We start from the raw sequence: 256,294 nt of genomic DNA, 5'->3' as shown, positions 1-256,294 counted from the left end.
TTAAATATATATATATGGAGATTGATCGATTGCTTTGCAACTCAAAAAAGCAGCAAATAATATTTTAAAAAACATTTATTTTCTTTTTTAAAGAAAACCTACAGAGCATTTATATAGCTTCTGGGAGGGTATCCCAGGAACTATGTATTCAATTACAGTCCTATCCAGAGAAGACCCACTGAAATTAATGAATATGGCCTAGGTGCATTAATTTCAAGGGGTTAACTGTGGGTAAAATTCAGTTGAATACAACCAATAGGTTATGTGGTCTCTCCTTCTTTTGACACCAGAGGCAGAGCTCTGATGTCAGAGATCTTAAGCCAGGTCCCCATTCCCCAGGGCTCTGATGTCAGTAGATCCAAAAAGGATCTACTGGGGGCATGCTGGAGAAGGACCAAGAAATGGTATGGATCCTAAGGATCTAAAGCCGTCCTGGTCCCCTGACGTGTCTCCAGACTGGGGGGAGATTTAAACCAGCTCAGCAGAACTGAACTGGTCACCTGCAAAAGGTGCTTGAAGTTAGGCTGAGAGTAGCATTAATTTTGGCAGCCCAGAAACAAATGGATGACTTCAGCCTGAAGGTGAGAGGGTTGTGGGAACAATGAGTTGCTCGTCTACAAGAGGCCACCCTCAAGTGTATGAAGATCAAGAACTTGAAAAGGTACACTGTCAACAAGAAGGGCAGGACGTGAAGTCATGCCACGTGCTGTGGCTTGTTCGCACATGCAAGCATCTTGCGAATGACAGCCACACACAGCAAGGGCTGGCATGTGCGAATGAGCTGCTGTAGGTCAACCACACCAGGCAGAACTTTCGTATCGCTGCAAACCTAAGACATTTCAATGGAGCTGCTTTGCATGTTCAGTACATGTCTTGTAGCTGGGGATGCTCAAGTGATGGGCACCACTGTCAGCTGCCCAGTTTTGATATTACTGAAAGATGATGTCGACATCAGCCTTCAACTCCCTCAAAAAAACTTGGCTTCACATTCAGGAATGCCAAGCCTTCTACAAGCCAAGCCTTATGAGGAAAAGTTGAAGGAGATGGGTATGTTTGGCCTGGAAAAGAGGAGACTGAGAGGAGATACAGTAGCCGTATTCCAAATATCTCAAGGGCTGTCACATGGAAGAGGGAACAAGCTTGGTTTCTCCCGCTCTGGAGGGGAGGACTCGAACCAATGGCTTCAAGCTACAAGAAAGCAGATTCCGACTAAACATCAGGAAAAACTTTCTGACAGTAAGAGCTGTTCAACAGTGGAACAGACTCCTTCGGAAGGAGTTGGACTCTCCTTCCTTGGAGGTTGGGTGGCCATCAGTCATGGATGCTTTAGTTGGGATTTCTGCATTGCATTGTGGGTCCCTTCCAACTCTACAACTCCATGATTCTACGAATGCCCCTGTTTTCACTGAGAAATAGAAACAGGTTCATGCCTTGTTATGTCACGAGCGGAGCATTTATGGCTACCCAGTGTGGTGAGCTATCAGAACTACAGCTTGGAGCATCTTCCAGGTAACTGGCCTCTCCACACAGGTGGAATTCAGGGTGTTTGGAGGGTAGTTTTAAAGTGAACCCAGACCATAAAATCATTATACTGATGTCTCAGTATTTATCTTTTACTTCTTAGCATTTGGTCTTTTCCTTGTGTTAGCAGGAAACAACTGAAATCTTTAGGCATTTATTAACTTTCAGTTAATTTATTTAAAATCAAATTATTGTGTGTGTGTGTATACTTTACACACACAAGCTAGCCATGATGTCTATGCTCTGCCTCTGTGGTCAGAGGCAGCGATATTCCTGAATATCAGGATGCCGCAGGTGGGGAAGTGCTGTTGTGTTCGAATCCTGCTCATTGGCTTGCCAGTGAGAACAGAATGCTGGACTAGATGGGCTGCTGGTTTGATCCAGCGGGGGCTCATCTTGTGTTCTTGCTTGTCCAGCTTGTCAAGCAGGAGGACAGGCTACAAACAACCCTTGTTTTCAACAGACAGTGTGATTTTTATATGGGAAAGCATTCAGATATTTGTGCGTCCCGTCCTGTCCTGTCCCCCTTCCAGTACAGTCTGAAAGCTGGAACTTAATAATTACAGCATTTTACGCTCCATAAGACGCACTTTTTTCTTCCTAAAAAGTAAGGGGAAATGTCTGTGCGTCTTATGGAGCGAATGTGTGGTTCCTGGAGCCGAATTGCCCAGGGGAGAAAAGCAGATCATGCTTTTTTTTTTTTTTTGAAAAGGGAAGTGGGTGTTTAAACAAAGCTGCTGATCGTTTGCTGATCGGGGAGAGAGATAAGGGATGCTAGAGATAAAGGAGGCTGCCTGGGAGGGGGGAGGTAAAGACAGCGAACTTTGAAGGAGAGGAGACAGGAAGACTAAGGCAATGATGAGAGAAATTAGAAGAAAAGGAGGAGCAAAAAACTGCTCCAGCTAAGGAAGAGACACTAAGGCAAACAAGAGGGAAGGGAGTGTTGAAAGGAAACAGCTGATCGGTAAGCAATCGGGGAGAGAGATAAGGGAGGCTAGCGATAAAGGAGGCTGCCTGGGAGGGGGGAGGCCCATGGATCCTCAGGATTTTTGCATTGGGTCACCCCAAATTCACCATCAGATCACATAGCATGTCCATGGCTACAGCCTGCACCAAAAAAATCACTCACCCACTGTTTTGTTCAGAATATTTTTTTCCTTGTTTTCCTCCTCTAAAAACTAGGTGCGTGTTATGGTCAGGTGCGTCTTATGGAGTGAAAAATACAGTATCTTCCAGTCCTTTTTGCTCTGAGACCTGTTTTTTTCCAGCAGGGCTGGAAGCAGCGTCAATTTGTAATGTAGATATGTCTTTAAAGAAGAATGCAGGGCCAAAACTAGTCAGAAAAAAGGAAAACAAAGTAATGGGCATATGAATGCTCAGATCAGGAGGGAGGGAGGGTGGGCAGGTGATGAAGTCATTTGGCTTTCTTTTCTTTTCTGTTCTTTTTTTTTTGGCTACGTGCAGAAACCCCAGAAACACACCAGAATACCCTCAGAAAGCTCGATGGAGCGACAAAGCCCTTGGACTCAAACATACATCATTGGGAAAAATAACACATCTTCGTCATCAATACAACAAGATTCTTGCCCCCGCCCCCACTTCAAAACCATTTCAAATCCACACTCGACCTGCAAAAGGTGATGCCTTATTTAGATATATTGGTTTCCACATTTCAATACCACCCTGAAGGGGGAAAAAATTAGACATAGCTAAGAATAGACCATAATAATGAATCAAGCCAGAATTGCAGAGACACCAGTTCAGATCCTGAAGAAAAGGATCTTTCTTTGTTGAACCGTTGCATAAGTCGCAAAAGAACTGTTCTTGGGTTGTAAAGCCACTTTGGGGACTAAACCAGCTTTTATTTCATGACGCCCCCGCCCCTACCAAAGCTTGTGAAACACTTCACGCACCACGGCTGCGATCCTGTGCGGTTCGACTGCTGAAATCCAGCTGAAGTCAGCGAGGTTTAAGCGGCCTTAAAAGCTCCCAGGATTGCAACCAATATAAATGCGGTAATTATAATAATGTTGAGGCAGACGCCTCATGAAATCGAGTCTAAGATGATGCAGCCCTGACAGCCATTTCAACCAATGCTTTATATCATTGTTGCGGCTCTTTTACCCAAATCCCACAGTGTTCTTGTTCTGGACTCCTAAATTTCTTCCCCATTCAGGGGAAGCGAGATGCACCTTAGAAGACCCACATCTGCCGGAGCAAGTCACTGCCTTCCAAGCCTCAATAATAGCAACTTCTCTCGCAATGTTCTAAAGCCCTTTGTAGATTCAAAGATGTACATATAAGTGGTCAGTAGTCCTAGCGATTCATGTCCCACTTCACCAAGGTCTCAAGGAGTAGATTTCTGAGCTAATTGTTATCCATTTTCTCTCTCACCCGCCCTCACTTTGCTATTATTTGTAAAATGGGAACAATCATAGCCTTCTTCCAACGTTCCTTGAGAAAAACGATGGACTCCCTGGGAGAGAACTTGAACCCAAGACCCACTCCCTGCATCCTCAACCCTCCACCTGCGGCAGTCTCTAAGTCAGAAGTCAGTGGTACAAATAACATACAGCAACCACACCATAGCTTCCTCTTCAGCATAACTGTTTGGTACCTTTCAAGTGCTCTAACTATGGCATTCACTTATTAGGACCGACCGAAACGTCGCGAAACCGCATCAAACTTCTGAGTCCACCCAAAACCCTTCAGCAGGAAAGATGTCGCATGAAACAGGGGGCAGGTGAGGTGGGTGGGGAATGAGGGGGGGAAAACCCAGAACAAAGTACAGAGATTATGCTGGACACTATAACTGCCAAAATAAAAATATACAAAATAAAAAATTGTCCAGTAGCACCTTATAGACCAACTAAGTTTGTTCTGGTATAAGCTTTCGTGTGCGTGCGCTTATACCAGAACAAACTTAGTTGGTCTATAAGGTGCTACTGGACAATTTTAAACTTTGTATATTTTTATTTTGACTGCGTCAGACCAACACGGCTACCTACCTGAAACTCTAACTGTCAGGTCAACTTATAGGCCAGGGGTCAGCAACCTTTTTCAGCAGGGGGCCGGTCCACCGTCCCTCAGACCATGTGGTGGGCCGGACTATATTTTTAAAGGAAAAATAATGAATGAGTTCCTATGCCCCACAAATAACCCAGAGATGCATTTTAAATAAAAGGACACATTCTACTCATGTAAAAACATGCTGATTCCCGGGCCGTCCTTGGGCCGGATTGAGAAGGCGATTGGGCCGCATCTGGCCCCTGGGCCTTAGGTTGCCTACCCTTGTTATAGGCAGTCCCGAGATGGAGACGACTAGCTGAACATATCCCTTCCGGGTGCCCTAGACATCAGGCCACACACCTAGCATTCTGGGATCAAGAAGCACTGGCTGCTCTCCGTTTTTAGAAATCATAACGCCCTGCCTGTAACCTAAATCTGCCCCCTGCCTTAAACAAATGTCTTTAACTAACATTCACGATAACGCCAACCTAGCACCCAATGGAAGCTGCTTCCAATTGTGTTAGGAACCATCTGCACAGACAGGCTTTGGGGGACTGTGCCATTTCAGGATGAAGGCAAAAACTCCCTGTGTGAAGGAAGTGCACAACTCAGGGAGAAGGTTTCCATTCTAATATTCTCCCGGACCTGATCTCCCTCCCCCCAACACCTTTAAAAAACGTGAGGAAGACTTGAATTGTTCCACATTCTTTTGAGGTACAGTCATACCTCGGGTTACAGCCACTCCAGGTTGCGTTTTTTCGGGTTACGCACCCGCCGAAACCCGGAAGTACCGGAACGGGTTACTTGCGGGTTTTGGCGGTCGTGCATGCGCAGAAGTGCTAAACTGAGCTTTGCGCATGCGCAGAAGTGCCGAATTGTGAATCGGGTTGCGAACGCTGCGGGTTGTGAACGTGCATCCCACACGGATCGCATTTGCAACCCGAGCGTCCACTGTATTCACCCAGAAGAGCTACCCCACTTGATTTTCTGGATCTGTCGCTGGCTTATTCCTGCAGACCTAAGCATGTTTCCTTGGAAGCAAGTCCCACTGATAACGTTCCAAAGATGTACAGTGGTACCTCGGGTTACGGATGCTTCGGGTTACAGACGCTTTGGGATACAAACTCCACTAAGCAGGAAGTGGTTGCTCCAGGTTAAGAACTTTGCCCCAGGATAAGAACAGAAATCGCATGCCAGTGGCGCAGCGGCAGCAGGAGGCCCCATTAGCTAAAGTGGTACCTTAGGTTAAGAACCGTTTCAGGTTAAGAATGGACTTCTGGAACGAATTAAGTTCTTAACTTGAGGTAACACTGTATTTAGATTAGCAGCACAAAGCTCCCCCGCCTTCCAAAGTTAATGAAAACAAAGTTGGGTTTTAAAATTAAATCCTTTTAAGCTTGGAACGCCCATGGGTTTCAACGGGGGCTGCTTATTGTGTCTAAGATGTTCTCTGGTTGACCAACACTGGAAAATCAAGTCCTTTCCATTACAAAACGTCACAAAGGGAAGCACCTTTTGGAATTCAACCTTGTACTCTGATCTGAAAACTCTGGTATCTAGTCAACATCCCTAAAATACAATATCATTTTGACAAAGGAATGATACTGACAAGTGAAGAAATAGCAAGAATATTGACTCTGGAGTATAGGAAAGGCGGGAGAGGGGGGGACACAGGGTTCAGATACTTTTTTTACAACAATAAAGGTCACCACGACGATAAAGGTTATGACATCTGGTGGATATTTCTGTGTTATAGCTTTGAGTTTTATTGCAAAGCAAAAAATATATATTTGTGTATATATATATATTTTATATATATATATACATTATCTACAGGTCACCTCCAACACAACCAAAAGCACAGGAAAGAAAATAAATCATAGTGAGGTAGCTACAAAACACTGGGGTGATGGGAAACTCCTGGAGCAAAAATTGGCTTAACCGGGGTAGGTGAGGGGGAAGAGAGAGATGGAGAGAAGCAGAAAAGAATCAGAGCCTACCTCAGCAGATTTCAAGCTATCCCCTTTCTTTTTCTTTTTGAGATGCTTTCTGCATCAGCGTGTCTGCTGAAGACCACCAGTAACCTCCTGTGCACTTGAGGTATCTTTTTGTTGTGCCTTTATAATTATTTGTGCTCATTGTGGTATTGGGGCAGTTATATGCAGTTCTGCATTCAGTACTCTTTGTGCTGTTTCAGCGATGGACACACTGCTTCACTTCCAGTCTGTGCACGTCCTGTTACTTCCTTCTGAAATCCTGCATCTTTTTCACGTCACAAATTTCTGCTTTATTGTTTCTTAAAAATTTTTTGCTCGCCTTCTGTTGAGCTATGGTGCAAAAGTGCCCCTCCAGATGACAATAATACAGCAACCTTGGGGAAGTGATGTGTGGAAATCCCACGATTAATAACAACAATAATAATACAGTGGTACCTTGGTTGTCTTAAAAGGCAGAGACATCACCTTGCCGACAAAGGCCCCTTATAGTTAAAGCTATGGTTTTCCCAGTAGTGATGAACAGAAGTGAGAGATGGACCATAAAGAAGGCTGATCGCCAAAGAATTGATGCTTTTGAATTCTGGTGCTGGAGGAGACTCTTGAGAGTCCCATGGACTGCAAGAAGATCAAACCTCTCCATTCTGAAGGAAATCAGCCCTGAGTGCTCCCTGGAAGGACAGATCCTGAAGCTGAGGCTCCAATACTCTGGCCACCTCATGAGAAGAGAAGGCTCCCTGGAAAAGACCCTGATGTTGGGAAAGATGGAGGGCACAAGGGGAAGGGGACGACAGAGGACGAGATGGTTGGACAGTGTTCTTGAAGCTACCAGCATGAGTTTGACCCAACTGCGGGAGGCAGTGGAAGACAGAAGTGCCTGGCGTGCTCTGGTCCATGGGGTCACGAAGAGTCGGACACGACTAAACGACTAAACAACAACAACCTTGGTTGTGGAACTTAATCCGTTCTGGGAGTCTGTATAACTCCTGAAACCATTCGAAAACAAAGGCTCAGCTTCTGATTGGCTGCAGGAGCTTCCTGCGTCGGACGTTCGGCTTCCGAAAAACGTTCGCAAACTGGAACACTTACTTCCGGGTTTGCAGTGTCTGGGAGCTGATTTGTTCGGGAGCCAAGCCATCCGAGTACCAAGGTACCACTGCAATAATAATAATAATAATAATAATAATAATAATACTTTTTAGCTCGCCCATCTGACTGGGTTGCCCCAATCCATCACTAATGTGCTATTATTGCATCAATGACACACTGCAGATTATGTCAGTCTGGAATGGCCCATGGCTGACCTGGAAGGCCAGAAAGTCTCTCTTTTCTAGAACGAACTGAGAGTAAGTCCTGAAACACAGTCACCTCTCCTGTTCCAGTCCAGGGATGGAAGGTGAACAGTGCTGGGTCACTGTTTGTTCAGGAGAGCATGTCTCCCACTATTCCCCTCCTCAGTGGGGAACTCCTGATCATCTCCACCCGAGGAACCGCAGAACCCTTTTGAATTTAGTTTGGAAATGGCCAACCAACCCTAAGTGAAATCGGTGAGAAACAGCACCAGAGTGATTTTTCCAAAAAAAGAAAGATCCGCTTAATCAGGGTGTCCAAACGTTTTTCAGATTTGATGAAGTGACGGCCGACCACAGTTGTTGTCCTTTTTTTGGGATTGAAGTTGTTCAGCTTTTCTTTTTTTTTACGATTTTGCCCCAAAGTTATTGAGCTTTTTTTGCATTCCCCCCCCAATGTTGTTGACCTTTTTTTTTTTAGGTTTGAAGTTGCTGACCTTCTTATTTTACCCACAGAAATACACTGACACAGGGGCCAGATTAGATGGCAACTTTCTCTACTGCCCAATACACATTGCTGTACTCCAACAGGCGTTCTAGAGAATGGTGAGCGTCTTGTAACAATCATAAGAGGAAGGATCCAGCTATCTAGTCCAGCAGCCACATTGGCCAACCAGATGCCTTTCTTTATAAACTGAGCAAATCGTAGTGTCCCAAGCCAAAGAAAAAAGGTACGAATTCAGAAATGGAAAAAGAGAAAAGTTGTTTGATTAATTAGAGGGTTAAAAGGTTGAGGCTTCCTTCACTCAAGCTGCAAGGAGCTATTAAAATAAAATGAAGGTTCTGAGTGTTCCTTAAGGCTTCAGTGGAAAAATTGCCAACTGAAGCACAGGAAATTTCAGAGGGATGATCATCCCAAGCCTCCTGCAATGGGGTGGAAAGGGGCGAGGTGGATCGGGAGCGCTGGACGTACAGAGCCCAGCCTCACCAAGGCGAGATGAGTGAGCACAGAGACATCATGCATCGTGGCGTGGCGTGACCCTTAAAGTAACGCTCTGTGAGCAATGCCCTGGCCTTGACAGAGGGAAGTGGCTCGTGATTTGGGATGCCTCATCATTCTGACAGCCCCAGCCGAAGCGACGCAGGGGATCTAACGCGGACGCTCAAGGAAATCAGCATCTTTCGAAGGTTGGAATGCCCAGGGCGCTGAGCATCCTTGAGATGCTTTGCAATGCCTTTGTCAAGTCCCGGGTTCAAAGTCTTCCTTCTCCAGCTTCAAGGCTCTCAAGCAGCATGGGTAGGTGAGAACTCAAGAGAGACCCCAGCCAGGCAGAGATGATAAACCTCAGCTGGGTGGAATAGTGGCCTGACTAGTCCTCCCTAGTGGCCTGCGAATGCTCCAGCTGGAGAACAGCCTTTACCAAAGGTGTCATGGGCTTTGAAGACACTTGAACTCAGGACGGAAGGGAGAAACGTGCTAAGAGGAAGGCATGCTTGGCAAATCCACACTATGATCAGCTCCTGCCCGGAAATCAATGTCCCCACTGTGGAAGGACGTGTGGATCCAGAATTGGCCTCCACAGTCACTTACAGACTCATTGTCAAAACCGTATTTATGGAAGACAATCTTACTCGGCTACGAGGGATCGCCAAAGAAGAAGAAAGAAGTGGCCTGACTCAATATTAGAAGCGTGTTGTGGAGGAGCATGTATTCTGAATGCACAGGTTCCCAGGTCCAGACTAGAAATCTGCCAGTTTCACTTCCTCACCTTTTTAAGTTTGGTTCTCCACATTTTCACATCACTTTTCTAAACTCTTACATTATTATTTTTCTCAGCGATAACTTTATCTTTTTTGTGTCAACTAGCTTTGAGGGTTTTTACCATTAGGTGGTATGTAAATTTTATGAAACAAACAAATAAAATTCGCAGAAACTTTGCACATGCTGGTTTATTTACATGTAGATGCAAATCTGGGGAGGGGGAATACTATAATTTAAACAAAAATAAAAATACATCTTGCCTGGGGGGTAGGGGTGGGCAAGACTGAGGCCAGGTGACCCGTTCACCTGTTCAGTCCAGCTGCGAACTGTTTATAGGCTATTTTGTGGTCCCCTCTGCTCTCCCTTCTGATGGTTGTTTATTTTTAGCCATGCAGTCATACCTTGGTTTTTGAACCGCTTAGTTCACGAACAACTTGGAACTCGAATGTCGCAAACCTGGGAGGAGGTGTTCTGGTTTGCAAATTGTGCCTTGGAAGCCGAACGTCCGACACGGCTTCCGATTGGCTGCAGGATGTTCCTGCAGCCAATCGGAAGCTGCGCCTTGTTTTCTGAACGTTTCGGAAGTCGAAAACCAAGGTAGGACTGTAGTTGTTCAGCACTACATGAAATGCCTGGGAGCGCCCGAGAAATAAGGCACCTCCTTCTGCTCCATTTTTAGCTGTGTATATTTCAGATTCATTCATCTTAGTTGCTGCACTAAAAAGCCAGAAGCCTGAAAAGGGCAGCCACCAATTCCCCCTTGGATGGCAGAGATGTGGCAATGAAGAGTCTGTGATCCACACTGGACCTGCCTGCGGCTGGGTCTGACAGCTGTGTGGAAGCCTGAGAGATCATCAGGGTGGGCATCAACCCTTGGCATCCTCACACAGCTGCAGGGCCCACCAGCACAAAGGCGGGTGGATTTACGGTACTTGAATTCCCTACAATGCTCCAATGGAACATTGCTCTGGGGCATTGTGGGAAATTAAAATGGCAGGCCTCAGTGGGAGTGGCCATTTTAATTCACCACAATGCCCCAGAGTGATGATTTGTTGGGGGCATTGTGGGAAACTGTCTGGTGTGGTGAAATTACTTTTAATAATAATAATAATAATAATAATAATAATAATATAACAATTTATTCAAAAGTTACAATACAGCTTTGTCCACTGCCATAATATCGCAGAATGATCACTCCAATTCTTAATTCCACATCACTGCCATGTTGGACCACTGTCAATGAAACAACTATCTGACTATCTGACTAAACTATCCTTTAGAAGACATCTGAAGGCAGCCCTGTTTAGGGAAGCTTTTAATATTTGACAAATTATTGTATTTTAATATTTTGCTGGAAGCTGCCCAGAGTGGGTGGGGTATAAATATATTATTATTATTATTATTATTATTATTATTATTATTAACTTGCCAAATATCCTCAGTAGGGTTTCTGTTGGTGAAATTGCTTAAGTTATGTAATTAATTATGTAAGTTACATTGCCATTACCCCATTTATTTCAGTGCGAAGGAAGCCCAGCGCACATGCACACTGGCCGAAAGTGACAACAGCACGTTCACTGGAATGATGAAGCAGTGGACATTGGAGATTCCCACTCCCATTTCTGTTCCCGTCTGAATTCTCTGACGACTCTATGAGGTGCATGAAGATGCCTCAAATCTAAAGAACACGGGGGATGACAATCTTTTGAGGCAGACCCACCGCTAGCTATGGAGGGAGCAGTGCCAGATTTACGTATAAGCTAAACAAGCTATAGCTTAGGGCCCCACTCTCTTGGGGCTCCCAAAAAAATTTAAAGGAAAGAAAACACTGGATGCACATTTCCAAAATATAAGATAAAAAACAATTAAAATAAAACCTACATACAGCAAAGGTGTTTTCTTTTTGTGTAGGCTCCTATGATGTAAGTCATGGGCCCCGCCTGCTAGCCTGCTCCCTATAATATCACTGGTTTGCTCTTTTCTATATATAGGGTGCCTACATTCTGAATGGACTGTTTGCATGGCAACATGTAGCACACAGCTGTAGACTGCAGCACACTTGAATGTAGGTCAAGCTGTTGTACCTGTTATCTAATATTAAAATACATATTTTGTTATGTGCAAATGGCTTGAGATACCTATTAGGTCCATGATTCACCATACAGCATATATTCAATACAAAAAACAGTGACAATTTGTTGTTGACAAAGGACAGCTGGACATATAAAGGGCCCCATGACCTTCAGTAGCTGAGGGCCTCATCAAACCTAAATCCGGCCCTGGAGGGGAGAGATATCTGTCACTGGTCTTTTGAGCCGAGAGGGCTCAAAATCGAGATCTATAATCGAGTAGATTTGTGGTGAGGGGGGCCACCAAATTTTGGGCTCACTCAGGACACTATACTACCAAAAATTACCAAAGTCTACCCTTGACCCTCACTAGCCTGAGAACTCCTGCTCAACTTCTGGAGCGCACTGAATGGCTCTGTCCATTGGAGCGGATGGGGAACCTTAAATGCACAGGAGATCCCTGTCTATGCATGGTAGCAGATGAGAGGTTATGTAGAGCCAGAAACTAAATTAAATTTATCTAAATTAATTTATCACGCACAAAGGTAGATACAGCCTGGGTCTGAGGTCCGTGTAACAGAAAACCTTAAACGAAGGCCAGTTAATATATCTAAATGGAGGCATATTGTATATAGACATTGTTTTCAGAAATGTGAACTGTAAAGTGCATCTTAAACGGCGTGAAACATCTTAATATATTTAAGAAAACATACACGTGACACAGGATTTGAAGTAAAGCCAAATTTTGCCCAAGTTTTCACATCCCTAATACCTACAAGTACAAAATGAGATTTGTTTTTTTTTTTGGAGGGAGGGGGGTATAAAAAAAAAATCTAAGCCAGAAGAAGGAAAGAAAGAAAAAGAATGGTACAAAATAATATTTATATATATATATCTCTATATATTTTTAAAAAACCCATTCAACAGAAACTCGAAGAAGACATCAAGTAGAACATATAGAGAAGTACTTAAAATCTCCTTTTTCCTCCCTCCTCTTAAAAATATGCAACAGGAAAAAAAATCCCTTTTGTTTCGTCTCTTTATTTGTTAGCTCTTATAATTTTGAGAAAAGTCACTGTAGTAGTCTCACCTTGAACCAGGGTTTGGAACTTTGTGTGTGTGTGTGTTTTGTTTGTACGAAAAGGAAAACAAACAAACACGTGTGTGTGTGTGTGTGTGTGTGTGTGTGTGTGTGTGCCTCCATATGAAAAAAAATGGATTGAGGTTGGAGAGGGGAGAGAGACAGAGAGAGAGCGAGACGGAAAGATTGCATAGTTGTGAACAGTGGCTTTTCATCAAGGTGAAAAAGTGCAACTTCTGATAAAATAGCATTGGGATCTCCTTGTGTCATTGTTCAATTACACACACACACACACACACACACACACACACACGTCACTCACACAGCTATATATTTGTGCCCTTCATCAACTGCTACACGTCACACATGAAAATATATTTACAGCCACATATCCACAGTCACACAACCACACAAGCTTGGTAGTTAACACATGACATTAATTCCATATCCATTCTTTCTTGTATGTTCCGCCTCGGGGTTTTCTCCCCCATGCAAATCGGTATTCTTTTAAATACTTTTTTTTTTTGCTACTTCCTAAGACCTTAAAAAGAAAAGAAAACCCTCATCTTATGCAATTTAGTTTTCAGAGCAACATAAAAAACCAATAATAATAATAATAAATTTTTATTTATATCCCGCCCTCCCCAGCCGAAGCCGGGCTCAGGGCGGCTAACAACAATAAAATAAGACAACAAGGGGAAAACATATTATAGGGAAGAGTGGAACAGGGGCGAACGAAGGCGTCGTGACACCCGAGGCGCGGCGTAGCTGTGTGGGATGCATGTGCAGCATCGCTACGTACGACGCATGCGCCATACGTAGTGATGCCGCACATGCGCTGTACATAGTGGTTTGGCGGCGCCTCCGCTCCAGCGCCGTACAGACGCGAACGGAGGATCCTCTACATGCGGCTGTAGTGGCGACGGAGGGATCCCACCGCTGTCCATACCGCGCTCAAGCAGCGCCGACGTCAAATTGCTATGTACAGTGCATGTGCGGTGGCATTATGTACAGCACATGTGTGTGACGCCGCACATGTGCTGTACATAGCGGTTTGCTGCCGGCGCCGGGATCCTCTGCGAATGGAGGATCCTCCACATATGGCTGCTCCTGCCACCGCGAGCCACCGCGGAGTACCTTCTTGTCACGCCCCCCATTGTGACACCACTAGTGTGGAGAAAGATAAGCACCAGAAATGGTTGGGTGTCAGCACCAAACTTTGAATTATCCCCTATCAGGAAGAATGGACAAAATTTAATGATTATTTACTTAAATATGTTAAGTTAAATTAATTGGAAACAGCTTGCAGATACTTAATTGGCTTAGGATTTTATATAAGTTAAGTGATGAATTAATATATTTAATTTCAAAATGAAAAGATTTAAGGATGTTAATCTTCAAGTGAAATTTTATAAGAAATGTGATTTGGAAAACCGTTAAAAGGATATACACTGAAATTCAACCGAGGCGAAGCGAGGAAGTCACTTAACAATGTTAATAAGTGTAATTTTTAATAAGGTTATGATTGATGTTTGTTTGCGGTTTTTGTGCTTGTTTGTTTATAATTATGGGAAAATTAATAAATTTTTTTGGGGAAAACCAAAAAACTTTGAATTATCCCCACCCCCTTTGCTCATTCATGGTTTTGTTTCTTTAAAAATAAAAAATGGGGGGAGAGAACACAAAAAACTATTTTTCTCCCCCTTTTCTTTTAAAAGCTACCTTGAGGTAAGAATTCTATGTGAAACAGCCAGGTTTTGTTTTTTTAAGCAATTGAGAAATTAAAGCATAAATATTTATCACCAATAAGTCCTCATAAATATAAAAACTTTTCAGAAACAAACTTTCTCTTCCCCCCAAGTAGCTTGTTAGCTGAGCACTGCTGTTATTTCCTGTCAGAATGGAATAATGAACGTTTCTCATATATATATATATATATTTATATTTATATACCCCTCTATCCTTTGCCCAATTGAAAGGCAGTTCTTTAAAAATATATATCTATTTCAGAATCTTCTTGTGCTTTGCTCTCCGCCTCAAGTTCTGTTAATATAAGTCCAACCGTTTATATTTAAGAGCATGAGGAGGGAACCATCCTTTCTGGTTACATAAGTTGCAGGAGCTGTGCATTTTTTAAAAATACTTTTTAAAAGCTCGTCACAAGAAATAAAATAAAATAAAAAAATGTTTGTTTTCGAACCAACACAGGGTTTTAGCAACCAACAGAAAAGGATGAACACCGAGAATTCTGCGTAACTCATGTACACGAGCGCACACACAAACACACTCATCGGCCCCACAAACCAAAGCCTATAAAATGAAATTGGATTCTAGCACCTTTTGTACATAATAATTACCGGCGTTCCTACTTTTCGTATAAAATGACATTATTCAGGGCCATTCTCTCCCCCCCGCCTCCTGCCGCCACCCCACCCGGCCTCAAATTTGCCAGAAATTTTAGCACAGGGTACAGCAACTCTTTAAACTGGTCTTAACCAACCTGGTGCCCTTCAGGGGCATCAAACCACAACTGCCACCTCCAGGATGGCACCAGTTGGGCAAAGGTGGGGCAATCACTTGGGGCAACATGGGGGCACAGAGACAAATTAAAAAGGGCTGCGGGGAGGTTATAGCTGATCGAAGAATACTGCCCTCGCTATTCCAATCAGGACTTTCCCCCACTTTTCAGCCGGAACTCACCAGGACTCAGTTCCATAGCTGTCAACTTTTCCCTTTTCTTGTGAGGAATCCTATTCAGAATAAGGGAATTTCCCTTTAAAAAAGGGAACAGTTGACAGCTATGCTCAGTTCTGGCACCTCTCAGGTGGGTGCCATTGCCATTATAAGAGAAGAAAGAGAGGCGTTCGTGGTGAGTTCTGGCACCTCTTTTTCTAGAAAAATACTATTGTGATAATAGTATTATTATAAGACGGGCTGGACTCTCCCTCTGAGGAGGACCAACCCAGAGCTGCCTTTCTTTACTACAGAAAGACAACATGGGAATCACATGTCAGAGAGCTATGGCTGCCATGTTGGGTTCAAGACAGGTGTCGGATGAACTAGTTCCACAGAGCAGACGAAAGCAGGGAGCCAACAAGACCCAAACGTTCTCTCCAAACACTCCCGTATGATGAAATATATTACATTATTTGGGTCACTAAGAGTTCATAATCCATAGAAAGGGCCAGGATCTTTGGGGGTGGGGTGTCAAATGCCAGATCATCCCCCTTGGCCGACGAAGCAGCCCTGAGGCAAGTCGCAGTCGCCTGCCACGGTCCTCGTAGCAATCCACCTCAACGAGTTCAATCATGTGAAGGACTCTAATGCACTTTTGGAATAGAAAAGTGCATTTATTATTATTATTATTATTATTATTATTATTATCATAGCATAGATCCAACTAGCCCCCGCTGAGCTCACTTTAAAATAAGTGAAACTTATGTAACAGCACCATTTGGGGGGGGGGGCTCTGTCTTTTGTCAGCCTTTTCAGAACATGGCAAGAGAAAGCACCCCCAATTCGCCTAGACCAGAGGTTCCCAAACTTTTTTTGGCCAAGCTCCACCTAAACATCTCTAAAATCCTGATGACCCCCCCCCCCCCGGTGACATATAATTCTTATTATTCAAAAAAGTGAACTCCTGTTCACATGGAGGAAGCCTAAAAGGCCGTTAACTGTTAATAACTCAATTCTCGAATCGCCCCCCTTAAAAATCAAATTGCGCCCCATGTTGGGAACCACAGACCTAAACTGTCATGGCTTCTCCTCGCTGCAGTTCACAGGAGCAGACTGAAGAAGTGAGGGTCTTCATTTCCCCCTCACCAGAATTAGCTTCTGGCACCTCTTGAAAAGAAGCCATTCACTTATCTATTTCTAGTATTTCATACCTGCCGTTCCCCCCAAAGGTCCCGGGGAGAGTTACATAAGCTAAAAACACAATGGCAGAATAACACATTCTCAGAATAATGCATAAAGCAAAAGTGATAAGAAGCACAGAAGAGATACGATGAATAATTCCATTTACAGGGAGGATGGCCAAAAGACACATTTCACTTCCAAAGGCCAGAGTAAACTGTCTTAAGTAGCCAATGGAAGATTTAAATTGTCGGCGTGAGATGGATGTGGCCGTTCCAGTTTTTGGGACTGCAGTGGAGAAGATCCTGTCTCCACCATGACAATTAAGACTCACACTGGGGACTTATCTTACTAAAAATAAAATGTTGGCGTCAGTATGTAAATAAAGAGGCCTCTCTGAAACTTCTCCATTTTCTCAAAGATGTATCTCCAATGTCCTCCCTCTTCATTGCCACCCTGGGCCTCTTTGGGAGGAAAGGTGGAATATAAGTTTAATAAATAAAATAATCTGGCCATTGTAGTTTTGCATCAGTTCACGCCTCCTGCTTTCCAAGGAGGCATCTTGCCAGGCTTTGGAAAAAGGAGAGTGTTCTGTTTGGCAAGAATGGCAACTGACATCTCCTTCAAAGTTGTGTTTGAGTTTATTGTGTGCAGAGATAGACGCACACCTACTTTCTAATTGGATGTACTTATAGCTATATCTATCTATCTATGTTTATGCACGGAAGTCTTATATTGCACTGGCATATGATAAAAGAGAGGAAATACTGGCATTCTCTGTGGCCACAGCAAGCATTTGCCTTGGGTTATGTGAAATAGGGAGCACCACTGGAAAAGGCACCATGGGATTTGGAGAAGCGAAGTTTCGTTGGCATCTTCCCTCTCATCCTGCCCTCACAGGCTGGAAGAAATGGACCAAAGGCGTTGAAGACTCCATGGGGATGTCTTGGAGGCAGTTCAAATTCTGGTCATATCAAGGCCGGCATCAAGCAGGCTCTTCAGTCATATCTATATCACAAATATTGGTGTCATTCCTGCTATGGTTTCCTCCACAGGATTCTGGGAACTGGAGTTTGGTTGAGGGCGAAGAGAATTCTGTGCTAGACTTCCCATGTCCTCCTCAAAGAACCACAGTTCCCAGGCTTCCCTGTGCTTCAGATGTTACAGTGAACGTCCAAAATTCATGGAAGGTTGACATCTTCATGTGAATGTTGGAAGTTCCAGGTGAATTCTCTGAATGCCAGAATATATCCATGTTCTGCTTTCTAGACATATACAAGTGAATTTGGGTCACTAATTGTGTATCCTTGAGCTTCTGGACATTCCCAAAACAATTATGGGATTGTCAGCCATCTTCAAATTTTGGACATTCAGTATGACATAGATAAGCCGTTCAACTTTGGTGGCAGTTCATTGAGGCTGACCCCCAGAGAGTAGAATTTGGCACTACCAGGAAAAGAAATCTTAGCACTGTTGTAGAAAATGGGGGAAGCACAACGTTCACTGGGGATGGGGAGAAAAAGCAGCATGCATTGCAGTGGTCATGCAATGACTTAAAAATAATAATATTATTATTTAAAAGAAGGAAATATCATCTAAGGGGATAATCCACTTTGTTCTTCTGTGTTTGCTCATAAATATGGAATAATTGACTGAGCAACCTCCAAATTGTTATGGAATAATTGCCTGAGGGTGCTTTATCTGAGCTCCTACTAGGGTGTTAAGGCAAAGATCTGTGGATTGTACCCAGCTCAGTTCTGCTCAGAGGAAACCCATTGAAATCAATGAACGTATCTATTAATTTCAATGGGTCTGCTCTGAATATGACTGATGTTGGATACAGCCCTGTGTCTCCACTTTGAAGTCTGGTCTGCCCTTCCATATCTGACAGCTCCTCTAAGGTCATTCCCACTGAATGTCAGCTTTGCTCTGCCATATAACCCATGGGACACCTTCCCTGTTGTCCCCATCCCTGCCCTCAGTTTCGTCCAAGTTGCCCTTCTCTTGGCTGCCGGGACACCATAGCGGGATACCCGGAAGATGGACCGGCTATGGCTTCTCAGCATGCGCAACCTAAACCACAGCTCTGATCACATGACTGAATATTGGAATACTGAACACATGGAGAGGAAGACATCAGAGTGGTGGCCTTTGATTGCTCCCACCCAGACCTACGTCCCTCTGTGAAGAGGCAATGCCTGCATCTATTTGTCTGTCTGTCTATAGACTGTATTGAGTCTGTACAGAAGATGTATACTATGGAAGCTGGGGTTGGGGGCAGAGCATGCCATTTCAACCCAACCCAACCCCCTGTCACCTAAGTTCTATACCTATTATCTGGTCTTGCAAGCACAGCTACCATTTCAACATTATGCGCAACTACTGTATTTTCTGGTGTATAAGACTACTTTTTAACCCAGGAAAATCTTCTCAAAAGTCGGGGGTCATCTTATACGTTGGCTACAGCAGCAGCTCCTGCAGCAACTCCCTACCAATGGACAAAACAACAGCAAATTAAATCAGAGGACACCAAGCTCTCTAGATGAAGCAGAAATATGCTTGAAAATTGGCCCCAGAAGCCCCCCCCCCAATCACCAGCAACAGAATGACCCTAACCGCTCCCGGTAGTAGACCACGTGGCCTCACATTGCCCCAGCAACTAGACACGGAGCGGATTTCCAAGCCGGACTGGAGACTGGTTTTTTTAATTTTTATTTGGTGTGCGTTGGAAGAGGGGTAGCCTTATACGGCGAGTATATCCCAAACTTTGTATTTTAACTGGAAAAGTTGGGGGTCGTCTTATACAACCAGTCGTCTTATACGCCGGAAAATATGGTACTCTCAACTTAAATGAAAAGGGCTAAAACCAACAGAGGAATATTGTTCTAATTTTACCTTACCATACCCTCAGTCATTTTCTATCAGACACCAGATCCAGCTGTCTCTTCGTCTCCTATATTTCAAGTCAGGGCAACAAAGGTTCAGCAAGTCCAGGCAGTAATGAGGTCTGGAACCTTGTCACCCTCTATATAGACCGGTAGTCCGTAAAACATGGAATGGCATTCTGGGTTTGGATCACAGGTCACAGAGGTACCTATTAATGTAGGGCTGGCCCACCCATGAGGCGACTGCCTCAGGCGGCAGGATCTGAAGATCCAGCCTCCAAGGAATGCATGGCCCACTGCTGACGCTGGCACTTGGTAATAGTAAGGGCTGTGGCATGCTCCTTGGAGGCCGGATCTGCTACCTGCTCAGCAGTTTCCACACACTGCCTCTACAGTGATCTCTTGGTGAATAGGATGTGCTGCTGGTGTCCTCCCACCCTGGGAAGAAAATGGGAGGGCTGCCCTTTGGGGGTCTCCTGGGCTCTGTACTTGCCTGGCGTGATCCAAAGCGAGCCCCTTCCCCCCATGACAGCCTTTGATTCCCACTTCAACCCTGTCGGGGAATCTTGATTTAATTCCCCGCCTCGTTCCTGATGTTGACCTTCACTGGGCAGGAGGGCACCACTATGTGGTTTGCCTCAGGTGTCAAAACGTTCTGGGTCGGCCCCGTATTCATGTCTATCATTCAGGAACTTTGCAGAGATCATGCAACTAAAACGAACCAACTGAACAGGTCCTTCAGAAAACAACGACTTTCACATTTATATATTGCAACACTAAATCTCTTCTAAATCGTTAGTATGTGCTTCCGCTGGAACCAAGACTAAGCTTTTGCAACCAAACTCATGTCCTAGAGTGGGGGACGAGGAAGCCAAGTTAAGGCCTGCAATCCTGTGCACGGTTACTTGGGAGTAAGCCCTGCTGAACTCAGTGGGACTTATTTATCAATACATCTGCACAGGAGGAGAAGCATGTCAGCCAGGCTAAGATCACGAGAAACACACTCAACGCCGTGCTATGGAAACGAGGGAGTCCAACACGCCACAACATATGCACCATAGTTATTTATGCAAAAAAGTGTATAAATAGCTGCTTTCTTCTGTGCAAGGCAACTGCACTGCAATTTAAAAGTAAAAAATAAAATAAAATAAGAAAGTTACAGGCACCATTTTGGCCAAATATATATATATAGCACCAATTGTTTGTTGGCATTGGTGTTGTTTTTTGCCCAGTCCATCCAAACAACTTAAGACCTTTGAAATTTTGGCTCAGATTAAAGACACATTCCTTTCCAAACTCAGCTTCCTTCTTCTCTCAAGCAAGTCACTAGCAGAACTGTCCTGAAATCAGCATACAGCATGCTGGTTGGCTGGAGACTGGAATGTTCTCTTGGCTACCTCAAAAACCATATGGAATTTGTTTCTGGCAAAATCTCCACCTAGCACCAAAAATTTATCCATGAAAGAGAGAGGCTTTTTTGTTTTTCAAATGTGAAAACAGACCCAATGAGGTCTATGTTAGAGTGGCCAAGTTGGGCGTTTACATTGCTATATAATCAGAAGTGGTGTTGACTTTGCGTCAATCAAAGTCAATACGGTTACTAATCTGTTGAGATTTAAACAGCGATCTTTTCATTGGCTTCAAAGAGTTTTGGAGCAATCTTTCGTTTCCACCCAGGATTTCATGTTTCCTAACCCAGTGCAGTAAAATATAATGGGAGAATGGGAATGATTTAATTGGGAGAAAAGCTGGAAAGATGATGACACCCCAATCCGCCATAGTGTCTCTCAATCAATGTTAGCAAAGACTGCTTATTCCCAAGGGCTTCTTCACACATGATGAATTTTCTACATGGGTACCACTTCTGTGTTGAAAATTGTATGTATCCTACGTGTAGATGACTACATATGTTTCTAACACCTACTAAAACCTTCACACACACCCCCCAAGCCTAACCAGGCATGTAATCTTATTTTGTCTACTTGTTTCTAAATTTTATTTTGTGGCTTTCTATATAAATTATATAAATAATATTATGTAAACTGCTTACAGTTTTTATTTATGAAGTAGCCTATACATTTTGTTAAATAAATAAAAATAAATGATGACATCTGCATGTGGAACACTTTCTTCCTAATGAGCCTGCCCACCCCACATACCTGAGTTCTTCTGATGAAGCCCTGCTCCAAATTCTATACTATAAGGCTATGTAAGCCTCCATTAGCAGCAGAGTCTCCTTGGTGGTGGCCTCAATGTTATGGAACTCTCTACCCATTTGGCCTCCTGCTTGCTAACTTTTTGGAAACTTTTCTGCTTTGGTTGCCCTTTGAAAAGAAACCTGCTCCTCACTTTTATAGCCCTCATTCAGCTCTTTCTCATATATATATATATACACACACACACACACACACGTACGTAATACAGGTATTGCGGGAATACTCCACCAACTGAGGCTTCACACACACACATTGTGCATGATTGTGTGCATGCAGTTTCCCCTGCAGAGGTGATATCCGTGTAGGAAATTTGCCATGTGGGTATGTAAACATGACTGAAATGACTCTTTGTTTTCCTACTGCCTTTGCATTACACCAATGGCGGTCCGTTGGGTACCAGTATGAAACAACTTCACAGTTTCTGCCTACATTGTTCTGTTATGAATGCCGAGACTGAGGGCTGAATGTGGCCCTCCAAACTCTTCTATCAGGCCCTTGGGGCTTTCCCTGCCCCCTCCCCACAGCCCTCAGTAGACATGATCTGTGAATCCTCACCATCTCCATAATATTTGTTAACACCAAGCTTCACCATGGTCTCCTCTGTGTTTAACACTTCAGTCTCAAAACGTTCATGTCCAGCATTTCCCAAACTTGGGTCTCCAGCTGTTTTTGGACTACAACTCCCATCATCCCTAGCTAGCAGGACCAGTGGCTTGGGGTGATGGTAACTGTAGTCCAAAAACAGCTGGAGACCTGAGTTTGGGAAATACTGATGTAGATAAAGAAAGATCCACCATGAAGTCTAACTCAGGCATAGGCAAACTCGGCCCTCCAGATGTTTTGGGGCTAGAACTCCCATCATCCCTAGCTAACAGGACCAGTGGTCAGGATGATGGGAGTTGTAGTCCCAAAACATCTGGAGGCCTGAGTTTGCCTATGCCTGGTCTAGCTGCTGAACTCTCAACATAGATCCAGTGTTCATTTCAATGGAGCTCACCATGGAAGAACTTTGTGGTGGGTTATGCCTTGAATATAGAAAGCAATCCCTGCCAGGGCTGGTTCCAGCCTTGCAGGGACTGTTGGCACTATTGAAACCTCCTATCCACAGGATAACCTAGAGATGTTAGCAAGGGAAAAAATATAAAAGGACCCAGGGCAGGTATCAGTAGTGGCCCTGCTGGCATGATGGAAGCCTGGCAGATGCCCTAGAATGTGAAACATTGACACCAGACCAGTCTCTACTTTCCTTCCTTTCACGTTTAACATCCCCCCTCCTCCCAGTTGTTTAGAAGACGGAGGAACGGCAAAGGTTGATGGAAACATAATAGAACCCTAAGACAGTTTTTCTGTGATTGCTATTTCTATTGCACACCCCGTCTTCAGCTGCAGTATGGGGACAGTGGTGTTTCAGTGGTCCCAAGGGAAAAATAAAAGCGGAAAATACTGAAGAGGTTTTTTTGATGTTTCCACCACAGGCTGAAGAGGCAAGCCTACTTTTCCGTTTACCTTTTTTTCTCCCAAAGAGGGGCTTGCCTCTTCAGCAATGCAAGGAGCCACCATGGAATCTTGGGCTGTGTGCATGGTTGTCCGCTGCCCATGCACATGACTTCACTGTGCCAATGCTGAAGGTTAATTCTGAAGCCTTCTAACCATCCTCCCACGTGGGAGCCATAAGTTAAGAAGATGTGCTGGTGAAAAGCAAGCAAACCAGTGCCCACATCCATGCTACATGCTTTAAGGACAACTGTCCCTCAGATCCCCAGTGTGGAGCTGGCCACAGGTATTTTGGAACATGATCACATCTGAAATTCTCTTTTTCTCACTTGTCAACTGTGCCATTACCTTTCCCCCTCATTTGGAACCCCCACACCCCACTCCCTCTCTTCTCTAGGTCACAACACCCGTAGCATACTGAGAGCCAGTATGGTGTAGTGGTTAAGAGCGGTAGTCACGTAATCTGGGGAACCGGGTTCGCGTCTCCGCTTCTCCACATGCAGCTGCTGGGTGACCTTGGGCCAGTCACACTTCTTTGAAGTCTCGCAGCCCCACTCACCTCACAGAGTGTTTGTTGTGGGGGAGGAAGGGAAAGGAGAATGTTAGCTGCTTTGAGATTCCTTAAAGGGAGTGAAAGGCGGGATATCAAATCCAAACTCTTCTTCTTCTTCTAGCATCCATAAGAAGCATCCAGACTGGGTCAGAGGAACAGAACCATCCTCTGTTTAGAAAAGATCAAGAATATGGGTTTTAGCCTAGCAATCTCCCTGACATGCTAGCGTTCTATGGGCAAGGAACCACTGAATCATGTTAGTCCATCTGCAGTCCAAAGTGGTGCAGTCCTTGCAGATGACTCCTCTGAAAAGGATGTTTGCAAGTAGACTTGAGAAGCAGGTAGCATTTACCATCTATCTGCAAAAGCTCGCCATTTTAGCGCCTCATGCACTGCACCTCAAAACAGCCCAGCCGAGGCCACGCCTTTTAAAGGCACAGGTGTTTAATAAGAGCAGTGCGACAGAGAAGGACTAGCATGGGGGGGAAAGGACGGGTGTCCCACCAGGCTCTTGTCGCTCTTGGGGGCCCAGTGTTTTGAGCTGTGTCTGCACTGGCACGAACAGGCAAGCTAGCTGCACATAAAATATGCGTACCACGCCATGGGCTGGTGATGCGTTGAGATGTACAGCACTGCAGACGGATGCAGTTCTTGCAGTCGTTGAAGCATTAGTGCCTGCGTGCCGTCAGCTGTGCTGAGAAAAGCATGATTTTCTCTACCACTTTGTTGCTCTTTCAACAGAGACCAGCAGGGTCCATTCTACGCTGTCAGGCACCAGTGTAGACACAGCTTTGTGTGGCACGGAAACAGATTCCTCACAATTTGTAATTTTGGCATCATACGCAAGCCTTGACAAGATCCTAATGCAACAGGGAAATCAGAAAGTAGGGAAGGGTGGTCAGTCATATGGTATTCACAAACTAAAATGTTTCGGCCATTCTCTGTTTCCAGAGAAAGTTATTTTTCTGGCACCAATTTTTTCCCTGGGGGAGCGGGACGGGTGGTTGCCACAAGGGGATCATGATGATAAACTCAAGCAAAAACCTAGCATCAAAGAAGGTTTCCCTAGACAACCTCATTTGGACCACGGTAACAATGCCACCAAATTTCTGCTTAAACAAAGACAGAGGTTATCATCACCACTCCTCCCCCATCAAAAAAAGAAAAAAGGATGAGAATTTTGTTAGTTTTTGGTAAGCCTTGTTTGGGTGACCCAGGAATAAGACCATTGCCTGCATTTCAGTTAATGACGCCTCTATGTTTCAATAGGAAGACCGGATGGCAACGAGAGTTGACCTGTTGCTGGAACAATCCCTGTTCTCTCCACCATACCTCATTCACTTGGTGGCAAAGGCCCAGATCCAATGATCCACTTTGGGCATGCCTGGTGGGCACTCTGACTTTTCTTTTTTTTTGAAGAGCAAATCCCTTTGAACGTTAAATCCATGCTATGTTGTAGGTTGCTTCCCCCAGTTTCGAATGCAATTTGCCATGCAACGTTTTTTTCTGGGGGGGGGGGACCCATGCCTAAAGCCCACTGAGTTCACAGAACTAGTCCCATGGTTTGTTGCATCATAGCCAATGTCTTGGGAGGAATTAGATAGGAAACGTTGAACAAGATTTTATGTTGCTTTCACTCGTTCGTTGCCATTGCCACCGCTCTTTCGCGTAAGGTAATGCAATTGAAAGATTAACAAGAACAAGTAACATTTTTATATATAAAAAAATTATAGCTCCCGTATAATGAATTCAACAAAGGTTCATATGCTAGGCAATGAGGAATCACAAAGGCAATCAAATAAACCTATCTGAGTCAAGCAAAGAGGGGTTTCTCCATTGCCTGCAGCTATAGGCTGGTTTCCCCCCATATTGAATCAAGGCTAGTCCCCAAAGTATGAGCAAGCATTTCACTGTGTTTCAACAGGAAGATGGCGAGCCTAAGACTAACACAACTGCCGTGGAGTATTGGCTAGGAAGCTGGTCAGGTCAGGAAGAGAATCACTTATTAAACATTTAGAAAATGGCATGCGTCGTACACTGAAAGGCATTAACAGGGGGAAGGTGGAAGCAGGAGGTTCGATATGGGATCTGTTCGCCTACACATCTCCACCGTGACGAGTGCACCATCAAGCGACGGTACCTGTGAACGTGCTGTCCCAGATCATACACAGTAGTCAGAACGTTTGTATCATGCCAGACCCAAAGCTTTTCAACAGAGGCCTCTTCACACATTCAAGCTGGGACTCATCAGGTAAACAAGTGATCACATGCAGGCGTGAACCAGCCTCATGAAAACCTTTTGCCTTGACTTTACGCAAAGGGAAATACCGTTTTGCAGAAACGTACATGGGGTAGGTGGGACCCTCCGATGCTAGCGGAGACCTTGTTGTTGTTCTTTCCAGTTCCTGGTTCACAAAGCACTCCTGCGGCATGCGGTAGTATAAAATTAACAACAAACGACAAAGGCAAAGAACGTCTCAATACTGTTTAGCACCTTTCACCCACGTGCTTGGCAGGTGGTCAACTGGGCCTCACAACACCCCTGTGAGGTAGGTCAAGGTGATAACACATCATTTACAGATAGGTATATTGAAGACACAGAAAGGTTAGAGGGCAGACGCCACATCGTGCAAAGACCTCCAGAGCATAGTTGGGGACAGAGAACTTGCCATTTCCCATTCGTTAAATGTCAGAGTGGTTTCCCTCACAACCTCAACATTGTCTTATCATGGAAGCAAACACAGCCTCAAATCCTATATATATATATATCATTCCCCGTGATACAGGCTGTGGAGCCCTCAGAAGGTCCGTGTGTGTTCCAAAAGGATCCAACCATACAATTAAAAAAATTCACACGTTCAGCTTCAGTTAGGGAGAAGCCTTTAATAATTGTTTAGATGAGGGAATTTCTGCAAGGGCAGCTACACGTTAAAGGTGCAGGAGCCATTTCAAATTTCCCACCTGCCCATTGTAGTTCCAGGTCACCCAATTTAATTAAGTGCAGAGCCCATTAAGTGATGCACAATGCCGAATGAACCAGCCCACAGTTCAAAGAGGATCCAGTGGGAAAACACACAGTGGTCATTCCCTTCTTGGAGAGCTCTTGTTGGATTCCACAGACTGTCCTTGTGCAAAGTACCTTGATACTGGATTAGCATTTAGCAATGACTCTGCAGGAAAGTCTCTCCCCCCCCCCCATTCTGTGCTAAGATACCAGCAAAGGGAAGAGAAAGAATACCGAAAGTGTCTGTGACAGAATGGACCAATGAAACATTTGCCCATGTTTCTTTGGGGTTAGCCTTGACATGCTCTCACCATCAGCTGAGGTTCTCTGCACCAGAATATACCTGAGACGTGAAGAGGAACGCTGACCCCTGTCAACCCCCCCAACCCCCCCTACCCCCCCCAAATAGAACAGTCATAGGCCATTCTTTCAAGGAGTCCTGGAGCAACAGGCAACTGTGGAAGCACCATCACACAGCCTTCGGGAACAGAAGCGCTTTCCCTGTGTGAAACGGAAGTATTCCAAATAGGCCACCCGCGGTTCAATTTTGCGAAATTTGGGGGGGTTGTTGCCCGGGGGTGGGGGGTGGGGGGAGGAACCACCAGCAATTTCCCACTGACCCGCTGATAGGGCCTCCTGACCAAAAAAATAAATAAAAACATAAACCGGAAAACAGAATCTTCTGCCCAAAAGTGGCACGGCAGAATAGGCACGAGAAAGTTTTTGCAGTAGAATAAGTTGCAAGCCAGGCCAAACCACTGACTCCAAAGCGAGTGTGTTGTGCCAGGAGTACTAAGAGTCGCACGTGTGCTTTGGCAGTTTGCAGTATTAAGACTTCCTCCCTGCTACCCCAGTGCACCTCTGGGCTTCTGCTGAAATGTGCCAGGGCAGGGGCGGGCGGGAACGTTAGCTTAGCACCAGACTTTCAAGCCTATCAAGCATGCCAGGGGGGAATGTTGACTTAGCACCAAACTTTCAGGCATGCAGTGGGGTGGGTGGGTGTCGACTTGGCATGGGGTGGAGAACCTCAGGTTTCACGGTCAAATGTGGCCCTCTAGCCCTCTCTGCCTGGCCCCTGGGACTCTTCCCATGTTGACATACCCCTTCTTGGTCCATACCCCCCTACCCCTAGGCAACACCCAGCTTCAACCACCCAGATCAAGTGCACATTTTCCCTGGGAGAGAATGTGTCCTTGAACTGTGATAATTCTTCTTCGTTTGCCTGGGTAGAGGACCAGGAGATGAGCTTGGAGTGTATCTCTATTCAGAAACCCTTGGCTTTCACCGTTCAAAGGGAAGAGTTGCACATCTATTGCACCACCCGCTTCTCTTTATCTTTCCACTGTTCCTCAAAGACCTCCAGGCAGCACTCCCAGCTCTCCCTCACAATACTCCTATAAATAAAGCTGAGAAGTAGTGGCTGAGTTTTTGAAATTCTACCCCCAATATGCAGACCAGCTCTGCTTATGCTCAGACTTTGGTATGTTTCCAGAAGGAAGAAACCCCCATAACTGGAACCGGCTCTTGTGTTATTTATTTCTTAAATTTCTATTCCAAATTTCCTGCATGGAGCTCCGGGCAGTATGCATAGGTGCTGTGCAAGAGCCCTCTCTCTCTCTCTCTTTCCTTCCATTTCAGCCTCACAACAATCCTGGGAGGTAGGTTAGGTTAAGAGACGGTGACTGTCTCAAGGTCACATGCTAAGCTCAATAGGGAAGCAGGGATTCATAACCAGGCGTGGATCTACACACAGGGGGGGAAAGCCGCTATGAATAACTCAGAAATTCAATCGTTATAACAAAAGGAAAAAAATGCTATGGAAAACCATTTAGAATTTTTTTCTTTGCTCTCCAGCACCATCTGGTGTTGCATGTTTATAATGCATTCAAAACACTGTTTTTTGACTAATGTGGCAGAGTCCCAGGTCTCTCAGGTCTGGCTCTGACACTCTAAGCCCTGCTTCATCCCAGAAGAAGTCAAAGGGATGTTTCCGGACAATTTTAAGGATGGACTGTGCATGATATTTGCTGCCCAGGTGCTACTGGAAACAGCGAATGAACGCCACCTTGGCTCCTGTTTCGAGAACGCCTTACCGCATGCCATCATCTAATGTTGGCAAGCTGGTGAAAACATGAGGACTTGCAATTTGATGGGAGCAATGAGTGTGGCTGAACCGGTTTGAATCCATACGAATGTAATGTGGCCTTCAGCCCAAACGTGACTTTTATTTACATGAAAATGCCAGGTGCTCTGGGGCACTAAGGGAATAGGGTGTCCCTGTTTTCATCAGAGAAATGTTGGAGGGCATGATTTCAAAGGGTAACTTGAAGGGTGTGTGTGGGACCAGAACGACCTTCCTACCTACGAATCGACCCAACAAAGACTATTTATCCAAATATGCTAAGATAAAATAAATAGAAATACTTGCAAAATAACAGATAGGCTAAGGATTTAAATATGTGAAATTATAAAACAGCATGTTTAAGTGAAGATGAAAAGAGATAAAGATGTTAAGAGGATTAAGTAAATTGTATGAGATATTAACTTGGAAAACCGTTACAATGATATATAATGAAATTCAGTCAAGGGAATTTGAGGAAGTCATTTAAGAATGGTATGAAGATTGGACCAAGTTCAGTTATGATTTATGTTTGTTTGTTTGTTTGTTTGTTTAAAAATTTGGAAAATTAATAAAATTTTTGAAAAAACTTGTCTTCTGGGGCCCCTTGCGCCATTTGAAATAGAGTGGGCAGGTACTCCAGACAGGTCCTTTTCGGGTGTGGCACCCAAGATTTGGAACAGCTTCCCAAGGGAGGTCCGCTTGGGCCCATTCCTGATTTAAGATAGGCAACAAAGACACCACTTGAATATTGAATAGAAAGGAGGGGTCACCACCACCATCATCACCAGAGCCTTGAGTTTGCCAATTTCCATCCCTTCTTGCCTGGAACATTTGGGCCGCAATCCTATATACCCTTACTTGGGAATAAGACCCATTGAATGCAATGGGGCTTACTTTTGAGTAGACCCAGTTAGGGTGGTTGCTCTAAGCAAGCCTGGCGTCTCCCACAGAAACACCCCTACAATGAGACCTGCTCCTTTTGCATTTAAATTGTTTCGATGTTTGCATTTAAACTTTTCGATGAAGAAGGTACAGGATACCAGCTATTTAGGAAGCATATATTTTATAAAGCTTCTACAGAGGAACCGCCTGAATAAACCCATGGGGCTCGCTGAATAGAATTTGACAGTAGAATTTGGGACTGCTGGATATAAGGCCAACAAGAGGGAAGGGTGAGCTCTGACAGAAAATTTTGGGGGGAAAGAAAAAATGTGACGGGGGAAAAATCTGAGGGGAAAGAAACATGATGGCTTTAGGTTCAAAAAGTGTGACCCCCAGCACCTCAAAACCGAAATTTTCACCTCAAAATCTAAACACGGATGTTTGTTAAGGGGACATCAGTGACTGACCAGCCACAGTCAAAATATCAAATTACTCCTGTAAGCAAGTTGTGAAATAAGCTGAAATATATTGTACCTGAAAAAAATAATATTGTACGTTTAGAGCCCTCACCAGATCCTGGTTTTTTTCTGAGGAGAACATTCGGTGGCATTTCTGAGGGAAACTCCACCCCCCCCCCCAATTGCTGGGCAATCTGAGAAGGAAATAGTTTTTATGATGGCGATTTTGGGAGTACTTCGTATTTTTGAAATAGTGTTTTCTGTGCCTTGTTAGCTTCCTGGAGAACAGGCAGGATGGAAGTTTGAATATAAATATATAAGTATATTTGTGGTGTGAGGAAGAAGTTTGAGTTGAGGGAAAGTCAAAGAGGGGAGAACTAAGACGAAGGCAAAAACGAAGGAAAGCTGACTGGCTTCTTCTGCCCTATGTTGTTGTTTTTAAATTGTAAATTGTATTTTTTAAAAATTGTAAATCGTGGCTGGGGAAACCCAACCAGATGGGTGGGGTATAAATACTAAAATTACCATTATTACTACCATTATTTAAATGGTTTTATTCTTTCATTTTGTTGCCTACCCCGGGATGTTATGGAGTGTGTTTGTGTAAGAAATCCAAATAACAACAACAGCAACCCTGGTTGAAAACCTCCACACAGCAAAGTGAATGGAAACGATTTGGGAAGCCTCGCAACGGTTCCTCGAAGCCTTCATTTTAAACGGGAACCCTTAATGGCTTAAAATATGGACTCCAAACCAGTCTCCCCCAACTTTCTTTCCTTTGAAACATTCTGGACAACAAGTTCCCTCAACCCCAGCCGGCTGCCTTGTATCCATCTTGCTAACTTTTGGTTCTCCAGTCACACTAATTTCCCTGACATGCTAGATTTCATGATGCGGGGCTTCTCAATCAGGGCTATTTTCTCCCCACACACTCCATGTGGTTTTCAAACCAGTGTTGAAAGAAGAATCCAGTTAGTGTCTAGGCTGAATTCAAAGCGCTGGTGTCGACGCTCACATGCAAAACTGGGGTAATTTAAACAGCACCTTCCGCATGAGCCTTCTGGCATTTTATATTTTTTCTAACAGGGTCCTGTGCCTGATGCCTCCCTTACCAGAAGCCGGGCTGATGCTCCCCACAAATACAGCCCTTTCTTCTGCGGGAATTCTCCCTTCTAACCCATTTTGAAAACAAAGAAGCATTCACCTTGCAAGTAGAAGACAAGCATATCAGGGAGAAAGATTCCGGTCCAACCTCTTCACTGCTAGTATTCTACTTATGGGACGCTTTTCCCATTGCAGAACATTCAAGAGAAAGAGAGAGATACAATCAAGAGACAGAGAAACAGAGAGACCTGAAGTCTTACAGATTGGCAGCTGCCAAGATAGAGAGCCCTTGGTTCATTCAGTTGTCTCCAGCAGGGTGATGACTGAGGTGGAATTTTATCCCTGATGTGCTAGCTTTTGTTTGCAGGGATTTTTTTCTCTTTTTTTCTATAAACTACTTCAGGACAGAATAAAAATAGATTAAAAAGAGGTCCCCTGCTTCTCCTCAACTGCATTATTCTGCAACTCCAGACAGTCAGGTTTGGTTTTTTTTGTGTGGGAGGAATTCAACTGCATACCAGAAACTCAGGTTCCCAGATTTAAAATGGATTAAAGTGCCCTAGCGTGTTAAAGAAAACCAAAACTCAGACTTTTTGTGGTTTGGAAAGGGACAGAGAAGAGTATTGAAAAGTCTGGGATGAATGAATGACTAACAGGAAGACATGTAAACACCCTGCAAGGGAATCAGGATGAATGCTCATTATCGTATAACTTCCCCATAAACAAACCATAACAAATGCTCAACGAATACTGTGTTTAATCTAACCTCCGTGTAAGCTTTGTGCAAGCAAACCGGGATGAACGCTCAACAAACAGGTCATCTTGGCTCTTAAAGAGAGAACACGAGTGAGAATCTAGGAAATGCAAAATTAATGTACATTAAAGCACTCAGTTGCCCTGGAACAAACCAACGCACTTCAAAAGAAAGAAAGAAAATGGACTTTTTGTGGGTAGGAAATTGACAGGGGGAAATGCATTAACAACACCCCTGCCCCACAAACAAACCAGAACGAATGCTCAATAAAGAATGGATATAATCAAACAAGTTTGGTGTAGTGGTTAGTTTTGCACCAAGGCCCGAGAGACCTGTGTTGGAATCCCCACTGGGATGACCGTGGGCCAGTCATTCCCTCTCAGCCTAGCCTCCCTTGCAGGGTTGTTTTGCAGAAAATAATGGGGAGGAGAAGAATTATTTGCCCTGGAGCTCCTTTTGGAGGAAAGGTGGAATAGCTTAAGCTTTGTACAAGCAAATCAGGATGGATGATCAATAAAGAGGCAGACTGGAGCAGCCTAGGTTTTAAGAAACCTAAAAAACTCTAGGCAGATGGGCGTAATTTAATAATATTTTAGGAAGCTGCACCTTACATCCCCCCATGGGCGAAACAGGGAGAAAATCAAGGCAATGTTTTATCTGGGGCATAAAATGAAGAGACTGTCCCTGGCAACTGGAGTAGATGGCAGTGGGAGAGAATAAAATGTAAAACAAGGATAGGAAATACAGGCACCACTTTTCTTATAAAAATATCATCACAGGACGAACAGCAACATGAAGCCCAGAGGTGCAAGATGCAAAATAATTATTAATTGTCCTGAGACCAGTAAAAATGTGGCTCTTTTTTAAAAAAAAGAAAAGAAAAGAAAATGTGTCTGTTTTTGACAATAACACCCTTGAACCTCTTCAGACATTACACTGAGAAATGTTTAACAATTGAAATAATTAATCATGAGGATGATGATAATAATAGTAGTAATATTGCCCAGACCACAGCAGTGCACATCTCCTTTGTAAAAGTTATTTCTCTGCTCAGGTATATTCAGGTGGGAAAAAACTTTCAGCTTTAAAAACATAAGAATACAAAGTTGGGATGATTGCTTTCAAAACCCTTTCACAAATTATATTTTAAAAAGTGGTTACACATATTTCGCCACAGTTCACGCCCAGGTGCCCCCATTTTGATCTTCTCTTTTGAACGCAATCAATTTTGTGGGTTCTTTGTTGCTGCTGCTGCAATTTCAAACATGTAACAGTATTTCTGAATTATTGTTTTGTTTTTTTAATTTGCACAGATACACGGAAAATGCAGTCATATCCACTGAACTGAAACGAGCTTCTGGTGGGTTGCTTGTGTGCCCCCCACCTTTTCCCCTTGGGGGGCCGGAGAGAGATTGCCCTAGATGAGAGAAGAATTCATTTATAGAAGCAACATTCTTTCAGTGGAAGGTTCGTACGCACTGCCTGCCATTGCAACTCAAATTCAGAGGAGAAAGGAACCAAATGTAAACCTCCTGACATCATCAAACATGTTAAAACGAAGAGTCTAGCTTTTCAGTTTTCCTGCAAGCCGAGGTCAAAACGTTGAGGTTGGTGGAACTCTACGCTAAGCTGTTATGTTGCTGGATGCTGTCTTCCTTCTACGGACATACAGGAAAGAGCACCAGGGAAAGAAAACCAGTTTGTTTCTGCAGCTCCCCCAGAAAGCACTATGAGCGAAGCCAAGCAATTCTTGGCTAAACCATCACAACGATTAAACAACAGAAATGTTAAGCACCAATTTTTTGCCGGAAACACGCCAGTGATGAGCTATCCCCATCCTTCGTTTTTCATTTTTGTTTTCCTTCTTCAGAAAATAGAAAAACACAAACAAATCACAGAATACCGTTTTAAGATCACTTTAAGGCTGACACGAAACGAGACGCACCGTTACAACGTTCAGTTGACGTGTCCCTCTTTAAAGCCTTAAAATGATGCCTGCAGATCAAAGCCCAATTACCAGCCAAAGCTCCAGAACTGTGCCTTTAAATTGACTTTCTTTTTGCTACTATGCTGAGTTTTATTAAGACTGAGAATGATTGGGGGAGGGGAAGGGGAAAGCCATGATGGAACTTAAAAAATAAATAAATACTTCTTAAGTTCTGTTATCGTAATCCTCACCGTGATCATCATTAATATTTGGTACTCAGTTTAAGAGTTAAAGGCCATCTTTTTTAAAAAAAATTGCTTCCAGAAACAAATCAGAGAAGTTTTTGTTTTGTTTTGTATTGATCCCAATATCAATTGCAATGAAAATCAATGAAATAACTTGTTTTGTGGGTGGGGTGGGACTGATTCCCCCCTCCAGCTTTTTTCTGCAGGCAGGTGAGCTGCAGTCTACTGATGCAATGGGTTTCCCATTCAGTTCAATGGAAGAAACTGATGTGCACATGGATTTTTTTGGGGGGTCCATGAGCCAGCTTCCACCATTTGAGTGAACTGGGTGCCCGGTCCGCAAGAGAGACTGGCTGAAGACTGCCTGGCTGCCCAAAGACGTATCAAATGGTGAGTCGCGGCACAGCGGGTGCAAGTCAAAAACTGGATTTTCATTGGCTTGGAAAGAAATAGGATTACACCCTGAGATACAAGCTCAGTATGGCGAAACATAAAGTATCACCCCCTTCCTCTTCCCCTTCCCCTTCCCCACCCATTAACCCCCCACCCCCCATTAGGAATGCAGTTATAACATTACAAACAGACTGGCCTGCATAAAAGGAACCGAAATACGTTCAATTAAAACAACTCCCATGCCAAATCATAAAACGAACATGAACCCTCTTCAAGTTTAAGCGTGGGCATTTTCACTTTTTTCTTTTTGTGCCAATCTAATAAGAGCAATTATATTTCCTCTTCATCTGATTTTACTTTTAAAAAATCTAGTTTCATATATATATATTTATATACATATATAGACATAACTGTATATGCGCACACCTGTCTTGTACATGTGCACATATATAGATATATATATATAATTTCTGTCATTAAAACCGTCAAAGAGTTTTGCATGAGGGAGGTGACAGTACATAATGAAACTCAGCACCTAAGGGCATAAGGCAGTTGTAGGTTTTTTTGTTTGTTTGTTATATATATTTTTTATTATTAGTATTATTATTATTATTTTCAATCAGCACCAATCCCTATGATAATGTCCTACACTTGGTGTAAGGTATAAAACTCAGAGGCGGAGCTTGTTTGCTTTACTCCGACCTCTGAAAGCGTGGAAGTTTGAAAATACTGGTTGGTTTTGCGTTGTTGGTTTTTTTGTTTTTTTCTTCTTCTTCTCCTGCGCGTAAAAAACAAAAGGAAAGTTTTTCTTTTTGTTTTTACTTACAAAACATTGAGGATCTCTCATTCTCATATATATATATATATATATATATATATATATATATATATATATATAAAAAATTAGTTAAATACATACAGCAACCAGAAAGAAAACTTATTGGAAGGTTAGTTTCATGAGCTGTGTTCATGACCGTAAACATTTAACCAGCCTTTCCCCGCCCCCAATTTCCCTCTTTTAATTCTTTTGTTGTTTGTCTGTGACAGTGTGTGTGTCGTGTGTGTCGTGTGTGTGTGTGTGTGTGTGTGTGTGTGTCTGCATGTTTGTATGTGTGCTTGTGTTTAAAGGAGCTTTTAAAGTGAAGATTCGTACTGTAGCAATTCATACAAGAGAGGTCCGTCTCGATATCTAATCCCTACGGCGGTCGGGGTGACGTACTGTAGAATGTTTATAGTCCTTCTTAATCTCCTGTCTACAAAATGGGCGTCCCAAGCTGGGTACCTCTTCCTTGGGATGTCTATCTTAATGAGAGGGCCTTCTGGGTGGTAGGGCCTCCCGGACGGAGTCGAGGGTACCATCGCTCTCACTTGGAAAACTGGCAAGCAAGTCTCAGCCGTGAGTTCCTCCTGTTGCTCCGTGGCCGCTCTGGTGGGCGTTGCCTGGGCCGCCCTGTACCCTGGGGTCTGGGGAGCCATGGGTTCAACGTCAGGGGGCAAAGGAATGCCCCAGAGCAGTTCGGCGCAACAGGAGCTGGCAAAGATCTTAGCTCTTGGCCCCATGGGATGCAGGATGCCGTAGTACAAGAGCATCAGTGCTACCCCGGCGGCAAAGCTAAGAAAGACGCAACAGAGTGCTGGCACAGCGTACGAGTCAGTGGTGTCGGGGTCTCTGTAATAATACCAAAGGAGCGTCAAGGCAGCATTCTCTGTCAAGACTACAGTGTAATAGGCAAACATTCGGTATCGGGTCCGCCCTTCCTTGACATTAAACCAGCAAAAAATGTACACAATTCCTACCACCATGTTGAAGAGAATCTCCTCCCATTTAGACATGCAGAAGTCTGTCCCGCCATGGATGATCCAGAAAGCCATGGCGCACCAGTGGACCACCAGAAAGATCCCAAAATAGAGCTGGAAGATGGAAGCAAAGAGGGCAAAAGAGATCACTCTGGATGAGATGGTGAAGAGACGCCAGAAGAGATGGATAAGGGCCCCTCGGTAGCTCATGCTCTTCTTGTCATCCCTAGAGTCCCGGAGAAGCTTATGATACGAGGCTAGCACCCAAGCCAGGGACATCAGGGAGGCGACAGAGGACACACCTGCCGGGAGAACACACACACACAAACCCACAGAGTTAAACGGGGCAAAAGGGACGCAGTGGCCCACATCATCGTCCCCCCGGGGGGCAGGTGTGGAGCATGTTTACAATGCGGGTCGGGGTAGCGAGAAAGATCTAGAGGAGGAAGAGAAGAGAGAGTAAAATAAGCAGGACTTCCTACGGGAGCATGCCTGCGCTGCAATACGTCCAGGCCACCATCTGCATGGATGTGCATGGCGAAGGCTCACTGTCCACCAACAATTCCCTGGTGGGAGGCTTCTGTGTATAGTGGTACCTTGGTTCTCAAACTTAATCTGTTCTGGGAGTCTGTTCGACTCCCAGAACTGTTCAAAAACTGAGGTGCGGCTTCCGATTGGCTGCCGGAGCTTCCTGCACTCAATTGGAAGCCATGGAAGCCATGTTGGACATTCGGCTTCTGAAAAATGTTCACAAACCAGAATACTCACTTCCGTGTTTGCGGAGTTTGGGAGCCGATTTGTTCAGGAGCCAAGCTGTTCGAGTACCAAGGTACCACTGTGCTCTGTTGTGAACTGGTTTAAGAAAGCCTTATTTATAGCCACCTTGGAGAAACTAACCCACTAACTCCGGGTTCTAAAGAGGGGACGTGGACCCATTGGACTGTTATTGTTGTTTAGTATAATGGGTATGGGGTTGCTCGAGCGTAAGTTGCCGCCTCTCCTGGCTATGTTGCCTTGTTAAACCTTTCTGTCTGGACAGCCCTTCAATTCGTGGCTGCCTCAGTCGCGCGCAGAATCCGTCAGTGGGCGTTTCTTAAACCTCTTCCAACATAAAAGTTGTTTGACGCCCAGTCTCCCCCTACTCTCCCTGCGTGGAAGTCTTCTGCGCAGGGAGGGCGTGGGTAGCGGAGGACCCGTGCTCTCCCCGCTGGTGTCCAGTGAAGAGTCCTGGAGCCCTCTCGCCGATTCCCCCATCTGCCCCCCTTTATCCCTGGTGTAACGTTGATTTGCTTCCCCCTCTGCTGAACTGCCTCTCTCCCTGCTTGGCCCTTCTCCAGCATCATTTGAGAGCCTTCCCTCTGCCTCAGGCTCCGATGTCAGTTCCCTGACATTTAGCTTATTTAACAACTCAGTCACATGGGTGGCAAATTCCATCGGAATATGATTTCATCTGCCACTATATGATTATATGAGTTTTTGATGAGCTGTTTATGTCTTATCTTAGAAGACTGCCATATTGCCTCTTTTGTGCAAGTTTCTTTTAATACTTATTTATATATATCTTTTGTCTCCTTATTTTACACCTGACCATGCTCAATTGCTCTTGGCTATCTTTGAATTGTTGGGAAACTGTGCTAGTTTTGTTTGCTAATGAAATAATAGCAATGATTTTAAAAACTGATCATGGTACTGTGAAATCAGAAGGGACCAAGTTAATTAAAACTGCCCATGAACAGGTGAAGCCTATGAGCTGCATCTCGCTTGCCAGACTCGTCGACATGACAGCTCACCTTCTAGGAGTTCATGTGTAAAAAGCTTGGCTGGGATATAAGAACTGGTGGTCTGAATATGGCTCATTGGACTTCTATAGGTAAAGGTAAAGGACCCCGGACGGTTAAGTCCAGTCAAAGGCGACTATGGGGTTGTGGCACTCATCTCGCTTTCAGGCTGAGGGAGCCGGCGTTTGTCCACAGACAGCTTTCTGGGTCATGTGGCCAGCAGGACTAAACTGCTTCTGGCACAACAGGACACTGACGGAAACCAGAGCACACAGAAACGCCGTTTACCTTCCCACCACAGCGGTACCTATTTATCTACTTGCACTGGTGTGCTTTCAAACTGCCAAGTTGGCAGGAGCTGGGACAGAGCAATGGGAGCTCACCCTGTCGCGGGGATTCAAACCGCTGACCTTCTGACTGGCAAGCCCAAGAGGCTCAGTGGTTTAGACCACAGCGCCACTCACTGGACTTCTATAACCCTTCCCTAATCTAGGCTGATAGCTCAGCCTGAAGCATCCATTGTCAGAAGCTCCCAATATTTGAAGCATCCGTTGTCAGAAGACCTAGGAAGGTGGGGATTGTGCAACATTTGACATGACTGATGATGTCTGGAAGGCCACCTTAAATTGGCTTTTCTACTCTGGTGTTCTGATTATTCCCACAAAGCTCTAAGACAGGGGTTGCTAATGTTGTGCCCAGGGTGTTCATTCTGTTGCAGTCCAAAGCTCCTGGTAACTATATTCATATTCCTCCGAAATGGCCTTTGCAAGGTGTGGCCCATTTGCTCATGCAGAACACCCCACAAGTACACAGAGAAGCTGTAGTCAAGCAATTGCTCTGTCAAGTCTAGCATGGCTGTTGTCTATTTGGGAACTTTCTAAATCACCTGTTAAAGGTAAAGGGACCCTTGACCATTAGGTCCAGTCGTGGCTGACTCTGGGGTTGTGGCGCTCATCTCGCTTTATTGGCCGAGGGAGCCGGCGTACAGCTTCCGGGTCATGTGGCCAGCATGACTAAGCCGCTTCTGGCGAACCAGAGCAGCGCACGGAAACGCCGTTTACCTTCCCGCCGGAGCGGTACCTATTTATCTACTTGCACTTTGATGTGCTTTCAAACTGCTAGGTTGGCATGAGCAGGGACTGAGCAACGGGAGCTCACTCCGTCGCAGGGATTCGAACCGCTGACCTTCTGATCGGCAAGAACTTCCTGACAGTAAGAGCTGTTCGACAGTGGAATTTGCTGCCAAGGAGTGTGGTGGAGTCTCCTTCTTTGGAGGTCTTTAAGCAGAGGCTTGACAACCATATGTCAGGAGTGCTCTGATGGTGTTTCCTGCTTGGCAGGGGGTTGGACTCGATGGCCCTTGTGGTCTATTCCAACTCTATGATTCTATGATTCTAAGTCCTAGGCCTTGTGGTTTAACCCACAGTGCCACCCGTGTCCCTTTAAATCACCTGTTACCTGACCCTTTTAAACTGGACATGTCCAGGATTGAACCTGGGACCTTCTGCAAGCAAAGATAGGCCCTCTAGCATTGAATGGTGGAAGAACAGGTTCCCACTAGACCCCCCGGCAGACTCACGAGGGACTGCCCCTAAAGAGCATTGCTCCTTCAATCTTCATCAGTAAAAATTTCTGGAGGAATCACAGAAGGGACCACAAGGATCACCTAGTCAGACCCCCTGCAATGCAGGAATCTTTCGCCCAACATGAGGCTCCAACCCATGACCCTGAGATTAAGAGACTCATCCTGTACTGACTGAGCTACGGAGGAACACAATCTCTGACTTCGCACAGATGTTATTGTGATTTATGGCTTGCGTGTGAAAGAGTGGTGTATGTGTGCATGCACACAAATTTTGGTCTGTTGCTGGCTAGCACCAACAAAATTAAAAGGGTAATTTGATAATGATACTAGTGCAAAATGTGAAGGGAGTAATGCTCAGATTGGAAGGCAGCAAGTGGAGGCAGAGGGCCAAAGACAGGCATCCTCATCCTTCTTCCTGCTGATTTCTACAACGGCAGCATTGAGACTATGCCAGCGGGCAGTGCCAACCCCTGGAATAGTTGTAAGAAGGCAGGCAGGTGGGAGCTAGCTGAGGACAGATGGAAGTTGGTGGGGCAGTGTCCCATTCACTCTAATGGTCCATCATCCACTGAACTCCATCAGATTTAGCTACAGTACAATCTCCTCCCTTCTGTAATGGTATCATTGCCGTCGGTTACATTGACTGTGGTTTTCCAAGTCTTGAGTACGCTTCTGAGCCATGGTTCCCAAAGCCATGGCACTAGGATCACCTGCTGGGTGGTGGTGGCAGTGCTTAGGGGCAAGGGGGCGGCTGTGGGGTGGCGGCGGCACTGGACTTGCCAATGAATATCAGACTTTGAACAACTGGTATCACTGGATCAAGTCAATCAATCTCATTGAAGTACCGTATTTTTCGCTCTATAAGACACACTTTTTCCCCTTCAAAAATTAAGGGGAAATGTGTGTGCGTCATATGGAGCAAATGCAGGCTACTTGGCTTCAGGGATAGCCACCTGAAGCCTCTGGAGCGCAGCAGGAGCTCCCGCTGCGCTCCGGAGGCTTCGGGTTGCCTTCACTGAAGCCTGGAGAGTGAAAGGGGTCAGTGTGCACCAATCCCTCTTGCTCTCCTGGCTTCGCTTCGCTGGAGAGGCGCTGCACAGCTTTCCCTCTCTGTGCAGCGCCGCTTCAGTGAAGTGGGAGGAGAAATGGAAGGGGCAGAGAGGGGGAGAATTTTTTTTTCTTGTTCTCCCCCTCTAAAACAAGGTGCGTCCTATGGTCGGGTGCATCCTATAGAGCAAAAAATACCGTAATTAAACAAAACAAGTTTCAACTGGGTTTTGCACCAACGTGCAATTAATTGTCGCTGTTTTGAATTTTATTGTGTTATCAGTGGGTTGTGAAAACCGCTCATCTGAATAATGCTTTCTGTAGGGCAGGGTAAGGGGCAATGGGGAGGAGTTTATGGAACCGAGGGGACAGTGGCTTCGAAAGGTTTGGTAACTGGAGCCCAAAGCCACACTGAAAGCGGGCAATGGGCACGGCATTTGTGCCTCAATTGGCCCCTCAATTGGCCCATCTCCCACAGGAAACACAGCGAGCGGAAATGGGCAGAGGCTTTGCCACAAAGAAGGCAGGGCTTTGTTTGCTACCTGGCGATGGATCAAGGGGAGCAGTCACTGCCGACATGGTGATGGATCAAGGGCCTGGCGATGGATCAAGGGGAGCAGTCACTGCCGACATGGAGGTATATCCCCCCTCCCCATACACAGTGTCTCTCCCCACCCAGGTGGGGCAACTTACATGGTAAGGTTTCTGCACGGTTCTTTTGGATCATTATGCAGAGCTGTAGCACCAATTGTGGGGCGCTCTCGAGGAAAGTCTCCAAGAGGCGCAACATGTTGACGTCTGCATACTCGTACATCATAGCCCAGTAAAAGCGCCGCTGGTGTTCCTTTTGCCTCTGGCTTTGGATCCCCAGGTACATGGTTCGGATATACCTGGAGACAAGGGGAGAAAGAAGGGAGGGAGAAGGTGAGCTCGTGACCAAAGGACATCATCATCATCATCATTTATTATTTAGACCCGGCTGATTTGGCTGGGTCTCCCGTAGCCACTCTGGATGGCTTCCAACAAAATATTAAAATACAATAGTCCTTCAGATATTAAAAGCTTCCCTAAACAGGGCTGCCTTCAGATGTCTCCTAAAAGTCTGGTAGTTGGTTTTTCCTTTGACATCTGGTGGGAGGGTGTTCCACAGGGCGGGCGCCAACACCGAGAAGGCCCTCTGCCTGGTTCCCTGTCACCTCACTTCTCACAGGGAGGGAACTGCTAGAAGGCCCTCGGAAGAGCATGTTCATAGCCTGGGAGTGCTTCTGGACCCATCTTTGCCACTCGAAGCCCAGGTGACCTGTATGCATGCTCTCATTTGCTTAAAACATTGCTAAGTGTCCTGGAGTTTCAAAGAAGGAAGCGGTAAATAAAATGAATGGATGAATAAAAATAGAGGGCCTCTGATCAGTGGTGGAGCATCTGCTGTGCATATAGAAATTCCCAGGCTCAATCCAGCAGAATCTGCCACTAGACCTAGAAATAGCCAGCCCAATTTGAAACTGGAGAGCCTCATGGCAGATGAAACTTATGGACTATATGGAATTGGCGGAAATGACTGGTAGAATCCGTGACCAGGGAGAAGAGTCGATGGAGGAAGACTGGAAGAAATTCAAAGACTATCTTCGGAAACATTGCAAAATTAAGGAATGTTAAAGGGATGTTGGACTGAAAGTAAGTGGTTTCCAGCTGCACAGGTTAAAGTTAATGATAGATCAAGATTAAAGATCAAGATTAAAGATGTTTAAAGAAATGGAAATTTGATATTAAAAGGGAAAATTTTAAAGTTATATGACATTAAGATCAAGGATTAGGTTTAAAAAAGTTGAAGGTATATATTTTAACATTTTATTAAGTTAAAGATTGGGATTAAAAAAGTGGAAAAGAAACTGCTGGACAAATAATGTAGATTGGAATACAAAAGAGGGAGGTATGAGGAAGTCTAGAAAATAAGTATTTTAAATTTGGAAATGGAAAAGAGAGTTTGTTTTTAATTGTTAAGCTTTGTGTTTTTTATTGTTGAGTTTTGTACTGTTTTTTGTGTGTGTTGTTTTCTTTTTCTTTTGTTGTTCAAAACTTTAATAAAAAATTATAAAAAAAAAAAAAGGAAACTGGAGAGCCTCTGCCAGACAGTAGATAACAATGTGTTGGACTGACCAAGGGTCTGCCCTCGCTATGGGGCGACTTCTTATGTTCCTAACCCACTTGCATGCTTGCTAAATTTCGTTAGGGCCAGTGGAAACTGTGCAAAAACTCATCCCAGTGCTATTCCTTATTACCATCGCAATGATCCCATATGTGAGATTGCGGGGAAGTAATCACAGTGCCTCTAAGATGGGACTGATACGGGGAAGACATGAGCAGGCAGGAGCTATCAAATTGGCTGCCCTTAAGAAAGGTTCCGAAAAGCGCACAGAATTTTTTTAATAGCTGGGTTCCTGCAATTCCCTGCGTTAGACAAATGTTTGGGCTTAAAGTTCAGAAGTAGAATCTTTGTTATTATGAAATACTAAGAGGAATAGTACGTATGTATGGTATACATTGTCCACCCCTCCTCGTTCAATTTCTACAACAACCCTGTGGGGTAGGTTAGGCTGAGAGGCTATGACTGGCACAAGGTCACCTAGTGAGTAAAGATTTGAACCCAGATCTCTCCCAGGTCCTAGCCTGATACTCTAAGCACTATACAGCACCAGCCTAATTCCATGTTTTCCTGATAAATGAATAACTGTTCACCTTATATGCTAGGAGGAGTCAGGGCAAAATGAGATGGAAAAGGGAGAAACTAGGTGTTGGAGGCGGGGAAAAAGATTTTCTGAATTTTACGTCTGCTGTTTCCAAAATTGCATTTAATTCCAGTGTATATCCGTGCCAATTTAATGGAGTTTCCTTCCCTCTCACTCATTTTGGATCTACACCTTAAGTTAAGGGATGGGCAAGTTTCAGTTTCTCATTTTTCCGAGCTTCAATTCACATCAGTTTGAGAATCCTGCATTTATTTTTTTAAGTCCTCATGGAAATTCAGCAAAAGATTGGTTTATTTTAATGCAAATCTGTCCTAATATACAAACGTTTGTATGTGTTTCTGCCCGATATATACACATTTTTTGCAAACTGATTTCCCCTAATATTGCATGCAGACTACAATGACCAGGATCTTTTTTGGGGGGAAGGTTTGACTGTTTAAAATGATATGTAAAAGGTAAAGGTAAAGGGACCCCTGACCATTAGGTCCGGTTGTGGCCGACTCTGGGGTTGCGGCGCTCATCTCGCTTTATTGGCCGAGGGAGCCGGCATACAGCTTCCGGGTCATGTGGCCAGCATGACTAAGCCACTTCTGGCGAACCAGTGCAGCGCACGAAAACGCCATTTACCTTCCCACTGGAGCGGTACCTATTTATCTACTTGCGCTGGTATGCTTTGGAACTGCTAGGTTGGCAGGAGCAGGGACTGAGCAATGGGAGCTCACCCCGTCGCGGGGATTTGAACCACCGACCTCCTGATCGGCAAGTCCTAGGCTCTGTGGTTTAACCCACAGTGCCACTCGCGTCCCCATAAATGATATGAGACTGCTTCAAATGCACAGAGTGGATGTAGTCTATTTTATGTGGGCATTCAAGGGAGTACAGCTGAGCCAGAAGACTAGAGGAAGCTTTGGGCTCTTGCAAGCAGACATGATGTCTTTTTTTAAAAAAGAAAGTTTTAAAAACAAGTGGTGGAAGAAGTATCTTTCAAAGTTAAAGCAAACAGGAAACCCTACACATCCTGAAAATTTCAGGGAAATCTCATCTGACCTCATAAGAATCACTGCCCTTTCACAGGGCACACAAAAAAATCAAGGTGGTTTTCAACCTCCATTTAATATGGGGCAGCGTCTTACGGTACTATTTTTTCATCAGTGAAATGCTGCAGAACATGCAAAGCACGCCCCATATTTCTCTGCCTTGATACTGAATATTCGGTATTGTGTCCAAATGGAATCATCCCTGATGTTTTGAAAACAGCTGCAATAGAGCAGCAGCAAAACAAAGCCTACTTTGGAGGAGGCTGAAGTGGGAGAGAGGAGGAGCTGGTTTGTGGAGCGTTCCCTCACAAACAGGAAATGACTCAGATTTTCCGCAAGGTGGCGATCTGATCTAATCAAAGAGGGCATTCAGAAATGTAGATGGAGAGAGAGAGAGAGAGAGACGGTGGCTTGGGTGAAAACTCATTTTCTTAAATTCCGCTTTCACGCTGCACTGAATTTTCATGAGGTTTGATTTTCGCTGTGGAAGTTGCCGCGATGGAGTAGTGGCTGTGCTGGTGGGGGGAAAGGAAGGAATGATTGCAAATTGCCACCCCCAAACCTTTCTTTCCACTCCTGCATTCATTTCATGTATTTGTTTGCAGCCAATGACCCTCCACCATCCCCCACATCTGCCGCTGTTCGGGTTCCACGCTTCAGAAAACACAACCCAAACCTGAAAAGGGCATTTTAAACGGCTCTATCCCTGTTAATCGGGGAACGTACACGGGGACCGTGATGACATCATTGTGCCACACAGGCAATCAGTTTTGGTTCTGTGACATCACTGAGAGCAAACCAAGAGGAGAAGAGGGAGAGGGGACATTATGTTGCAGTGCTGTTTTCGCGGTTTCATGGTTTCATATCCATACACAAGAGAAGAGCCTGCTGGATGAGGCCAATGGCCCGTGTAGTCCAGCATCCTGTTCTCGCAGTTGACAACCAGATCCCTGTGGGAAACCTGTAATCAGGATTTGAGCACAAGAGAAACTCGCCCCTCCTGTGGTTTCCAGCAACTGGTTTTCAGAAGCATTGCTGCAGCTATAATAATAATAATAATAATAAGAAGAAGAAGAAGAAGAAGAAGAAGAAGAACTTATGATTTATACCCCAACAAAGTATTAAAATACAGTGGTCTGTTAAACATTAAAAGCTCCCCTAAACAAGGCTGCCATCAGATGTCTTCTAAAAGTCTGGTAGTTGTTCTTCTCTTTGACATCTGATAGGAGGGCATTCCACAGGGCGGGTGCCACTACCAAGAAGGCCCTCTGCCTGGTTCCCTGTAACCTCACTTCTCACAGGGAGGGAACCACCAGAAGGCCCTCGGAGCTGGACCTCAGTGTCTGGGCAGAACGATGGGGGTAGAGAAGCTACTTCAGGTATACTGGACCGAGGCCATTTAGGGCTTTAAAGGTCAGCACTAACACTTTGAATTGTGCTCGGAAACATACTGGGAGCCAATGGTGGAGGCAGAGGACAGCCACAGTGGCTAGTAGCCATTGCCAAGCCATGAATTTGCCAGTCCTCTTAGAATCCTAGAATCATAGAGTTGGAAGAGACCACAAGGGCCATCGAGTCCAACCCCCTGCCAAGCAGGAAACACCATCAGAGCACTCCTGACATATGGTTGTCAAGCCTCTGCTTAAAGACCTCCAAAGAAGGAGACTCCACCACATACCTTGGCAGCAAATTCCACTGTCGAACAGCTCTTACTGTCAGGAAGTTCTTCCTAATGTTTAGGTGGAATCTTCTTTCTTTCTTTTAAAGCCATCTAAGCTGGTGGCCACAGGATGCCGGTGGCGCTGTGGGTTAAACCACAGAGCCTAGGACTTGCCAATCAGAAGGTCTGTGGTTCGAATCCCCGCAATGGGGTGAGCTCCCATTGCTCGGTCCCAGCTCCTGCCAACCTAGCAGTTCGAGAGCACGTCAAAGTGCAAGTAGATAAATAGGTACCGCTCCGGCGGGAAGGTAAACGGCATTTCCGTGCGCTGCTCTGGTTCGCCAGAAGCAGCTTAGTCATGCTGGCCACATGACCCGGAAGCTGTACGCCGGCTTCCTCCGCCAATAAAGCGAGATGAGCGCCACAACCCCAGAGTCGGCCACGACTGGACCTAATGGTCAGGGGTCCCTTTATCTTTACCTTTTTAAGCTGGTGGCTACCACCACCTCTTGTGGAAGCTAGCGGTTTGCTAGCTGCTTGGGTGCCCAGTGCGCACCCTGCAGCTGGCAGGTGGGCGAGCTGCCCATGGGGGTGGGATGTGCTGTGTGGAGCCTCTCCGCTGCCCCCTCTCAGCTGTAGGGTGGCTGAGGAAGAGGCGGAGGGCGGACGCAAGTCCCACACTGCCATTTCAGGCAGACCAGAGCCTTCATGCACCCAAGCCACTACGTCATTCTCAGGCGAGATGTGTGGCTTGGGTACATGGAAATCCCATGGTAAGTGCTGGCCCCTATGGTGTGGTGCCCAGTGCCAGCCGCATTTGTTACATTTGTTGACTGAACTAAAAAGTTTCATGAGCCCAATTTTGTTTTTTTAAACTCATATTTTTGTCATTTTGTCACCCACCTCAGTGATGACACCCACAGCAGCACGCACCCCCCGCACCCCCCTTCCTCTGCCACTGGTGGAAGCATGTTCCATAGTTTTAACTATGTGGTGCGTGAAATGCGTCTTGTGGGAGAGAGTTCCACAGATCTGAACCCACACCATGGAAGGCATGATTGCTCATGGACAGGAGTCGTGCTTCTGGCTCATAGGGAAACACGAATACAGTGGTACCTCGGGTTAAGTACTTAATTCGTTCCGGAGGTCCGTTCTTAACCTGAAACTGTTCTTAACCTGAAGCACCACTTTAGCTAATGGGGCCTCCTGCTGCCGCCGTGCTGCCACCGCGCAATTTCTGTTCTCATCCTGAAGCAAAGTTCTTAAACCAAGGTACTATTTCTGGGTTAGCAGAGTCTGTAACCTGAAGCGTCTGTAACCTGAAACGTCTGTAACCCGAGGTACCACTGTAGTGCTTCCCTGGACAATCTTAGGAATGGACTTGGGATGCACCGGGTAAGGTACTCCTTAAGGTATCCTGTGCCTGAGTTATTCAGCACTTTGCACACACTTGTGCAAGAACCACGAACTTGTCCTGGCAAAAGACAGGAAGCTGGTGCGAGCCCCTTTAACACCAACATCATGTATGGACGGCACGCTATTCCTGCCGGTGTTTCAGAAACGCTTGCACCACCTTTTGCAAAGCGCCGCAAACCCCTGCTAAAAGCGGAAGTGCACCCCCACCCCCCCGTTCAATAACCCTGCTCCAGTTTGGGCTCAGCGTTTGGTAGTGCAAAGGCCCTGCAGCCACAAGCTTGCTACATTATAATAACCAGGCAATGAACGCCAGATTGATGACCTCCGAGCAAATTCGCATAGGCCTCTCGTTGCACAGTTGAACTATAAATCAAATTGGATAAAGATAATGATATTTGCAGAGCCTCTGGCCAGCTCTGATGGCGCTGGCTATCAGAGCACCATGGTTGCTTGAGCAGCAACGGACTTGGAGTGGGGCGAGGAGCTGATCTTAAGCTTCTCTCTGAGAAGTCTTTCTCAGCATGCAGTGAGTCGCTGGAGAACTTTGGGGGCTAGCATTTATTAGCATGTTGGAAGATGGAGGACAAAGAAAAGGAAGGCCTTCTCCATGCAGCAAATCTTGTTAAACTACGGAACTCACTCCGGCAGAAAGCAGCGATGGAAACCAATGTGGATGATGGAAAAGCTGAGCGAAACCAAAAGAGACAGCCGATCAGAAGGTCGGCAGTTTGAATCCCCGTGACGGGGTGAGCTCCCGTTGCTGGGTCCTTCTCCTGCCAACCTAGCAGTTCGAAAGCACATCAAAGTGCAAGTAGATAAATAGGTACCACTCCGGCGGGAAGGTAAACGGTGTTTCCGTGTGCTGCTCTGGTTCGCCAGAAGTGGCTTAGTCAGGCTGACCACACGACCCGGAAGCTGAATGCTGGCTCCCTCAGCCAATAAAGCAAGATGAGCGCTGCAACCCCAGAGTCGGTCATGACTGGACCTAATGGTCAGGGGTCCCTTTACCTTTACCTTTATGAACTGCCTGCCATCCTAGCAGGTCGAAAGCACAAAGTGCAAGTAGATAAATAGGTACCGCACCAGCAGGAAGGTAAACAGCATTTCTGTGCGCTGCTCTGGTTCTCCAGAAGCGGCTTAGTCATGCTGGCCACATGACCCGGAAGCTGTACGCCGGCTCCCTCAGCCAGTAAAGTGAGATGAGCGCTGCATTCCCAGAGTTGTCTGAGACTGGACCTAGTGGTCAGGGGGTCCCTTTACCTTTTTATGCACAGGAACTGGACCTTCTGGTGCCTTTTGGGTCACTGAAATGGGCTACACTTCTGTCCCAGTTTCAATGCTGAAACCTACAAGGTCTTTATCGTTACCAGCCAACCCGTTTTGTAGCCCCCTTCCTGAAAGTACATTTGGCTAGGAAATCGGATGGGCAGGAGACACACAGCAGTTTCCCCAGCCTCAATCCTTCTGAGCTTTTTTCCCAGAGAAGTTTCTCTGGGAGTTCTCCACGAAAGCTCGGGAAAACTGAGCTAATTACAAGGCGAGCCGTGGGGAACTTGTACATGATCAGTCTCTTAGCAACTACGTTACAGAAGCTCTCGAACAAAGCCAGGGACATGGGTTTTCGGAAGGTAGGGGAGGCTTGCAGAAGAGGCAGAGCAAAAGAGAAAAGGACACCAGAATTCTGAAGAACATAATGTAAGAACACAAGAAGAAACTGCTGGATGAGGCCAATGGTCCTTCTGGTCCAGCATCCTATTGTCACAGTGGCTGGCAAGAGGCCCAACGCTGTAACAGGACACAAATGCAACAGCACTGTCCCCTTTAGCTGTTTCTAGCAACTGGTATTCAATAGTGCCACTGTATTCTGCTCTGGTCAGACCTCACCTGGAGTAGTACTGTGTCCAGTTCTGGGCACCACACTTCAAGAAGGACACTGACAAACTGGAACGTGTCCAAAGGAGGGCAACCAAAATGGTCAAAGGCCTGGAAACGATGCCTTATGAGGAACAGCTAAGGGAGCTGGGCATGTTTAGCCTGGAGAAGAGGAGGTTAAGGGGTGATATGATAGCCATGTTCAAATATATAAAAGGATGTCACATAGAGGAGGGAGAAAGGTTGTTTTCTGCTGCTCCAGAGAAGCAGACACAGAGCAATGGATCCAAACTACAAGAAAGAAGATTCCACCTAAACATTAGGAAGAACTTCCTGACAGTAAGAGCTGTTCGACAGTGGAATTTGCTGCCAAGGAGTGTGGTGGAGTCTCCTTCTTTGGAGGTCTTTAAGCAGAGGCTTGACAACCATATGTCAGGAGTGCTCTGATGGTGTTTCCTGCTTGGCAGGGGGTTGGACTCGATGGCCCTTGTGGTCTCTTCCAACTCTATGATTCTATGATTCTATGAAAAGCATTACTGTCTTTGACCATGGAGGCATAGGCATTGTGGCTAGTAGTAGTAGTGATGATAATGATAATAATAATAATAATGATGATAATAATGATAATGCTAATAAGTGAGAGCTGGACCATAAAGAAGGCTGATTGCCGAAGAATTGATGCTTTTGAATTATGGTGCTGGAGGAGACTCTTGAGAGTCCCATGGACTGCAAGAAGATCAAACCTCTCCATTCTGAAGGAACTCAGCCCTGAGTGTTCACTGGAAGGACAGATCCTGAAGCTGAGGCTCCAAGACTTTGGCCTCCTCATGAGAAGAGAAGACTCCCTGGAAAAGACCCTGATGTCGGGAAAGATGGAGGGCACAAGGAGAAGGGGACGGCAGAGGACGAGATGGTGGGGCAGTGTTCTTGAAGCTACCAGCATGAGTTTGACCAAACTGCGGGAGGCAGTGGAAGACAGGAGTGCCTGGTGTACTCTGGTCCACGGGGTCACGAAGAGCTGGACATGACTAAATGACTAAACATTTTGTACCCTGCCCATCTGACTGGGTTACCCGTGTCATTCCGGGCAGCTTCCCCCCAAAAATAAAAGCATCATGAAACACCAAACATTAAAAACTTATCTACACAGGGAAGCAGGCAGAGGGCCTTCTCGGTGGTGGCACCTGCCCTGTGGAACGCCCTCCCACCAGATGTCAAAGAGAAAAACAACTACCAGACTTTTAGAAGACATCTGAAGGCAGCCCTGTTTAGGGATGCTTTTAATGTGTAATAGACTATTGTATTTTAATATTCTGTTGGAAGCTGCCCAGAGTGACTGGGGACACCCAGCCAGATGGGCGGGGTATAAATAATAAAAAATTATTATTATTATTATTAAGCTTTCAAAATTTTGATTTCCCCTCCCCAGCCACAAACACTTGCAGTCTGAAGTGGTACGGTCCCTCTCACCTGCCTCCAGACCGTACCACTTCACTCTGCTACTTGCGTAGGTCCAGCTTTTCAGGAGGACATTTTTTGCATTATGATTCCTGCTTCCGTTTGCACTTGGGTTAATTAATGGCTGATTAACTCGAGTTAGTGGACGCGCTTCTAAATGTGAGCTAACCTTGTTCCTCAGCAGTTTGCAGGGAATGGCAAATGTCCGTGTCCCGGAACAAATGTTTGCGGAATGTCTAGACTTGGCTTGACAAATGTGCAGGTAAACTTGAGTGGATTGGTTAGCAATCAATGAGAGAGGAAAAACTGGAGGGGAGCTCAGAGCCAGGACTGAAGGGGAAGAAAACCCAGAAAGCCATCTCCAATTCTGGCACATCCGTTGTGAGATACAATACGATACAATATTGTCATTGTCCCATACAAAACAACAAAATTGAAATATCTACATAAGACATTCAAAAACCAACAAGCCTGCTATCTTACCTATCCCAACCTGGTTAGCCCCCTAAAAACTCTGATACCCCATTTTTAAATACAATATACTTCCATAGAGACTCCTTAAAGGTAAAGGTAAAGGGACCCCTGACCATTAGGTCCAGCCATGGCCAATTCTGGGGTTGCGGCGCTCATCTCTCTTTACTGGCCAAGGGAGCCGGCGTACAGCTTCCAGGTCATGTGGCCAGCATGACTAAGCCACTTCTGGCGAACCAGAGCAGCGCATGGAAATGCTGTTTATCTTCCCACCGGAGCGGTACCTATTTATCTACTTGCACTTTGACGTGCTTTCGAACTGCTAGGTTGGCAGGAGCAAGGACCGAGCAACGGGAGCTCACCCCGTCGCAGGGATTTGAACCGCCAACTTTCTGATCGGCAAGTCCTAGGCTCTGTGGTTTAACCCACAGCGCCACCCACGTCCCAAAAACTCTGATACCCCACAATTAAATACAATATACTCCCATAGAGACTACTTTACACTCAGTTGAAAACCCAAATCGCATTTGGGTAGAAACGGTTTCTCAGGTGGCTAGTCCTAGTCTTTATAACCCTGTACCTTCTTCCAGAAGGCAGAAGCTTAAAGAGATCATTTCCAGGGTGCGCACTATCCTGCGCTATCTCTGCAGCTTTCTTATGGCACCTGGAAGCATAGATTTGATCCAAGGTCTGCAAATAAAAACATCTCGGAGGTCCCGGGCCACAGGGAGGTTAGGCTGGCCTCAACCAGAGCCAGGGCTTTTTCGGCTGTGGCTCCGATCTGGTGGAACGCTCTGTCACAAGAGACCAGGGCTCTGCGGGACTTGACATCTTTCCACAGGGCTTGCAAGACAGAGCTGTTCCACCAGGCCTTTGGCCAAGGCACAGCCTGACCCCCTCCTTCGGTAATCCTCACAGAACTCTAGCCCAATAGTTGCCATTAATTTGATTTAAACTGATTTTATAATGAATTGATTTTAGAATGCTGTATTATTTTACTGTTGTTATCCGCTCCGAGCCCGGCTTCGGCTGGGGAGGGCGGGATATAAATAAATTGATGATGATGATGATGATGATTTTCTTCTCCTGAATGCAAATAAAATAAAATATGGGGAATTTTAATACATATTTATCCAAGCCATCCTCCCCAAAACTGATGCTGTCCAGTTGTTTGGGACTACAACTCCCATCAGAGTCATATGCCTGTGCTGGGGGCGATGGAAGTTGTAGTGCAAAATGGTTGGAGGAGGAAACCAGGTGGAGGAAGGGCTGGAGAAACCAGATCAGCTGCTATCCTATCCAAAAAGGAAGAAAGGGTGAGGGGGGAAAGAGAAGGGAATCGACTGAGTTTGTGAGCCAAGTGTCTTGTTCTGGAGAGTCCACTAGAGGGCGGAGGAGAACATGCTTGTCCATCATATTTCTTCTCCTGCTGAGGTTGAGAGTCCTGTTGGGGAAGCATGACCCCAGAGTTCAAAGAAAACCCACAAGAGTTGCGCTGTGCATTCGCTGACAGCTGTGTCAGGCCGCAGATACTGATCGGGCCGGACAACCTGCCCACTTACGTAGCCCTAGGTGGCTGCCTTAGGAGGAAAGACGTACTGCAGCAGCAGCGTTTTGTAGGAGGGAAATTAGCACACTTATTTTAGCGTAAGCCGTCAAGGGATTCAGCACTAGGAGGCCCAGGGAAGGGACGGAGCAGTCTCGATCCAACCCTCCAGTCTTAGCCCATGAGTAGACCAGCAAGCAGGGGAGAAGCAAGTAAGCCAGCAAGAAATGGGAGCTGAAATCGCAATCTTTGCTTGCTCACCCCCATGCTTGTCCACCAGTCCTGCGAAAACTATTTATTACTTATTGCATTTATATCCAGGGAGCTCAAGGTAGCTACCCACAACAACCCTGTGAGGTAGGCTAGGCTAAAGGTAAAGGTAAAGGGACCCCTGACCATCAGGTCCAGTCGTGACCGACTCTGGGGTTGCGGCGCTCATCTCGCTTTACTGGCCGAGGGAGCTGGCCTACAGCTTCTGGGTCATGTGGCCAGCATGACTAAGCCGCTTCTGGTGAACCAGAGCAGTGCACGGAAACGCTGTTTACCTTCCTGCCGGAGTGGTACCTATTTATCTACTTGCACTTTGATGTGCTTTTGAACTGCTAGGTTGGCAGGAGCAGAGACCGAGCAACGGGAGCTCACCCCATTGCAGGGTAGGCTAAGGCCCGAGGGCCGGATCTGGCCCAATTGCCTTCTCAATCCAGCCCATGGAGGGTCCGGGAATCAGCATGTTTTTACATGAGTAAAATGTTTCCTTTTATGTAACATGCATCTCTGGGTTATTTGTGGGGCATAGGAATTTGTTCATGTTATTTTTCCAAAATATAGTCCAGCCCCCAACAAGGTCTGAGGGACAGTGGACTGGCCCACTGCTGAAACAGTTTGCTGACCCCTGCTCTAGCTGCTGCAAGGAAGCCCTTGACCTACCCTGTTTGTTTTTGTTTTTTTAAAGAAAGTAAAAGTAGAATGTGGAGCGAACCATGTTCAGGACAGGCGATCTAATCCACAGGATGGTCCTGCAGTCTGAGCATGGTCTGCTGAATGAAGACCAGGAAGCCTTAGGACCTAATCCCTGGGTTTGCCAGGTTTCTGGGCACCATGCAGAGCAGCCTAACAACATATGAAGGAATACGGTAAGAGGCCATAACATCAGAACTCAAAGGCACAGAATCCTAGAATTGTAGAATATGAAAAGGACCTTGATGGTCTTCCAGTGAAGTGGAAGGTTGGAAGATTCAGGACAGAGTTAAAAAAACAGCAAACACTTCTACATGCAATGCATAATTGAACTATGGAACTCCCTGCCACAAGAGGCAGTTGTTAAAACCAGGAATTGTGGGGGGGGGGGGCAGTTAAACGACTCCCAAAATCCCAAGTCCCCACCACATTCTCTAACTAAGGCCAGGACAATGACCGTCGACACAGACACCATACATACACAACAGCAAAGAGGCTCAGAAAAGCAGTCTATAAAATTGTAACAAGTGCTGGAGGAGACTCTTGAGAGTCCCATGGACTGCAAGAAGATCAAACCTCTCCATTCCAAAGGAAATAAGCCCTGAGTGCTCACTGGAAGGACAGTGGGCAGTGGAGCAAATCTGCACCCCAGGATTTTTCCTTATTGCAGTGATGGCCACCAACCTAGATGGCCTTAAAAAGAGGATTAGACAAATTCGTGGAGGGCCGTCAATGGCTATGTTCTTCCTCCATAGTTTTGAGAGGCCCAACGCCAAGGTGTTCTCAGGAGACATCTTAATCTCTGAGTAGACCCTCGGATGCAGCTCATCAGGCCCTGGAGATCTGAATTTGTTTAAAGTAGCTAGATGTTCACTTACCACTTCTTCTCCTGTACTAGGCTGAAGCATTGGGCTCAGTATTGTAAAGGTAAAGGATCCCTGGACGGTTAAGTCCTTCAGAGGCGACTATGGGGTTGTGGCGCTCATCTCGCTTTCAGGCCGAGGGAGCCGGCGTTTGTCCACAGACAGTTTTCCGGGTCATGTGGCCAGCATGAGTAAACCACTTCTGGTGCAATGGGACACCGTGACGGAAACCAGAGCGCATGGAAACACCGTTTACGTTCCTGCCACAGTGGTACCTATTTATCTACTTGCACTGGTGTGCTTTCGAACTGCTAGGTTGACAGGAGCTGGGACAGAGCAACAGGAGCTCACTCCGTTGCGGGGATTCGAACCGCTGACTTTCTGATTGGCAAGCTCAAGAGGCACAGTGGTTTAGACCACAGCGCCACCAGTGCCCCTTCGGTATTGTCCACACTGACTAGCCTCAGCCTGTCCTCTGTCCCATGTCCTGTCCCAGCAGGGCTCTTTACAGAACCACAGAATTGTAGTGTTGGAAGGGACCCCGAGGGTCATCCAGTCCAACCCCCTGCAATGCAGGAATCCTTCTGCTCTCATGATCCTGCGAAGCCGGAGCATCGTGGAGAATAATAATAATAATAATAATAATAATAATAATCATCATCATCTTTTATTATTTATACCCCGTCCAGAATATTAAAATACAGTAATGCATCAAACATTAAAAGCTTCCCTAAACAGGGCTGCCTTCAGATGTCTTCTAAAAGTCTGGTAGTTGTTGTTCTTTTAGACATCTGATGGGAGGGCATTCCACAGGCGGGTGCCACCACTGAGAAGGCCCTTTGCCTGGTTCCCTGTAACTTGGCTTCTTGCAGTGAGGGAACTGCCAGAAGGCCCTCGGCGCTGGACCTCAGCATCCGGGCAGAACAATGGGGGTGGACACGCTCCTTCAGGTATACTGGGCCGAGGCCGTTTAGGGCCTGAAAGGTCAGCACCAACACTTTGAATTGTGCTCGGAAACGTACTTTCTCTCCGATATGCTGCCTTTCCACGCACTAGTCTCTCTCTCTCTCTCTGTGTGTGTTGGACACGGGGAGCATTCAGCCAGGCAGCTGTCCACATTCCAAAGACACATGATTTCAGGAAGACCCATGCTTTTGGTTTGGAGGGTGCTGGTGATCCAGCCTCGCAGGGTTGTCGTGATGGGGAAGTACAGCCATGCCGTGACCCTCTTTTGACCTCAGAGCAGATGGCAAGCCAAAGGGTGGGCGTTAAGCGATGAAGCCCCCTTCCTTTGGTCCCTCGCACCACTAAAATCAATGTTGCGGTAGGTACAGGAATAACCAGCGGGGAGGTGGCTGCGAGGGATCTGGACACCGCAGCCTCTGATCGCTGCTATTTTTAGCTCCTCAGGAGCACTGCCTCGATAAGCGAAGGGGCCGCCTCCCCTTCTGGATCCACAGAGAGCAGAGCACATTTGCATCAAGCACCATCACTGCCAGGGAACCAGAGAGGACGTGCGGCTATGCCTCTCCTGCTCAGCCTTCCTGGCTACTCCTCAGAAAATGGCTGCAAAGGCAGAAACAGGGTTGGGAGGGTGGGGGGAAAGGACGCCTGCGTTTTCGGGCGAGGATCTCTCCCCCCCTTTCTGCACCTCCTGGATCTCAGTGAAATGCCAGCTCACACTCCAGCCACCAGTGTCTGAATTGTGGGCGCTGTGCCCTCTTGACGTGGAAGTTTTCAAAATAAAGGCCCGGTTGCATTTTCTCCCTGGCGAAGGGTTTGCGCCCTGCCCACGCCCAGAGGCACTTTTCACCCGGCTGTTGCACGCGATATGCGCAGAATGTATCTGTTTCCCTTACTGCGTAAAAGAATGAAGTCAGCACCTCACTCGCCGTTGATATGTGGGCTTAGGAAGCCAATAAGTTTACACACACACACACACACTAGATTAGCTCCCTCCATGCTGTCCTTCCCCTGTTAACTGAAAACCAACAGGACTTTGGAAACAGATTGCGGTTTGGGGGGAGTATGGAAAAGGAAAGGGACGCGGGTGGCAGTGTGGGCTAAACCACAGAGCCTAGGACTTGCCGATCAGAAGGTCAGTGGTTCGAATCCTTGCGATGGGGTGAGCTCCTGTTGTTCGGTCCCTGCTCCTGCCAACCTAGCAGTTCGAAAGCACGTCAAAGTGCAAGTAGATAAATAGGTACCGCTCTGGCGGGAAGGTAAACGGCGTTTCCGTGCGCTGCTCTGGTTCACCAGAAGCGGCTTAGTCATGCTGGCCACATGACCCGGAAGCTGAACGCTGGCTCCCTCGGCCAATAAAGCGAGATGAGCGCCGCAACCCCAGAGTCGGCCACGACTGGACCTAATGGTCAGGGGTCCTTTTACCTTTACCTTTAATGAACATGTGAGACATTCAAAACACACAACACAGAATAAAGCATAAGAATAATAGATGATAAAAGTGGTCCTCCATTAGCAAGAATAAAAAAATACAAATCCCACCCTATTACAAATGTCTGTTTCTTGACTTTTCCTTGGTTATAAAAGATGTTGCTTGTGGTCCTCACTCTGGCTGTCATTCTGAATCTCTCTCTCATTCTCTCTCTCTCTCTCTCTCTCTCTCTCTCTCTCTCACACACACACACACACACAAACACATACACACACAAACAAACACACAATCTCAGAGCATGTCAGCTCCATTTCACATGCAACTCCTGACGTTTTTACAACTCTTCAATATTTATTGCTCTGTATTACTCACCCACTATCCCTGCCCAGAGAAAAGATCATGTAGGATCTGGAACCATTTGTAAACAAATACACACTCGCACGCCTTGCCCTTTGAGGGGATTACAAGCCAAACATGGAGCCAGGGGGAGAGAAAGCCAGGATTCCTCCCTGCCCCAACCGCTGGATTTGAAGAGCAGAGACCCCCATTCCAAACATGAAACGACTCAACCGCTTGTGGCTTCCCCTTAATCACGCAAACAAGTCTTCTCCATCTGTGCCGACCCTGACTCTGCATTTTGCAAACTGATTTTGTATGCAAAACGAGATCCTGGGAGTTGAGCTTGATTTCTGGGCAGGACAAATTCTGCCAGATAGCCGTGTAAGATACTAGGAGGCAGCGTAAACTATAAAGAGCCGGCTGGATGAGGCCAATGGCCCATCTAGTCCAGGATCATGTTCTCACAGTGGCTGACCAGATGCCCACCATGGGAACCCAGTAAGCAGGATTCGAACACAGGAGCGGTCTCCCTTCCTGTGCTTTCCAGCAACTGGTATTCAGAAGTGTTGCTGTCTTTGACCGAGGAGGCAGAGTAGTCAACCTATAGCCCTCTCCTCCATAAATTTAAGTTACTGGCCCTCACTGCTTCCTGTGGAAGTGAGTTCCACAGTCAAACTACGCACTGGATGAAGGAGTCTATCCTTTTGTCGACCCTGAGCCTTCCAACCTGCAGCTTCGCTGGTCCAGTGTTAGGAGAGAGGGACTTGCAGGGCTGGAGCTGCAAGCGGCGTTCGGAATGCCATGTAAATAACTGCAGCTGAGGAAGGAACATTTTATCACATGTGGTGGGAATGTAAAAAAGTGAAAAACTTCTGGGAAATGATATATAATGAGATGAAAAAGATGTTGAAATATACATTTATTAAGAAACCAGAAGCATTTTTACTTGACATTGCAGGTGATAATATAAACAGAAAGGATTGTAAGTTATTTTCATACGTGACGACGGCAGCAAGAATACTATTGGCACAAAATTGGAAGCAAGAAGTATTACCGATGAAAGAAGAATGGAGGATGAAACTGCTGGACTATGCAGAATTAGATAAACTAACAGGAAGGATTCGAAACCTGCGGGACCAGAGATTCCGCCAGTGAGAGCCAGTGTGGTGTAGTGGTTAAGAGCGGTAGTCTCGTAATCTGGGGACCCGGGTTCGCTTCCCCGCTCCTACACATGCAGCTGCTGGGTGACCTTGGGCCAGTCACACTTCTTTGAAGTCTCTCAGCCCCACTCACCTCACAGAGTGTTTGTTGTGGGGGAGGAAGGGAAAGGAGAATGTTAGCCGCTTTGAGACTCCTGAAGGGGAGTGAAAGGCGGGATATCAAATCCAAACTCTTCTTCTTCTTCTCAGAAGACTGGAGTAAATTTACGGATTATTTGAAAAGTAATTGTGATGAACAGATTGCGCTAGTAGGTTTGCAAGAAGTTTTGTAAGGTGAATTATTTGAAATATTGCAAAAAAGACAATGAGAATTATTAGTTAAAGATAATTAAAGGTAATATGAAATTAAGAAATGCATAATAAATGATAAGAACGGAAAATCGTCAGAGGTTCTGACGGAAGTCCAAAAAAAATTGTATGAGAGGTTCTGTTGTATGAATGTTAATTAATATGTTAAAAATCAATAAAAATGTATATATATAAAAAGAAATAAATAACTGTAGCTGATTTCCCACGTTTTCTCACACATGCAATTGTCGCCTGGCTCAGAACAGCCGAGCGATGTGAAAGGCCTGAAAAAAATATATTAAAGAAATAAAGAAATAAGCGGCTGAGTGAACATTGCACGAAACTGAGAAGTGGATTCTGCCTCCTGGAATTCCTCCTGATCCCCCAAGGGGCCCAATCCTCATGCACAGCTGGGTGCAGAAAGACAGGGGCACAGAGGTTAAGTGACTTGCCCAGAGCCATCCAACCGATCTGCGTCCAGCAGTACCGCTCAGACTTCCCTTCCCCTTAGAATGCCAGAGGGCAGGTGGAGCGATTCTGTCACGGTTGAAACAAGTGCAGGCTTTGAAACTTGGGGTGGAAATGGGTGGCATAAAGCAGGAAAACAACCCTTTCTTGCTAGGAGGGCGAGTTGATTTTGCACCCAAGGACCATGGCTCATTGGTACGGCACCAGAACGTCCTACGTTCAACCCCCTGGCATGACCAGGTAGGGCTGGAAAAGACCCATTTCTGGAAAAAAAACTATTATTACTAATGCATTTATTTATATCCTGCCTTTTCTCCCCAGAAGGAAACTGAAGGAGACCCACACAAATTAAAGCAACACAGACAAAACACAAAAAGCTAAAGGCGTATTAAAAAAAGAGTCATTAAAGAGTGACTGAACTCTGATAGAATTTAAACAATATGAAACCCAAAGCGATTCATAAAAGCAGCGCAGCATGATTAAAAGTCCTTTTTCATAGGTAAAGGTAAAGGGACCCCTGACCATTAGGTCCAGTCGTGACCGACTCTGGGGTTGCGGCGCTCATCTCGCTTTATTGGCTGAGGGAGCCAGCATACAGCTTCCAGGTCATGTAGCCAGCATGACTAAGCCGCTTCTGGTGAACCAGAGCAGTGCACGGAAACGCCGTTTACCTTCCCGCAGGAGTGGAACCTATTTATCTACTTGCACTTTGACGTGCTTTCGAACTGCTAGGTTGGCAGGAGCAGGGACTGAGCAACGGGAGCTCACCCCGTCGCAAGGATTCGAACCGCTAAACTTCTAGTCCTAGGCTCTGTGGTTTAACCCACAGTGCCACCTGCATCCCTTTCCTTTTCCATACCCCCCCAAACCCCAATCTGTTTCCAAAGTCCTGTTGGTTTTCAATTAACAGGGGAAGGACAGCATGGAGGGAGCTAATCTAGTTTCTTTAGGGCAGGAGTTCCGAAGTTCTGGAGCAACCACTGAGAAGGCCCTCTCCTGCGTCCATACCAAGCGTGTCTGTGAAGGTGATGGGACCAAGAGAAGGGCGAAAATCTCAGAGCCCGGACAGATCTCTATGGGGAGAATATGGTCTGGAGAGCCTCTGCTGGTTTGTGTTGACAAAACTGAGCTAGTTGGATTGGATTCATACGAGGTAGCTTCCTCTGGTCTATGTGACTCTGCTGTTTGCTGTGGCTCTGGGGCGAATGGTTAGACCAGTGTTTCCCAAATGTGGGTCTCCAGCTGTTTTTGGAATACATCATAACTAGCTAGTAGGACCAGTGGTCAGGAAGGATGGGAACTGTAATCCAAAAGCAGCTGGAGACTCAAGTTTAGGAGACACTGGTATAGAGCAGGGGTCAGAAACCTTTTTCAGCAGGGGGCCGGTCCACTGTCCCTCAGACTATGTGGTGGGCTGGACTATATTTTTTGGGGGGAAGGAAATGAACGAATTCCTATGCCCCACAAATAACCCAGCAATGCATTTTAAATAAAAGCACACATTCTACTCACGTAAAAACACCAGGAAGACCCCACCAATAACCCAGAGATGCATTTTAAATAAAAGGACACATTCTACTCATGTAAAAACACACTGATTCCCAGACCATCCGTGGGCCGGATTGAGAAGGCGATTGAGCCGCATCCGGCCCCCGGGCCTTAGGTTGCCTACCCCTGGTATAGAGGTTTCTCAGCGGACATGTTGGGCATTGGAACCATTCCCTCACAGAAGAGTGAATGGAGACCACCGCAGCCCAGTATGATTGCTGTTATGTACTGAGTTGAATAGGATCCAAAATGCAGCAGTCTGATTGGTCCTAGAACAATAGGATTCAGAATGCAGCAGTCTGATTGGTCCTAGAACAATAGGACCCAGAATGCAGCAGTCTGATTGGTCTGCAGGAGCCACCCAATCCAGCTCCAGGTGGAAGTGAATCCGCAACCTGATTGGCCTACAGGAGAATCTCGGAATTAGCCAATCACGAGGGGCCCATTGTGTAAATAATGGATATAAAGCAGGCATTCTGGGGGAACTTCCATTCCTCCTCACCACTATGAGCTGAATAAAGAGCGTGAAATCCACTCTCAACTCCGAGTATATTTCAACTGCCCAGTTAGAAATACACTGGGCATTTGTGGCTTGATCTGAACGAAAACAAAACCCAACTCCTTTTCCTGGCTTAGCCTCTTCTTGTTCCCTCAAACGAAAGTTCTGCTTTTCAGATTCTATTCCCTTTCCATCTCTTCACCCGAAGCCCTCGGCCATCACGTGCCATTTTCAAAGCGCCATTCCTGAACTTATTCCTATCCCTGCAGGGACCTGATCCAAGAGGCCACGTCCCCAGGATGCAGCATGATCTGAGGCCATTTGTCAGAGCCAGAGGCAGGATCACAGATCCCCTTGCCTTAGGAACAATCTTTCCTGTGTTGGAGTCTCTCCCAAGGTGACATGGCAGAATCTCCCGAGATGAGTCAGCACAGAGTGAAGAATGTGCACAGAAAGATCAGTTGGTCAGTTATGGGCGACATTCTGCATGGACAATAATGACGGGCGAATCTGTCCATTCCTGCACTTCTCCATCATCCATTTTCCACATTCCCACATTCACTAGAGAATTGTTATGTGAAAAGTCCTTCTGAAAGTTCATCAGCGTATCTCCTAATAAGTTTTTATGCAATTTTGCCCAACATTCCCCTAAAATGCAGTCATTTCAGGCATGCATCAGTTTAGTAAAATGGATTTGCACCAGGTGAAAACATTTCTCTTTTTTTGGCCCTTAATTTGCAGGGTTTAAAATAGTTGCAGGGTTTAAAATACCGTATTTTTCGCTCTATAGGAAGCACCTTTTTCCCCTGCAAAAATTAAGGGGAAATGTGTGTGCGTCCTATGGAGCAAATGCAGGCTCCTTGGGTTCAGCGATAGCAATGCGAAGCCTCTGAAGCGCAGAGGGAGCGCTTCCTCCGCGCTCCAGAGGCTTTGCGTTGCTTTCGCTGAAGCCTGGAGAGCGAGAGGGGTCGGTGCGCACCGACCCCTCTCACTCTCCAGGCTTCAGGGATAGCTGCCTGAAGCCCTTCTGAGCACAGCGGGACCTCGCGCTGCACTCCAAAGGCTTTGGGTTCCTTTTGCTGAAGCCAGGAGAGCAAGACTCTCCTGGCTTCAGCAGAGAGGGAGAGCTGCGCAGCGCCCCTTCAGCGAAGCGGGAGGAGAAATGGAAGGGGCTCCGTTTCTCCTGCCGCTTCGCTTAAGGGGTGCTGAGCAGAGAGGGGGAGAATTTTTTTTCTTGTTCTCCCCCTCTAAAACAAGGTGCGTCCTATGGTCGGGTGTGTCCTACAGAGCAAAAAATATGGTAGTCTTCCCATGTGGGGGAAGGGTTAAATCTGCCTTTATCTGCATGAATCTGTTTTTAGGTTTTATACTGGTGTTAATCTTCAGTCTGCTTTGTAAGTCACTTTGGGTTATGTTTTGCAAAGAAAAGCAGCTCATAAGTGCAAATTATTAATAATAATATAATGTATTTTTGTATATTGTTTTCAGTAATCTGCGTACTTCTGCAATTTTTGCAGTGCAGTTCTCTAGCAGAGTAACACTTACCAAAAGGGATGTAGGAGGCTAAATCGTGCAGATAAATGCTTGCATGAGTAAAAACAACTTGAAAAAAACTAAAAAGCATCACGTTATGGGAAATTGCTTTGCAAAAAAATGTAGCCTGCTTTTGCGAGATGCTTAAGCAATCTTCTTTTTTAAAAAAACAGCAACACAACAACTCCTAATTAAGTACGCAAAAAATAACAATACTGCAACACTACAAAGAGCACTATCAGTGCCAGAACTAACACATAATAATCTACACAGCAATAAAAATCAAAACTTGCTAGAAGAAGAAGAAGAAGAAGAAGAAGAAGAAGAAGAAGAAGAAGAAGAAGAAGAAGGGTCTTCAGAGGCAAAAAGAGGGATCTTCTCACCTCCAGTGGAAGGGAGGTCCATACTTGAGGCACCACAGCAGACAAGGCCCTCTCACCTGCCATCACCAAACAAGCCTCATAGAGTCATAGATTTTGAAGGGAACTGGGAAGTCCATCCCAGCCACACTCAATACATGTTGTGCAAATAAAGCAAATTATGGGGAACCTTTGGCCCTCCATGTTGCTGAACTACAACTCCCACCATCCTTGGCCATTGGTCATGCTTGCTGGGGCTGATGGGAGTTGTAGTCCTCAATAAACACACGAGACGTGAGATCATGATATTGTATTTATTTGCATTACTTAGTGCTTTAACTACTGATGAAGCCCAAGACGGCAAAACAAGGTCAATATTCCAGAAATCCTTGTCTAGACTCTGTGAAAGGATTTTGTGGAACTGTAACAACCTTTCATGCGGATTGTTTGGACTTTATGAACAGACAGGTGGAATAGACACCATTACACGGATGGACCTTATGCATGAACTGACTAGAGAATGATCTGATCCACTGGGTCTTCTGCTTTGTTCGTTTGTTGAACTTTATGAGTTGTTGTTGTTGTTGTTTAGTCGTTTAGTCGTGTCCGACTCTTCGTGACCCCACGGACCAGAGCACACCAGGCACTCCTGTCTTCCACTGCCTCCCGCAGTTTGGTCAAACTCATGCTGATAGCTTTGAGAACACTATCCAACCATCTCGTCCTCTGTCGTCCCCTTCTCCTTGTGCCCTCCATCTTTTCCAACATCAGGGTCTTTTCCAGGGAGTCTTATCTTCTCATGAGGGGGCCAAAGTATTGGAGTCTCAGCTTCAGGATCTGTCCTTCCAGTGAACACTCAGGGCTGATTTTCTTCAGAATGGATAAGTTTGATCTTCTTGCAGTCCATGGGACTCTCAAGAGTCTCTTCCAGCACCGTAATTCAAAAGCATCAATTCTTTGGCGATCAGCCTTCTTTATGATCCAGCTCTCACTTCCATACATCACTACTGGGAAAACCATAGCTTTAACTATACGGACCTTTGTCGGCAAGGTGATGTCTCTGCTTTTTAAGATGCTGTCTAGGTTTGTCATTGCTTTTCTCCCAAGGAGCAGGCGTCTTTTAATTTCGTGACTGCTGTTACCATCTGCAGTGATCATGGAGCTCAAGAAAGTAAAATCTCTCACTGTAATGAGTTACTTCTGCTGAAATTTGATACAATGAATGGTATACCTTATTTATCTAAGAACACAGCTGGTTACGTCTCGTGTGTTTATTGAGGATGCTTTACGTGACCATAGGTTTGTTTGTTGCTGTTTTGGGAGTTGTAGTCCAGCAACTTCCGGTGAGCCAAAGGCTCCCCAACCCTGAACTCCCCAGCTCATCCTTACCAAATTTCTTAAGAACCTAAGAAGAGTTTGCTGGTTCATCCCAATGCCCCATCTAGTCCGGCGACTTGTTCTCATGGTGGCCACAAAGATGCCTTTAGGACAGTGATGGCCAAACCTGTGCCCTCCAGCTGTTTGGGGACTACAGTTCCCATCATCCCTGACCACTGGCCTGTTAGCTAAGGATGATGGGAGTTGTAGTCCCAAAACAGCTGGAGGGCCAAGTTTGGCCATCACCGCTGTAGGAAATCTGCAGGCAGGACCCATGTACAAGAGTCCTCTCCCCTCTTGTGGCTTCCAGCGACTGGTATTCAGAAACAATGCTGTCTCCAGATGTGGAGGCAGAGATTAGTCACCATAGCTAGTAGCCGTCAATAGCATTGTCCTCCAGGACTGTATCTGTCCAGATCTTCCAATGTCCAGCTTCACTTCCTCTGAGGTCTCAAATTATGAGAGCAGGAGAAGAACCTCCTGCTTTCTGCTTTCCACCACAGAATGCACAAGTACACCTCTACCAAGCCTGCTCTCACAAGCCTTCTCTATAGACTAGTATACCTTCCCGCCGGAGTGGTATCTATTTATCTACTTGCACTTTGCAGGAGCAGGGACCGAGCAATGGGAGCTCACCCCGTCATGGGGATTCAAACCGCCGACCTTCTGATTGGCAAGTTCTAGGCTCTGTGGTTTAACCCACAGCACCACCCGCGTCCCTCTCTATAGACTAAAGAGACCCCAAAGTCGCAACCCTCCCACAGAAGGGACCTGCTCCTAAGAACGCAAGAACAACCTGCTTGATCAGCCTGATGGCCCACTTAGTCCAGCATCCTTTGCTCACAGTGGCTGACCAGATGGCCCTGGAGAAACCTGGAAGCAGGATTCGAGTGCAAGAGCTCCTGTGGTTTAAAGCAACTGGTATTTAGAAGTGCTTGCTGTCTCCAACTGTAGAGGCAGAACACAACCATCGTGTCTAATCGCCATTGATAGCCCTCTTCTCCACGAATTGGTCCAATCCTCTTTTTAAACCGTCTGAGTTTTTAAACCATCATGAGCCAACAGTGTGACGCGGCAGCTAAAAAAGCCAATGCAATTCTGGGCTGCATCAATAGGAGTATAGCATCTAGATCAAGGGAAGTAATAGTGCCACTGTATTCTGCTCTGGTCAGACCTCACCTGGAGTACTGTGTCCAGTTCTGGGCACCACAGTTCAAGAAGGACATTGACAAACTGGAACGTGTCCAGAGGAGGGCAACCAAAATGGTCAAAGGCCTGGAAACGATGCCTTATGAGGAACGGCTAAGAGAGCTGGGCATGTTTAGCCTGGAGAAGAGGAGGTTAAGGGGTGATATGATAGCCATGTTCAAATATATAAAAGGATGTCACATAGAGGAGGGAGAAAGGTTGTTTTCTGCTGCTCCAGAGAAGCGGACACGGAGCAATGGATCCAAACTACAAGAAAGAAGATTCCACCTAAACATTAGGAAGAACTTCCTGACAGTAAGAGCTGTTCGACAGTGGAATTTGCTGCCAAGGAGTGTGGTGGAGTCTCCTTCTTTGGAGGTCTTTAAGCAGAGGCTTGACAACCATATGTCAGGAGTGCTCTGATGGTGTTCCTGCTTGGCAGGGGGTTGGACTCGATGGCCCTTGTGGTCTCTTCCAACTCTATGATTCTATGATTCTATGATTCTATGATTCTATGATTCTATGAGTTGTGGTCACCACAGCATCGTCGGAGAGTGCATATCATATACACTGCGATAAAAAAGATTTCCTTCTATCGGTCCTGCATCTTACAACCTTCAGAGTTCTCTAGCCACTTTCCCCAATGCCATGCATACTTTTAATGAACCTGTACCCCCTCAATTGAGGGACGTGGGTGGCGCTGTGGGTTAAATCACAGAGCCTAGAACTTGCCGATCAGAAGGTCGGCGGTTCGAATCCCCATGACGGGGTGAGCTCCCGTTGCTCGGTCCCTGCTCCTGTCCACCTAGCAGTTTGAAAGCACGTCAAAGTGCAAGTAGATAAATAGCTACCGCTCTGGCGGGAATGTAAACGGCATTTCCGTGCGCTGCTCTGGTTCGCCAGAAGCGGCTTAGTCATGCTGGGCACATGACCCGGAAGCTGTACGCCGGCTCCCTCAGCCAATAAAGCGAGATGGGCGCAGCAACCCCAGAGTCGGCCACGACTGGACCTAATGGTCAGGGGTCCCTTTACCTTACCCTCTCAATTGATTTGGCTGACATTTTCCACTTTTGCAAAACACAGTCATACCTCAGGTTACAGACACTTCAGGTTGTGCGTTTTCGGGTTGCGCACTGCGCCGAACCCAGAAGTACCAGAACGGGTTACTTCCGGATTTCGGCACTTTGCGCATGAACAGAAGCACTGAATCGCAACCTGCGCGTGCACAGATGTGGCGCTGCGGGTTGAGAACGCTGCGGGTTGTGAACGTGCCTCCTGCACGGATCACGTTTGCAACCCGAGCATCCACTGTATACTTTCCGAGCTGTGGCAACCTGGTATTCAAGATGTGGCCAGTCATAGATCCATGCAAAGGTGCTGTCTTGCAACTAAGATTGGGGGGGGGGGAGAGAGAATGCACGCTGTGCGTGGGTGATGTCAAGCACATGATGTGCGCCGTGAGTGTGACATGCCCCCGACAATCACATGTGACATCAAGTGCGATGCACGAAGTGTGAGATGTCTCATCATCACAAGGAGGTGAGCATGGAGCCCAGGCATGGCATAGCTCCCTCTCTTGTGCTCAGGAGGAGTCAGCTACCGAACCGTGCCATGCTCAACCTCCTCCAACCCCCACAACATCAAGGGTGCCCAGCCTCTTGCCAGCAAATATTGAGGGGGCCGAAGACCCTTCCTCCCAGAGGCATTGGCATGCCTGGATCTATGTAAAAACACGGGCAGTTTAAATTCCTAGTGGCTTCCCCCTATTTTTTTGCTGTTGCACACTCCCTCCAACTCTGGGAATGGCCGCCAGGACCACATAACACCGGTCCTGAGAGATCTGCATTGGCTCCCAGCACATTGCCAAGCACAATTCAAAGTGTTGGTGTTGACCTTTAAAGCCCTAAACGGTCTCGGCCCAGTATATCTGAAGGAGCATCTCCACCCCCATCGTTCTGCCCGGACGCTGAGGTCCAGCTCTGAGGGCCTTCTGGCGGTTCCCTCATTGCGAGAAGTCAGATTACAGGGAACCAGGCAGAGGGCCTTCTCGGTGGTGGCACCTGCCCTGTGGAACACCCTCCCATCAAATGCCAAGGAAAAAGGCAGCTATCCTATTTTTAAAAGACATCTGAAGGCAGCCCTGTTTAGGGAAGCTTTTAATATTTAATGCTGTATTGTTTTTAACACTCGATTGGGAGCCTGCCAGAGTGGCTGGGGAAACTTAGCCAGATGGGTGGGGTATAAATAATAAATTATTATTATTGTTATTATTTAACCCGTTGCATCATTGTTATGTACTGAGTTGAATAGGATCCAAACTGTAGCAGTCTGATTGGTCCTAGAACAATAGGATCCAAAAGGCAGCAGTCTGATTGGTCCTAGAACAATAGGATTCAGAATGCAGCAGTCTGATTGGTCCTAGAACAATGCAGCAGTATGATTGGTTGGCAGGAACCACCCAATCCTGCTCCAGATAGAAGTGAATCCACAACCTGATTGGCTTACAGTAGAATTCCAGAATTAGCCAATCATGTGCAGCCCATTGTGTAAATAATGTATATAAAGCAGATACTGTGAGGGGACAATTATTCATTCCTCCTCACCACTATGAGCTGAATAAAGAGCATGAAATCACTTTGCGACTCTGAGTATATTTCACTGGCGACGAAGGTGGGATCCCGCTGAGCTGACTGCCACACACAGCACCGCAGCACCGCCAACTGCCGCACCGCTGCCTCGCACCGTGTATCCAGGCTTCAGCTCCGGGGCACAAGGAACTCAGAATGGCAGCCAACAGCAGCTTCTCGCCATTCAACCCAGCATCTGGAGACTGGGAAGCGTACGCCTCCCGTTTCACCTTCCTCCTAGAAGCCAAAGGGGTCACCGACGAAGAAGACGCCAAGAAGAGGGCGATATTCTTCAGCGTCTGCGGAGAGGAGACGTTTGAAATCGCCCGGGCTCTCCTTGCGCCTGAAGACGTCGCTACTGTTCCATACAAAACAATAATGGAACAGCTGAAGGGGCACTTTTCGCCGCAGCCCTCAGTGGTGGCTCGTCGAAATGCCTTCTACGCAAAGCGGCAAGCCCCTGGGGAAACCATAACTGGGTTTGTGACCTCTCTCCGCCAAGCCGCCCGGTTCTGCAACTTCTCAGAGCTGGAGAACATGCTTCGTGACCGCCTCGTCGGTGGCCTGAAGGATGAGAAGCTGCAACGACGCCTCTACGCTAAGAAGGACCTAACGTTCCAGGTCGCTCTGGAGGAGGCCCTGGCAACAGAAGCTGCCGAGAGGTCGACCCAAGAGGCACGGCCGAGCCTGCCATCCCAACCGAGGGTCCACCATGAAGACCTCACCGACGACTCAGGATCCGACAGGGAGGAGGTGCACCGAGTACAGCAGCGCACTCAAGCAGCGCACAGACCACAGCTGCCTCGACGAGAAGGAGGGAACTGCGCAAGCTGCGGGGAGAGTCACGAGAGGAGGACCTGCCGTTTCCGCAACGCAGAGTGCAGGCAGTGCAGAAAATCGGGACACATCGCCCGGGTGTGTCGGGCTCGGCCCACCCGACACCAGGCATCAGATGACCAATCCAAGAGCCCCAGGTCCCGGGGCCCAACGCACCAAGGCAACTCGACGGAGCTCACGGACTTCCAGGTATACCAGTTGCCCCACCCCAACGTAGAGAAAATTTATGTAGAGGTACAGATAGAGGGGGCCCCATGCCGCATGGAGCTTGACACGGGTTCAACTCTATCCATAATCTCGGCAAGGACCTTAAGGAAACTGTGTCCCACTGGGGGTCCCAAACTCAGGCCGGCCCCATTCACCCTCCGGGACTTCCAGAAACGTAAGGTCCCCACAATGGGGGTGGGGACCTTCAGGGTGCAATACCGAGGGCGGACGCGGCAACTGGACTTGCTTGTGGTCAAGGGCCCCTACATTAGCTTACTGGGATTGGCATGGTTTGGACCACTGGGGCTAGCTGTCACCGGGGTGAACCACACTAGCTTACAAGTGGACGTGGACGCCCTCAGCAGGCTACCACTACCGGAAACAGGCCCTGACCCAGCACCTGCACAAGAGGTTATGAGCCTGGAGCTGCTTCCCGACCGCCCCATTCAGGCACAAGAAGTTGCACACCATTCCAAGAAAGATAGGGTCATCTCCCGGGTCCTGGACTGGGTGTGGAGGGGATGGCCCAGCAGCAGCCCCGGGCCAGAATTTGCCGGCTACACAACCCGCAAACATGAACTGTCGGCCCACAAGGGGTGCCTGTTATGGGGAAGCAGAGTCGTTGTTCCCCAGCCCCTCTGCAAAAGGGTCCTCACAGCCCTACACGAGACACATCCAGGGGTAGTAAGAATGAAGGCCCTTGCCAGGAGTTATGTGTGGTGGCCGGGGATCGATGGAGAGATAGAGGCCTGGGTCAAACACTGCCAGGCCTGCCAAGAATCCCGCCCAGACCCCCCAAGGGCCCCAGTCCAGTCCTGGGAGTCCGCCCGAGCACCATGGTCACGCCTGCATGTGGATTTCGCTGGCCCCTTTCAGGGGAAAACATTCTTCATAGTGGTGGACTCCTACACCAAATGGCTGGAAGTCGCACTGGTACCGTCCACTTCCACGTCCGCAGCCATCCGGGTACTACGCAGGCTGTTTGCAACCCACGGGCTCCCTGACACTCTCGTCTCAGACAACGGGACTGCATTTACGTCAGGAGAATTCCAAACCTTCACAGCGCAGAACGCCATCCGCCACATCCGTTCGGCGCCGTTCCACCCTGCCACCAATGGCCAAGCAGAACGCATGGTGCGGACCACCAAGGACACCCTTCGCCGCATGACGCAAGGGGACTGGGAGTACCGCCTTGCCACATTCCTTCTAGCACAGCACAGCACCCCCAGCTCAACGACTGGCCGGAGCCCCGCTGAACTACTAATGGGTCGGCGCCTTGCAATCAGATTGGACCGCCTTCACCCCGATAGAGCTCAGGATGAGGTAGTGGTGGGGGAAGGCAGGAACCCCCGGACCTTCGAGGCCCAGGACCCAGTGTACGCAAAGAATTTTGGGGCAGGCCCAGCATGGGTACCCGCCACAATCACCAGGGTCACTGGCCCCGTGTCGTACGAGGTGCTAACGGATGGGGGGCAATGCTGGCGCCGCCACTGTGACCAGATACGGCGACGATTCCCGGGAGAAAACCAGGAGGAGGACAGGTCAGAGGAGTCCCAAGGGAACAGCGGGGCAGTGAGGCCCATAGAGCAGGAGGGGCCAGCAGGAGAGGCAGAATCAGTAAATACAGAGAGGACCCGTGAGGCCGAAAGGACACCGGAACCAGAACCACGACTGAGCGAGCCGGTTGCACCAGACCAAACAGCCGCATCACAGCCAGCATCCTTGGAACACGAGCCAGAACCCGGAGCCCGGACCAGGGAACACCCCAGGCCACAACGCACACGTAGGCCGCCGGCATACCTTGAGGACTATGAATGCGACCTCCCGGGCAGGACTGGAACTTAGAGGGGAGGGGTGTTATGTACTGAGTTGAATAGGATCCAAACTGTAGCAGTCTGATTGGTCCTAGAACAATAGGATCCAAAAGGCAGCAGTCTGATTGGTCCTAGAACAATAGGATTCAGAATGCAGCAGTCTGATTGGTCCTAGAACAATGCAGCAGTATGATTGGTTGGCAGGAACCACCCAATCCTGCTCCAGATAGAAGTGAATCCACAACCTGATTGGCTTACAGTAGAATTCCAGAATTAGCCAATCATGTGCAGCCCATTGTGTAAATAATGTATATAAAGCAGATACTGTGAGGGGACAATTATTCATTCCTCCTCACCACTATGAGCTGAATAAAGAGCATGAAATCACTTTGCGACTCTGAGTATATTTCAATCATGCTTTGATTTGAAGCAAAAGGAAAGACGTTCAGGGGCTCCAGTGCAGTCAGCTGAGAGCAGGCCCTGCAAATACTTGCTCAGACCTAGTTTCACTTAAAGGACTGGAGGAACAAAGTCCGCTGCCAGCGCTCCTCTTCCTGGCATTCACTTCCCTGTCTCCCCGCCATTCACCTCAGCTCTGATCTCACTCTTTGCCACGAGACTCTTTCCTCACACCCTGCCTGAAGAATCAAAGGTGTACTACCCGTTCCCCCGCCCTGCGCGACGAGAAAAACACAAAAGCGCCAAGTTCCAGCACTCCGGAGCTGGGAGTCATTAGGAAGTTCCAGCTTCCAGTCTCTGCTTTAATGAGCGGCTCGTGGAATTTATTTTAGGCTCAGGAGAGTGAGATGAAACCCTCCCATTCATCGTGGGGGGAACTCTCCCTCTCCCTCTCCCAGAACTCCCTGCCGCCTTGATCAAAACGCTCCGGCAGCCGAGCTGACCCAAATAGAATGACAAGGTGAGGCGCACGCAGGCTCGTGGCCACTTCATGCGGCGCTGGAGGGATGTGAGTGCGCAGCTTAAGAACATCAAGACCTTGCATGTGTGTGTGTGTGTTCATGTTTCATCTGCCTAGCCTTGTTGCCGCGGAAGCACAAGGCAGGAGAGCGTCAGGATATCAAGAAATTTGTTGCCGGCACTGTCCTGAGCCAATGGGAGAAGATAATAATAATAATAATAATAATAATAATAATAATAATAATATATTCGTTATACCCCACCCATCTGGCTGGGCTTCCTCAGCCACTCTTGGCGGCTTCCAACAAAATATTAAAATACAGTAATGCATCAAACATTTAAAGCTTCCCTAAACAGGGCTGCCTTCAGATGTCTGAAGGAAATCAGCCCTGAGTGCTCACTGGAAGGACAGAACCTGAAGCTGAGGCTCCAATACTTTGGCCACCTCATGAGAAGAGAAGACTCCCTGGAAAAGACCCTGATGTTGGGAAAGATGGAGGGCACAAGGAGAAGGGGACGACAGAGGACGAGATTGTGGGACAGTCTTCTTGAAGCTACCAGCATGAGTTTGACCAAACTGCGGGAGGCAGTGGAAGACAGGAGTGCCTGGGGTCACGAAGAGTCGGACACGACTAAACAACAACAATTTGCTGGCCATTATTGTCTCCTGTGATCTTTCCCAGTGAGCAATGAAGCCGCTGCACTTTGCATCTTTTGGACCGAGTTCAGGGGAAGCCCCAGGTAGGACAGATTGCAGTAGTCCAGCCTGGAGGTTTACTAACACATGGATGACAGTAGTCGGGCAATCCCAGTCCTGTAGATGCAAGAGGGCAGTGCTTTGTTGGGTGTGGAAGGGCGCATGTTGCAAGTAACAGTTGTTTCTTCAAACAGCAACCTCTTGAAAAATGGCTTTTATTTTGAGTAATTTGCGGGATGAGCTGTGTTCTTCGTTTGCTGCAAGCAGATGCCAGCTGAAGCTGATGTCAGGAGCTTGTCCTACACTTGAGTAGGAGCCTGGCAGAGACACATGTCCGACTGGCATATTCTCTCCCTCCTGGTCGATCGTTCGGGAGCTGCAAAAGCTTTCTTCAGCCCGGACATCACAGCGACTGATGCCAACAGACACCAGCACACTTAGGGATCCGCAGAGTCTGCGCAGTTCGCATGACAGACCTCAGCAACTCAGCATTTTGGCTAATCTACTTTATTTACATATAAACACACACGGAGCACTGCAACATGGCTCCCTCTCTCTCTAGCATCAGACAGCAAAGAGAAAAATGACAATAGTCCCACTTCACGGAACACAGCAACACAAACATCCTGTCTCCGTCACTTCCCACTCTGTGGAGTCAAAACATACACCGTCATGTGATAGACAAAAATCCCATGACTGCAGTCACGGAGCAGGAATTCTAACAGCTGAAGCTGTCAAAGGCGAACAGGAGACCAAAACTTGGGGGGGGGGGGGGTTTGCAGGACCGTTCAAAAAATGGTCTAAATGCCCCCCCTTTCCACCCCCTGTAACTGGATAGAGGCGTTATTGTTCACCCCACTAAGCTGATCGGTCCAAATGCTTGCTGTGTGACAACCTGGTGTTTAGGGCTACAATTCGCCTGGGGCAGATGGGAGTTGTAGTCCAAATCATCCAGAAGGGCGGCGGGTTGGTGATCGATCTTCTACCCCCAAGGCTGGCCCCCCTTCAAACTGACTGCTTGCAAATGTGAAATGTCTTCCTTGCTCGGCGTCTAGCGCAAGACTGCCGTGGGTGACTTTCGCACTCGGCACTCCCACTTAGCACTTGACACTCTCCTGTAAGGATGAGGTTCACAGCGTTCTCTCTGTTTGCCGACTGCTGGATGGCGCCAACTCTGGGTGTTTCTTCCCCTTCCCAGCTCCCCCTTCTCGGAAAACAATTGGGTTCGCAACCTGCGTGACTGTAAAGAAAACATCTGCCTCCTTGAGCCTCTCGCTATTTCACGTGATTAGCCAGTGAGAGGGGAAGTAGCTACATTGGAACGCAAGAGCCTAAGAAAGAAAAGAGCCTGGCTGATGGATCAGTCCAATGTCCTATCAAACTCCCAAATATCTGAAACACCACCTGCTCTCCACAGAGCCTCTTGCGTGCTGAGCGTGGCAGAGGGCTTCATGACTTCAAGACAGATCTCCCAGCCCTAAGTCCAGCGCTATAACCACTACACCACACTACACCTGCCAAGCATCCTCTGGACACTTGCGTGCCAAAAGTACATGTCAATATCCAAAAAGCTAGAAAAATGCAACCTGTGCTGCGGATAGAAGTAGTGCAACTCATGCAACACGTTGGCGATTAATGTACACGGAACAATAATTATACCGCCGACCTTCTGATTGGCAAGTCCTAGGCTCTGTGGTTTAACCCACAGCGCCACCTGTGTCCCACAGTAGAGTTGTAGATAGATCTTAATAAAGTTGTACACAATGAAGTTGTAAACGACAGGGTGCCTGCGTTTTACACCTGTTTCGCCCTGGCAGTCCAAGTGGTCAAAAGGCTGCTGTTCGCCCCTGATGGGGCCCTTTAACCGGGCTTGCAGGTAGCACACTCCCACACTTCATTGTCTACAACTTCATTAACATCTGTCTACAATTCTACTACTAGCATCTCTCAGCATTGTGAATATCCAAAAGGCAGCAGCAAAGGTCCGTTGCTGTTAAGGGCAAGGGCTTGGGGAGGAAGCGTTGGTGTGTTGGAATATGACCTGGGAGGCTCGAGTTTGAATCCCCAGCCATGAAGTTCACTGGGTGACCTTGGACCAGGAAACGTCTCTCAGCCTAACCTACCTCACAGGGTTGTCGTGAGGATGGCCTTGGGAGGAAGGGAACCGTGCGCACACCCCTTGAGATCCTTAGGAGGAAAGGTGGGAGAGAAATGTAATATACCGTAAGTGGCCCTGGAGAGGCAACGGGATGCTCTCTCGCAGTTGGCCACACCACAGTTTTCTCAGGACAAAAACAGCAGCTCCTCCTCCTCTTCCCTGAGCTCAGCTGCAGCAGCGCTGGCGGAAGAAATGGAGACATTTAGGGATCAAATTGGAAGCCAGGATGGCTTTTGTAATTCGAGGACTGTCCCTGGAAAATCTGGACTCTTCGAGGGTCTTAGACTATAACCCTCGGTACGTGCATCTTCTAGGGACACGGGTGGCGCTGTGGGTTAAACCACAGAGCCTAGGACTTGCTGATCAGAAAGCAGGTCGAATCCCCATGACGGGGTGAGCGCCCGTTGCTCGGTCCCTGCTCCTGCCAACCTAGCAGTTCAAAAACACATCAAAGTGCAAGTAGATAAATAGGTACTGCTTTGGCGGGAAGGTAAACGGCGTTTCCGTGTGCTGCTCTGGTTCACCAGAAGCGGCTTAGTCATGCTGGCCACATGACCCGGAAGCTGTATGCCGGCTCCCTTGGCCAATAAAGCGAGATGAGTGCCGCAACCCCAGAGTTGGCCACGACTGGACCTAATGGTCAGGGGTCCCTTTACCTTTACTACGTGCATCTTCAGTTAAAATTGTAAGATACTCCTCCAGATATCTTCTTTTATTATGTCTAAGGAAGGAAGGAATTGGGGGCGTGTGGCTCAAAGGCACCTGCCTTTGCATACAGAGAATCAGGTTTGATTTCTGGTGTCTCCAGGTAGGAGTGGAAAGCAGACCCCTGGCTGAGATCCTGAAATGTGCCTCCTGGTCAGGGTGGACAATATTGGGCTAGATGGGCCAGTCTAAGACAGCCTCCCCTGTTAGGGAAGGATCGCAGTTCAGTAGAAGGACATCTGCTTTGCCTGCAGAAGGTCCCAGGCTCAGTCTTCATAATCTCTAAGATGGGTTGGGGAGCAGCTGCCAGTCAGTGTAGACAATATTAAGCTCAGTGGGCCAATGGTCCCACTCAATATAACGAAGCTTATTCTGTTCCCATATAAAGACATGGAATCTTCTTCTTCTTTGGCGATCATTCGTAGCTGAGTAAGATTGTCTTCCATAAACACGGTTTTAACAATGAGTCTGTAAGTGACTGTGGAGGCCAATTATGGACCCACACATCCTTCCACAGTGGGGACATTGGTTTCCGGGCAGGAGCTGATCATGGTGTGGATTTGCCAAGCGTGCCTTCCTCTTAGCACGTTTCTCCCTTGCGTCCTGAGTTTGAGTGTCTTCAAAGCCCTTGACACCTTTGGGAAAGGCTGTTCTCCAACTGGAGCACTCGCAGGCCAGTGTTTCCCAGTTGTCAGTGTTTATACTACATTTTTTTAGATTTGCCTTGAGACAGTCTTTCAACCTCTTTTGTTGACCACCAGCATTACACTTTCCATTTTTAAGTTCGGAAGAGAGTAGTTGCTTTGGAAGCCGATCCTCAGGCATCCGCACAACATGACCAGTCCAACAAAGATGATGTTGAAGAATCATTGCTTCGACACTGGCGATCTTTGCTTCTTCCAGTACACTGGCATTAGTTCGCCTGTCTTCCCAAGTGATGTGTATTTTTTTCTGGAGACACCATTGATGGAATCTTTCGAGGAGTTGGAGATGGCATTTATAAGTGGTCCATGTTTCACAAGAACCAGCATTAAGAGGGAACAGATTAGAAGAAGCCTAGGCCATCCCAACCAAACAGGTCTGGTCTTCCTCTTCCCTCTGCCCCTTGGCTCCCTTATTCAATGGTTGACTTACACGTGAGCAAGCAAGAGTGGCAGATTTGATTCGAAGTGTTCCAATTCTTTGCATTTCTCCATCCGCAGCCTACCATCCCCCCCACATACACAAACACAAACTTCCTACTGTCTGTTCTCTTCATATAGTCTCACTTGTCAAAGCAAATCCTTCTGTCAGCCCAGTGCTACAGGCAAGCTGGGGCAGGGAAGGGAGAGAGAGTTATAACTCCTGTTACAACTAGCCGGATAAAACCCAACACCCAACATTCCGTCACACAGGAACAGGAAAGTCCTCAGGCCAGGGTTTACAGGGAGATCTAGGCTGTTGGCATTTGTCTGTCTCGAGAGCCAATGGAGTGCACCTCCAGGGGTGAAGTCAAACTACTCTGTTGGCAGCACCGAAGGGACCACCTCCCTCAGGCAATAAGCCTGGGACTGCCTCTCCCGGTATGCCCCGCGGAGGACCTTAAGGTTAAGGTCCACAAATGACAACATTTTGGAGGTCCCAAGTCGCAAGGTGGTTAGATTGGTCTCAGCTAGGGCCAGGGCTAAACAGGGCTGCCTTCAGATGTCTTCTAAAAGTCTGGTAGTTGTTCTCTTTGACATCTGGTGGGGAGGGCGTTCCACAGGGAGGGCGCCACCACAAAGAAGGCCCTCTGCCTGGTTCCCTGTAACTTGGCTTCACGCAATGAGGGAACCGCCAGAAGGCCCTCAGCACTGGACCTCAGTGTCCCGGCAGAACAATGGGGGTGGAGATGCTCCTTCAGGTATACTGGACCGAGGCCATTTAGGGCTTTAAAGGTCAGCACCAACACTTTGAATTGTGCTCGGAAATGTACTGGAAGCCAATGTAGGTCTTCCATACCTCTCAACCGCCTCGATTCAAGTGGGACATCCCAAAATTACAGAAAACACCCCAGATTCTGATTGGATCCTGGAATGTCCCACTTTTTGAACTCACACTCTGGAACAAGTCAGCTGGCTTTCATGAGAGCTCAGGAACGGAAAACAAGTGTCCTGATTTTGCTCAGTGGGGTGTTGGAGGGTCTGCGTTATGCCACTGCCGAAAGAATTTCGCTGGCTACCAATTGGCTCCCGGGCTACGTTTAAGGTGCTGGCACTGGTGCACAAAGTCCTGCACAGCTTGGGATCAGGGTACATAGAAGATCAACTCACTCCTTACATACCCAATCAATCACTGCAGGAGAGGGTTTCTCGCAGATGCCACCTCATAAGGAGGCCTTTTCTGTATGATACAGAAATTAGATCTTTCATGTGGCGACGTCAGGGACCGTGCTGAGGTGGAATGGTGGGAGCCACCCCCCTCCCCCAGATCCTGAATCTTCCCAGGAGCAGGAGGGCAGTGTAGATTTGGAACAGTGGTTTGCAGAGGGGCATAGTTCAGAAGGCAAAAGCGGGGAAATACTGGATGGGGAACAGCTAGGAGAAGAAGAAGCACTGGGAGAGAGAGGGTTAACAGATTCACAGTTGTTGGACAGCATTCCTCCACCGACCCTGGGGAGGTCGAGAAGAGCTCAGAACAGAAAGTGCAGAGGGTCCAAGCTCAGATTACAAGACGTAGGAGTGATGTAGATTAATAGGGGCAGAGGGGGTGTAAGCCTTAATTGGGAGCACCGCCATTTCTAGAAAGATGTGTTCTTTTGGCTCTCACTGTGATTATTAAAGAATCTTACTGGTAAGACGTTCCTTTCATTTGATCTTCTTATTTACTACCACGGGTAAAGTAAAGGGTAAAGGGACCCCTGACCATTAGGTCCAGTCGTGGACGACTCTGGGGTTGCGGCGCTCATCTCGCTTTATTGGCCGAGGGAGCTGGCGTACAGCTTCCGGGTCATGTGGCCAGCATGACTAAGCTGCTTCTGGCGAACCAGAGCAGCGCACGGAAACGCCGTTTACCTTCCTGCCGGAGCAGTACCTATTTATCTACTTGCACTTTGACGTGCTTTCGAACTGCTAGGTTGGCAGGAGCTGGGACCGAGCAACGGGAGTTAACCCCGTCACAGGGATTCGAACCGCCAACCTTCTGATCAGTAAGTCCTAGGCTCTGTGGTTCAAAGGCAGGTGGCAGCTACCCACTGGAACTCCCTCCCAGGACTGGCCCCAGATTTCTGGGGACCCTTGGATGCAAGGCACAAGTGGGGCCTTGTCCCTCCCATTCCTCCTCAAGCCACACGCCTTCTCTGTTCTTGGCCCCACCCCTCACCTTTCCATCTTCTTCTTCTTCATCTTTTCCCTCTCCCCCACCCCTGTCGCCTTCTTTTACTTCCTTCCACCTGCTGCCATTGCCTTTCTCTCTCCCGCTCACCTTCCTTTTCACTTTGCTCATTTTTTATTCCACCTGCTGTCACCTTCTCTGCCACCTTTAATTCCCCTCTCTGTGGCTCCTGCCTCTTCCTAACGTCAGCTTGCCTGAAATCAAAATGGACAGGAAAGCTGGGGAAGGTTCATCACCCTCAGAACCTAACAGAGCTGGCAGTTCTTCTTTGTTGTTCTTCTGTTGGGTGAAGTTTGAATAAACTCTCTAGATTCTCCCACGACGAGGCAACATTAAATACAGTGGTACCTCAGGTTAAATACGCTTCAGGTTACATACGCTTCAGGTTACAGACTCTACTAACCCAGAAGTAGTACCTCGGGTTAAGAACTTTGCTTCAGGATGAGAACAGAAATCGTGCAGCAGCAGGAGGCCCCATTAGCTAAAGTGGTGCTTCAGGTTAAGAACAGTTTCAGGTTAAGAACGGACCTCCGGAACGAATTAAGTACTTAACCTGAGGTACCACTGTACTGTAAAAAAATTTTTTCCCGTAGTCTACAAAGTCACACACACACACACACACACACACACACGTCATTAAGCCATTTTCATACCAGTTCAATGTCAAAATGTTAAAGTTACAGTCCTGTGCACATTTAGAACCATAGGATAATAATAATAATAATAATAATAATAATAATAATAATAATAATAATATATTATACCCCACACATTTGGCTGGGTTCCCAGCCACGCTGGGTGGCTTCCAACAAAATATTAAAATACCATAATACATCAAACATTAAAAGCTTCCCTAAACAGGATCATAAAAGCGTAGAGTTGGAAGGGACCCGAGGGTCATCTAGTCCAACCCCCTGCAATGCAGGAACCTCAGCTAAAGCGTCCACGACAGATGGCCATCCAACCTCTGCTTAAAAACTTGCAAGGAAGGAGAGTCCACAACCTCCCAAAGGAGACTGTTCTACTGTCAAACAGCTCTTACCCTCAGAAAGTTCTTCCTGAAGTTTAGTCGCAATATCCCTTCTTGTAATTTCAATCCATTGGTTCAGGTTCTACACTCCAGAGCAGGAGAAAGCAAACTTGATCCATCCTCCATGTGAAAGCCGTTGAGATATTTGAAGATGGCTCTCATATCTCCTCTGAGTCTCCTCTTTACCAGGCTAAACATACCCAGCTCCTTCAACCATTCCTCATAAGGCTGCAGGATTTAACTTCCTTCTGCAGGGCCTGTAAGACAGAGCTATTCCGCCTGGCTTTCAATTTGAACTTAGCCTGATCTTTTATTCCCCTTCCTTCCCTCCCCCTCCCCTTTTTATGAAGATTACCCGCTCTGGGATCCCACAGCTAATTCTCCCCTGGTCTCCTCGCTGGCCCAAATAGGACTAATTTAGCCAGCTAGCCCTGGGGATCATCTAATGTTTATTGGATGGATTCCCCCCCCCTCCCAAATTGATTTTTGAATTCTGAATTTATTGTTATTCACATTTTATACTGTATTTTATGCTGCATCAATTAAGTGTTTTAAATTTGCTGTTAGCCGCCCTGAGCCCGGTTTTCTGAACATGGAAGGGCGGGATATAAATAAAAATTATTATTATTATTATTATTATTATTATTATTAGTTTCCAGACCCTTTATCATCTTGGTTGCCCTCCTCTGCCCATGTTCCAGCTTGTCAATATTCTTCTCGGACAAGAGTAAGTTCAAATCAAATATTCCTGTGTTTTGGGTTTGCACCGCAGATGGTGATGATCACTGCAGATGGTGACAGCAGCCATGAAATTAAAAGACGCCTGCTTCTTGGGAGAAAAGCAATGACAAGCCTAGACAGCATCTTAAAAAGTAGAGACATCACCTTGCCGACAAAGGTCCGTATAGTTAAAGATATGGTTTTCCTAGTAGTGATGTATGGAAGTGAGAGCTGGACCCTGAAGAAGGCTGATCGCCGAAGAATTGATGCTTTTGAATTATGGTGCTGGAGGAGACTCTTGAGAGTCCCATGGACTGCAAGAAGATCAAACGTATCCATTCTGAAGGAAATCAGCCCTGAGTGCTCACTGGAAGGATAGATCGTGAAGCTGAGGCTCCAATACTTTGGCCACCTCATGAGAAGAGAAGACGCCCTGGAAAAGACCCTGATGTTGGGAAAGATGGAGGGCACAAGGAGAAGGGGACGACAGAGGACGAAATGGTTGGACAGTGTTCTCGAAGCTACGAACATGAGTTTGACCAAGCTGCGGGAGGCAGTGGAAGACAGGAGTGCCTGGCGTGCTCTGGTCCAGGGGGTCACGAAGAGTCAGACACAACTAAACGACTAAACAACAAAGTACTTTTTAACCCCAAAGTATGGGAATCACTTGCAGACAGTGCCTGGAGACAAGACAATCAGGTTAGGGTCCAATCCATAGCAGTGACCAGAGGAGGAATGACCACTGAGAGGAGCACAGAGAGAAGAAACTCCATGGTGCTTCTGTCACAGTGAAACTGGACCCCTTTACCTGACCCAGCTGCAACAAAACATGTCTCTCCCCTATCAGTCTCTACAGCCACAGCAGGTGCTGTAAACTTCCAACGTATGGAGGAGGGAACGTATGGGAGGGAAAAGGGAAAAAAACAAACCAGTTTTCTGCATGCACCAAAAGAAGCAATTCCCCTCTGAAGAAAGGCTGCAGCTTTTGGGACTTTTCAGGTTAGAGAAAATGTGAGAAAGGGGCCACATGCTTGCAGTGTATAAAATTAAGCATTTCTCTCATCACGCTAGAACCCCTGGACATTCAAGGAAGCTGAACGTTGGAAGTTTCAGGTCAGACAAAAAGAAGTAAACGGTATCGGTCCAGTATACCTGAAGGAGCGTCTCCACCCCCATCGTTCTGCCCGGACACTGAGGTCCAGCTCCGAGGGCCTTCTGGCGGTTCCCTCACTGTGAGAAGCCAAGTTACAGGGAACCAGGCAGAGGGCCTTCTTGGTGGTGGCGCCCACCCTGTGGAACGCCCTCCCACCAGATGTCAAAGAGTAAAACAATGACCAGACTTTTAGAAGACATCTGAAGGCAGCCCTGTTTAGGGAAGCTTTTAATGTTTAATAGACTATTGTATTTTAATATTCTGTTGAAGGCCACCCAGAGTGGCTGCGGAAACCCAGCCAGATGGGCGGAGTATAAATAATAAATTATTATTATTATTATTATTATTATTATTATTATTATTATTATCATTAATGTTTAATAGACTTGTATTTTAATATTCTGTTGAAGGCCGCCCAGAGTGGCTGGGGAAACCCAGCCAGATGGGCGGGGTATAAATAATAAATTATTATTATTTTAAGTACCGTATTGTTTGCTCTATAAGACTCACTTTTTCCCTCCTAAAAAGTAAGGGGAAATGTGTGTGCGTCTTATGGAGCGAATGCAGGCTGCACAGCTATCCCAGAAGCCAGAACAGCAAGAGGGATTGCTGCTTTCACTGCGCAGCGATCCCTCTTGCTGTTCTGGCTTCTGAGATACAGAATATTTTTTTTCTTGTTTTCCTCCTCCAAAAACTAGGTGCGTCTTGTGGTCTGGTGCGTCTTATAGAGCGAAAAATAGAGTACTTCTCTGTGCTGTGCATAGTTAAACTACGGAACTCCCTGCCACAGGAAGTACTGATTTCCACCAACTAGGATGGTGTTAAAAAGAGGATTGGACAAACCCATGGAGGAGAGCTATGGATGGCTGCTAGCCATGATGGCTGTGCTCTGTCCACACTGTTAAGAGGCAGCAATGCTTCTGAAAACTGCAGAAGGGGAGAGTTCCTCTTGTGCTCAGATCCTGCTTGTGGGTTTCCCAGAAGTGGCATCTGGTGGGCCACTGTGAGAAGAGGATGCTGGACTGGACGGACCATTGGCCTGATCCAGTATGGCTCTTCTTCTCCTGTCCTTAAAAGCCAACGATGGAATCTTGTCTCGGGGAAGGACGGCTCTGCTGAGCACTCTTGTCATCTCTGGGCCCAAGACAGCCACTTCCTCGCATGTGGCAGGCTCACTTTCCAGCCAATTAATTCATTTAATGCTCGGCTTAACGCTACCGAATGGGATTTGCTGGGGAGTTTGATGGGATCATCTCCTCGGCGGTCGGCAACGCAGCGACAACAGTCTCCCTCCTGCCTCGCCAGCCTCCTGTAATATCAGAGGCAGAGGGAAAGCGTTCCATTGACCCACTCAATGGCAGCGTTAAAAGGAGGAAAATATCTCAGTGGGAGCACTGGGAGCCGTGTGTGTGTGTGTGTGTGTGTGTGTGTGTGTGGCAATTCAGCTCCGTTCACTTTTAAAGGCGGACCTACCCAATCCACTGGAAGGACAGATCCTGAAGCTGAGGCTCCAAGACTTTGGCCACCTCATGAGAAGAGAAGACTCCCTGGAAAAGACCCCGATGTTGGGAAAGATAGAGGGCACAAGGAGAAGGGGACGACAGAGGACGAGATGGCTGGACAGTGTTCTCGAAGCTACAAACATGAGTCTGACCAAACTGCGGGAGGCAGTGGAAGACAGGAGTGCCTGGCGTGCTCTGGTCTGTGGGGTCACGAAGAGTCGGACACGACTAAACGACTAAACAACAACAACCCAATCCACACTTTCTGAAATAATGCAAGGACCGAAATGCAACCACCTTTTGGAACTCCCAGTCCTCTGGAATTTTGCAATGATTGTCTCCATCCAACTAACACAGGGGTCAGCAAACTTTTTCGGCAGGGGGCCAGTCCACTGTCCCTCAGACCTTGTGGGGGGCTGGACTATATTTTGGGGAGGAAAATAAAAATGAACGAATTCCTATGCCCCACAAATAACCCAGAGATGCATTTTAAATAAAAGGGCACATTCTACCCATGTAGAAACACCAGGCAGGACCCACAAATAACCCAGAGATGCATTTTAAATAAAAGGGCACATTCTACCCATGTAGAAACACACTGATTCCCGGGCCGTCCGCGGGCCAGATTTAGAAGGCGATTGGGCCGGATTCGGCCCCCAGGCCTTAGCTTGCCTACCCATGAACTGACATGTACAAAAATGCATAGAATTAATAGATTCGTGGAAATGATACATTGCATTAGAGAGCATCACAGTGAAAACATGCGCAGATAAGGCAAAACGGCAGGCAAAAAATGGTGCCTTTGGAGAAATCGACACTGAAATGCTGACGAGTTTGAACGTCAGGTTGCTGGCCTGATCCGGCGGGTCATTCGTATGTTTTTAATGTTCTCTGTGCACTGAGGCAATGGAAAGGATGCTTCTTAGTTCAGCTGCAGAAGTCCTGTGGAATCTGTTCTTCTCTACACCCAAACCCATGCAGCCTGCTTTAACTCTCTTGCTGCACAAGAGCCTATACTTCACCTGGGAACTGTGTATGCGTGTGTCTTCTACCTCCCCCCCCCACCCAGTCGCTGCCCCTAAGAACACAAGAAGAGTCCGGCTGGATCAGGCCAATGGTCCTTCTAGTCCAGCATCGTGTTCTCACAGTGGCCAACCAGGTGCCCAGATTCAGGATCCGATCACGTCAGCCCTCTCCTCTCCTGCAGTTTTCCACCTCAGTTTTATCTGATTGTATCCTTATTCATTTCCGTTTTTTATTGTTTTTAAAAGGTAAAGGGACCCCTGACCATTAGGTCCAGTCGTGCCTGACTCTGGGGTTGCGGTGCTCATCTCGCTTTATTGGCCGAGGGAGCCGGCGTACAGCTTCCGGGTCATGCGGCCAGCATGACTAAGCCACTTCTGGCGAACCAGAGCAGTGCACGGAAACGCCGTATACCTTCCCACCAGAGCGGTACCTGTTTATCTACTTGCACTTTGACGTGCTTTTGAGCTGCTAGGTGGGCAGGAGCAGGGACTGAGCAATGGGAGCTCACCCCGTCGCGGGGATTCGAACCGCCGACTTTCTGGGGCAAGTCCTAGGCTCTGTGGTTTAACCCACAGCGCCACCCGTGTTTATTGTTTTACTTTATTATTATTATTTTATTTATTATTTTATTTATTTCTTTTTTAAATCTTTATTATGGTCCACAGAGCCAACAAATCGTTACAAAGCAATACACAATTCAGACAGCCTACCTCCAGGTTAAACAAGCATTTTGTTCAGACTTAAAGATAGGGATCATTGGTTCTTGCAACCATCGATAAAAACTTCGCTACTGCCAATGTTCTAGCGTTTGTCCGGTCTTCCAATAGGAACCTGACATAGTGAGCCTCTGATTTTCCCGGGAAAGGTACCAGCAGAGGTAATATCAGTTCAGCCCTGGCTTGCTCATATTATTATTATCATTATTATTTTTTTAAAGTCCCATTTATTTTCCACTTTTCCTCCAAGGAGCTAAAGTTGACATACACGGTTCCGCTCCTCCCCGTTCGCCGTTCACAACATCCCTGCGAGGCTGAGGAGTTTCTCCAAGTTCCCCTTGTGGGTTTCATGTCCGAGTGGGAATTTGAACCCAGAATCCCCAGTCCTAAGTCCTGGCAACCTAATCATCATGCCCTACACTGCTTCCCTTGACTTGAGCCCTGGTATCACACCGTGCGCAGGGGAAAAGCACTCTGCACATGATTAAAGCCTTATTTTCCTCTTTTTCTACATCAGACTTTCTGCACACCGCTTATAACCTGTCCCGTTTGATTTTTCCTTGATGATGTACAGATAGTACACAACACCAGTGCAGTTCGGGAAAATGTACAAAACTAGTTCAAATATATGTTGGAAGTGTAAGGAAAAGGAGGGGACATTTTATCATATGTGGTGGGATTGTAAGAAAATGTTCCATTTAACATTTGTTTAAAAACCCGAGGCATTTTTGTTGGGGACTGTAGGGAAAGACCTGCCAAAAAAGTTGAAAAACATCTTCATCTATGCAACAACGGCCGCGAGAGTTCTGGTAGCACAAGGATGGAAGACTGAAGAAACCCCAACTAAAGAATCATGGCAACAAAAATTGATGGACTATGCAGAATTGGCAAAATTGACATATAAGCTACGGGACAAGGATAACGGTGACTTTAAGGCTGAATGGGAACCCTTTACAAAGTATTTGAAGACGCAACAAAGCGAACTGGACTCCTTGGCAGGTTTTGAATAAACATTCACAAACCTTTTATTGATAATAATCATCTAAATAGTTTGAGGATATATACAGCTTTGCAACATGCAGAAAACAGCATTCTTGGAGAAACCAAAGACTGGAACTGAGGGAAGTCGGGGGTGGGGTGGGGGTGGGGTTTGTGTGGGAGGGGGGAGGGAGGAAAAATGGGGGGGGAAACAAGGATGAATTGTTTTTGGATAATATGTCTTGTTATAATTTTGAATAAAAAAAAATTAAAAAAGAAAAGAAAAGTAAAAAAAGATTTTCCTCACCGGACTAGACATTGCCGAGAGCTCTGTGGAACTCAAAAAATCGTGAGCATGGGCTGTTCCTCATGATATGACTGGTCCCATTAATTTTCTGCTAATGCGGCTACCTGTTCTTCTCAATACGCAAGGGGGACCTCTCAGATGGGCACGAGAATGTCTACTTGTCTTTCTTCCTTTTTAAAAAGAGCCCTGCGATCCACATCCCCCTACCTCGAGGCCCACCAAGGCAGGAGAACTAATGCGAAGCGAAGGGTCCTTACTCTGCAAGTGACAGCATCATTGGACATCCTAATATCTTGAGGACAGGAGTCCCGCAGCTGAAATCCAGGTACACAGAAGGCCTGACCTCTCGTGTACTTGAAGATCTCACTCAGGGCAAAGAGACACTCGACTCCCCTGAGGAATGCAGCTGCCGCGGTAAATAACCGTTAGCAGAGATGCAACCGCGCGATCCGGCAGAGCTGAAACGTTTTGACGTCTGCGGCGGCGCTGCAGAATCGCAGTTAACGCTGCACAATGCTCAGCCATCATGCTGTAGCTCAGCAGTAGGCCGTGTGCGGTGCATGCAAAAGGTCCAATCTCTGGCAACTCCAGGTAGGACAGGCAGTGGCGTCACAATGGGGGGGTGGGGTGGCAGTGCGCCCCGGTGCCATGTCTGGGGTGTGTGTGTGACAAGAAGACACCCCGCGGGGGCTCACGGTGACGCAAGCAGCCATTGTGCCGCCGCGGCCGCATGTGGAGGATCCTCCGATCGCGGCTCCAGCCACGAGCAGAGGATCCCGACGCCGGCGGCAAACCGCTATGTACAGCGCATGTGCAGCAGTGGCACATGCATGCGCTATACGTAAAGATGCCGTACATGCGCTGTACATAGTGGTTTGGCACTGCTCGAGCGCCGTACAGACAGTGGTGGGATCACGGCACTGTCCATATGGCACTGGAGCGGCGCCGCAGGCAAACCGCTATGTACAGTGCATGTGCGGTGGCGCTATGCGTCGTACGTAGCGATGCCACACATGCGCCCTACGTAGCGACGCCACACCCCGGGTCAGTTCCAAATGGTTGTAGCACCCCCTTTAGATCTCTTGGTGATGGATTGGTCATAAATTTAATTCATCGTCATCTTCATTGTGGGCTCTCCCTCACTGGAGGGATTTATGCAGAGGTTGGGTGCAGTCCTGGATAATAATAATAATAATAATAATAATAATAATAATAGTTTATTTATACGCTGCACTTCCCGGTTCAGAAAACCGGGCTAAGGGCAGCTAACAACAAGTTTAAAACACTTAATTGATGCAACAAAAAAACAGCGTAAAATACTGTATAAAACGTGAATAACAATACATTCAGAATTCAAAAATCAATTTAGGGGGAAAACCCATCCAATAAACATTAGATGATCACCAGGGCTAGCTGGCTAAATTAGTCCTATTTGGGCCAGCGAGGAGGCCAGGGGAGAATTAGCTGGGGATCCCAGAGCGGGTAATCTTCATATAAAGGGGAGGGGGAGGGAAGGAAGGGGAATAAAAGATCAGGCTAAGTTCAAATTGAAAGCCAGGCGGATGCTTTAGCTGAGATTCCTGCAAGACAGGGAGGTTGGAGTGGGGCCCCTTCCGATTCTATGATTCTGCAATCACCATGAGAAGAAAATTGCATTAAGACGCTGACAAATTTTCTCTTCTAAAAAAACTCCCGAAACAACACACCCTGCAGAAATACGGAAAGCTGAGCACAAATATGGGGAAAAAGCAGAAAAGGAGTGGAACCAAAATGGACAGAGATCTGTCTACCCCTCGTAGGCAAGAAACGAAAAGCAAGAGGCGCTTCTGTGTGCAAACAAATGAGCATCTGTAGGGAAGTCCCCCAAGCCAGGATAGCGACGCCAGAGGCAAAAATGCACTTAGGGAAAATTAGAAAAAAACCCTGTTGGGAGGTTAACAAGGCTGACGATAAGCCTAACAAACAAGATTATCTATTGCACAATTAGCTGCCCGGTGCCACGCTGGGAAGATTCAGTAAATGGCTGATGGGGGAATGATGGGAGGGGGTCAGGGAGTGGAACGAAAATTTGGGATTTCTGCTCCCAGGTCAGGATGCTTCTCTGGGCGGGATGGGACTTCCGCCAGCAGACTCGGGTCGCTCCAAATGCAAAGCAGAAGAATGAAGAGGCCATTCTTTGTAGAGAAATAGGGGTGGTGGTGGTGAGGTGCTTAACCCTTCCCCACCAGTCATATCCCTCCATGTGACCCCTTCCACCTGGCTGCTTCCTTTACTAGAGGCGGCACCCCTGAACCCCAAATCTTTGTTGAGGAGAAGGCGGCAGCTGTGGGGGGGGGATTTACTTGGTGGTGGGGAGAGGGTGAGGGACGGCGTGGGAAATTATAAGCCCTCTCCTTTTGCCTGTGACCTCCCCTCAAGGCACTCTTAGTTAAAATTATTGACCCCTTACTCCTGGTGCCAAAGTCGAGGGAGAGATGAAGGGGACAGAACCGTTTCCAGCAACTAGTATCCATTCTTTTTTTTAATTTGAGGATTTCCCAAAGTTATAAAACATATGGATTTAAATTGCCTTAATCTGTCTAAAAATCTGAACTCCCCCTCCCCCCATGGTCCCCAAATTCCTCCTTGTCCTACCGCATTTTCCCTCTTAACCACCCTCTTTCACTCTGCTTAGTATCCTGTTTATTACAGCTTCTCACAGTTCAGAACCTACTTTATCTGTTAAAAAGGTAAAGGGTAAAGGGACCCCTGACCATTAGGTCCAGTTGTGACCAACTCTGGGGTTGCGGCGCTCATCTCGCTTTATTGGCCGAGGGAGCTGGCATACAGCTTCCGGGTCATGTGGCCAGCATGACTAAGATGCTTCTGGCGAACCAGAGCAGCACACGGAAATGCCCTTTACCTTCCCGTCAGAGTGGTACCTATTTACCTACTTGCACTTTGACGTGCTTTCGAACTGCTAGGTTGGCAGGAACAGGGACCGAGCAACGGGAGCTCACCCCGCCATGGGGATTCGAACCGCCGACCTTCTGATCGGCAAGTCCTAGGCTCTGTGGTTTAACCCACAGCGCCACGCGTGTCCCTTATACTTTATCTGTTATATACCTTCTCAAATACCCTACAAAGCGGTTTCCACTCCTTCCTTCACAGCTCGTCCTCTTCATCCTTAAATTTTGTTGTCACGCTCTCCAGCTCCACATGTTCTATCTGTTTATTCTGCCGTTCCTCTTTAGATGGAATTTCTTGGTCTTTCCACTTTTGTGCATAAGTTACTCTTGCTTCCAGCAAGTCCGCTCACCCCTATTGGGGCAGTGGCGTTGTGGGACGGCAGAGGTTTCACAGGGGCCACCGATGTGATAACTGGAACTGCCATGCCACCACCGCCCATCAGGAACTGGATCCTAGCCTGCACCCTGCTTTGGCAAATGGGGATGCAGGTTGGGACTTGAGCTGTGCCAGGGTGTGGAGCCAACGGAGCAGGTAGGCTTCCCTTGGACCCTCCCCTTGCCCATTTAAGCAGCCCGCACCTAAGGTACTACCTGTTGGTTCCCTCACTGCTTTCCCCCACCTGCCCACCCTCAGTTTAAGCTGATAGTCAATGGCTTTGCTGTTGCTACAGTGGTCACCGTTCTTGATGGGGCTGGCTAGGAATTTGCCCACTGGGCTAATTGGCACTGACTCGGTGGTTTTGCCTACCTCATAGCAATCGTCACAACTGGTTGGGCATTGGGGCAATCCTTTGTTTTGGAAGGAGGGGAGGTTGTAGACCATGGGTAGGCAAACTAAGGCCCGGGGGCCGGATCCGACCCAATCGCCTTCTAAATCCGGCTCACGGACGGTCCAGGAATCAGCGTGTTTTTACATGACCAGAATGCGCCCTTTTATTTAAAATGCATCTCTGAGTTATTTGTGGGGCCTGCCTGGTGTTTTTACACGAGTAGAATGCGTGCTTTTATTTAGAATGCATCTCTGGGTTATTTGTGGGGCATAGGAATTCGTTCATTTTTATTTTTCAAAATACAGTGGTACCTCGGATTAAATTCCCCTCAGGTTACATACGCTTCAGGTTACAGACTCTGCTAACCCAGAAATAGTACCTCGGGTTAAGAACTTTGCTTCAGGATGAGAACAGAAATCGCGCGGCGGCAGCGGGAGGCCCCATTAGCTAAAGTGGTGTCTCAGGTCAAGAACAGTTTCAGGTTAAGAATGGACCGCCAGAACAAATTAAATACGTAACTAGAGGTATCACTGTATAGTCTGGCCCCCCACAGGGTCTGAGGGACAGTGGACTGGCCCTCTGCTGAAAATGTTTGCTGACCCTTGTTGTAGACTCTGCCTGCCCCTCCAAATACTTGGTTATCCCATTAAAGGGATTTGGGGGAGTGGCTATGTCCATGTGGCCCGGGGGCCAGGGCTGGAGGCACCCCCCAACATGGCAGTCTCTGCAATGGTCACCCTATTTGATGCAAGTCTTAGGAACCCCAGCCTGGATTGACCTATGCATCACTTCTGGTGGGCGGGCCAAAAGTATTTTGATTGCCCCTTGCCCAAGCCAAACCTCTTTCATGTGTGTTCAATAAAGTTGCAGCCTGTTTTGATCCCAAACCAGACTTGGTGGTCTCTTATTTAAATGGGTTGGAGTACAGAGGGCCCCATGCCTGGTTCTGCAACTAGCGTTCGCACGCATTGCCACACCTGAGGAAGAGCATAGCAGTTGCAGCTGGGAGCCATTGACGGGTCCCTCCCCTCCACAAATTTGTCCGATCCCCTTTCCAACTTTAGACCTGGCCCCATATCTGCACAGACTTATTATCCCAAAATGCAGATGTGCTTTTACACTTGCGAGACTGGATGTTTTGCCATCTGCGGTACTCGAGGGTCGATTCCAAAAGATCCTTCCTGAGAAACGTCTTTGCCCCTGTGGAGACGGTAGCACCGAAACAGCGGCACATGTCCTCCTGTCTTGCGCTCTCTACAAAGACCTGAGGAACGAGATCATCACCCCACTCGTACTAACCATCCCAGGGCGCTCAACCACTGCCACAATGTCCTTTGTTCTATCAGATCAAAATGAGCAGATAACAGCAAAGGTTGCTAGGTTCATAGCAGGGGCATTCAGAACAAGGGCCACTAACTGACTGCTGATTCAGGACTTTAAATTGTGCTTTTATATCAAATTTCCATTTCTGCGTACAGTGGTACCTCGGGTTAAGTACTTAATTCGTTCCGGAGGTCTGTTCTTAACCTGAAACTGTTCTTAACCTGAAGCACCACTTTAGCTAAGGGGGCCTCCTGCCACACCGCCGGAGCACGATTTCTGTTCTCATCCTGAAGCAAAGTTCTTAACCTGAAGCACTATTTCTGGGTTAGCAGAGTCTGTAACCTGAAGCGTATGTAACCTGAAACGTATGTAACCCGAGGTACCACTGTATACTGTAATGTTTTACTGTTGCTATGGCCATTGGCTAATGCAAATCAAGTTTTATCTCTCTCTCCCCTTTCCCAAAATCAAGCTTTCAGTTTACACTTCAAAGGCACCCCCTCCGTGCTCTTTGACAGGGACTCTGCTTTCTCTTCCTGCGATTCTACCCCGAACGTGCCCAACGCCTGGGCCTCTCAGATCTCGCAACGCATCTGAAGTATACCAGGGATGGAGCAGGCTGGCAATCGAAGGCGAGGGGTGAAACGATCCATTTCTAAGTGGCAATTCTGCAGCTGGCTGCAAATGCCACTGCACACGGAAGGAGCCATGTGCTTTTCCACGCCTGCCTTCGGTGTGTGCGTGCGCACACACATTCCTCGTCCAATTTCCTTACTCGGCCACGAGCATTTCGGAAGCAGATGAAGTGTGTGTGTGTGCAGACCGCCCTCTACCAAGCGTCTCCTCGGCAATGGGCCACTGTCTGAACGGGCAGGTTTGCAGAGGGCTTCCTGCCAAGGTAGAAGCCGCCTGAGCACAGCAGAGAGCCAAGACTCGAGTGCCGCTTCCTTGCTGAAGCTCCCTTCCCGACAGAGTGTCACTGCACATTACGGAACAAGGAACAAGCCCTCGCGGTCAGGTTCTGCTCAGGCCTGTTGACTCGCTCAGGGCTACAGGGATAGGGAAAGGGGGTGCCTGTCAATTCCTTCTCCCTTTCTCATTTCTCCCCATCCTACCTCATCCCATGTCCACGATTCCATCAGTGGCATCTCTGAAATTTTTTACACATCACTTGGGAAGACAGGCGAGCTAATGGAAGAAGCAAAGATCACCAGTGTCGAAGCAATGATTCTTCAACATCAACTTCGATGGACTGGTCATGTTGTGCGGATGCCTGATGATTGTCTTCCAAAGCAACTACAGTGGTACCTCAGGTTTTGAACTTAATTCTTTCTGGAGGTCCGTTCTTAACCTGAAACTGTTCTTAACCTGAGGTACCACTTTAGCTAATAGGGCCTCCCTCTGCCACCGTGCCACTGGAGCACGATTTCTGTTCTCATCCTGAAGCAAAGTTCTTAACCCAAGGTACTATTTCTGGATTAGCAGAGTCTGTAACCTGACGTGTCTGTAACCTGAAGCATCTCTAACCCAAGGTACCACTGTACTCTATTCTGAACTTAAAATTGGGAAGGGTAATGGTGGTGGTCAATAAAAGGGGTTCGAAGACTCTCTCAAGGCAAATGTTTAAAAATGTAGTATAAACACTGACAACTGGGAAACACTGGCCTGCGAATGCTCCAGTTGGAGAACAGCCTTTCCCAAAGGTGTCATGGGCTTTGAAGACACTCAAACTCAGGACGCAAGGGAGAAACGTGCTAAGAGGAAGGCATGCTTGGCAAATCCACACCGTGATCAGCTCCTGCCCGGAAACCAATGTCTCCACTGAGGAAGGAATGTGTGGATGCAGAATTGGCCTCCACAGTCACTTACGGACTCATTGTTAAAACCGTGTTTATGGAAGACAATCTTATGAGGGATCGCAGGAGAAGAAGAAGAAGAATAAGAAGAAGAAGAAGAAGAAGAAGAAGAAGAAGCATTTAAAAAAACAAAACAAAAAAATTGCACAAAATCTGGCTCAGAGCTGGAAAGGAGATAAAATCCATACTAGAGAAGAATGACAGATTAAGTTGATGGGATTATGTCAAAATGGCAAAAACGACCGGAAGAATCAGAAATCGGGAAGACCCAAATTTTAATAAGGAATGGGGGAAATTCATAATTTGTGTTAAAAATCATTGTGAGTAGTTAAAATCGTTAGTGACACTTGCAAGTTCAATGGTGAATTTATGGATATAATGGAGATGTAAAAGATTTGGATTATTGGAAAAGATGCAGGAGGAAATGGCTAACAACAGGACCCACAAAGGGGAGGAGGGAAGTCCAGGAGATTCTTTGGAATCTTGATTTTATGATGTGTGTTGGATATGTGATTTAATTTGAAAAAACTGATAAATACTAATTATTATTATTATTATTATTTTAAATTGGGACATAGAAAGCTGCCTGATACGGAGTCAATCTAGTTCAATAATCTTTACACTGACTGGCAGTGTCTCTCCAGGGCTATTTATCCTAATATACTCATTTTTGTTTACATCTTTGCCTGCACGTTTCTGCAAGCCATCTCCCTGAATGTAATGCATTTTTTGCATGTTGCTTTCACTAATATATACATTTGTGTGTGTGTGTGTGTGTGTGTGTGTGTGTGTGTGTGCACCTTTCTCTAATAGACACTTCTTCATATACTGTTTTTGGCTTGCAAACTGCACCGATAAACCTCTTTGAAGGATAGAACCACAGGAATTTTTATTTGGAAGGGGCCCAGTGGCTCACCAAGTCCCCCACTGCAAAGTAGGATAGCTGTGTTTCTGTTTCCTTTTCGGTTCAGGGAGCACAGATTAGGAAATGTGGACCAGAATGAATGCATTCCCTCAACCGTAGCTCAGGGTTACACAAAGAGCCCTGCTAGATTAGGACAGTGGCCAATGCAGTCCAACATCCTGTTCTCACCATTGCCCATGGGAAACCCACAAGCAGGACGTGACCTCAGGTTAGCTCATGGGTATATTCCAAGCTTCCTTATAATGACAGGGTCTAGTCTCATCTGGAGCTGGGAAGATACCTGGAAACCTAATGGAGAGTGGGCAAGATCTGCTGCGAGCCCCTCCAGCTTATGCCCAGGTTGTATGTTGTTGTTTAGTCGTTTAGTCGTGTCCAACTCTTCATGACCCCATGGACCAGAGCACGCCAGGCCCTCCTGTCTTCCACTGCCTCCCACAGTTTGGTCAAACTCATGCTGGTAGCTTCGAGGACACTGTCCCACCATCTTGTCCTCTGTCATCCCCTTCTCCTTGTGCCCTCCATCTTTCCCAACATCAGGGTCTTTTCCAGGGAGTCTTCTCTCCTCATGAGGTGGCCAAAGTATTGGAGCCTCAGCTTCAGGATCTGTCCTTCCAGTGAGCAGGTTGTATATATAAGCAAATAAAATCATTTATCAAAAAGACATCACGGTCTTCTTCAGTGACCTTCGTTCTAAGGAACCGGAATCTGAGGTCAGCGTTGATACCCTCAAGTCTCTTGGTGCTTGGCGATTGGGGCGACTGGGTAACATTTTAATTTCTTAATTTTTTATAACCGAAGTCTGAAACAGCATGCTTGAAAAAACCATATGTATTCAGCCCAGAAATCTGGATACAAGGCCATCTGCTCCAGGAGACACTAACCTCAGAGAACATGGTTTACAGATTCCTGTTGTTCCATCATGCTCTCCTTGGGGAGAAGATCTCGTGCCAAACAGGCAATGCAGACCACTCACTACGTTGTGCCTCTGAGGAAATATGGTTACAAATAGCTTATTCTGCAAAGCCCTTCCTGAACCGTGCCGGGCTCACCTCATACGAACTCTCCACGCGGCCCCCACTCATCTCTACACCATTGAATGAACGCGCATGCCGTTAAGGAAGTTGAGTAAACGTCTGGGCTAGAAGTCCCTAATTCGAATCCTGCCTCGTGCTGTTTTTATTGTAAGTATCTCATAGAATCATGGGATTGTAGAGTCACCAAGTCCAACCCCCTGCAATGCAGGAAACTCAGCGAAATCTGTATGTTTTCAATGGATTAGATAGCTATGTAGGTAGCTAGTTTTAACTCTTTCAATGTTGAATTTTTTTAAAAAAATATTATTTCATCTCTGCCCCCAAGTTTTCAGTGGTTCTCATTTTTATCTGGAAGCCACCTTCAGTCCCTGTCCCAGAAAAAGGTGGGGCCAAAAGTAAATATATAATACTAAAAATAAATATAAAATAAGGTCCACGGAGGACCTTAAGGTCCACAAATGACCACACTTTGGAGGTCCCAAGTCGCAAGGTGGTTAGATTGGTCTCAACTAGGGCCAGGGCCTTTTCAGTACTGGCCCCGACTTGGTGGAACGCTCTGTCACAAGACACCAGGGCCTAGTGGGACTTGACATCTTTCCGCAGGGCCTGCAAGACAGAGCTGTTCTGCCTGGCCTTTGGTTTGGACTCGGTCTGACCCTTATGTTTCCCTCCCCTTATGGTTTTGATCTATGGGCTACTTTTAAAATGAGGCTGCATTTTAAATTGTATTTTAACTCGTATTTTAATTTGTTTTTTTCTTCTCTCTCCCCCCCCATTATGTTTTTATTGTAATTTTACTGGTGTTAGATGCCCTGAGCCCGGCTCTGGCTGGGGAGGGCAGGGTATAAATAAAAATTTATTATTGTTATTATTAATTACAGTGGTACCTCTGGTTGCGAATGCGATCCGTTCTGGAGCCCCGTTCGCAACCTGAGTGGAACGCAACCCGTGGGTCACGATTTGCTGCTTCTGCGCATGCGTGTGACGTCATTTTGAGTGTCTGCGCATGCGCAAGTGGCGAAACCCGGAAGTAACCCTTTCTGGTACTTCCGGGTCACTGCAGGACGCAAGCTAAAAACGCTCAACCTGAAGCAAACACAACACGAGGTATGACTGTAGTGCCTTTTGCAACTGGAAGGATATTATGGGTCATCTGACTGCAGCAGATGGTTCTCCTTCTTGGTCAGGGTAGTCCCAAAAGGTGGGGGGCTGGCCGATGGCAGATCTGCCTCGAGACTCTTCCTTACAGATGATTTCCACCAGACTCAGTGGGATCTATCCGCTCTCGCAAGGAATGTCTTTGGCACGGGGATGCCAAAAGATTTGCAAGAGGCTAATTACACTGTGTGCCTGTTTAATGAACCTCAGAGATAGCTTAATAAATACATGAACATTAGCGGCGTTTAACGTTTCGCATTAATGATTAATAATCCCCTTCGCGAAGTCAGACATCGGGAGATCCAGGAAGCAAAGGAACATCCCGTGCAGGTTTGCAGAGATGTAAAATCCTTGTGGCCACAGGTGTGATCATTTTGAACAAATAATCTATGCACAGCTCAGTTCCCCTTTTCTGGCAGTGGTGGGGGTGAGGAAAAAAGAAACAGAGTATTTATTAAGTTTTGATTGAATGGGAAATAGGTGTGTTAAATCACTTGGGGAGCTCATGACATTATGTGAAAGATTCTCTTGCCTGTCGCTCTTCCAAGTCGCCAGTTTATTACGCCGCAGGGCTGAATATTACAAACAGGTGCGATCCTGCATACAGGAGTATTTACAGCAATAGGGCAGGCGTAGGGGGGCCTGTTGCAAGCCAAGGGCAGAATTCCCTCCTGGACAACTTTCCAGGGGCAGGATGTTGATGGCAGGCAGGTCTAGTGGGTGGAGCAAGAATGAAATTCTTTTCTTTACACTGTAGGCTCCCCAGCCCCTCTCTGTTTTGCATCTATGCAAGCAAGAGGCATTGTCACAGTTCAGGGTCAGATTCTGGCCAGGCAAAAGCACTCAAGAGGGTGCAAAGCAGGGTCACCTTCAAAGGTAACCCAACTTGGGGTGCATTGCAGTAGTCCAAGTGGGAGATAACCAGAGCATGCACCACTCTGGCGAGACAGTCTGTGGGCAGGTAGGGTCTCAGCCTGAGTACCAGATGGAGCTGGTAGACAGCCGCCCTGGACACAGAATTGACCTGCGCCTCCATGGACGGCTGTGAGTCCAGAATGACTCCCAGGCTGCACACCTGGTCCTTCAGGGGCACGGTTACCCCATTCAGGACTAGGGAGTCCTCCACACCAGCCCGCCCCCTGTCCCCCAAGAAAAGTACTTCTGTCATGTCAGGATTCAACCTCAATCTGTTAGCTGCCATCCATCCTCCAATCGCCTCCAGGCACTCACATAGGACCTTCACTGCCTTCACTGGTTCTGATTTGAAAGAGAAGTAGAGCTGGGTATCATCCGCATATTGATGAACACCTAGCCCAAACCCCCTGATGATCTCTCCCAGCGTCTGCATGTAGATGTTGAAAAGCATGGGGGAGAGGACAGAACCCTGAGGCACCCCACAAGTGAGAGCCCAGGGGTCTGAACACTCATCCCCCCCACCACTTTCTGGACACGGCCCAGGAGGAAGGAGCAGACCAACCCCCTGCAAAGCAGGAATCTCAACTTAAGCACCCAGGACAAATGGCCACCTAAGCTCTCCTTTAAAAACCTCAGATGAAGAAGAGCCCACAGCCTCCCGAGGGAAACTGTCTCCCTTCCTGATGTTTTGTTGGAATCTCCTTTATTGTAACTTTAATCTATTGCTTTGGGTCCTATGGAGCAGGAGAAAACTAGCTCCATGCACCTTCTATATCAGGGGTAGGCAACCTAAGGCCTGGGGGCCAAATGCAGACCAATCGCCTTCTCAACCCGCCCGCGGACGGTCCGGGAATCAGTGTGTTTTTACATGAGTAGAATGTGTCCTTTTATTTAAAATGCATTTCTGGGTTATTTGTGGGGCATAGGAATTCATTCATATTTTTTTTTTTCAAAATACAGTCTGGCCCACCACATGGTCTGAGGGACAGTGGACCAGCCCACAGCTGAAAAAGGTTGCTGACCCCTGCTCTATATGATAAGACCTTTAGATATCTGAATGTGGCTTTTCTCTCTCCTTAGTTGGTCTCTAAGGTGCTACTGGAAGGAATTTTTGTATTTTGTTTCGACTACAGCAGATCAACACGGCTACCTACCTGTAACTCTCCTCTCTCCTCTCAGTCTCCTCTTTTCCAGGCTAAACAGCTCCTTCAACCGTTCCTCATAAGGCTTCATTTCCATTATCATTATGGTTGCTCTTGCTACAGCTTCCAGCTTGTCAACATCCTTCTTAAATTGTGGTGTCCAGAGCTGGACACAGTATTCCAGGTGTGGCCTGACCAAGGCAGAATAGAGCAGGACTATGACATCCCTTGGATGCGGGTGGTGCAGTGGGTTAAACCACAGAGCCTAGGACTTGCCGATCAGAAGGTCGGCGGTTCGAATCCCTACGACGGGATGAGCTCCTGTTGCTCGGTCCCTCGGTCCCAGCTCCTGCCCACCTAGCAGTTCGAAACACATCAAAGTGCAAGTAGATAAATAGGTACCGCTCTGGCGGGAAGGTAAAGGGCATTTCCGTGCGCTGCTCTGGTTCGCCAGAAGCAGCTTAGTCATGCTGGCCACATGACCCGGAAGCTGTATGCTGGCTCCCTCAGCCAATAAAGCGAGATGAGTGCCGCAACCCGAGTCGGCCACGACTGGACCTAATGGTCAGGGGTCCCTTTAACTTTACCTATGACTTCCTTTGCTCTGGACACTAGACTTCTCTTGAGGCAGCTTGGAATTGCCTCAATCCTATCCTACTATTTGGTTGCTGTTGTACTCCTCACATCAGCCCTGTAAAGTTCCCATCCCCATCTTGCAGAGTGAGCAAGCAAGCAAGCAAGCAAGCAAGCAAGCAAGCAAGCGACGAAGCAACATTTCCGCTGTTGTTTGCTTTGACCATGATCTTTCTGCCCCCCTCTTCTCCCCGATCTAAAGAAAAGTCCCTGGAATGAATGAGTAGCTCATAGGCATTGCGGTACAATAATTGTTTCTGACATGATGTCTGCTTCTTTTGATCCTGGAAACTCTTTAACATCTGCTCCCAAGGGAAATGCAACAAGTGTCACCGGCTCTTTAAAGGAAACACACTGCAGGATTCTAATGGGGGGAGAGGGAGAGAGAGGGGGGTGGACTTTGGGTGGGCTCAGTAACTACCTCACCAAAAAGACAAGGGAGGGGATGAATGTATTCCCCCCCCCCCAGCCCGCTTCCTGTTGCATCAGACTAGGAAGTGTGTGTGTGTCTGGGAGGAGGAATGGCTGCAGCCAGGAGGTTGGCACCACCAGACACATCTCAAAGCCTGTCCCTACATTGGAGGTCCGCTGCTAACCCCCAGGGTCTCCTGTCCCTGCTGTCAACCTGCCCTACGAGTGAACGAGCAGCGGTGGGAGCAAGCAGGCCACCTCTGCTCAACTCTGTGCAGATCAGACCCAGCAGAAGAGGGAAAATGAGTAGGCAGTCAGCACTTCTGAGCCATTACGTAACTTCATTATGTAAGAGTGGGGAAGGCTCAGTACCTGTGAGTGTGCCTTGCCTCTCCCCCTCTCTCCCCCTTCATCTCATTTTGCCATTTCTTACCCTCTTAGAGAAGGGATGCGGGTGGTCCTGTGGGTTAAACCACAGAGCCTAGGACTTGCCGATCAGAAGGTCGGCGGTTCGAATCCCCACGACGGGGTGAGCTCCCGTTGCTCAGTCCCTGCTCCTGCCAACCTAGCAGTTCGAAAGCACGTCAAAGTGCAAGTAGATAAATAGGTACCGCTCCAGCGGGAAGGTAAACGGCGTTTCCGTGCGCTGCTCTGGTTCGCCAGAAGCGGCTTAGTCATGCTGGCCACATGACCCGGAAGCTGTCTGCGGACAAACGCTGGCTCCCTCGGCCTATAGAGCGAGATGAGCGCTGCAACCCCAGAGTCGGGAGATTTGGCAGGAACATGGCATCTAAACACAAACAAATTGCTCTCCCTCCCTAATTACTGTATTTTCCCGTCTATAAGACGCCCCCATGTATAAGGCTCCCCCTTCCCAATTATGTTACACACCAGACACCCAATTCCCCTGCGTGCGAAGACAGGCTCTGTTGGATGAGGGGGTCCAACGGTGAAGAAGGCGGTCTCTGCATGTGCCATAGAGGGAAGTGAGGGACAGACGGGGTTTGTTGACCTGGGGAGGGAGCAGACGATACCAGGCTCGGTGGGCAGTGTTAGACAATAGCTGGTCACACAGCAGTGGCGTAGCGTGGGCGGTGCAGGGGGGCCGGCCGCACCGGGCGCAACATCTGGGGGTTAGGGTTAGGGGACGCAAATCCACTGGTTATGGGGCGCAAATCCATGGGTTAGGGGGCGCAAATTACTTGCCTTGCCCCGGGTGCTGACAACCCACGCTACGCCACTGTCACACAGACAGCCCTACCAAGAGGAAAGCTTGCTTTGCCACCAACTCAGCTTGTGCTGAGGTCATACATAAGCAGCAGAAGGTGTCATGGGCTTTGAAGACACTCGAACTCAGAACGCAAGGGAGGAACGTGCGACGAGGAAGGCACGCTTGGCAAATCAACACTGATCAACTCCCGCCCGGGAACCAATGTCCCCACCATGGAAGGACGTGTGGGTCCGGAATTGGCCTCCACAGTCACTTATGGACTCATTGTTAAAACCATGTTTATGGAAGACAATCTTACTCGGCTACGACTGATCGCCAAAGAGAAAGAGAAGAGAGCAATCCTACAGGAAGCCCATCTCCTTGAAGCAGAGGACTTATTTCTGAGTAAGGCTGGACAGAACTGGACTGTATAAGTGATGGAAGAGAGGGGAGAGGAAGAAGAAGAGGAAAGATGCTATTTTAAGGACAAGCTGCACTCGTATGGAAATCATCTTCCGAGCAAAGCTATTTTCTGGCTTTCTGCCCCCCAAGCCAGCCAGGAGCTGCTGTGTTTTCTATTCCGGTCACACTGGATGCTTCTTACCAATCTATCCATCTTAATCAGACAGTACCATTTCTCGGAGAACCATCACAGCCTTGGAAGCAGGATCCATGGAGGAAAGGGGAAGATATGGGGTTGAGGACGGGGTCTTGGGGTCTTGGGAGCCTTCCAATCAGAAAAGGAGGACACACACACACATACTAGATGCTGCTTTTAAGATCAGAAAGGGGTTCACGCACACACACACACACACACACACACACACCTAGCATGAAATTATGAGTAAAAGTGTGGAAAGTGTACGGTTATCACAAAATTTGGGGGAACAGGGGTGCACTCCTAGAAGCAACACGTTGGAAGTGCAACAGCAGGGCTCATTCAGTGCGCAGCTCAAGGGTTAATTCTCTTGGCATTAAAGCCAAGTAGCCAAGAGAGAGATGGGTGGAGGTGCTGCCTAGCAACCAGGCCCAGCAACATGACCCTCGCTGAGGTAACACAGCCTCTGATTGGCTGCCTAGTCCTGAGGGAGTATTTCCCCTGAATGTGTTGTTGAACATCTCCCCCTTATGAACAAGGCCTGTAAGATCAAGACCAAATCCGTAGGTTGAATTCTCCTCAAGTTGCACACTGTTTTTGTTCACATATCAGTTTCTTTCCTCCCTGGGCTCCATCCATGGTATTCATAGAACTGGAGAGTTGGAAGGGACCTTGGGGATCATCTAGTCTAACCCCCTGCAATGCAGGAATATGCAGTTGTCCCATATAGGGATAGAACCTGTGACCTTGGCGTTCTCACTGCCACACGCTAACTACCTCTAAGCTACCTCCGTTCAATGCGAGTGACTTTTTCTAAAACAAAGTGCTGTCATGGCTGTGCAGACTACAGCAAGCATACAAGGCCTTAAACAGCTTCACAGTACCTAAAAGAGCACCTTCCCCAATATGGACCCCCCTATACCCTACAATCAGCGGGGTGGGGTGGAGGGAGCTGTATGTGGTGCTTCCCCTGGTTGGCACTAACCCATGACAGGGCCTTTTCAGTGGTGGCTCCCTGGCTTAAATAAACAAATGATGGGAAGTCACGGTATAACAGACTCCAGTGATTTCCCCAGGCAAAAGCATATTTGTATTGTATGGATGGGAGTTGTAGTCCAAAACAGCCCCAGGGAAAACCTGTTTCGTGGGACCAAGAAAGAGCCCACTTTTGAGAGTCCAGCCCAAACAGCCTTCTGTTGGGCTCCCTCTTTCTTCGGTGTTCCCCTTTCCATGGGCTTCCCAGAGAGGAAGGACAGTTCATGTCGGAAGTTGCCATTCCAATGTTCTCACAAAAGCTCCTGCCATAACCAGAGCTCCGGGGTTAATGTGTGAAATCAAAATGGCCTCCCTGGGGCAGCCATTTTAATTTCCCACAGTGCCCCTGGAGTGACGTATTGAGGAGACTGCAGGGGTTTTTAAGCGGTTTACAAAACTGACTGCTTGGCAGCAGACATGCCACCCAACATTTTCCCCACTGAAATGGGGACGCTCAGTTTTCCGATCCTGAGTTTCATGTATGCACGAGAGGAAAAGACACCCATTCTTTGGTCTCACAGGACAGAAAAAACGAGTGGCTTTCAGACAAAATTAATGGACTACGCAGAATTAGATAAAATGACAGGAAGGATTCGAAACCTGCGGGACCAGAGATTCACAGAAGATTGGAAGAAATATACAAACTATTTGAAGAGCAATTGTAATCAACAAATTACACTGGTACGACTACAAGACGTTTTGTAAGGAGAAATACATGAAATATTGCAAAGTAGAGAAAGAATAGAGATATTAGTTATGAGATTTAAATGTAATAGTGAAAGTAAGAAATGTATATTAAGTGAATAGATTGGAAAATTTTCAGATGTGATTGATGGAAGAAAAAAAATGGTATAAGATATGAAAGTATGTTTAATTATTGTTGAAAATGATATGTTGAACGAATAAAAACTTATAAAAGAAAGAAAAGAAAAACGTGTGGCTTTCATTCCATTGCTCTGGCATGAAATCAACAGGATCGTGCCAGAGTGTCGGATGGAAGCTGCTCCTTTTTTGGTCCGATGCTTTGTCGCGACCCTGCTGACTCCTGCCAGAGCGCCATGCCACCTGCCTTCCCCTCGCTGCCATCCAACGCTGGTTGCCCCGGGACGAAGGCAGAGCCTGAGGCGTCCCCAGAGAAAATGGGGGGCATACCTCTGAAAATGGGGCGCTTGGCAGGAATGGCAACAGAGCAGACCAGGGTCACAAATATTGGTTGGCTTCACAAATATTCTGGGGCATTGGCTATGGCCTGAGGGTGCTGGGCGCTGCCTCCAACTAGCCATAACTTGTCCAAAGGTGCTGATAGACACTGTAGTCAGGTTGAATCCTGACAAGACTGAAGTACTGTTTGGGGGGACAGGGCTGGTGTGGGGGACTCCCTGGTCCAGAATGGGGTAACTGTGCCCCTGAAGGACCAGGTGCGCAGCCTGGGAGTCATTTTGGACTCACAGCTGTCCATGGAGGCGCAGGTCAATTCTGTGTCCAGGGCAGCTGTTTATCAGCTCCATCTGGTACGTAGGCTGAGACCCTCCCTGCCCGCAGACTGTCTCGCCAGAGTACTGCGTGCTCTAGTTATCTCCCGCTTGGACTACTGCAACGCGCTCTACGTGGGGCTACCTTTGAAGGTGACCCAGAAACTGCAATTAATCCAGAATGCGGCAGCCAGACTGGTGACTGGGAGTGGCCGCCAGGACCGCACAACACTGGTCCTGAGAGATCTGCATTGGCTCCCAGTATGTTTCCGAGCACAATTCAAGGTGTTGGTGCTGACCTTTAAAGCCCTAAACGGCCTCGGTTCTGTATACCTGAAGGAGCGTTTCCACCTCCATCGTTCAGCCTGGACACTGAGATCCAGCGCCGAGGGCCTTCTGGCGGTTCCCTCATTGCGAGAAGTGAGGTTACAGGGAACCAGGCAGAGGGCCTTCTCGGTAGTGGCGCCCGCCCTGTGGAACGCCCTCCCTTCAGATGTCAAAGAAATAAACAACTACCTGACATTCAGAAGACATCTTAAGGCAGCCCTGTTCAGGGAAGTTTTTAATGTGTGACATTTTAGTGTATTTTTGGTCTCTGTGGAAGCCGCCCAGAGTGACTGGGGAAACCCAGCCAGATGGGTGGGGTACAAATAATAAATTATTATTATTATTATTATTATTATTATTATTAGACAATGCTGAGCTAGATCTCCAACTCAGTTCAAAGGCAGTTTCCTGTGTTCCCATGACCACACCATTTTGTCTGTCTCCGATAGATTATGAGCCTCCGCAGGGAGGGATTTTGTCACTTCTGTGTGGCGCCAAAGAGACGTTCGGTAGTAGTATTAGTGTCAGGGTAAAGAAGTGAGTCCCCGAAGGACCCAGGACAGTTTCTAGTGCAAACCCCCAGTGGAGAATCCTTGCTGAGCTTGCCAAACAGACAGCAGAGGAGACAGCAATGCTCAGACGAACATGGAAGGAAACTTCTGCTGTTTGGGGAAAAAAAGTCTGCTTGATATTTTGGCTCCAGCAAAAGATAGCAAAGGAATCCAGTTCCTCAGAAGCAGGTTAGTCTTCCCTGGATTTGGCAAGAGCTGAATTGAACATGTGTGAGGAGGGCAGAACAAAGCAACTGCTACTATCAGCTCTGCCCCTCTGTATCTATCAGGCCTGGCCCCGGGGGCAGCCGGTTCTGCCTGATGCATCTTCTGTCCCGAAAACAGACTCGTAAGACGGTAAGAACAGTCCTGCAGCAGGAACAGGACAGAGGCCGGTCAAGTCCAGCACCACAAAATTCAGCACCATCTTACAGTAAACCGTCAAGATGACCAACACCAAGGGGAAGAGGAGAGGGACACGTTACATGTTCTCAAGACCCTTTCGCAAACATGGTGTGCTCCCTCTTGCTACCTACATGTGCATCTATAAGAAGGGTGATATTGTTGACATAAAGGGCCTGGGCACAATTCAGAAAGGCATGCCCCACAAATGTTACCATGGCAAGACAGGAAGGGTATACAACATTACCCAGCATGCTGTGGGCATTATTGTGAACAAGAAAGTTAAGGGCAAGATTCTGGCCAAGAGAATTAATGTGCGAATTGAGCATATTAAGCGCTCAAAGAGCAGAGACAGCTTCTTGCAGCGTGTGAAAGAAAACGAAAGAAAGGAAAAAGAAGGAAAGGAAAAGGGAATTTGGTTTGAACTAAAAAGCCAGCCTGCTCCTCCAAGAGAAGCCCGCTTTGTGAGACACAATGGCAAGGAGCCAGAGCTGCTGGAACCAATTCCATATGAGTTTATGGCATAGTGTATGTGAACAAAATAAAATACCATGTTGAAGACCTAAATTTTTTTTAAAAAAAAATCAGAGGTGTGTGGGTTTCAAAGAAGAGCTGAGTTATGGTTCAGAATCTGCAGATTTGGCAAGTTCACACCAACATGTGAGTAGATTTCCCTCTTGTCCACAGTTGCAGGGCTAGATTTCAAGATGATTCTCAGTCTGAAAATTGTTACGACTGTTGAGTTTCTCTGCAAACTCAGGTTTCTAGTGTAGCGGTACCAGTAATTTGGAACGCTGTTCCTATTTTAACCAGACAAGCACCTACAATTCTGCTGTTTCACTACCTGCTTAAAAACCTGTTTTGTTTCAGCATTTGTCATTTGTCCTGAATTTCAGGATCTTATAAGTTTACGGCATACCTCCCAACATTTCTCTGATGAAAACAGGGACATCCTATTCCATATCCTCCAACATTTCTCCAATGAAAATAGGGGCATCCTAAGGAAAAGGGACTCGGGTGGTGCTGTGGGTTAAACCACAGAGCCTAGGACTTGCCGATCAGAAGGTCGGCAGTTCGAATCCCTGTGTCGGGGTGAGCTCCCGTTGCTCGGTCCCTGCTCCTGCCAACCTAGCAGTTCGAAAGCACACCAGTGCAAGTAGATAAATAGGTACCATTCTGGTGGGAAGGTAAATGGCATTTCCGTGCGCTGCACGACTGGACCTAATGGTCAGGGGTCCCTTTACCTTTAAGGAAAAGTGGGACATTCAGGGATCTGTAAATCTGTAAATTTACAGCTTCTGTAAATCCAAGACTGTCCTTGGAAAACAGGGACACTGTTATGGTGTACACCACAGTGACTTAAAAAGAAGTAGTTTATGTCTGCATATCGGCTGCAGTCCCAACCACGTCTTTTCAGACGTAAGCCCCATGGAGTTCAATTGGGTTCACTCCCAGGAAAGTGGGGTTAGGCTCACAACTGCTCTCACAAAACCAGCCCATCAACAGACCGTGCAAGATTGCAGGTGCTTCCAGGATGGACGTCGACACAGATGCATTGTGGGAGCGTGAAGGCTGCTTCCTCTGTTGTCAAGCCCGTGACACCCCCCCCCCCCAACTGCCACCTTCCAGTTCGGTGCTGCTGTTTCTTCCCCCCACCCCCACCTCAAGTCTGCTTGAAAATGACAGGTGTCAAAAAGGATTGCAGAAAGGGGGAAATACAAGGGAGTGAGTTGTGTGTTTGCAAGCTATTGCGAACATGACAGGCGTAATGGCAGCTCTGTCCTTCTGCCGCAACAGGATGCACTTTGGGACATGGCACACATTCCAGGCCTCGCGTGCTCTCCTCCCTGAGTCTCAGAGGTCCTCGAGATGTTCACTGGGGCGGACCAGGCCTGCCGGAGTGCATTGTGGGTCATGTGGCCGGCAGCTGAGAAGGCGCACAAGCGTGGAGACAGAGATGGAGGGAAGGGAGGGGAATCATGAGGGATCAGAGCTGCATCATAGACATGCTCCAAGAAAATGTTGGCTGAGAGCAGATGTTCTACCACAGCAGCAAAGCTCTTAATCAAAGCCTTCCTTGTTCCTCACACCCCCGTCCTCCCATTGCAGCTCTGGAAATCCAAAAGGAATTCTAACAGATCGGACAGCAGAACAAAAAAAAAAGGTTAAGGCAATTCTAGGCTGCATCAAACAAAATCTAGTGTCCAGATCAAGGGAAGTCATAGTACCACTCTATTCTGCTTTGGTTAGACCCCACCTGGAGTCCTGGCGTGCAGTTCTGGGCAGCACAATTTAAGAAGGATACTGAGAAGCTGGAAGGTGTGCTGAGGAGGGTGACTAGGAGGATCAAGGGTCTGGAAATGAAGCCTTATGAGGAACGGTTGAGGGAGCTGGGCATGTTTAGCCTGAAGAGGAGAAGACCAAGAGATGAGAGGATAGTCATCTTCAAATATCTGAAAGTCTCGCTTTCTGCTATTCCAGAGGACCCAGGCCAATGGATACAAATTGCAAGAAAGGAGATTCTGACTAAAAATTGGGATGAGCTTTCTGATGGTAACAGCTGTTTGACAGTGGAACCAACTCCTTCAGAAGGTGGTGGATTCTCCTTCCTTGGAAGAAGAAGAAGAGTTTGGATTTGATATCCTGCTTTATCACTATCCAAAGGAGTCTCAAAGCGGCGAACAATCTCCTTTCACTTCCTCCCCCACAACAAACACTCTGTGAGGTGAGTGAGGCTGAGAGACTTCAGAGAAGTGTGACTAGCCCAAGGTCACCCAGCAGCTACATGTGGAGGAGCGGGGAAATGAACCCAGTTCACCAGATTACGAGTCTACTGCTCTTAACCACTACACCACACTGGCTCTCAAGTTTTCCTCAACCTCAAGTTGGAGGTTTTGAAGCAGAGGTTGGCTGCCTATCGGTCAGGGATTCTTAAATGTGATTCCTGCATTGCAGGGGCCTTAGGGCTTCTTTCAACTCTATGATTTTATGAAAGGAATGTCTGTAATGTTGGATACCAGGAGCAAGAAACCCCAGATCCGGGGGCCACATGCAACCCTCCAGCCTCTCTATGTGGCCCCATGGACCTTTCCCATGGACAAGCGCTGGCTCATCCTCCTCCCCAAGCTTGGTGGCGGCAGCATTGGTGGGGGCAACAGGGACTTTTTGGGATCAAATTAGAAGCCAGGATTGGCTTTCATAATTCCAGGACTGTCTCTGGAAAAAGGGACACTTGGAGGGACACATGAATTTGTCCAATACTTTTTTTAAAGGCATCTAGGTTGGTGACTAGGTCTATCTATCATCTATCTATCTATCTATCTATCTATCTATCTATCTATCTATCTCTCTATCTGTCTATCTATCTATCTATCTATCTATCTATCTATCTATCATAAAAAAAGTCCTTCCAGTAGCATCTTAGAGACCAACTAAGTTTGTTATTGGTATGAGCTTTTGTGTGCGTGCACACTTCTTCAGATACACCGAAACAGAAGTCACCAGACCCTTATATATAGTGGGAGGGTGGGGAGCGGTAATACAGTGGTGCCTCGCAAGATGAAATTAATCATTCCACGAGTCTCTTCGTCTTGCGGTTTTTTCGTCTTGCGAAGCACGGCTATTAGCGGCTTAGCGGCTATTAGCGGCTTAGCGGCTTTAAGAAAAAGGAAACAAACTCGCAAGAACTCGCAAGACGTTTCGTCTTGCGAAGCAAGCCCATAGGGAAATTTGTCTTGCGGAACGACTCAAAAAACGGAAAACTCTTTCGTCTTGCGCGTTTTTCGTATTGCGAGGCATTCGTCTTGCGCGGTACCACTGTACTTAATTACAACTTATAATACTGAATTACAACTTATTACCAAACTTAAAACCATGGAGAGACCTGGTCAGAATAGAGACATTGGATTCTTATCTCATTATACAGTTGTACCTCTGGTTGCGAACGGGATCCGTTCCGGAGGCCTGTTCGCAGCATGAAAAGAGCGCAACCCGCAGAGGTGCATCTGCGCACGCGCGGGTTGCGTTTCGCCACTTCTGTGCATGCATGCGGTGTCATTGTGCACTTCTGCGCATGCGTGAGCAGCGAAACCCAGAAGTAACCCTTTCCGGTACTTCCGGGTCGCCGCGGGACGTAACCTGAAAGAACGTAACATGAAGCAAACGTAACATGAGGTATGACTGTACATGATAAAGCTATTTTTGGTCATCTCACCGCTTGCCTTTTCCTGGAAGACCAATTGCAGTCGTTAACAGTCGTCAACTGATTACCCATTCCCACCACCCTTCTGAGTAATACCCCTCCCCACCCTCTCACTATATATAAGAGTCTGGTGACTTCTGTTTCAGTGTAGCTGAAGAAGTGTGCATGCACACGAAAGCTCATACCAAGAACAAACTTAGTTGGTCTCTAAGGGACGCGGGTGGCACTGTGGGTTAAACCACAGAGCCTAGGACTTGCTGATTAGAAGGTCGACGGTTCGAATCCCCGCGATGGGGTGAGCTCCCGTTGCTTGGTCCCTGCTCCTGCCAACCAAGCAGTTCGAAAGCATGTCAAAGTGCAAGTAGATAAATAGGTACCGCTCCAGTGGGAAGGTAAACGGCGTTTCCGTGCGCTGCTCTGGTTCGCCAGAAGCGGCTTCGTCATGCTGGCCACATGACCCGGAAGCTGTACGCCAGCTCCCTCGGCCAATAAAGCGAGATGAGTGCCGCAACCCCAGAGTCGGCCACGACTGGACCTAATGGTCAGGGGTCCCTTTACCTTTACCTAAGGTGCTACTGGACAATTTTTATTATTTTATATATATATTTCTACTGCGTCAGACCAACACGGCTACCTACCTGAATCTATCTATCTACTGTATCTATCTACTCTGTCATCTATCATCTATCTATCTATCTATCTATCTATCTATCTATCTATCTATCTCTATCTATCTATGACATCAGGCTTCCCGCGACTTTAGGGAGTACAAGAATGCCGGCCCTATAGTCTTTACAACTTAGAAACTGATGCACAGCAAAGAGACAAGGAAGGAGATGGAAGTCAAGGGAGGGCGAAACAAGGGAACGTGGGCTTGAGTCATGAAAGCTTACACCATCATAAATTTGTTAGTTCTTTCAGGTGCCACAAGGCTCTTTCGTTGCTTCTTTTCATGTAAAAAAAGAAGCGATCTGAGCATATGATCCCCTCCCTTTCTCTTTTTTTCCAGGGAGGCGAACATTTTCGCAGAAATAATTGGGGATGATTTGCACCACCTTGCTCTCTGTGGATTTCCATAATGAGAAGAATACGGTAAAGCGAGCGGTTGATTCTCTGCTTCCCGGAGCAAAAATTCAGAAGCGGAGACCCCGGGAGCCTGTTCAAAAAGGGCTTGCCTTTTCTTTAAAAAAAAAAAAAATCTTTTATTAGGTCATTTGCCTTTTAGTGGGGAAGTGGAGTGTAGACTAAACACACATGCAATACCAACCAGAAAATAAAAACACAAGGCAACTGTCCCTTATCTCGTGCCCTCCAAAACCGTTGTACTACAACAGGTATGCTGTCTGAGCCTGTTCTCCCCTCTCTGTGTCCCAAATGATATTCAGAGGTATACAACCCCTTGCGATGGAGGCTCCCCTTCACTGTTATGGCTCATGGTCACTTAAAAAGGTAAGAACGTCCTGCTGGATCAGGCCATGGCCCATCTAGTCCAGCATATTCTTCTCGCAGTGGCCAACCAAATGCCCAAGGCAAAGGCCAGAAGCAGGATTCGATCACAAGAGCAACTCTCCCTTCCTGTGGTTTCCAACTCAATGGAGTAACATTGGAAAATGTCGGTCACTTCTCCTACCTGGGCAGTTATTTTTCCACAAGGGCCAACATTGATGCCGAAATCCAGCATCACCTGAGCTCTGTGAGTGCGGCTTTCTCCCAACTGAAGTGCAGAGTGTTTGAGGACCGGGACATTCACAAGGAAACCAAAATGCTTGTTTACAAAGCTATTGTACTACCAACCTTACTATATGCTTGTGAAACATGGACCACTTATAAACCGCCATCTCCAACTCTTTGAAAGATTTCATTGACAGTGTCTCTGAAAATGTTTACACATCACTTGGGAAGACAGGTGAACTAATGCCAGTGTACTGGAAGAAGCATAGATCACCAGTGTCAAAGCAATGATTCTTCAACATCAACTTCGTTGGACTGGTCATGTGCAGATGCCTGATGATCGTCTTCCAAAGCAACTACTCTATCCCAAACTTAAAAATGGAAAGCGTAATGCTGGTGGTCAACGAAAGAGGTTTAAAGACTCTCAAGGCAAATCTAAAAAAATGTAGTATAAACACCGACAACTGGGAAACACTTGCCTGTGAGCGCTCCAATTGGAGAACAGCCTTTGCCAAAGGTGTCATGAGCTTTGAAGATGCTCGAACTCAGGACGCAAGGGAGAAACGTGCTAAGAGGAAGGCACGCTTGGCAAACCCTCACCGGGATCAGCTCCCACCCAGAAACCTATGTCCCCACTGTGGAAGGATGTGTGGATCCAGAATTGGCCTCCACAGTCACTTACGGACTCACTGTTAAGACTGTGTTCATGGAAGACAATTTTACTCAGCTCCGAATGATCGCCAAAGAGAGCGAGAAGAGAGCAATCCTACAGGAAGCCAAAACAGGGGACTTATTTCTGAGTAAGGCTGGACAGAAGTGGACTGTATAAGTGATGGAAGAGAGGGTAGAGGAAGAAGAAGAGGAGGAAGGGTGCTATTTTAAGGACAAGCTGCTCTCGTTTAGAAATCATCTTCTAAGGCATTCGGATGCATTGTTGCATTCAACTACGGATGCATGCAACGCGTCACTCCTGCTAATAGTAAACTTGGGCCGTGCATGCAGCCAAGGCAAAACAGGTTTACTAAGAAATATGAGGGCAGTCTTGGAGTACTCAGGGGAACCCCAAGGTTTACAAGGTGACACAGCAAAACCAAAAAACCCAGGCACCCGAAACAGCCCAGGGAGAACTGAGCATTGCTGAGTGTCAGGTGGAAATGAGAAATGGAAAACTTGGGTGGATGAATGTCTGCGAGAAGGGAATGTCATATCGAGGAGGAGGAGGAGGCATCCTTGCCAAGAAACTATGCTGCAACATTTCCTTGCAGTTCTTATGTGAGTTCCCCCACTTGCCCAGGACCACCATCTCAGAGACAGGCCTGTGACAATCCTCGCCCTCCTTCTGGCAGCCCTGGTGGCTACGTGCTTTGGAGAGCAAAGTGCCGGGTCTCCGCTGCTAACGGTTTTATTGATCGCGTCTGCATCACATTGCTGCTGTCCTTTGCGATGTGGGAGGCCTTGATGCAAAAGAAGGCAGGGAAAGGATGTATGGTGTCTCGTTCCAGGGCCCCCTTGGCAGGAGGAAGGGTGCGTCTCCGAGTGATGAACCGCAGACCTCAAATATAGGCCTGCAGCAAGGTGGGGCAGGCACCCAACTCCTCCATTAACCTGCTGAGAAAACACCCCGGCCATTTGCCCAAAGCCTCGCCATTCCTTCTAAAGGAGAACCTACCTGCCCGTGGACTGCCTCGCCAGAGTGGTGCATGCTCTGGTTATCTCCCGCTTGGACTACTGCAATGCACTCTACGTGGAGCTCCCTTTGAAGGCGACCCGGAAACTACAACTAATCCAGAATGTGGCAGCTAGCCTGGTGACTGGGAGCGGCCACCGAGACCACGTAACACCGGTCTTGAAAGACCTGCATTGGCTCCCAGTATGTTTCCAAGCACATTTCAAAGTGTTGGTGCTGACCTTTAAAGCCCTAAACGGCCACGGTCCAGTATACCTGAAGGAGCATCTTCACCCCCATCGTTCTACCCGGACACTGAGGTCCAGCACCGAGGGCCTTCTGGTGGTTCCCTCGCTGCGAGAAGCCAAGTTACAGTGAACCAGGCACAGGGCCTTCTCGGTAGTGGCGCCCTCCCTGTGGAACGCCGTCCCACCAGATGTCAAAGAGAAGAACAACAACCAGACGTTTAGAAGACATCTGAAGGCAGCCCTGTTTAGGGAAGCTTTTAATGTTTGATGTATTACTGTATTTTAATATTTTTTTGGAAGCCGCTCAGAGTGGCTGGGGAAGCCCAGCCAGATGGGCGGGGTATAAATAACAAATTATTATTATTATTATTATTATTATTATTATTATTATTATATCACTTAATTTTCTGGCACTTCATAGCATGGCCAAGAAACAATGCGGGGCAATGCAGAGGAAGCGGGTGGGCATAAGGGCATAAGAAGAGTCTTCAGCTGGATCAGACCAATGGCCCATCTTGGCCAGCATCCTGTTCTCACAGTGCCTGACCAGATGTACGTGGGAAACCTGCAAGCAAAACTCAAAACTTCTAGTCACTGGAAACCACTTCTGCCTTAAGGAGGAGGTGGGGTTGTGGGCTTCATGACCCCTCCACGTGTGTGGTGGGTGGAGGCCAGCTCCGCGTGATTGGGGGGATTCCTGGCTGCATCACCCCCTGGGCCAGCCAATCGCCTGGCTCTGGGGACGTGGCCTGCCCTATATAGGCAGGATGCGGCAGGGGATCTCCCTCTTTGCCGCCCGCCAGCGCTTCCTGTTTTCCCCACCCTCCTGTCCTATAAGGTTTTCTTCCTTTCACCTTGCTATGGACCTTGGTTGGTCGCCGTTGAGGGCCTGGTAGGAATTTTTCCACTTGGCAAATTGGCACCAACCACTTGGTTTTCGCCTAAAGGTAAAGGGACCCCTGACCATTAGGTCCACTCGTGACGGAGGCTGGGGTTGCAGCGCTCATCTTGCTTTATTGGCCGTGGGAGGCGGCGTACAGCTTCTGGGTCATGTGGCCAGCATGACTAAGTCGCTTTTGGTGAACCAGAGCAGCGCACGGAAACGCCGTTTAACTTCCCGCTGGAGCAGTACCTATTTATCTACTTGCACTTCATGCTTTTGAACTGCTAGGTTGGCAGGAGCAGGGACCGAGCAACGGGAGCTCACCCAGTCACGGGGATTCGAACCGCCAACCTTAGGACCAATGCCTAAGCCAATACCATTCATCACCTGTAACCAATACAGTTGTGGCCTTTTTTAGCCCATTAACCTTAATAATTGTGTCATGTGTCATTATTTTCACCGGGGGGTGGTGGTGGTCGGGAACTCGCCATGCAATTCAGAAGCAGGCTGCACCCAACTGTGGAGGGAGATCATAGCTGTCATGGCTTGTAGCCACCAATAGCCCTCTCCTTCATGACTTTGTCTAATCCTCTTTTAAAGCCATCCAGGTTTGTGGCCATCACTGCCTCCTGTGGCAGGGAGTTCCATAGGTTAACCATGTACTGCTTCATGGGATGTCCATGACTTCTAGTTTACTGTATGCAATGTATGCAATGCTTTCCCCCCCCGCAATTGCAATGCTTTTTGCATGTATGCAATGCTTTGGGGGGGGCATGATGCAGGGGTACACATACCGCTAACCATTTTGTGAATCTAAATTTGGCCTCATTGAGGGGCAGTATTTCAATGAGTAGGAAAATGGGAGTACCTCTAAACATTAGTTTATTTTAGAAAAAAAAAAGCACTGCATGTATGAATTGAATGGCCCCCGAGGGCTGTTCTGTTCTGCATTTATGCTCTCATGGGCACAGAATCTGGGATCAGGTGCAAGAATCCCCAAAATGCTCCCTTAAAGAAAGGCAGCTAAGTTTCTAGTCCTCACTACTATAGCAGTCATGTTGTTCAGGTGGCAGTTCTTCTGTGCCATGCATATTTATACCGTATTTTTCGTCCCATAGGACGCTCTGTCCCATAGGACGCACCTAGTTTTTTGGGGGGGGAAATAAAGGAAAATTTTTTTTCCTTTATTTCCCCCCCAAAACCAGGTCGGGGAAACCGAACCAGGTCGAGGAACAGCAGGATGGCGGCGCTGCTTTCAGCACACCCGGCGCTCCGGGAAGCAGGCTGCTATTTGCAGCCTAGACAGCCCTGTGGGAACTCCCGCAGGGCTGCCTAGGCTGCGGATGTCTTCCTGAAGCCTGGAGAGCGAGAGGGGTCGGTGCGTACCGACCCCTCTCGCTCTCCAAGCTTCAGCGAAAGCCTGCATTTGCCCCATAGGACGCACCCAGATTTCCCCTTCATTTTTGGAGGGAAAAAATGCGTCCTATAGGGCGAAAAATACGGTAATTCCCATTTCCCAAGCCATCATCGCTCCATTTCCACAGGAGCAATGGACACCATGCAGATTTATGTAAACATGCATTTGTTTTCCAGCACAGAATGAAGCATCTTTTCGGATGATAAGTGGGGCTGCTTGAGTCGCCATGAAGCCAGCTGATGGGACCTCATGACCATATCTTTATCTAGCTCCACGGAGGGGAGAAGGAAGGTGCAGAGACTCCTGAGCTGGTAGCTGGCACTGTGCACACCACTGGGGGTAGTTTGTACCACTACAATTAAGAACAGGAAAGGGGACAAAAATTATTTACACAACCCCACACCCTTACATTGCTCCTTCCATGGATGCAGTTTCCTTGGAAACCAGTGCATTATGTGGGCCTATGCAATGCAGTCATACCTTGGGTTACAGAAGCTTCAGGTTGCGTTTTTTCAGGTTATGGACTGGAAACCTGGAAGTACCGGAATGGGTTACTTCCGGGTTTCGGCGGTCAAGCATGCACAGAAGCACTAAATCGCACTTTGTGCATGTGCAGAAGCACCGAATTGCAACCCGCACATGCGCAGACGCGGTGCTGCGGGTTGTGAACGCTGCGGGTTGCAAACATGCCTCCCACACGGATCATGTTCTCAACCTGAGCATCCACAGTAGGAAATGCTCCCCAGCGCTTCGTCCCCAAAGGATACTGGGGAAGCCAACTGCAGCTTTGGGTAAAGCTAAAGGGACCCCTGACCGTTAGGTCCAGTCGTGGCCGACTCTGGGGTCGTGGTGCTCATCTCGCTTTATTGGCCAAGGGAGCCGGCGTACAGCTTCCGGGTCATGTGGCCAGCATGACTGAGCCACTTCTGGTGAAACCAGAGCAGCGCACGGAAATGCCGTTTACCTTCCCGCCAGAGCGGTACCTATTTATCTACTTGCACTTTGACATGCTTTCGAACTGCTAGGTTGGCAGGAGCTGGTACCAAGCAATGGGAGCTCACCCCGTTGCGGGGATTTGAACCTGTGACCTTCTGATTGGCAAGCCCTAGGTTCAGTGGTTTAGACCACAGTGCCACCCGCATCTCGCAGCTTTGGGTAGTATCTAACCAACAATGATGGACAGCTGTTGAAAAGATTAGGAATGTAGGAACCAAGTCGGACCATTGGTCTCCCAGTTCCCCAGGGCACGTGGTGAAGTTGGAAGAGAGCAAAGATCCAGCACTAGCACCTGGGAATTTGGGGGTCTGGGGGAAGGCCACAGCTCAAGGGCACAGCATCTTCTCTGAGTGCCGGAAGTCTCAAATTCAATTCACAGCATCTGGGCTGTGACAGAAGAGACTCTGGAGCCCTGGACAGTTGCTCCAGCCAGCGAGGGCAGCACAGAGCTAAATGGACCACTGGGTCTCACTCAACATATGGCTGTTGCCTGTCTTTTTAATCATCTGCGCTCACTGGCCAGAGAGAGTCTGATGATGATGAGAATCACCTCTTTACCTTGGGTTTTGTCACACAAAGGGCAGGTGATTAATAATGCAGTGGTACCTTGGGTTACAGATGCTTCAGGTTACAGACTCTGCTAACCCAGAAATAGTACCTCGGGTTAAGAACTTTGCTTCAGGATGAGAACAGAAATTGTGCAGCAATGGCACGGCAGCAGCAGGAGGCCCCATTAGCTAAAGTGGTACCTCAGGTTAAGAACAGTTTCAGGTTAAGAACGGACCTCCAGAACGAATTAAGTTCTTAACCCGAGGTACCACTGTAATAATAACTTATTTATTTAATAAAATTTATACGCAGTAAAAAACAACAATCTCAAAGCGGCTTGCAAAAAAAAAAGAAAAAAAGAAAAACAATAAAATCACCAGTAAGGGAAATTAGCAACAATAATTTAAGACGTTTGAAAAGTTAAAATAACAATAGACTAAGAACAAATGAAAACTCATACGAACTTTCTGAACATCTGGGTAGGCTTGCCTAAACGAAAATGTTTTCAGGAGGTGCCAAAAACAGTGTAGTGAAGGTGCCTGTCTCAGATCAATAGGTAGGGAGTTCCAAAGTGTAGGTTCTGCCACACTAAAATATTGATTTCTTTCTAATGTGGAATGGGTATTATGTGGCACCTGGTATCATGCCAATACAGTCATACCTCGGGTTACAGACGCTTCAGGTTGCGCGTTTTCGGGTTACGGACGTGCCGGAACCCGGAAGTACCAGTACAGGTTACTTCCGGGTTTCGGCGCTCGCGCATGCGCACAGACACTAAATTGTGCTTTGTGCATGCGCAGAAGCACTGAATCGCAACCCACACGTTCGCAGATGTGGTCTGCAGGTTGCGAACGTGCCTCCTGCACGGATCACAATCACAACCTGAGCGTCCACTGTACTGCTGAGCGAAGCAGTCGAGTGGGCACATGTAAGGCAAGGAAATTTCATAGGTAAACAGGTTCTTGAACTTGGCTTGGTATAAAATTGGCAACCAGCCCAGATCAGAGAGAATAGAAAGAGAAAGAGAGAGCCTTTCCTGTGGTGGCTCCTGGCTTTTGACTTTGTAATGTCCTTCTCAAGGAATGGATGGAGACTGCTTTGGTCTCATTTAGGCACCAGGCAACTTCCGGGTTTTAAAGGACTGCTGACATAAACATTCTTAAACGGGGTGGATTTTATTTCCACTATGTATTTGAACAGGCTGTTGCCGTATGATCATGCACATGAAGCAGAGAAAGGGGACAGAGAAACATTTTGCTTCCTCTTCCATAACACGAGAAGTTGAGGCTGTCCAGTGGGTGTCACCGTTGCCCAGGACCCCATTTGCTATGAGGGTTCGGTGCAACTGTGCTGAACTGCCAGCACCTGCAACTGCAACTTGGATGAGCTCATTGAAAGAACCCACTTGCGTCCTTGGTCAGAGGCAAGAGCAAGGGAAGCAGGAAATGTCTGCATTTAATAATGCAATGTATTTATAGAGAGAGTACGATGTAAAATAAAGACCTCTCCCTGCCCACTTTTTTTGTCCTCATTAAAATTGCATTCTGGAGACGAGTATAACAGGAACAACTGTTATCAATTATATATCACATATAGACCCGTGCTAAAACACAAGCGTAGCTTCAGGGCTCGGCTTGCAAGGGATTCTCGGTCACTGAATCTTAAAACCTGAGGCCAAGATGAGCGCATGCAAAATCTACCCAACGGAGACTTGGGAGAAAGTTCTCCACCGGACGCAGCATTGCAGAACAGATCCACTCAGATGTCAAATTGAGCTGTGAAAGATCCAGTCATTTGTCAATATAAAACCACAGAATGCCAAAACAATTAAGCCATCCGGTAACGAGAACCAGCAATTACACTAATTACAAACAACATTCAACCCAGGAAGAACAGTAAATGTTACAGTTAGAGTTTAAGCAGTGCCATGCTTACAAAACCCAATTCAAAGTGTTGGTGTTGACCTATAAAGCCTTAAATGTCTTAGGGCTGCAATACCTCAAAAACTGCCTCTTCATGTATGAACCTACCCAGACACTGCAATCATAAGTCCTCGAAGTCCTCCATGTCCGAGAGGTTTGGTGGGTGACAACATGAGAACGGACTTTTCTGTGGTGGCTCCCCGTTTGTGGAATGCTCTTCCCAGAGAGGCTTGCCTGATGCCCTTGTCACATATCTTTAGAAGCCAGGCAAAAACCTGTCCTTTTTCATCAGGCATTTGGCTTTTAACTATCTATAAGTTGGATGTTTTAATGCATGGGTAGGCAAACTAAGGCACAGGGGCTGGATCAGGCCCAATAACCTTCTAAATTGGGTCCACAGACGGTCTGGGAATCAGGATGTTTTTACATGAGTAGAATGTGCCCTTTTATTTAAAATGCATCTATGGGTTATTTGTGGGGCATAGGAATTCATTCACTTTCCCCCCCCCCAAATATAGTCCGGCCCCCCACAAGGTCTGAGGAACAGTGGACCAACTCCCTGCTGAAAGAGTTTGCTGACCCCTGTTTTAATGTCTTTTTTAAATGCTGGTTTTAATGTCTGTATGTTTTGTTGTTGTTGTTTTGCTTAAAATATTGTAAGTCGCTTTGAGCTGCCGTGGCAAAAAAGTGACTAATAGATTTAATAAATCATCATCCTTATTTAAGAGAAAGCGGTTCCAAACGAATGTGTTTTTAGGGGCCCCCTAGAGGCTTGCAGTGATGAAGGCTTATGTATTTCCAGAGGGACACTGCTGAAAAGGCCCTGCTCCACATGCCTGACAATTAGGAACATAGGTAAAGGTAAAGGTAAAGGGACCCCTGACCATTAGGTCCAGTTGTGGCTGACTCTAGGGTTGCAGCGCTCATCTCACTTTATTGGCCGAGGGAGCCGGCATACAGCTTCTGGGTCATGTGGCCAGCATGACTAAGCGAACCAGAGCAGCGCACGGAAACGCCATGTTTTTCTGGAGCAAGGTTCCATGTGACTAGGAAGTGTCCAGCCAATACTATGAGTTACCATCCTAAATATCTTTGCAGAAGCTTAAGGAAAGCTTGACCTATTGCTCAATATCCAAAAAACCAAAATACTGCACCAACAAGCACAAAACAATCCCTCTGCAGTGCCACAAATTCAACTTAATGGTGTAATGTTGGACAGTGATGATCACTTTTCCTACCTGGGCAGTTATCTTTTCACAAGAGCCAACATCAGCGCCGAAATTCAGCATCACCTGAGCTCTGCAAGTGCAGCTTTCTCGTGATTGAAGTGCAGAGTGTTTGAGGACCGGGACATTCGCAGGAAAACCAAAATGCTTGTTTACAAAGCTATTGTACTACCAACTTTACTGTATGTTTGTGAAACATGGACCACTTATAAACGTCGTCTCCAACTCTTTGAAAGATTCCATTGCCGGTGTCTCTGAAAAATTTTACACATCACTTGGGAAGGCAGGTGAACTAATGTCAGTGTACTGGAAGAAGCAATGATCACCAGTGTTGAAGCAATAATTCTTCAACATCAACTTTGTTGGACTGGTCATGTTGTTTGGATGCCTGATGATTGTCTTCCAAAGCAACTACTCTATTCCCAACTCAAGAATGGAAAGCAAAATATCGGTGGACAACAAAAGAGGTTTAAAGACTCTCTCAAAGCAAATCTTAAAAAAATGTAACATAAGCACTGATAAGTGGAAACTTGTGAGTGCTCCAACTGGAGAACAGCCTCTACCAAAGGTGTCATGGGCTTTGAAGACAATTGAACTCAGGACGCAAGGGGAAAATGTGCTAAGAGGAAGGCACGCTTGGCAAATCCACACCATGATCAACTCCCGCCCGGAAACCAATGTCCCCACTGTGGAAGGACGTGTGGGTCCAGAATTGGCCTCCACAGTCACTTACATACTCACTACTAAGACAATCTTACTCGGCTAAGTGATCGCCAAAGAAGAAGATGAGTTACTTTGACTTTACTGAACTGTAGAAGAAGAAGAAGAAGAGTTTGGATTTGATATCCCGCCTTTCACTCCCCTTCAGGAGTCTCAAAGCGGCTAACATTCTCCTTTCCCTTCCTCCCCCACAACAAACACTCCGTGAGGTGAGTGGGGCTGAGAGACTTCAAAGAAGTGTGACTGGCCCAAGGTCACCCAGCAGCTGCATGTGGAGGAGCGGAGACGCGAACCCGGTTCCCCAGATTAGGAGACTACCGCTCTTAACCACTACACCACACTGTACTAATTGCTTTGATGAATTTGTTGTTGTTTGTTTTACAGTGGTACCTCAGGTTACATATGCTTCAGGTTACAGACTCCGCTAACCCAGAAATAGTGCTTCAGGTTAAGAACTTTGCTTCAGGATGAGAACAGAAATCATGCTCCGGCGGCGCGGCAGCAGCAGCAGCAGCAGGCCCTATTAGCTAAAGTGGTGCTTCAGGTTAAGAACAGTTTCAGGTTAAGAACGGACCTCTGGAACGAATTAAGTACTTAACCTGAGGTACCACCGTATATGCTATTTGTGTGGGAGCTGGTGCATCCAAAATGCTATGAAAGAGTTAATTTAGCATAGAATTCTATAAGCAGATTTTTCAGCTGGCTCTGTTATCATCTGTAGACTGTGAGTTAGTGAGTTTTTCCTGTGAAAACAGCAGAGATCTTGCCCAGTCATTTCTCGGAGAGAAAAAAGAGAACTACATTTTTTTAAAGGGTTTGCACATACAAATACCACAATTGGTGCTTGATATTATAGGGATGGCAATGTTTGTTACCATGTTTAGCGTGATTATTGTGAGCTGCTGTGAGCGCAGCATGTGTTGAGAAAGTGGAATAAAAATAATAAATCTAATCAATTCAACAGTTTTAAAAGAGGGGTGTCTTTATTTCCCCTCTTCTTCTACCACTGTTACCCCATAATGACATTTTAAAAGGATTCTGTGAAGTTTGGGGTATTTATGTAACAGGTTTGTTTATTGATTGATTGATTGATGACAATCCCTAGAGGGAACTAACCTGTCTATTTCTATTTCTCATCCCCCCCAACTTAAGTTCAGTTCCCCATATTTCTGCAGAAACTGGTGATTTTTCTTTTTTTTTTAAAAAAAATCCTCATGAATTTTCGACTGCATTTTAGAGCAAATTTCTTCCAACAAACACATCTTTGCATGTTGTTTTGTCTGATACACACATTCGGGCTGGCTCAAGAACTGCATTGCAAAATCCAGGTTTTTCAACGGAAAAGGCAAATTTCAAAGGAGATATGTGTTTCCATTCAGGATGCGCAAACGACGCAGATTCTGGTCAAAATGCAAACAAGACGGACTTTCTCCCTACCCCTAGAGGTCTCACAACACTTTACTTTTTAAGGTCTTCCTATGTGTCACGATTTTCAGGTCCTCCTGTGTCAAGAAATATCACTTCCCCGCTTCCTGAAGGATGCCCCGCAAGAAGAGATAATGACAGGATCGCTACGCTGCAATCGCATGGGTGGGAGGGCTTGTGTGACTCAAATCCGAATGTCAGCACGATGATATGTTAATCAAATTAGCATCCCCGTTTAGGTGATGTAACAGCTTGCTGCAAAGCCCTCCTCCCCCCTTGCACACATTTGGCAAGAATGAAGGAGGCTGGCCAATCACAGGAGCCGCAGCATCTGCCGGGGTGCACTGTGCTCATTATCACAGGGAATTTGGGGGGCGGAGAAAGCATAATTCTGTGCATTTCAAAAGGAAGGGGAAGGTGGAGGGTTGGCAAAGCCGTGCAGCAGAGCGCCGCTGCGTTGTTTGATGGCAGAGGATGGACTTGCCCTGAGGACCAAGCGGAGAAGAAAAGCTTGGCTAAGTGAGTTTCTTGTAAGCAATGAGGCCGCCTTTTATTTTCTGGAGCAAGGGTGGAATGCAAAGATGCCCCGTAAAGGAGACAGGATAATGGAACAGAGAACACAAGGACGGATGGCCCATTCCCTTGCAGCGGATGTTTCTTTCGAGGAGGAAATGCAGTGCAAACAGACACACACACAACCACACAACACACACACACAGATTAGGAGAAAGAACACGGAATGATCCCAATGCAACTGCCATCCACTTTCCAAACTGGCAACTCCTCAATGCGATTATTGCTAATTTCACAGATTACTGCTAAACACAGTTCTGGGTACAACAGTTTAAGGATACGATATGATAATCTATATTGTCATTGTCCCATACAGAACAACGAAATTGAAAAAATCTCCACCAGACATTCAAAACCCACAAGCCTGCTACCCCAGCTATCCCAGCCTGGTCAGCCCCTAAAAACTCTGATACTCCATAATTGAATACAATATACCCACATAAAGACTAGCTTAAAGGTAAAGGGACCCCTGACCATGAGGTCCAGTCGTGGGGTTGTGGCGCTCATCTCTCTTTATTGGCCGAGGGAGCCGGCGTACGGCTTCCGGGTCATGTGGCCAGCATGACTAAGCTGCTTCTGGCATACCAGAGCAGTGCATGGAAACGCCATTTACCTTCCCGCCGGAGTGGTACCTATTTATCTACTTGCACTTTGACATGCTTTTGAACTGCTAGGTTGGCAGGAGCAGAGACCGAGCAACGGGAGCTCACCCCGTTGCAGGAATTCGAACCGTGACCTTTTGATCCGCAAGTCCTAGGCTCTGTGGTTTAACCTACAGCGCCACCTGTGTCCCTCAAAGACTACCTTACATTGCGTTTAAAACCAAAATTGCATTTGGATAGAAACTGTTTCTCAGGCGGCTAGTCCTAGTCTTTATAACCCTGTACCTTCTTCCAAAAGGCAGAAGCTGAAAGAGATCATTTCTGGGGTGCGCACTATCCTGTGCTATCTCTGCAGCTTTCTTATGGCACCTGGAAGCATAGATTTGATCCAAGGTGGGAAGAGTGCACCCAATTATTCTCTCCGCAGCCTTTACAACCCTGGACAGCATTGTTTTTTGCCTGACCGTGCAGCTCCCAAACCACACACACAGACCGTAAGTTAATACACTCTCAACAGTACAGTGGTAAAATGCCATTGACCAAGCTGGAACATGTGCAGAGGAGGGAGACCAAGATGAACAAGGGTCTGGGAACCAAGCCTTATGAGGAACGGTTGAGGGAGCCAGGGGGTGGGGGTGGGTGTTTAGCCTGGAGAAGAGAAGACTGAGAGGTGATATGATTGTTGTTTAGTCGTTTAGTCATGTCCGACTCTTCGTGACCCCCTGGACCAGAGCACGCCAGGCACTCCTGTGTTCCACTGCCTCCCGCAGTGTGATCAAACTCATGCTGGTAGCTTCAAAAACACTGTCCAGCCATCTCACCCTCTGTCGTCCCCTTCTCTTTGTGCCCTCCATCTTTCCCAACATCAGGGTCTTTTCCAGGGAGTCTTCTCTTCTCATGAGGTGGCCAAAGTATTGGAGCCTCAGCTTCAGGATCTGTCCTTCCAGTGAGCACTCAGGGCTGATTTCCTTCAGAATGGAGAGGTTTGATCGTTCCATAGGGCAGGTGCCACTACCGAGAAGGCCCTCTGCCTGGTTCCCTGTAGCTTTGCTTTTCGCAATGAGGGAAACGCCAGATTGTAATTTTATGTTGTGAACTGCCGTGAGATCTACGGATGAAGGAAGGTATATAAATTTATTTACTTTTAAAAAAATGTCCTGTCTGAATCCCCAGAGAACTGCAGCCAGTTTAAGTTCACAATAGTGAGCTAAGTGGATCTCTGACCTAACTCAGTATGTGGCAGCTTCGTATGTCTTTGGGAAGTATGGAAAGGCTTTAGAATATTGTGTGGACACACACACACACACACACACACACAGGCTAAAGGTGATTCCACTGAGAGTGTGTGCTGTTGTCCTGCAGGCTACCTGCTGTCTTCTGAATCCCAGAATAGAGATCAACAACCTCTGAGCCAGGTGACCTCTGCAGTCCAAGGTATTCAGAAGAAGAAACAGGACCTCGCTGTGACTCATCATTGCTGCTGATCCCGCAAACTGTTGATTCCATTGATAAAAAGCTTTTAGGCACTCGGCCAAATCTGTTTGGTTCATTCATAGAAAGCAGGGCTGGGGGAAAGAGAAATCGACTGGGCAGCAGGCCAGGAAACAGAATCCGTGCCTGTCTCTGGCAACCAGACAAAGCTCTCGGTTATCCAGGGATGGAACCTGGAAAGGTTGTAGCTCAGAGGCAGGGGACATGGGTAGGGCAAAGAGTTATAAGGCTCAGCTTGGGGATTCCCCAGTCGAAATGACTTGAAGCAAGTCTGGAAAGAACAATTCAGAGTCCGTCCAGGCTGCTGTTGCCCTTTTGCCTAGGACCCTCGTACCTACGGGACCGCCTCTCCTGGTATGCCCCACGGAGGACCTTAAGGTCCATAAATAGCAACACCCTAGAGGTCCCGGGCCCTAAGGAAGTCAGATTAGCCTCAACCAGAGCCAGGGCCTTTTCAACTCTGGCTCCGGCCTGGTGGAACGCTCTGTCTCATGAGTCCAGGGCCCTGCAGGATCTGATTTCCTTCTGCAGGGCCTGTAAGACAGAGTTGTTCCGCCTGGCCTTTGGCTTAGAATCAGTTTGATTCCCTCCCGCTCTTTCTTTTTTCCTTTCTCCTCCTGTGAAGAGGCTGCATCTTAATGTTTTAATGTTGTATTTTAATCTTGTCTTTTAAGTTGTATTTTAATCAACTTGTTTTTATTACTGGTTGTTAGCCGCCCTGAGCCCAGTCTTGGCTGGGGAGGGCGGGGTATAAATAAAATTTATTATTATTATTATTATTATTATTATTATTATTATTATTATTATTTTGTTTCTGGCAGGTGTCCTTCTGTAACATGTCACTGATGCAATAAAAATGTCCGCATATGATTCCACCTTATTTCTTGTTCTGCAATGCTTCCTGGTGTTAATGCATTGTTGCATAAGGCATTGTAACAAAAATGAGACAAAATAAAATAAGACAAAATAAAAGTTGAATCATAGAATCTTAGGGTTAGAAGGGGCCCCAAGGGTCATCTAGCCCAACCCCCCGCAATGCAGGAATCTCAATTAAAGCATCCATGGTAGATGGCCACCCAACCTCTGCTTAAAAACCTCCACCGAAGGAGAGTGTACCACCTCCCAAAGGAGACTGTTTCACTGTCAAACAAACGCCGGCTCCCTCGGCCTGAAAGCGAGATAAGCGCTGCAACCCCATAGTCTCCTTTGACTGGACTTAACCGTCCAGGGGTCCTTTACCTTTACTTTACTAGTCACAGTGGCTACAAATCCACACTGTGATCAACTCCCGCCCGGAAACCAATGTCCCCACTGTGGAAGGATGTGTGGATCCAGAATTGGCCTCCACAGTCACTGACGGACTCACTGTTAAAACTGTGTTTATGGAAGACAATGGGCTACGAGGGATCGCCAAAGAAGAAGAAAACTTCAAGGATCAGAGGCAGAGAGCATCTGAGTACCAGTTCCTGGGGATTCTGAAGAGAAGAAGGTGATTTTGCTCTTTTCCAGACTGTGGTTTCCCCAGAAACACCTGACTGGTGGCCCTCGGAGTCAAGATCCTGGCCTTTGGTCTCCTCCGACGTTCTAAAAGATCTTCCCAACACGGCCCAAGATTCAATGCTGGGTTTCCGCGGCGCTCGTTAACACAGCACGAGAGGCAGCTCTTACCTACTTAAGTTCTTAAAAGACTCTTTCCTTAAGTGGGAAATCTATACAGGATTTCCTCCCAGCCCCCTGACACAACAGCTAATAGAATTTCAGCTTCTCAGACGAGGATTAGACCCTGTTGATCCTTCTGCTGTATAAAAGCAGCCAGGCCCTCAGCACCAGCGGTTGACGAGTTGACCCAGCAAAGGCGGTAACACCTCCATGAATAATAGAATCCGACAAGCCTTCGGAAGCCATCCCGCTGTTACCCTCCTGCCCGCGACCAGGCGCACGACTAAGCCCTGCCTGATTAAAACTCTTAGTAGCTTGTCCTCTGTTACTTATTTATTTCACACGCTCTGCGGAAAGGTGGATCTTGCGGCGGGATCTCCTTCCAAAAGAGGCTCAAACGCCAGCTTGGGCAACATAAGAGCTGTCCTGCATTCTCCACAGAATAATAATAGAAGACAGGCAAACTAATGCCAGTGTACTGGAAGAAACAAAGATCACCAATGATTCTTCAACATCAGTTTCGTTGGACTGGTCATGTTGTGCGGATGCCTGATGATCGCCTTCAAAAGCAACTACTCTATTCCGAACTTAAAAAGCGCAATGCTGGTGGTCAACGAAAGAGGTTTAAAGACTGTCTCAAGGCAAATCTTAAATAAAATGTAGTATAAACACCAACAACTGGGAAACACTGGCCTCCAAATGGAGAAAATCCTTTACCAAAGGTGTCACGGGCTTTGAAGACACTCGAACTCAGGACATAAGGGAGAAACATGCTATGAGGAAGGCACACTTGGCAAATCCACACCATGATCAACTTCAACCCAGAAACCTATGTCCCCACTGTGGAAGGATGTGTGGATCTAGAATTGGCCTCCACAGTCACTTACGGACTCACTGTTAAAACCGTGTTTATGGAAGACAGTCTTACTTGGCTACGCTAGGAGGGATTGCCAACGAAGAAGAACAGTAATAACAATAATTTATTATTCGTATCCCTCCCACCTGACTGAGGTGCCTCAATGACCCTGGGCGGCTTCCAACAAATTATAAAACCAGAGTAAAACATCAAACAATGAAAACTTCCCTGAAAGGGCTGCCTTCAGGTATCTTCTAAAAGTCAGGTAGCTGTTTCCTACCTTCCGCAGTCTAAGGGAATAAGAAGAGCTTGCATCCTGCCCTCACATTGGCCAACCAATGAACCTGTCTGTTCAAAGAGTCCAATAATTCACATGAAGGGTTGTTACAGTTCCACAGACAGATGGAATAGATAGTTTTACATGTATGGACCTTATGCATGAACTGACTAGAGAATGAACTGATCCACTGGGTCTTCTGCTTTTTCCGTTGAACTTTATGAGACTTCCATTGAAATCTACAATTTGATAAGCACCCAAATAATCGGGGGGGGGAGGGGGGAGATGGACCTGGGGTTTCCCCATCAATTTTTTCGATTCCCCCCGCCCCGCACCCCAGACCTTCACATCCCTGCCCCAAAGATTCATGACTGACTTTCGCTGTCCTTTTTTTTATTTTAAATTCTCTCCCAATAAATTAGAACAAGGGAAAGCCAGTGAGAAAAATAATGAGGAGCTGTAATTGTAGAGGAGATGCGTAACAGAGGGAGTAAGGGGGAAGGGAAAGAGGCAGCTGTAATAGCCATCTGCTAGGCCGCCGAATAACACTCACTTAAGTATCTGTTTACAAAACGGAGCAGTTTGCGATAGTCGAAACACAGACAGACTGTTCTCGAGGAGGGAGCCCAGGAGATGCTAAAAGCGGGCGGTCTGGGCAGGAGGGAAATATGGCCTCTTGGGAGGAGGCCAGCACAGAACCCTTTCTCGCACGCTCTCTGAATTTCCTGCACGGCTTTGCTAGGAATTAAGGATCAGTCTGTTGCGAGCGAATGGTTTTTGAAGCCAAAAAACCAGCCATGCTTCTCAGGCTACGGGTGTCTCCTAGCCACAACGGCTATGATCTGCCTCTACAGTTGGAGGCAAGGAATGCTTCTGAGACCCAGTTACTGGAAAACGCAGGACGAGGGAGGGCTTTTGCGCTCAAATCCCACTTGCGGATTCCGCACAGACATCTAGTTGACTGATGTGAGAACAGGATGCTGGACTAATCCAGCAGGCTCTTATCTTCATGCCCTAATCAGGGTTTTTTTGTTTATAAGATATAGTGGTACCTCGGGTTACATACGCTTCAGGTTACAGACTCTGTTAACCCAGAAATAGTACCTCGGGTTAAGAACTTTGTTTCAGGATGAGAACAGAAATTGTATTCCAGCGGGGCGGCAGCGGGAGGCCCCATTAGCTAAAGTGGTGCTTCAGGTTAAGAACAGTTTCAGGTTAAGAACAGACCTCTGGAACGAATTAAGTTCTTAACCAGAGGTACCACTGTACATTTTTATTCGCTCAGGCTGCTCTATGGGAACGGGATGTGGGTGGCGCTGTGGGTTAAACCACAGAGCCTAGGACTTGCCGATCGGAAGGTCGGCGGTTCTCATCCCCACGATGGGGTGAGCTCCCGTTGCTCAGTCCCTGCTCCTGCCAACCTAGGAGGTCAAAAGCACGTCAAAGTGCAAGTAGATAAATAGGTACCACTCCAGGGGGAAGGTAAACGGCGTTTCCGTGCACTGCTCTGGTTCGCCAGAAGCGGCTTAGTCATGCTGGCCACATGACCCGGAAGCTGTACGCCAGCTCCCTTGGCCAGTAAAACGAGATGAGCGCCGCAACCCCAGAGTTGGCCATGGCTGGACCTAATGGTCCAGCTTCCTGTTCTAGTGTTCAATCTGCAGGCCACCTGAGATGAACTTTTTTTTTTTGCTTGCGTGGCCTCCAGGCAGCATGGAGTTAAGCATCAATAGCTGTGTGTTTTCTGCCTAGTGTTTTGTGCTTAAGTAGTACTTAACAGCCATTGTGCGTCCTTGAGAAGGACTGGACTAGGAGTTCAGAGAAGCCCACCACAATTGTTCCAGGCCTGCTTATCGAACAAAAAGATCTGCCGTTGTTTTCAAACCCTTGTGAAGTCTGAAGTATTTGCAACGCCATAACCTTTCTCCAGTAGTGAAACAATTAAACAAAACGCCGACGGACACCTCTTCTCTCTTCCTACCGTTTACGAGGTGCGTGGCGGTAATAAACAACCAAGGCCACTGTATCTCTTTGTCGATATGTGCAAATATGTACAAATCTAAATACAATTTTAAAGACCCGCTATTGACGCCTACATAATGACATCCTTCTTTCAACATCTCTCAAATATCAGGGATACTTAGTCATTAAATATGCTCATAGTGATAGATGTGAGTAATTTTGGTTTACAATCTGTTTCATCATTGTTATTTCTTAGTGTACTGCGTTGAATCCAGGCCTTAGCCCAGGAGCCTGTTGTCAAGGAAGAGATCATTATCCCTAATTCATATCCTACATACCAGCTGTTGTTAAATCGGGGTTTTTCAGCTAGTTTGAACTTCGGCTCCCATCAAACACATTGGAGGGAGATATCAGAAGTGGGGAGCAACCTTTCCTCCGCCAATCAGCCTAATGGGGACTGAGCATGCTCGGTGGGTGACAGAATGCTAACCAAGAACACAGAAAGAGCCAATGGATCAGGCCAAGGGACCATCTCAATTCTGTGTCCAGGGCAGCTGTCTACCAGCTCCATCTGGGACGCAGGCCGAGACCCTTCCTGCCCGCAGACAGTCTCGCCAGAGTGGTGCATCCTCTGGTTATCTCCTGCTTGGACTACTGCAGTGTGCTCTATGTGGGGCTCCCTTTGAAGGTGACCCGGAAACGACAACTAATCCTGAATGCGGCAGCTAGACTGGTGACTGGGAGCGGCCACCAAGACCACCTAACACTGGTCTTGAAAGACCTACATTGGCTCCCAGTACGTTTCCAAGCACAATTCAAAGTGTTGGTGCTAACCATGAAAGCCCCAAAGAGCCTTAGCCCAGTATATCTGAAGGAGCGTCTCTACCTCCATCGTTCTGCCTGAACACTGAGGTCCAGCTCTGAGGGCCTTCTGGCAGTTCCCTCCCTGCGAGAAGCAAAGTTACAGGGAACCAGGCAGAGGGCCTTCTCGGTAGTGGCGCCCGCCCTGTGGAAAGCCTCCTGTCAGATGTCAAGGAAATAAACAACTATCTGACTTTTAGAAGACATCTGAAGGCAGCCTTGTTTAGGGAAGTTTTTAATGACTGATGTTTTAATGCGGCGCTGTGGGTTGCAAACGTGTCTTCCGCACGGATCACAACCCGAGCGTCCACTGTATGTTCCAAGTGTCCTGATTTCCCAGAGACAGTCACGGAATTACAAAAGCCACACCAGCTTCTGATTTGATCCCGGAATGGCCCTGCTTCCTCTGCCAGCGCCGCCAGCGCCAAACCCACCAAGGAGGAGGAACTGGTGCTTGTCCCAAGTAATGAAGTTGGTGGCAGCGGTGGCTGCGAGGAAGCACCCCATTGCTTCTCTGTGGTCTCTCCATGGCTGGCACTGCTGGTCTCCTTCCTTGCGCAGCTCATAGTCGCTGCTGGAGGAGGAGAGGCTGCCACCGTTGAGGCCCTACTGTTTGAGATTCACCAGCTCTGAGGGGCAGGAACAGGGCGGAGCACAAGGAGTTTTGGTTTTTTTAATTTATTTTAAAAAAGGGCTTTGTGCATCTGCGTCTGATCTTACCCCTTTCTAAAATTTATTTATTGGTGTGTGTTTTTCTTTTTGTAAATCTACCAAAGAATAAAATAAAATAAAATCAGGATTAAGGGGCAGTGGAGGGAATGTGTGTTGAGTTGCCAAATTTTGAAGAGTAACAAGAAAAGCAAAAAAAGCCCACATTTGCCAACAATTGTTGTTGTTGTTGTTACAAGTTAATAATCATAAATAAATAAGAATAATAATGTGCACCCCACCCCCGATACCATTCCATCGTAACTATCCAACCTCCCAAAATTTCAACGCCTTTTGCAATGGTTTGACCCCTTTCCGTTTTAACAGTACAAATCATACAAACACCCTCCATATCTCCTCCTCAAAATCATTTCTCCTGCATATTCCCCAACTTACCTTAATGGCACATGTTAATTTATCATCATATAGCTATATCCCACATTTGCCAACTTCTGCTTTTAACTACGGATCGCTATGACGACTCCAGCAGACCACTTGGCAATTGGGTCATGGCGGACCCACTTAATGATGCATCTGCCAGCTGTAGCAAATTTGCTGCACTGTGTTAGATGCTGTACGGTTTTTAATTGCATTTTCATCGCTTCTCTTATTTCTACTTCTAAAGTGTAGTTTAGGGGGAAAGAATGGGGATTGTCTGTGCGACAGAGGTATGAGAAATTATGCACAGGATGGAGAATGTAGATGAAGAGAAGCTTTTCCGCCTTTATTACAATGCCAAACTCCAAAGGGACCATCCGTCGAAGGTAAACATTTGCTGACAGAAAGAAGAAAATGCTTCATATAGGACACATCATTAAATGAAGGCATCTGCTCCCAGAAGATGCAGCGATGGCCAATACTTGGTTGGTTTTTAAATGAGAGTTAGGTACATGTATCTAGACAGCATCTTCAAAAGCAGAGACATCACCTTGCCAACAAAGGTCCAAATGGTTAAAGCTATGGTTTTTCCAGTTGTGATGTATGGAAATGAGAGCTGGACCATAAAGAAGGCTGATCGCCGAAGAATGGATGCTTTTGAATTATGGTGCTGGAGGAGACTCTTGAGAGTCCCATGGACTGCAAGAAGATCAAACCTGTCCATTCTGAAGGAAATCAGCCCTGAGTGCTCACTGGAAGGACAGATCCTGAAGCTGAGGCTCCAAGACTTTGGCCACCTCAGGAGAAGAGAAGACTCCCTGGAAAAGACCCTGATGTTGGGAAAGATGGAGGGCACAAGGAGAAGGGGACGAAGGAGGACGAGATGGTTGGACAGTGTTCTCAAAGCTACCAGCATGAGTTTGACCAAACTGTGGGAGGCAGTGGAATACAGAAGTGCCTGGCGTGCTCTGGTCCATGGGGTCACGAAGAGTCGGACACGACTAAACAACAACAAGGTACATGTATCTCCCTGGAAAAGACCCTGAAGTTGGGAAAGATTGAGGGCACAAGGAGAAGGGGATTACAGAGGACAAGATGGTGGGACAGTGTTCTCAAAGCTACCAGCATGCGTTTGTACACTTCTGATTGGCCAATATGAGACCAGGATGATGGACAAGATGGGTCTTCAGCATGACTCAGCTCTTCTTAAGTTCTTATGATCTCAAACACATGTTCTGAGCGCCTTCTTCTTTGCTTAGCCTCTTTTTGATGAGTGGCTGCCTTAGCCCATGTATCCTGGATTATTTATTTTAAGACACGCCATCGTTGTGATTAAGAAAAACCTTTTCTGTTGTGAAACAGCAAGCCAGGCTCATTTCCCTTGCATTTTTATGACTCCCCTCTCCTCCTCGCGCTGTTATCACAAATAAAGGACCCAACAGGGATCTGGGGAAATACAATACTATGGATTTTTATGCTACGTTGACTAATAATGCTTTACAAGCAAAGAGCTCCAGGAGTTCTTTTTGAGAGAGCTCTCCAGCCTTGCCTCCAATAAAGCAAATTTCCCATGTAACACTCCCTCCCCAACCATCACACTTTTCCGCCTGCTCCTCTCCAAAACTGAATTAACCTTGGAAGATGCATCCTGGGTGTTTCACCAGAACAAAGGAAAATCCCTTCGACAGCTCACTGTTCTTGTGAAATATGACAGACAGAGAGCAGAAGAAAAATCACCAGCCACCTCCCAGAAGCCCTCGGTGTGACTCATGGGCTGATCATGAAAGCAAAGTCCAGAATCGATGCCCTTGGCCAGCTGCAAATCATGCTCGGAAGAGGAGGGTATCCCCATGTTTCGTGAAGAAGGACACGAATTTGCGAAGGAAGGAGGAAGTCCAGTTCTCGGCAAAATCCATAGGTAAAGCTTGCTTGATAGAAGACGTTCAGCTGAATATGGAATCTCCAGGGGAATACACCCTTGTGCAAATTAATTGAAACAAACAATATAGTTTATTGTACAAAACTCACATAGACATGTGCAAAACTCACATATACGTACATTAATAATGGATATGACCTCCACTATTTTTAAGCAGCATTTGAACAGGGTTTGGCATTGAGTCTACTAGTTTCGAACAGTCACTGTTGATTTTTGGATCCCTGATTCACACTTGAATTAGTGCCTGAAGGAGCTTCTCCATCGTCGTACAGTCTACAGCACAGAGGCAACTTTTGCATATAGCCCACAAATTCTCAATGGGATTTACGTCCGGGGAATTCCGTGGCCAATCAAGTACCTGTATTTGCTGCTCTGTCATGAATTTCCTCACCGCTTTCGATGTGTGACAGGGGGCTACATCCTGCTGCAATATCCCAGTACCACCAGGATGCCTCTTTTCCAGCTCTGGAATAACTTTCTTTTGTAGAACCTCAATATATTGTGGCGAGCGCATCATTCCTTCTATCAGCTGCAGGCTTCCGACACCATAATGATCAACTGACTTTTCATGTTTGTTTTGAGTACAGGATTATGAGTAAGATAGAAAACATGCTTTGGGTTTCAGTTAATTTGCACAAGGGTGTAGATAAGAACATGAGGAGAGCCTTCTGGATCAGGCCCACCTTGTCCAGCATCCTGTTCCCACAGTGGCCATCCAGGTGTTTATGGAAAACCGGCATGAAAGATTTGAGCACAAGAGCATCTTCCCCTCCTGTATATTCCAGCAGCCACTGTTCTGAAGCATGGCTGTCTCCAGCTATGGAAGAAGAACCGAGCCTTCATGGCTATTAGCCATTGATAACCTTCTCCTCCATACATTTCTCTAACCCTTCTTTAAAGCTATCCAAGAATGCGGCAGCTAGACTGGTGACTGGGAGCGGCTGCCAAGACCACATAACACCGGTCTTGAAAGACCTACACTAGCTCCCAGTACATTTCCGAGCACAATTCAAAGTGTTGGTGCTGACCTTGAAAGCCCTAATCGGCCTTGGTCCAGTATACCTGAAAGAGCATCTCCATCCCCCATCGTCCAGCCCAGACACTGAGGTCCAGTGCCAAGGGCCTTCTGGCGGTTCCCTCACTGCAAGAAGCCAAGTTACAGGGAACCAGGCAGAGGGCCTTCTCGGTAGTGGCACCCGCCCTGTGGAATGCCCTCCCATCAGATGTCAAAGAGAACAACAACTACCTGACATTTAGAAGACATCTGAAGGCAGCCCTGTTTAGGGAAGATTTTAATGATTGATGCATTACTGTATTTTAATATTTTGTTGGAAGCCACCCAGAGTGGCTGGGGAAGCCCAGCCAGATGGGCAGGGTATAAATAAAATAATAATAATAATAATAATAATAATAATAATAATAATAATAATAATTATTATTATTATTATTATTATTATTATTATTTTGGTGGCCATCCTTGCTTCCTGTAGGAGCGAGTTCCATAGTTTACCTATGCCCTGCATGAAGAAGTCTTTTCTTTTGTCTATCCAGAAGCTTCCAAGGTGCAGCTTGAAGAAGCACTTTCTTCTACCTATCCTGAATCACCCAACTTCATTGGATGCCAAAGAGTCTCTTTCCCTTTTAGTCTCACCCACGATTCAGTCCTTTATCTTGCTGCCTTGATTCTGCCCAGATGTGAGGCTAATGGCTATAAGTTGCCTACGGTGCGATCAGAACGTTTTTCCAGCTGCTTTGGCAAGGACGCCAAAGGGTATGACTGAAAGTGGAAGAAGCTTATTCCGAGGATGAGTCAGCTAATGCAAAGTCTGAATGGGCAGGACCACTAGGCAGAAGCACCATCCAAGGATTTGACCCATAAATCAGCCTTCCCTTACCTGTGGCCCTCCAGGTGTCATGGCCTAAGACTCCCACCATCCTCAGCCAGTATAGGCAATGGCCAGGGACAGTGGCCGTTGTGGTCCAAAAGAAATGGGAGGTGCTAAGCAACCGTTAAGTCAAGAAACAAATAAATTACAAGGTGGCTATATAGTTATTCATTCTTAATATGTTTTTGTTTTGTTTTCCTCCTCTAAAAACTAGGTGCGTCTTATGCTCAGGTGCGTCTTATGGAGCGAAAAATACGGTATGTTGGGAAACAGTAGCAGCGCAATTCAAAACAGAAGCTCAGCTAGTATTAAAAAAAATGCACACAAAGTTTGCAGTGTGACACAATACTAGGAATGTCCTAGTTACGTACTGTGCTGTTTTGCTTTTCCTTTTGCACATTTTACCACTTCCATCACCTTGATTCATGGTGAATGAGGCTGATGAGAGTTGGAATGCAACAGCCTCTCCAGGGCTATGGATTCCCCACTCCTATTGCTGCAAGAGGAACAGCGCTCAAGCTGAGAATTCACGAGACCCCCGCAAATGTGTGAGCTCGCCATCTTCTGGAGATTAAATCCAGGGATGCGAGGGTGTCAATCAAGAAGCAATTAATCCACACTTGTAGAAAGATCAACATCTGTCAGTCTGCAGAGTTATAAATGGAAACGACAACCAGCTGTGTGGGTTTCCCATCTCACCCCTTCCTTGAAACACTGAGCTCCTTGTCCTTATTTGTTTGCTTGTCTTCTTAGAAAGGGCTCCTGTAGACATAGAGATAGCTCAGTTGGTGGGGAATGAGACTCTTGATCTCAGAGTTGTGGGTTCAAGCCCCATGCTGGGCAAAGATTCGTGCATTGCAGCGGTTGGACTAGATGACCCTCGGATCCCTTCCAACATCTGTGATCATACACATTGCCCCCATTTTGGCCTCATAAGAGCCCCGTGAGGTAGGCTAGGCTGACAGCAAGAGGTCAAAACAACCCAGTGAGTGTCACTTGAACTCAGGCCTCTCCAGGAATTCAACTCAGTTTGCAAACACAGAAATATGGTGGATCCTAAAAATACACACCTCAGGTATCAAAAAAGGTGTGTCTTCCTTCACATTGGTGCAACAATCGGGCAGCACAACTTACAAGCTGATTAAGCCCAGTCTCAGTCAAAGCCACTTTCACACCCTGCAGCCCTTTAATTAATTGCATTTGAAGTTCATGGTGAATACTGGTCAATCTCTGAGAACGAAAGTGCGTACCATTTCAGGGGAGAAGGGAGAAAATCCATGTTGGGAAAGCAGGGGCTGGAAACACTCTTCAGAAGTATATCCCCGGGGTTTGAAACATTCCATAAAATGTCACACCAGAAACAACATCAGTCACTGTGCTCTGCTTGTGCCATAATATGGTATCATCCTAATAGTTATCTCTTGCTTGGACTACTGCAATGCGCTCTACGTAGGGCTACCTTTGAAGGTGACCTGGAAACTACAACTAATCCAGAATACGGCAGCCAGACTGGTGACTGGGAGCGGTGACATAAGACATAACACCGGTCTTGAAAGACCTACACTGGCTCCCAGTACGTTTCCCAGCACAATTCAAAGTGTTGGTGCTGACCTTTAAAGCCCTAAATGGCTTCAGCCCAGTATACCTGAAGGAGCGTCTCCACTCCCATCGTTCTGCCTGGACACTGAGGTCCAGCGCCGAGGGCCTTTTGGAGGTTCCCTCGCTCTGAGAAGCCAAGTTACATGGAACCAGGCAGAGGGCCTTCTTGGTGGTGGCACACGCCCTGTGGAACGCCCTCCCACCAGATGTCAAAGAGGAAAACAACTACCAGACTTTCAGAAGACATCTGAAGGCAGCCCTGTTTAGGGGAGTTTTTAATGTTTAATAGATTAATTATTATCGGGTATAAATAAATAAATAAATAAATAAATAATATCATATAATTGTAGAGTTGAGAGGGATCTGAAGGGTCCTCCAGACCAACCCCCTGCAGTTCAGGAACCACAGCTAATTATCATCCTCATCATCCTCACCCCATCAATGATACGGTAATTACGAATTAGTCCCCAACATCCCCCCACAGGGCTACATGGCATGGCTGCTGGCCACAATGACTACGTTCTCCCTTCCAATGTCAGAGGCGATATGCCTCTGAATAACAAGTTGTCACGGTCCGGTCTACTGGCAATAAAAGTCCCAGCTGAGGACGTCGGGACCAGGGGCAAGATGGCGGGATGGGAGCAGGAACAAGAGTCCAGAAGCCAGGAGTCTGAGGGTCAGGAAGCAAGGAGTCAAGTCAAGGGTCCGAGGGTCGAGAAGCAAGGAGTCACAAAATCAAGGGTCTGAGGGTCGAGAAGCAAGGAGTCACGAAGTTAAGGTTCCGAGAGTGGAGAAGCAAGGAGTCAAGGAGGTCCGAGGATCAGGAAGCAAGGAGCCACATGCAGCAAGGCAGGAAACGTGTTGCTGTGGCAAAGAGCTGAAGGGAAATGCTGACCTTATATCCCTTCCACCAGGTGCAGTGAGTTACCAAGCGGCCTCACCTGTGCGGCTGCACCTTGCCTCTCCAGAACAAACTTAGGAAGGCCCCAGCCTTGCGAAGCCCTACTGGTCACAGGGCCTGGCTCCTGCATGCACTCCTGACACAGGTTCTGGGAATCACCAGGGGGGAAGAGTGCTGCTGCGGCTGCCCAGAGGCAACTGGTATTCAGAGACACACACCCCTCCATCGCCAACAGTGGAGGTAGAACATGGCCATCATTGGCAGTGATAGTTTTATCCTCTATGAATTTGTCTAACCCTCTTTTAATGCCAACCTAGTTGAGAGTCGTCATGACCCCTCGAGTGAGAGAACCCCACAATTTGACCACATGATGTGAGTGAAGAAGCACTTCTTTCGTCCGTTCTGGATCTCGCAAAGATTTGTTGGATGGCCCCAAGTCTTGTGAGAGAGGGAGAAGAACCTTTTCTCCAGCCGCTTCTCAACGCCACGCACAATCCTCCACACTCCTCTGTCATTCGCCTTTTCTCAATACTAAGAATCTCCAAATGTTGTAACCTTTCCTCGTGGACCTTTCGGCGGAACAAATATTATTGCATACCTGGAATATGGTGTCCAGTTCTGGGCACCACAATTTAAGAAGGATAACTGACAAGCGGGAATGACTATAGAGGAGGCAACCAAGATGATTGAAGGTCTGGAAACCAAACTGATGAAGAACGGTTGAAGGAGCTGGGTATGTTTAGCCTGGAAAAGAGGAGACTGAGAGGAGATAGGATAGACACCTTCAAATATCTCAAGGGCTGTCACATGGAAGACAGAGCAAACTTGTTTTCTCCTCCTCTGGAGCGTAGGCCGCGGACCAATGGCTTCAAGTTACGAGAAAGGTGATTCTGACTAAACATCAGGAAGAACTTTATGACTGTTCAGCAGTGGAACTGTCTCCCTCAGGAGGTTGTGGGCTATCCTTTAGTGAAGGTTTCTTAGAAGAGGCTGGATGGTCATCTGACATGGATGCTTCAGTTGAGATTCTTGCCTAGATGACCCTCACAGTGTCTTCCAACCAACCCTACAACTCTATGATACTATGATTTATCTGTGTAGCCGAAACCATCACTAATTCTGTAGAAAGACAGTTATCCTTCAGTTCCCAAACATTTTTTTCAAACACAGTTGAGAAAGAGCTCCGAAGATTGAGGCAAGGTGTGTTGTTGGCGTCACAGTAAATGGCCAATAGGTGCTGACCGTGGGATCTTTCTCTTGCTCTTCCTGTTCATACAAGACATATCTCCAGGGCGGGAAAAAGATGACGTACACATGTTTGTAGGCTGGGGACAGCGCTGTGAGAAAAGCCACACACACACCCCTTGAAATATTACACAGTACTTGATCCTGTGCTGGATTGTGTGGCTGAGGTCTTCAAGAAGAAGCAGAGGCCTGGCAGTTTGAGGGTGCGGGAAGCCAAGATTCAATAGCCCTGATCTTACTCCCCAGAGAGTGATGAAGAATCCGACAGCCTCTTCTGAAATTAGAAACTTAACAATGAACAGGCTTCACGTACAACTCGCCCCGTCTCGGTTGCCATGGAGACGGCTACAAATCTGTGTCAGCTGCAATGTGCTCTGAAGTCACGACAGTCGAAGGCAGAAGGAGGGGAAGCCTCTCGCACCTTTTTTTGCAGCTCAGCTGGGTTTTTTCCTCCCCTCCCCTGCCAGGGCAACGAGGGATTTCGCACGGCACGCGAGGCGGAAGCGGCGAACGGATGCACGGCAGATCTGGCATGCGCTGGGGCTGGGACGCATCGCCCGGATTACGGTTGCTGGTTACGGAGGGCTGGTACCACCAAGCAGGCTCACTTTGCCACATCAGGCAGCAGCTGACACATGTGAATTGAGCATCACAACTGCAATAGGCACAGGCGGAGCTGCCATTTCAAGCAGCAACGACTACTATTATTCTGTTTATGAATCACTTCCTACGAAGCATCTCAGAGCGATTTCGAGGTGCACACGTAAAAATGGAATGTATATGAAAACCGTTTCTTCTGACCGTTTATATACCCCTTAATTGCAATACAGTGGTACCTCTGTGGCGTACATACGCTTCAGGTTACATATACTTCAGGTTGCAGACTCCGCTAACCCAGAAATAGTACCTCGGGTTAAGAACTTTGCTTCAGGATGAGAACAGAAATTGTTTGGTGGCGGTGCGACAGCAGCGGGAGGCCCCATTAGCTAAAGTGGTGCTTCAGGTTAAGAACAGTTTCAGGTTAAGAACGGACCTCCGGAACGAATTAAGTTCTTAACCTGAGGTACCACTGTAGTCTCTAATGTAAAATATGTAAAATGATCATATGCTGTGTGTGTGTGTGTGTGTGTGTGTGTGTATACATACTGTATACAGTCATACCTTGGAAGTTGAACAGCTTAGTTCCTGAACGTTTTGGCTCCTGAACGTCGCAAACCCAGAAGTGACTGTTCCGGTTTGCAAACTATTTTTGGAAGCCAAACATCCAACGGGGCATCCGATTGGCTGCAGGAGCTTCCTGCAGCCAATCAGAAGCCACACTTTGGTTTCCAAACATTTTGGAAGTTGAGCAGACTTCTGGAATGGATTCCGTTTGACTTCCAAAGTACGACTGTATATAAAAATAAATTCAACTAGCATAAAAAGCTTATGTGTCTGCTGGATCAGGATTATAGTCATAGAATTAGGGATATAGAGAATTGTTGGAAGGTACCCCAAGTTTCATCTAGTCCAGGCTTCCTTAACCTTGGCCCTCCAGATGTTTTTGGCCTACAACTCCCATGATCCCTAGCTAGCAGGACCAGTGGACAGGGATGATGGGAATTGTAGTCTCAAAAACACCTGGAGGGCCGAGGTTGAGAAAGCCTGATGTAATTCAAGCCTCTGCAAAGCAGAAATCTCAGCTAAAACTGTGATGGCCTGGGACTCGGGCTCAGACTCGGAGCTGGAGGAATCTCAGTCCACACCGGATCCTTTGCCTCAAGCATCATCTGAACCAAGTCTGGGGCCTGATTCTGAAGAGCCCCAGTCTGCACAGATTCCCCTACAACAAGCACCAGCTGGGCCGAGTCTGGGGCCTGAGCCTGCCCTGGCTCCAGATGTGGGGACGACCTTGTTGCCTCCAGCTGGGCCATCACTTACAGCTGCTCCACTACCGGTTGGGTCAGGGGAGGCTGAGGCGGCCTCTGGGTCTAGTCACCCACCGACATCTCCCGAGCTGCAGAGACTGAGGTCTGAGAGAAGGAAAGACCTGAATATTCGCAGGAGGAGTGCTCGCCTCCGGGCGAAACAGGGAGGTGAGTCGCTGGGGAATCAGGACCGGCTGTTACCCTGACAAAGATAAAAGGCTGTCGGACCCCGCCCCAGGTTGCGGGAGCAACATTGCTGTATGCTAGATCCTGCCTGAGATCCTGTACCTGGCCTTGCCTGGTTTTCTGCCTCATGTCCTGCCTTGACCCTGTTGGACTGACTCCTAGCAGAACCTATGGATTCTGCACTGGACCTGGACTGCGGTTCTTGGGGTACCCCCGGGCCCAGCACAAAAGCATCCATGACAGATGGCCATCCAGATGGTCTCTCTCCAGAGTATTTAGTAAGTTTAGAAAGGGGAAGGGCCAATAACATAATCAAAGAAAGACTCAGGGACATTGAAACCCAAAATGACTTTAACCAACTTCCGATAACTTATAAACTTCTATACAATTCCCAAAGGCCCCATCTAGCAAACTATCTCAAAGTTCTAGACAACGCTAAACACCGATGGGCATTTTCCAGGGCCCGCTTTAACGCTCTCCCTTCAGCTCTTCTAGAGGGAAGATACAATAAAATACCGATCGAACAAAGATTATGTCCCTGTAACAGCAATGAAATTGAAACCATTGGGCATGCCATCTTATACTGCCCATTATATCGAGACTCAGGAAAAGAGCTGATCGAACCGATTCTGAGGAAAATTCCTCGTAGTACAGACGACACCTATATCAGACACCTCTTAGCTGACAAAGAGCCCGAAATTAACAGGTCCGTGGCAAAGTACTGTTACATTGCAACAAGAATAAGACGAGCAATGATGTCCACAAAGGAGTTCAAACTGTAAACATCGAAGGTACGATAATAAACAGTAGCGACTCCTGAATTGAATTTTAAAAACTTAAAACTCGAAACCTGGTCATAAATATAAGCACCAATTCTGTGAATTGGCCATATTTTTACTAACAGATAGGTAGCCGTGTTGGTCTGCCATAGTCAAAATAAAAAAAATTCTTCCAGTAGCACCTTTAAGACCAACTAAGTTAGTTCTTGGTATGAGCTTTCGTGTGCAAGCACACTTCTTCAGATACACTGGCAACTTCTGTTTCAGTGTATCTGAAGAAGTGTGCTTGCACACGAAAGCTCATACCAAGAACTAACTTAGTTGGTCTTAAAGGTGCTACTGGAAGAATTTTTTTTCATATTTTTACTGTTACTTCTAGCACAATACTACTCTTAATGTCATATTTTATAAATTGCTTCCTGGTCATTGACCGTATTAAAGATATTTGATTTGATGGCCATCCAACCTCTGCTTAGAAACCTTCAAGGAAGGAGAGTCCACAACCTCCTGATGGAGACCATTCCACTGTTGAACAGCTCATACTATCAGAAAGTTCTTCCTGATGTTTAGTCAGAATCTCCTTTCTTGAGACTTGAAGCCATTGGTTCGAGTCCTACCCTGCAGAGCAGGAGAAAACAAGCTGTTGCCATCTCCAATGCGTTATTTGAAGGTGACTCTCCTAACTCCTCTCAGTCTCCTCTTTCATGGGCTAAACATACCCAGCTCCTTCAACCGTTCTTCATAAGGCTTGGTTTCCAGACCCCTGATCTAAGCAATGCAAATTGTAATGCAATAAAACACGAAGTGTGAGATAAAAGAAGCAAAGGAAAAAGATCACACTGGATCTGGTACAACACAGTACAATTGCTACAAGAGGCAGAAAAATCATTAAGTCCCGAGATCACCAGTAGTCTTGCTGGGGTGCAGGTCGGGAAAAGGAATTAGGATTAGCCATTAAGTGAGGTCACACCTCTTATTTTGGAATTTCCTTCCAATTCACATCAAACAGGCCCTGCCTCTCTTTTCTTTTTAGTACTGTTTGAAGACTCTTTTAAAAAAGCAACTCCTTTAAGCAGAGATCTTGATCACAACCTGTAGCTGTATAGGATTTGGAATTGCTGCCGTATTGGATATGAAATCATTAATTGATTGTTTTCAATTGTTTGTACATACAAAATTGCTTTTAAAATTATTTTAATTGCCGGCAATTTCGACTGCAGAATCGTTCGGAGATATTTTAAGGGTAGCCGTTCGCAATGGGAATAAAATCATCATCATCATCAAATAAACTCAGCTGGAGGGCAACAGTTGCGACCCCTGCCACCAGCCCGGCCTTAACGTCAGAAAGAGACATCGTCCCGTGACTTTGCTCCCCCGATTAGTTCACTCATTCCAAGCAGCTCGGCGATAAATCATCCTTAGATGCACGTTGCGAGCAGAGGACAATATAAATCAAAGTGGCCATGCTGGAAATTCAAGGACTCGGCTGCTGCCATCCGTGACTCGTTCTAACAATCTGTTCCCTCCAGAGTAGTCCTGGGCAACTTCAGGATCACAATAGCAATACGGTCATGAGATGGAAGGGCTGGCGTCGATTTGCATATAATTTACTTGCATGCTAACTGGGGGGTTTTCACGCTGTTTGGAATGGATGCTAAACTACGTGCCTGGAGACGGTTGGAGGGTGGATGGCCAATAATGGATTGAGGTTGAATCCTGACAAGACAGAAGTACTGTTTTTGGGGGACAGGGGGCAGGCTGGTGTGGAGGACCCCCTGGTCCTGAATGAGACAACTGTGCCCCTGAAGGACCAGGTGCGCAGCCTGGGAGTCATTTTGGACTCACAGCTGTCCATGGAGGCGCAGGTCAATTCTGTGTCCAGGGCAGCTGTTTATCAGCTCCACCTGGTACGCAGGATGAGACCCTCCCTGCCTGCAGACTGTCTCACCAGAGTGGTGCATGCTCTAGTTATCTCCCGCTTGGACTACTGCAATGCGCTCTATGTGGGGCTACCTTTGAAGGTGACCCGGAAACTACAACTAATCCAGAATGCCACAGCTAGACTGGTGACTGGGAGTGGCCACCGAGACCACATAACACCTGTCTTGAAAGACCTACATTGGCTCCCAGTACGTTTCCGAGCACAATTCAAAGTGTTGGTGTTGACCTTTAAAGCCCTAAACAGCCTCGGCCCAGTATACCTGAAGGAGCGTCTCCACCCCCATCGTTCTGCCCGTACACTGAGGTCCAGCGCCGAGGGCCTTCTGGCGGTTCCCTCATTGCGAGAAGCAAAGCTACAGGGAACTAGGCAGAGGGCCTTCTCGGTAGTGGCGCCCGCCCTGTGGAATGCCCTCCCATCAGATGTCAAAGAGATAAACAACTACCTGACATTCAGAAGACATCTTAAGGCAGCCCTGTTCAGGGAAGTTTTTAATGTGTGGCATTTCAGTGCATTTTTGGTCTCTGTGGAAGCCGCCCAGAGTGGCTGGGGAAACCCAGCCAGATGGGCGGGGTACAAATAATAAATTATTATTATTATTATTATTATTATTATTATTATTATTATTACGATGCACGGATCAAGTGCACTTATCCTGATTCCCAAGTCTAGATTCAGATAAAGTAATAGCTTTATCAGGAGCGCACAGTGTTTGCAATGCAGTGAGTGGCCTTCTGAGTTAGAAAGAACTCTTCCGATAGAAAAATAAATTATGGAGTACATTTACTAAGTGTACCTGTGTGGTTTTGCATTGTCAGAGGCATGTTGTGGCAGAAAATGGGAAGGTCTTTCTGTCAAGATATGAAAAACCTGCAGTTATCTGTCTAAAGACCTAGAATTCCTGGGATTCCCAGGATCTCTATAAAGCAGAGAATAAAATGAATGGCAGTCCTTGTATGAGGAAGCCCAGAAGGTGCAGAATACCTAAGCACGACCCATGCTTTAAATGATAAACATACAATTCTTGAAAAGGGGGAACCAGCTCCGCAACGTGATTCAGTTTTGAAAATTCAGAAAATTGCTTCTGCTTGTCTCCTGAAAGCTGCTGGAATAGGCCAGAAGGTACCCACATTGATGGTGTTTGTGTATATGTTTATAATTAAAAGTAGCTGGAAGATGTGTCAAATAACTATTGTTGGTGCCAAATAAGTACTGACATGGCATAGGACTTGCAATTGTTTTTCTTGCTGGTGTGTTGTTGAAATGCTTCAGGGTGTTTTCACAGGGAGCGATTCATTGATAAAATAAATGAATTAATCAATAAATAATCAAGGAGGGGAGGAAATCCAGGAAATTTCAAACCTGTCAGCCCAGCTGCTGGAACTGTTCCAAGAAAGAAGATTCCACCTAAACATTAGTAAGAACTTCCTGACAGTAAGAGCTGTTCGACAGTGGAATTTGCTGCCAAGGAGTGTGGTGGAGTCTCCTTCTTTGGAGGTCTTTAAGCAGAGGCTTGACAACCATATGTCAGGAGTGCTCTGATGGTGTTTCCTGCTTGGCAGGGGGTTGGACTCGATGGCCCTTGTGGTCTCTTCCAATTCTATGATTCTATGATTCTATGATTCTAAGCTCATGCAAATGGTTATGTAGGAATCCTTTGGGGAAGAATCCTACACTCCCCAGAGAGGGAAACTGAGGCTCTGTTGGATCTTGCGCATCTCCTGCCACAAAGGGCGCACCAGAAGTATCCCATCAGGGGATCTCAGTAAGTTGAGGAATCAGTTGGCCGTTAAGGTACTTTTGGCTGAAGCAGTTTAGGGCTTTTTGGATTAACTCAATAACCTTGAACCTGGCCTGGTAGCAAATCGGCAAACAGTGCCATTCTCTCAGCAGCGGGGCAAGACGTCGCCAGTAATCTGTTCTTGAGCAGCCTAGCTGCAGCATTCTGCCCTATTTAAGAACATAAGAGCCTGCAGGATCAGGCCAATGGCTCATACAGTCCAGCATCGTGTTCTCACAGTGGCTGACCAGATGCCTGAGGAAAGCAGGAACTGAGCGCAAGAGCATCCCTCCCATCCCACGGTTTCTAGCAACTGGAATTAAACTACATTAACCATAGAGTCATCAAGTTGGAAGGTACCCCAAGGGTCATCTAGACCAACCCCCTGAAATGTAAGAATCTCAAATAAAAGATCCAAGGCAGAGGGCCATCCGACCTCTGCTTAAAAACCGCCAAGGAAGGACAGCCCAACGTCTCCTGTTCCAAGTCTGGAGGTTACCTTTCTATCCTGTGATGTGGGACAGGATGGAAGCATGTAACAGGCCCAATGTCATCTAGGTGGGTTGAGATTTGAATCCGGGTCTCCATGGTCCTGGTGTTAGATAGCCAACATGATGCCCTCTCATTGTTGCCAGACTCCCATCCAGGATCAAGGTGCTAGTAAAGGTAAAGGTAAAGGTAAAGGTAAAGGTAAAGGTAAAGGGACCCCTGACCATTAGGTCCAGTCGTGGCCAACTCTGGGGTTGCGGTGCTCATCTCGCTTTATTGACCGAGGGAGCCGGCATACATCTTCCGGATCATGTGGCCAGCATGACTAAGCCGCTTCTGGTGAACCAGAGCAGTGCACGGAAATGCCAGAGCGGTACCTATTTATCTACTTGAACTTTGACGTGCTTTCGAACTGCTAGATTGGCAGGAGCTGGTACCGAGCAACGGGAGCTCACCCCGTTGTGGGGATTCGAACCACCAACCTTCTGATCAGCAAGTCCTAGGCTCTGTGGTTTAACCCACTGTATAGTGGTACCTCTGGTTGCGAACAGGATCCGTTCCGGAGGCCCATTCGCAACATGAGCAGAATGCAATCCGTGTTTGCGTGTCTGTGCGTGCGCAGGTCGCGATTCGCCGTTTCTGCACATGCGCGTGACATCATTTTGCGCATGCGCAAGCAGCGAAAGCCGGAAGTAACCCTTTCCGGTACTTCCGGGTCACCGCAGGATGCAACCTGAAAATACTCAACCTGAAGCAAACGCAACATGAGGTATGACTGTGATCACCAATAGTCAGCATGGATTTCTGAAAAATAAGTCATGTCAGACTAACCTGATCTCGTTTTTTGACCGAATTACAAGCCTGGTAGATGAAGGGAACGCAGTGGATGTAGCCTACCTTGATTTCAGCAAGGCATTTGACAAGGTGCCCCATGATATTCTTGTAAAGAAGCTGGTAAAATGTGGTCTTGACTATGCTACCACTCAGTGGATTTGTAACTAGCTGACTGACCGAACCCAAAGGGTGCTCATCAATGGTTCCTCTTCATCCTGGAGAAGAGTGACTAGTGGGGTGCCACAGGGTTCTGTCTTGGGCCCGGTCTTATTCAACATCTTTATCAACGACTTGGATGATGGACTCAAGGGCATCCTGATCAAATTTGCAGATGACACCAAACTGGGAGGGGTGGCTAACACCCCAGAGGACAGGATCACACTTCAAAACGACCTTGACAGATTAGAGAACTGGGCCAAAACAAACAAGATGAATTTTAACAGGGAGAAATGTAAAGTATTGCACTTGGGCAAAAAAAATGAGAGGCACAAATACAAGATGGGGGACACCTGGCTTGGAACGTGTCCAGAGGAGGGCAACCAAAATGGTCAAAGGCCTGGAAACGATGCTTTATGAGGAACGGCTAAGGGAGCTGGGCATGTTTAGCCTGGAGAAGAGGAGGTTAAGGGGTGATATGATAGCCATGTTCAAATATATAAAAGGATGTCACATAGAGGAGGGAGAAAGGTTGTTTTCTGCTGCTCCAGAGAAGCGGACACGGAGCAATGGATCCAAACTACAAGAAAGAAGATTCCACCTAAACATTAGGAAGAACTTCCTGACAGTAAGAGCTGTTCGACAGTGGAATTTGCTGCCAAGGAGTGTGGTGGAGTCTCCTTCTTTGGAGGTCTTTAAGCAGAGGCTTGACAACCATATGTCAGGAGTGCTCTGATGGTGTTTCCTGCTTGGCAGGGGGTTGGACTCGATGGCCCTTGTGGTCTCTTCCAGCTCTATGATTCTATGATTCTATGAGTCTATGATTCTATGATTCTATGATTCTATGACTGTATATATCTGATGATCGTCTTCCAAAGCAACTACTCTATTCCAAACTTAAAAATGGAAAGCGTAATGCTGGTGGTCAACAAAAGAGGTTTAAAGACTGTCTCAAGGCAAATCTAAAAAAATGTAGTATGAACACCGACAACTGGGAAACACTGGCCTGCAAGAACTCCAGTTGGAGAACAGCCTTTACCAAAGGTGTCATGGGCTTTGAAGACACTCGAACTCAGGACGCAAGGGAGAAAAGTGCTAAGAGGAAGGCATGCTTGGCAAATCCACACCGTGAGCAACTCCCGCCCGGAAATCAATGTCCCCACTGTGGAAGGACATGTGGATCCAGAATTGGCCTCCACAGTCACTTACGGACTCATTGTTAAAACCGTGTCTTACTCGGCTACGAGGGATCGCCAAAGAAGAAGACAAAGCCCTGTATAGCTTGGGACCACTAGACAACGGAACAACGGAACGGGTGGAATAGCAGATCAATAAATATGGAGGGTACCCTGCTCTAACCACTAGACAAGTGGTGCTTGGCGGCTATGGCTCTTATGTGTCTGCTTTAAGACATTGTTGGCATCTGTCTGTCTAATGCAGACAATGGAGGAGTGTGCTTTGGGGCATGAAGTCAAACTGTTGGTACAAAAATGGTATTATACACCTGTAAGGTTATATCATATTACAAAATCTAGAAGTGAGGAAATGTGGAGTGATGGGAACGTACAGTCATATGTGGTGGGATTGTCTGTTAGTTAATGAATTTTGGAAACAGATTGTACAGAAATATCGGGAATTGTGGATAGGAAGGTGGGAATATCTAAATTAATGGTTCTTATTAGTCTGAGTAGCACCAAGTTAAAAACAAAAGAGGAATGTAAATGGGTAAAATTGATGGTAACCGCAGCCAGACAGGTTATAGCGAGTAATTGGGAAAATGCAGAAGAGCTAGGGGTGAACCAATGGAGGAAAAAACTGAATAATATTATAATTTTAGAATATCTCACTGTGACGATACACAGAATGAAAGGGTTTAAGGTCAGTGAGAAAGAGGAGGATTGGTTTGAGAAGATACTGAATTATTTGGGTAGGTTTGAACAATTTGGGGGCAATTAAAATGTTTAAAGTTAAATAAACCTTGTGGTTTATAAAATTGTACATATGGTTGATTTGAATATGTTATTATTGATTATGTATACCCAATGTATCAGCCGCCGGGGGGGGGGGTTCACTGTTTGTGTTTTGGTTGTTGGTAATTTATTTATTTTATATATATATGAAGTCAAATTTTGGAAGGTTGCAGAGACCAATACGGGAGAGACATGTTTTGTTGCAGCTGGGGCAGACAAAGGTGTCCAGTTCTGCTTCTGCAGATGCACCAGGGCATTTTTTCTCTCTGCGCTCCTCCCAGCGGTCTTTCCTCCTCTGGTCACTGCTGAAGATATACAACCTGACTGTCTGTCTCCAGGCACTGCGGTCATCTGCCAGGGATTCCCACACAGCAGGGCTGATTTTGCCAGGCTTCATGCCACATTTGCAGACATCTTTATAAGAGGCTGTTTGATTCCGACAGGCCTTTGGGAACCGACTGTTTTTTTAAGGAAAGGGTTTTTAATAGCACTGTGCTGTTTTACGATCTGTGTTTTAATAGATTCGTATTTTTTATAGACTTTTAATTCTATTAAGAGTTTAATTCATGGGTAGGCAAACTAAGGCCCGGGGGCCAGATGCGGCCCAATTGCTTTCTAAATCCGGCCTGCGGACGGTCCGGGAATCAGTGTGTTTTTACATGAGTAGAATGCGTCCTTTTATTTAAAATGCATCTCTGGGTTATTTGTGGGGCCTGCCTGGTGTTTTTACAGGAGTAGAATGTGTGCTTTTATTTAAAATTCATCTCTGGGTTATTTGTGGGGCATAGGAATTCATTCTTTTTTAAAAAAAAAAAAAAAAATAGTCCGGCCCCCCACAAGGTCTGAGGGACAGTGGACCAGCCCCCTGCTGAAAAAGTTTACTATTACTATTATATTTTCTGTTTTTATCTTCTTGTGCTTTATCTGTCTTGCTTTGATTTGTGTGAGCTGCCTTGAAGCCCAGTCTGGGAAAAGGCTGGCAAATCATCATCATCATCATCATCATCATCTGCTGATTTTGACCCCAGCTGCTACAGAACAAGACGTTCTCTTTCTTGCCTTCAGGATTGCATCAATTAAACACCCTGCTTTTGAGACTTAGGAGGCAAAATTGCTCACGACCAAATCATACCTTTTCCTGAGAACAGGAGCATGCACATCTATTTTCCCCCCTGTGGTTGAGCCTCCCTAGGAATCACTCAAAGTCCACGATCCTTTTGTTTTTCAAAGCACTGAGGGCACCCAAGATTCTCTCTTCAGAGACGCCGCTTCCCAGCTTTATTTTCTCGCTGTTTTTCAGTGATCAGTGAGAGTCCATTTGCCTGAAAGAGCCTCTCTGTATTCCACCGAGCCTGTTCTATTATTATCCCAGCTGCCAAAATCCCCCAAAGTGAATTTTTTTAATGCACAGCTGGGTTCTCCTTCATTCGTACCTACACCCAAGTTGCTATCAGTCCACTGACTGCTGCAATGAGCTTGAGGTGGGGCTGTCCTTAAAGGCAGCTTGCAAGAGCAGCAGATCTTGGGAGTCAGGAATGTAGGGATGCTAGAGGAATTCAATCTTTGCCCATTCTGAGATGAACTCACCCAATCGGCACCTTCCAGGCTAATGCACAGAACAGAACTTAGTGACCCATCAGCTCTGAGGCACTCCTGGCTCAAGAAAGCATTTTTCTTAAGTCGATATATTGTTCTTATATTTCATGTGAGAACGGGCCTTTTCAGTGGTGGCTCCCCATTTGTGGAACGCTCTCCCCAGGGAAGCACGCCTGTCACAAGCTTTGTCAGCTTTCAGGTGCCAGTTTAAGACAGTTTTGCCTGAGCTGGGCCATCCTTCAGCACCCTTCAGCTAACCGCCACCTTCATGCATGAGGATATTCCGTTTGTGGTTTGCAACAAGCCGCAGTTACCTGTTTCATTCAAACAAGCGGCTTGTGCAAACCACAGTTAGCAAGCCAGGATCTCATAGTCACAAAAGGATTTTTAGTCAATGTCTGAATGCCTCCATCCTTTCCCCAGTCTTGGCTAAAGAAAGAAAGAAAGTGCCCTGATTAATCGGGCAGTAGATTATTTTTTTAAAAAAAATATTAATAATAATATAAGTGCTTTTAAAACCTCCCTTCAGACACAGACAGGAAGGACTGTTCTAAGAGGATCTCTGCTATGATAGATGGGTGCGTCACCTAAATAATAATAATAATAATAATAATAATAATAATAATAATACAGTCATACCTCGGGATAAATATGCTTCAGGTTGAGTGCGTTTGGGTTGCACTCTGCAGCGACCTGGAAGTAATGGAGCGTGTTACTTCTGGGTTTCGCTGTTCGTGCATGCGCAGACGGTCAAGATGACATCATGCGCATGCGCGGAAGCGGCAAAACGCAACCAGCGCATGTGCAGACGCGCTGCCGTGTCTTACGCTATGTTCAGGATGTGAACGGGGCTCCGGAACAGATCCCGTCCGCATCCCGAGGTACCACTGTAATAATAATAATAATTTATAATTATTTATTATTCATACCCTGCCCATCTGGCTGGGTTTCCCCAGCCACTCTGGGCTGATCTCAATCGAATATTAAAAACACAATACAGGATTAAACACTTCCTTAAACAGGGCTGCCTTCAGATGTCTTTTAAAAGTAGGATAGTTGCTTATTTCCTTGACATCTGATGGGAGACAAGGAACCAAAGATGCTTCTCCCTTCAGAAACATTGCTTTTACCAATCTAAAAATTCAACTAGCCAATTACTAGAAGACTCAAGTAAACCTCATACAAAAACCCACAGAGATGTATTTAATTGTGCTGTGGTCTTAATTACTATTCTTTCAATGCAGAATTCTTTCCGAAAGAACCAGTGTCTGTCGTTTGCCCTCATCATTCTTGGGGATCGTATTCACACACACATATACCAATCTCAAACTGGGACTGCCGAGTGTTTAAAGACGTCCAGAATTCCTCCCTCCTTATTTCACTTTGCAACCCCACTGCTGAGGACGCCAGCTTGCCACTGTGAGCTTCGCTCACTGCCAACTCTAATCACCTGCGTTTGCAAGATATAGAGGCTTTGGGGGCTGCTCGCGGGACGCCGTATAGGTTCTGACACACCATCTGGCCGGCTGCTGGGGTCTTCCCTTCCTGGAACTGTGAGGCAGGCGGGGTTTTTCCGCCACTTACACAAAAGCTTCCCTCACCCCACAACACACTGTAATTGCTACATCAAAGCAGAACAGATAGGTTTCTCCCTTTATCATGAAATAAGTGTGTCACCACCCTCATTTGTACACTGCCGTCCCTTGTGGAAAATGCAAGGCGCAACTGAGCCATTGCAGCCCATGCTCTAGCAACCTCCCGTTTAGACTACTGCAATGTGCTCTGCATGGAACAGCCCTTGAAGATGGTTCAGGAGTTCTGCATACAGTGGTACCTATGGTTACGTACTTAATTCGTTCCAGAGGTCTGTTCTTAACCTGAAACTGTTCTTAACCTGAAGCACCGCTTTAGCTTATGGGGCCTCCCACTGCCACTGCGCGATTTCTGTTCTCATCCTGAAGCAAAGGTACTATTTCTGGGTTAGCGGAGTCTGTAACCTGAAGCGTATGTAACCTGAAGTGCATGTAACCCGAGGTACCACTGTACAGTCGTACCTCGGGATAAATGTGCTTCAAGTTAAGTATTTTTGGGTTGCGCTCCACGGCGACCCGGACGTAACAGAGCGCGTTACAGTGGTACTGCGGGTTACATACGCTTCAGGTTATATACGCTTCAGGTTACAGACTCCACTAACCCAGAAATAGTGCTTCATGTTAAGAACTTTGCTTCAGGATGAGAACAGAAATCGTGCTCCCGCGGTGCGGTGGCAGCAGAAGGCCCCATCAGCTAAAGTGGTGCTTCAGGTTAAGAACAGTTTCAGGTTAAGAACGGACCTCCAGAATGAATTAAGTACTTAACCTGAGGTACCACTGTACTTCCAGGTTTCGCTGCACGCGCATGCGCAGATGGTCAAAATGACATCATGCACATGTGCGGAAGCAGCGAAACGTGACCCTTGCACGTGCTGACGCGGGTTGCGTTCGCATCAGGATGCTAACGGGGCTCCGGAAGCGATCCCGTTCACATCCCGAGGTACCACTGTACTGCAAAGTGTAGCGAACAAGAGTCTTGCTGGGCCTGACACCAAATCAACTGTATTCAGAGGCGGAGCAACCTGCTCCGGTACCCAGAGCGGCGCTCGTCCCAGGGGGCGTGGTGCACGTCTGAGGGAGCGTGGCATGCGTCCGAGGGGGCATGATGTGCGTCCTGGGGGTGCGTGGCGAGTGGTGCATGCCCCAGGAGGTGCCGCCAATTGGGGGTTGGCATTTTGTCCCCCCCCCTTTGGAATGGCACACAGGGCGCACCCCGCTGCCTTGGAATGCCCCAGACTGTATCACATTAGTTCTCAGAAATCTGCACGGACTGCCAGTTAAATACCAAACCCGATGAAAGCTTTGGTCTCAATGCAATAAGTAACCCATAAAGGTTTAGCTGGTGTCAACATTGTTCAGCTTTAAGCTCAGTGGAAGACCTGTCTTTTGGGAAAGGCTTTTTAAGGTGGAGGGGTGCCTAGGTCTCAGGATATTCATGGACTCCCTCCCCTTTTTTATTGCATTAAGGATATTGTATTTTTCTGCAATGTTTACTGTGTGATGTAATTTGCCCTGGGGTATTAGCACAGAAGGCACAATGTAAGCTTCAATAAAGAATGAGTGGGACCGTGCTATTGTTCCTATCATCAGCTCAGTCAGTAGAGCATCTTAATCTCAGGGTTGTGGGTTCAAGCCCCACTTTGGGAAAAAGTACCCTGCATTGCACGGGGTTGGACTAGATGACCCTCGTGGTCCCTTCCACATGCTGGCCTACTCTGCAGGGCTGTTGCAGCGACTCCTGAACTAATGCATCAGAAGCACTTTGGAAACCTGAAATGCACCACATAAATGACAGGACATCATTTCAGTCTGCAGGCAGGATTTGAATGGCCCAATGGTTGCCATTAATTTGATTTTGAATTTATTTTAGAATGCTGTGTTACTTTTATTGTTGTTAGCCGCTCTGAGCCCGGCTTCGGCTGGGGAGGGCGGGATATAAATAAAAATTGTATCATCATCATCATCATCATCATCATTATAACCAGGAGTGGGGGCCCTCAGGGGCCCAATGTGCTCCTTGGGACTCTCCCCAGGACTGAACCCTCACTGCCTTTCCTGCACACCCTTCTTGAGTGTTTCCGCCTAGTGGGAAGGCGCCCTTAAAACTTTAATAATGCTTCTCGCTTGCTTGGATAGAGGACAGATAGAGTTGTGTGACTGTGGACAGCAGCCTACAGCACAAAGGTAAAAATCCTCATTTGCTTCTCTGGCCACTTTCCCCTCTGATCCTGCCCACCTTAGGCTCAAAAAGCCATTTTGCAAGGACAGCCGCCCTGGAGGCTGAGGTGAGGAAAGGCGGAGCTTGAAATGGGGGCTGCCATTCCAGGGAAAATCCTGGCTTGCCTTCTCCAGGAGCTTTTTTTCTCCCGGGGTGGTGGTGGGGCGGTGCTCAGCTTTGCAGCATTAATTGCTCGCTCCTGAAGAATGGGAAATGCGTAGCGATTGCCCTGGAGAACTTCCCGGCGGAGTTTGCGCTACTCTCCGTCTATATTTAGAAGGAATACATTAAATAATGAAGGCAGGAGATGGAATCCCTCAGCCTGTGGCCCAAATGCAGAACCATAACTGAGAGAAGGAGGAGAAGACGAAGAAGCATCCTTTGAAATCCATTTTCTGATTCCACAACGTCATCACTTTTATCCTGCAAAGGTTTCCAGCCAATGACGATGCTCAACAGACCGTCATTCTTAGACGAGCCTCTGCCTTTCATTTAGACTATGGTTACCATATTTTTTTCCAAGGAATCCGGGGACACTTTTTAAAAATAAAAATTCATGCTTTATTATTTTAGGAAAGGGTTGCCCAGAGTTCTTGACCTTTTTTAGTTAGGGGGACCCCAAAGTTGTCAGGCACCTTGACAAAAGGCAGGCGGAGAGGCCATCTACAAACACCCCCCAAAAAGAGGTTGGGGTGGGGGGAGAGAGAGATTGAGTAAAGGCACTCGCTGGTCTTGGGAAAACACGCATTAAAACACACACACAAGGCTCTGTCTCTCAACGCAGCACAGCTCTTTTCTAGGCTTCTCCTCTTTTTCACCGCCTCGCTTGCCCCGCCCCCAACTTAGGTGTGCAGAGCCTGCAGCAGAAGAACGCCACGGGCTCTTCTGTTCAATTTTGGGGTGAGCGTTGATCAAGGAAGCGAGCCAGAAGGAAGCTCTCTGGCTCGCGCCTTGGTTTAAATACCCCCCCGCCAGTGGATTGGCTGGCTGGAACTTTGACGTGGCCGGGACCTCCGGTGCTGCTCGCTCCCATGGCATCCCCCATGTTGCTTCGCCGGACGTCCCCAGGCATAAATCCGGGGACATTAATTTAAAAACCGGGGACATTCCGGGGACAGATTTTGTCCGGGGGCAGATTGGTGAATCCGGGGCATGGCTGTCAACCGTCCCTTATTTGGCAGGAAAGTCCCTTATCCCAGTGCCGTGTCCCGCTGCTGTCCCTTATTGATGATGTCCCTTAAATTTCCCAGGTTTCAAAGGAAGCAGCTCCTCTCCCTCCCTCCCTGCCGGCCAGGGAGGAGGGAGGCTCCAACTGTGTTGCTTGGCTGCGTTGCTCACCCAATAAGGAGTCTAAGAACGATAGGGGGCTGGAGCTTGCATGCCTTGTGCCGATCAAATCAGCCGTGTTGCCTGGGGACTCGTCTTTGCTCAGTGCTTCCCAGCGGAGAGGTAACGGTGGTTTTCCTTGCTGCATCCCCTTTGCTGGGTTGCTGCGCTGTGGGAACCACCGCTTGAGGCTTCGTTTGGCTGCTAGCTGGGCTTTCTGCCTTTGGCTCGGGAGCTGGTTGACTAAAATCCCTTATTTTGGCTGCTGATCTGTAAGTTGATCCGGGGACTGTCCCCGGGAACCACGGATGTCTGGTAACCCTAATTTAGACTGGATACAAGGGGGATTCGGAGAGGACTGCCCCCCCCAATTAAAAAATCCCAAAGTGAAATAGGGCTATGCAATGCCTGGCTCCTGCTTACCCTGCCCAGATGAAAAGCAAATTACATTGGGCACTGCCTTAGACCAAGTCAGATGGTTGCGCCATCTAGCCTAGTAGTGTCCACACTGGCTGGAAGCAGCTTCCCAGGGTTTCAAGCAGGGAGTCTCTCTCAGCCCTACCCGGCTTAAGACATCTGAAGGCAGCCCTGTTTAGGGAAGCTTTTAATGTTTGATGTTTTATCATGTGTTTAATTATCTGTTGGGAGCCTCCCAGAGTGGCTGGGGAAACACAGCCAGATGGGCAGGGTATGTGTGTATGTATGTACCATATTTTTCGCTCTATAAGACACACTTTTTCCCCTTCAAAAATTAAGGGGAAATGTGTGTGCATCTTATGGAGTGAATGCAGGCTCCTTGGCTTCAGCGATAGCAACCCGAAGCCTCCTAAGCGCAGAGGGAGAGCTCCCCCCGCGCTCCGGAGGCTTTGCGTTGCTTTCGTTGAAGCCGCCTGAAGCTCCCGGAACGCAGCGTGAACTCCCGCTGTGCTCCGGGGGCTTCAGGCAGCTATCCGCAAGCCTTTGGAGTGCAGTAGGAGTTCCCGCTGTGCTCGGAAAGCTTGCAGATAGCCGCCTGAAGCCTGGAGAGCAAGTTGGGTCGGTGCACACCAATCCCTCTTGCTCTCCAGGCTTCGCTTTGCTGGAGAGGCGCTGCACAGTTTTCCCTCTCTGTGCAGCGTCCCTTCAGCGAAGCGGGAGGAGACATGGAAGGGGCTCCATTTCTCCTGCCGCTTCACTGAAGGGGCGCTGAGCAGAGAGGGGGAGAATTTTCCCCCCCTGTTCTCCCCCTCCTATGGTCCGGTGCGTCCTATAGAGCAAAAAATACGGTATGTATGTATAAATAAATAAATAACTAAATAAATGGCCTAGGAAGGGGATGGGACTCTCCTTCACTGGAGATTTGCAAGTGATGACGGGACCTATCATAGGGACCCAAAGGGTGATCTAGTTCAGCCCCCTGCAACGCAGGAATATTAGGCAAGCTCTTATGTCTCAAGGCTCAGCTCTTGCAAACCTACTTTGCTGCAGAAAATGGCAGTGTGGTATAGCTGAGAGTGCTTAAGTCTACTAGGGTTGATTCAGCGGTGCATTTCCTGAATGGGACAGGGTCGACAGACAAGACTGATTCCCCTCTGATTCTACAATTCTAAGCAGAAGATCAGTCGCGGCAACTGCCAACAGCCCAGAAGAAAAAGGAAAGTGTGGAAATCTTTGGAATCCATTCCTTTGACACGTTTAAATAAACTCCTGGGCAGCAAAGGTCTTGTAAAATAAAATTCAGCATGGCCACTGTAAATGAATTTTCATTTTACAAGAACTTTTATTAACTCCCAGTTCCTAAGTGCCCCAGACAGCACGAAAGTCTCTTCCGGAATGACAAGACAGGCTTAGCTTCTAAAGGCCAGATCGAGGGAGAGCAACTGAGGGCAGGCTCTCCCTGCTGAAATGACACTTATGGCCCCAGTGCACACACTTACAGACATTCAGACAGACCCAGGTTTCATTCCCAGCATGGCCAAATGAAAGGTTCAGGTAGCAGGTGATTCTTCAGAGAGCCAAATAATGACATAGGAAGATACCTTATGCTGAGACAGATCATTGGAATGGAAATATTTAATAATTTCTTGGGACCAGGTTACCTGGAAGACTGCCTGCCCCTGAATAAGATCACTCTAAGATCACTTAGATCATCTGGGGAAATTCTGCCCATGGCATCACACACAGAGTATCATAGGCTGGCGACCCAAAAATGGGCTTTTCCTGATTGGACCCTGATCTATGTGCATGAATTCTCCCGAATCTCCATCTTTTTGGCTTTTATATTGTTTGATTGGTTTTTAGGTTGCATTTTAAAAAAAAAACATATTGTGTGTACAAAAATGCATATGCCGAGGATAAGGTATGCATTCAAATGAGCATATTGGTGAAAACAAGGCAGAAAAAAATGTATTATTTTGGTGGAAATCACTTTGCAGAAATATGTGTGTTAGGCAAAGTTGCGTACAACCGGTGAATGTTAGGGGGAATTTGCAGTGAAGCTTCACAAGCACTATTTTTAAAAAATGCAGATTGATGTGGGAAGAGGAACTGAAGATTGGGGAAACGAGAAACTGAAAGAAGCTAAAGTGGACGGATTCAGCCATCCCTCTCGCGAGGACAAAGCGAATCATTGATGTAAGGGATTCTCCTCTCCCAAGTACCAAAAATCACTGGATTGAAAATCCAACACTAGTTACAGTTGTAAGCAACTCCCAAATGGATGCAATAATGAGAAAGCTTTACAATACTTTTTCTGCATGGTACAGTGGCATGCAGTTAAGTCTCCAAGCTGAGAAGAGATCCTCTCTCACACACACACAAACACACACACACACACACACACAAATGGAACACAGTGCTGTCTTACAGGCCACCACCTACTCCAAAGGCTAGCAACATGAACAGATTCAGAAAGGAAGATGAAAATATGAGACTCCATAAATCAGTGCGTGTGCGTGCACACACACACACCAGCCGTCCTTTGTCTTCAGAGGGGAAGCCTTCAAATGGAGTCCTAAGAAGAGCCCTGCTGGATCAGGCCAAGGGACCAGCTAGATGCCCCCATAGGAACCCCCCCCCAGCAGGATCCAAGCACAACAGCACCCAGTTGATGGAACCCTGTGGTTCCATCAATTGGCATCCACAGGCATGATGCGTCTGACAGTGGAGGAAGAACATGGCCAACACACTCTGGGTCCATCCATCAGGAAGATGACCAACGACCACTGGGGTGTCTCCACCTCCACATGCCTCCCAGAAAGAGCATAGGAAGCTGCCTTATTGTGATGGCCTGGGACTCAGGCTTGGACTCGGAACCAGAGGGGTCTCAGTCTGCACTGGATCCTTTGCCTCAGGCACCATCTGAACCAAGTCTGGGGCCTGGTCCTGAAGAGTCCCAGTCTGCACAGGTTCCCCTGCAACAAACACCAGTTGGGCCGAGTCAGGGGCCTGAGCCTGCCCTGACTCCAGATGTGGGGATTACCTTGTTGCCTCCAGCTGGGCCATCACTTACAGCTGCTCCACTACAGGTTGGGTCAGGGGAGGCTGAGGAGGCCCCTGGGTCTAGCAACCCACCGACGTCTCCCAAGCTGCAGAGACTCAGGTCTGAGAGAAGGAGAGACCTGAGTACTCGCAGGAGGAGTGCTCGCCTTCAGGCGGAACAGGGAGGTGAGTCACAGGGGATCAGGACCAGCCGTTACCCCAACAAAGATAAAAGGCTGTCGGACCCTGCCCTAAGTTGCGGGAGCAACATTGCTGTATGCCAGATCCTGCCTGAGATCCTGCCCCTGCCCATGTCTGGTTTCCTGCCTTGTGTCCTGCCTTGACCCTGTTGGACTGACTCCTAGTGGAACCTACAGATTCTGGACTGGACTTGGACCACGTTTCATGGGTTACCCCCGGGCCCAGCACACTTATACAGAGTCAAAGTATTGGTCACTCTAGCTCAGTATTGTTACACTGATTGGAAGAGGCTCTCCAGGGCTGCAGGTGAGGACTGTTTCTTAGCTTTCCTTGAGATGCTGTCAGGGGTGGAACCTGGGACCTTCTGCCTGCGAAGGAGATTCTCTACCACTGTTGTATGGCCCTTCCATGCCTCCTTCATGGGCTTGCTGCATTTGTAGCCATTTTACCCATCAGAAGGGCTGGCAAAGCAGGGTGGGAATGCCCTCTCTGCCCTCCACCAACCCCTCCAGAGAGTCAAAAGCAGCAGGTAAATTCACTGTTGTGCAACAGGGCAGCTAACCTTGCTGAACAAAGGTCTTCTACATATGGCCGCCCCCATTTTCAATTTGGAAGTCGCTGAATCATAGAGTTGGAAGGGATCTAATCGAACTCTGTGCAATGGAAGTTTCTGAGCTAGAGAATTCCTGGCAGGTGGCCATCCAAACTCTGTTCAAAATGTCCAATGGAGGAGAGTCCAACACCTTCCAAGGTAGAACCTTATGTTTTGTCCCTATTGAAGTTTGTTTTGTTACTTTCGGCCCAGCTCACTGATCCGTTAGGGCCCTCTTAAGAGCCAGAATGGCGTAGTGGTTAAGAGCTGTGGACTTGTAATCTGGTGAACCGGGTTCGCTTCCCCGCTCCTCCACATGCAGCTGCTGGGTGACCTTGGGCCAGTCACACTTCTCTGAAGTCTCTCAGCCTCACTCACCTCACAGAGTGTTTGTTGTGGGGGAGGAAGGGAAGGGAGATTGTTAGCTGCTTTGAGACTCCTTAAAAAAGGTAAAGGGACCCCTGACCATTAGGTCCAGTCATGACCAGCTCTGGGGTTGTGGCACTCATCTCGCTTTGCTGGCTGAGGGAGCCAGCATACAGCTTCCGGGTCATGTGGGCAGCATGACTAAGCCACTTCTGGCGAACCAGAGCAGCGCACAGAAACGAAATTTCCATTCCCGCCAGAGCGGTACCTATTTATCTACTTGCACTTTGAAGTGCTTTCAAATTACTAGGTTGGCAGGAGCTGGGACTGAGCAATAGGAGCTCACCCCGTCGCAGGGATTTGAACCGCCGACCTTCTGATCGGCAAGTCCTAGGCTCTGTGGTTTAACCCACAGCGCCACCCGCGTCCCTTTGAGACTCCTTAGGGTAGTGATAAAATCATAGAATCATAGAATCATAGAATCATAGAGCTGGAAGAGACCACAAGGGCCATCGAGTCCAACCCCCTGCCAAGCAGGAAACACCATCAGAGCACACCTGACATATGGTTGTCAAGCCTCTGCTTAAAGACCTCCAAAGAAGGAGACTCCACCACACTCCTTGGCAGCAAATTCCACTGTCAAACAGCTCTTACTGTCAGGAAGTTCTTCCTAATGTTTAGGTGGAATCTTCTTTCTTGTAGTTTGGATCCATTGCTCCGTGTCCGCTTCTCTGGAGCAGCAGAAAACAACCTTTCTCCCTCCTCTATGTGACATCCTTTTATATAGTTGAACATGGCTATCATATCACCCCTTAACCTCCTCTTCTCCAGGCTAAACATGCCCAGCTCCCTTAGCCGTTCCTCATAAGGCATCGTTTCCAGGCCTTTGACCATTTTGGTTGCCCTCCTCTGGACACGTTCCAGTTTGTCAGTGTCCTTCTTGAACTGTGGTGCCCAGAACTGGACACAGTACTCCAGGTGAGGTCTGACCAGAGCAGAATACAGTGGCACTATTACTTCCCTTGATCTAGATGCTATACTCCTATTGATGAGGCCCAGAATTGCATTGGCTTTTTTAGCTGCCGCGTCACACTGTTGGCTCATGTCAAGTTTGTGGTCAACCAAGACTCCTAGCTCCTTTTCACATGTACTGCTCTCAAGCCAGGTGTCCCCCATCTTGTATTTGTGCCTCTCATTTTTTTTGCCCAAGTGCAATACTTTACATTTCTCCCTGTTAAAATTCATCTTGTTTGTTTTGGCCCAGTTCTCTAATCTGTCAAGGTCGTTTTGAAATGTGATCCTGTCCTCTGGGGTGTTAGCCACCCCTCCCAGTTTGGTGTCATCTGCAAATTTGATCAGGATGCCCTTGAGTCCATCATCCAAGTCGTTGATAAAGATGTTGAATAAGACCGGGCCCAAGACAGAACCCTGTGGTAAAGCAGGATATCAAATCCAAAACTCTTCCCCTTGAACCCTGACCTACCTTCTGCAGTACTACTGGAAGGTGTATCTTAGTGCAGAGCTTGCCCTGGCTGTTCCTTTCCAAAATGCCTCTCCCTCATCCCACCAAAGCTGCCCAGGGCTAAGAAAAATGAAGATGGAGAGGTTGTTAATCTCAAGAACATTATTCCGAGATAACCGTTATGCACCCAAATCGGGAACTCCAGGGTGTTGGCAGCCAAATCCCCTTGGTGGCTCTCACAAGCCGTTCACAGGTTCCCGTGGCGTTTCTCAGGGGAGTGATTAGTACCAGCTCTTGCAGGCAACAACCCTGCCGTCATTTACCCTGGGACGAAATGAGGGAGAGAGCTGAGCATCCTTTCCCCAGGAGCTGCTGCTTCCTTGCAAAGGATGGCTGCTCAGTGGTGTCAGGGACATGGCAGGAGCATATGACCCACCCCAGTCAGTCACTGGGAACTGTGGACCCTCAACCACAGAAGAGAAGTAGCATGTGAAACGGACATCACCATCATAATTGACAGGCAGTAAGAAAGCTATGGACCAGCCAGGCATGGACTTTAGCAGATCTCAGCATGACTGTTGCCCTTCCAGCCATAGTGCGTAAACTCAGGGAGTCTAGACTGGAGAATAGAGATGTAACTAGTCATGATCTGGGAATACCAGTAGGCCCATGAGACTCAAAAGTCACAATCCCTGAAGACAAGCTACTACTTCTCTGCTCCCTCCACCACTAGCTGAAGGCAAGGCTCACAGACATATCACAGAATAACAGAATCCTGATGTTTAGTTGGAATCTCCTTTTTGAGTAACCTGAATCCATTATTAAAAAATTCCTTCCAGTAGCACCTTAGAGACCAACTAAGTTTGTTTTAGGTATGAGCTTTCGTGTGCATGCACACTTCTTCTGATACACTGAAACAGAAGTCACCAGATCCTACCTGGAACTGAATCCGTTGGTTTGGGATCTACCCTCCAGAGCAAGAGAAAACAAGCTTTCTCTGTCTTCCACGAGACAGCCCTTCAGATATTTGAAGATGGCTTTCATATTTCCTCTCCTCTGGGCAAAACAGGCCCAACTCCCTCAACCGTTCCTCATGTTTCAGTAATTCCTGACAGAAGACCACCCAAACTCTGCTTAGAAATCCCTAGTGAAGGAGACTCCAGACAATTCCAGGGGAGTCCACTCCATTGTCAAACAGCTCTTTACCATTGGAAAGTCTAGAGTTGGAGGAAATGCCCAGCTCTGTCATCTTTGTTGTTGTTTAGTTGTTTAGTAGTGTCTGACTCTTCGTGATCCCGTGGACCAGAGCACGCCAGGCACTCCTGTCTTCCACCGCCTCCTACAGTTGGGTCAAACTCATGTTGGTAGCTATGAGAACACGGTCCAACCATCTCGTCCTCTGTCGTCCCCTTCTCCTTGTGCCCTCCATCTTTCCCAACATCAGGGTCTTTCCCAGGGAGTCTTCTCTTCTCATGAGGTGGCCAAAGTCTTGGAGCCTCAGCTTCAGGATCTGTCCTTCCAGTGAGCACTCAGGGCTGATTTCCTTCAGAATGGATAGATTTGATCTTCTTGCTGTCCACGAGACTCTCAAGAGTCTCCTCTAGCACCATAATTCAAAAGCACCAATTCTTCAGTGATCAGCCTTCTTTATGGTCCAGCTCTTACTTCCATACATCACTACTGGGAAAACCATAGCTTTAACTATACAGACCTTTATTGGCAAGGTGATGTCTCTGCTTTTTAAGATGCTGTCTAAGTCCACCCTAACGACCACTACCACCACAATGTAGGAACTCCAGAACTGGGACACTTAGATCTTTGGTTGGTTTCTGAGCAAATCCATGTTCTCCTCTGGCAGTCATCTGGCTGGCACCTGACTGACTTCTGCCTGCAGAAATTATTCGCTTGACTTGACTGAAGAACTACACAGCAAATTGGGAGAAGTGCAAACAAGTGTTTCAGTTCTCATATTATTTCAGAAAGTGTCAGTTCGGTAGGATCGCCTACGGATGTGAACTGAAACAAATTCCTTCCTTCCTTCTATCCACCCATCAATTCATCCCTACACTGATGTGGCAAAGGTCACCGAAGGAGCCAAGGAATCTTTGCCAGAAGTTACCGTTAGGTTCAGATGTTACCGGTGCAACACAAGGATCAGTCAAATCATGACATTTGTTCAACCCAAATTATTATCAAAATTTTACCAAGATGCTTTGGGGCATCTGTGACTGATGCTGCGCCAAAAGAATTTACATATGTGGTAGTGTTGGGCCATTTCAAACAGCGGTAACTTTTAGAATCCCCTGAACGCTGACCTCTCTGAGTATAGGGCGACCTGTCAAATCAAAGGAATTCTGTCCATTAGAGCGGAATGGGGTTTCAGTGATGGGGCCCATTTGTCTTCCCGCTTTAACAAAGGGATTCGGACATTTTAACTGGGGGAACTCGGTGTGTTCTTAAATACAGAACCGCTAACGACATCTTCCTGGAATTCTCTGGGGATCAACTCAATATCAATATCACATATTTCTCCTGGGTGATGAAAGCACATTACAGGCTGATAAAAGGCATTCGCTGTTCGTTTTTACAAGCCTCTGCAGATGAGCGATTTATTAGATGCTCAGGAAAACTGGAGGGGGAGAGGAAGGGGGAAAGGGAGGGAAAAGGAGGAAAACCAGCAGCTGCGGGCTCCATCAAGGAGCCTTGCTGAAATCACCTTCTGTTGCGCCAATTACGGGGGTTTGTCCTAGCCAGTTATTCTCCGCTAATTGGTGTTCCTTTCCGTTTGCAAGAAAGCAATAACCATGTGACTAATGCTCAGAAAGAGCATTTATGACAGTTTGGTTACTGTAGGATTCTGGTGGTGGTGCAGAGAGAGAGAGAGGCGGAAACGAAACAGGGGTGCAGAAGGATCAGGGACCCAATAATGTTGATGCGATTACTGAATTGCCTGGGAAGGAATACACCCACTCAGACCAAGATTGTGGATAACTTTTTGGAAATATTGTGTGCAGTCCCCTAACCCTGTGCGTGCCTACCTATGAATCTCTACTCAGAAGTAAATCCTGCTCCTCAAGGGCTCACCCAGACTTCACCACTAGATCGGAGCGACTGTCAATCAGGCTTTCTCTCAGGATTGACAGTTGTGTTGATTTATTGCTAAAGAGCATGGAAGTAGCAGGAGGAAAGCAAAACCGCTTGGACTTGTGCTTTCTAGGCATCAGACTAGAAGTGCATACCCTCCAACATTTCCCCAATGAAAATAGGGACATTCATCATCATCATCATCATTTCTTTATGCCCCACCCATCTGTCTGGGTTGCCCCAGCCACTCTGGGTGGCTTCCACCTCTAATGGAAACATAGTAAAACTACACAAGGCTACTGTAATGGTTCAAGGGGTTGCTCGTGCGTAAGCTTGTCCCAACCTCTGGCTGGGTTGCCTGAGTGAACCTTTCCTGTCCGGGCAGCCACTCGCCCGTGACTGTCTCAATCGCTGGCAGAATCCGTCAGTGGGCGTTTCTTAAACTTCTTCCAGCAAAGAAGCTCCTTGATGCCAAGTCTCCTCCTACTCTCCCTGCGCGGAACCCTTCTGCGCAAGGAGGGCGTAGGCAGCGGAGGACCCTTCCTCTCCCCGCTGGTCCCCGGCAAGGAGTCATGGGACCGCCTCGCCGCTTCCCCATCTGCCCCCCTTCATCACTGGAGCTACGTTGATTCTCCTCCCCAGAAGACGGGCTGCCTCTCCCACTCCCAGGACGCTCGCTGGGATCCCTTTGGAGCTTGCTCTCTCCCTCGGACACTGCTGGCAGTTCCCTGACAGCTACCTTCAAATGTCATCTAAAGGTTGTACAGCTACTTTTCTCTTTGCCTAGTGGGTTGCATAACTCAATTCCTCCAACATTTCTCCAATGAAAATAGGGACATCCTAAGGAAAAGTGACAGCAGTCACGAAATTAAAAGACGCCTGCTTCTTGGGAGAAAAGCGATGACAAACCTAGACAGCATCTTAAAAAGCAGAGACATCACCTTGCCGACAAAGGTCCGTATAGTTAAAGCTATGGTTTTCCCAGTAGTGATGTATGGAAGTGAGAGCTGGATCATAAAGTAGGCTGGTCGCTGAAGAATGGATGCTTTTGAATTATGGTGCTGGAGGAGACTTTTGAGAGTCCCATGGATTGCAAGAAGATCAAACCTATCCATTCTTAAGGAAATTAGCCCTGAGTGCTCACTGGAAGGACAAATCGTGAAGCTGAGGCTCCAAGACTTTGGCCACCTCATGAGAAGAGAAGACTCCCTGGAAAAGACCCTCATGTTGGGAAAGACGGAGGGCACAAGGAGAAGAGGACGACAGAGGACGAGATGGTGGGACAGTGTTCTCGAAGCTACCAGCATGCGTTTGACCAAACTGTGGGAGGTAGTGGAGGACAGGAGTGCCTGGCATGCTATGGTCCAGGGGGTCATGAAGAGTCGGACACGACTAAACAACAACAACATCTCCCTTAGTGGGTTGTGCAAACCTCTACTCTGTACTGTATAACACTTTTTATAGGGTGGTGGGCATTGGGGATGACTTTATGGAACCAAGGCGGAAGGGTTGGAAATCGCTGATCTAGACCAGCCTCTGCCAACCAGGCGCCTTCCGCTGATGGGAGTTGTGAGTCCCACATGCTTGGCAGGGAGAACCTGGCTGCCAAAGGTTGATCCAGGCATGGCAGCAAAACAATCCGCTACCTAGAATTCTCCCAAACTCTTTCAAATGCCCATGCTAACTTGCAATCTTGAAAACGATGAGGGAGCATTGCCTGGGGGCCCCGGGGGACATATGAGCCTCTGTGTGCCTTCGACTCTACCTGGGCAGTTCATAAATAAGACTTCCCCTGACGTCCCTGTTCCATAGTCTGATCAGGAGCTGATTTATGATCATTGAAACGTCTCTCCTTCTGTCTAGGTCAGCTCTCACTTTCCTGAGATTGTTTTGCTCTTAAAGGGGCATCACCAGCGCTAGCTAGCAAGCAATTGCTGGGTGTGTGTATCCTCTCTCTTCCTCCTGCTCCTCGGGCTACTGGCAGCACCAGGCTCAGATGAGGTGTTTGCCAAGGGCAGTATGGTGCAGTGGTTAGAGTGCTGAGATAAGACCCGGGTTCGAATTCCCACAAGGCCATGAAATGCTCCCTGGATGACCTTGGGCCAGGTACTCACTCTTAGCCTTGACCTGCCTTACAGGGTTGTTGAGAGGAGAGCTCTTTAGCCACCTTGAGCTCCATGGAGGAAAAGGTGAGAAATAAATGCAATAAAATAAGCAAATTTAAAGGCCACATTGTCGTACCACTACAAACAGCTGTGGCTTCCCCCAAAGGATATCAAGGAGCTGCAATTTATTAAGGGCGCTGGGAGTGGTCAGGAGACTCTTATCCCCTTCAGGGTGCTACAATTCCCAGAGTTCTCTGGAAGAAGGGTTGACTGTTGCTGACCTTTAAAGCCCTATGTGGCCTAGGACCCAAGTACCTACGGGACCGCCTCTCCTGGTATGCCCCACGGAGGACCTTAAGGTCCACAAATGACACTTTGGAGGTCCCAGGTCGCAAGGTGGTTAGATTGGTCACAATTAGGGCCAGGGCCTTTTCAGTACTGGCCCCAACTGGGTGGAACGCTCTTCGGCGATCAGCCTTCTTTATGGTCCAGCTCTCACTTCCATACATCACTACTGGGAAAACCATAGCTTTAACTATACAGTGGTAGAATCATAGAATCATAGAATCATAGAGTTGGAAGAGACCACAAGGGCCATCGAGTCCAACCACCTGCCAAGGGGGTACCTCAGGTTAAGTACTTAATTCGTTCCAGAGGTCCGTACTTAACCTGAAACTGTTCTTAACCTGAAGCACCACTTTAGCTAATGGGGCCTCCCGCTGCTGCTGCGCCGCCGGAGCACGATTTCTGTTCTCATCCTGAAGCAAAGTTCTTAACCTGAAGCACTATTTCTGGGTTAGCGGAGTCTGTAACCTGAAGCGTATGTAGCCTGAAGTACCACTGTACGGACCCTTGTCGGCAAGGTGATGTCTCTGCTTTTTAAGCCTGGCTTAGGGTTTTCCCAAGAACGGTGTGTTGCCATGGCAGTCCTCTGAGGCTTAGGAAAATCTCTACATGGTTTAGCCAAAGAAAGCTAAAAGATGACAGGTTGTATTGATACCCACCTATTGCCAGAGAACTCAAATTGGCTTCGACCCACCCCAATTATGCCATGAAATCCAGTCTGATGGGTTTGATAAACTAATATAACCCATGCACATGCTCAAAGTGAAACGGATGTAGATAATTTATATCCTCCAGGATCTCTTGCAACTTCTCAGCTGCTACCGGCTTAACCAGGAAGCAGGTATTTCGTAGAGTTGTAAGGGACCCAAAGGGCAGGGTGGATTTGATTTAAATCAAATTGATTTAAATCACAATTTGAATCATGATTCAAATCACTAGTCAGTATGATATAATCTTAATATTTACAACCAGATGAAGGTTTCATTTTTGGAATAATAAATTTTCAGAGTATTTTTTACAGTTATATCAAAAATTACTGATTTGGTTGTACTATTAGAAATACATTGACAGATAATTATGAAATTATTGTGAGGTTTAATAAGTTAACTGTTTATATTTGGACAACTCTTCTGCTGTGCTTTATTGGAAGGAGAAAAATATTCATTTCCTTAATAACAATCTAAACAATTTATTTAACTAAAACAATAACATTATAGCATACGTATCTATGTATGTTAACTGATGTGGTTAAACGATTTTTTTAAAAAAGCAAAATGAGTTTTAGCACACATGAAAAACTTAAACAAATCCTTATTTGTTGATGATTAGCCTTTGGACTATAATGCAACTTAAACAGAAAACTATCTTTAGAAAGATTTTCCCTCCAAAAGCATTTTATTTTATTTTTATTCCCCCCCCCCCCCCAGTTTTTAATAATTACTTTGGAGTGTATTAGCTGTAAAATGCAGCTTAAGCATAAAAAAAATATGGAACGCTTCACGAATTTGGTTGTCATCCTTGCGCAAGGGCCATGCTAATCTTCTCTGTATCGTTCCAATTTTAGTATATGTGCTGCCGAAGCGAGCACTAAAGCATTTTATTTTAAAAATCCAATTTAAATTAAAAAATCTGATTTAAATAAAAAAATCTGATTTAAATAAAAAAACAGATTTAAATAAAAAAAAGATTTAAATAAAAAAAACAGATTTTTAATTTTTTTTAAAAAAATAATAATAATTGATTTTCATCCACCCTGCCAAAGGGTCAGCTAGCCAAAATCCCTTGCAATGCAACCAGACTGTAGTTTAAAACAACCATAGGAACCAGGGTAGGCTTCTTAACCAGGGTTGGCTTCTTCAGGAGAGCATGGGCTTCTGTCTAATGGCAGCAGGTTCCACTCCATTGTGTAAAGTTGCATTCACACCACCCTGGACTGATCTGGCTAATCTCCCCATGCCTAGACCATTGTTCTTCTTTTGATCTCCTTTCGAAGCCAGATCAACTGGTTGCAAGCCGTGCCATCGTTGCACCATTGATTTCCTTTATCAACGGCAGATGGGGGGGGCAGAGTAAGGAAGAGCACGAGGTAGCCTCAAGTTTTGGAGGGGCGTTATATTATTGAGTTACATTATGGGGTTTTACATTACGGAGACCCAGCATGGATGGAGTTGCCCTCCTATGGAAGGAGCTTGGAGGTACCCCTGCATCCAACATTGTCCACGGAGCTTCATGATGGCTTCAGTGGCTAGGAATTCCTATTCTCAGCGGTGACGGGTTCACCATCTTGGACAGAGATGACATGGCCGCTCCATTCTCTGATAACTTCCATGCGCTCTGCGTAGGGCTGTCCTTAAAGACAACTCAGAAACTTCAACTGGTCCACAATGCAGCAGCCAAAATTCCTGAGTTGAGTTGCCTTTCAAGATCATATAACCTGTGCTCTATAGCTGCTGCATTGGTCACCAGTTCATTTCCGGGTTCAGTTCATGGTGTTTAAAGCCCTAAACAGCTTAGGCCCCCAAATACTCAGAAGACCAGCTCCTTCCCTACAGACCATCTTGGGTGTTCAGCAATGGATACCCTCCTGGTGTTCCCATCGCCCTCAGATGTTTGTGAAGAGGGGCCAACATAGGAGAGGGCCTTCTCTGTGACAGCCCCTAACCTGTAGAGTTCCCTCCCCACAGAGGTGTGTTTGGCACCTTCATACTATTAATTTGTGTCTTATGCAGAAATAAGAAAAATCCTTCCAGTAGCACCTTTAAGACCAACTAAGTTAGTTCTTGGTATGAGCTTTCGTGTGCAAGCACACTTCTTCAGATACACTGAAACAGAAGTTGCCAGATCCTTCTATATAGTGAGAAGGTGGGGAGGGGTATTACTCAGAAGGGTGGTGGGAATGGGAGATTGGCAGATAGCTGAGATGAGCCTGCTGACGACTCTTAACGACTGTAATAGGTCTTACAGGAAAAGGCAAGGGGTGAGAAGGTGAGAAATGGCTTAGTCATGTATAATGGGATAAGAATCCAATGTCTTTGTTCAAACCAGGTCTCTCCATGGTTTTAAGTTTGGTAATGAGTTGCAATTCAGCAGCTTCTCTTTCCAGTCTATTTCTGAAATTCCTTTGTAGTAAAACAGCTACTTTGAGATCTTGTATAGAATGTCCTGGGAGATTGAAGTGTTCTCCTACTGGTTTCTCTGTTTTGTGATTCTTGATGTCAGATTTATGTCCATTAATGGCAGACCAACACGGCTACCTATCTGTAACTGGAATTATGCAGAAATCTTTACCTTGGCCTTTGTCACCCCAGTTGGTGTGTCTTCAGAACACTACTCATTCTTTTAATGCAAATGGTTTAAACACTTTTTGAAAAGACTGTATGTTTAGATTGTTATAACCCCACATTGCATTCTTATGGTAAAGGGGTGGGTAAGAAATAACGAGTAAGTAAGTAAATAAGTAAATAAATAACAAATAATTTGGCATTTTTAGCAGCAGTTCCATGTATACTCCTCCACATATCTGAAGAAGTGTGCATGCAAACAAAAGCTCATACCAATAACAAACTTAGTTGGTCTCTAAGGTGCTACTGGAAGGAATTTTTTTATTTTGTTTCGACCCCTCCAAGTGGCCCCGTTTTCCAGGGACAGTTCCGACTTCACAGAAGCCATCCCGGTTTCTGATTTGATCCCAGAATGTCCCGCTTTTCCTTAGGACGTCCCCATTTCCATCGGAGAAATGTTGGAGGGTATGTGACCTCGAGCCAAGGAGATAAGTAACTATAAACTTTAAAAGACATCTGAAGGCAGCCCTGTACAGTCATACCTCAGGTTGAATGTGCTTCAAGATGAGCGCGTTCCAGTTGTACTCCGCAGCAACCCGGAAGTAACGGGGCACGTTACTTCTGGGTTTCGCCGCTTGCGCATGTGCAGATGCTCAAAATGACATCACGAGCATGCGCAGAAGACATAAACGTGACCCGTGCATGCGCAGACACGTGGACACGGGTTACGTTTGCTTCTAGGTGCAAACAGGGCTCCGGAACGGATCCCTTTCGCATCTAGAGGTACCACTGTATAGGGAAGTTTTTTTAATGTTTTATTGTGGTTTTATATATGTTGGAAGCCTCCCAGAGTGGCTGGGGCAACCCAGTCAGATGGGCAGGGTACAAATTATTATTATTATTATTATTATTATTATTATTATGGAATAGGACATCCCTATTTTCATCAGAGAAATATTGGAGCGTATGTGTTTATAGCGCCGCCTTTAGAGTTATCCTTCCTTAGATATGTATCGGAAGCTGTTTGTGAGGGGCAATGGAGTATCAGGGAACAGGTGAGTCCATTTGAAGATTGGGATTAAAGAGCAATTATTCAAATTTGGAGTTCATTGTCATTGGGGGATTTATTTATTTTCTTAATAGAAGGAATATGGGGTTGCCTCATAAACCCGAGCCGTAGTAATAATGACGGCGACGAGAGCAACAAAACAAAAGGGCGAGGCGGGGATGGAGAGAGAGGAGGATGTATAAAGGCTATTTTTAAAAATCAGGCCTGCTTCGCGTTGCAAGCAATCGTGTCAATTATATCAGAAGTCTGGCAGTAGTGAGGTAATGAAAAGGAGATTTGATTGCCGAGGCAAATGTAATTTACACAGCATTAAAATCAGGGATAAACGGCTCTCCAAAGCTGGCAGATCACATTCTTATGAGATGATTGTGGCTTTCTCTTCCCCTCCTCCTGCCCCGGCGTTCGCTGAAGAAAAAGGGTGCTGCTATTCTGGGCCTCTAATCCAGCTTCCTGGCAAGTATCAGGTCCACCCAGGCTCCAGGTGGTTTGTGCTGGAAGACTCAACCGTCGCCACATTCATGCAGGGGTGGGATGGAGCCGTTTTGGCTCGAGGGCCACATTTCCTCCTCAGCAACCTTCCCAGGGCCACATGGCAAGCAAGAAGCGTGTTAGAGTTCAAGGGTGCGTTACACGCAAGCCGTAACATGCGAGGAGGGTGTGGAGCAGAGTTGGTGAAGATGCGGCTCAGAGGAGAGTCCTGAGGGCCATGTATGGGATTCTGTAGGGACACCATTGCTGCAGATATTATTAAATATTGTCCCGCTTGAAGCGACTGGAAGCATAAGAACTGATTCCTTTGGAAACAAAGCGTTGTCTGGGCCCATGGAAATTTTATTCCAGCATTTATTTTATTGTCTTGACATCTTAGAATGGGGTACATGCAATGGTCAGTTCTCTGGAAATAATAATAATAATAATAATAATAATAATAGATGATTTTGGATTAATGCTTTCGAATTATGGTGCTGGAGGAGACTCTTGAGAGTCCCATGGACTCTCACTGGAAAGACAGATCCTGAAGCTGAGGCTCCAAGACTTTGGCCACCTCATGAGAAGAGAAGACTCCCTGGAAAAGACCCTCATGTTGGGAAATATGGAGGGCACAAGGAGAAGGGGACGACAGAGGTCGAGATTGTGGGACAGTGTTCTCGAAGCTACCAGCATGAGTTTGACCAAACTGCGGGAGGCAGTGGAAGACAGGAGTGCCTGGCGTGCTCTGGTCCAGGGGGTCACGAAGAGTCGGGCACAACTAAACGACTAAACAACAAGCTAGGATGGTCTGAAGCAGAGGGTGGGGTGGTGGGTGGCTCCTGCTGAAAGCCAAATTCTCTCTCTCTCTCTACCTCCCTCTCGCTCTCTCTCTCCCCCTCTCCCTCCCCCCCTCTCTCTCTCTGTGTGTGTGTTTGTGTGCCCTATCCAACTCCCAAGAGCAGTTTTGCACTTTCCCAAGCAGTTTCTTTGTTGTTGTCTTCACATAATTAATAATAATAATAATAATAATAATAATAATAATAATAATAATATATTTATACCTCACCCTCCCCGGCCAGAGCCGGGCTCAGGGTGGCTAACACCAGTAAAATTACAATAAAAACATAATGGGGAGGGAACCCAATTTATTAAAATATGGGTTAAAATACAATTCAAAATGCAGCCTCATTTTAATAGTAGCTCATAGATCAAAACCATAAGGGGAGGGAAACATAAGGGTCAGACTGAGTCCAAACCAAAGGCCAGGCAGAACAGCTCTGTCTTGCAGGCCCTGCAGAAAGATGTGAAGTCCCGCAGGGACCTAGTCTCTTGTGACAGAGTGTTCCACCAAGTCGGGGCCAGTACTGAAAAGGCCCTGGCCCTAGTTGAGACCAATCTAACCACCTTGCGACCTGGAACCTCCAAAATGTTGTGGTTTGTGGACCTTAAGGTCCTCCGCGGGGCATACCAGGAGAGGCAGTCCCGTAGGTCCTAGGCCACATAGGGCTTTAAAGCTCAAAACCTGCGCCTTAAACCTGACCCTGTACTCCACCGGGAGCAATTAAGGTAATGAATTGCTCACACAAGACTCACACATATGAATATTCGAGTGGGGGTCACTTCAAATTATTCTTGAACGTTACGTGTTGATCTGCATTTTGCATTTTATTTTGTTTAGCTTTCTAAGTTAGTTAATTTGTAGAAGTAATTTGTTTGAACGTTGTGATAGTCATTATTTATTGCAATTGTTAACAGTGGATTGCTGTCTAATTATTATTTGTTGGTGTTCAATTTTACTGCACTCTATTGTACTCTAATGGGTTATCGAATATTTCTTTATTGTTTGTTTATAGTTCTGTTTCTATGATTCTTGGTATCGCATACATTTTTTTACACTGCGTGTGGCCTTTGTTGTATACTTCGTTGTTTCTTCTGCTTGCAAACTGCCTTGCTTATGGCAATATAGAAAGGCAGTATACAAGTTAAAAGTGAACCTTCCCCTCCAATAAGTGTAATGAAATGAAAATGTCAGTGAGAACAGGACACAAAAGTAGTTCCTTCTCTCCCCTCTCCCTCTCTCTCTCTCTCCTTTCTTTGCATCTTCCTCACCCTGTCAGCATCACAAAATTAGGACAAGGGCTTCCTTAAGCTCCTTGCATGGATGATTGTCCAGACCTGGCCTAATCTCTCAGGCCTGCTCTCCGAAATTCTTCTTAGCCAAACCGATGCCTGTGGGCATCGTGCAAAAAAGACCCAGGCACAACAGCCACCTCCCCTCCTGTGCTTTGCAGTAGTGGGTAGTCAGAAACATGACTGCCCTGCCACTGTGGAGGTACAGTGTAGCTGTTGTCGCTGGGAGCCATAGATAGAACAAATCCAGAATGCGGCAGCTAGACTGCTGACTGGGAGCTGCCGCCAAGACCATATAACACCGGTCTTGAAAGACCTACACGGGCTCCCAGTATGTTTCCGAGCACAATTCAAAGTGTTGGTGCTGACCTTGGAAGCCCTAAACAGCCTCAGTCCAGTATACGTGAAGGAGCGTCTCCATCCCCATCATTCTGCCCAGACACTGAGATCCAGCGCCGAGGGCCTTCTGGTGGTTCCCTCTCTGCAAGAAGCCAAGTTACAGGGAACCAGGCAGAGGGCCTTCTCGGTGGTGGCGCCCGCCCTGTGGAACGCCTTCCCACCAGGTGTCAAAGAGAAAAACAACTACCAGACTTTTAGAAGACATCTGAAGGCAGCCCTTTTAAGGGAAGCTTTTAATGTTTAATAGGTTTTGTATTTTAATATTCTGTTGGAAGCCGCCCAGAGTGGCTGGGGAAACCCAGCCAGTTGTGGCAATCACTGCCTCCCACGGGAGAGAGTGCCATCAGAGCCTGATTTGCAGAGCACAGTGGAACGGTGATAGACTCTCCTTCCTTGGTGGTTTTTAAGCAGAGGTTGGATGGCCATCGTCTGAGAGCCAGCGTGGTGTAGTGGTTAAGAGCGGTAGTCTCGTAATCTGGTGAACCGGGTTCGCTTCCCTTCTCCTCCACATGCAGCTGCTGGGTGACCTTGGGCTAGTCACACTTCTCTGAAGTCTCTCAGCCCCACTCACCTCACAGAGTGTTTGTTGTGGGGGAGGAAGGGAAAGGAGAATGTTAGCTGCTTTGAGACTACTTAAGGGGAGTGAAAAGTGGGGTATCAAGTCCAAACGCTTCTCTTCTTCATCATCTGTCACAAATGCTTTAGTTGAGATTCCTGCATTGCAGGGGGCTGGATCAGATGAACCTCCTCCCGGTCCCTTCCTGTTCTCCAATACCAGAGTGGTGCATGCTCTACTTATCTCCCGCTTGGACTACTGCAATGCACTCTACATGGGGCTACCTTTGAAGGTGACCTGGAAACTGCAATTAATCCAGAGTGTGGCAGCTAGACTGGTGACTGGGACCGGTCCTGAGAGATCTGCATTGGCTCCCAGTACGTTTCTGAGCACAATTCAAAGTGTTGGTGCTGACCTTTAAAGCCCTAAATGGCCTCGGCCCAGTATATCTGAAGGAGTGTCTCCACCCCATCGTTCAACCCGGACACTGAGATCCAGCTCCGAGGGCCTTCTGGCAGTTCCCTGGTTACAGGGAACCAGACAGAGGGACTTCTCGGTGGTGGCGCCCGCCCTGTGGAACGCCTTCCCTTCAGATGTGAAGGAATCAGATGTGAAGTATCTTATCTTTAAAAGACATCCGAAAGCAGCCCTGTTTAGGGAAGTTTTTAATATTTAATGCTGTATTGTTTTTAACACTCGATTGGGAGCTGCCCAGAGTGGCTGAGGAAATCCAGCCAGATGGGCGGGGTATAAATAATAAATTATTATTATGATGAAGAAGTAGTTTCTTTCATCTTTCCTGAATCTTCTGGTCTCTCCCAGGTCCTAGCCTGACACTATGCACTCAGTATAGCATAACTTCCTATGTTTCTACAATGGGGAGAAAAGAGGGAAGCATTTGGAACTAAATATTGGCAAGACTGGGTGGGTCAAGCTCCCCTTTCCCCCACTGTCTCTCTGGTCTAAACCTTCCCCTCCAATAAATCGCTTCTGCAAAGGATAAAGGGCCCCAGGGTCGGGTTGCACACATCTGTACGTAATGTAGGTCCTGAACTGTCACCCAAACCGGTCCTTCCGTGAACCACAGATGATGTAACTCGTAAATTATGCATGCTTGCAATTTACTCCAGCGCAAGAGTTCCCTTACTCTAATGGGGATCAGATTCACAAGCCTTCGGAAGGTGTGAACGGTGTAAGTAACAATGTTTTTTAACCTGATAGGTTAGAAGCGAGTCCCGTCCTCCCCATGCGCTCACTGCAATTCCCAATTCTTCTGCTTTATGGATATCAAATGGGCAAACAGATAGAAAAGGGGCAGGGTTTTTGTATAAGGAGCACAGTGGCCAAAGATATGTCATGTAGGCAAGGAAGTTCAAATCCCTTGGAAAAGAGAGAGCCTTCAATGAGCCGTGATCTTCTTACCCTCAGCCCTTTCATCTATAACAGCCTTTCTCAATCTGTGGGTCCCCAGATGTTGTTGGACTACAACTCCCATCACCCCTAGCTAGCAAGGCCAGAGTTCAGGGATGATGGGAGTTGTAGTCCAACAACATCTGGGGACCCACAGGTTGAGAAACACTGATCTATAAGATGCCTGAGTACAAGCTAGAAGCAGGAGATGGCTGGGCTTACCAGCACTTCACATATCTGAGTGTGGCCCTTGTTGTTGTTGTTGTTTAGTCGTTTAGTTGTGTCCGACTCTTCCTAAGTAAAATGCATGTGTGCCCTACTTTGGTTATCAGAACCCAACAGACAAGATGTCTATCCAAAGTTAAAAAGACGGCATTATTGAGGGGGGAATTCTGGGCCCCAATAAATGTCTGAATTCATAAAGTCCTGGGAGGCTGAGCCCATAACAGCAGCGGAACAGGCAATTGGCTGGGATGAACAGGGGACCAATGGGAAGAACCCACGGTTCAGAGCTTGGAATCAGGAAACGTGCTGGTGGAGATTTGCCCTTTAGTACCCTGGAGAGCTCCCAAGGAGCAAATAGGTTGCCCTAATGAGTGGTCGGTGCTAACTAGTAATAGTAATAGTAATTTATTATTTGTACCCCGCCCATCTGGCTGGGTTTCCCCAGCCACTCTGGGCGGCTTCCAACAAAAGATTAAAAATACATTAAAATGTCACACATTAAAAACTTCCTTGAACAGGGCTGCCTTCAGGTGTCGTCTAAATGCCAGGTAGTTGTTTATCTCTTTGACATCTGATGGGAGGGCGTTCAACAGGGCGGGTGCCAACACCGAGAAGGCCCTCTGTCTGGTTCCCTGTAAGCTTAGCTTCTCGCAGTGAGGGAACCGCCAGAAGGCCCTCGGAGCTGGACCTCAGTGTCTGGGCAGAACAATGGGGGTGGAGACGCTTCTTCAGGTAACTGAGCTTATATGCCCCATCAGCCAATCCACCCCTCTAAGGCTTTACCCCCTTGAGGAGAAATGGAGAGATTTTTAAGGGGCAGCACTGCTCCCCGAGAAGACTCGCCACGAGGGAAAGCGAGCTTACAAACGTTCCTCACCAGGCTCTAGCAGGGTGCTAGTCCACATTAAGGAGCAGGGGATAGAAGTGCTCCTACGTAATACAAACAGACTTGGAAAAGTGTAGGGGGCATGCCCCCACAACAGAAAGACCCCCATTGTTATTTTGAATGCACAGCCTCGGCCGCAAAGGTCTGTTAATGCAGCCTCGACCATAACGAGACAATCAGACACCATTGCAGCATATCTCCACATTATTAATTGAAATGAGCTGATTGCCTCGGCTCTTGATTGCCTTGGCATGGCAAAAGCTTCCCACCTAGTCCATTTTGTCTCTAATCGCTTTTATTAATAGCTCTGCTTGTTGTTTGGGGGGGGCGGAGAGAGCCTAACCCGACGTGCATCAGTGTTGCAGCATCTGTGCACCCTACGAGTTTTGATGAGCAAAGGGCCAGTTGATACGATCAGCAGAACTGAAGCTTTTCCTGAACGGTACCACTTCCTGCTATGAGTGGGGACTCACAGACTGGCTGGTGCATTTCTCTGTATGGGAGCTATGGAGAGATGTTGTCTAAGCACAGAGCTGAGGCCATCTGAAGCCTTACAGTATGTAAGGTAAAGGTAAAGGGACCCCTGACCATTAGGTCCAGTCGTGGCTGACTCTGGGGTTGCGGCGCTCATCTCACTTTATTGGCCGAGGGAGCCGGCGTACAGCTTCCGGGTCATGTGGCCAGCATGACTAAGCCACTTCTAGCGAACCAGAGCAGTGCACGGAAAGGCCGTTTACCTTCCCGCCGGAGCGGTACCTATTTATCTACTTGCACTTTGACATGCTTTCGAACTGCTAGGTTGGCGGGAGCAGGGACAGAGCAACGGGAGCTCACCCCGTCACGGAGATTCGAACCGCCAACCTTCTGATCAGCAAGTCCAAGAGGCTCAGTGGTTTAGACCACAGCGTCACCCGCGTCCAATATCTTTAGAGCAGCTGGCTTTGTGGTCCTAATGGGGCCTTTATCGAAGTCTGCAGGTCCTGGTTGTGTCTGAAATCTTAGCTGCAAATGCTTAGTGGTCCTGGGAGTCGTATAACCAGGTTGGGGAAAGGCTAGTTAAGACAATATTGAGTTAAATTCAAAAGGACTTCAACAGATTGGACAACTGGGCACAAGCTAACAAGATGAATTTCAGTAGGGAGAAATGTAAGGTTCTGCACGTAGGCAGGAAGAACCAGATGCACAAATATAAGATGGGCGACACCTGGCTTACTAGCAGTACATGTGAAAAGGATCTAGGGGTCTTAACACACAACATTGTGATGCAGCAGCAAAAAAAGCCAATGCTCTTCTAGGATGCATCAACAGAAGTTAAAAAAGTAAAGGGACCCCCAACCATTAGGTCCAGTCGTGGCCGACTCTGGGGTTGCGGCGCTCTTCTCGCTTTATTGGCCGAGGGAGCCGGCGTACAGCTTCCGGGTCATGTGGCCAGCATGACTAAGCTGCTTCTGGCAAACCAGAGCAGAGCATGGAAATGCCGTTTACCTTCCCGCCAGAGTGGTACCTATTTATCTACTTGCACTTCATGCTTTCGAACTGCTAGGTTGGCAGGAGCAGGGGCTGAGCAATAGGAGCTCACCCCATCAAGGGGATTCGAACCGCCGACCTTCTGATCGGCAAGCCCTAGGCTCTGTGGTTTAACCCACAGTGCCACCCGCATCCCCAACAGAAGTTGTGTCCAGAATAAGGGAAGTCCCACTCTATTCTGCCTTGGCCAGACCATACCTGGAATACTCTGTCAAATTCTGGGCACCATAGTTTAAGAAGGACGTTGACAAGCTGGAAGGTGTACAGAGGAGGGCAACCAAACTGATCAACTGTCTGGAAATCAAGCCTTATGAGGAACGGTTGAAGGAGTTGGGTATGAAAAGAGGAGTCTGAGAGGAGATATGATAGCCATCTTCAAATATCTCGAGGGCTGTCACCTGGAAGAGGGAATAAGCTTATTTTCTCCTGCCGTGGAAGGTCGGACTCAAACCAATGGCTTCAAGTTACAAGAAATGAGATTCTGACTAAACATCTGGAAGAACTTTCTGACAGTAAGAGCTGTTTGACAGTGGAATAGTCTCCCTCAGGTGACTGTAGACTTGCTTTCATTGGAGGTTGTTAAGCAGAGGTTGAATGGCCGCCTGTCATGGATGCTTGAGCTGATATTCCTGCATTGGAGGGTTGGACTAGATGACCCTCGTGGTCCCTTCTAACTCTACAGTTCTATGATATTATTATGCCCCTATGCTCACACTTGTTACAACACTATCCTCCTGCGCTCTAACTTGTTATAACACTATGCTCTTATACTCTTGAATAAACAAATACTGGAACATTGATTTATATTAGCATAACAGAAGTTAACATATGCAATAATTAAGTTTGTGAAGAAGATTCAGTCAAGCTTCTGATTTTTGAAATTGAATTGTTCAGAAGATTGAATCCTTTACTTTTAAAATTTGCCTTTTGTTTCGTAATATTGACATAAGACATTCCATTTTCATTTCACGAAGAAGATACATGCACTTCACTGCAGCAGAAAACTCTGCTCATGTGAGGTTATTATACCTTGAACTGCTTATGGGAAATATTAAAAGAAAAAAAGGAAAGAAAATCACAGTAATAAATGTTTTCACCCAATCTGCAATGCATCAATGAAGACAGGCAACTTCTAAAAGAAAGCTGAAATCCTCACAATTCTAGAGAGAACCAAAAGCCTGACCAAAGGACCCCCAAAGGTGTGTGGTTTATCTGATGAAAACCTGGGCAAATCTGGCAGCAGAGAAATAAGGAATTGTAATACTGACGATTTGTAGTTGAACATTTCAATTTCTTTTTGAAATCATGCAGCATTCAGGAAGTGACTGGGAAGAAACACATTTCTCAAAGGGACACTCGCAATTTAAACATCTAATGGTAGAATCCACCAATTTTATAACAGTAAAAATGCTCCTTCAAATGCATATTTCTATTCTGGGTGCCTAACAGATGTTTTCATGAAGGATTTGGGACAGAAAGAATATAAATGCAAGGATAATGGCTGCCTAATGAAATTTAGTCTGCAATTAATTCACACATCCAATTAATACAATCCCCAAAGGAAAGTCTATTATCAAGGCAGGAAACCTTTTGTTGATCACAAGGGTCACTATCAGGCAAAAGATCCCAAAACCAGACATGAATATTTTAATCCTTTGGGTTGCAATAAATATTCCCAACAGAGGTTTAAGGACGGTCCCATCGGAAGCCATAAGGAGAAGTTGTTTATACCCCATTCCAAGGAGCCGGAAACTCTGTCTCTAAAACAAGCAATTTTTACAAGCATTTATTGTAATGCGCATTGTGCACAAATGTTTGCCATCAGTTTGGAGAAGGCATTGACAGCAACTTTGCATGCTATTTGGATATGCAAATAACACCACCCAAAAAAACCATATTTCCTCAAGCCATGAATACTGTTTGATGTCCTTCCTCAACCAGCAGGGATGTGGGTGGCGCTGTAGTCTAAACCACTGAGCCTCTTGGGCTTGCCGATCAGAAGGTCAGTGGTTTGAATCCCTGCAATGGGGTGAGCTCCCGTTGCTCTGTCCCAGCTTCTGCCAACCTAGCAGTTCGAAAGCACACCAGTTCAAGTAGATAAATAGGTACTGCTGTGGTGGGAAGGTAAATGGCATTTCCGTGCGCTCTGGTTTCCGTCACGGTGTTCTGTTGCATCAGAGGCGGTTTAGTCCTGCTAGCCACATGACCCGGAAAGCTGTCAGTGGACAAACGCCGGCTCCCTCTGTCTGAAAGCGAGATGAGCACCACAACCCCATAGTTGCATTTAACTGGACTTAACTGTCCAGGAGTCCTTTACCTTTTCTTACCTTTTTTATACTAGGTATCTTTGCCAATGATTCAACAGTGTGCAAACACACATTCTCCACCAAAGGCTCATCGTAGTGCAACTAAAAACACCAACGCAGGAATGACGCAACCAAGGAGAATCTAAAAACTGCCTTGCTGGATCAGACCAATGCCCCTCTGATCCCAGGGGCAAAATAGCTGTTGTTTGGCTCCCATCAGACTCAGCCAGAATGGCCAGTGACCAGGGATTATGGGAGATGTAGTCCATTTGGAGGGCCAAGGGGTCCCCATCCCTTATTTGGCCTGATATCTTGTAATTTCACCTCTCAAGTCTTCTCTTCTCCAGGCTAAACAATATTTTGCTTCCAGAATGAGAGCAGCCAGCCAGGTACCGCTTCAGGGGAAGATAGTTATGGGCAGTTCCTGCTGCTATCTTTCTCCAAACCACACATTCTGTCTATTAATCTCATTCATCCATTAATCATTTTATTGCATGCCACCTTTCCATAGTTAAAACCATGCTCAAGGCATCTTACAACATGAAAAAATGTGCGTAATTACAAACATAACAAAAGTAGTTGTAAACAGTAAATTGTTGTTGTTGTTTAGTCTTTTAGTCGTGTCCGACTCTTCGTGACCCCGTGGACCAGAGCACGCCAGGCACTCCTGTCTTCCACTGCCTCCCGCAGTTTGGTCAAACTCATGCTGGTAGCTTCCAGAACACTGTCCAACCAACTCGTCCTCTGTCGTCCCCTTCTCCTTGTGCCCTCCATCTTTCCCAACATCAGGGTCTTTCCCAGGAAGTCTTCTCTTCTCATGAGGTGGCCAAAGTCTTGGAGCCTCAGCTTCAGGATCTTTCCTTCCAGTGAGCACTCAGGGCTGATTTCCTTCAGATTGGAGAGGTTTGATCTTCTTGCAGTCCATGGGACTTTCAAGAGTCTCCTCCAGCAACATAATTCAAAAGCATCAATTCTTCGGCGACCAGCCTTCTTTATGGTTCAGCTCTCACTTCCATACATCACGACTGGGAAAACCATAGCTTTTACAATACGGACCTTTGTTGGCAAGGTGATGTCTCTGCTTTTTAAGATGCTGTCTAGGTTTGTCATTGCTTTTCTCCCAAGTAGAAACAGTAAATAAAACTCATCAAAAAGTAAACAAATTGAGCATTTTTCACATACACCTAAAAATATATAAAAATAAAGATACACAGAGGTGAGGAACCACAGACTGAATAAGTCCTGTCCAGTGCTTTTTTTCTTTAAAAATATATATATTTAGCGGTACTGTCATTTTCCTACTCATATGGAAATACTGCCCCGCAATGAGGCCAAGCTTAGATTCACAAAATGTTTAGGGGTATGCGTACCCCTGCGTCCCCCCCCAAGAAAAAAAAGCAGTGGTCCTGCCACAGATCCCAATTTGGCCTGCAAAGCCTTTCCCCCTTAACATCTACTGAGCACATCTCTCACTCTCTCTGCTTGTACATGAGCCTGCAATTTCCTCACCTTCCCCCAGCGAAGTCTACATGTTTGAAATCAATGGACTCAAATCTACCTGCTACAAGCTTGGCCTGGGGAATAAATAAACGGCTGCAGCTGTCGATTAGTATCCCAGTGCGGGCAATAAATTATTTCAAAGGGGGCCTGGCAAAGGCCCTGTCCAGCCCTCATGCAGGGACCAAAAAGCTTTTAATCTGGTGCAGAGCCTCTCCTCTCCACGCCAGATGGTCATCTGATATAGCATGGGGGAGAGGCAAGTGTTCATTCAATGCCTGCCTCTCTCTCTCTCTCTCTCTCTCTCTCTCTCTCTCTCTCTCTCTCTCTCTCTCTCTCTCTCTCTCTCTCTTATTTCCATACCACTACTATTGTTATCAGAAGCCAAGGACCTAGGGCAGGGGTAGGCAACCTAAGGCCCGGGGGCTGGATGCGGCCCAATCACCTTCTCAATCCGGCCCACGGATGGCCCGGGAATCAGCATGTTTTTACATGAGTAGAATGTGTCCTTTTATTTAAAATGCATCTCTGGGTTATTTGTGGGGCCTGCCTGGTGTTTTTACACGAGTAGAATGTGTGCTTTTACAGCGGACGCGGGATGCACGTTCGCAACCCTCAGCGTTCACAACCCGCAGCAGCGCGTCTGCGCACGTGCAGCTAGCGATTTGGCACTTCTGTGTATACGCAAAGTGCGATTTAGCGCTTCTGCGCATGCGCGACCGCCGAAACCCAGAACTAACTTGTTCCGGTACTTCCAGGTTTCGGCGGATTCGTAACCCCAAAAAATACAACCTGAAGCAGCTGTAATCCAAGGTATGACTGTATAGTGGTACCTCGGTTTACATACGCTTCAGGTTACAGACTCCGCTAACCCAGAAACAGTACCTTGGGTTAAGAACTTTGCTTCAGGATGAGAACAGAAATCGTGGTCTGGCAGCGCGGCGGCTGCAGGAGGCTCCATTAGCTAAAGTGGTGCTTCAGGTTAAGAACAGACCTCCGGAACGAATTAAGTACTTAACCCGAGGTACCACTGTATTTAAAATGCATCTCTGGGTTATTTGTGGGGCATAGGAATTCGTTCATTCCCCCCCCCCCAAAAAAAAGTCTGGCCCACCACATTGTCTGAGGGATGGTGGACTGGCCCACAGCTGAAAAAGGTTGCTGACCCCTGAGCTAGGGGTTCCTCACTTGGAACCAATATAACAAAATGGGCATGTGAGCAATCATGTGCATATCCAGCATATAGTTAAACTGTGGAACTCACTCCCACAGGAGACAGTTATGGCCACCAGCCAAGACAGCTTTAAAAGAGGACAAATTCATGGACATGAGAATATAAGAAGAGTCTGCTGGATCAGGCCAAAGCAGACCCATCTCGTCCAGCATCCTGTTCTCACATTGACCAACCAGATGCCTGTGGGAGACAAGTGAGCTGGATTCAAGCACAAGAGCAACTCTCCCCTCCTGGAGTTTCCAGCAAACTGGGACTCAGAAGCACTTGAAGGATCTTGAAAGATCTACATGGGCTCCCAGTATGTTTCCAAGCACAATTGAAAGTGTTGGTGCTGACCTTGAAAGCCCTAAACGGCCTCAGTCCTGTATACCTGAAGGAGCGTCTCCACTTCCATTGTTCTGCCCGGACACTGAGGTTCAGCTCTGAGGGCCTTCTGGCAGTTCCCTCACTGCAAGAAGTGAGGTTACAGGGAACCAGGAAGAGGGCCTTCTCGGTAGTGGCACCTGCCTTGTAGAACGCCCTCCCATCAGATGTCAAGGAAATAAACAACTACCAGACTTTTAGAAGACATCTGAATGCAGCCCTGTTTAGGGAAGCTTTTAAGAAGGTTCAAGAAGGACACTGACAAACTGGAACGTGTCCAGAGGAGGGCAACCAAAATGGTCAAAGGCCTGGAAACGATGCCTTATGAGGAACGGCTAAGGGAGCTGGGCATGTTTAGCCTGGAGAAGAGGAGGTTAAGGGGTGATATGATAGCCATGTTCAAATATATAAAAGGATGTCACATAGAGGAGGGAGAAAGGTTGTTTTCTGCTGCTCCAGAGAAGCGGACACGGAGCAATGGATCCAAACTACAAGAAAGAAGATTCCACCTAAACATTAGGAAGAACTTCCTGACAGTAAGAGCTGTTCGACAATGGAATTTGCTGCCAAGGAGTGTGGTGGAGTCTCCTTCTTTGGAGGTCTTTAAGCAGAGGCTTGACAACCATATGTCAGGAGTGCTCTGATGGTGTTTCCTGCTTGGCAGGGGGTTGGACTCGATGGCCCTTGTGGTCTCTTCCAACTCTATGATTCTATGATTCTATGATTCTAATGTTTAACAGACCACTGTATTTTAATACTTTGTTGGAAGCCGCCCAGAGTGGCTGGGGAACCCAGCCAGATGGGTGCGGTATAAATAATAAATCATTATTATTATTATATTATTACTGTCCAATCCTCTTTTGAAGCCATCAAAGTTGCCTCCTGTGGGAGAGAGTTCCACAGTCTAACTAGACACTGTGTGAAGAACTCCTTCCTTTATACTGCCTTGAATCTTCCAATGTTCAGCTTCATGGCAGGTCCATGGGCTGCAGTCTTATGAGAGAAGGAGAAGGAGAAGAACTCCACAGTTCTATGATTCTTACATCAGATGGTGGTGAGGTTGCTGCACCCTGGCTCAGTACAAAGAAGCAGGCAAAGAGTCGGCAACTGAGGAGTCCCTCTGACTTCTGTCTCCTTGTCTCTCTCCATCTCTTCGTAGGGTTTCGTATGTTAGTGTGGTTTTCTTTTTGCAAAAGGTACTTTATGTTTTATTCCTGGAACGACTCCCACCTCCCCCCTTTGCATCAGACGGTGTGTACATTTTGTTGGCTGCCTTCTGTTCATAAACAATCTGTTGAGTGTTTCCTCGACTTAGACAGAACTGGGATGGCGTCCAATCCCAGCCTAAAGCCATTCGCGGCTCGCAGAGGCTGCCGGCTTGCTGACGCGGCTGCCATCTCACTTGACGGTGCCGCCAGAGGGGGGCTAAGCTGGCGGGTCCCCCTTCTCGACAGGGGGTGCCAGGCACAACAGCAACACCCACCCACAACCAAAGTCGCCAAGTCTTCAGCTCAGTGGGGGGTTAGGGTTGGCAAATCTGTCACTTTTGGTTTCTCTTTCCCCTCGTCTTAATTCCAGTTCCCCCCAGATCAGTTTACATTAAAAAATGGGGGGGGGGGGAGACACCATGGAAATACACATTTTTATAAAGCCATTTTCCGTGAGATCGTAAGATTAGCCTGCTAGGAGCCATTGCCCCACATATAACCTCTCACCCACTGCAGAACTGTAAAAAATTGGTATTTTGGTGGGTGGCGCTGTGGGTTAAACCACAGAGCCTAGGACTTGCCGATCAGAAGGTCGGCAGTTCGAATCCCCGCGACGGGGTGAGCTTCCGTTGCTCAGTCCCTGCTCCTGCCAACCTAGCAGTTCGAAAGCACGTCAAAGTGCAAGTAGATAAATAGGTCTCCATTTATTTAGTTTTTGCCAACGCAGCTACTGCATCCTAAAAGTTAAGCGCGGCTTCGATGCAGTTTGAAGTTCATAACCTCTCTGTTTTCTTTCTTTTATGTATTAACGTGAAGGCGGCTCTTTGGTTTTCTCCAGAAACGATTCAAAGCACACACTGTTTTAATTCTGAAGAATAAAACAAGCGTCTCATCTGGAATAGCTTATGTGGCGCAGTGCCTCCCATTGTCTTTCCTGCATCTCCCAAGTTTCATTTTTTTTATAAAATATTTTTTATTACATTTTTCCCAGATAGAAATACAAAATCAGATATACAAAGAAATAACAGAAAAGAAGAAAGAAAGAGAAAGAAAATCATCTTTTCAAAACATTTTTCCATAACCAACCGGACTTCCCCACGTCTCCCTCACCGTGCGTTCTTTACAATAAAATTTTTCAGCAAATTATAACCTTATTTCATGTATTCTTTTGTTCTTTCAAATACTTGTAATTTACGTTTAAAATACTTATTGTCAATTTACACTAATAACATATATAATATTCTTTTAAACATTAGTCCTTTCATTAATATAACTTAATTTACCATACCTTAATCTTATTGCTGGAGCTAAATTTCCCTAATCATGCGAATTCTTAACATTCATATAACTTATAAAATTTTTGTAAATAATCTTTAAATTTTTTCCAGTCCTCCTCCATTGCTTCTTCTCCCAAATCTCGGATCCTGGCAGTCATTTCGGCCAGTTCCATGTAGTCCATCAATTGCGTCTGCCACTCTTCCAGTGTGGGTAAATCTTGAGTCTTCCAGTATTTTGCGATGAGAATTCTTGCTGCTGTAGTTGCATACATAAAAAAGGTTCTATCCTTCTTTAGCACCTTCTGGCCGACAATGCATCTCCCAAGTTTCAGTGTCATTGGACACCTCTGAGTTCTTGCATCCCGTGCTGTGCAGTTAGAAATTCAGATATACAGTGGACGCTCGGGTTGCGAACATGAACCGTGTGGGATGCACGTTTGCAGCCTGCAGCGTTCGCAACCCGCAGTGGTGCGTCTGTGCACATGTGGGTTGCGATTCAGTGCTTCTGCGCATGTGCGACCTCTGAAACCGGGAAGTAACTTGTTCCGGTACTTCCTGGTTTCAGCGGGTCCGTAACCCCCCCCAAAAAAATGCAACTTGAAGCGTCTGTAACCCGAGGTATGACTGTATAAGCTGGGTGACAAATGGTTCCTTAAACCAGAATTACAGCTGCCAAAAGGGAAGACCTAGTTACCATTTTGGGGCCAGCTGGCTTGAAAGTCATATTTTTCAATATGGTTTTTTGGTTCCTAAAACTCATTCCGTTTGTGCAGCTAAAATATAATGGATAGAATCCTACACGGTGGGGTATTAGTGTGTGAAAACAATCCAGATCCAACTATCCCCAGGCATTTGCCTCCAGATGATGGAGAGGCCATCTTCGCATGGTCGCAAGTGGCCGATAAAGGGTAAAGGTAAAGGGGACCCCTGGCCATTAGGTCCAGTCGTGACCGACTCTGGGGTTGCGCGCTCATCTCGCTCTATAGGCCAAGGGAGCTGGTGTTGTGCCCAGCATGACTAAGCCGCTTCTGGCGAACCAGAGCAGCACACGGAAACGCCATTTACCTTCCCGCCAGAGCGGTACCTATTTATCTACTTGCACTTTGACGTGCTTTCGAACTGCTAGGTTGGCAGGAGCAGGGACTGAGCAATGGGAGCTCACCCCGTCGTGGGGATTTGAACCGCCGACCTTCTGATCGCCAAGTCCTAGGCTCTGTGGTTTAACCCACAGTGCCACCTGCGTCCCTTTGTGGCCGATAGCCGGGTGCCAAATGAGCCCGGTGCCTGGCAGATTTCGGACGCTGTCGCTGCTACGAAGGTTTGGATCTAGACTCTAGATCTTCTGCCTTGCAGAAGGCATTATCTGCCAAGCTTGTGTGTACATTATTCTCTCTGTGTGTAAAACACTCCTAAGAAAACAGCAGGTTTCAATGCGGTAAACGATTGTGCAAATCCAGCCTCATATTGAGCGACTCGAGTCAAGTGTCTTCCAAGTCCGCCACATTTCATAGAATATTCCACAGATCACCTTCAATCGATGTAAGAACGTAAAAAAGCAAACAACTTGCACAAAAGCCACTTAAGTCGAGTTCAGGCATGACTGAAGTGGTGGGTGGGTGGGTGTCTTGTGGGGGAAAAGCAGCACATTGGGTTCCTGAATCACCTTGGTAATATATGGAAACTCCAATCATGTGGGATCATCTTGATCGTGTTCTCCTTTCCCATACCACAGGGTTGCCATGCGCCCGGAATTTCCCAGACATAGCTGGAATACAGGGCTGGATTATGTTTGATGACGCCCTAAGCTACTGAAGGCAATGGGGCACTTTATATGTCCAGCTGTCCTTTGTCACAACAAATTGTCGCTGTTTTTTGTGTTGAATATATGCTATATGTATGTATGGAAGTGATGTATGGAAGTGAGAGCTGGACTGATTGCCGAAGAATTGATGCTTTTGAATTATCGTGCTGGAGGAGACTATTGAGAGTCCCATGGACTGCAAGAAGATCAAACCGATCCATTCTGAAGGAAATTAGCCCTGAGAGCTCACTGGAAGGACAGATCCTGAAGCTGAGGCTCCAATCCTTTGGCCACCTCATGAGAAGAGAAGACGCCCTGGGAAAGACCCTGATGTTGGGAAAGATGGAGGGCACAAGGAGAAGGGGACGACATAGGATGAGATGGTTGGACAATGTTCTCAAAGCTACCAGCATGAGTTTGACCAAACTGCGGGAGGCAGTGGAAGACAGGAGTGCCTGGTGTGCTCTGGTCCATGGGGTCACGAAGAGTCGGACACGACTAAACAACAACAACAACAATATGCTATATGGTAATTTATGGACCTAATAGGTATCTCAAGCCATTTGCGCGTGTGGCCATGCAACCAGTCCATGCAGAATGTAGGCACCCTATATATAGAAAGGAGCAAACAAGTGATATTTTAGGGAGCAGACTGGCAGGCTTACATCATAGGAGCCTACAAAACACTGTTGCTGTATGTAGGCTTTATTATATTATGGCAACCTATGTCGGAAGTCTAGATATTTTGCAAATTTCCTTAAAAATATCTCAAAAACGTTTTTTAAAAAAAAAGATTTTGCAAAAGCTCAACAACTTTTGTGTTCGGATTTTCACTTTTTGAAATATGGCAACCCGACATACCATCTCAGCAGAAGAGCCTTTGCTCTCCTACTTTTAAGGCTCGCCGGGTTGTGGGAGAAGGTGGGTCTGGAATGCTTTCTAGTGATAACGTGGCAGCCAGCTTCTCCTCCTCCTCTCCCATTGTTTCCCAACCTCCCCCCTCATCTTCCTCTGAGTGGTCTTCTGAACTGTCTTCTTCTGTGGAAGGGTCAGGCTGGGGAAACAGTCTTCCCCTTTCCTCCTCTGCCCAGTCCCTGACATCACCCCACTTGGTCACTGGACAGGACCAGGAAATTATTTGGTCCACCCGGATGCCTGAATGACATCCCTAAGGAGAGATCTGCAACCGCTAAGAATATAACATAACACCATATAACACCGGTCCTGAAAGATCTTCATTGGCTCCCAGTACGTTTCCGAGCACAAGTGTTGGTGCTGACCTTTAAAGCCCTAAACGGCCTCGGCCCAGTAGACCTGAAGGAGCATCTCCACTGAGACTCCACTGAGCTCCAACGCCGAGGGCCTTCTGTGCGGTTCCCTCATTGCGAGAAGTGAGGTTACAGGGAACCAGGCAGAGGGCCTTCTTGGTAGTGGCTCCCACCCTGTGAAACGCCCTCCCATCAGATGTCAAAGAAATAAACAACTTTTAAAAGACAACTGAAGGCGGCCCTGTTTAGGGAAATTTTTAATGTCTGATGCTGTATTGTTTTTAATATTTGGTTCGAAGCCGCCCAGAGTGGCTGGGGAAACCCAGCCAGATGGGCGGGGTATAAATAATAAATTATTATTATTATTATTATTATTATTATTATTATTATTATTATTATTATAGCAGAAGAAGAGTCCTACTGGATCAGACCAAAGGCTGATCCAGTCTCTTGTTCTCACAGCGGCCAACCAGATGCAAGAGCATTCTTCCCACTTGGGATTCCCAACAGTTGGTATAAGGGGCCTATGGCGAATATTGAACATAGCCATCACAGCCACATCGACAGACTTATTTGTCATGGGTTTGTCTAATTTCCTCTAAAAGATGTCCAAGCTGACGGCCACTCAGGACATTTTTACACCCCACTTCAGGCTTCTGGCAAAGTTAGTTCTGTTAATTAAGCAAAGCACACAGAAGCCCTTCTAAACCATTTTGCCAGCCACTCCAGAGGACCCTGGCTGAGGACGTCCCATTGATGGGCTTGATGCTATAAACCAAGCTGCAAATCAGAGCAATGCCCTTTTAAATGCTCCATATCTTCAGTTGAGGAGTGGAAAGTCTCTCGCCAGCCCTACCTGGAGAATTCAGGAATTCAACCTGAGACCGTCTGCAAGCAAAGTATGTGCTTTACCCCCTGAGCCACAACCCTGTCGACCTCCATCAAGGCAACATCATTGCTGGTGCACCCAGAGCCATCACTGCAGCTGAGCCAAACACCCAACACCATACAGCTTGGTTCTCGGCCCTCTCCACACCACCTTTGCCAGATCTCAGACTGAATTTCCCTCTTCTTGGCTGTCTTCTCTGCCACCCTGGCTGGCCATTCAGAATCCTGGCTCCTGCCCCATATGGCACACGAGACTATGAGACATCATAGGCTCAGCCAAGAAAACCATGGGATTGGCTCGCGTGCAACAATTCTCCATTCTTCTAAATATATTGAGGGTTTCACTTCCACCATTCATTCCAGAGCTGTGTTGCTGTTGTTTTTAAAGCATCCCTCGTTTAGCATACATGTGCAACACCCAAACACATGCCTTTCACAGTCACTATCAGGCCTGGAGATGCGTCATTAATGTAGTCTAAACAAACAGCTTTGATGAGATGATGCTAATAATTCTACTACTGTTGTTGCTGGTGCTTATCGTTTATATGGGTGCTGGTCGCCGAAGAATGGATGCTTTTGAATTATGGTGCTGGAGGAGACTCTTGAGAGTCCCATGGACTGCAAGAAGATCAAACCTCTCCATTCTGAAGGAAATCAGCCCTGAGTGCTCACTGGAAGGACAGATCCTGAAGCTGAGGCTCCAAGACTTGGGCCACCTCATGAGAAGAGAAGACTCCCTGGAAAAGACCCTGATGTTGGGAAAGATGGAGGGCACAAGGAGAAGGGGACAACAGAGGACGAGATGGTTGGACAGTGTTCTCAAAGCTACCAGCATGAGTTTGACCAAACTGCGGGAGGCAGTGGAAGGCAGGAGTGCCTGGCGTGCTCTGGTCCATGGGGTCACAAAGAGTCAGACACGACTAAATGCCTAAACAACAACAACCATTTTTGTTGCAACCCTTACAACAAACTTGCAAAGTAGGTCAGCGTTATTATCCCCAAGTTGTGGTTGAGGGTTGCCCAGCCTGAGACCAAGCCACTTGCCTAAGGTGGATTGGTGAGTTTACTGCAGAGGAGAGCAATGAATTGGGGAGTAAGAATCCCGGGATCAAAGTACTGGGGAGGGTGCTGGAAGTCATCTAGTCTGGCCCTCAATAGTTTTCAAAACTAGCCAGGAGCCAGGCGCATTTTGCACCTGACTGTTGGACACTTGCCACCAAGTGAAGAGCCTTGGCACCAGGATGATGCCTGACATCTCCACCATCTGGAGGTATATACCTGGGCATCATTGGATCTTGGTTGTTTTCACACAATAGCAATACATCCTGCAGAATTCTACCCATTATATTTTATCTGCACAATCCGAAAAAAATCCCTGAAGCAAAATGCAGCCTGAGCCAGAGCAGTGAATGACATTATAGTTAATTGTCGTTGCGTGTCTTCACTTTCCCCACCCCCACTGCCCTGCTCAGAGTTGTGAAGAATATTCTTACATTATGAACGGTCCGTGTCACCAATAAGAAAAAGAGGTAGGAATAGGCCAATGTAGGTATGGACTGTCCCTGGATAAAGTGACTTTTCTGCTTTAAGTTCTCAAAGTTCTTAACCTACCTCAAGGTTGTCCACTGGACTAGCCAGATGTTTAACTGAGAATCAATCACGGACAGCCCATCATTTGTAAAATAAGGCTTTTGAGCTCATTTGGCCAAAAATACCAGCTAGACATTTCATTTTGGTGGCTGCAACCTAACACTGAGCTAGAGCATGCCCAATGGATGGTTGTCCAGTCTCTCCTTCAAGACCTCCAGACACATAGGGTCCACACCCTTCTAGTCAACTGGTTCCACTGCTGACCTGTTCTTGCCATCAAAAGCTTTCTTCTAACATTCCACCAAAAACCACCTTCCTGTACTTTAATCCCATTAGATCCAGCCTTGCCTTCCAAGACAAATCTATGCTCTCTTCTTTGTGACATCACATACCTGGAGAAGGCTACCATCCTCTCTCTAATCCCTTTTTGATCCTCTGTGCTAAACATATAATAGATAAGAGCCTGCTGGATCAGGACAGTGGTTTGTCTAGTGCAGCATCCTGTTCTGTGACCAAACAGATCCCTGTGGGAAATCCAAAAGCAGGATCTGACCACAACAAGGTTCTTCCTATTTCTCTTGTGTGAGTGTCTATAGGCAGTTGGAGGATGGATGGCCACTAAGAGAGTGAGGTTGAATCCTGACAAAACAAGTACTGTTTTGGGGGGCCAGGGAGGTGTGGGGGATTCCCTGGTCCTGAACTGGGTAACTGTGCCCCTGAAGGACTAGGTGCACAGCCTGGGAGTCATTTTGGACTCACATCTGTCCATTGAGGCGTAGGTCAATTCTGTGTCCAGGGCAGCTGTCTCCCAGCTCCATCCGGTACTCAGGCTGAGACCCTACCTGCCCACAGACTGTCTCGCAAGAGTGGTGCATGCTCTGGTTATCTCCCGCTTGAACTACTGCAATGCGCTCTACGTGGGGCGACCTTTGAAGGTGACCTGGAAACTGCAACTAAACCAGAATGCGGCAGCTAGACTGGTGACTGGGAGTGGCTGCCGAGACCACATAACACCAGTCTTGAAAGACCTACACTGGCTCCCAGTACATTTCCGAGCACATTTCAAAGTGTTAGTGCTGACCTTTAAAGCCCTAAACAGCCTTGGCCCAGTATACCTGAAGGAGAGTCTCTACCCCTATCGTTCTGCCTGGACAGTGAGGCCCAGCCCCTAGGGCCTTCTGACAGTTCCCACCCTGCAAGAAGTGAAGCTACAGGGAACCAGGCAGAGGGCCTTCTCAGTAGTGGTGCCCACCCTGTGGAACGCCCTCTCACCTGATGTCAAGGAAATAAACAACTATCTGACTTTTAGAAGACACCTGAAGGCAACCCTGTTTAGGGAAGTTTTTAATCTCTGATGTTTTAGCGTGTTTTTAATATTCTGTTGGGAGCCGCCCAGAGTGGCTGGGGAGACCACCTTAATTGCTCTCCTCTGAACTTCTCCACATGACAGGTCCCTTCACCCATGCCATGCTCTGTCCCACACCGGTTTAACACGAGAACCTAAGAGTCATTTGCTCACACTATGTTCCATTCAACTCAGCATCCTTTCAGCATCCTTCCAACAACAGCCAGGATTATGGCAACCATCCCGCTACTCCATAACATCTGACAATCAGCTATATCAGCAGGAAGTCTGTGCTTTTGCCGCCATGGCTAGTAGCCATCAATACATATCTGGCTGGCCAAGAAACTTCATTATTCTTCAAACTAGTCCTTACTCCTGGCAGTTCCAATAGATTAATTATGTAGCTTTCCTGGACTATTAAAACAACCCTAAAACCTACTACAGTGGTACCTCGGGTTACAGACGCTTCAGGTTACAGACGCTTCAGGCTACAGCCTCTGCTAACCCAGAAATAAGTACCTCAGGTTAAGAACTTTGGTACAGGATGAGAACAGAAATTGTGCGGCGGCGGCACGAGGCCCCATTAGCTAAAGTGATACCTCAGGTTAAGAACAGACCTCCGGAACGAATTAAGTTCTTAACCTGAGGTACCACTGTACAGAGTTTTTCAGTAAATACTAAAAAATTGTCCAGTAGTACCTTTGTTGTTGTTTGGTCATTTAGTCGTCTCCGATTCTTCATGACCCCATGGACCAGAGCACGCCAGGCACTCCCCCGTAGTTTGGTCAAACTCATGCTGGTAGCTTCAAGAACACTGTCCAACCATCTCGTCCTCTGTCGTCCCCTTCTCTTTGTGCCCTCCACCTTTCCTCCACCTTTCCCAACATCAGGGTCTTTTCCAGGGAGTCTTCTCTTCTCATGAAGTCACCAGACCCTTATATACAGTGGGAGGGTGGGGTGGGGGTTTTCTCAGAAGGGTAGTAGGAGATGGGTGATTGACTTGATGGGTATGGTAAACCTGTTGACGACTGTTAATGACTGCAATTAGTCCTACAGAAAAAAGCAAGGGATAGTATCCAGATGACCAAAAATAACTTTGGCATGTTTCCCCACCCTCCCACTATATATAAGGGTCTGGTGTCTTCTGTTTCCGTGTATCTGAAGAAGTGTGTATGCACACGAAAGCTCATACCAATAACAAACTTAGTTGGTCTCTAAGGTGCTACTGGACAATTTTTTTTTATTTTTTATTTCGATTACGTCAGACCAACACAGCTACCTACCAGAATCAGTAAATACTGCGCAGAAAGTTTTCATATCTCTATAATGGAAGTTGCCAGCTTATTTTTTAAATTATGTTTTTAATTACAACTATTTTTTAAAGCATGTGAAAAAGTACTTTTATTTTTCCTTCTGTGTCTCTATTTCAGTGGGCATACCTCATGTGGTCCCATTTTAAGAATGAATCACTGTTGTCCTTTCATAGTGTTCCAAAACATTTGTGATTTCACAAAGTTCTTTTTTTTTTTTACACACACACACACCCCCTTATTCCCCCCCCCTTTATTCTCTACCCTTATCCTTCTGACCTTCCTATATGTGTCAAACTTTTCCTGTTCTTTACCAACCAAAAATAAATGGCCATACATGAAATTATCATCTCCTCTCTGGGCTGCTGCAATGTAGGCTGTGTGGGGCTGCTCTTGGAGATGACTCAGAAACTTCAACTTGCTCAGAATTCTGTAGTTCAACTGGGAAATCCAGCCGGATGGGTGGGGTATAAATATTATTATTATTATTATTATTATTATTATTATTATTATTATTGACAAGGGTGAGTGGCTGTGAACCCCCCAAGCTGCAAATATCTGCATATATTTCTGCATATATCTGCATATATCTGCATATATTTTCAGGCCCAATTCATGGTGTGGGTTATAAACTTTAATGGTTCAAGGCTGCTGAGAGAGCACTTTTCTCCAAATATTTCTTTATTTTATTTTATTTAACAAAATGTATCTACCACATGATTGCAATTTTTAAACAATTTAAAATAAAACATTAAAATTATCCAGGGGCTGTTTAAAAAAGTATTAAAATTGTATTAAAAGGTGGTTAAAATCTGTGGACAGGTTTGCGTAAGCAAAAATGTTTTAAGCAGGAGCTACTGCAAAGATGCCTGTCTGATGTCAACAGGCAGGGAGTTCCAAAGTTCATACACTCCATTGCCTGGGATTAACTTGAGGCAGCTTTGTTGTCGCATTTATAGCTTGGATCAGCAGTACACTTTATGCTACTACCAACCTTACTGTATGCTTGTGAAACATGGACCACTTATAAATGCCATCTCCAACTCTTTGAAAGATTCCATCAATGGTGTCTCTGAAAATTTTTACACATCACTTGGGAAGACAGGCAAACTAACGCCAGTGTACTGGAAGAAGCAAATATCACCAGTGTTGAAACAATGATTCTTCAACATCAACTTTGTTGGACTAGTCATGTTGTTTGGATGCCTGATGATTGTCTTCCTAAGCAACTACTCTATTCTGAACTTAAAAATGGAAAGTGTAATGCTGGTGGTCAACAAAAGAGTTTAAAGACTCTCTCAAGGCGATTTTTAAAAAAAATGTAGTATAAACACCAACAACTGGGAAACACTGGCCTGCAAGCACTCCAGTTGGAGAACAGCCTTTACCAAAGGTGTCATGGACTTTGAAGATGCTCAAACTCAGGACAAAAGGGAGAAATGTGCTAAGAGGAAGGTACGCTTGGCAAACCCTCACCGTGATCAACTCCCGCCCCAAAACCAATGTCCCCACTGTGGAAGGACGTGTGGATCCAGAATTGGCCTCCACAGTCACTTACGGACTCGCTGTTAAGACCGTATTCATGGAAGACAATCTTGGCTACAAGTGATTGCCAAAGAAAAAGAAGAATAAGACACTTTATAGAGGAGCATAATCCTGCTTTATTTATTTTTTCATTCTTTGCTTTTATTATCCTCGTAAATCACGCTGAGTAAGTTTTTTTTATAAACAAACAAGTATTATTTCCTTAATACGTCTGTGCACCTCCCCCCATATCCTGAATCTTTTTGGATCAGGAAGTAAACTGGTAACGTTTGACTTGCAAAGGAGCCTGCAAATGTAATGGCCCGCAAAAATGTTTACAACCTCACCTGCCTGAACGCCTCTGTGTTAATTATTTGAAACCTAGGAGAAACTGAGAACAAATGTGTCGGGAGACAATTCTCTACAGCTGAGCAGCAGAATATAGGAAGAATACAAAAACTTCAACCTTGGCCAATAACCCTCCAGGTTTTCTGGACTACAAGTCCCATCAGGTCCCGCCAACATGTGGGGGGCATCAGGTTGGCAAAAGCTGACCCACCTGGCTTTCCAAAGTGACAGGTGGATGCCTCGGGGAAGCCCAAAGCATGAATAACAATCCCCGCCTGTTTGTCCCCCATCAACTGATATTCAGAGATAGACTACTCTTGGATGTGGAGGTTCTGCAGAGCCATCGTGGCTAACGGCCTTCTAAACCAGCAGCCCAAACTATTTGGCATGGCAGCAAATCTCACAAACTGAAGACGCATTGTGTGAAGAGGTACTAGCGAATTGCTGTTCTGAGTCATCATTCAAAAAGCAAAGGCAGAGACTGAGGGACCAGGCCAATGGTCAACTAGACCAACACTCAACCAGATGCCTGTGGTACAGCCATAAGCAGGATCCAAGTACAAGAGCCCTCTCCCCTCCTCTGGTTTCCAACAACTGCTATTCATAAGAATTACTGTGTCCAACTACGGAGACACAGCACAGCCATTGTGGATAGCAACCATTGGTAGGCCTCTCCTCCATGAATTTGTCCAAGACAGGCAGGTGGCCCTCACTGCGTCCTTCAGAAGCGAGTTCCACAGTTTAGCTATGGATGGATGGCGGCTAACAGATTGAGGTTGAAACCTGACAAGACAGAAGTACTGCTTTTGGGGGACAAGAGGCGGGGGGGTGTGGAGGAATCCCTGGTCCTGAATGGGGTAAGTGTGCCCCTGAAGGACCAGGTGTGCAGCCTGGGAGTCATTCTGGACTCACAGCTGTCCATGGAGGTGCAGGTAAATTCTGTGTCCAGTGCAGCTGTTTATCAGCTCCATCTGGTACGCAGGCTGAGACCCTACCTGCCCACGGACTGTCTCGCCAGAGTGGTGCATGCTCTGGCTATCTCCCACTTGGACTACTGCAATGCACTATATGTGGGGCTACCTTTGAAGGTGACCCGGAAACTACAACTAATCCAGAATGCGGCAGCTAGACTGGTGACTGGGAGTGGCCGCCGAGACCATATAGCACCAGTCTTGAAAGACCTACATTGGCTCCCAGTACGTTTCCGAGCACAATTCAAAGTGTTGCTGCTGACCTTTAAAGCCCTAAACGGCCTCGGTCTAGTATATCTGAAGGAGCCTCTCCACCCCCATCGTTCAGCCAGGACACTGAGGTCCAGCTCTGAGGGCTTTCTGGCAGTTCCCTCCCTGTGAGAAGTGAGGTGACAGGGAACCAGGCAGAGGGCCTTCTCGGTGGTGGCGCCCACCCTGTGGAACACCCTCCCACCAGACGTCAAAAAGAAAAACAACTACCAGACTTTTAGAAGACATCTGAAGGCAGCCCTGTTTAGGGAAGCTTTTAATGTTTAATAGGTTTTGTATTTTAATATTCTGTTGGAAGCTGCCAAGAGTGGCTGGGGAAACCCAGCCAGATGGGCGGGGTATAAATAATAAATTATTATTATTATTATTATTATTATTATTATTATTATTATTGCCGTTTAAAGATGATTATCCATCCCAATGTTCAGCTTTGAAGCAGCAAAGATGGCATTGTCCCCCTTTGTACACACAAGCAGGAGGATTGCCACCCTACAGGGCAGGTTTTGTGACCTTGATTTCATCCTGGGGTCGCACTCGATCCCATGAGCGTTTGCCAACACTAGAACCGTACCACCTTCCAACGTAAACTGAGCAGGATTCCCTCCGGCGACCATCCACCAGAAGGGCAGCTGGGAATTCGCACTGTTCTGGACGCACCACGCCACAATCTGCTGCCGACTGAAGGGGGATTAAATTATACAGCCTCCGCTGCAAGCTAAACTTCTTATGTTTTTCAGGACAGAGCAAATTATGACCCACTAACCTACTTGCGGCCACGGCTTAAACAAAAGGTGGACCCGCTGGAGAAACGAAGAACCCGCGTGCCACTTTGGGGCAGCTGATACAGGACAACGTATTCCCTTTCTCTGAGCAAAGGAAGGCATTTGGGGCCCACAGCGGAAATCTGGGGAGGCGGCCATCTGCTCATGGCGACCCTTTACCTTTGCCCTCTATAATACAGTAGGAGGGAACTCAGTCCCAGGGACTGAATATGGCCCTCCAGACATCTTTATCTGGCCCTCAGAAGTCTCCCCAAGCCACATCCCTCATCGGACTTGTTTGACGCTTGGAATTCCTGGCTGGGAAGTGTCCTGGAACCCTGCTAAGCACTCCTGCTTGCCTGGATAGAGAGGACGTAAATGCGTGATGACAACGACAACGACGATTGCAGTATAGTGGTACCTTGGTTCTCAAACGCCTTGGTTCCCAAACACCAAAAACCCGGAAGTAAGTGTTCCAGTTTTCAAACGTTTTTCAGAAGCCGAACATCCGACGCAGCTGTCGGCTTTTGTATCCTGGGTGCCTGCACCAACCAGAAGCTGTGCCTTGGTTTTCAAACTTTTCGGAAGTCTAATGGACTTCGGGAACGGATTAAGTTTGGCGCTTTTGTTTTTGCTATTTATTTTGCATTTTTGTTTTTGAGGCTTTTTCGGTTCATTTGTTTTTGTGACTGTGTGAAACCCAGTTCAGCTACAGATTGATTATGTGACGGCGGAAATGGATAAAAGCCCCCCATCCAAACAATGACTATCCTCAGTGCAGGTAAGAAAAAAAAAATAATTTAAATTTTTATCATCTACAATACTGTCTTATTTATTTTATAGCATAGTACATTGATTATTGCTTTTATTCTATGGATCAGTGGTCTCATTATATAGTAAGATTCATGTTAAATTGCTGTTTTAGGGGTTGTTTTTAAAAGTCTGGAACGGATTAATTCGTTTTGCATTACTTTCTATGGGAAAGCGCGCCTTGGTTTTGGAACGCTTTGGTTTTGGAACGGACTTCTGGAACGGATTAAGTTTGAGAACCAAGGTACCACTGTATATAATTATACACCTGGAGCAAATGAGGTGCGTCTACCTGGGAAGGTAGCCCACCTAGGAGAAGGAAAACTCTGCTCCTCAACCTCTGCTGCTTTGTGGGATATTGTCAGGAGAAGAGAAAGCTAAGGAGTCCCCAAGATGTTTGGATGGCAATTGCACACCTTCTTCCAGCAACTCCTGCAGCCAAGCGTCTTGCTCTCATTTCCTTTGAACCACATCAGCAAGGTCGAGAGGGTGGTCTTGTCATCTGGGTAGCCCAGGACCTCCATACATCCTGCCCAGGTGAGGTCACGTCAATGTTGCTAACACAATGGTTTGACTTCACCCCTGGAGGCTCATTCCATTGTACCTCGAGACAGAATGATGCCCACAATTTATACCCTGTCTTTTCCCCCCGAAGGCAGTTTAGAGATAAAAAAGAGAACAGCTAAAAACACAGGAAAGAACAACTAAAAAACACAATTTAACACTGGTAGAGTTAAAACTACACACCGTATTAAAACCAAACAAATAATTACAGTAAAAGCCAAACGGTTCCAGCCCTTTCATTAAAAGCAATATATTCCCAATAGCCTGTTGGAACAAGAAAGTCTTCACCTGCCAGTAGAAGGGCAACAAAGAGGAAGCCAGTCTTAGGGAGGGAGTTCCAAAGTCTTGGCTACCATAGAAGCCAGCCAAGCTTGCAGTGGCGCTGTGGTCTAAACCACTGAGCCTCTTGGGCTTGCCAAGGTCGGTGGTTCAAATCTCTGCGAGGGGTGAGCTCCTGCTGCTCTATCCCAGCTCCTGCCAACCTAGCAGTTGGAAAGCACGTCAAAGTGCAAGTAGATAAATAGGTACTGCTGTGGCAGGAAGGTGTTTCTGTGAGCTCTGGTTTCTGTCATGATGTTCCATTGCACCAGAAGTGGTTTAGTCATGCTGGCCACATGACTGTCTGTGGACAAACACCAGCTCCCTTGGCCTGAAAGCGAGTTGAGCGCCGCAACCCCATAGTCACCTTTGACTTGACTTAACTGTCCAAGGTGTCCTTTACCTTACCTTTACCTTTACCTATCTCAGGAGTGCCCATGACGTGTTATCATTCTGCACTGTACCCCTTATTCCTATTGGCAAATGTCACTTGGGTGTGGCCAGCCTTCATTTAACGATCTCCAGTTTTCACAGTCAGCTGGAGATGTTTTATGAAGGCTCTGACCCTCTCCACGTTCCCTTCCACGCAGGAGTTTCTCAAATGCAACCAAGTACAAATTTTCAGCCATATTGGGGGTGGGGGGAGTTTCGTCTTCAAGAATCTTAAAACATTCGGGAAACTTTGGTCTTTCGCTTTTTAAAAAAAGGTGGAAAGGGAAGAGGGAATTTCAACTGCAGCTTACATGCGGAATAACAGTGTGACTAACCAGCCACATGAAATAACTTTGCTCAATCAAATATAAGTTTCCATACGGCAATCTTTTAAAATTAAATTTACCAACCATACAACATACCCTATGATACTAATATATAGCATATAATACATAACGAAACCTAATCTTATATACTATATACTATAATAATATACTATACTATAGTATATATATTATAATAATATTTATAGTATTATATATAATATATATATAATATATAATATAGTATATACTAGATATATAGTATGTATATATATATATACACACTCTATAATAATATTTAATACACAACATCATTATTTATTGCTCTCATTAACCACCAGTCTCTGTATATCACCTCCTAAATATTACAACATTCCAGTTTGCTGTAGAGGTTTGAGTGCTGGACTAGGAACTAAGAGACCCGAGTTCAAATCACTGCTCAGCCATGAAGCTCCCTGGGTGATGGTCTCTCAGCCTTGCCTACCTCACAGGGATCTTGTGAAGATAAAAATGAGGAGGAAGAGAACGGTGTACGTCACCTTGAGTTCCTTGGATGAAAGGTGGGATAAAAATGTAACAAGAAATAAGTCACAACAAATTTTCGCAGTGAGAAGGCATCCCATCAATGAATTTTAAACTTTTGTTGCATAAATGTAACAAAAAGTGCATAGGGTTTTTCAAACCATTCCTTTTCCCGTCTTCCCCAATTGTACAATTTCTGTTAATTTAGGACATCGTTGCAATGTACCGTGTTTGACTGAGTTGTTCTTGTACGGTAGGAATTATAAGCATGTGCCATCTTGCAGCTACTAATATTCTTGCAGTCAGTGCTTTTTTTCTAGAAAAATAGGTGCCGGTACTCAGCATGAATTTATTACAGTAAGCGCCATCCTTACTGCCACGCAACAGAAGTGCCACACAACAAAAAAGAGGTTCTGGTACTGCGTACCTTTGAGTTCCTCCAGAGAGAAAAAAAGCTCTGCTTGCAGCTATGGCAATATTTAAGTCTTCCAAGACTTTCCTTGATGACATTTCAGATGCTGGCATCATTCACGTGTCATGGCAAACCATAGTTTACCATGCATACTCATGTATTGGACTCTTTGCTTTTCACTTCTACCACATTGGGGGGGAACAGACCACATTCCCTTGATTAGCTTTATGTCGGAACCGGGGAATGTGACTTGTTGGAGTGAAACAAACCATAACCACCCAATTTCGACACCCGGGCACAGATTTTTGCATTGACCAGTAAACTATTACCCATAGTTTACAGTGATGTGCAAACTGGGTTCCTGTCTCACATCCACCCAGACCTTTTCATTTGTATAAACTTGTTCCCCTGCAATAAATAAGTAAGTAAGTAAGTAAGTAAGTAAGTAAGTAAGTAAGTAAATAACCCGCCTCCCCAAAATACCTATTCACAGTGAGAGATCCCTAGATCTTTCTGTGAAAGCAACCTTAAACTTGCAACCACATCAGCTCCGAACACCAGGAAAAAGTTCTACTACCGCACAATGATTTTCGCAATAGGGTCAATGCCTCTATAGAGCATGTTAGGCAATTCGGTTCATATATTTATAACATCAACGTCTCTACAAAAGAACCCATGCGCTGTTTGTAGATCCATCCCTACACAAGGATTATAGATAAGCATGCATGCACTTGAGTTTGCAAATGTAAGAGCATACGAAGCTCCCTTGAACTGAGTCAGCCCCTATGTCTTTCAAGATCAATACTGCCAGCACGGACTGGCAGCTTTCCTCTGAGGCTTTAGGCAGGGGGACATTTCCAGCCATGGCTGGAAACTGAACCAAGGACCTTCTGCATGTGAAGGAAGTACCACAACAGTGAGCGAGCGTCCCTCTCCCTTCTCCTCAATCACCATGAAAGGTAAGCAAGCTTGATACTGATTCGTTTGCAATGACTGAGTCAGTCCCCGCTCTCTCTCCCCCAGCAAACCCCTCCAAATGCAAACATTTCACCAGTCCAATATGCAAAGATTTTCGCCGCTGGCAAAGGCAGTTTTAAACAGTGTCTGTACGGATTAGCCACACCGTGGCATCCAGGAGTAATTCAAATGACGGTCATAACAGCCAGCGAGGAGGCATTAAAAAAAAAATTAAGAATATACAAAATGACAACCACGAAAGGTTGACGACGGTTACCTCTACGCATTTGTTCAACGGATATGACGGCTGTCCGGGATTCCAAACAGAGCCTTCTCTGCTAATCCATAGCGAAAGAGCCAACGTACGCCAGTTTTAACCCGCATCCCTCGTTCCAGGTAGCAAAGTTTGGAGGAAAACCAAGTGTTCGACTTGGTTGCAATGAATATTCAGAGCCTCTGAGATCGGTGCAATAGCGCATAGTAGGCAATGCGTGGTCCCATGTATTGAATCCAGCTGGGGTGCTATCGGACCCCAGGATCTCACCAGCACCGTTTGTTCCAACGTGGCACAGGATTTTGGGAAGGGTGGGTGGGGAAAGAAGATGGAATCAGGATCAGCCCTGTCCTTACACCACCACCAAGCACTCACACAGTTGCCCCCCAAATGAGACCCACAACATGCCAGACACGTGTTCTACTCCAGCGGCTACTGAGGACTGGCGCATGTGGTTGGTGCTTGGGTACACCACAGGAGGAGAAAGGAACTTGGCACACGTCCATTTTTCTCGTGCCACAAGCAAAGCAGAAATCTCTTGGGGAAGGTTTGTGTGTAGGGGGGGAGAACCCTCTTGCTTTCCCCTAAACAAGCTAGCATGGAAAAAATAAGGCCATGCAAAAGGGATCTCCTCTGCAAGAAGAGGTGCGAATGACATTTTGGGAAAGCAAGGAAATCTATGCTGCTGTGATGCATGTTTTCACCGTCGCGTTTTTCCCAGGGTTGCAATTTCATACAAGCCACACACACACAAGCGGGTGCCTTCTTTCCTTCATCGCCCCTCTCCGAACGATCTTTGCTGTGCAATCTCCATTTCCCCCCCCCCCTTGGATGTTCCCCCCCCACACACACACACCAGCACCAACCTGGCTTCTCCCCACCCTCTCAAAGAGGCTGCCTCCATCTTAAATCGGTTCAAAGCCAATCCAGAGAATTCTGCCGGGGCTGGCTTAGCCCTTCCAATCTCAACATCACTGAGCATCAAACCATCGCTGGCCATCAACCATCTCCCCGCTCCCCTCCCCACTTCAACCAATTCAAATTGTTACAATCTAGCCCTCCACCTTCCTTATTTCACCACCAATATATATAAATATATATTTAAGGCAGTCATTAAAGGAACACATCGGTTAACCCTCCGTTTCCTTTCCTCCTCCTCCTTCTAAACTCCTTCTGTTTATACATCTTCATCATACACACACACACACACACACACACACACACACATAAAATGATTGCAAGGAAGAGAGCTCAGTTTGTTCCACTTGCTAATTTCATGCGCACATGTGGATGAGCAAGGCATCCACGTACGCACATAGGCACATCTCTAAGGCAAAGGGCTTCCTAAACCATTTCATCTTCCAAACTTTATTCTACCCTCTGTGATTCAGATTACGTAAGCCCAGAGTCTCTCCAGAACGCCTCGTGCGCTCTCAGATCTCTGCACAAAAACTTGAGACGAAAAAGAGCGCTTTGGCATCTTGCTACGACCACCCCCTTTTAAATTCAATTTGCAAAACCCCCGAGTGTTTGGCGTGTGCACATAAAGATGCATGACGACCACATTTGCGGGAAACAGTTAGGTGGTGGGCAGGCCTGGGTGGGTGCACCGGAAAAGGCCTTTCTTGCAGCCCCTCCCCTCCCCCCCCCCCCCGCAATTCCTTCTCCATCTTCTCCCTGCAAAGGTTTCCCATCTTAGCAAAGGTCTCTCCAGGACACCCTCTGCATCTTTCCCCTCAGTTCCTCTCTAAAAAGCCGAAGCCAACCCTACCCTAGAGCTCCCCCTCTGTCCGGCAGTGGTATCGACTGTCCTCCTCTGTTACTCCGGGTTTCACGTAGCCAAACCATGTGGGTGGAATTTGGGGAGGAGGGAGGTGTAAGGACAGGGAGGGGAGGAGGGAGTCTAGCTCCACATTCACAAATCCTCACGTCAATCCACACGTGAGCACTGTCCTACAGGGGAAACCCGTGGCCACCCTCCAGTGTGAGATGCGAGGTACAGGTGTTCAGATTGGGGCATCAGTACTTTCTCTGGGATATTGCTGTTTGGGTCTTCTCTTGAAGAGATGGCCCTAAAGGCCCTCATTGCTTTGTGCATAGCAGGTAAAGAGAGAGAGCCCTTCTGGGCCTATATATAATGTTGCATTTGGGAGGTAAACCACCCTTTGGTGGCTACAACTCTGAATTCCACATGCACACCCTTAAAGATGCCGCCATCTCTCCACTATGTGCATGTCTTAAGGAGGGAGCCATCTCTCTGTTGCCCTACTTTCTGCTCACACTTGCATGTGCAGAGAATTTATCTGGACATCTCAAATCATTAAAGCCCATTCTGGAGGACTCTCCAACGGCTCTCTCTCTCTTTGGTACAAATGCATTTAAATATTCTCTGTCACACGCCATAAGGAAATTCTGTCTTCTAGCCCCAGAAAAATTCTGGGTAAGGTGCTTTCCTTTTTGCACCCCACAGCTGTCCCTTTTTCAAGGGTAGAGCCCCCTATGTCCAATAGGGGGAGAGTGATGTTAGGTTACAACCTTGGTGCCTTCCAAATGGAGGAGGGCTGAAGGGAGAAGATGCTCCCCTGCCTCTTCTCCCAGGTCCTCAACTGGTGGGTCAGGACCTACAACTAGGTTGCAGCCTGACCTGCAGTTCACCACAACAGGAGCATTGGCGCCATGTGAATCTTCTTACACACAGAAAGAGAATAGGCTCCATAAATGCATGGTTGGGTTCAAGGTATGACCAGGGTCCAAAAAAGGCCTCTTCCAGGAAATGCTTACAAAAGTCCTATCATCCCAGGAGGCATCTAGGGTGGAATGTCTTTCACCTCTCTGCTATGGTGGCTTTAAGGCATTTCATTCCACACAAGGTGACGAGGCTCTCAGGCCTTGCAGCTGCTGTTGGACTCCAACCCCCATCAGCCCCTTCTAGCAGGACCAATGGTCCAGGGGATGATGGGAATTGTAGTACAGCAGTATTGTAGAGGACCAGCAGCTGGCCTTCCTATCCTTTGACTTCATACCCTCTCCATCTCCAAGCCTTGGAGAATGCCAAATTCCCCACCCCACAATCACGTTTGTGGGGCAGTCCTCCCTGTGTCCACCTGTACAAAACGATACCATGTTCTAGAGGCTGCGCAGAACACCCTTTCTCTCTAGACCAGATCTAAGGACACTTGGCCAGACGTCTTCTTCAGGTGACCCGCTTTGTGGAGATGCCCTTGAGCCTGCCAATTGCCCCAGAATATCACCTCTCCTCTGTGCCAGTATCCAAGGGCAACTATACCCATGGGTCCTCTCTTATGGGGTGAACTCAGTCTTTGGAAGGGGGGAAATCCCTCCTCACCCCAATATCCGTGAAACTTATATAGCAGTGTGCAATTAAATTCCTTCTTCAAATATCCCAACTGCAGTAGCGCAATCTGGGAGGTGAGTCTTGCTGCTTTTGGGGGGTGGGTGATGGGGATTAAGTTTGGGAATAGGTATTGACTAGGTGTGCTTTGAAAGCACCCCCTTTTCCTTCTACACCCAATTATATACTGTGTGTGCTTCCTTTGCAAAAAAAAAAGTGGGGGAGGGGAGAGGGCTCCAGGTACATGTCTACTCTAACCTGTTATCTGTTTATTCTGGTATGCTATTTCCTCATAGTGCATACAGGAAATATTCCTAAGGAGGGTTATGCCTGTATCCTTTACCAAAGTGAATGCTAAGACTAGCTCACCCTATCTCTGGCCCAAATTCTGGTGGCTGGCCTCCCATTGCTCCAGAACCTCTTGAATCAGAAGATGCGATCACCTTTCCCTACCTGTGTCTCAGGAAGGGGGTGGGATTCGTCCCCAGTCTCTCCCATGACTCCAGTAGATGCATGTAGAGACAGGAGGGGGGTTACACCTCTCTCTCCCCCCGCCCAGCCTGGGTCTTCCTTCTCTCTAGGAATAAGCTCATCCAGACAGTTCTGCAGGGAAATCACCTTGCTCCACCTGTCACCTGTCTGCCTTCCTCCTCTCCCTCACCCTCCAGGCGCAGAAAGGAAGGAGGGGGGTCACCCTTTCCAGGGGCAAAAGATGTGCAAAGTGGGGGGGGCTTCCTCTTGCCTCCCCCACCACTGTCCCTCATGCCCTTCTGAGAAGTGGTGAGGGTCACTCTCTTGTCTCTACTTGGAACGAGGGGATCTTGCTTCCTTCTTCAAAGGCCTTCATGGGGGGAGGGAATAGAACACCTTTACCTGTGTGCATCCAATAACCCTTTGAGGTCATCCTTCCTCCACCTGCCGTTTGAAGACTGGCCTTGTCCAGCCTGCCTCCAGGTACATACATATATTTGGGAGGGGGGTATAGACAGAAGCCTAACCACCCACCTGCAGAGAGCCCCCCACCCGCCCTGCCAGCCGGCTTACCTCCAGACCTGTCCCATCTGCAGCAGGTGAATGACGGACTGCCAAATCCAGACGGAGAGCCTGCAGAGGCGCTGAGCTCCGGGCGTGCCTCCGGCGCCGTGGTAGTGGCGATGCCCGGCGCGGCGGCCGGCCCCGACGGATCCCATCATGGGAGGCCCTCGGCTGGTGAGGCCCTGCACGGCGCCCAGGCCTCCTCCGGTGTAGTCCTGCACGAACCATCGGAAGCTGAGGATCTGCACCAGCACCGAGGGCAGCAGCACGAAGGCCAGCGTCAGGCCGCACCACAGGTAGTCGCGGCGGCCGTAGTGGTCGAGGGCGAGCCAGAGGTCGGTGCCCACGTCGCCCACCAGCACCAGCAGAGCGAGCACGATCCACAGGCAGTCCAGCCACGGCCGCTCCACCGCCAGCCCCGCCGCCGACGGCCCATCGCCGCCTCCGCCGCCGCTTCCTCCGCCGCCACCTCCGGCCCCCGGCGCCAGCGGGTCGGTGGCTCCGGCCCCCGACCCGCTTCCTCCGGCCCCCCGGCCCAGCAGGCTGCGCAGGCAGGCGCTCCGGCAGCCCCAGTAGCACGACGACGTGTTGCAGCAGTGGCAGATGTGCATGGAGCTGCTCCCGCCGGCCTCGTCGTCCGAGCTCCCGCCGCCGCCTCCGCCGCCTCCGCCACCACCGCAGCCCCCCTGGCCCGCGGCGGCGGCGGCGGCAGCGGCAGCGGCGGCCCCCCCGGCCAGGTGGTGATGATGGTGGTGGTGGTGATAGTGGTGGTCGTCGAGGTTGTGCAGCTGCGAGAAGCCGCTGCCGTCCGACTTGGCCGCCATCACCTCCGCCGCCGGGCCCCCCCGCCGCCGCCGCCGCCTCCTCCACCGCCGCCGCCGCCACCGGGCTCCCCCGCTGCTGCCCGGGCCGGCAGCCCGGCTCCCTCCGCCGCCGCCGCCGCCTGCCCGGCCGCCTGCCTCCCCTCCCTCCTCCTCCTCCTCCCCCGGCCTCCTCCTCCGCCTCCTCCTCCTCCTCCCCGCCGCTTCCTTCCTGCCGCCCCTCCCTCCCGCCTCCCGGGCCCCCTCCGGCCACAGGGCTCGGGATGCCCTCCCCGCCGCCGCCACCGCCGCCACCCACGGCCGCCTCCTCCGCCTCCTCCGCCGCCGCCCTCCTCCTCCTGCTTTCCCCTCCGCTTCCGGGGGAGGAGGAGGGAGGCGCTACAGACCGGCCGGGCCCCCCATCTCCCCTCCCCACCGCCCGCCTGCTCGCGCTCGCCGCCTCCTCCTCTGCTCAGACCCGCAAGCAGCAGCCGCCGCCGCCACCGCCGCCGCCGCACAGGAAGGGGCTGGCAGGCAGGCAAGGCAGGCTGGCTAGGGGACCCCTAGTGCCAGCGCCGGGGAAGAGCCGCCAGGCGCTCAGCCGAGGAGGAGGAGGAGGAGGAAGGCGACCACCGGACACACCGGCTGGCACGTCCGCCACGGCCGAGAAGAAGCCCCCCGGCCGCGTGCGCCCAGGCCCGCCCGGCCAGGCCGCTTTGCAGCCCCCGCCACGCGCGCCTCTGCGCCCCTCGCCTCGTCCATCCCGGGAGAGGCGGCCCCTGCGACGCCGCGCTAAGCGCCCCCCTGGCCCGGAGAGGCCTCCCGCGGTGCGGGTGGAGGGCTGGGGGTGGAGATGTGTGCTTCCGGGCGCCCTCCGCAAGGGGGCGAGGGGCGACCTCCGGGCTGCGCGCAGCCTGCGCCGGCTGCCTGCCTCTCTACCTGCCGAGCGTAAGGCCTGCTCTAGAGGCGCCTTCTCCAAGGAGACACCCCCGCCCCAGGTTTCCTCCTTTGGAATGAGTATGTGACCCCCACTCCGAAGCGCTTAAGGGGGGGGGTCTTCTTCCTGCACACACCCCCGGCTATGCCAACCGCCCCAAAGATGCCCTGCAAGCAGGAACACCGGATTTTCCCCATGCCACCCTCCCCCTTGAGTTATTTCAGAAAAGCCGGTCTCCATCATAGCACGATTCCTTTCCGTTCTCTTCCTCCATGTCAGCTTTCTTAAGAACATCACAAGAGCCCCATGGGGCCGGATCCGGTCCAAGGCCCACCTAGTCCAGCAGCCTGTGCTGACTTTATTCATCTGGGTACCTTTTGCAAAAGCACAGATGCAAAGAATGCGCTAGATCACTTTCTCCTCTGTTTCCTCCTCCTCCTCCTCCCAGCTCTGGAACATCCCCAGTGCTAAATTATATAATCTGTTTTGCATGCAGAAGGTCCCAAATTTAATCTCCAATGGTATCTTCAGGTAGGGCTAGAAGAGAAAACCCTGGAGAGCTGCTACCAGTCAGTGTAGACATTATTGCGCTAGATGGACCCAAAGTTCTGACTGGGTATAAAGCAGATACCTGTTTTCCAGGTTCCTGTTATTTAAAAACGAAACAAAAAAACCTTAGTCATTTTGAGGAAAATCAGAACTTTGTTAGTCTTTACATTCCACACTCTCCCCCCCCCCCCTTTTGATTCCTTATTTATTTTTATTTACATCTGTGGTGGGCACTGAAATCTTCTCAGTCTTCAGGGCCTCCAAAGGTCTCACTCTGACCCAGAGCAGCCCACTTTTTTGTAAACTTAACTTTAGCTTACATCCCAGTGGTTTGGAGTAGTGAATAAGTGTCTCTGGTTCTTCCTGTTCCAAGCACACCCACTTAAAGGCATTCACGTCTTTTTAAATTATTCCACTCCTCTAAAACAAAATTGGTTTTCTGCTCCCACCGCTAACTGCGCCTCTTATGACAGCAACCAGACCAACCCACTGGTTGTTGAATTGGAAGCCCCACATTCCTACACCCCCCCCCAAAAAACCCCTCTATAGAACCTTAAAAGTTTCTACAGCTCTCATTTTTTGCTCTCCATCTATTCAGATAGATCAGACAGGGTTTGGGCCTGATCCGTTAATGCTCTTGCTATGCTCTTATATTGCTCAGTCCATAGAGCATGAGACTCAGACCAGTTCAAGATCAGAGAGCTGGAGTCAATGTCTTCACAGTATCTCTTAGAGGCTTCTGAATCCCCTGAGCGGCTTGCTAGCCTTTGACGGGCATTTATTTCCCTTGATCGCTGTCCGTGGTGCTGAAGTTTTGCTTGCCTTAGTGCCTGGCCTGCATTGCTTGCTAGTTTGCTGGCTGCTGTCTATCCCTGTGGCGTCGTCAGCGCAGAACCATAGCTGTTAACTTTTCCCTTTTCTTGGGAGGAATCCTATTCGGAATAAGGGAATTTCCCTTAAAAAAAGAGAAAAGTTGACAGCTGTGCACAGAACTTTGGGGGAGGAGCCCAGGACACCTCTCAGCAGGATGAGCAGGAGGACCTCCAAGCGCAGCCGAGAAGGCTTACATTTAGAAATAAGTGAAATAATACACATTGCCATTCAAAGAGGGGGCCCCATTGCACATAAGGAAGTAAGCAAAGTAATATGCATTGCTGTTCAGCTCCATGTCGAAATTAATGGACCTAAGTCAGCCTGGATAGCTCAGTTGGTTAGAGCGTGGTGCTGATAATGCCAAGGTTGAAAGTTCGATGTGGACAGCTGCACATTCCTGCATTGCAGGGGGTTGGACTAGATCAGGCAAGGCCAAACTTGGCCCTCCAGCTGTTTTGGGACTACAATTCCCATCATCCCTGACCACTGGTCCTGTTAGCTAGGGAAGATGGGAGTTGTAGTCCCAAAACAGCTGGAGGGCCAAGTTTGCCCGTGCCTGGACTAGATGATCCCGCAGGGTCCCTTTCAACTCTACAATTCTATAATTCAAACTCGTACCCTTTCATGTCAATGGGTCTACTCTGAGTGTGACCAACACAGGATACAACCCTATGGAAGGAATTCAGCATCACACTCTTCTGGTTGTTCTTTCAACGTAAGCATTTCTGCTTGCAAAATGGACCAGTTCTCCCTCCTCTCTCCCTCACTGTCTTGAGGGTCCAGGGTGAACATCCAGGGTGAATTTGGGGGATGGGGGGGGTTGCACAGGGAGGTGGGCAGCCCCCTGCGCTAGCAGGCACCTTTGTGCTAGCTTCTGCTTGTTGAATCTGGGTGAGCATATTTAGTATTTTTCCCCTTTGTACTGCATGTATTCCTCAATGTGCACCACACTGGTATTCTTTTATGATTAAGCCCTATTATTTATTGCATTTATGACCCACCTTTTCCTCCAGTGAGCTCCAGGTGGTGTTTGTGGTTCTCCCCCTTCTCATTTAATCTCCACAACAGCCCTGTGAGGTAGGGCCTCGGCCCAGTATACCTGAAGGAGCTTCTCCACCCCCATCGTTCTGCCCGGATGCTGAGGTCCAGCTCCGAGGGCCTTCTGGCGGTTCCCTCCCTGTGAGAAGCAAAGCTACAGGGAACCAGGCAGAGGGCCTTCTCGGTAGTGGCACCCGCCCTGTGGAATGCCCTCCCATCAGATGTTGAAGAGATAAACAACTACCTGACATTCAGAAGACAACTGAAGGCAGCCCTGTTCAGGGAAGTTTTTAATGTGTGACGTTTTAGTGTATTTTTGGTCTTTGTTGGAAGCCGCCCACAGTAGGGCTGGGGAAACCCTACTGGATGGGTGGGGTACAACTAATAAATTCTTCTTCTTCTTCTTCTTCTTCTTCTTCTTCTTCTTCTTCTTCTTCTTCTTCTAGTTTAGGCTAAGGGGCAGTGAATGGGACTTGGGTGGCGCTGCGGGTTAAACCACAGAGCCTAGGACTTGCCGATCCGAAGGTTGGCGGTTCGAATCCCCACAACGGGGTGAGCTCCCGTTGCTCAGTCCCTGCTCCTGCCAACCTAGCAGTTCAAAAGCATGTCAAAGTGCAAGTAGATAAATAGGTACCGCTCTGGTGGGAAGGTAAATGGCGTTTCCGTGCGCTGCTCTGGTTCGCCAGAAGCAGCTTAGTCATGCTGGCCACATGACCCGGAAGCTGTATGCCGGCTTCCTCGGCCAATAAAGCGAGATGAGCACCGCAACCCCAGAGTCGGCCACGACTTGACCTAATGGTCAGAAGTCCCTTTACCTTTTAAGGGGCAGTGACTGGCCCAAGGTCATCCAGTGTGTTTGATGGCCAGGTGGTGTATATGATGCACCAGGTGGTGTACATGTGTATGAATTAATAAAAATAAAATTAGCAACCTACCCTCCTGCCTCATTTTGGGTGAAAAAAAACCAGAGGGCATGTCTTCGGCTGCCCACCAATCTAACAGATCAGTTTCTCCTCTCCCAGCAAAATCTCTCACTAGATGTCTTTCCACATTTAAGCTCTGACTCAGATTCAATGCTACTGAATGGAGGGGGGGGGCGAAAGACATTTGAAGTCAAGGCTAGTGAGGGAACAATGCCAAACACAGAGGCTGTGCTTGAGAGCTGTAGTATCCAAACTGAAAAGAACAGTGGCCTTTTACAAATGGTTCGTGGGGAGTTCAAAAGTTGTGTGAAGTTCCCACGCAGCCGACTGCTCTTGAAATACTCAACTTCCCATAGCTCCAGCTGTCGTCCTGGAGGATGGAAGTCAGAACCAAGGCAAATAATTTGGGTATTGGCTGGGCAGGCTCTTTCTGATGAGTGCACCGTGTGCAGCCAGGTCAGAGGTGATTGTATCCGGAAAATCTTCTGAAATAGGTTCAGCTGGAGTGGAAGCTGACTGATTTTTTAGCTTAGCAGAAACAGGCCGGTCACCAAAAACTATCTCCCCTCCCAAGTTAGGGAAGGCAAGGACATTTGAACCAGTTTGGTGCACTGGTTAGAGCAAGGGTCAGCAAACTTTTTCAGCAGGGGGCCAGTCCACTGTCCCTCCGACCTTGTGGGGGGCAGGACTATATTTTGAAGAAAAAAACATGAATGAATTGCTGTGCCCCAGAAATAACCCTGAGATGCATTTTAAATAAAAGCACACATTCTACTCATGTAAAAACACCAGGCAGGCCCCAGAAATAACCCAGAGATGCATTTTAAATACAAGGACACATTCTACTTATGTAAAAACACGCTGATTCCTGGACCATCTGCGGGCCGGATTTAGAAGGTGATGGGCCGGATCTGGCCCCCGAGCCTTAGTTTGCCTACCCATGGGTTAGCTTGTCCAACTCGTACCTGGGAGACCAGGGTTCAAATCCCCCACACAACCACGAAGCTCACCAGGTGACTTTGGGATCAGCCACAGTCCCTTAGCTTAACTTACCTCACAGGGTTGTTGTGAGGATAAAAATAGGGATGAGGAGAACCACAAACATCATCTTGTGTGGAGGAGAGGTGGGATTTGACCTATAAAACCCTATAAAAGGCTATCTGAAAGACTGTATCTCCCATACAGAACTGTCTCGACTCTGAGATCTTCAGGGGAGGACCTACTGCCACCCTTACAGGGACACTTGGTAGAGACATGGGAGAGGGCCTTCTTGGTGGCAGCTCTTAGACTTTGGAACTCCCTCCCTAGAGAAGCTAGCCTGGCTCCTTCCTTGCTGTCTTTCCACGGGCAGCTGAAGACAGTTTTATTCCAACAGGCCTTTAGGAACTGAATGGTGTGTTTTTTGAGGGGGGGTTAGGAAATGGCTTTTAATAGGGCTGTGCTGTTTTTATTACCTGCCTTCTTTGTCTTGTCTTAATTCTATTAGTGTTTAATTACTTTGTAATGATGATATTTATAGCTTTTTGTATTTCATCCATGTTCTTTCAGTTTGTTTGAGCCACCTTGAGTACTGGTCTGGGGAAAGGGGCAGGATATAAATAAATAAATTAATAGTAACGGCAACAATAAAACGAACAACTGATAAGAGATTTATAAAATGTGGGCAGAAAGCAGATCTCACTCCCTCTTCCCTCTTTTCCCCCTCTTTCATTGACCCCCCCCCCGAACTTGGGTTCACCCAATGGGATTGATTCGCAGGAGATTCAGGACAGATAGAATAATACTATATTAATCTACAACATTTTCTGCAACAAGATGTTTGGTGATGGCCAGTAGCTTAAATGGTTTAGAAAGGGGATTAGGCAAAGATGCAGGGGGAGAAATTATCAGTGGATACTTGCCATGATTTTTATGTAGTAGACCCACATTCTAAAATGTTTTTTTTTTAAAATCTGCCCAACGTATTTCTGATATTATGCTGTTTTATGTCTGGGTTGTACATGTGTGTGCGTGATATTTTTTCCAAGTTGCTCTGAGTGGTGCAAAAGCCCGGGAAGAGTTTCTTTGTTTGCTTGCTTAAATAAAGCTATTATTAGTATTATATAGATACTATTTTTTATTTTATTGACTTTTATTTTTCTACCTTTTCTTCCTTCTTTCTTTGTTAAATTTGCAAATAAAAAATTAATAAAAGCAGCAGCAGAGGAAAAAGAGCCGCACTCCCAGCTGGTTCTTTACAATTCTCTCCCACCATACAAACCCATGTGGTCGCTGTCCATGGTCCTGAATGGGTATCCCGTACTCTGTCCATGGTGCTGAATCAATAGTGCTGAAAACACATTGCTGAATGTAGGGTGACGCCTTGGGGAAATGAATGTATTGCGGCTCTTACGTATTTCCCCCTTGAAATTATCAATGCACCTCTACATGAAGTACGAAGCTGAAATTTGGTATACATGTAGCTCATGGCTACCACAAAATAAACGTAAGAAAAATAGAAAAATAGCTCCTGATGTATCAGCCCTGAGGGAGCCTGGCCTTGTTCTAACCTGACTGGTGATATCTCCTCTTTCCTCCACTTCCCTACAGATGTTGGGGTTTGAAACTTCTACATGCCAAGAACGTGTTCTGCCACTGGGCTTTTGCCCTTCCCCATCCACAGGGATAAGTTCTGGGCTCCTCAAGAGCAGGATATAAATGTGGCTAGACATCATCTTAAAAAGCAGAGACATCACCTTGCCAACAAAGATCCATATAGTTACAGCTATGGTTTTCCCAGTAGTGATGTATGGAAGTGAGAGCTGGACCATCAAGAAGGCTGAGCGCCGAAGAATTGATGCTTTGGAATTCTGGTGTTGGAGGAGACTCTTGAGAGTCCTATGGACTGCAAGAAGATCAAACCTCTCCATTCTGAAGGAAATCAGCCCTGAGTGCTCACTGGAAGGGCAGATCCTGTAGCTGAGGCTCCAATACTTTGGCCACCTCATGAGAAGAGAAGACTCCCTGGGAAAGACCCTGATGTTGGGAAAGATGGAGGGCACAAGGAGAAGGGGACGACAGAGGACGAGATGGCTGGACAGTGTTCTCGAAGCTACCAGCATGAGTTTGACCCAACTGTGGGAGGCAGTGGAAGACAGGAGTGCCTGGCGTGCTCAGGTCCGTGGGGTCACGAAGAGTTGGACACAACTAAACGACTAAACAACAACAACAGAAATTCTTAGAAGTGGCCAATCTTTCCATTGAATAGGATAATACTTCCACTCCTGGTTGCTCAGTATACAAGTCAAACAGAAACGTTTTGCCAGCTTGCCAAAGATCATTCCGGGATAATATCACAATAAAGGAAAGGAATCTGATCGCATTATTTCAATCTCATTGCATTTATTGCTGTAGTGGTAAGGTGTCCTTCACGTCAACGTTGCAGGAGGCTTTGTTGTTTCATGTACAATGCAAAAGAGAAGCAAGATTGCGCTTCTGCACCTGTAGGAAGAAGTGGAAGCTGGTCCATTGAGGCAAATGCGGCACTGCCCCACCAACCTCAATTTGCACATAGTCAGCCCTCACCCGCCTGCCTTCTTGTTTCCATCTAGTCAAGGTGGGACAGTTTCTTCCTCCATTGCATCAATGTAAGGTAAAGGTAAAGGGACCCCTGACCATTAGGTCCAGTCGCGGTCGACTCTGGGGTTGCGGTGCTCATCTCACTTTATTGGCCGAGGGAGCTGGCGTACAGCTTCCGGGTCATGTGGCCAGCATGACTAAGCCGCTTCTGGCGAACCAGAGCAGCGCACGGAAACGCCGTTTACCTTCCCGCCAGAGCGGTACCTATTTATCTACTTGCACTTTGACGTGCTTTCAGACTGCTAGGTTGGCAGGAGCTGGGACCGAGCAATGGGAGCTCACCCCGCCGCGGGGATTCGAACCGCCGACCTTCTGATCGGCAAGCCCTAGGCTCTGTGGTTTAACCCACAGCGCCACCCGCGTCCCTTTGCCTCAATTTAGTGCCTTGTAAAACTCAGCAGGGAGGAGGATGGAGACAAACCTGAAATCTGTTGGCTCTGCATGTCATTGGCTCTACCTACCACTGGCCTCTGCTTTCCACTCCACCAGTCCCAATGGGCACCAGCCACCGCAAGTAGCAAGCATCTCAGATGTACTGAAAGTTGGATGAGACTGCTAAATTCAACTGACAAGCAAAGAGCTCCATGAGCAGAACAGCACTCAAAAACGAGCTGAGCCTGGGAAAAAGAAAATTGTCCAGGGAAAGCTTCACACAGTGGGTCTGATGCTTTAAAAAAAAATGTTACCAAAGAAATTGGGAACACATTTACAGTTTTATGCCTTCCAACATTCATTGGATGTCTGCGAGTTTGAGTGTTAGGAGAGAGCAAAGTCTCCAGTTATATTTTTTTTATTAATAAACATATTTATACACTGCTTTGTCATAAAAAAAATCAAAGTAGCCATAAAACATAAAGGCTGTACAAGAAATAACATAAAAAGCTAAAAGGTTTAACAAACAGACATCAATTTTGACAATTAAATATGCAGATATTCAGTTATGAGCATTATTTTGCTACCATATTTAGCATGGAGGTATTTTGATTTTAAGGGAGAAATATATGCAGGTCACATCAGAACGGAGGCATCAGTGTCTTGGGCCATGTGTGTATCAAATTTCATATCCCCAGGTGCTATGAAAGGGTCTTAAACATATTTGAAATCCCTTGTTTGAAGGCATTGTGCCACGGTTAAGGGTGTTTTTGGCTACATGCATACCAAATACCAGGTTTCTAGCTCATGGGGAATGTGCCATAACAACTTCTGAAACCCTCATCTGAAAGCTAGTAGTGAGTCAATCACTCGGGCACTTCAATATTTCCTGTGACGATGTTCACAATGAAATAGATCATAAGCAGAGAACCTCTGGCCTTCCAGATGTGGTTCTTGGACTAAGGCTCCCATCAACCCCCACCATATGATACATTTGCTGGGGTTCATGGGAGTCCAAAGCATCCAGATGGCCACAGGTTCCCCATCCCTGATTTTTAATGGGGGATATCAGGGCTATCTATCACAACTGGTTATCTCCCACTTGGACTACTGCAATGTGCTCTATGTGGGGCTACCTTTGAAGGTGACCTGGAAACTAAAACTAATCCAGAATGTGACAGCTAGACTGGTGACTGGGAGCGACCGCCGAGACCACATAACATTGGTCTTGAAAGACCTACATTGGCTCCCAGTATGTTTCTGAGCACAATTCAAAGTGTTGGTGCTGACCTTTAAAGCCCTAAACGGCCTCAGTCCTGTATACCTGAAGGAGCGTCTCCACTCCCATCGTTCTACCCAGATGCTGAGTTCCAGCTCCGACGCCCTTCTGGCGGTTTCCTCGCTGCGAGAAGTGAGATTACAGGGAACCAGGCAGAGGGCTTTCTCGGTAGTGGCGCCTGCCCTGTGGAATGCCCTGCCAGCAGATGTCAAGACAATAAACAACTATTTTACTTTTAATAGTAAAATACCTGTTTAGGGAAGTTTTTAATGTCTGACGCTGTATTGTTTTTGATATTTGGTTGGAAGCTGCCCAGAGTGGCTGGGGAGACCCCGTCAGATGTGTGGGGTATAACTAATAAATTATTATTATTATTATTATTATTATTATTATTAGGGAATAGAACTCTGAGCATCGTGGAAGGATAAAACTTCCAAACAACTGGATCCCTTTGTAGCCTCAAATTCACCAACAGAACAGGAGTTTCTGAACACTGGTGGTTTTCTTCCCCCTACCCATGCATATGACCCCAAATTATGAGCTCAGCCTAGGGCTCCCATGCAGCTGGTTTGCACAAATCACTGGGGATTCCGCTTTGTGGCAAGAAGGCAACCATACGTTCAGCTCTGAGAAGGCTTCAAACCATTGATCTGGGAAGCCTGAGAGCTCCTAGCTCAACTTCTCACAAGCATAGGGGGAAGATCCTTTGGGACATCCCTTCAAGGGTGACTAAGCAATGGAAGCTGCTGTCCATGACTGCTCACACGGGGCCTGCCAGAGCAAGGAGAGGATGGTGCTAGTTCTACTATGAAATAGTTATTGTGTTTCAACAGTTTGCTAGGGAGTGGAGCTATTGTTCCCTGGTCACACCTGAACTGGCCAGACCCCAAGCGAGCGATGGCAGTGGGTTAGCTAAGGCATATTAAAATGTGCCAGGAATCTTGAGCATGTATAAGTCTCAGTCCTGTTTACGCCACCCCAGGAAAGGGGAACCCTTTTTCAACTAGAGGGCTGCATTCCTTCTGTGGTGGGCAGGGCATGCTAGTGGTGGGCGGGGCCAGAGGTAAAATTCAGTGGAGCAACATCACCTTGCCGACAAAGGTCCGTATAGTTAAAGCTATGGTTTCCCCAGTCGTGGTGTATGGAAGTGAGAGCTGGACCATAAAGAAGGCTGATCGCCAAAGAATGGATGCTTTTGAATTCTGGTGCTGGAGGAGACTCTTGAGAGTCCCATGGACTGCAAGAAGATCAAACCTATCCATTCTGAAGGAAATCAGCCCTTGGTGCTCACTGGAAGGACAGATCCTGAAGCTGAGGCTCCAATACTATGGCCACCTCATGAGAAGAGAAGACTCCCTGGAAAAGACCCTGATGTTGGGAAAGATGGAGGGCACAAGGAGAAGGGGACGACAGAGGACGAGATGGTGGGACAGTGTTCTCGAAGCTACCAGCATGAGTTTGACCAAACTGCGGGAGGCAGTGGAAGACAGGAGTGCCTGGCATGCTCTGGTCCAGGGGGTCATGAAGAGTCAGACACGACTAAACAACAACAACAACAATAACAACAAATGTAAAGTAGCCTAGTTCCTACAATCACCCTTCTCGAATCTCCATCTAGACAAGTGAAGGGTGTGATCTGAGTGCAAGGACACATTCCAGCCAAGCAGAAGGGTGTACAGCAGGGCTAATGAGGGGTGTGGCCTGGACAGGGAGGGGTGTGGCCTAGGAAAAGTTCTGAAGGCCAGACAGAGAAGGTTGGAGGCTGCATTCGGCTCCTGCTCTGAGGTTCCTGACTGCTAATTCCTAGACTAAGTATTCCAGATTTCACACCTTAAACTCATGCTGACTTCTGATTTGTGCTTATCTGTTAGCGGCTGGCTAGATGAGGGGGAGTGGTGGATGCTTCTTGACCAACAGCCCCCCAGGGAAAGCACAGAGGGAGAGTATTTGGATCCTTGAGGGAGGAAATGGGCCAACGCCCAGAACGAGGAATCTATTACATGTTGCAGAGCAGAGAACCAGGCAGAAACATGGACAAATTTGAAGTTATCATTGTTAGGTCGAATTGCTGTGATAAAAATGAATGTGCTGCCAAGGATGTGGTTTTTGTTTCAAACATTACAAATTTTGGATAAGATGGGTTGTTTCAAGAAGTGGCAGAAAGATATTTCCAGATTTGTTTGGCAGGGTAAGAAGCCTCGAATAAAATTTAAGATATTAACTGATGCTAAAGAAAGAGGTGGATTTGCCCTGCCAGACCTTAAACTTTACTAGCCTAAAGGAAGAAGATAAGACCTTATATTTATACGCAACAGTAGCAGCAAGGCTATTGATTGCGAAAAACTGGAAAAGTGGTATAATACCGACAAAAACAGAGTGGCTTGCCAAATTATTGGAATATTACAATATATCCAAAACAATGGAAGAAATTGGAAGGATTTCAAAAGAAAAGATAGATAGGGACTGGAAGGTGTTTAAAAGATACTTGCAAAATCATATCGAAAAATCAGAACTCCTATTAGAATAAACAAGTTCCGTTTCAAATACTGAAATATCAAATAAGATGGATAACAATGTGTAATAGAAAAAGAAGTATGAAATTAGGCTAAAGGTGTGTGAAAGAAAGTAATAGAAGTGGAAAGAAATTGTAATTGAGTAGATTGGAAGTCAAACACAAAGGTGGGGTGAGGGGTGGTGGATGGTGATGGGGAAAGGAATTATTTGTGGGATTGAGTGTAAGTATGTTTGAACACTTTTAAGGATTGTATGAAATGTATGTTTGTATGCTTGTATATGTGTATTAATGATGAACTATTTTAACAACAAAAACTTATATATATAAAAAAAACTTTACTATGAATCAGCTGCTTTTTGTTGGCTGAGAGAATGGCTGCTTCTTGAAAACACTGACGTGTTGGACCTAGAAGGCTTCAATAATGCATTTGGTTGGCATGCATATTTGTGGTACGATAAGGTAAAAGTACATAAAGTGTTTAAAAATCATATTGTTAGAAAAGCATTGTTTAATGTTTGGATAAGATATAAAGATTTGCTAGAAAAGAAAACCCCAAGATGGTTGTCACCAATGGAAGCGAAGGCACAGAAAAAACTCAATATGGAGGCCAAATGGCCGAAATATTGGGAAATTCTGGAACAAGATGGAGACAGACTAAAATTGCAGAGTTTTGAAAAATTGAAAAATAAAGTGCGAGATTGGCTCCATTATTACCAAATAACGGAGGCATACAATTTGGACAAAAAAGTTGGTTTCCAGGTGGAAAAATCAAAATTGGAAACAGAACTGTTAGATCCAAGAATCAAGAATTTGTCAAGAATGTATAACTTGCTGTTGAAATGGAACACTCAGGATGAAACGGTGAAATCAGCTATGATTAAATGGGCACAAGATGTTGGACATAATATAATGATGGCTGACTGGGAACAGTTATGGACCACAGGTGTGAAATTCACGGCATGTAATGCCTTAAGAGAAAATTTAATGAAAATGATTTATAGGTGGTACATGACACCAGTCAAGCTTGCAAAAATTTACCATTTGCCCGACAATAAATGTTGGAAATGTAATGAGACTGAAGGTACATTTTTTCACCTTTGGTGGACATGCCCAAGGATTAAGACATACTGGGAGATGATTTATAATGAAATGAAAAAGGTATTTAAATATACCTTCCTGAAGAAACCAGAGGCCTTTCTCCTGGGCATGGTCGGCCAATTGGTGCCAAAGAAGGATAGAACTTTTTTCATGTATGCAACAACAGCAGCAAGAATACTCATCGCGAAGTATTGGAAGACACAAGATTTACCCACCCGGGAAGAATAGCAGATTAAGTTGATGGACTATATGGAATTGGAGGAAATGACTGGCAGAATCCGAGACCAGGGAGAAGAATTGGTGGAAGAAGACTGGAAAAAGTTTAAAGACTATTTACAGAAATATTGTAAAATTAATGAATGTTAGAAAAATGTTGGAATGAAATTATATGGCTTTAGTAGAAATGTTTTTTTTAATGATATTTATTAAAATTTCAAAAGAAAAAGATCACATTAATAAGAAAATTAACAATAAAAAGGAAAAATACAAAATACAAAGTACAAAAAAGAAAAAACAGTTAAAAACAATTCCATCTTTTCATCACTTCTTTTACATTTACTTGTTTCCCGGACCTCCTCATACCTCCCTCTTTTGTATTCTAATTCAATTTGTTAGTCCAGCGATTCCTTTCCCTCCTTTTTAATCCTGATCTTTAATCTTGATATATTATAACATTAAAATTTTAGATATTAAAAACTAGTTTTTCCATATTCTTTTATACCATTACCGCTAGAAACCGCTTAACTTCAATCCGTCATCATTCTAACATTCATTAATTTTGCAATATTTCTGTAAGTAGTCTTTAAATTTCTTCCAATCTTCTTCCACCGACTCTTCTCCCTGGTCTCGGATTCTGCCAGTCATTTCCGCCAATTCCATATAGTCCATCATTTTCATCTGCCATTCCTCCAGTGTGGGTAGATCTTGTGTCTTCCAATGTTTTGCAATAAGTATTCTTGCTGCTGTTGTAGCATACATAAAGAAAGTTCTGTCCTTCAGCTTTAGTAGAAATGTTATAAGGAAATAAGTATAAATAGATTAATAGAGTATTAAAGGAAAAATAAGGTTAGAATGTGTTAAGATAATTATAGGATAGAAAACAGAGGAAGATGGAAAGGAATTGCTGAAACAATTAACAGAAGTGGAATACAAAAAGGGAGGTGTGAGGAGGTCGTGGAAATAAGTGAATGAAAGATAAGATATTGAAATTGTTTGATTTATTTTAAACTGTTTTTGTTTTGTTTTGTTAGTTTAATGAGTTTAATGTGTTTAATGTGTCAGTGTTATGTAGTGTTTTTGTATTGTATTGTATTGTATTGTTTTTGTAGTGTTTAAATTGTTGGAAAAGCAATAAATATTAATTTTTTAAAAAAAGAAGAACCAGGCAGAAACAGAAAGGGTCCTTTGGGGTTCACCGTAGACAAAGGGAGGGGCCTGACGCCGAGGGATAGGGAAGGGAGGAGGAGTTACAAGCCAGTCCAGGAAACTGCTTAAACTAGACCAGGGGTCAGCAAACTTTTTCAGCAGGAGGCCGGTGCACTGTCCCTCAGACCTTGTGGGGGGCCGGACTATATTTTTGCGGGGGGAAATGTACAAATTCCTATGCCCCACAAATAACCCAGAGTTGCATTTTAAATAAAAGCACACATTCCACTCATGTAAAAACACGCTGATTCCCAGACCGTCCATGGGCCGGATTGAGAAGACAATTGGGGTGGATCTGGGCCCCCAGGCCTTAGTTTGCCTACCCATGATCTAGACAGCAGCAACCCTTAGAAGTTTCTGTGTGTTCTTTGTTCTATTTCCTGAATAAAGAAAGTAAGTTAGCTAGTGTTTCACTGTCTTTCTCTGATCGGCGAATGACCTGCTCTTACTTGAGAAGAAATCAGGCGAGGGTTTCAGGCTCACTAGAAGCAGGTGGAGAAGTTTCTCGAATCAGGAACAGGGGAAGCTGCGGTTCCCCAGATGGTTGCAGGCCTCCCAACTTCCATCATCCCTGATCGTTGGCTAGGCTGGTGAGAGCTGTGGACATCTGGAGGACACAAGAGTGGGGCAGCCAGCTTAGGACCATGTTAGCTCAAGGGGTTCCTCTTCTCTTGAAGACCAACTGGAGGGATTCTTGCCTCATCCTGATCCTGACCCCCACCTCCAGCATCCAAGCTCTGTTCAGATGGGATGACCACTACTCCATAGCAATTGTTGTTATACAATTCCATTCACCATATAGATGGGGTATGTACTTTTGGTTTTATTTCATATTGAATTGACATTATAGTTCATGCGTACAGTTTATCATAATTTGAGTTATTGTAAGTTACCATGCATATGCAGGTCATTGTTTCATTAATTCATTTGCCGTTTATGAAGCATTTTTGTATCCTTCTGCTGTGCTGAAGAAGAATTCCACGAAACAGTGGGTATATCCGGAATCACTGTTCACTACGTCTGTTTGTGGACTACTTTGGCAGCATTGGACATCATAAAACAAAGCTTTACGGGTTGTTTTCACCAGAAAAGAAACTGATCCATTGCTTGCATAGTCTACAAAGACTTTCAGAGACTTATAAGACTTTCATTTGGTTCTATGTTTTCAAGAAAATCCATCAAGAGTGCATATTTTGTGACTTTCAGAGATTTATAAGATTTCTGTTTATTTGGTTTTGCAGAGAGTGCATTTCATATATTTCATACCATTCAATGTTCTGTATAGATTATATAAAGAGTTTATATTGACATCGTATCGTTGTACTTGGTCATCATGTTGCCTTGGATATTACAGATGGGATGTGGGACAGGACAATTTTTTTTTGTCCGCACTTGTGGAACTCCTTGCCTCAGGAAACCCATGGTGGAAATATCTTCTTTATTCCGATAGCCATTTGGCTGGCAAAATGGCTAAGACTGGAAAACAGAGAAACTGATGGAGCTGAAATGGGCAGACCCTTCGGTCACAAGTCACAGCTGAAAATTCTCCAATGCCTCAAAAAAAGGGGGCTTCTCAGCACCCATCTGCCTGAGACCCTTTTAACTGAACGTGCTGCAGTCAGTGGTCAGGAGCAGAATCACATTTGGAATCTGAGCAGAGGAACAGGGAAGGAGCAGTTTGAATTTGATCAGAGAGATTAAAAGGAAATGCAAAAGGAGAGTGAGAAAGACCTTTGACCTCCTTGGAAGCACCTGACTGTTCTAGGAAGCAATGATGAAGGCTCATCAGCTACTCACTTTCAATAATACAGAATATGACATTGTTTGGGTCTTCTTCTTTTTTCAGAGGTCCAGTAGATGTGGAACATGATCATTTATTATAAATAAATTGAATAAGCGGGCTTTTGCTGTTTCTGGCTGATAAAATCTTCACGAGTAAGGAACATCCAAAATGGGATAATAGACCAGCTTTCCATTGGGATCAGTTCAGGTGAGATTTAGTCACCAAATTAAGAAAAATATCACCCACACTGAAAGACTTTTGAGCAACTTGCCATGTGGATTGTAGGCTCTATCAGAGTCACTCTCTGTGTGGGTTTATCCATAGACACCTCCCCAACTCAGTTAAAACTATTAAGGCAATAATAGAAACTCTCAGAAAACTAAGTTCTGCGGAATGCAAATTGGAATACAATGCAAAAATTAAAGGAAGCAATAAAATGCAATTGAAAATGATACCACATCTAGCACAGGGCACTGCAATTGCTACTATAGGCTAGGGAAAAATATTTGGTCCACCATGATTTCATAAGAACCTAAGAAAAGCCTGCCATATCAGACCAGTGACCCGTCTAGTTTTCATTGTAATTGTTTGTATGGTATATATATATATAGTTTTATATCGATCAATATCGATATAAATATCGATCAATATTTAATTTTGCAAAAAAAATAAATTAATTAAATTAAATTAATTAAATTAAATTAAATTAATTAAAAATTGTGTGTGTCTCTCTCTCTCCCCCCCCCCATCTTGTTTTTAGATGTTCTTGCATTTATCTGTAAGCTGCCTTGAGTTCCAGTCATGGGGAAAGGTATAGAAGAAATAAATTAATTGTCTCCATCATCATCATCATCAACAAGGACAAAATAGATCACCACCTGTAAAAGTCGCCTCTCCCCGCTCATCTTGCTCCACTACCCGATCTCCCAGCATTAGTTCAGACTGCTCAGTCCCTGAGGAGCACCATTTGGCAGCCTGGGGGGGGGGGGTCATTCCTCCGATAGACAAAAGCATGTGTTTTTAGGTGGCTGCCATCTAATTAATGAGAATCGCAGGCCTTCCCAGCTCCACTCTTGGCACCATTTGGGGGGAAAGTGAGAAGGGAGGGAAGGAGACACATATGTGTGTTTAGAGCTGATGGCAAGTTTGTAAACTCTCTCCTGCCTCCAACGCACGCCCCATAATTAAAAACTGCTGGTAATTAGTCAGTCGTTAAGAATAGGGGCTGGCTGTTTTTTGTGCTACGGCAACACCAACCCATTTAATGTCTGTTCAGTGCTAATTTGGGTGTCTTCAGCTTTTTAAAGAATCTGGTTTGTTTGTTAAGCGACACTCACAAAAGCATTTTAAACGCATTCATCGATTTTGCCAGTATACAAGGAGGCTGCAGTGCCGAAATCAGCTGATGGGCTTTTTATATATTTTAAACCCTCTTAGGCTAAATAAAATAAAATAAACGTTAAGCTACAAAATTGCCGACTCGACAGCCTGGTGGAAGAGAGGGAGGGAGGGACAGAGGGAAGGGATTTCCTCTCCCCACCCCCATGTTTTGACAATTTCTAGGAAACTAAACCCTTCGGCATCAAAGAACAGTATGCACAAAATCTGCCAGCTTAACAGATGTGCTGGAGAAGGGGGCAGATGTTTGGTGGTTGGGGAGTTGCCCATGTATTTTCTAAATAGACAAGGATTACCACAGCCTATGGATATAATCCTTTAGTAACCTGAAATGTCAAAGACAATGCAAAAAACAACAACCAATAAAATAAATAAAATAAAATTGAAAATGTCTTAATGCGCTTATTACTAATAATTCGGCTAAACCCGTTTCCGAAGAATGAGTGGATTCCACCCCCCCCTTTTCTTCCTTCTTAATACAACGAACAGTTTGTAATCTCACAGATAAGTCACTTCAAAGGCCTCCTTTCCCTGTGATTTAACTCCTATGTGTTTCCTTACCTGAATTGTATGACAAGAATGGTCGGTGTCAGGTGGAAGCCGGGTTTTCGGTGGGATTCGCTCGCTCTCTCACTCTCTCACATGCCCCTCTCTCATGGGACCACAAGAGAGCAAAAGACAAATTTGACCCACCGCAGCTTTTGAATGGAACAAAGGGGCTTACAGTGGTACCTCGGGTTACATACGCTTCAGGTTACAGATGCTTCAGGTTACAGACTCCGCTAACCCAGAAATAGTACCTCGGGTTAAGAACTTTGCTTCAGGATGAGAACAAAAAACGTTCCGGCAGCGCAGCAGCAGCGGGAGGCCCCATTAGCTAAAGTGGTGCTTCAGGTTAAGAACAGTTTCAGGTTAAGAACGGACATACTTAACCCGTACTTAACCCGAGGTACCACTGTATTTTGAATCTTCCATGTGACTTGAGAGCACTCCCTTCCACCTTTGGAAATGAGTCCCTAATGCCCCAAATAATTTCTAAGCCTTCCCAAACCCCCACTCTCCCTATCAGATTGTTCTTGTTGTTTAGTTGTTTAGTTGTGTCCGACTCTTCGTGACCCCACACGCCAGGCACTCCTGTCTTCCACTGCCTCCCGCAGTTTGGTCAAACTCATGCTGGTAGCTTCGAGAACACTGTCCAACCATCTCGTCCTCTGTCGTCCCCTTCTCCTTGTGCCCTCCATCTTTCCCAACATCAGGGTCTTTTCCAGGGAGTCTTCTCTTCTCATGAGGTGGCCAAAGTCTTGGAGCCTCAGCTTCAAGATCTGTCCTTCCAGTGAGCACTCAGGGCTGATTTCCTTAAGAATGGAGAGGTTTGATCTTCTTGCAGTCCATGGGACTCTCAAGAGTCTCCTCCTACCAGATGGAGATGTGTAATAGAATAACAACAAGACAAAAGGAAGGGGAGGGTGGGGCGGGGGTCAATTCACATCCATCCTGTCCAGTTGGAAAACTTCCATCCACTTCAGTCTCTGGCCGGGTGTTTAAGACCTGGGCATTGCATATCAAAAGGAAGGGGACTTTGGGCCCAGGAGCAAAGTCTCCCCCTAGTTCTGCTTGACTTGGTGTCATTAGAATGATCCCACCTGCAGGATCAGCCCAAAAGGGGACCATCCACTCCAGCATCCTGTTCTCACAGTAGCCAACAAGGTACCTGTGGGAAGCCAGTGAGCATAACATGAGCACTGGAGCATGGAGATGTATATTCATCCAGTGCTTTACCAACTGCACTGGCTCCCGGTGGAGTACTGGGTCAGGTTTAAGGTGCTGGTTTTGACCTTTAAATCCCTATGTGGCCTAGGACCCAAGTACCTACGGGACCGCCTCTCCTGGTATGCCCCGCGGAGGACCTTAAGGTCCACATATGACAACATTTTTTTGGTCCCGAGCTTCAAGGAGGTTAGATTGGTCTCAACTAGGGCCAGGGCCTTTTCAGTACTGGCCCCGACTTGGTGGAACGCTCTGTCCCAAGAGACCACGGCCCTGCGGGACTTGACATCTTTCCGCAGAGCCTGCAAGACAGAGCTGCTAAAAAAGCCATAGCCACACGCAGCCTCACCCGGCTGGAGGGGCTGCGCGCGGCTATGGCAATACCCCCACCTCCCGCAAAAGCCCACAGGAGCCGTGCACCCTTTAAGGAGCGCGTGGCTCCTGCGGGGTTTTCTATGAGGAGGGAGAAGGGACTGACTGGCTACTTCAGTCCCTTCTCCCTCCTGGGGAAAAGCCCGCAAAAGGTCTTGGGGGCTTTTCCTGCCTGCCTCCCCCCTGCATTCGCTTCATAACACACACACACATTTCCCCTTACTTTTTTGGAGGGGAAAAGTGCATCTTATGGAGCGAAAAATACGGTAACCACTCTCAACCTGATAACTGCCACCTCCCAGATTTTAACTTGTCTGAATTAATTTTAAGATGTATTTTAATTAATTGATGTCTGTTTTATGCATATTGTGTTGTTTTTTTCTTATGTTAGCCACTCTGAGTCCGGCCTCAGCCAGGGAGGGCGGGATATAAATAAATTATTATTATTATTATTATTATTATTATTATTATTATTATTATTATTCTCGCTGACCTAGAGAGGTCACTTTGGTGCTGCAAACACAGCAAAAACAACCTGGGAGGCAGCAGTTACAAGTTACCAGCTTCTGCAACCACAGGAGGCACTGTGATTCTCCAACTGTTTGACTTCATGCCCAGAGGTGCACCCAATTTTCTTTAGAGACAGATGGGTGCCAACAACAGCATATTTATAGCCCTGCCTTTTTCCTTGACAGGCAGCTTGCAGAAAGCAAGAAAATCCCATTTCCAAGGAATTGGCTGGAACTTGTTGTTGTTGTTTAGTCGTTTAGTGGTGTCCGACTCTTCATGACCTCATGGACCAGAGCACGCCAGGCACTCCTCTCTTCCACTGCCTCCCGCAGTTTGGTCAGACTCATGCTGGTAGCTTCGAGAACACTGTCCAACCATCTCATCCTCTGTCGTCCCCTTCTCCTTGTGCCCTCCATCTTTCCCAACATCAGGGTCTTTTCCAGGGAGCCTTCTCTTCTCATGAGGTGGCCAAAGTATTGGAGCCTCAGCTTCAGGATCTGTCCTTCCAGTGAGCACTCGGGGCTGATTTCCTTAAGAATGGAGAGGTTTGATCTTCTTGCAGTCCATGGGACTCTCAAGAGTCTCCTCTAGCACCAGAATTCAAAAAGCATCAATTCTTCGGCGATCAGCCTTCTTTATGGTCCAGGCTGGAACGTAGCCTTCTGTAGAAAGAACCCTCCTCCCTATTGCTCTGCCTATATCTCCATCTGGTTCTGCCCATCTCTGACATGAGGCCCCCAGAAAGATGTCCACCAGGGAATGTGGCCTTTGGGCTGAAGAAACTGCCCTGCTCCTTCTGCAAGGTATGCTTCTCAGCCCTATTGCCAGAGACCTTATCGGAGACCTTTCTCCCCAGCACAGAGGATGGGGAGCCAAGGAGAGCCCTCTAGAAGTTGTCCTATGACAATTCCCACTGGGATGGGAGCTGGAGCCCCAGAGCTATCGGAGGGCATCGCCTGGGCAACCCCTGGCACAGAGCCCTATAACGCAATAAAGCATCAGCGTCGGGAGTGTTGTGTTTAGATTTCAAAAAGAAATATGTTCTCATTCTGATCCTTGGATAATAAATACTTTGGGAGCATATGGCTGCTTCCGACTGTGTAGGAATCTATCAACACCCACTCCTCTGTGTTAGCCTGTCAAAAAGTGTTACTGTAGTGGGAGGTAGGGAACTGGTCCAGATTCTTGGCTGGGAATCCTCCTGGGTGTAACAGAGAAGTGAGCGAGGCTCCCAACTGCCATAGCAGAAGTAAGGAAGACTTTTCAGCCCCAGGGGCCACATTTTCTTCCAAGCAACTTTCTGGGGGCCATACCTGGCGATGTCTGCTCCTGAGCTATGGCCCTTTCCCAAAACGGGGCTTGTGTGAGTACAGTGGTACCTCGGGTTATATACGCTTCAGGTTACATACGCTTCAGGTTACAGACTCCGCTAACCCAGAAATACAGTGGTACCTTGGGTTAAGAACTTAATTCGTTCTGGAGGTCCGTTCTTAACCTGAAACTGTTCTTAACCTGAAGACCACTTTAGCTAATGGGGCCTCCCACTGCCGCCATGCCGCCAGAGCACAATTTCTGTTGTCATCCTGAAGCAAAGTTCTTAACCCGAGGTACTATTTCTGGATTAGCGGAGTCTGTAACCTGAAGCGTATGTAGCCCAAGGTACCACTGTAGTATCTCGGGTTAAGAACTTTGCTTCAGGATGAGAACAGAAATCATGCTCTGGTGGCACGGCGGCAGTGGGAGGCCCCATTAGCTAAAGTGGTCTTCAGGTTAAGAACAGTTTCAGGTTAAGAACGGACCTCCAGAACGAATTAAGTTCTTAACCCAAGGTACCACTGTATTATCAGAGAGTGTCGCTGCACGGTGGACAAACTTGGTAGAATGGCTTCAGACTACCCAGATCTTGCAGGTGGTCCATTGTATGCGGGTGAAACCCCTTACATAACTCCCAGGAATCTGCTGCAGGAAATCCCAGGGCCTCGTCCTAATACTATTAATCCATGTAGCACCATCCATGTGAAGGGCACTTTGAGGAATTCATGTTGAAAGGGCCCGTTGTCCGTGCCAGGAGCTGAACTCAGATATTCTCTTTAACTCACAGCGACCGGACTTTGTTCTGCACAGAGACTCTTAGAAGCAGCAAATTGCCCTGGTGTGTCAGAGCCAGATCGCGGCCCAGGATAGTGAGCTGTGATGGCTATGGGTTCCATGGCTATCTTTCAGCCCCCTCTTTTCCCCCTGGCCTAAAACTGCCAGCTGCTGTTATCTTCTCAGATCTTTTAACCTGAGTGCTGCTCTGTGGCCCATCGCTGGAGGATACAGGATGCCTCGTTCCCTCTCGACTCTTGTAGCTGCTCCACTCTTGCCCCCAGCTTCAGGCCGTATCTAAGCGACTATCACTCTAGAAGAGGCAGATCCTGCCCAGAGTTCTCCTTCACCCCTCCTTCCTCAGCGACAACCCACGCAGGGGGTTTCTACCAGTGGCATACCGTGGGGCAGAGGGGTGCAAAATTGGGATGTATGTGTGCAAAATTTCAAAAGAAAAATTAAACCACTTTGAGGGTGTGTGTTTTTTAAAAAACAACAACACACACAATCAAGAGGTGTAGAAATTTCATGAAATAAATAACAATAATAAAATAAATGGCTGCGGCCTCTGTCCCTTCCCCAGCTTCTCTCTCCCTGCTGGGAAGAGCCAGTGTGGTGTAGTGGTTAAGAGCGGTGGACTCATAATCTGGTGAACTGGGTTTGATTCCCCGCTCCCCCACATGCAGCTGCTGGGTGACCTTGGGCCAGTCACACTTCTCTGAAGTCTCTCAGCCCCACTCACCTCACAGAGTGTTTGTTGTGGGGGAGGAAGGGAAAAGGAGATTGTTAGCCACTTTGAGACTCCTTAGGTTAGTGATAAAGCGGGATATCAAATCCAAACTCCTCCTCCTCCTCCTCCTCTTCTTCCTCTTTGTCGCTGCCACCCAGCCTTGACAGGAGGAACAATACAGTGGTACCTCGGTTTAACTACTTAATTTGTTCCGGAGGTCCATTCTTAACCTAAAACTGTTCTTAACCTGAAACACCACTTTAGCTAATGAGGCCTCCCGCTGCTGCTGCAGCACCACTGCTGCGCGATTTCTGTTCTCATCCTGAAGCAAAGTTCTTAACCCGAGGTACTATTTCTGGGTTAGTGGAGTCCGTAACCTGAAGCATATGTAACCTGAAGCATCTGTAACCTGAGATACCACTGTACTTGCTTCAGAGCCAGACAGTCAATAGCCCTGGTTAACTCCGTATTCCAGTGGGCTACCAGGGAATCAGCTGAAAGGCCATCAACATGGGATAAAGCATCCCCTACCACTCTCTGGAAACCATTTGGATCCATTAAGTGGCAGGGGTGGACCATCCGAATCGGTCCCACCTCCCTGCAGAGGGGAAGGGTCGCGGAGAAGTCCAGTTGCACCAGGAAGTGATCCAACCATGGCACTTCTTTTGTTTCACTTTTACTTAGTGTCAGATCACCCATGTCAATAGAGGTGAACACCAGGTCTAAGGCATGTCTGCGGCTATGAGTTGGGCCAAACTTATTCAGGGACAGCCCCATGGAGGCCATGCTTTCCACAAAGTCCCGAGTAGCCCCTTGTCAGGTCAGGTCGGCATGGATGCTAAAATCCCCCAGGACAACCAAACTAGGTGTCTCCAGGAAAATATCCATCAAGACCTGAAGCAGCTCGGGCAGGGAATCCTTGGTGCAGTGGGGAGGTTGGTACACCAAAAGGAATCCTATACTGCCCCTATTGCCCAACTTCCAGAACATGCACTCAGAAAACTGGGTCTTCCCTATAGGACGCCTTGTGTAAACTAGTGTCTTCCTAAAAATCACTGCAACCCCCCCTCCCCGCCCACATGACCTGGGTTACTGTGCGTAAGAGAAACCTGGTGGACAAGCAGCGGCAAGGACAAGCCCATCTGCTTCACCCAACCAAGTCTCTGTTATACATGCCAGGTCAAGTCCACCATCCACAATTAGGTCATGGATGACAGCAGTCTTGTGAATCATCTATGCATCTATACAACCTGAGTATAAGATGGGAGGCATTCACCACATTAACTTCCCAACAGATCTAGCTTCTCCATTAGTCATCTGCTAGAAGCAGACTGGAAGTGGGAGACACAGAGGCACGTGCTAGATCCAAAACTTTAAGTACAGTGGTACCTCGGGTTAAGAACTTAATTCGTTCTGGAGGTCCGTTCTTAACCTGAAACTGTTCTTAACCTGAGGTACCACTTTAGCTAATGGGGCCTCCCGCCACCACCGTGCGATTTCTGTTCTCATCCTGAAGCAAAGTTCTTAACCCGAGGTACTATTTCTTGGTTAGCGGAGTCTGTAACCTGAAGCGTCTTGCAACCCGAGGTACCACTTTCTTCTTTTTCTTCTTGTTTGGCGATCCCTTGTAGCCGAGTAAGATTGTCTTCCATGCACACAGTTTTAACAATGAGTCCATAAGTGACTGTGGAGGCTAATTCTGGATCCACACGTCTTTCCACAGTGAGGACATTGGTTTCCTGGTGGGAGTTGATGACTGTATGGATTTGCCAAGTGTGCCTTCCTCTTAGCACGTTTCTCCCTTACGTCCTGAGTTCGAGTGTCTTCAAAGCCCAGGACACCTCTGGTAGAGGCTGTAGTGTCTACCAGAAGGCAGGCATTCAAGTTACCGTATTTTTCACTCTATAAGACGCACCAGTCCATAAGATGCACCTAGTTTTTGGAAGAGGAAAACAAGAAAAAAATCATTCTGAATCCCATCGCAGCGATCTTGCTTGCTGTCCTGGCTTATGGGATAGCCGCTCGCAGCCTCTCCCGGGCAAGGGGAGCCTTCATCTCCTGCCCGGGAGAGGCTGTGTGGCTAAACCAGAAGCCAGGACAGCCAGCGGGATCGCAGTGCAGCAATCCCACTGGCTGTCCTGGCTTATGGATAGCCGTGCTCCCTTTAAAGCCCCCAAGAGCTGCACACACACTCCACACGGCTCTTTAAAGGGAGTGCTGAGCAGAGTCCCCCGCCTGCATTCGCTCCATAAGATGCACACACCTTTCCCCTTACTTTTTAGGAGGGGGAAATTGCATCTTATAGAGCAAAAAATACGGTACAACAAAGGCAATTATGTTTGACAGTGGAACTGACTCCCTTGGAAGGTGGTGGACTCTCTTTCCTCAGAGGTGTTTAAGCAGAGGGTTAGGGGGGCACCTGTCATGGATGCTTTGGTTGAGATTTCTGCATAGCAGGGGGTTGGACTGGATGACCCTTAGGGTACCTTCCAAGTCTACAGTTCTATGATTGCTCCATGAGTATGCTGAATATGCACACAAAGCTGCCCATGTGGAGGGAGAATAGAAGACGGAGGAGGCAGGGGTGATGGAAAGGTGTGTTCGAAAACCTGAGCAGGAACACTCAGCACTGCAACACTTTGTTGAAGACATTGTATCCTTCTGCGGATACAGTGGACGCTCGGGTTGCAAACGCGATCCATGCAGGATCCACATTCACAACCTGCAGCTTTCGCAACCCACTTCTGCACATGCGCGGGTTGCGATTCAGTGCTTCTGCGCACAAAGTGGGATTTAGCGCTCCCGCACATGCACAACTGCCGAAACCCGGAAGTAACCTGTTCCGGTACTTCCGGGTTTCACAACCCAAAAAAACGCAACCTGAAGCATCTGTAACCCGAGGTTTGACTGTACATGATCTCTCTCTCTCTCTCTCTCTCTCTCTCTCTCTCTCTCTCACACACACACACACACACGCACACACGCACACACACAATAATGCTTCATGTAACTGGCAGTGTTAGCTCTTATTTCTGCCACAATAAATCTGCCGGTCTTTAATGTTTCACAGGAACTCCTTTGTTACTGCAGCCTGTTGCTCATTACCTTTTTAGACATCACATGAAATCATTAAGCCTCTCGCTTCAAAGGCTTTGCAACCGTTGCACCTAGATCGGGAGTGCGAGATAGTGGAAGTTCCACTGCCTCCAAGCCTCTGGAGAACAGAAGGGGGACTGATTCTGCATCCACCGTGCATCGATCCCCGATCCTGAGGGCCTTTGAACTTCCAACTAAGGCTATTCAATTTCCACAAGGAAGTTTCCCAGTAGCTGGTTAATGGATGCACTTTGCTGAGGTGATACGCTGACTAATGTCTGATCCATTATGCAACTGCTTTTGCATGTCATGGGCAAAGTCACTCCGCTGAAGTGCTGTGTGTTATGTTTTGTTTAAATACAGCGTTTTGCACAATAGGCCCTCAAAGCATCAACGCGAAAGAAAGATGAATTGAATGTTCAATAAATACAGTCAAACCATTCAGGAGATATTAAACATCACATTCCACAAGTGCCCGCCAATCACATATGTGAACTGTTTTCATTCTCTCGCCATGCTTTTCTCAGCATTCCACACTCTCACTTAGAAGCCAGGTTCAACTTACTGGGCATTGTGGGGAGTGATATAAATAGAAAGGAATGTAAGCTCTTCTTATATGCAATAACAGCAGCAAGAATATTACTGGCCCAAAAATGGAAGCAAGAAGAATTACTGACGATTGAAGAATGGAGAATGAAGTTAATGGACTATGCAGAACTAGATAAACTAACAGGAAGGATTCGAAACCGGCGGGACCAGAAATTCACGGAAGACTGGAGTAAATTTACGGACTACTTGACTAGTATTTGTGAAGATCAGACAATGTTTGTAGGTTTGCAAGAAGTTTTGTGAGGAGTATTATCGGAAGTACTGCAAAAATGGAGATGGGGAAGGATGATTTGTTAAGAGATGTAAAGGCAATATAAAGTTAAGAAATGCATAAGAAGTGGTTAAAACGGTGGATCATCAGAGGTGCTGATGGAAGTCTAAAAAGATTGTATAAGTGATAAGTTTTGTGGTACATTTTATAATTTATATGTTAAAACCAATAAAAATATACAAAAAAAAAAGTAGAAGAAGAAGCCAGGTTCAACACATATTCCAGGAATAACACAGGTTGCAAATATAATCTCCTCACCTGGCCAGGCTATTGCTCTTTGCCCTTTCACCTCATTCCAGCAGTGGAGAACATCTGCATGTCTGAGCTCCATTGCTCAGACTCCATTAGACCAAAGTATGTTTTTGTAACCAAATTAGCATTTTTAAGCCTGTCTGAACAAAGCTGCTGTATCTCCTTTCTCTTCAACAAGCATTCTGAGTGAGCAAATGTTATTTTCACCTTTTGCAAGATTGTTTGTGTGGTTATTGTTTTATGGAGGAGAAAAGGGGGAAACCTAGACAGCATCTTAAAAAGCAGAGACATCACCTCGCCGGCAAAGGTCCATATAGTTAAAGCTATGGTTTTCCCAGTAGCGATGTATGGAAGTGAGAGCTGGACCATAAAGAAGGCTGGTTGCTGAAGAATGGATACTTTTGAATTCTGGTGCTGGAGGAGACTCTTGAGAGTCCCATGGACTGCAAGAAGATCAAACCTCTCCATTCTTAAGGAAATCAGCCCTGAGTGCTCACTGGAAGGACAGATCGTGAAGCTGAGGCTCCAAGACTGTGGCCACCTCATGAGAAGAGAAGACTCCCTGGAAAAGACCCTGATGTTGGGAAAGATGAAGGGCATAAGGAGAAGGTGACGACAGAGGACGAGATGGTTGGACAATGTTCTCGAAGCTGTGAACATGAGTTTGACCCAACTGCGGGAAGCAGTAGAAGACAGGAGTGCCTGGCATGCTCTGGTCCATGGGGTCACGAAGAGTCGGACATGACTAACCAACTAAACAACAACACCAGGAAAATCCAGTCTGCCTCAAAGCACCCTAGATTACTTTAACTACTAGATTACTTTGACCACAAACTTGACATGAGCCAACAGTGTGACGCGGCAGCTAAAAAAGCCAATGCAATTCTGGGCTGCATCAATAGGAGTATAGCATCTAGATCAAGGGAAGTAATAGTGCCACTGTATTCTGCTCTGGTCAGGCCTCACCTGGAGTACTGTGTCCAGTTCTGGGCACCACAGTTCAAGAAGGACACTGACAAACTGGAACGTGTCCAGAGGAGGGCAACCAAAATGGTCAAAGGCCTGGAAACGATGCCTTATGAGGAACGGCTAAGAGAGCTGGGCATGTTTAGCCTGGAGAAGAGGAGGTTAAGGGGTGATATGATAGCCATGTTCAAATATATAAAAGGATGTCACATAGAGGAGGGAGAAAGGTTGTTTTCTGCTGCTCCAGAGAAGCGGACACGGAGCAATGGATCCAAAGTACAAGAAAGAAGATTCCACCTAAACATTAGGAAGAACTTCCTGACAGTAAGAGCTGTTCGACAGTGGAATTTGCTGCCAAGGAGTGTGGTGGAGTCTCCTTCTTTGGAGGTCTTTAAGCAGAGGCTTGACAACCATATGTCAGGAGTGCTCTGATGGTGTTTCCTGCTTGGCAGGGGGTTGGACTCGATGGCCCTTGTGGTCTCTTCCAACTCTATGATTCTATGATTCTAACTAAAAGGCTGCAAACTAGCTTATCTAAGCTTTCCCTTTAAGCAGCAAAGCAATGCACTCTGCTGAACGGACAAACGTGAGGAAGGAAGGATAATATCTAATAAATATATCATTTCTTAGCATCTATTCACATCCCTACATTAACAAACTACAGTCCCCATAATTTTTTTGGGGGGGGGGGTGAAGCCATGACTGTTTAAAGCATCAGCATAGTGCTTTTGGTGTGTGGCGTGGTCAATGGGATTGTGACAGATCTCTCCATTCATGCTTGCCACATGCATTCCCAGCTGCTCAGATGTCAGCTATGAGCCTTGGCAGCTACCCAATGAGGCTTTGGTGCCAGCTTTGCCCTGTCCCGGCAGTTCTGACAGTGCCCTCAGTCAGTCACCATGGCTGGCTTACTTTGTGGCTGCTAACCACTCCAGCTTTCGGAAGGAAGATCCTACACCACCCTTGTTCAAATTAATTGAAACAAACAGTGTAGTTTATTGTACAAAACTCACATATAAGTACATTAATAATAATAATAATAATAATTTTTATTTATACCCCACCCTCCCCAGCCAAGGCTGGGCTCAGGGCGGCTAACAAGCAATAATAAAAACAAGTTGAACGAATACAACTTAAAAACAAGATTAAAATACAACATTAAAATATTGAAACATTAAAATATTAAAATGCAGCCTCATCACAGGAAAAGAAAGGAAAAAGGAAAAAGTAAGAGGGGGAGGGGAGGGAATCAAATTGGCTCCAAGCCAAAGGCCAGGCAGAACAACTCTGTCTTACAGGCCCTGCAGAAAGAAATCAGATCCTGCAGGGCCCTGGTCTCATGAGGCAGAGCGTTCCGCCAGTGTTGAAAAGGCCCTGACTTTTTACATTAGTAACGGATATGACCTCCACTATTTTTAAGCAACATTTGAACACCATTTGCCATGGAGTCTATTAGTTTCGAACAGTCACTGTTGATTTTCGGATCCCTGTACCACACTTGAATCGGCGCCTGAAGGAGCTTCTCCATCGTCATACAGTCTACAGCACGGAGGCGACTGTTGCATATAGCCCACAAATTCTCAATGGGATTTACGTCCGGGGAATTCCCTGGCCAATCAAGTACCTGTATTTGCTGCTCTGTCATGAATTTCTTCACCACTTTCGATGTGTGACAGGTGGCTAGATCCTGCTGCAATATCCCAGTACCACCAGGATACCTCTTTTCCAGCTCTGGAATAACTCTTTTTCATAGAACCTCAATATATTGTGGCGAGCGCATAGTTCCTTCTGTTGGCTGCAGGCCTCTGACGCCATAATGTTCAACTGACTTTTTGTGTTTGTTTTGAGTACAGTGGTACCTCGAGTTACATACGCTTCAGGTTACATACGCTTCAGGTTAGAGACTCCGCTAACCCAGAAATAGTACCTAGGGTTAATAATAATAATAATAATAATAATAATAAATTATTATTTATACCCCACCCATCTGGCTGGGTTTCCACAGTCACTCTGGGCGGCTTCCAACAAAACACTAAAATACAATAACCTATTAAACATTAAAAGCTTCCCTAAACAGGGCTGCCTTTAGATGTCTTCTAAAAGTTTGGTAGTTATTTTTCTCTTTGATATCTGGAGGGAGGGCATTCCACAGGTCAGGCGCCACTATCAAGAAGGCTCTCTGCCTGGTTCCCTGTAACTTGGCTTCTCGCAGCGAGGGAACCACCAGAAGGCCCTCAGCGCTGGACCTCAGTGTCCAGGCAGAATGATGGAGGTGGAGACACTCCTTCAGGTATACTGGACCGAGGCCGTTTAGGGCTTTAAAACACTTTGAATTGTACTCGGATACATACTGGGAGCCAATGTAGGTCTTTCAAGGCCGGTGTTATATGGTCTCGGCAGCCACTCCCAGTCACCAGTCTAGCTGCCGCATTCTGGATTAGTTGTAGAAGAACTTTGCTTCAGGATGAGAACAGAAATCGCGTGGTGGCGGCGCGGCAGCAGCAGGAGGCCCCATTAGCTAAAGTGGTGCTTCCGGTTAAGAATGGACCTCCGGAACAAATTAAGTACATAACCAGAGGTACCACTGTACAGAATTATGAGTAAGATAGAAAACATGCTCTGTTTCAGTTAATTCACACAAGGGTGTATGTAATACAGTGGTACCTCGGGTTAAATACTTAATTCGTTCCGGAGGTCCGTACTTAACCTGAAACTGTTCTTAACCTGAAGCACCACTTTAGCTAATGGGGCCTCCTGCTGCTGCTGTGCCGCCGGAGCACAATTTCTGTTCTTATCCTGAAGCAAAGTTCTTAACCTGAAGCAATATTTCTGGGTTAGCGGAGTCTGTAACCTGAAGCATATGTAACCCGAGGTACCACTGTAAAGGCAATCTGATCTCCGGCCAGCGTCCAAACCAATGTCCCGAGGCAGGCTGGAGAGGTTGCTTTCTCCCTCACTCGCGGCCCAGTTGCCTTTCCCGCTCCTGCCCCCCCCCCGCCTCCCAGTCCATTCCAAAGTGGGTCGCTAACAAGGTGCTTTCAGGAGAGATCGCGCTCCGCTTCTTCTGCCGCCGGGCGCCGCTGCAAGGAGGCTGTGGGCTTTGACAAAGCCTTGCTCTAATCTGCTTTGGCAAAGAGCGACGTCAGAGCTGGGGAATATCACAAAAGGGGGACGCCAGCAATTAATGCGGGAGGGAGAAGCATTTCCCCGCTGCGTTCCAGGAGGAAGGAGGATTGCAAGTGAAAAGCGTGCAGCAGAGGAGATTCAGCCTGGGAGGCAAATGACAGAGGGAAGGACAGGGAGGAAGGAAGGAAGGGAAGCAGTCCGGGTGGGGAATCAGAGGCCAGGACACAGAAGCAGAGGTGGCAGGGATTGTGAACTGTACCACTTCCGAGTGGAGGTGGGGTGTGAGGTTTTTGAAGGCCTCCCCGACTGTCAGTATTTTGCAAGGGGGATTCAAGCACATAGGGAGATCCAGAGTGACATAGTGGTTAGATTGCTGGACTAAGACCTGGAAGATCAGGGTTCAAATCCCCCCACTTGACTGTGAAGCTCATTGGGTAGCTTGACTGTGAAGCTCACCTGGGCCACTCACTCACTCTCAGTCTACCTGAAAGACCTACATTGGCTCCCAGTACGTTTCTGAGCACAATTCAAAGTGTTGGTGCTGAGAGCCAGTGTGGTGTAGTGGTTAAGAGCAGTAGTCTCGTAATCTGGTGAACCAGGTTCGCTTCCCCACTCCTCCACATGCAGCTGCTGGGTGACCTTGGGCTAGTCAAACTTCTTTGAAGTCTTTCAGCCCCACTCACCTCACAGAGTGTTTGTTGTGGGGGAGGAAGTGAAAGGAAAATGTGAGCCGCTTTGAGACTCCTTAGGGTAGTGATAAAGTGGGATATCAAATCCAAACTCTTCTTCTTCTTCTTTAAAGCCCTAAACAGCCTCGGCCCAGTATATCTGAAGGAGCATCTCCACCCCCATCATCCAGCCTGGACAATGAGGTCCAGCTCCGAGGGCCTTCTGGTGGTTCAATTCCCTCACTGAGAGAAGCAAAGCTACAGGGAACCAGGCAGAGGGCCTTCTCGATAGTGGCTCCTGCCCTGTGGAATGCCCTCACATCAGATGTCAAGGAAATAAACAACTATCTGACTTTTAGAAGACATCTGAAGGCAGCCCTGTTTAGGGAAGTTTTTAACGTTTAATGTTTAGGGAAGTTTTTAACGTTTGATGTTTTGTCATGCATTTAATATAGTGGTACCTCGGGTTAAGAGCTTAATTCGTTCTGGAGGTCTGTTCTTAACCTGAAACTGTTCTTAACCTGAGGTACCACTTTAGCTAATGGGGCCTCCCGCTGCCACCGCGCCGCTACCACGCAATTTCTGTTCTCATCCTGAAGCAAAGTTCTTAACCCGAGGTTCCACTGTATTCTGTTGGCAGCCACCCAGAGTGACTGGGAAAACCCAGCCAGATGTGTGGGGTAGAAATAGTATATTATTATTAAGGGCAACGAATCCTGGCTTTTTAGGACTTCAGGTTGCGTTGCCACCCACAGCCTTCGGTGACCTAACCACCAACCCCACGCAGTTGCCTTCTAAGTGGATGAGGCCCTTGCTACTGCTACTCTGAATGTGCTAGAGAAATAGCCGACACCATAGTGAAGAACCCCACCGTACCTTGTAGACCAACCCGAGGTCTCACGATCCAAAATCCACTCTAGGTAAGGAAACGAATGAAACGTACAGTTGACAAGGTTTACATTTTTATTTTATTTTATTTGATAAGAAGAAGTGAACAAAACTGGGTTTCTTTTTCCATTCCCCCTCCCCCAAATGCTGATGAGATGGCTTTTGAACTCGACTCGACTCTTCCTTCTTTTCCCGGGCGCTCAGACTTTCTGCTGTTATCACCAGTGATACTTAGAGGGTGGGGGTGGGGGTGGAGGAGGAGGAGGAGGAGGTGGGGGTGGCGGGGGTGGGCGAGGGTGCCATTTACGAGGAGGAGGAGGTGGGGGAGGAGGTGGGGGAGGTGGGGGTGGGGGAGGAGGAGGCGGGTGCCATTTAATAGGGGGAGGGGGAGGAGGGGGAGGAGGAGGAGGTGGGGGAGGTGGAGGTGGGGGAGGAGGAGGCTGGTGCCATTTAATATGGGGAGGGGGAGGAGGAGGTGGGGGAGGAGGAGGAGGTGGGGGAGGTGGAGGTGGGGGAGGAGGAGGCCGGTGCCATTTAATATGGGGAGGGGGAGGAGGAGGTGGGGGAGGAGGAGGAGGTGGGGGAGGTGGGGGAGGTGGCGGGTGCCATTTAGGATGATGCGGTGGCGGAGGGGGTGGCGGAGGAGGTGGTGGGGACCATTTACGATGAGGTGGTGGTGGTGGTGGTGGTGGTGGCGGCGGTGGCGGCGGTGGTGGAGGCGGCGGTGGCGGTGGCGGTGGCGGTGGTGGTGGAAGACAGCAGATGTTTGACGTGTGCGCGCATGCGCAGTTTGATGTCGGAATCCAGCCGTACGGGCAGCTCTTGCGGCATTCTCCGTAACAGCGTTGGTTGCAGTGCCGTTTGATGCCTGCCGAAGAGGGAGCCCAGAGTTAGTTGGGAGAGAAAAACATGTCCAGTTTTTATGTGTTGGCGCTGTGGGTTAAACCACAGAGCCTAGGACATGCCGATCAGAAGGTCGGCGGTTCGAATCCCCGTGACGGGGTGAGCTCCTGTTGCTCGGTCCCTGCTCCTGCCAACTTAGCAGTTGGAAAGCACATCAAAGTGCAAGTAGATAAATAGGTACCACTCCAGCGGGAAGATAAACGGCATTTCCATGCGCTGCTCTGGTTCTCCAGATGCGGCTTAGTCATGCTGGCCACATGACCCGGAAGCTGTACGCCGGCTCCCTCGGCCAATAAAGTGAGATGAGCGCTGCAACCCCAGAGTCGGCCACGACTGGACCTAATGGTCAGGGGTCCCTTTACCTTTACCTTATTCCTATCATACTTTTAAACTTCAAATCTATTGTTGTATATTGTTTTAAATGTTTGTTTTGCTATTGGGATTGTAGTTCCATTTGTGTTTCTCAAGCTGTCCCAAGACATGCAGCCTGATGAGGTATATACATAATGTTCCAGCTACCTATTGGCTAGTGCCTGTGACGCTCTCTTCCTTTTGTGCAGTCTGAGCAATCCCTTTTCCCATGTCAATCATTGGGGTGGGAATGAGCAAAGAAGCACAGGTATACTCAGTGCAATGCTACCCACACTCAACTCAGGATGGGGAGATACCTGATCTTGTTTGCTATCTATTGAGAAGTGAGCTAATTCTCCCTTCACAAACAAAAACAAACCTATCCTTCAGAATTCACATGTCTCTTAATTTCTCCAAATGATGTGCCCAAAAATGCTTACATTAGAGGAAAGTGTGCCTAAAAATGCTTAAATTATTTTATTCTTAAACATACAAAATTTGTTATATTAAGGAAAACAACTTGGAAAAAAATAAATAAATGTGTACAATATAATAAATATGGCATACCAAAAATGGCCCAAGGTCACCCAGTGAGCTTCATGGCTGAATGGGAATTTGAAGCCAGCTCTCCTAAGTCCTAGTCCATCACTCTAAAAATCACATCTCATGAAATAGCTTCACGAGATTTTTATTTTATTTTTTAAAACCCACAGGTTGCTGTAGAAATGTGCAGAATTTAAGATTGGGGGGCAGGGAATAGAAATGGAGAAAAACTGAAATGGACAGGTTCTTCCATCCCTACTCTCAACTCAAGACCTTGCTCCCATTTTCTTCCTCCACTATCTGTTTTGTTATGATTGTCCTCCCCACAGCACTGACCAAGAGAAGATACCATCAGTGGCTCTTCCACAGTACCAAAGGCACTGAGGGGGTAGCAAGTACATTTCTGAGCACAATTCAAAGTGTTGGTGCTGACCTTGAAAGCCCTAAATGGCCTCGGTCCTGTATACCTGAAGGAGCGTCTCCATCCCCATCGTTCTGCCCGGACACTGAGGTCCAGCGCTGAGGGCCTTCTGGCGGTTCCCTCGCTGTGAGAAGCAAAGCTACAGGGAACCAGGCAGAGAGCCTTCTCGGTAGTGGCACCCGCCCTGTGGAACGCCCTCCCACCAGATGTCCAAAAGAAGAACAACTACCAGACTTTTAGAAGACATCTGAAGGCAGCCCTCTTTAGGGAAGCTTTTATTGTTTAACAGACCACTGTATTTTAATACTCTGTTGGAAGCCGCCCAGAGTGGCTGGGGAAACCCAGCCAGATGGGCAGGGTATAAATAATAAATTCTATTCTATTCTATTCTATTCTATTCTATTCTATTCTATTCTATTCAAGACAACCCATCTCAAGATCACAGCATTGTATCTCCCCTTCTAGAGATGTCACCAGAGGGTACATGAGAACATAACAAGAGTCAAAAGTCCATCTAGTCTAGTATCCTGTCCTCACAGTGGCCAACCACATGACCCAATGGAGCGCATGCAAGCAGAGAATTTGCACAACAGCATACAGCCCACTTGCATTTCCCAGCAGTTGGCTTTCAGAGTCCCTTTGACCCAATGGCTATCAGCCATTGATAGCACCATCCTCCACTAATTTGTCTAAACCCCTTAACTAAGGAAGACGTCCTTAGTTCCATTTCTTAAGGTAGAACACAACCTTCGGGGTCTCAGGAGCCATCTAATCCAGCCCGTCTCTCCCACCCCAAATAAAGAGTAATCCAAATGCCATTACCTTCAGAGGCTACGACGAAGAGGAGCCCCACAAGGGCAAGGAAGGAGGCCTTCATGGTGGAGGCCTGCCTTGGATCTCGCTCTTGGAGTCCCAATGTCAGACGATCCGATGATGGAGAAGGTCTCTCGGAAGATCGGATGGAGAGCAGGGTCTGGAGGCTTGGTATTTATGGAGGAAGCGATGAATCGAGGAGGAGGACCTTGGAGGAGTGGGCCTCAGAGCCATTGTTCCTTTGGAGAACTGTCAAGCCATCCTGACCCACAGAGGAACCTCATGGACAGTTCCACCCTCCATGGATGTTATCTGTGGATGCAGGAAGAATGGACGGCTGCTACCACTTCTTGCCAAATGCAGTCAGTTTGGCGCTCAGTGCCGGAACTTGCTGCCGTATCCGGCTCTGAGGACTCCAAGTGGTGAAGGGCATAAGCACGGCCCTAACCGCCCGCAAGATCAAAAACACCAAGTGCTCGTCCAAAGAGAACAATGGGAGGGAAAGATGGAGATCAAGATTAAGCTCTTTGATGAAGATCAAGGAGCCAGAAAGACCCGGACATTTTTTTCCTTTAACATGAAATGAAAGACGGGGGCATCACCCAGAATGCTTTGCCTTAACACTGAGTAGCCATCAGAAAACTCAATCAGAAAGAGAACCTGGAATGGAATGACAGAGAAGTTCAAAATCTGGCCATTTGTGGGTTTTCGAAACTTAAAAACCAGCTTCTTGATTTTTCAGCGGGCTGAATCATGACTCTAATAATTTCCAAGACAATTCACCCTAAGAGTCAGGCAATTGGTCACTGCATGCTTCTCAATGGTCGGCTCTCACCCCATGAACTGTGGCAACCACCCTTTGAAACTGAGGAGTGGTCTTCAAAAGCGGCTCGTGATATGATGTGGGTAGGGTGGCCCAGTTTTTCTGCACATCAAAAGGGTTGTTGCCATCATTGGTGTCATCATCGTCATGGGAAGGAGAGGGGTAAAATGTTGGGGGAAGTCAAGCAGGGGGGAGCCAGCTGTGGAGGGTGGGTGGGTGAGATGAGAATCTGGAAAGAGAACCGAATAACGAAAAGAAGAGAACAGCTAGACAGGGCATCCGAGGGATCAGCTGTAGCGCAGGGGCAGAGTCAGCGTGGTGTAGTGGTTAAGAGCGGTAGACTCGTAATCTGGTGAACTGGGTTCGCTTCCCCGCTCCTCCACATGCAGCTGCTGGGTGACCTTGGGCTAGTCACACTTCTCTGAAGTCTCTCAGCCCCACTCACCTCATACTTGTTGTGGGGGAGGAAGGGAAAGGAGAATGTTAGCCGCTTTGAGACTCCTTAGGGTAGTGATAAAGCAGGATATCAAATCCAAACTCTTCTTCTTCAAACACTTTGTACGGAGAAGACACACACAACCAGTTCATTCCCAGGTATCTCCAAGTAGTAATGGGAGGGAACCCTTTCTCAAAATCCGGGGGAGCTGCTGCCAGTCAGTGTAAGGTAAAGGTAAAGGGACCCCTGACCATTAGGTCCAGTCGTGACCGACTCTGGGGTTGCGGCGCTCATCTCACTTTACTGACCAAGGGAGCTGGCGTACAGCTTCAGGGTCATGTGGCCTGCATGACTAAGCCGCTTCTGGCAAACCAGAGCAGCGCACGGAAATGCCGTTTACCTTCCCGCTGGAGTGGTACCTATCTATCTACTTGCACTTTGACGTGCTTTCAAACTGCTGCTAGGTTGGCAGGAGCAGGGACCGAGCAACAGGAGCTCACTCGGTTCCGGGGATTCGAACCGCCGACCTTCTGATCGGCAAGTCCTAGGCTCTGTGGTTTAACCCACAGCGCCACCTGCGTCCCTCTGCCAGTCAGTGTAAACAATACTAAATCTGATAGATCTATGGTTGGACTCAGTATAAGGCAGCTCCCTGTGTTTTTCAGGAAAACAGTACCTTTGGTCATAGCTAGTGTAGTGTAGGGTTCTGGTTAGTGTGCCAGACTAGGACATGGGAGGCCAGGGTTCAAAGCTCACTGAGTGACATTGTGTCACTGCCTCTCAGCCTAACCTACCTCGCAGGGTTGTTGTGGGCATGAAATAAGGAAGGGAGCCATATACGTCACCTTGAGCTCCTTGGAGAAAAAGATGGGGTATATGATATAGAAAAAAAAAAGGGGGTGGTTGTCTTTTGCTGCCCAACTCCTCAAGGGACTGAGTCCCCTATGTCCATGATGGGTCAGAGACGAATGGACGGAGGCAGGATGCAGTGAAAGCAATGCAGATCTTTCTTTTTCTTTTGCAACAGAGTTTCCTCCCCTCCTTGCAAGGAGGCAAGAGAGACCCCGAACCACGAAGAAACATCTCTTTTAAGGGTTTGCATTTTGGCGTGGAGAAGAAGGACATCATCCCCTCTACAAACCGTCAGAAATTACATCACACATAAGGTGAAGAAGAAGAAGAGTTTGGATTTGATATCCCGCTTTACCACTACCCGAAGGAGTCTCAAAGTGGCTAACATTCTCCTTTCCCTTCCTCCCCACAACAAACACTCTGTGAGGTGAGTGGGGCTGAGAGACTTCAGAGAAGTGTGACTGGCCCAAGGTCACCCAGCAGCTGCATGTGGAGGAGCGGGAAGTGAACCCGGTTCCCCAGATTACAAGTCTACCGCTCTTAACCACTGCACCACACAGGTGGCGTTACTGTAGCTCAGGCAGGCCAAGGTGTGATATTGCTGAGGATTTAGCAACTTTTACATAGTTCCAGACACAGTTTGACCAAAACATTAGCATTTGATAAGACAATCAGGATGCCTGTCAGACATCCCTCAATGCAGAGCATCTGGGCAAACAAAGACAATTAATACCAAAGAGGTTCAAAGACATGGGTAGGCAAACTAAGGCCCAGGGGCCGGATCTGGCCCAATCGCCTTCTCAATCCAGCCCACAGATAGTCTGGGAATCTGCGTGTTTTTACATGAGTAGAATGTGCCGTTTTATTTAAAACGAATCTCTGGGTTATTTGTGGGGCCTGCCTGGTGTTTTTACATGAGTAGAATGTGTGTTTTTATTTAAAATGCATCTCTGGGTTATTTGTGGGGCATAGGAATTCGTTCATTTCCCCCCCCCCCAAAAAAAATATAGTCCAGTCCACCACATGGTTTGAGGGACGGCAGACCAGCCCCCTGCTGAAAAAGTTTGCTGACCCCTGTTCAAGGATATGGGAGAGGAATCCTTTCAGGAACTTCCCCTGATCGCTATCTGCCTACCTGTTCTCAGGCAACGGGGACTAAGGAGGCAGAGGAAACATTGAGAGTCTTTTGGAGAGCCAAGATGGCTTTTGGATTGCTGTCCTGTACTATTTTAGACATGTGGTTTAAACAATTATGTATGTGTGTTTACCTTGTGCAGTTATCAAAGTTTATTCTATATCTGAGACCATAGAATTCCTATAACATATAAATGCAATGAATATCCTCCTGGGTCATTTAGAAAGAATAGACTTGGGAGGCTAGGATTGAAGGACCGGATCTAGCCAGAGGGCTGGATCCCAACCTCCCACAGCCCTTGTGAACCACCTTGACAGCTGTGTGGGGCTATTTCAGGAAGGGCAAAAGGTAAGATTCGTCCCTTTCCCATCCAGTCTCGGAGGCTGTCCCCTGTTTGTTTGTTTTTAATGTATTTTTATTAAAGATTTTCTTGATTTACAAAAGTATGTGTAATGTCTCTCTCTCGTATTTTTACCATGTAACATTTTTACAAATCAGTTTCATTTGTTGAGACATTAGGAAGAAAGGGAGAAAAGAGGTGGAGGGGGGGGGAGATGGGTGGGATTGGGGTCAGGTGGCAATGTTTCTATTTTACTTAAAATATGTAGGGTTTGGTGTCAGCGTTGCTTGTGCTGTTCGCTTGTGCTCCTTTGGTGGTGAGAGAGGTTGGGGTTGGCCTAGGGTGTGGTTGTTTGTTTGTGATTGGCTGTGGTGATCTTTGTTTTCATGTGTGAGTGGGGTGGGTGGGTGTTTTGGATCAGGATAGCCATATTGATTTGTATGCTGTTGGTGGGTTATTGTCATTGTCTTGTTGGGCTGTGTATGTGATAAAGGGGAGCCATACCGGGGTAAAGGCGTCTTCTTCTGTTTGTCCCCATGTCAGTTTCAGTTTATTGGTTAATTTTTCTAGTAAGGCTGTTTCCCATACTTTTGGGTACCATTGGTCCATGCTTACTCCTGACAGGTCTCTCCAGTGTCTGGTTATGGTGTTTCTGGCTGCTGAAAGTAGGTGGGTTATGAGTTTTTGTGGTGTAAATGAGCATTATTCTCTTGGAAAATGTTTAGTAGGGCCATTTCTAAGCAATTCTAATACTTGCTTAGTTATTTTACATATTTCTCGTATGGCTGTTGTCCAGAATAGTTGGGTTTTGGGGCACTCCCACCACGAGACTGTCCCCTGTTGTGTCGAAAGGTGAGATCCAGAAGAGATGAATACCCAAGGCCTGAGCTGAACTGGGCAGTTCAGAAAGGTTCAGGGCTTGTCTGAAGCCGTGTGGTATCCCTCCAAGTCACCCCAAATGGATTCAGGGGAATTTGGAGACTGTGCAGGCAATGTGTCTGTGGAAACTGGCATGTTTCTGCCCAAGCTTGCCATATAGAGGAAAGATATATTTCCTTTGCTATCACCTTGCTCTTGCCAGTTCTGTGCTCTGTTCTAATTCTGTTAAGGGTGCTTGTTTGGAAAATGCTGAGTGTTCAAGTTCTTCCACCTGTGTGTTAAACATTGAATCACAGAATTGTAGAGTTGGAAGGGACTCCAATTTCGCATGCCATGGAGAAAGTTGAGAGTGAGAAGTTTTCGCTCGTAACACTAGAATTTGTGGAACTCCAACAAATTTCTGGCTTAGGGCCTTTGTGGTTTAGGGCCCTCGTATTTACGGGACCGCCTCTCCTGGTAAGCCCCACAGCGGACCTTAAGGTCCATGAATAACCATAGTTTAGAGGTCCCAGGCCCTAAGGAAGTCAGACTATCCTCCACCAGGGCCAGGGCCTTCTCAGTGATTGCTCCGACCTGGTGGAATGCTCTGTCCCATGAGACTAGGGCCCTGCAGGATTTAACCTCCTTCCGCAGGGCCTGTAAGACAGAGCTATTCCGCCTGGCCTTTAATTTGAATTCAGCCTGATCTTTTCCCTTCTCTTCCCTCTCCCTCCCCTTTTATGAAGATTACCCGCTCTGAGACCCCACAGCTAATTCTCCCCTGGCCTCCTTGCTGGCCCAAGTAGGACCAATTCAGCCAGCTAGCCCTGGGGATTTTTGTTGTTTAGTCATTTAGTTGTGTCCGACTCTTCATGACCCCATGGACCAGAGCATGCCAGGCACTCCTGTCTTCCACTGCCTCCCGCAGTTTGGTCAAACTCATGCTGGTAGCTTCAAGAACACTGTCCTGCCATCTCGTCCTCCATCGTCTCCTTCTCCTTGTGCCCTCCATCTTTCCCAACATCAGAGTCTTTTCCAGGGAGTCTTCTCTTCTCATGAGGTGGCCAAAGTATTGGAGCCTCAGCTTCAGGATCTGTCCTTCCAGTGAGCACTCAGGGCTGATTTCCTTCAGAATGGATAGGTTTGATCTCCTTGCAGTCCATGGGACTCTCAAGAATCTCCTCCAGCACCATAATTCAAAAGCATCAATTCTTCGGCAATCAGCTCTCCAGCTCTCACCATAATTCAAAAGCATCAATTGATTTCTGAACTTTGAATTTTATTGTCATTCATGTTTTCATACTGTATTTTATGCTGCTTTTACAATTAAGTGTTTTAAATTTGTTGTTAGCCACCCTAAGCCCAGTTTTTGAACCAGGAAGAGCGGGGTATAAATAAAAAAATATTATTATTATTATTACTATTATTGTTGTTATTATAGCTGAATGTTGGAAGATTCAGGACAGATAAAAGGAAACCCTTCTTCGCACAGTGCACAGTCAAACTATGGAACTTGCTCCCCCAGCAGGCAGTGATGGCCACAAACTTGGATGGCTTTGAAAGAGGATTAGACAAATTCATGGGCATTAAGACTAATGATGGCTGTGCTCTGCCTCCTTGGCCAGGGGCAGTAATCTTTCTGAATGCCAGTTGCTGGAAAGCACAGGAGAGTAGAGGATGTTTGTGCTCAAAACCTGCTGGTGGGTTTCCTAGAAGCATTGGCTTGGCTACTGTGAGAACAGGACGCTGGACCGAATGGACGATTGGTCTGATCCAGCAGGCCCTTCATATATTCTTATGTTTAATACAAGTAAGGAGAGCACAGTGGTGTAAACAAAATCTGCCCTTCTTCCCTTATGGGGTATCCAAGAGCCCGTATAGAGTCCTTACGTGGGTTCCCTATTGGTAGGAGAAAATAACAGAGGCCAACCAGAGAATATTGAGAAGCAAAGCGGCTAGTAAGCCTGATCTTTATTAAAGCTGTTGCAACAGGGTGCTTCCCCCAGATGCAGGAGAAGGAGGAGGACCCAGAACCAAGGTGTGCCTGCCCTTATATAGACATTTTAAATTCCCTGCCTTGGAGCTCAAGACCACCCCTCCATACATCATACGTACATCACAGAAGGGGTGTAACCCAAGACCACCCCCTACAAACATCATACCTACATCACAGAAAATCTGATAATGCCTTATCTGATTGCCTTTCCTGGTAGTCTGCCCATTCCTTTGAAATGGTGATTACCCAATTCCTGAGACAATGGGAAGGTTCCCTCACCCTCCCTCCTTGCAGAGAAAACATTTGGTCAGTTTGGGAGTCAAAATGGTTTCAGGACAGTCTTCCTGTGCTGATCTATGTACGTGCTTGGTTGGTACATTTATGAACATCTATTATATATCTAAGACCTTAAAATTCTTATAACAACAGTTGCACTAAGATCCTGTATGCAGATTTCACAGAGGTATCTGGTTGGCCAATGTGGAAGACAGGATGCTTATGGCCTGATTTAGCAGGCTATTCTTATGTTCTTATAGGCCAAGGATGGAGAACCCTTTTGAGAACCCTTTTGAGCCTGAAAGCCGTGTTCCTTCAAGGGCAATCGACTGAGGGCCCTCATGTATGTTTTAAAGTATGGCTTTTCTTGACTTTGCTGTTTTGTTTTTTCGCAATCAAGTTGTTTATCGGTTTTCTGAAATAAACACCAGTGGCAAAAATGAGTGGAACAAATGGTGTGACTCCTGCCTTCCTTTCCACCCATGAAAACACAAGAGATTTCTATGCACAGATGCCAAATACTCATCTATCTATCTATTGTCCATATAGGCAAGGAAGAGGAATAATCACAGCTGAGGCTTGTCTTGAAGCAAAAGCATTCAAGAAGCAGGCGTGCTGAGGAGTGGGGCCTGCAAAGTCGCCCAAGGGCCCCATAGAGAGAGCCGCTTTAGGCCCCTGGGTTTGAGCTTCCTCACCCAAGCCACAGGCCTTCTTACAAAGCTGCAGATGTTTAAGGTGGGAGCCTGGACAATCTGAAAAGAGATCCCTGAAAGGGTATGCTGACCTGTAGTGGCATTCCAACAGAACAATGGCTTTGGCCATCTGGGGAGGAATGCAAAAGTGAGGTTAACCTTGAGTCAGAGCGACAAATGAATCCATACTCTAGAGCTCTAGCTCTCTTTCAAATCAGAACCAGTGAAGGTCCTGTGTGAGTGTCTGGAGGTGGTTGGAGGATGGATGGCGGCTAACAGATTGAGGTTGAATCCTGAGACAGAAGTACTGTTTTTGGGGGGGACAGGAGGCGGGCAGGTGTGGAGGACTTCCTGGTCCTGAATGGGGTAACTGTGCCCCTGAAGGACCAGGTGCGCAGCTTGGGAGTAATTTTGCACTCACAGCTGTCCATTGAGGCGCAGGTCAATTCTGTGTTCCCTGCCCGCAGACTGTCTTGGCAGAGTGGTGCATGCATTTGTTATCTCTCGCTTGGATTACTGCAACGTACTCTATGTGGGGCTACCTTTGAAGGTGACCCGGAAACTACAACTAATCCACAATGTGGTAGATAGACTGGTGACTGGGAGCGGCTGCCGAGACCACATAACACCAGTCTTGAAAGATCTACATTGGCTCCCAGCACGTTTCTGAGCACAAATCAAAGTGTTGGTGCTCACCTTTAAAGCCCTAAATGGCCTCGGTCCTGTATACCTGAAGGAGCATCTCCACCCCCATCGTTCTGCCCAGACACTGAGGTCCAATGCCGAGGGCCTTCTGGTTCCCTCCCTGCGAGAAGCCAAGTTACAGGGAACCAGGCAGAGGGCTTTCTCGATAGTGGCACCCGCCCTGTGGAACGCGCTCCCACCAGATATCAAAGAGAAGAACAACTACCAGACTTTTAGAAGACATTTAAAGGCAGCCCTGTTTAGCGAAGCTTTTAATGTTAAACAGACCACTGTATTTTAATACTTTGTTGGGAGCCACCCAGAGTGCCTGGGGAGACCCAGCCAAATGGGCGGGGTATAAATAAATTATTATTATTATTATTATTATTATTATTATTATTATTGACCTTCCAAGTGCCCCTATTTTCCAGGGACAGTCCCAGATTTACAGAAGCCGTCCCGGTTTCTGATTTGAGCCTGGAATGTCCCCATTTTCCTTAGGATGCTGCTATTTTCATCGGAGAAATGTTGGAGGGTGTGGAGATAATTAACTATACAACCTTTGGAAGACTTCTGAAGGCAGCCCTGTGTAGGGAAGTTTCTTAATGTTAATGTTTTATTATATTTTTATATATGTTGGAAGCTGCCCAGAGTGGCTGGGGCAACCCAGTAAGATGGGTGGAGTCTAAATAACATTATTATTATTACCGAATAGGATGTCCCTATTTTCATCTGAGAAATGTTGGAGGGTATGCTCTAAGACAGCGATTCTCAACCTGTGGGTCCCCAGATGTTGTTGGACTACAACTCCCATCATCCCTGAGCTCTGGCCTTGCTAGCTAGGGGTGATGGGAGTTGTAGTCCAACAACATCTGGGGACCCACAGGTTGAGAACCGCTGCTGTAAGAGATCCAACAAAGGTGTCCCACATCTCAAATATGAATACATATGAATTATTGGTGAAAGGCTCAGCATAATGGAATCCTTGTGGGCATGTGGTATCAAGGTGGGCAGTAATTCGTATCGTCTTAGGCACATGCGGCACTTTGTAACCTGTGCCTTGCCTATGTATCAATCCGATTTGCTCATGACGGCCTTTGGCAGAATCCGTGCTGGGAGTCTGATTCCTTTGCCCAGGAGGAACGAGGGCCAGGACAAACTGTCTTTTTTCCCCAGTGCTGTGAACCAATTTGAACTGGTTTGGAAACTGCACTGCAGAAGTGCTTTAAATAAAAGAGCTTTAAAATAAATTGAAAAGGCTTCATTCATATCATATATCATATCATAGGAGCCTACAGGACCACCTCTCCTGGTAGTGCCCCGCGGAGGACCTTAAGGTCCACAAATAACAACATTTTGAAGGTCCCAGGTTGCAAGGTGGTTAGATTGGTCTCAACCAGGGCCAGGGCCTTTTCAGTACTGGCTCCGACTTGGTGGAATGCTCTGTCACAAGAGACTAGGGCCCTGCGGGACTTGACATCTTTCCGCAGGACCTGTTCCACCTGGCCTTTGGTTTGGACTCAGTCTGACCCTTATGTTTCCCTCCCCTTATGGTTTTGATCTATGGGCTTCTTTTAAAATGAGGCTGAATTTTAAATTGCATTTTAACTTGTATTTTAAATTGCCCCCCCCCGCCCCCATTATGTTTTTGCTGTAATTTTACTGGTGTTAGCCGCCCTGAGCCCGGCTCTGGCCAGGGAGGGCAGGATATAAATAAAAATTATTATTATTATTATTATTATTATTATTATTATTATTATATCATATCCTAGAATTGCAGAGTTGGAAGAAACCACAAGACTGATACAACCCCCCTGCGATGCAGGAATCTTTAGCCTGACATAGGGATTGAACCCACAACGATGAGATTAAGAGTCTCATACTCTACCAGCTGAGCTTTCCCAGATCATATGTCACAGAAAGAAAAAAAACAATTGATACAAGAATGTATGGGAGTATCTTATATTGCTTTTGTGTGTGTGTGTGTGTGTGTGTGTGTGTGCATATTTTCACTTTTATGTCTCTTTGTTGTTGTTTTTCTCCCTCTCACTTTCCCTTCTGTATCTTTTTATTTCTTATAACTGAAATCATCTTAATAAAATATAAATGTTTTTTTTAAAAAAAAACCAGAATGCTCAAATGATAAATAAAATGGTTAAGAAAGGAAGCGTTTTTCAACCTGTGGTGGTGTAGTGGTCTAAGTGTCAAAGTAGAACCTGGGAGACCAGGATCTTTCTACGTGGGTCAATTATAATGTTATAAATGTGCTATGTGGGGACGCGGGTGGCGCTGTGGGTAAAACCTCAGTGCCTAGGGCTTGCCGATCGCATGGTCGGCAGTTCGAATCCCCACGGCGGGGTGAGCTCCCGTCTTTCGGTTCCAGCTTCTGCCCACCTAGCAGTTCGAAAGCACCATTAAGTGCAAGTAGATAAATAGGTACCGCTTTATAGCAGGAAGGTAAACGGCGTTTCCGTGTGCTGCGCTGGTGCTGACTCGGCAGAGCAGCTTCGTCATGCTGGCCACGTGACCCGGAAGTGT

General features: G+C 47.0%; 1 protein-coding gene, 1 long non-coding RNA gene and 1 pseudogene across 3 annotated transcripts; 1 reads left to right on the top strand and 2 right to left on the bottom strand.

Moving 5' to 3' along the window:
* Nucleotides 1-6,554: 6,554 nt before the first annotated feature.
* Nucleotides 6,555-7,540, bottom strand: LOC308474783. Its single transcript, XR_013984958.1, has 2 exons — nt 7,468-7,540; nt 6,555-6,962 (listed from the first exon to the last, which is right to left on the bottom strand). It is a non-coding gene; the product is annotated as an uncharacterized lncRNA (long non-coding RNA).
* Nucleotides 7,541-35,492: 27,952 nt separating this feature from the next.
* On the bottom strand, nt 35,493-209,506 carry XKR6 (XK related 6; the record flags this gene model as incomplete). The annotated part of the gene is made up of 3 exons (XM_081001001.1): nt 35,493-36,716; nt 41,518-41,714; nt 208,692-209,506. 3 exons carry the CDS (start codon nt 209,504-209,506, stop codon nt 35,752-35,754), a joined length of 1,977 nt encoding a protein of 658 aa, XP_080857127.1. The 3' UTR covers nt 35,493-35,751.
* Nucleotides 105,544-106,088, top strand: LOC308474654 (large ribosomal subunit protein eL21 pseudogene; annotated as a pseudogene). Its single transcript has one exon. The product of its transcript is annotated as a large ribosomal subunit protein eL21 pseudogene (transcript).
* Nucleotides 209,507-256,294: the final 46,788 nt, after the last annotated feature.

Source organism: Podarcis pityusensis (genome assembly GCF_964106645.2).
Source record: "Podarcis pityusensis genome assembly, chromosome: 3".
Taxonomy (NCBI): domain Eukaryota; kingdom Metazoa; phylum Chordata; class Lepidosauria; order Squamata; family Lacertidae; genus Podarcis; species Podarcis pityusensis.
This window is presented reverse-complemented; position numbering and strand designations above follow the sequence as displayed.